Raw genomic sequence first — 281,532 nt, forward strand, 5'->3', positions numbered from 1 at the left:
TTGGCAGTATCTAACTAGTGTAATTGACTGGTAAATTTTGGTGCTGTTTTGGCAGTATCAAACTAATGTAATTGACTGGTCAATTTTGGTGCTGTTTTGGCAGTATCAAACTAATGTAATTGACTGGTCAATATTGGTGCTGTTTTGGCAGTTTCTAACTAGTGTAATTGACTGGTCAATTTTTGGTGCTGTTTTGGCAGTATCTAACTAGTGTAATTGACTGGTCAATTTTTGGTGCTGTTTTGGCAGTATCTAACTAGTGTAATTGACTATCAATGTTGGTGCTGTTTTGGCAGTATCTAACTAGTGTAATTGACTGGTAAATTTTGGTGCTGTTTTGGCAGTATCAAACTAATGTAATTGACTGGTCAATTTTGGTGCTGTTTTGGCAGTATCAAACTAATGTAATTGACTGGTCAATGTTGGTGCTGTTTTGGCATTATCTAACTAGTGTAATTGACTGGTCAATTTTTGGTGCTGTTTTGGCAGTATCTAACTAGTGTAATTGACTATCAATGTTGGTGCTGTTTTGGCAGTATCTAACTAGTGTAATTGACTGGTCAATGTTGGTGCTGTTTTGGCAGTATCTAACTAGTGTAATTGACTAGTCAATTTTTGGTGCTGTTTTGGCAGTATCTTACTAGTATAATTGACTGGTCAGCATTGTTGCTGTTTTGGCAGTATCTTACTAGTGTAATTGACTGGTCAGTATTGTTGATGTTTTGGCAGTATCTTACTAGTGTAATTGACTGGTCAATATTGGTGCTGTTTTGGCATTATCTAACTAGTGTAATTGACTGGCCAGTATTGTTGCTGTTTTGGCATTATCAAACTAGTGTAATTGACAAACAATTTTGGTGCTGTTTTGGCATTATCTAACTAGTGTAATTGACTAGTCAATATTGGTGCTGTTTTGGCAGTATCTAACTAGTGTAATTGACTGGTCAATTTTGGTGCTGTTTTGGCAGTATCAAACTAATGTAATTGACTGGTCAATATTGGTGCTGTTTTGGCATTATCTAACTAGTGTAATTGACAGGTCAGTATTGTTGCTGTTTTGGCATTATCAAACTAGTGTAATTGACTATCAATGTTGGTGCTGTTTTGGCAGTATCAAACTAGTGTAATTGACTATTCAATGTTGGTGCTGTTTTGGTAGTATCTAACTAGTGTTATTGACTAGTCAATTTTGGTGCTGTTTTGACAGTATCTGACTAGTGTAATTGACTGGTCTATTTTGGTGCTGTTTTGGCAGTATCTAACTAGTGTAATTGACTGGTCAGTATTGGTGCTGTTTTGGCAGTATCTTACTAGTGTAATTGACTGGTCAGTATTGGTGCTGTTTTGGCAGTATCTTACTAGTGTAATTGACTGGTCAATTTTGGTGCTGTTTTGGCAGTATCTAACTAGTGTAATTGACTTTTCAATTTTGGTGCTGTTTTGGCATTATCTAACTAGTGTTATTGACTGGTCAATATTGGTGCTGTTTTGGCAGTATCTAACTAGTGTAATTGACTGGTCAATTTTGGTGCTGTTTTGACAGTATCAAACTAATGTAATTGACTGGTCAATTTTGGTGCTGTTTTGGCAGTATCAAACTAATGTAATTGATTGGTCAATATTGGTGCTGTTTTGGCAGTTTCTAACTAGTGTAATTGACTAGTCAATGTTGGTGCTGTTTTGGCAGTAGCTAACTAGTGTAATTGACTGGTCAATATTGGTGCTGTTTTGGCATTTTCTAACTAATGTAATTGACTGGTCAATATTGGTACTGTTTTGACAGTATCTAACTAGTGTAATTGACTGGTCAATATTGGTGCTGTTTTGACAGTATCTAACTAATGTAATTGACTGGTCAATATTGGTGCTGTTTTGACAGTATCTAACTAGTGTAATTGACTGGTCAATTTTTGGTGCTGTTTTGGCAGTATCTAACTAGTGTAATTGACTATCAATGTTGGTGCTGTTTTGGCAGTATCTAACTAGTGTAATTGACTGGTCAATTTTGGTGCTGTTTTGGCAGTATCAAACTAATGTAATTGACTGGTCAATTTTGGTGCTGTTTTGGCAGTATCAAACTAATGTAATTGACTGGTCAATATTGGTGCTGTTTTGGCAGTTTCTAACTAGTGTAATTGACTAGTCAATCTTGGTGTTGTTTTGGCATTATCTAGCTAGTATAATTGACTGGTCAGTATTGGTGCTGTTTTGACAGTATCTAACTAGTGTAATTGACTGGTCAATTTTTGGTGCTGTTTTGGCAGTATCTAACTAGTGTAATTGACTATCAATGTTGGTGCTGTTTTGGCAGTATCTAACTAGTGTAATTGACTGGTCAATGTTGGTGCTGTTTTGGCAGTATCTAACTAGTGTAATTGACTAGTCAATTTTTGGTGCTGTTTTGGCAGGATCTTACTAGTATAATTGACTGGTCAGTATTGTTGCTGTTTTGGCAGTATCTTACTAGTGTAATTGACTGGTCAGTATTGTTGCTGTTTTGGCAGTATCTTACTAGTGTAATTGACTGGTCAATATTGGTGCTGTTTTGGCATTATCTAACTAGTGTAATTGACTGGTCAGTATTGTTGCTGTTTTGGCATTATCAAACTAGTGTAATTGACTATCAATGTTGGTGCTGTTTTGGCAGTATCAAATTAGTGTAATTGACTATTCAATGTTGGTGCTGTTTTGGTAGTATCTAACTAGTGTTATTGACTAGTCAATTTTGGTGCTGTTTTGACAGTATCTAACTAGTGTAATTGACTGGTCAATTTTGGTGCTGTTTTGGCAGTATCTAACTAGTGTAATTGACTGGTCAGTATTGGTGCTGTTTTGGCAGTATCTAACTAGTGTTATTGACTAGTCAATTTTGGTGCTGTTTTGACAGTATCTAACTAGTGTAATTGACTGGTCAATTTTGGTGCTGTTTTGGCAGTATCTAACTAGTGTAATTGACTGGTCAGTATTGGTGCTGTTTTGGCAGTATTTTACTAGTGTAATTGACTGGTCAGTATTGGTGCTGTTTTGGCAGTATCTTACTAGTGTAATTGACTGGTCAATTTTGGTGCTGTGTTGGCAGTATCTAACTAGTGTAATTGACTTTTCAATTTTGGTGCTGTTTTGGCATTATCTAACTAGTGTAATTGACTGGTCAATATTGGTGCTGTTTTGGCAGTATCTAACTAGTGTAATTGACTGGTCAATTTTGGTGCTGTTTTGGCAGTATCAAACTAATGTAATTGTTTGGTCAATTTTGGTGCTGTTTTGGCAGTATCAAACTAATGTAATTGACGGGTCAATGTTGGTGCAGTTTTGGCAGTATCAAACTAATGTAATTGACTGGTCAATATTGGTGCTGTTTTGGCAGTATCTAACTAGTGTAATTGACTGATCAATATTGGTGCTGTTTTGGCAGTTTCTAACTAATGTAATTGACTGGTCAGTATTGGTGCTGTTTTGACAGTATCTAACTAGTGTAATTGACTGGTCAATATTGGTGCTGTTTTGACAGTATCTAACTAATGTAATTGACTAGTCAATGTTGGTGCTGTTTTGGCAGTATCTAACTAGTGTAATTGACTGGTCAATATTGGTGCTGTTTTGGCAGTTTCTAACTAATGTAATTGACTGGTCAATATTGGTGCTGTTTTGGCAGTATCTGACTAGTGTAATTGACTGGTCAATATTGGTGCTGTTTTGACAGTATCTAACTAATGTAATTGACTGGTCAATATTGGTGCTGTTTTGACAGTATCTAACTAGTGTAATTGACTGGTCAATTTTTGGTGCTGTTTTGGCAGTATCTAACTAGTGTAATTGACTATCATTGTTGGTGCTGTTTTGGCAGTATCTAACTAGTGTAATTGACTAGTCAATTTTTGGTGCTGTTTTGGCATTATCTAGCTAGTATAATTGACTGGTCAGTATTGTTGCTGTTTTGGCAGTATCTTACTAGTGTAATTGACTGGTCAGTATTGTTGCTGTTTTGGCAGTATCTTACTAGTGTAATTGACTGGTCAATATTGGTGCTGTTTTGGCATTATCTAACTAGTGTAATTGACTGGTCAGTATTGTTGCTGTTTTGGCATCATCAAACTAGTGTAATTGACTATCAATGTTGGTGCTGTTTTGGCAGTATCAAACTAGTGTAATTGACTATTCAATGTTGGTGCTGTTTTGGCAGTATCTAACTAGTGTTATTGACTAGTCAATTTTGGTGCTGTTTTGGCAGTATCTAACTAGTGTAATTGACTATCAATGTTGGTGCTGTTTTGGCAGTATCTAACTAGTGTTATTGATTGGTCAATATTGGTGCTGTTTTGGCAGTTTCTAACTAGTGTAATTGACTGGTCAATTTTTGGTGCTGTTTTGGCAGTATCGAACTAGTGTTATTGACTATCAATGTTGGTGCTGTTTTGGCAGTATCTAACTAGTGTTATTGACTAGTCAATTTTTGGTGCTGTTTTGGCAGTATCTAACTAGTGTATTTGACTGGTCAATTTTGGTGCTGTTTTGGCAGTATCTAACAAGTGTATTTGACTGGTCAATTTTGGTGCTGTTTTGGCAGTACCTAACTAGTGTAATTGACTTGTAAACTTGGGTTTTGATTGGTTGTTTCTAATGAACGTCATTGATTCTTAAAATTATGTTTCTTTTGGCAGTACATAGTGTCATTGACAGGTGAGGTTAGGCCATGATTTGCAATGTTGAATATATATATTGGACAGGTCAACTAAGGTTATGATTGGCTGTATCTAAATAGTGCCATTGACTGGTAAACTAAGGTTCTATTTGGCTGTATCTAAATAGTGCCATTGACTGGTCAACTAAGGTTCTATTTGGCTGTATCTAAATAGTGCCATTGACTGGTAAGTGCCGTTGACTGGTCAACTAAGGTTCTATTTGGCTGTATCTAAATAGTGCCATTGACTGGTCAACTAAGGTTCTATTTGGCTGTATCTTAATAGTGCCATTGACTGGTCAACTAAGGTTCTATTTGGCTGTATCTAAATAGTGCCATTGACTGGTCAACTAAGGTTCTATTTGGCTGTATCTAAATAGTGCCATTGACTGGTCAATTAAGGTTCTATTTGGCTGTATCTAAATAGTGCCATTGACTGGTCAACTAAGGTTCTATTTGGCTGTATCTAAATAGTGCCATTGACTGGTCAACTAAGGTTCTATTTGGCTGTATCTAAATAGTGCCATTGACTGGTCAACTAAGGTTCTATTTGGCTGTATCTAAATAGTGCCATTGACTGGTCAACTAAGGTTCTATTTGGCTGTATCTAAATAGTGCCATTGACTGGTAAGTGCCGTTGACTGGTCAACTAAGGTTCTATTTGGCTGTATCTAAATAGTGCCATTGACTGGTCAACTAAGGTTCTATTTGGCTGTATCTTAATAGTGCCATTGACTGGTCAACTAAGGTTCTATTTGGCTGTATCTAAATAGTGCCATTGACTGGTCAACTAAGGTTCTATTTGGCTGTATCTAAATAGTGCCATTGACTGGTCAATTAAGGTTCTATTTGGCTGTATCTAAATAGTGCCATTGACTGGTCAACTAAGGTTCTATTTGGCTGTATCTAAATAGTGCCATTGACTGGTCAACTAAGGTTCTATTTGGCTGTATCTAAATAGTGCCATTGACTGGTCAACTAAGGTTCTATTTGGCTGTATCTAAATAGTGCCATTGACTGGTCAACTAAGGTTCTATTTGGCTGTATCTAAATAGTGCCATTGACTTGTCAACTAAGGTTCTATTTGGCTGTATCTAAATAGTGCCATTGACTGGTCAACTAAGGTTCTATTTGGCTGTATCTAAATAGTGCCATTGACTGGTCAACTAAGGTTCTATTTGGCTGTATCTAAATAGTGCCATTGACTGGTCAACTAAGGTTCTATTTGGCTGTATCTAAATAGTGCCATTGACTGGTTAACTAAGGTTCTATTTGGCTGTATCTAAATAGTGCCATTGACTGGTCAACTAAGGTTCTATTTGGCTGTATCTAAATAGTGCCATTGACTGGTCAACTAAGGTTCTATTTGGCTGTATCTAAATAGTGCCATTGACTGGTCAACTAAGGTTCTATTTGGCTGTATCTAAATAGTGCCATTGACTGGTCAACTAAGGTTCTATTTGACTGTATCTAAATAGTGCCATTGACTGGTCAACTCAGGTTCTATTTGGCTGTATCTAAATAGTGCCATTGACTGGTCAACTAAGGTTCTATTTGACTGTATCTAAATAGTGCCATTGACTGGTAAACTAAGGTTCTATTTGGCTGTATCTTAATAGTGCCAGACTTCCAACAAATGAAGAAAATAAGAGTTTTTGAACATGACACATTTATTAAATATATCTACATGAACACTAAATTTTAAAATCATGCAAGCATATGAACTCTAAAAATATATACAACTCAACATTTAAAGATATGAATAAGAATAGGAACAAATATTTTACAAAAATATTCAACACATTCTATGATATTGTACAATGGAGTTTTATGTACTTAGTTGCTGCAAACATCTTACATTTACAAACTTACAAAATAAATATCTTGTGTCAATCTAATTAAAATACATATTATGTGTCTCAGCTTTGCTTACAATGACCTGAAAATGCTCTAATCTACTTCCTGTTTTACAGATCTTTTGGGATCTTTTGGTTTTATCGGATTGATACATACCTTCAGAAATTTGAAGGCTGAAACTTCATTGGCTGATGTTATAATTACCAGAATAGAAAGTAAAATTGAGTGTCATCATAACCTTGTAACCCATGCTCAGACACAGGATCTGAATACCTCATATGAGTGTGATACAAATAAAACAAAAAGTCAATAATTACCTCATTTGAAATTAAGACTTTCGATTCTAATAATATTGTTTGCATTAATTTCAATTTAATGTTTGGATGTAAAACTTTCAAAGAGTAAAAATGCACACACAAAATGTACCTTTGGTTAAAATATTGTAATTTTACAAATGAATGAAACATTGCGTTACTCCAATTGCTGACAAATATATAAATAAAATCTACTACATAAAACTATATTTCCTGCTTAACTATTTTAATTTCAAATTCAAATCAATTTCAAAAATTCATTGTAAAACCTAACAACAACAAATGGTTTATAAACCAAACAATAATATGAGTCCAAAGAACATCAGCCCCTACTCATACATGTACTTTCAAATTTGTTCTCTGAACCATGAAATCAGGTCAACATTGTAATTTGTTTATTAATTTTCATTCAAAATAAACAAAACCCAAAAACTTTAACCTTAATTTCCAACTATCACATTTTTATGACCAGTGATCTGTGTAATTGGTGTTATGTAATTCACTGTTTCAGAATCTTATGAATTCTGGGTAATATTTTCAGTAGAGTACAACAAAATGTTTTGATTGGCTAAAAACATCCTAAACAATGGAAATTTGACAAATGACATGACACAATTTTAATACCAACAATAAATATACCCATAATTCATTAGATCCAGATACAAATTCATAAATTTTACATTGTGAACTAAGAATGAAGTTGTTATGACTGCAATATCATGGAAAACTACCATGCTTAAAATCTAACTGGGTATACGAAGGATAAACAGAATTTTTGGAAGGACACACAGATCAGAAAATTTATAACCCATTTCCAAAATAGGTGGGGAGTAAAACTTAGGTATTGTTTTCTACTGTTTAAATCCTGGCATGCACTAAATATTGAACTTAACAACACAAATATAATAACAAATAAATGTATGTCAGGTAAGAGCAACATAGATTGAGAACCTTTGAAACTAAAAGTAAGGAAAGTTTAAAGGTAAAAATGTCTCAATCCTGCAATAGCAGCTTCACATTTTTCTCACTCAAAATTAGTAATGTAACACTATCTTCTCTTCATCATTGCAAAAAAGATTTGACCAAGACAGCCTTATGATATTTCTTGACAACTTTTGGTTTATATTGGTTAAGTTGTTTCAGAAAAGATTTTTTTTCATTGTACTATTTTATGATTACTGATATATGATTAGATGTGACAAATGCATGAAAAAAATATATTACAATGAATTATTTGGATAATTACTCAACAAAAATCAAATATTTTTTACTTCAAACAAGAAATAAAATGTTTGCAAAACTTTTTTTCAAGGCCACATAAAATCAGTTTCAATGAAAATGAGCCCAATATATTTTAATGACAAAGTGATATGATAGATTGTCTGTTGGGCTATGTCATAATGACATGAATAGATAAATGTGTTAAATGAAACAATTTATGAGCAAATGTATTTCTTCCTTATCGTTTTACAACTTTCACATAGTTCTTCTTTTCAGATTGTCAATGAAATGGGTTCAAAACAGCCTCACTTGTTACAGTAAAATCCTTTCATAACTTCCATAATAAGCAGATAAATATTGTTGAGTCTTTGTTTTTTATCATATATATTTTGTAAAATGTATGCCCTATTTAATGAACTATAATTCTGTTTCTTGACAACAAACAATTCTTTCATGCAGTCTTGTAAGATGATGATGTAAATAACTCTGTTCTTCTTTCTGTTAAATAACTACAAAAAATACATAATAATTAATTTCTAATTTTTAATTCTGGAATATTAATTGATATCTGCATTAATATTAATTGCAATATATGAAATTAAACTTATTGCAATTTTATGAATAAATGTAAATTCAGAAAATCATAAACCTTAACTGATAGTGAAACATTATGAACTTTTGTAAAAACAACTGGATGAGCAAATATAAAATACTGCAAAAGTTATTGTTATGAAAGAAGTTTGACTAGATAGAAATAGCTATTAGAAAATTGAATTCAATGAATGAATGCATATGACAACATCGATAGCAACATGAGCAAAAGATACTAACAGCTTTAAATAATCAAAATTGCATACTTATTGAATTTTATATCTTGATATGTACCCATTATCAGGTTATCTGCATGTTGATATCGTAAAATATCAGCTGCAAGACATAATATGAAGCTTTTTGTTGAGTGAGCGTAGCGAACGAGATAAAAAAGCCTTTATATAATGTCAAGCAGCTGATATTTTACAATATCAATATGCAGATAATCTGATAATCGATTTATCGGGCTATATTTGCGTGTTTCAGAAGTGTTTTCTTTGTTTCACCAGCACACAAAAGATGACTTGATAAGATGGGTCAAAGTTATAAACGTTGGTTCAAACATTATGACGTCGCTGATATGTCTGTGTCAAAGTTATTAAGGCGGGTTAACGTATTTGATGTCACAAAGACATGATATGGAATAATATTAAGAGCTGAACAGAGTGATATAGACAGTGGGACGACCGATAACTGTAACTTCATGGCAAGGAGGCTTCAAATGCTAAATTCTGTCAGTAAATTAATTCCTTTTTTTCTGTTTTAAATCAAATCACCATTACTTTATACTTACTCAAGAAAGTGTTCTAGCAAGCTGACTAAAGCCTGTACTTTAGATTCACTCATATCCATGGACATGATCAAGTCAGGCATTTTTACTGAAATAGCATACAATAAAAATCTTAAGTTCATAGTTATGAGATAAAAGCAAAGTGCTCATGTTTTCATTCGATATTGATTTTAGAACTTTGTAGTCAAATTTCAGTACTCTGCAAAACTAATAATTAATAAGTTCTTAAAAATTAGTGAGATGTATTATCAGTAATGAAAAAACATGTAATTCTAAGGTCCTCAACCAATAATCTTGCAGACACAGGTGTTGTATGCTCCTTTTATTCTTAAACTAGTTATGTTTTTTTGTTTGAGACTGACATATATTTTGGTAAATTGAATTGTTTTGCCATAAATTAGGGGGTTAGTTTTCCTGTTTCACTCGTTTCACATTTTCATGTTGGGGTCTTTTTATAGCTTGTTGGTATTAATGAAGGCTGTATAGTTGTTCATAATTGCTTACAGCCACTTCATTTGAACTCTGGTCGACAGCTGTCTCAATAGAAATCATACTACATCTCCTTATTATAATTAACATACTGTTTTTTTGAAAAGTGCAAAAAGAGATTTGAATTCCTTTTCTGCCAGGGCTAGCTCTTATATATGTTCTGGACCATATGAGTATTTGGACCATACACTTTTGGTCAGGACCATATGGGTATATACTCATATGGTCCAACCGTACATGTATGGTCTGACCGTACGCGTATGGTCGGGGTAATTAACTCTCTGATACACTTTCCTTTTGATAATTCTAAACTCCTGATATGGAATGACCGTTCTTTAAAAAGACGCTATCATATAGGTCATTTTATCATTTTATCATAATAAAAAGATAAGCTAAATAAAAATAAGAACTTCACATAGTTAATTTTACCTACTTGTAAAAACTATAAAAAACATATTTTATAACACTGGTCATTACCGATTTGTTATTACCCGTGAATGGCAATATCTTGACTTAAATTGTTTTTAATAAACTGGAAAGTAACCGTTATTGTTTTTTAAGTTGTCTTGTGAATATGGTATATTGCAGTTATGTTACGATATTTGAGATCTGTCAAATACTCATATGGTCCGGCCCGTTAATAACCATATGAGTATACGCATGATCCGGAACATATACACAAGAGTGCAGTCTGCCCAGGTAGCCACTAGTCCCAGGCCCCAGACTAGTAAAATTTCTTTCAGACTAGTAAGTTTTGACAAAACTTTGTTTGGACTTATAAGAAAAATGTCAGAATATTGGTCTTTGGACTTGTAGAAAAAGTTTTTAGTGCAGACTGAGAGAGAGTCTGCTAAAATGTCTGAAAATAAAGTGAATGTGAAAATCTTGCAGACTATAGTCTTTACTATAGCTATCTTGAAAACATTGATCAACACACCTTATAATAACTTTTGGAATATGTTCAATGTCATGTGAACCCAAGATAAGAAATGTATGCCTTGTGCACATAGATTTTTGGACCATACATGCACATAGAGTTTTGGACCATACATGCACCATGAATGTTTGGACCCTACATGCACATAGGTTTATGGTAGTGACAGAAAATCATAACAATAACATTGTTGATCTGTGAAATATGGAAATGTTTTACATGAGACATTATTATAAAACATAGTCTTACCAAAAATTCTAAGTAGATGCTGTGCGCCATACACTAAAGATGGAGCATATGTTTGATAAGCTTCTGGTGGGAGTAGTTGCCATGACAACACACTGTTTATAACATCTTCTCTATTTGCTGCTGTATTACTGTCACTACTTTCGTTACTTCCTGTTGACTCCTGGGTTTTATCCTGACCCGAAACAGCACTGGGTAATAACAATGGAGGAGGCCTGTCTCCACGACGTTTAGATGGTCCAGGCTTCTCAGGAGGTATTTCCTCCTCTTTAAGTTCTGACAGATCTTTGTTTCCACTTGATTTACGTCTTTTTCTACCTCTTTTATGACTGGATGCGACACTGTCTGATTTTTTGTCTATGTCCCTTTCATTGTCGTCTGCAGATGATGATTCAGTACCAGAAACTTTATCTGTGTCTTTTTTCACAACTTCATGTATTGATTGTCTGGTCAATCTTCTAGGAGTTATCTCCTCTTCTTGTGTAAAATCTATTTTTTCTTTTTTAAATATTTTTGGTGAAAGCTTTGGTAACTTTGGTGATGGTTCTCCATTACAGGAGGAGGCTGGTGTATGATGTTTTGCAGGTCTCCCTCTTCCTGGTGGTCTGCCTGGGGACTGCATGCTGTAAATATAGATGTGAGTTATGAAAGAAAAGATGTAAGTTAAGATTTAGGTAATATAATATTTCCTGTTATACAAATTATTAAATAATAATAATAACTGCCTTTACCTATGATTATACAAAAGATACCTTAAGAATAAAAGTATTGTATCACAATTGAGACAAACGACATTTATCTATACAGTCTTCAGTGCTAGGCATCAAGGGTATTTGTGTTGCATTCTTTATGGCTGTAATTTTTCTCTGGCACTTATCCATTCTAATTTATGAAAATAGTCTGAGATTTTCTGTCATACTAGGTATTAAAGGCATTCTGGCATATTTCTGTATCTGAAATCTTCTGGCAAACTTCAATACTGAAGATATTATGGTATACCAAATTACAGTAGCTGAGATTTAATATAATATGGTCCGAGACCACAATTGTCGTCCCTTGATTTTCGTTGTTCACGAATATAGTCCCTAGTGTTAACAGTGGGTTACTTGCCAATAATTTTTATACCCCTTCCAAATTTATTTCTCCATGTTTGATGCCTCAAATTGTAAGTAGGGGGATGAAATTACACTGTAAAAAAATTTGGGTCCAGAATTTTACAGGAAAGTAGTGGTTCGGTCCAGCTGAAAAAGGTTAAAAATTAGCACTTCGGAAGCTGTCAAAAGATTTCAAGACACCCTAAACACAAAATTGTCCATATTTTGAGTTTGAGGCGATGAAGTTTTCTATAATTTTGATATAATTTGTCCCAAAAGTAGTACAACACACTGTAAAAATTTCATTGAGAAAGCGCAGGTGGGATTTTTTAAATTTTCATTTATGTTCTAAAAGAAATGCACTACGAATTAATTGTGTTCTCGGACCTAAGAGGTGAAGTCTGTAAAAATAGAATCTGTAATTTGGCAACTTCCCTAAATGATTTGGTGGTGTCAATTTGTCAAATAGCATGAAACTAAAGGATTTAAACTTTTATTTTATAGAATATCTGCAAAAATGACCAATTTTGGCATTTTATGGTCAAAATAGGCATTTTAAGGCTTTTTCAATATTGATGCATACATGGCATCCTGACTTTCTGTCTGACAGGTTTTCATGTGTCAATACTTGTGTTTCTATGCCTTTATCAAGTTCTTTTACTTGTTTATGAACTCAGAATCTACAGAAAAGAAGATTTAACTCAGACAATATGTACAAAATGTGTTGTATAAATGACCCTTGTCTAACGCCCTGTTTGGATGAAGTCAAAAGTGGGGTTCTTGGTACATAAAATTTGAAGTCCACAATTAAGACCTCACTAAATTTGTATCCAAAGCACTTTACAATGTCTATTGTACCTGTTCCATCTCACATAATATCTTTTTTTTCTTCTGTAGGATAGCAAGTGGTTTAAATATAAGCCTGTTGAGACTAAAATTGCATTCAAGTATTTCATTTAAAAGGCAAAAATCTTTGTATCAGACCATACTCTCTGTAAGAAAAGTTAATTGCAAGAGCCTTTTTGTGCTCAGATTTGTTGTATCATGTCACATGAGTATAGAAATGATAAAAAAGACACAATTTTATATTTCTTATAGCCTCAATATGCATTTTCAAATGTAAATATGTGGCACGGCCTAAATTGACCCTTATTTTTTTCCAGTCTTACTTGGCTTAAGACCCTTTTAAACTAATATGATATGTTATTTGTGACTTTTCTTTCCATTTAAAGTACATTCAATACATATGTAAGGATTATTTATAACCAAAAAGCTTCACAAATTTAAAATTGCTGGAAAATATTACATCTTCATGTAAGGCCCCTTTCATTGAAAAACCTCAATTTTTAGGCCCAGGCTGATATAAATTTCACTTTTGAATAATTATGCTAAGTCTGATAAATCAAATGAGTACTCTATTGCTTTAAGTACATAATAAATGATATATTAGGGCATTTAAAATGTATTTTTTTGCAATATTTTAATTTTCAAAGCCCATAATGTTGATAGTTGAAATTATTCAATTTTAACGTCAAAATTTAACACGCAAAGATGAGTATTGAATTTAATATATTGTCTATAATATATATCCTATTGTTATGAAACTTTGCAAGCAGTGTTATAATTAATTAAGCTTTGGTCATACCAAGTTTTTTTAAGATTTGTCAACTCTTTCTATCCTATTAGGTCCGAGACCACAATTGTCGTCCCTTGATTTTCGTTGTTCACGAATATAGTCCCTAGTGTTAACAGTGGGTTACTTGCCAATAATTTTTATACCCCTTCCAAATTTATTTCTCCATGTTTAATGCCTCAAATTGTAAGTAGGGGGATGAAATTACACTGTAAAAAAATTTGGGTCCAGAATTTTACAGGAAAGTAGTGGTTCGGTCCAGCTGAAAAAGGTTAAAAATTAGCACTTTGGAAGCTGTCAAAAGATTTCAAGACACCCTAAACACAAAATTGTCCATATTTTGAGTTTGAGGCGATGAAGTTTTCTATAATTTTGATATAATTTGTCCCAAAAGTAGTACAACACACTGTAAAAATTTCATTGAGAAAGCGCAGGTGGGATTTTTTAAATTTTCATTTATGTTCTAAAAGAAATGCACTACGAATTAATTGTGTTCTCGGACCTAATATACTACAGATTAGGAGGTATCCTATAGCAGGTTTATTTCATGATTTTCATTGAATAAGGTATACAAAATATTTTGGCTATAATTACTTTGGCGTATTCATAACTTTTCCCAATACCTTTGCATGTGCACTTTTAAGTTGGTGAAATATATTTGGGTAATTTTGTTCTTTCCGCAAAAATAAGCAAAAAATAAACAGCTATACAGTATTTTGAAATACTGCAGTAATATTCTGGTTACCTTCAGTTGGAGATATTCTAGCAAATTACAGTACCTGAAATATTCTGACATTCTGCGATACTGGAGATTTTTAGGCAAATTACAATATGCCATTTTTTGGCAAACCACAGAACTGTGTGTTTTCTGGCATACTACAGTTCTGACAATTTCCTGGCATTGTGCACTACTGAATATATTATGGCATACAACTATGCCAGAGATATTCTGACATACTACAGTACCAGAGACATTCTGGCAAACTGCAATACCCCAGATATTCTGGCATATCACGATTCCAGTAATGTTATGGCATACAACTGTTCCATGAATATTCTTGCATAGTACAGTACCAGAAATATTCTTGCATAATACAGTGCCATACACATTCTTGCATACTACAGTACCACATATTTTCTGGCAGACGACAGTTCCAGAAATGTTCTGTCATAACAATTTTCCATAGATATCCTGGCATAGTACAGTACCTGATATATTATTGCATAATACAGTATCTGAGATTCTTTTGCATACTACTGTTCCAGAGATATTCTGGCAGACAACATTCCGGAGATGTTCTGGCATACTACTGTTCCATTTACATCCTGGCATAGAACAGTACTTAAGATGTTCTTGCATATTATATTATCTGAGCTTCTCTTGCATAATGCAGTACTGTAGATATTCTGGCATAATTCAGTTCTGCTGTTATTCTGGCATTCTACAGTTCCATCGTTGTGTCCATAGATAATCCGGCATACAACATTACTGCTGGTATTCTGGCATGCTATAGTTCCATAGATATTCCGCCATACAACATTACTGCTGGTATTCTGGCATGCTATAGTTCCATAGATAATCTGGCATACAACATTACTGCTGGTATTCTGGCATGCTATAGTTCCATAGATATTCCGCCATACAACATTACTGCTGGTATTCTGGCATGCTATAGTTCCATAGATAGTCTGGCATACAACATTACTGCTGGTATTCTGGCATGCTATAGTTCCATAGATATTCCGCCATACAACATTACTGCTGGTATTCTGGCATGCTATAGTTCCATAGATATTCCGGCATACAACATTACTGCTGGTATTCTGGCATGCTATAGTTCCATAGATAATCTGGCATACAACATTACTGCTGGTATTCTGGCATGCTACAATACCTGATATAAATTGACATGCTACATCCCTGAGAAAAATGGGCATACTACAGTACCAGATATTTTCTGGGATACTGATGTTACCAGGAAATATTTGTATACCACAGTACCCAGATGGTCTGGCATACCAGACATAGTACATAATATTCTGTAATACTACAGTACCAGAGATTTTCTGACATACTGCAGTACCCAATATTTTCGGGTATGTAGCAGTCCAAAGATATTTTGGCATTTTGTAGCGCCAATAATTTTCTGGCATACTACAGAACGATAAATATTGTTCCATTCTGCAGTACCCATGATTTTCAGGCAAACAACAGTACCTGAGATAAAAACTTCAAATAAAAGCTTTAAAGTCTACATGTATGTATTGTTTATATGGATTACTAAAGGCATTTGTCTATAACCTGTCCAATAATCTTCGTTATGGTAATCAATAATCTGAGAGAAATTTGTAGAAGTGTATTGCATTGTTGTACATATTTATACATTTGTTTCTATAATAAAATATTGTTTGCACTAAGAAAATTAGGATCATAAATGTATCACTTAAGCAAAAGATAGGTAGCATTTTGTTCTTAAAAAAAAAATCTCAATACCTTTACTGCCATTTTTTATTTTATTTTATAAGTGTCATTCGTGTATAAAAGATGAATTTTTCAATCATCTTTGATTAAAATGTCTCACAATTGGTTCTTATCCTGTTTTTTCTATAAAAAAATTATATGGATATCGATGCAATTGAAGACCACAAGTCCCATAAAGAAACCTTACCTAGTTTTAGTTTCCCCTTTGTTCTTGTAAGTAGTTTGTAACTTGCCATACTGTTGTCTCTCATTGTCGTACAACAAAACTAATGGTAAGGTATAGTCAAAACAAATCCTAAGTCCATCTACTAATTCTTTACATAAATGTATGCTGAAACAGAGAAAAACAGTATAGTCAAAACAAATCCTCAGTCCATCTACTAGTTCTGTACATAAATGTATGCTGAAATAGAGAAAAACAGTATAGTTAGTCAAAACAAATCCTAAGTCCATCTACTAATTCTTTACATAAATGTATGCTGAAATGAATAAAAATATGATTCTCCAGTCAACCTACTAACTCTTCTACTAAAACAGCATTAAAACACATCAGACAAAAAAAAATCTTGTTCTATATGTATCTACTTATTATCTACAAAAGGTATACTCAAACAAAGTAAAAACATATTTCAGTCAAATACTCAGTGAATATAGTAACTCTTTTATATACAGTGGTATTGTAAATTCTTGGGAGTGACAGCTTTGTTATCTCTTTCCTTTACTTTTTTGATTTATGTTCATTTCTAAATTTCTCTCAATGAATGATAAGAATTAATATTGGTTTTTTTTTTATGAGACACTTAAAGAAAATTGCATTTTTCCAGTAGGAAAGTCATGAGCCAGTCTTTTTACCACTTCATAGCTGCTTCAATGTCTTTAAGAAGCTTAATACAATTATTTTGGCAGGTAATAGGCCAGACGAGAAAGATTATTGGTTCTAGAAGTGTGCTCAGAGGAACACCTGATGTTACTGAAATTTCTTCAGATGTGTTATAGGTGACTGTTTGGATTCTACTGGAGAGAAATGATCTGACCATTTAGTTGTCTGATCATAAATGTCATAGTGTTTTAAATTGTAAAGAGCACAATTGTGTTGCACTTTTTTTAATCAAATATTTTGTCAAACTCTTTGATGACAAGACCAGTTTGTGTCAGTGTTTGAGCTGGTTGGTGTATAAAAGATATAACATGTGATTCCATTGATCATTTTGTTTAAGTCTGTGATGTCTGTCATTTGATCCTTTAAAACACTTTAAAGCTGCTTACAAAATACAGTCATTCTGTTCTGTAGTTCCTCATAAAACTGTGAAGAAAACTTTCATTGGACTAACAAACAGATGAAAGTGATGTGATGAAGCACCCACTTTTGAGGTTGTTATTTACTTTCTGTTGTTTTAATCTTTAGTTTCATTTGTTTGTCATGAATATCTAACAATACATAATATATACCTAGATCCTCTGGAGTATGTGTGTAATATCCAACTGAACATTTATCAGATTACAACATATAAATCATCTACATCTATACCTGTAATTACAATGACTTACTTCTTTTCAAATGGTATATTGTTCCCCTCTTTATCTAAATATCTAGGTTTTCCTGGTGTACCACACATCAGGTTTACACAAAAAGTCTTCACAAAACTCTCTAAAATGTTGATCACATTGTGTTCTGCAGGCAGAGAAACAAGCTGAAAATATTCAGGGAGACATTGTAAATTCTATACATTTGCTAAATATGACAAAGAAACAAGCTGAAAATAATAAGATGGACATTGTAAAAGTAGTCTACCCTTCTATGTTATTGATTTCCATGTCATTTACTTTATTTGTAAAGTTATAATAGAGTCATAGTCACATGATAGATGAGGTTTTAAAGATTGATGTCCTAATGAATAGGATCAAAATAAAGTTCATATTTCTATTTGATTTATACCAAATTTTATAGAATGAATATAAGTATATAGTAAACAAGAATGTGTCCCAAGTACACAGATGCCCCATCCCCACTATCATTTTCTAGGTTCAGTGAACCGTGAAAATGGGGTAGAAACTCTAATTTGGCATTAAAATTAGAAAGATCATATCATAGGGAAAATGTGTACTAAGTTTTAAGTTGATTGGACTTCAACTTCATCAAAAACTACCTCAACCAAAAACTGTAACCTGAAACGAAACAGACGGACTGATAAAAACAAATGAACACGCAGACCAGAAAACATAATGCCCATAAATGGGGCATAAAAATACCAGAAAGTTTGTTATTGGCAAATTTTAAATAAATTGCAAGTTAAAATTTTAAGAGATTAAGATCATAGTCAGTTCATATTTACTTTTCTTGTTTAGGACTTCAAGAAAGTAACACATTATGGGTGTTCTTTGGAAATATACCATGAAATATTTATCGATTAAAATGTTACCATATCATCTCTATTTATGGACAAGTAATCTTTCTCTAACTCTTCCTTCAATACTTCAGGGATTTCAAATTCTAACAGCAACTTTTTCTGAAAATAAAAATATTAGCTTGTATTAAAATAATAAAATTTCAACAGGCTGAAATGTAAAAATTTTAAAAGTTTCCTAAACATCACAATTTAATGAAAAAGACAATACAATATTATTGAGACAAATTGTGTAAATGTAGAAAAAAAAATCCCCAGAAAAAAATTAATGCCCATTTAGCATTATTTAAGCACTCCAGTACCAATCAATATATCTAAGTATGTAATATCATACTTCTTCATTGTTTGTGAAATATAAAACTGTTGAGACACAAACAACTGTTATTAGAATAGCAAAATATTGCACCAACACATTATTTTCTAATAAACCAATCAATTGATTGTTGCCTGCTCAATAAACTTAACATCTGAATGGCATCTAATATAAATAACTAACGAAAATTATGATAACTGCTACTGTTACCTAAGAATACAATTTTTACCTTTCTATCTTCACTTTTATTACTTTTCCCACTAATTTCACTTCCCTCCAGACTCTGTAAAGATACAACTATTTTTTTAAAAGCTTCTATTTTCAGTTATCTAACAATTATTCAAAATTGAAAACCAATAAGATAATTTAAATAGGAGAGATCCCATACATTCATAAATGAAGCTCATTCTTGCTGGTTTTAATCGTAAATGAGGATTATTTTTTCATTTAGGCCTGTTGAACATCCACTTGCAAATTTTAAATACATATTCAGGATGATTTCATGTCTATGAGATATCTATGATTCATTTTTTTTTCGTTGATACTTTTTTTTATTGAATTGATGAAAAACAAGAATGTGTCCCCAGTACCGGATGCCCTACTCGCCAATCATTTTCTTTGTTCAGTGGACAGTGAAATTGGGGTAAAAACTCTAATTTGGCATTAAAATTAGAAAGATCATATCATAGATATATATACAGGGAACATGTCTACTAAGTTTGAAGTCGATTGGACTTAAACTTCATCAAAAGACTGAAGCTGGACAGACAGATGGACACACAGACCAGAAAACATACTGCCCCTCTACTATCATAGGTAGGGCATAAGAATATTTCCTGAACATTTGTCAAAAGTCTTCTAACAAACCTATACAAGATTTATACAGATTTATATTCGGTCATCCATATTCTTACACTCAATCTCAGTCATATTTTGTTTTGTGTAACAGACTCCTGAATCTGATATTTTTAAACATGCCATAAACAAGAAGACCTATCACCCTACTTCTTGTTACACCTATATGTTTAAATTGTAAGTTGCAAACCTGACTGTCTTCATCCTCGTCATGATCACCATTCTGTACGCCATTTTCTATCTCATCATCATCGTCTATTCTACCATTTGCTTCCGATTCATCTCCACTTTCCTCTTCCAAGTCATCATCTTCTTCATCTGACACATTCTGCTGATCATCGTCACTTTCTGCCAAGGGTGATCTCCCCTTAAATGTTCTTCTCAAAATGGCATCTATATGTTTATTTCTGCTCTTATTTGAACTACTGGAAAATTTAAGAAAAAAAACAGTCATCTTTTTTTCTTTGATATCCTAAATAAAGTTTTTTATTCTACTTTTGAAGAAGGTAAAGATCTTGCTGGCATTTCTTAATGTTGCCAATTGCATTATGTTGATGTTAAAAAAAATCACAGAACAGCATTTAAACCATTTGTAACATGAATCATAAGCTTACTCATGTGCAAAGGAGACATCAAAGCAACCTAAAAATAAACTGTTCACACAAATTATGTGTCTGGCCTGCAGGATACAATTCAGAAAATGGTCAACAAATTGAGATGTACTGATCTAGTAACGCAAATTTATACAAAATATCATTGATCTATCACAAGCTGTTCTGATCAAACATTTGTCAAACAGACTTATGAAGAAAACTTCAACAATAAATATTCCTGGACCATGACCAAGGGAGCAGGGCCCTACAATAATCGTACAACTGATATTAATGAAACTTCAAACTAACTTTAGCAGATACCTTAACATTGTAAAAATGCTAACTAAAACAAAGTTGTTGACCATGTCCTACGGGACAGGGCCTTAAAATAGCTGTCAAACAGAAATGAATTGATAGTAATGGGACTTCATTAAACATATATATTAATCCCCTGTTTTAGAGGCCATGATATAAGTACTTTGTAATACTTACAACCTTCTAGTAGCATCTGACAACTGCTTCATAAGTATTCTGTTTTCTTCTGTGTTTTCCAAAATAGAATTTTCTGCAACTACTCTGTCCCAGCTGTAATACACCAGTCAAAACATAATTTAGGTTGTGAATATTCATAAATAACTAAGGATTAAATAAAGGAAAGAATTATTTTTTGTTTGAAATGTGAGCAAGCTAACACAATCCCTGGTATATTAAATAGTAATTTGTACCAAGGTACATGTATATATATCCTACTTTATAACATAATTTATATTTCCAAAAGGCTCTCAGTAATGCTTGATTTATGTATTATACTCATTATTTCTTTACAAATTAACTCAAACTCCACACACTTCAAAACTGACACTTGTATTAGAAATTTTAAACACTTCAGAGTGAAAGTGCAGGACATAACAAGCTCTTTTTAAATTTTGGATCCTGTGAAGCAACATTGATCTAAAAGATGTATTATAATTTCAGTATATAAGTTCTATGGTTCTTCCTGCTTTGGTATATGTATCAGTTAATATAAATTTTAGTACTTTACATTCAATAATACTTTTAACCAATATAAACTTGTATTAAGTATTATGGGATGTTATTCTAACCTGGTATTCCAACCCTGGAAATGGATGTGATATGCAGGAATTCTCTGGCCATGTTTATTGTGTGTAACATCTGTATCTAATATCTGAAAATTAAAATAATATACAATTAATGCTAGCCTTATCTTACCAAGTCTGCTAGAAATAATTTGATAGTTAATATCACAGTACAAAACTAGAGGCTCTAAAGAGCCTGTGTTGCTCACCTTGGTCTATGTGAATATCAAACAAAGGAAGCAGATGGATTCATGACAAAATTGTGTTTTGGTGATGGTGATATGTTTGTACATCTTACTTTACTGAACAGTGAACATTCTTGCTGCTTACAATTATCACTATCTATAATGAACTTGGCCCAGTAGTTTCTGTGGAAAATGTAACCGGGAGTAAAAATTTACAAATTTTATGAACATTGACCATATTAAAGGACAATAACTCCTTAGGGGGGTCAGTTAACCATTTTGGTCATGTTGACTTATTTGTAAATCTTACTTTGCTGAACATTTTTGCTGTTGACAGTTTAACTCTATCTATAATAATATTCAAGATATTAACCCAAAACAGCAAAATTTCCTTAAAATTACCAATTCAGGGACAGCAACCCAACAACGGGTTCTCTGATTCATCTGAAAATTTCAGGGCAGATAGAACTTTACCTGATGAACAATTTAACCCGTGTCAGATTTGCTCTAAATGCTTTGGTTTTTGAGTTATAAGCCCAAAACTGCCTTTTACCCCTATATTCTATTTTTAACCATGGTGGCCATCTTGGTTGGTTTGGCAGGTCACGCCACACATTTTTTAAACTAGATACCCCAAGATGATTGTGGCCAAGTTTGGATTAATTTGGCCCAGCAGTTTCAGAGGAGAAGATTTTTGTAAAAGATATATAGAATTTACGAAAAATGGTTAAAAATTGACTTAAAAGGGCAATAACTTCTAAAGGGGTCAACTGACCATTTTGGTCCTGTTGACTTATTTGTAAATCTTACTTTGCTGAACATTATTGCTGTTTACAGTTTATCTCTATCTATAATAATATTCAAGATAATAACCAAACACAGCAAAATTTCCCTAAAATTACCAATTCAGGGGCAGCAACCCATCAACCAGTTGTCAGATTTGCTCTAAATGCTTTGGTTTTTGAGTTATAAGCCAAAAACTGCATTTTACCCCCATGTTCTATTTTTAGCCATGGTGGCCATTTTGGTTGGTTGGGCGGGTCACGCCACACATTTTATAAACTAGATACCCTAATGATGTTTGTTGCCAAGTTTGGTTTCATTTGGTCCAGCAGTTTCAGAGGAGAAGATTTTTCTAAAAGTTAACAACGACGGACAACGCCGGACGACGGACGCCAAGTGATGAGAAAAGCTCACTTTGCCCTTTGGGCCAGGTGAGCTAAAAATGGTTAAAACATGATTATAAAGGGCAATAACTCCTAAAGGGGTCAACTGACAATTTTGGTCATGTTGACCAATTCGTATATCTTACTTTGCCAACATGTATTGTTTTTTACAGTTTATCTCTATCTATAATAATATTCAAGATACATTGTAATGACCAAAAACAGCAAAATTTCCTTAAAATTAACAGTTCAGGGGCAGCTACAAACAACAGGTTGTTCAATTCATCTGAAAATATGAGGGCAGATAGATTTTGACCTGTAAAATAATTATACTTCATGTCATATTTGCTTTAAATGCTTTGGTTTTTGAGTTATAAGCCAAAAACTGAATTTTACCCCTATGTTCTAATTTTAACCGTGGCAGCCATCTTGGTTGGTTGACCAGGTCACGCCACATATTTTTTAAACTAGATACCCAAATGATGATTGTGGCCAAGTTTGGTTTGATTTGGCCCCGTAGTATCAGAGAAGAAGATTTTTGTAAAAGATTACTAAGATTTACGAAAAACTGTTAAAAATTTACTATAAAGGGCAATAACTCCTAAAGGGGTCAACTGACCATTTCGGTTATGTTGACTTATTTGTAAATCTTACTTTGCTGAACATTATTGCTGTTTACAGTTTATCTCTATCTATAATAATATTCAAGATAATAACTAAAAACAGCAAAATTTCCTTAAGATTACCAATTCTGGAGCAGCAACCCAACAACGGATTGTCCGATTCATCTGTAAATTTCAGGGCAGATAGATTTTGACCTGATGAAAAATTTTACCCATGTCAGATTTGCTCTAAATGCTTTGGTCTTTGAGTTATAAGCCAAAAACTGCATTTTACCCATATGTTCTATTTTTAGCTGTGGCGGCCATCTTGGTTGGTTGGATGGGTCACCGGACACATTTTTAAAATCAGATACCCGAATGATGATTGTGGCCAAGTTTGGATTAATTTGGCCCAGTAGTTTCAGAGGAGAAGATTTTTGTAAAACATTACTAAGATTTATGAACTAGAGGCTCTAAAGAGCCTGTGTCGCTCACCTTGGTTTTTGTGAATATTAAACAAAGGACATAGATGGATTCATGACAAAATTGTGTTTTGGTGATGGTGATGTGTTTGTTCATCTTACTTTACTGAACATTCTAGCTGCTTACAATTATCTCTATCTATAATTAACTTGGCCCAGTAGTTTCAGAGAAGATTTTTGTAAAAGATTACTAAGATTTACGAAAAAATGGTTAAAACTTTACTATAAAGGGCAATAACTCTTAAAGGGGTCAACTGACAATTTTTGTCATGTTGACTTATTTATAGATCTTACTTTGACAACATTTATTGTATTCAAAAGTTTATCTCTATCTATAATAATATTCAAAGATAATAACCAAAAACAGCAAAATTTCCTTAAAATTACCAGTTCAGGGGCAGCAACCCAAGAAAGGGTTGTCCGATTCACCTGAAAAATTCAAGGCAGATAGATCTTGCCCTGATGAATAATTTTATCCCTTCAGATTTGCTCTAAATGCTTTGGTTTTTGAGTTATAAGCCAAAAACTGCATTTTACCCCTATGTTCTATTTTTAGTTGGGCGGCCATCTTGGGTGGTTGGCCAGGTCACGCCACACATTTTTAAAACTAAATACCTCAATGATAGTTGTGGCCAAGTTTGGTTTAATTTGGCCAAGTTGTTTCAGAGAAGAAGATGTTTGTAAAAGATTACCAAGATCTACAAAAAATGGTTAAAAAATGACTATTAAGGGCAATAACTCCTAAAGGGGTCAACTGACCATTTCGGTCATGCTGACTTATTTGTAAATCTTACTTTGCTGAACATTATTGCTGTTTACAGTTTATATCTATCTATAATAATATTCAAGATAATAACCAAAAACAGCAAAATTTCCTTCAAATTACCAATTTAGGGGCAGCAACCCAACAACGGGTTGTCCTATTCATCTGAAAATTTCAGGGCAGATAGATCTTGACCTGATAAATAATTTTACCCATTGTCAGATTTGCTCTAAATACTTAAATTTTTGAGTTATAAGCCTAAAACTGCATTTTACCCCTATGTTCTATTTTTAGCCAATGTCCATGGTGGCCATCTTGGTTGGTTGGCCGGGTCACGCCACACATTTTTTAAACAAGATACCCCAACCATGATTGTGGCCAAGTTTAGTTTAATTTGGCACAGTAATTTCAGAGGAGAAGATTTATGTAAAAGTTAACGTCGGACGACACCAGACGCCAAATGATGAGAGAAGCTCACTTGGCCCTTTGGGCCAGGTGAGGGAAAAATTACCTTCTGCTCTTAGATGAAGTAGGTATCCCACTATGTTGGTAAGTTGTTCACCTATGGACATTTTTTTCTTATTTTTTCTGTAGCAGATGCAGTATGGGTTTTGCTCATTGTTGAAGGCCGTACAGTAAACTTTAGTTGTTAATTTCTGTGTCCTTTTGGTCGCTTGGGGAGAGTTGTCTCATTGGCAATCATACCACATCTTCTTTTTTAAATTAGCTTTGATTTTTCATTGCCATGTAATGTCAAGCTTGGTAACTCATAATTGTTTCTCAGTCACTCAATGTACAATGTTGTTCCATACTACAGCTGCTGACCATGTTTGTTTAAATTCAAATACTACCCAATAAAATTGCTCTTTTGTGAATAAGGTGATATTTCAGTCTAAGGCACTTATATTATTTGTTTGTGTGATATTGCTTTAAAATAATTTCGCAAAAATTTGGGGGTTCATTCAACAGGAAACCTCATTTTTAGCCATGACATTCAATTCACCATCAAAGGAATTTTGCATAAATATTTACATAAAGTCATGATGGTCAGAAAATTGATCTTTTATGCATAATAATTTTTTTTTAACCTACCCCATCTTGCTGAACAAAATTATGACATGAACATTGTTTTTTCAAGTAGTTTTCCTTTCATTTAGGAAGGGGGTTTTCAATTGAAATTCATAAAAATATTATTTGCTTGAACTGTTTTGTCTGCCACAAGATTGATGACGCTGAATGGAATGTGCACAAAACAATGGAGGCTGGAAGTAGGATTTTTTGAAGTTCTGAAATGTTTTTAGGCATTCGAAAGTCAGGTTTGAAACAGTCATTAGTAAATTGGCTTTTTTAATACACCTTATCGCTATTTAGTCCAATCCAGGAAAAACAGTCATTAATACAACTTCCTGTTTGGGTCAGGTGGCGAAAATAGAGGTCATCAATAGTGAGCCAAGGGAAAAAAAACGTAAGAAAGCGATCACCAAGAAATTTTGGATATTAAAATTGAAGTAAAAAAATATCTTGTTTGAAGTATTTACAGTAGTTTAAACAGGTCTCATCAAAAAGTATCATGCATGGTGAATTGTTGAACAGGGTCCCAGATAGCTTCAACTGAATGAGAATTTGTGTAATTTTAGAACTTATCCAGAATGGAATAAATAGCAATGTATTCAATAGACGAGGAAAAATATATGCTGAAATAATTTATTTTTGTACGCTGGTAGTAGCATAGTGACGTCAATGTGTAGTTTCCAAGTGTGATAAGTTCTAACACAAATACTGAACGAACCAAAATTATAAGATGACCGATAATTTTTAGTCTACATTAGGATATACTACATGTGCCTATCTGTATCTGTATCTGTGTAAGGAATTCCCTCCTTCAAAGGAGCACTTCTTTTCAGAATCGGTTTAAAAGTTCACAATATATATTTACTGGACTATATTTACAGGGGTCTTAGATTCTTAAAAGCAAAAATCTACGCCCGTGGGGTGATATCTTGTCTTTAATCATAAAGCTATTTCTGATAAATTCAGCACCTCACTACAAGGCCAGTTGATAATTCTCCATACTAATATACTAAAACCAGATATGAGACTCTTAACTTCATGAACTTGTAGCTCTATAACATACAAACCCAAAACAAAGATGCCCTAAATTATTATTGAATCGATGATAATGAGCAACATACTGAACAAAAACTACCATGTACATGTTCATTTATACAAACCATGTTTACGTTTATTTCAACGTTTTTGTTTGCAAGAAGATCTGGACTTAAGGGAAATGAAAGTAAAAGGTGTAAAGGTTTAAAAATAGGTTTTGATAAGGTAAGCACCTTTGCATCATAAAGTACTCGGGCCTTTGTCGGATCTGGTTCAAAACAGAGGACGGGTTCTCCTACAGAATAGATGAACTTTATGCCTCTTATGGACATAGTACGATATCCATTTGAAGATAAGAAATACACTCAATTGCTAAATAACTATTCAGGGATTCATTCCCGCGTCACTTCTCATAATAACAGGAAGTGGAATTGCGCAGTTAAAATTGTTCTATTTTCAGGAATAGTCACGAAAAATATCCGTATTGGAATCGGTCGTTTTGTTCAAGCTCAAAGCTTTATTTATAGTCGGCATATTTTATATAAAATAAATAAACATAAGCTTTATCACATTTAATTACCGACTAATACATACATTTACAAAATAATCATACACAATACGATTATTAAAACTTAAAAGACATAGAACATACATTTCATGCACCGTGATTTAGGCTGAACTAGTTATTATATGTGTACCCTACAATTTCAAAGCATCAATATTAACTCAATTACAACATCTTACTTTATTATACAAAACATTCATTTTTTATTTTTTTCGTATTTTTTAAAATTTGCACATTTTTCAATCTATGTCTTGTTGTAAGTTTCCTCCTGTGACATAATCTTCAATTTGTTGAAGGCGGTTACTAGTATATGGTAGACTAGAATGAAATAGAATGGAATACATATTGTATACTATACACATGCATGAGCACTAAGCTAAAAGCAATATAGCAATTAAAGCACAGAAATCACAAATTATAAAAATGCTAAGCAAACAATCCCCAAAAAAGCAGCACTCCGGCCTATGTTTTAAAGCTGAAAATAAAATTAAAAAAACTAAGCAAATGCAATGGCATGAGTTGCCACTCCATTAGTTTACTAGACTCTTGTATTGGGTAAAAGATGTTTCAGTCCTCAAGTGGTTTGGAGACGCATTACGTAGTTTGGCAGTAGAATATCTGGAAAATTTTTAAGCCATACCTTGTTGTTCTTACGGCAGGTATATCAGCAATTTGTTTGTTACTGAAAGAATATTTTGTTTCTTTAATATTTATAAGATCATGGAGGTAAACTGGATCAGTTTCATGATTGACAGTTCTAAAGACCTCTATTGCCATGGTACTTAGGCGTCTTACTTTAAGTTATGTCATTTTTTATTTTAAAATATTTTTTAAAAGTAAGTCTTCATAATTATGTGCTATTGTACGATGATCCTGGTAAACGCAGAGTGAAGCGGAGTGCCTTTTCTTTTTTTCTTACAATTTTCGAAGTGCCTCGCTACAGAAATGCAAGGACAATGAGCAGAAATTAAAGTTTGACATAATGAAGGAGTGATATACTGTTTTATTTTTTTTACCTGCTAGATCAAATGTATTTATTTTGCCCATTGTTTTTTTTTGGCCAATTGCCAAAGCTTGAATTTTTTCAGGGTTTGCCTTTATTTGATTGGAAGAAAACCAGTCCATCCGAGCCAAACTGTTTTTTTCAAGTGTGGAAATAATTGTGTCTATATCTCTATTTGCATAAGATAGTGTTTCAGAGGCGGATTTAGGGGGGGCGCCAGGCGGCCCGCCCCCCCCCTTTTTGGGAAAAAAATTGGTTGCTTATATAGGGAATCACTGAAGCGTGACCGGAGCGGCCCCCTCTTAGGTCAGTCAGTGGGCCCCCACTTATGAAAATTTCTGGATCCGCCACTGTGTTTTCGTCATCGTATTTGTAAAGTGAGCTGTGTGTGGTGAAGTGAAATATATCATTTATAAAGATTTTGAAAAGTATAGGACCAAGAATATAACCTTGTGGTACTCATTTGTATATGTTATGCCAATTGCTTAGACTAGAGTCAACTCGAGCAAACTGTTTCCTGTTAGATAAGTAATTTTTAATCAGTTTTAATGAGGAAGTTGAAAGACCATATGCTTCATGCTTAAGCAGCAGGAGATCTCGAGGAAGACAGTCCAAAGCCTTAGATAGATCCATTAGTATTGATCCAATAAACGTATTTTGATCAAGTGCCATATTCAAGTCCTCGATGATTCGGAGTAGAGTTGTTTGACATCCATATTTAGGTCGAAAAGAAGATACGTATGGATGAAAGTGTGTGTTAAAGTATAGTTGTAAATTGCTCGTTCGAAAAATAATCTACAGTTATAAAATAGTTTAACATAAAGCACGTTAACCATATACCTTCATTTTTCTTAAAATCAATGTTTTTTATAAACTATTTCCAATGAGGAGAAATACTTATTCCAGTGTGGCATGTACATTTGGGACAAGGTATGCTTAACAGATATATAATTAATTAAATATATTGAGAATGGAAAACCTATCCCGGCTGAGTGGAGCAGCTAATATATTCCCGGTTGTAATAGTGTTTGTTTTGTACAGCATTTTATTAAATATATATAGATTTGTGGACTCGGTTTTCTATTCGTCATTTTTTTATTTGATTTGTCAAGTTATTTTCAGATTTTCTTTGACTAATATTCATTTGGTGCCTTCTGCCTGCTGTGAAGATATATTGATTATGTTTCAAGTCCAGTGGCGTATATTTCATAAATATTCAGTTCAGGACCAATTACAAACAAATATTTTTTTATAAAGATGGTTTGACCAGGACGAAGGTTGGTCGGAAAAAAATTGCAGGAAATTGAAAATATTGACAAGTTGGATGCAGAGACATTTTTCATACATCGCGGGACGACTACGAACCCCGAGCTGAAAAGAATGTTAAACTTGATTTTTTATTAAACAACATAAACCCCCTATTTCTCCCAAAAGACATCATATTTATACAGGCTATATAATTTACAGAGAGTGGCTGTGCCATTTCATTTATATAGCCCGCTCAACAAAAGAGAATCTGAACGACTCGTAAGGACATACCCTCACACAGACAATCTGTGGCCTTTTCCAATACACGGTTACTCTCGAAGTGGATGGAAATATTTAAAGCCTATTAACTGCAGGTCAATATTGTCTGTAACCTCTACCTTGTTCAACAATTTTTTGGCAAATGTTCATTCTTAATATGTTAACAATTTCGATGCATAAGAGTAAAAGTATTTTTACCACTGAAATTAAAACAATAATAAAAGTTATCACATATACAGTGCTACCTCACAAACCTTATAAACAGAAAGTATATTATATATATAATTTGGTAGAATCAAGTACACTACAACCTCACAATTCCGTAAAGACGTTGGATACGGTTGCACTGTTAACTAGTTATGCCGAATACAATGCACTTTTAAAATCTGTCTCATTTCCATGACCGTTAGATACCTTCTGCTGACTGAAATGAACTTGAAGTAATATTTATGCTCGAGATTTTTTTAATTTTTTTTTAAATTCAACAAAACAAGTTGTCTGATGCATTGTTTAATGTTCTTCTTTATAAGGTTTACATTGTTTACCATTGATTGGGTTCCAAATGGGAACATAAATGACTCCCTCCTTCTCAGATTCATGTTTTTCTATGATTATTGGATATCAACCATATTTTGTCTACATGAAATAGTGTCACTGCTCTTTGCTATTGTCACCCGCCGTATAATTTATAATGTGGTTTTAATGAAAAGGGAAATGTGGATCATTATATATGTCAATGTAAGACATGAACCCAACAAAAAAAAACACAACATAAAACACCCATGGAGCGAACAACATATGTCTTCAACAATAGTCCGACGTAAACAATATACCAACATCTCAGTTGCTTCGAGCACAAAAAAAGTTTGATAATGATTTGCAGAGATTTTATGTACGAAATGTAAAAAATGAAAAAAATCTAGCAAAGTATTTTCTTTAGCTAGGTAAAAGTCGTTGTGGGGAAAATAAAAAAAATGTCGATAAAAAAATTATTTAGTTTTTTTTTATTATTGAGCTACAATATTAAAATACGTATTATAATTCACCGCATTAAATCCATCAACCAGGAAATATCTTAATAATTCCTACTGAATATTTAAGGATGTAATTTTAATCTGTATGAATCGTATCCTATTTGTTTGTCTTGTTCTCTAATCCCTTGTTTTCATACACACTTTTCATTATTTACATGGTATAGTTTTATTTGAAATGGAAGCCGAAGAAGAAATTGATATTCTTCATTGTGGAATATGCAATAATTGGCTTGAAAATCCGCGATATTTAACTTGTCTTCATTCATTTTGCGAAAATTGTCTTGAAGACTGGATTGCAAAAACTGTAAAACCAAATGATAATGGAATTGAATGTAAAATATGTAAACTGTTTACATCTGTTAGTGTGGAGGACAAGTTTGATCCTAAGACATGGAAAGATCATATGCCTAGAAACAATTTTATATCCAGTTTAGTTGAGCGTGAAAAAGTAACAGTAACTAACGAAACAGAAAATTTCTGCAGGCCATGTTTTGATTCTGAGTCTGTTAAAGTCTCGGCCACACACTGGTGTCAGCAATGTAGCGGACTGCTTTGTGCCACTTGTGCTAACTTTCATAAAAAGGTAATTATCTACTTTATGATATTAGAAAGCCTCAACGGTTCTTTCATATTTTTTTCGGCCAGAGGTCCTCAAAGGGAAGGTCAAACGTGAAGCAGTAAGCGGCCTCACAGAGGAGATCAAAAGCGAAGCATTGTCCCAAAGGGAGGTTAAACGTCCGGCATTGTCTCACTGGGAATACAAAACATTATTTAGAGAGATGTGTTGAGAGCTCAATTTACACAAAACCTATGTTTGAAATCCATGAAAAGGCGGGCGTTCTAAATCAAATTGTTGTTTAATATCCCGGATTTAAATTCATTTTTCATGTTATACTGTTATATAGAAAGTGTTATAATCATTGATGAGAATATTGACTATTCTCCACGCAGGAACCAAATGAGGTAATCTATATATGTAAGCAACTATGGGTTCTGCCTATGACATGAGTAAAATACATATACCGTATGGCTATTAAAAACACCGAACTAACAAAATATGAATAGATATGAGAAGATGTGTTATGAGTGCCAATGAGACAACAATCCATCAAAGTCACAATTTGTAAAAGTAAACCATTATAGGCCAAAGCAAGTTCTTCAATACAGAGCCTAAACTCTCACTAAACAACAAGCTGTAAAGGGCCCAAAAAAATGACTAGTGTAAAACCATTAAAACGGGAAAATCAGCTGTCTAATCTATATATATATATATATATATAAAAAAAAAAGAGAAACGAAGAACCACATCAACAAACGACAACCGCTGAACATCAGTTCCTGATTCTGGACAGGTCAAACAAATCGGCAGCGAGTTTAAACATTTTGATAGGTACCAACCTTCACCCTTACCTACATCAATTTAATAGCGTAACATCACAACATAGAAAGACACAATATTGTCTTATCAATTGATATCAACATTCCTTCATCAATGGCAGTTCCTTTATATGAACATCAAGACACAAATGGCAGTCGTATTTAGAAAAAAAACATCGGAATACACATATACATATGGAACATCCGTTGGCTGTTGCTTGACCGGATGAGTCTCCCGTTGTTAAGTTTGAAATTGACATTTGTTAATACTCCACATATACACCTTTCAGTTAATAATAATGAATGGTCGGCATGGAGGCTGGAGATAAAATAAGGTGTCTAGGTATCAATGCACCTCTTTAACATATAATTGAATGTCTTTAATCTATAAAATTGTTGCTTCGTGTTATTTATCATTTCACTCAGTCTATTCGTCCGTCCAGCCATTCAAGATATATCAAATGTCAACAATACTCTTAAAAATTACAAGTTGTGTCTAACAAAAGTATCATGTTTTAGGGAGCAACCATTTAACTTCAAAAAAGGGGAGGTTACGGTTTTGTTGAGTTAGATTGTTATGTTTTTGTGTAAACATTTTTATTGAAGTTTTTCGACGCTACAAAACAAATATGTTTTTCTTCAAATTTACCTCTTAGACTATTAGATAAGGGAAACCCTAGATTCAGATAATTTTGTCATCTGCGCTACCACAATATTTTTTGTGGGGATCATCATTTTTTTTTAGGAACAAACTATAACTCCATTTTTGATATTAAATGGTCGTTCCGTTAATGGAAGTATGCAACACAAAGCAATGATACATGCCTTTATTTTGAAATGCAATTGTTCTACGCTGAATATATAATATTTTTATTTTATAGGTAAAGAATCTTGCAAGTCATAAGCTGCACAGTGTGGAGGAAATTAAAGAACATCCAGAGATAATATCAAGGGCGTTCGAACTGTGTGAAACTCATCCAGAAGAAAAGATCGAAACTTACTGTTATTCGCATGACGAGCCATGCTGTGTACGATGTGAGGTACATAAACACCGACACTGCGACGACGTTATTCCAATCGACAAATGGGTCAGAGAGACACAAAATGCACAAGAACCATCTGAACTTCTCCAAGAACTCGATAGAAGAACAGAGCAGGAAAATTCGAAACAACTCGATGTTGTAAAATGCTTAGCTTTGAACGACGAGATTACTAAAATACGAGCCAAAATTGATAAGCATCTGAATAAGATAGAAAAACAATTGCGAGACGAAATTACAATGTTTATGGAAACAACTGAGAACGACAAAAACAAAGAAAACTCCCCTATTCGATTTTGTAAGACGTATTTACAAAAACTGATTAAAAGCGGTACATCAGTACAATTATTGACCAGTATGAAGCGAATTCGTATATTGTTAGCCAAAACAGAAAAAGGAAATGATAAAGAACCAGAGATCATTTACATTAAATTTGATGAACATTTGAAAGGTATTACAAAAGAAATCCGGTCGTTTGGTCATCTCGTCTCTGATAAAAAGAAACTAAGAAATGGCAGTGAAATCTCTTTGAATATACCGGTTACAAATAATGATGAAAAAAGACCCCCAATGAAAACTGCTGCAAAAAGTGAAATGAATGTACCAGAACGTATTTCTCCTGCAGTGTCACCAAAGCCTGCAAGACGAAAGGAGCAGAACGATAAACCGAAAGCAAAGCACCGAAAGAGTAAAACTGGCGAGGATTCTCCAAGGTCTGATAGAAAAAGCGTCAAGCGCGAAAAAAAGAAAGGGCCTCCTCCTCCCAAAAGAGGACAATCTGTAAAAGCTATCGATAATATTGCAGAAATTGAGAGAAAACTGAAACTCTTTGTCGATAAACATATTTCTAGTGTGGACTTTGAAAAGAAAAAACGTGAACACATCTATAGCTATGCAGATGATGACGAGGTATTTGGGGTAGAAGATCAGTATGCCAAGGTGGACAAACACGGCGAACAAAACAGAGCTGAAGATACAAACAAAAACAACAAATCACATCAACAACAATCAAACGATTCAAATGATGTTGTAAAAACGAGGCATAAAAGAACGGAAACAGTAAAGAAAAAAACTGATCCTTTGGACCCAGAAAAGGAAAAACTAAATGCGCTGATATCGAGCTATCTGCGCAAGAAGGAGCCTGCTAGTAACTCCCTATCCAACACCAAAAGTTTCTACTTTTCAACACCAGATATTCCTACAATAATTAAAGAAGATGACAATTCAAGTACAAACCAACTGAACCGTTCTGACGGACGTGGGTCTCGAACACGAAGGAAAAGTCTTCAGGCTGCAATGAACGATGAAGTAATGGAGGACCCCGACTATGATCAGATAGACTATGACAGTCCCTTTCTTGATCCCACATATATACCAATGAATTCTCCTGGAAAAAAGAACAAAGAAAAAGCAAAAAAGGAATTGGCCTTTGTAGAAACAACCAAAGCTGCAGATAGCACTGTAAAAGACAGTGATGTATCGAGTTTAAATGTTCCAATCGCTGAATTTGAGGTTTATAGACCCGAATCACAACTGAAAGCAACGGAAACTAACGCCAGCAAAAAGAAAGAGGCGGAGAAAAATAAAAACGCAAATAAAAAGAACTTTTTTGATAAGGCAAAAGAAAAGTTAAGGTTTCATAAAAAGAACGGAAAGTTTGACGTCGAACAGTCAACGAAAGACAAAATATTTGAAAACGACCCTATGAATGACCCAATATATGCAGGAACGGTAAGAAAAGCGGCACATGAGATAACGCCCAAAAGGAGAAAATCTAGTCCATACGAGCAAAATTTCGAAATTATATATCAGGGATACAAAGATACATTAAAAGATAGAGACGAAAATCCATATGAAACAAGTTTTCAATTGATGAGTAAAGATAAACAAAAGGAACAAAATGAGATTAAAGAAAAGTCTGGGATCGAGAAGAAAAGGAACGATGAAAACAATGCTAATAGCGAGACTGAAGAGATCCAAGTGAAATATTTTGAAATACTGGACGAACAGACAATACCGTTGACGCCACCAGACGAAAACATAAATAGTGGAGAAAAACAAGCACACAAGGCTGCAAGTGAGGGAAAACGGCAAGTCCAAATGATAGGCATAAAACTACCACAAGTGCCAAGTAGAGAAGGAAAGCGACTACCGGCGACTCCTCCTGCAGAAAATCAAACTTTAGTGATTCCGTCTGGAGAAATGCAAAAACCAGAGCCTCCGCCTGTAGGAGAAAAACGCCCACCAATGCCTAAAGGTATGATACCTGGTATGTCGGTCGCATTTCTAGGTGAACTACAGAATCGTCTGAAAACAAACCAACCTGACAAGGACAACCTTGGTTTGAAACACACAGAGGATACCGATAACCATGGACATACACTAAACATAGATGGAATACAGACAAAGGGGAGTCCATCGGCTAGTCCAAAACCGCGAAAACGACCAGTCGGTGTACCGAAAGTTGAAAGTACAGGAAATACACAAAAGGAAATAGAACAGTCTCAGAGCGAACAGAAAATGGTTCCGTATGAGGCAAGATCGAGAAACGACTTTAATGTCCAAAGTGGAGATACTTTTATATCTGGCGGGGTGTTCAATAGCAAAGGTAAAATTCTCTTGATAGACAGAAATGAAAAGAAACTTTATATTTTTACGTGTGCTGCAGAATGTGAAGATGTGCTCGACTTCAAAGAAAAACCTTTCGATATTACTGTTATAAATGAGAACGTTGTTGCCGTCACTTTTCCAGATGCCAAATCCGTTAGTCTAGTGGACATGATAGAAATGAAGACAATTAAATCCCTCCCGGTCAACGAATGTTGCTTTGGAATCACATACCAAATCAAAGATTTAATCATCCGCTGCAGCGAAAGCATCATAATAATGAACTTGAATGGAATAGTCATGCGCACTATACGTGTTCAGACTGATTTCGCAGGGTACCTGACCTGTCATGAGGACAGAATTTACTACACACACAAGTCTTCCCTAATTTGCATTGATAAAACAGGGAACCAGATTTTCACTTTTGAAGACCCGGCACTAGAACGAGCAGAGGGATTAGCCACTGATTTTGAAGGAAATGTATATGTAGCTGGCATTGATTCAAACAATGTCTGGCAGATTTCTGGAACGGATGGGAAACAAAACCGGAAAATTATAAATGTGCTCATCTCACCGAAAGCTATAGCATTTAATGAAACTCTGAACCGATTCTTGGTGGCCTACGACAAGACAAACGTTATAATTTATGACTTACACTCATCATTTGGGTCTTTGATTTAATCTGAGACTACTATAACATGTTATACATGTACGCAATTTAATATTTATTGGTCACTTTTATATCTAGTAATTATAAAGTTGAAGACAATGATATTTGTATTTTTTCATAATTTTCATTATATACAAACCTGATTATGAAGTCGCACAAAGCATTACTGTCCAACTTCTTGTTTCACTTGCACTTAATTTTAAAACTCCGTATCACTAAAATTGAGAATGGAAATGGGGAATGTGTCAAAGAGACAACAACCCGACCAAAGAGCAGACAACAGCCGAAAGCCACCAATGGGTCTTCAACACAGAAATGAACTCCCTTCAGACTATTTATTTCAATCGAACAACGGCAAGCAAGCGAACATGCTCGTACATCGATTTACCGAATTCTGCTGTTTAATAATTCCAGTGGTAAACATGTTTTCATTCGCCAATATGCAATAGGCCTTTTATTCGGTTTACTTTTTTTGAGATCACGTTGTTAGAATTTTGCATCTTTTAAATAAGTCTTTTAAAAGTTTAAGATGTCAACAATGAGCGAAAAGCTACATCGTCTTTTCCGTTTTAAAGGGTCTCTATCAACCTGCTAAATTAAACCAAGATAAAAGAGAAAACTATTACAGCCTGGAATATGCAAAAATCAGATTGTTTGTGTTTCTGTTTTTTAAACGCAAACAGATTTCTCATTTTCAAAGCCAAGTGGAACAAAATTAACGATGCAATCAAACAAAAGCTGCTATCACAAAGAGCTTAAGTCCATATACGTGTATTCTATGAAGGTTTTACAATAAAATTCCAAAAAAATCACATTCTAAATTATCCGTGTAAATGTCAGATGGACCCTGCTAGACAGACAATTTCGGGACCTTTTATAGCTGACTATACGGTATGGGCTTTGCCCATTGTTGAAGGACGAGGCCCGTACGGTGACCTATAATTGTATATTTCTGTGTCGTTTTGGTCTCTTTTGAAGAGTTGTCTCATTTGCAATCATATACACCTTACAATCATACCATACAGCAAATATTGTCAACCTAGCTATTCCTTCTGGTATCAGAGACTGTGAAAAATTGAACATTGACTAATCGGAACCATGAAATTGAGGTCAAGCTCAGATGAACTATGACAGACAACAGGATCACCATGCAATCTTTCAAAAATAGTTGACACATTTCTTATAGAATCCTAAAAGCAAACATAAAACCTTACCATATAATTATATTAGATGTATGTTTCATTATAATACGTTATTCTGATTGGCTAACTGCACATCACGTGTTATTCCTAAAGCAATTGCATTACACAGTAAAACTTATCATTCATGATAACATGAGGGCCGACAATAAAGTGCACAGGTGAATTAAATAAAAAAATGATAAAATTCGTGTTTTCATGATCCTAGATTAAAAAATGTAATTTTAAGTATTGAATGCTTCTTTTTGTAACTTCATATGGTTGCAAAAGCGTTGACCGTGCGCACATTTTTAGGGTGAAGCGCGGAATACAAAATATACTTCGGTCAACGCTTTAACACCCTAACGAAGTTTCAAAAAGAAGAATTCAATTCTTAAATAACCTTATAACTGATTATTGAACCATGAAAATAATGTCATGGTCAAATGATCACTATCTGACAGACAGACATTATTCTATACATCAAATATAGTTCACCTATTGCTAAAAATAGCGGGAAAATAGACCAACAACATAGAATAATCATTGAACAATGAAAACGTTACGAGATCAATTTCAGATGAAACCTGCAGCCAGACATGTACATGTTACATTCATTCCATCAGGGACTTTATATTAACTTTATAGAAAGTCACTGATTCCATACACCAAAAGTAAAATATTGCTTCATACAGTATCTGATATACAGAATTGGCCACGCTAAAGTAGCCTTGATCATCAAATCTATGAAATGAGGTCGAAGTAGAGTGAAACCTGTCCGACGGACTTGTAGATCGTGGCCTGGCAAGGGAACTTCCAAATTTGGTGACGTTGTTGAAATTATCTACCACATCGAAACTTGAGACAAAGGATATAACAGATGCAGTTAGGTCTGCCTCATATCTTGATTTACATTAACAATGAGGGTCAGTTGAAAACAAAAGAGATGATTTCATCTTTCCAAATGTGAACTTTCTATTTCCTTGTAGCGATATTCCAGCAGCTACTACATACGGAGTGTATATCTCCCATTTGATACGATATTCCTTAGTATTTCCTGTCATTATTTCCTTGATAGGGTTGCTGCTTACAACGAAGCTATTAAACCAAGAGTTCAAAATGGTTAAGTTGCAATCCTTTTCCCCAATGAGACCTACCAAATTAAAGTTGTTACCGGCTTTGTTCTAACACGAGCAACGGGAAGGGAGCAACATGTGGAGCAAAATCTGCTTACTAAAACTAAAGACTAAGCAACATGAAACCCAATGAAAATCGAGGGTCATCTCAGGTCTGCTCCGGAAAGGTAAGCAGATGCTGCTCCACATGTGTCAACTTCGTGTTGCTCATGTTTATAGTACAAACCCAGTTTTGCTGCTTTTATTCATTTTAATCAATTCTAATTGGGTTATTTTTATTGTTTTTATCAAAATTAAAAAAAGTTTTTGTTTTTTGTTTTTATCATCATTTGTTTTTATCCAAATTTTAATTGGGGATGCTTTTAACCAAATTTTAATTGGGGATGCTTTTATCCAAATTTTGAAAGGGAATTTTTTATTGTTTTTACTCAATTTTAATTAGTTATGTTTTACTGTTTTATCAAATTATAAATGGGGACGTTTTAGTGTTTTTATCCTAATCAGGATTTACTGTTTTTATCAAAATTTGAATTAGGGAAGTTTTATTCAAATTTTTAAAGTGGGGGATGTTTTAATACTTTTTTTCAAATCTTAAAAGAGGATATTTTACTGTTTATCAAATTTAAAATTTAAATGATTTACTTTTTTTTTTAACTTTGCTGTACTATGTCATGTCAAAGTCAAACCAGATACTTTAAATCTGGTACTCTCAAAGGAAGAGGCAGATGTCTTACTGTGACCATTGGTATTGGTGAATTAGCACCTCTAAGTTTAGATAGCAGACAGGCTCAGTCAAGTATTTTTTTTTACTGAAATAGTTATCTCCTATTATTTGGTTTAGTTGAAAAATTGTTTCTAAAAGCTAAAATATTTGGTATTTGTTTTAACATTTTGGCTTATGCAATAAATCCCCACGTTTTCTTATATTAATAAAGAGTTTAATCAGTAACTTGCAAGTTTGCCTACAAGCTCCCAGCACAAAACATAGGTTGGCTCAGCCGTTATTTATTTAATCAATGCAGGTAAAATAGATTTATTCTTTAATGGAAGATGTTTTAGATTCCCTAAAACACACATGGCCCGAGAACACAGTTATTTTGTAGTGCATTTCTTTTAGACAATAAATTCAAATTAAAAAAATCGCACCTGCTCTTTCTCAAAAAGATTTTTACACTGTAGTGTTCTACCAGTGAGACAAATAATATCAAAATTATAGAAACTTCTACCAGCTCTAACTCAAAATATTGACAATTCTGTGTTAAGGGGTTGTAAAATTCAGTTTGACAGCTTCAGACGTGATAAAATTTGACCTTTTGGAACTGGACCAAATCACTACTTTACATAAAGATTCAGCACCCAATTTTTTAAACATGTAATTACATCCCCCTACTTAATATTTCGTGCATTTAATATCAAGAAATAACTTGGGGAAAGTGTATCAAATAAAACATGCAAGTTATACACTGTTTACACTAGGGACTATACTCGTAGACAACGAAAACCAAAGGACGATAACTGTGTCCTTGGACCTAATAGGACAGAAAGACTTGACCAATCTTTATAAAACTTTGCATAACCTAAGTTATGGCATTTGTGAGATAGCTTGCCAAGTTTCATGGCCATATGGCATATATTAGAGAAACTAGGGTCATTTTAATATAGACATTTGGATGTTTATTTTTGACGTGTAAATTAAATATCTTCAACTGTCAAGATTTTGGCCTAAAAATTTGAAATTTTGCAAAAATTTGCTTTTTAAATGCTCTTGAATATCAAATATTAAGTATTAAAAGCATCTGAACACTCATTTTATTTACCAGATGTGTTGTAATTATTCCAAAGTTAAATTTATATGAGCCTATGCCTGAAAATAGAGATTTTCCAATTTAGGGAGGCCTTAAATATGCATTTTTCTCAGCCAATTTGAAGTTTTTAAAGCCTAAATTATTCTTTCATATATATTAAATGTACTTTAAATGTATAGAAAAGTTACAAAAAGCATACCACATGAGTATAAAATGGTATTTGGCCATGTAGTACTGAGAATTATTTAGAGTCGATTTAGGCGGTTGCCCATATTGACATATAAAAATGCACACAGAAGCTATAAGAAATAAAAATGTGTTACTTTTTGCTCATTTCTATGCTAAGGTATTATGCTACAAGAAGTGTAATTGCAAAAGGACTCTTGCATTTAAATTTTTTGAAAGACAATATGGTCTGATGGTCAGTTTTTTCACTTTTCAATGGAAAACTTGCATTTAGTTTTAGTCTCAATAGGCATAAATTAGGACCACTTACTATCATACAGAGAAAAAAATGGTAGCCTATGAAAGGAGTAAGGTGTACTGAATATAGTAAAGTGCTTTTTTTACAGATTTAGTGAAATATTTGTGATGGACTACAGATTTGATGTACAAAGCTCTTCACATTTTACATTCATCTGTTAGGCTGTTCGACCATGGCCATGAATACAAAATATCTGCACTTTTTTTCTGTGATAATCTACTTTTCTCTATATCCAGAGTTCACAAATGGTTAATTTAATTTGAATTAATCATAGAAACACAAATATCAGGAACAGAAAAGCTGTCAAATAGAAAGTCAGCATGCCTCTTAGGCATAAAATGTAAACTGCTTTAAAATGCTTATTATAGCCGTATAATGCCAAAATGGCACATTTTAACAGAATTTCTGTAAATCCTTTACTTTGATTGAGTTTGACAAATTGAAACCAGCAAATCATTCAGGAAAGTTGCCAAAGTACAGAATCTAGATTTCAGGAATCCATCTCTTAGGCCCGAGAACACAGTTATTTCGTAGTGCATTTCTTTTAGACAATAAATTCAAATTAAAAAAATCGCACCTGCTCTTTCTCAAAAAGATTTTTACAGTGTAGTGTACTACCAGTGAGACAAATAATATCAAAATAATAGAAACTTCTACCAGTTCTAACTCAAAATATTGACAATTCTGTGTTAAGGGGGTGTAAAATTCAGTTTGACAGCTTCAGACGTGATAAAATTTGACCTTTTGGAACTGGACCAAATCACTACTTTACATAAAGATTCAGGACCCAAATTTTTTTTTTGTAATTAAATCCCCCTACTTAATATTTCATGCATTTAATATCAAGAAATAACTTGGGGAAAGTGTATCAAATAAAACATGCAAGTTATACACTGTTTACACTAGGGACTATACTCGTAGACAACGAAAACCAAAGGATGATAAGTGTGTCCTTGGACCACATATATAGAATGTGGAATGCTTACCAATGAGATAACTCACCACCAGACACAAAATGATGTACATGTTGTTTGCTCTTTGGTCGGGTTGTTGTCGCTTTGACACATTCCACATTTCCTTTCTCAATTTTATTTATAGGTACAACCTTCAACAATAAGCAAATTCCATACTGCCTTGCAAGCTATGAAAGGCCCAAAAGGCAATTGTAAAACATTCCAAACAAGAAAACAAAATGGCCTGACTTATGTACAAAACAATAAATGAAAAAAAGCACCAAATATATTATACAGTAACAAACAACTACCAGTGTGTGTTACAGACTCCAGACACAGAATAGGCACACAGGCAAATACATGATTACGCTTTTAAAAAAAAAATTAATTTCAAAGTTAGATAATAGCAACTACTAGAAAGAAAAGAAGATCATGCATGATTCAAAATTTTATTGCTATATAGAAAAATATATTTTTAACAATTTAATATAACAGCATAAATTATACATATATCTCAGTAAATATCTGATTAGAAATATACATTTAAATCACACACTACAAAGTCTCCTCAACCTATCACAACTGGACAAAAATCTCATTCTTAGAAATTTTTTCCATGCATATATGTATAGGAAAGTTTTCCATGCATATAGTCTAGTCAATCTAGAATAAATTTTACCCTAACCTTTTAAGTTATTGCAACAGAAGATTTTTAAGTTTTGACATTCACCATTATACCACAAATATACACAGAAAAAGTCCCATACATTTTACTTGAGGAAAACTAAAAAAATCAAGATTTAAAATTTCTATGGAGAGTTGCATTGTCAAAGGGAGATAGCTCTGCAAAAACGGCAGAAATATCATAAAAAATTGATACAAAATCATAACTTTACCGCTTCTATTTGACAGAATGTATTGATTTTTGATATTTCAGCTGTCTTTAGAGTATAAAACAAAAGCTTTTCAGGTGTTTTCATACCTTTTTTCAAGCTACAATCTAGATTTGGTAACTCATTAGTTGACCATTTATTGAATTTTTCAACATGTCAAGGTAAAGAATCTAAAATTTAATAAAAATAATTAAGCATATATTATTTTTTTTGTGGTTTAAAGTTTCTTTTAACAAAGAAGATGTTGAACAAATATATCATATACAGATATAAACAATACCAAATTATCTCATTATTTTTTGAAAATGATCACAAAGCCACAAATGCGCAATTTCAAATGCAAAAAAAATACCCTTAACACTATGGTTTTGTATATTTTATTGGCAAAAGATCATATAATATCGTCAAATACGAACTTATAACCCCATCAAGGTTACATACTTTACATAAATTTTAAGAAAATCAACAAAAAAACTTACCCAAAAAGACTCAATTTTGCAGAGTTATCTCCCCTTCCAATTTTAATTTCCATAGGAAAATGCAAGTTAGATTTTATGGGACTTTTATATTTAGCAAATTAATGCTATAGATTAGAACTAAAAAATTTTCTGTTGCAATTAGTTTGAGGTTAAAACTTAGTTTGACTGGACTAATATATGTATCAGACTATTACCAAAATAAAACAATGTAATGTATGGAACGCCACGACTGCCTTATGTTCACAGCATTATATGAAGTGATCACAGCATTATATGTAGTGCTCACAACATTATATGAAGTGATCACAGCATTATATGCAGTGCTCACAGCATTATATTAAGCTTTATGTCTAATGTTTTATGTCTATTAAGGTAGATACATGGTATACCCGCATATGCCGCCATCTTGGATTGTATAATCACAGTAAAAAATCGGTCTAGTTATTTGACTAAATCTGCAAATTTGGAGACAGATTTGCAATTTAAAGGTTAGACTGTTTGATAATATAAAGAAAAGTTGGTAATTTATTTTATAATTCAAAACATTAAAACAAATATATTTGTTTTTGCTTTTAGAATCATTTCTTTCAAATGAGTCATGTAAGGGAAGATAACTCTTTTAGTAAAATATTTATACTAGACTAATAGGGAAATTTTTTCATTTTACTTGTAGCAAGAAAACAATTTCGGTGACACCATTTTTTCTTTTTATTTTTGTAAACTATAGTACAAAACCTATCTTTTCACAATTTATTTAAAAATTCTATCTCATAGATTTTTTTTTATTCACACAAATGTGTTTTTCCATTAACAATCTAACCAAATTTAGGCAATTTTCAACGACACATAGCTTGAAAAATAGCACGGTGACCCATACTTTTTATTACATTTCTGAAAAAATCATACTCAAATCTTCATTTTGGCTAAGTATAAGAAAATTCTGTCTCAAAAAAGATTTACTTATGATCTACCTTATACGTTTGTTGTTGTATGATGAGATTGATGTATGATGAGATTTATGAATGATGAGATTATTCGGTAAACTTCGTTTTTTAGCGGAGATTACCGAATCCATAATTGGTAAATAACGGTAATGCCCAGCAAACAAATTTAAAAAGTTATTAAAATCATGTTATCATAAGGTAGCATACAATATTTAAAACTGATTGAAATAAGTAAGGAAAAGATGAAACTGAGAGGTGAATGATTGAAGAAGTTCTGTTCGTTGTAAGAAATACGAATGGCAAAATGTAAGTTAAATAATAAAAAGTTTATTTAATGAAATATCGAAGGAAAATTTGTATGATATATTCTCGAGTTCATTTCCTACTGAAGAAATTTAGCAAGGTGCCACTTTATAGTCCGTACACAGTTTTAAAAAGCTTAATTACCTTTTAAATAAAACAGTCAGCTTTCTATAACACATAGGTGCCATATAACGCTAGCTTATATATGTCATGATAGAGTCATTTTTGGCATCGATTTTCAGAATTTGGCATTTTTACATGAATAAGTATCTAACAGATATGGAAAATGCAGTTTAAAGCATTTCACTGTAGGTGTTAATCATGACTTTACATCAATTATTCCATTTTTTACAAGTTTTTTAGCACGGCAAGTACTAAGATTGTCTTCTAAATATGATCAGCAGTCTTATATAGAAATTTAAACTTTCATAGAAAAATTTACCCTTTCAAGACCCTGTTTAACATTTTCATTTAAAGTTATCATCTCTTATGAAAATTGAGTTTGTGGGGATGAATAAAACGTTTACTATGTTTGTTCGTCAATTTGCACGGTACATATATATATAAAAGTGGTATGCTTGCCTATGAAACAACTTTCCACAAGAGACAAAATGACATCACAGAAATTTTAAACAGCTAAACGGCCACAGTACGACCTTCAACAATGAGGAAAGCCCATACCAGATAGTCAGCTATAGAAGGCCCCGAAATGATAAACGAAAAATATTCCTAATTTATGTACAAACAAACGATCGAAAAACTAACATGTATATAACACATTAATTAACAAACGACAACCACTGAAATAAAGACTCCTCCTGACTTGGGACGGCCACATATATGCAAAATGTGGCGGGTTTTAACATGTTAGCGGGATGTTGGTATCCTCCCTCTAACCTGGGACAGTGGCGTAACAGAACAACATAAAAATGAACTATGAAAATCAGTTGTAAAAGGCTTGTTAGTTTTCTTGTTTGAATTGTTTTACATGGTCGTATCGGGGCCTTTTATAGCTGACTATGCGGTATGGGCTTTGCTCATTGTTGAAGGCCGTACGGTGACCTATAGTTGTTAATGTTTGTGTCATTTTGGTATTTTGTGGATAGTTGTCTCATTGGCAATCATACCACATCTTCTTTTTTATATTAACTCATTAGATGGGTACAAATATAAATACATATGATCTAACAAGAAAATAGAGTGAACGTGCATGTGGGCGGGTACTTGTATATCCCAACAATAAAAAGACACTATAAGTACTGATCTGAGAGTATATATAACTAATATAGTACATGTACCATGCTGTTGATTACAAATAACATCACTCCAGACCCTTTTGTTTTCCACATAATTAATATTGCCAATAATCAAGAAGTTCCGGGTCGAATCGATACCAATAATATATTCACCTGTTAACTTTTACATTATCTGTATGTTCCGCATCTGACAGGAGTACCACGAATTATGTATTTAAGATTTTGCTATATACACGGGTCGTAATCACAGGGTTGAAACTACTTAATTCAATCATTGTCACATTGTTCCCGATTGTAGTACTTTAATCAGTATGACTTTCTAAGATGACAATACGAATAATATTTATATAAAAATCTGGACTTAAAATAAGGCTCATCATTCATAAATCTCATCATACATCAATCTCATCATACATCAATCTCATCATACAACAAAAAACGTATAATGTTGTGAACACTTAATATAATGTTGTGAGCACTTAATATAATGTTGTGAGCACTTAATATAATGTTGTGAGTACTTCATATAATGTTGTGAACACTGCATATAATGCTGTGAGCACTGCATATAATGCTGTGATCACTTCATATAATGTTGTGAGCACTTCATATAATGCTGTGATCACTTCATATAATGCTGTGAACACTGCGTATAATGCTGATTATTAGCATAAGGCAGTCGTGGCGTTCCATAGTAATGCTCCAATTACAGCTGATGTAATATGGGATATATAGTTACAAATCTGAACTGCAGAGGTGATAACATAAAAATGATTTGGAATGATTAGAAAATAAATATTGAATAAACAGTATAACTGGTAAAAATAGTAGCTGGTTTTCTCTGAGCAAAAATTGTCAACTTCATATATATTAATAACATACAGATTAAATATCAACTATAAAAAGGGGAGATAATATGACATTAGCTTTCGTTCCTAATTGGACATTTTTAATCAAATGAGTAAGTTAGTATGGTTATATTCCAAAAATGATGGTTGACTGTGTGTAGTGTTTAATGATTACAAAGAATCAAATAAAGGTCAAGATGACAATAGCATAAATAGATGCTAAGGAGCTCTAACAAAAAAGACAAAAAAAATAAATAGATGTAGCACCAATGTTTCCTTTTACTTCACACATTCTCATTGAATAGTTACTGTAGTTACCTCTTCAGCAATACCTACAATAATTTTATCAGATTAATACATCTTTAACAAACAAAAAAAAAAGTTTTTAATCCTCCAAATATTGAGCTGTTTGTAAGAAAATAAAAAATAAAAACTGGCTAAAGATTAATGTATCCTGTTATATTAAATACACGTTGTAAATCCAGAAATAATTACTTGACATGAAGACTTCCCTTTTGTAAATTATTTATTGTGAAATATCCTTAACTTAATGCCAATACGTCTAAAACACTCCAGTACCAGTATATTTATAATGAAAATATAAAATTTTGAAATACATAAATATAAAAAAAAAACTTACCACACAAATTTTCACCAATCTTAATGTACAGATAGCCTTTATTACCATAGTCTGTTCCCCAGGAATTTCTAACAATATAATATGGTACATCACCTAAAATCAAAATATGCAAAAAAAAATATATTAACAATAATGACACTAATTGTACTGAATTTGACATGCTACAGGCACAAAATGTGGTTGTGTTAAACCAGTTTTATGTACCCTCCTCTCTTGCCTAGATGTTAGTCCTATAATATATGACTCTGAAGGTTCATATCATTTACATTCAACGTTTTTTTTCGGATATTTTTTTTTTTACTATCAATGTTGAATCTCAGTAAACATTGATAGTAAAAAAAAAAATATCCGATTAAAAGCATTGAATGTCAATGATATGAACATTCAGAGTCATATATTATAGGACTAGCCTAGATGTTAACCAGGTTTAATCAAAATAAAACACATACTTCAGCATCTACACAGACCAGCTACCAACAGCTATTGACTTGAACAAGAAACAGATGGAACTTTAAGCACTATTGGCTATGTCATGGTGCTTTGAAATACCCAATATATATGTTTAAGACCCAGTAACTTTCAACTGCAATGAAATGTAGGATAAAGTACCTAAAACTATAAAATTCAAAGGAATATTTTTGTCCTACCCTTTTTCGTATAAAACTGGATGTGATGTACATTTTTATACTATGATTTGGTGGTATACCTTAGTATCAGTATTACCATTAAATAAAATCAGACTTATTATGTTCAAGTGTATTTGCAGTCTCTTTTCTCGTTTTTAGCTCACCTGGCCCAAAGGGCCAAGTGAGCTTTTCTCATCACTTGGCGTCCGTCGTCCGTCGTCGTCCGTCGTCGTCCGTCATCGTCGTCGTCTGTCGTCGTTAACTTTTACAAAAATCTTCTCCTCTGAAACTACTGGGCCAAATCAAACCAAACTTGGCCACAATCATCATTGGGGTATCTAGTTTAAAAAAACCCGGTCAACCAACCAAGATGGCCGCCACTGCTAAAAATAGAACATAGGGGTAAAATGCAGTTTTTGGCTTATAACTCAAAAACCAAAGCATTTAGAGCAAATCTGACGTGGGGTAAAAATGTTTATCAGGTCAAGATCTATCTGCCCTGAAATTTTCAGATGAATCAGTCAATCGGTTGTTGGGTTGCTGCCTCTGAATTGGTAATTTTGAAGAAATTTTGCTGTTTTTGGTTATTATCTTGAATATTATTATAGTTAGAGATAAACTGTAAACAGCAATAATGTTCAGCAAAGTAAGATCTACAAATAAGTCAACATGACCAAAATGGTCAGTTGACCCGTTTAGGAGTTATTGCCCTTTATAGTCAATTTTTAACCATTTTTCATTAATTAAAGTAATCTTTTACAAAAATCTTCTCCTCTGAAACTACTTGGCCAAATTAATCCAAACTTGGCCACAATCATCTTTGGGGTATCTAGTTTAAAAAATGTGTGGCGTGACCTGGTCAACCAACCAAGATGGCCGCCACGGCTTAAAATAGAACAAAGGGGTAAAATGCAGTTTTTGGCTTATAACTCAAAAACCAAAGCATTTTGAGGAAATCTGACAGGGATAAAAATGTTTATCAGGTCAAGATCTATCTGCCCTAAAATTTTCAGATGAATCGGTCAATCGGTTGTTGGGTTGCTGCCCCTGAATTGGTAATTTTGAGGAAATTTTGCTGTTTTTGGTTATTATCTTGAATATTATTATAGATAGAGATAAACTGTAAACAGCAATAATGTTCAGCAAAGTAAGATCTACAAATAAGTCAACATGACCAAAATGGTCAGTTGACCTGTTTAGGAGTTATTGCCCTTTATAGTCAATTTTTAACCATTTTTCGTAAATTAAAGTAATCTTTTACAAAAATCTTCTCCTCTGAAACTACTTGGCCAAATTAATCCAAACTTGGCCACAATCATCTTTGGGGTATCTAGTTTAAAAAATGTGTGGCGTGACCTGGTCAACCAACCAAGATGGCCGCCACCGCTAAAAATAGAACATAGGGGTAAAATGCAGTTTTTGGCTTATAACTAAAAAACCAAAGCATTTTGAGGAAATCTGACATGGGATAAAAATGTTTATCAGGTCAAGAACTATCTGCCCTGAAATTTTCAGATGAATCGGTCATCGGTTGTTGGGTTGCTGCCCCTGAATTGGTAATTTTGAGGAAATTTTGCTGTTTTTGGTTATTATCTTGAATATTATTATAGATACTGATAGAGATAAATTGTTAACAGCAATAATGTTCAGCAAAGTAAGATCTACAAATAAGTCAACATGACCAAAATGGTCAGTTGACCCGTTTAGGAGTTATTGCCCTTTATAGTCAATCTTTAACCATTTTTCATAAATCTAAGTAATCTTTTACAAAATCTCCACTGAAACTACTAGGCCACAATCATCTTTGGGGTATCTAGTTTGAAAAATGTGTCCGATGACCTGGCCATTCAACCAAGATGGCCGCCACGGCTAAAAATAGAACATAGGGGTAAAATGCAGTTTTTTGCTTATAACTATGAAACCAAAGCATCTAGAGCAAATCTGACAAGAAGTTAAATTGTTAATCAAGTCAATATCTATCTGCCCTGAATTTTTCAGATGAATTGGACAACTGGTTGTTGGGTTGCTGCCCTCCAATTGGTAATTCTTAAAGAAATTTTGCCGTTTTTGGTTATCTTGAATACTATTATAGATAGCGATAAACTGTAAACAGCAATAATGTTCAGCAAAGTAAGATCTACAAATAAGTCTACAATTGACCCCTTAAGGAGTTATTGCCCTTTATAGTCAATTTTTAACAATTTTCATTAATTTGGTAAATTTATGTAAATTTTTACCAAATATAGTTCTCTGTTACTAATGGGCAAAGTTCATGATAGATATAATTGTAAGAAGCAAAATCGTTCAGTAAAGTAAGAACTTCAAACACATCACCATCACCAAAATACAATTTTGTCATGAATCAATTTGTGTCCTTTGTTTAATATGCACATAGACCAAGGTGAGCGACACAGGCTCTTTAGAGCCTCTAGTTTTATATAGATTAGACCGTTGGTTTTCTCGTTTGAATGGTTTTACACCCCAATTTTGGGGCCCTTTATTGCTTGTTGTTGGTGTGAGCAAAGGCTCCGTGTTGAAGGCCGTACATTGACCTATAACAGTTAAATGAGTTTACCTTTTTTAAATTGTTATTTGGATGGAGAGTTGTCTCATTGGCACTCACACCACATCTTCCTATCTATAAGTTGGTTTCGGCTTTTACCTCTTGGGCTGATATTGAACCCAGGGCTGATAATACATCTGCTATGTCAAATGCCATGTAATAAACTAATATTATCACTCACCTGAGATATCATATCCTACTATTTGTACTGCATGGTTGATATGTGCTTCACAATGATACTGTATTATGCCACCTAAGTAGTTGTTCCATGTAGTGGCATCTACAGCCACACTAACTGGGGAAGTATTCAATAACTGTAAAATTTTATCTTCCCTCCCAACTAGTCTGAAAGAAACCATGGTCTCAATGAATAATACACCTTATCCTTTCACCAGAATAAGTAGTGAATGTAACTTAATCAAATGATTATATTTTAATGGCATAAACAGTTAAAATTCTAAATGTTATAACAGTTTTGTATAATTTACTTAATTCAAATAAAGCAGTTATGTTTTATAAAATTATTGCAAAATTGAGCAACTTTGAAAAAATGTATTCCAATATTTTATGTATTAACCATTTTCCAAGAAATGTATAGGAGGAAAGATATAAAGGTAAAACATATGTATCGCTGGTATGGGTAACTTTTTAAGAATGTCTAATAAATCATTAGGGAGTAATTTCACAGATCTAATATATATAAATGGGTAAACATTTACATGGTAATGGGTCCTAAAAGATTATTTTCCTTTGTCTGATAAAACTTGGCTCTGATCTTTTTACATAATAATAAGAATGATGGTTAAAATCTAAATAAGATATGACATATATTGCATGTTTGATAGGAAATAAATGAATGGTTACAATTTTCCTATGAAATAAACATGGGTAGGGATTCTAACAAAAATAGAACTTTAGATGTATATTTTTACTGTAATTGACACACACCCTTATTTGAGATTTTTAAGTGTTTTCTTTGGGTTCCATGTATGTTTTTATGGAAAATCTTTAACTTATCTGCCTACCTTTGAAAGTTACCTGACTTGACTATAACTCCATCACTGTTATTGACTATAATACGACAGGAATCAGATGTGTCTGTCAGTGGGTATTTTTTCTCTGTTGTAAGTGGAGACTGTGTCTGAAATCAAAGTTCAATATTGTAGAAATAAAATATCATTATTTACATGTATATGCATTTTTAGAATACATTAAACTGAATCTTGAATATCAAACAAGATGAGAGCTATCATACTGATAATATAAAGGAAGAAATTTTTGCTCAGATGTCTTTTTTGCAAACACTATTTTTATGGATCCATAGGAAAATCAAAAAGTTGCACAAAGGCACAAACTATCATTTGAGGAGTGTTAAAAAAGTAAACTATCAATGTTTATATAAAAGCAACTCAATGGCCTACTAAACGTGAAGCCTATTAATTCTTCCTGTTTTGTTAGCTTAATGATTTTGATTTAAAGTAAGGAGTTGAAGGCATTTATATGTAGAATAGAATAAAGAAGATAATTGGTATGATTGCCAATGAGACAACTAGACTTAACAAGAGACCAAATGACACAGAAATTAACAACCATAAGTCACTGTAGACGTTCATTATTCAAATGGAGAACGGAAATGGGGAATGTGTAAAAGAGACAACAACCTGAACAAAGAGCAGAAACAGTGTCCAAACTAGTATCTCAATTGTTTGTAAAACAATTGAAAGGTCTTTCCTGTAAAAGTGATGTTTTCGTATTGTAATTTGTACGACCTTTCGTTTGATATAAGACAGCATACCTTCTGAAACTTTTCGCTTTTTACACTTAATGACCTCATCCGCCTACATTTTTGAGATCGGAATTATGATACATGGAACAGAGTAGATGAGCTTTCTTTTGATATGCGACAACACCATGTTCTAAAAAGTTTGATTTTTGCACTTAATAACCCTATCCAACTAATTTTTGGAGGTCGGGAATTTGATATATCAAATGTACACATCATGACCTTTCATTTGATATACAACAACCCTACCTTAAAAGAAAATTTATTTTTTGCACTCAATGACCCCATCCAACCAATTTTTTGGAGACGTCAATTTGAAATTTGAAATGTACGCTTTATGTTCTTTCATTTGATATGCAACAACCTTACCATCTGAGAAATTTGAATGTTTGCACTAAATGACCCCACCCGTCCCCCTGGGATGAAAAGGAGGTTTAAAATTTTCATTTTTAAGTAGAGTTTATTGAGACCTTCAATTTGATATATCAGATGACCCCATTTGACAAAGTGCAAATAATGATGCAATATCAACTATATAAATAGAAGTTATGAAACTTACAAAGTCAATGCAAAACTTGAAAATTTCAAATTGATTTTTTTGTGTTTTTTTCCATGGAATGTTTTTGGTATTTGGTCAAACATATAACTATGTCAACCTCTTCAATTTCTAAGACATTTTAAGTGGTAAACTCTTGATGATTCAGAAATACATGCCTCCGCTCGTAAAACTTCAAACTGCATTATCTCTAAAAGGACTATAGATATTTCAAATATGTTAAATGATAAACGATATACAGTTGAACAACAACATTATAGAAAAAGAATTGGGACAATTTCAAAGTTCATAAAGGTCACAATTTATCATCAAATATATGATGCAATACTAAACTTAAGAACCGGAAGTCGTAGAAACATGGGACTAGCACCATTCAACTCAGGACCACTTAACCTTTCAACTATCACAAGGTCAAGGTCATAGTATACTGTGAAGGTCAAGGTGAAATTTCATCATGACCTGACATTGACCTCAAATTGAAGGTCTCGAACTACTGATCATCTTTGCAGTTTATAGTAGGTTGATATCTGTTACCTTTAAAAAGATATTCACACAATACTATACTTTTAAGAATCATCCCGTTGTAACTTTTGAACAGACGGTCGGACATTTTTGGGCTTATTGTATAAAATGTAGAGCTTGTCGAGAAGAACATTTCATACGCTGTATGTATGCAGCAAAGTCTTATCGTTTTCCTAATATGTAAGCTTGAAATTGCAGCGTAATTTTTGTTTGCACTCGGTGACCTTTGACCTTGGGTGCATATTAAAGGTCATATGAATTTAAGATTATTGGTGAAGGTTACAAGTCTCTATGACTTCCGGTTCTCGAATATAAATTTTTGAAAATATATTTTTAATTTCTAAAGGGAAATAACTCCTTATAAGGGTTAATAACAAATAAATTGTTTATGTTTATAAACATTGCCATCTGTTCTAATACATGCTGTCATTTTCAATTAAATTCTATCTCTAATACTTTTTGAAAAAAATGCAAATAAAAGAAATTGATTCAAGGGGATATAACTCTCAAAGTAGATGATGAAATCCTATGCAGCCTCATATGGTAATACATTATGATGAGATCTACCTTTTGTCCAAATAAAGTCGTGATATCTTTTAACACATTTTGGGGGGACCATGTTGAAAAAAATCAACAAAAGGGAGATAACTTCTTAAGGGGAAGGTGAAATCCTACAAAAGTTCATCTGGTAAAAGTTCATGTTGAGGTCTATTGATGGTTTAATTTTGGTATTGATAACTCCAATAGAAGCGGTAGGAGGGCGAGCCAAACAAATGCTGGAAGAAAAAAAAGAAAAAACTAGTATCTCAATTGTTTGTAAAACAATTGAAAGGTCTTTCCTGTAAAAGTGATGTTTTCGTAATGTTCTTTGTACGACCTTTCGTTTGATATACGACAAGCATACCTTCTGAAACTTTTCCCTTTTTACACTTAATGACCTCATCCACCTACATTTTTGAGATCGGAAGTATGACATATGTAACACAGGGTAGATGAGCTTTCATTTGACATGCGACAATGCCATGTTCTAAAAAGGTTGACCTTTGCACTTTATAACCCCATCCAACCAATTTTTGGAGGATGGGAATTTGATATTTCAATAGTACACATCATGACCTTTCATGTGATATACAACAACCCTATCGTAAAAGAAAATGTATTTTTTGCACTCAATGACCCTATCCAACCAATTTTTGGGGGTCGTCAATTTGAAATTTGAAATGTACGCTTTATGTTCTTTCATTTGATATGCGACAACCTGACCATCTGAGAAATTTGAATTTTTGCACTAAATGACCCCACCCTTCCACCTGGGATGAAAAAGAGGTTTAAAATGTTCATTTTCAAGTAGAGTGTATTGAGACTTTCAATTTGGTATATCAGATGACCCCATTTGATAAAGTGCAAAAAATGATGCAATATCAACTAATATATAAATAGAAGTTATGAAACTTACAAATTCAATGCAAAACTTGAAAATTTCAAATTGATTTTTTTGTGTTTTTTTCCATGGAATGTTTTTGGTATTTTGTCAAACATATAACTATGTTAACCTCTTCAATTTCTAAAACATTTTAAGTAGTAGGCTCTTGTTGAATCAGAAATACATGCCTCCGCTCGCAAAACTTCAAACTGAATTATCTCTAAAACGACAATAGATATCTCCAATCTGTTAAATGATAAATGATCTACAGTTGAAGGACAACATTATAGAAAAAGAATTGGGACAATTTCAAAGTTCACCAAGGTCACAATTAATCATCAAACATATGATGCAATACCAAACTTGAGAACCGGAAGTCGTAGAGACATGGGACTAGCGCCATTCAACTCAGGACCACTTAACCTTTTAAATATGTCAAGGTCATTGTATACTGTGAAGGTCAAGGTGAAATTTCGTCATGACCTGACATTGACCTCAAATTGAAGGTCTTGAATTACTGATTATCTTTGCAGTTTATAGTAGGTTGATATCTGTTACCTTTAAAAAGATATACACAAAATACTATACTTTTAAGAATCATCCCGATGTAACTTTTGAACAGACGGTCAGACATTTTTGGTCTTACTCTATAAAATGTAGAGCTCGTCGAGAGGAACATTTTATACGCTGTATGTATGCAGCAAAGTCTTATCGTTTTCCTAATATGTGAGCTTGAAATTGCAGCGTAATTTTTTTTTGCACTCTGTGACCTTTGACCTTGGGTGCATATTAAAGGTCACATGAATTAAAGATTATTGGTGAAGGTTCCAGGTCTCTATGACTTCCGATTCTCGAAATAGAATTTTTCAAAAAATATTTTCATTTTTTCAAGGGAAATAACTCCTTATAAGGGTTAATAACAAAATGATTGTACATGTCCATTAACATTGTTATCTGTTCCTGTACATGTTGCCGTTTTCAAATCGATTCTATCTCTTTTACTTTTTGAAAAAAATACAAAGGAAAGAAATTGTTTCAAGGGGATATAACTCTCATAGGGGACGATGAAATCCTATGCAGCCTCATATGGTAACACATAATGATGAGATGTACATTTTGTCCAAATAAGGTCATGATATCTTTAAAAACCACGAGGGGGGGCCATGTTGAAAAAAATCAATAAAAGGGAGATAACTTCTTAAGGGGATGATGAAATCCTACAAAAGTTCATCAGGTAACAGTTCATAATGAGGTCTATCGATGGTTCAATTTTGATATTGATAACTCCAATAGAAGCAGTAGGAGGGTGTGCCAAACAAATGCTGGAAGTAAAAAAAAAAGAAAAAAAAACATTAGAAAAACAATAAGGTCTTTCCTCACGTAGGGGAAAGACCTTAAAAACATTAGAAAAACAATAAGGTCTTTCCTCACGGAGAGGAAAGACCTTAAAAATGAGTCTCTAATGCAGAGAGAAACTTCTGCACCCGGAGGTGTGCTTCAGCTGGCCCCTAAACAAATATATATACTAGTTCAGTGATAATGGACTTCATAGTAAACTAAAAAATATACAGAAGAAGCTTTTGAATTGTTTGCCACTCTTTTGTAGAAAGATATCTTATCTACATTTTCAGTAGATGCATTGATCTGATGAAACATGCCATCTGTATAGAATAAAATATATCACTTCATGACTTTGAATGACTTACATCTTTAAGCCACTTTACTGCTCGATAAGGATCACCACCGCTACATCCATCATTATATGTGGCACAATCAATAACTTCCTGTACGCTCAGTCTAGGGGGAGGTAATCCTGTCTGTATAGCTTTCATACTTTCTATAGTTTCTGTTGCACTGAATGCCCTGGCAATATAAATATAAATGAAACTTTTTCATACCCTGGATAATTAAAAAATGTACAAGCTACCCACAAAATTACTATGAACATCATTAATTACTAAAAATTCAGAATAACACAGTAAAAAGGACATAACAATGATCAGCTTTTAAACAGTCTGATTCCAGTGCATATTGCAATTCCATCAAGTAATCAGGTTGAGACATTATATTGAAGCTGTAATAGTTTGTTGTAATCTACACAGGTAGATTAACATTGGCTACATTTAATTGTTTGGATAGGAGCCCCTACCAATTGCTTATTTCATAAAAGTACATGCATATATTTGAATAAATTAAATCCTTTTTTAAGTGATTATTGTGCATAAAATAAATCATTTAAAATGTAGAAATAATTTCTAATCAATATCATTGATACAAGTAAGTTCAGATGTTGTTAGTGTTGAGTTTCATTTTATTTGAATTTTCAGATAATAAAATGTTCTTATTTGAGAAAATGTAAAATATAACTAGAATTGCCATTGCAAGCAATAGCGGATGTCACCCTTCCCCCAATTGCCACTATGCAGCAGCCATTTCAAAATTGTTAAACAGTGAATGCACATATATATTCATGGCAAAATTACCTTTTTCTAAAAAATTTCAGTACATTCAGAGCGTTTTGAAAAATTTCACATTTCTGATGTTTCCATGGCAACGGCAGCCATTTTGGAAAGTCAAAAGTCTCACTCAGACTTACCAGTCTACAATCATATTAAGTTTCATCAATTTTGGAGCATTTTGAAATTTTTGAAATATTTGATCCTGTATCCATGGTAACAGAGTAGTTCCAATGATTGTCAAATCATTCAAAACCTGTATATAGTGGACAACTATATTGCATGGAAATTTGATGATTTTTAGTTCAAGCATACCAAAGTAATTCACCAAACCTGGATGTTTTGGGAGCATTTTGACGTTTTTGCATTGTTTCCATGGAAACGGCAGACATTTAGGAAATTCCAACGCCAAATTCCACATCTACCAAAGTTGCTCATCGTTATGTTAAAGTTTTCAAAAAATTGGAGCATTTTCATATTTTTGAAAATTTTTGTGTAGTTTCCATGGCAACATAGTAGTTCCAATGATTGCCAAAATTATCCAAAACCAGTATATGGCCGGCACCTTCATTGTATTAAAATATAATGATTCTGAGTTTAAGCATCTCCAAATTATTCACCAAAAACAAAAACTTGATTTTTTCACAATTTTTCTGTTTCCATGGTAACGGCAGCCATTTTTTATTGTCTTGGACCCTACAGCAACCCGAAATTTTGTGTTCCACCTTACAGTGAACTATCATTAAGATTGGTTCTATTTAATTCCAAAAAACCTGCCGGACAAAATAGGTGGAAGTATAATAATAATACAGAAAAAGAAACAGAGGAAAAGCAATATGTCACCCGACATTGTCGATCGGGTGACATAACTAACTACAAGTAAGAAAAGGTGTTGAACCTGTTTAATAAGTACTGGTACTGACATTTGGATTGTTATCTATTTTATTATTGTACTAACCAACATCCTCCACATTTCTTCTGATTCTTTACCGGAGTCACAAAGTTTATATTGCTAAAATTCCTCCTGTTATATAAAAAATATAATTTGGTGATGATTTAAATGAGAAAATATGGTATGAGTGCCAATTAGACAACTATCAATAAATTGTAGTTCAGTCAATCTAGCATAAATTTGACCCTAAAATTGAAGTAATTGCACAGAAGATTTTCAAGTTTTAATCTTTAGCATTATACCCCAAATATACACAGAAAAGTTTCCCATAAAATCTTATGTGAGGAAGACTAAAAAATCACCATTTAAAATTCCTATGGAGTTTTGCATTGAGATGGGAAATAACTTTGCAAAAAAGGCAGAATTATCATAAAAAATTAATACAAAATTATAACTTTACCGCTTCTGTTCATTAGAATGTACTGACTCTTGAATTTTAAGCCGTCTTTAGATTATAATATACAACTCTAAAGGTGTTTTCATACCTTTTATCAAGCTATAATCTAGATTTGGTAATTAATTAGTTGACCAGTTATAGAATTTTTCAACATGTCAAGGTAAAGAATCTCAAATTTGATAAAAATAATGAAGTATGTATTTTTCTTTTTGTGGTTAAAAGTTTCTTTAAACATTTAAGATGCTGAAAAAATATAATATACAATTATTAACAATACCAAATTTTCATTTGATTTTTTCAAAATGGTCAGAACAGCAAGCTATAAAGGACCCAGAATGACTAGTGAAAACCATTCAAACAGGAAACAAACAGTCTAGTCTAATTTCTATACAAATAAAAAGGAACAGATGACCACCTTTACACCAGACCTGCAGCATAACTCCTGAAAATTAAATGTGCACTTGTCATAAAAGAACTTATAGACTATGGTCACTGATAATGTTTTTGAAGTAAGATATTTTGTCAAAAGGAACATTAACTATCATAAAGAAACAAAATAAACATGTCTGTTTGAAAGAAAATTGATGGGTACATTCTGATCAAGATGTCAAATCTGTAAAAATCAGAATTCATTTCTAATCAAGGTTCCTAGGTTCTTGGGTTCTAAAAAAACTGTCAAGTGGAAGTTAAGTTCTAACGAGGAAATAAAATATTCCAAAATTTGAAAACAATTATGGGGCATAACTCTTGAATTCTAAATGCCAAAATCTTTAAAACTGATATGGTCCGAGACTTCAATTGTCGTCCCTTGATTTTCGTTGTTCACGAATATAGTCCTTAGTGTTAACAGTGGATTACTTGTCAATAATATTTATATCCCTTCCAAATTTATTTCTCCATGTTTAATGCCTCAAATTGTAAGTAGGGGTTGAAATTACACTGTAAAAAAATTTGAGTCCAGAAATTTACAGGAGAGTAGTGATCTGGTCCAGCTGAAAAAGGTTAAAAATTAGCACTTCGGAAGCTGTCAAAAGATTTCAAGACACCCTAAACACAAAATTGTCTATATTTTGAGTTATAGATGATGAAGTTTTCTATAATTTTGATATAATTTGTCCCAAAAATAGTACAACACACTGTAAAAATTTCATTGAGAAAGCGCAGGTGTGATTTTTTTAATTTTCATTTATGTTCTTAAAAGCAATGCACTACAAATTAATTGTGGTCTCGGACCATATGTATATTATGAATCATGACATTGTGTTAAAATTGAAAAAAGTTTCTATCTGACATCTGAAATTTATTTTTTAATTGGAAACCAAAACTAATATCAATTTTTAGATAAACCAAGTAGCATAATTCATGAATATAGTGGAAATCTTATCTTCAAAATTTAACTTGAAATCTATTTTATAAATAAAGACATTGTGTTATAATTTTTAAAGGATTTTGAAATATTCAATTTTTGAAGTAATGGCATTTCAATGCATGTATTGAGGAAACACATAGCTTTTTTTTTTAAAGTTATTCAAATGGGTTGCTGTAAAATCTGTTGTATAATTTTGATGGTAGTTTGCTATACCTCAGTAGCAAGAAGAATTTTGAATGTTAAACTATTATCACATAGCCTGGAAATTACCAATCAACTCTTTTTGGAATATCCAATTCTCTGAAGAATTTACTTGGAGTATGATGCTGGTTTTCATCATTGGCCTTTCTTGACACTTTCAAATCTGATAAATACTGATCTACAAACAAATAAATATAGTGTCACTTTATTGATATTTTATCTTGCATTGAAAATTCTGTATTTTACTAAGGTGTATAAAACTATATAATATATAAAAGTCTATAAAAAGGACCAACCAGCAAATTTACTATGTACCGGATTGTCTAGAATAGGCGATACTATGCAGATAAGGAAAAAATTATATCAGTCTAAAGATTTGCACAACGGTACTGATATAAGGTGTTATTAAACGAAAATGTTGTTATAAAATCGTGTTGACAAATATTTCGGCTCAACAAATGGCCTTCTTCTTCTTCTTCTTCTTTTAAATTATGATATTCAGGATTAAAATCAATCGACCAAAACTTACCTGTATTATTACTGATCTATTTTCACACCTTGTACATTATGTATCAGTATTGTTAAAACTTGTGACACAAGAAGAAGGCCATTTGTTGAGCCGAAATATTTGTCAACACGATTTTATAACAACATTTTCGTTTAATAACACCTTATATCAGTACCGTTGTGCAAATCTTTAGACTGATATATATATATATATATTACGGATTACAAATGTGTCGAGGTTTGTGATTGGATAACAACACAGAGATGTCAGTATATATTCGGGAAACTGCCAGGGTATATACGACGTTTTTATCCCCAATTGGAACCTCAAAAACGTCATCATAACACTGGTTACTATGTGACGTAGTCAAAAGCTATGGTACTGTCAGAGGCTCACAGAGGGAAAATAATGACGTGCGTCAGTCAATAATACATTTTTGATACAAAATCACGCAACTTACACTTTTCTAATACTTAAATTTAATGCTAAAAGTGTTATTATAAATTATTACATACACGATAAAATTATGTTCACAGCAAATTAGAACATCCTTCACGTATGCCGAACATATCAGGTTGGATTGTTCAACATATATGTGTTGTCAACAAATACTTGCACTGGAAAATAACATTAAGTCAGGGGTAATCCGTAATATATGTGTAATTCAGGTCTCAGTCGGGTATATACTGTGACATTCACGGCTTAGGTCTTATATCCCCTTCGCCTCGGCTCAGGGAATATAAACTCTAAGCCGGGAATGTCACGGTATATACCCTGTCTGAGACCTGAATAACATATAATATGTTTGAACGTATTTTTCAATTTAGACACGTATATATATATATATATGTTAATCCACTATTACAAAAATGTTCTGCAATGTTGAATGACAAAATAAGCCAGAATACATACATGCAGACAAAAGTGTAAGTAAAATAAAAAAAAACAAATTAGAGACAATTGTGCAAGGTCTAAAAATAAAATAAAAATGCATTAGTAATCTAATTGTTCTGCTTAAAAATAATGGTTGACTTAGATATTATAGATTTGTCTCCCCTTCCCATTCATTAAATATGTGTCTCCAGTCACTATTAAATAAAAACAGAAATTCATAAAATTTGTTTCAATTTTTAATTTCACCAATATTAAAACACTTAAAAGAGAGCTAAAATTTAAAGGTATAAAATACAATACATGTACAATTAACATGACAATGGTATAGTATTGGTAATTGATGCGGCAGTTATAATAGAGTAAGACAGTTAAGAATATGAAGCCTACCTTTAAATTCTTCAGGTGAAAGATCAGAAAATTGTGTAGGTCCATAGTAAGCACTTAAAAGTTTGTGAGTTCCATTTAGGAATCTTTGGAATTCTAAGTTGGTCTGAAAATATAAAGAAACTTAGATTCTCAATTTTAGTAGAGTAGTGAATCAATATAAACGATAAACAACAAAAAGACAAAACAGCATAATATCTTTCTTTCTAAACTTCAATCACAAAAGCAAATGAAAGAGTAGCATATATGTTTTTTTATCATTTCCTTTGGATTAAGAAACTTTTCAATTATTTTTATTTTCAAACAAGAAGTTGACTTATTTAGTACACATAAAAATAGCTTAAATCAGGGTTTGACACTAATATTAGAGGTGATGTAGTCCACAGGACTACCAAGAAAATTTTTTTGGGTAGTCCTGGTAGTCCTCGTCTATCACTGGTGAGGGCCGCAACGCGGCCCGAACTAGCTAGGGGGGTTTGGGGGCATGCCCCCCCAAGAATTTTTTTGGAAATAAGATGCAATTTCCTGCCATCTGAGCACCCCAGAAGCACACAAATGTTCATTTGAGTTTTGAAAATATTTGGTTTTTTTTTTCAGATAAATTTAAGTTGACATTCAGTGAATAAATTTTATTACTCCTGAACTTTTCCTGTCAGAAAACAGTCTGCACCAAAAACTTTTTCAACTACTAGTCCGAAGACAAATATTCTGACATTTTTCTTATTGGTCCAAACAAAATTTTGCAAAAACTCACTAGTCCGAATGAAATTTTACTAGTCTGGGGCATCGGACTAGTGGCTAACCGTGCAGACTGAGAAAATATTGAAAAATTAAATGCAAAATCTGCAATCTGAGACAATTTCAAAGGCCTTGTTAGGTAGTGTTATTTCACCTTTTATTCCGGGATTATTTAGAAAAAATAGGATAAAAATAAGGCCATAATAAATAATAGGTTTGTTTGCCCAAACGCTACCTACCCAGATAAAAGCTGCCTTCTCTGTCTCAAATTCTTTTATTGTCCTGATTTGAAGAAGTTTTTTTTAATCAAATAGGCATGAAGACTAATAAACATCTAATACTTCAATTTCTTTTTAAAAAAAATGCCCACCTACCTACCCACTGTCTCAACCTTAGGGTAGGGTTTGGGCAAACCAACTTAAATATTTTTATGTGTGGCCTAAGTCAATGTTTGAAGTTTTCATTAATGCTTCAAACAGTTTATAATTATTTTTTTTGTAGTGATACAATGTCTTTGTTTGTGTACTAGAGGTCAACTTCATTATCACTGTTGAAAGCAATTCAGTGGATATGTTGCTGAAACAAAATGTCTTTAATATTATTTTGAATGACATGTATGTAGGTTTTTTTAATAAGAAAGCCACCAAAAAAATATTGTTGCCTTTTTTTCCAAACTACCTCTTCCTGTTTATTTTTTTCAGGAGGATAATAATTTTTCATCCAAATTTGGGAAGTTATTTTTTTAACTCATCTACGTTTTTATTGCTGACCTTTGCTGTCTATTCAGCAATTTCTTCACATTTTGGATAAATCAGACATTTTTATTTACATTGAAATCCTTAGTGTTACAAACACTGTGATGATTCTGATCAGAAATCTGGATCTCAAAAGTGCTTTCATAATAACAATATTAAAATTACGTTCTTCCAAATGCCATCACTGTTTTTGAAGAATTTAAACATTATTGGGAGGACTTTTATGCCAATCTTTAGCATTGAAATAGCCAGACCATATACAAAATTCCAGGTGGTCCACAGGACTACTGATTAACCATGTTTTGGTAGTCCTCCTAGATTTTAGGGGGGCACCGGACTACCGGACTACCGTTAGTGTCGAACCCTGCCTTTATTGTTGTTCTTTGGATTAAAATTAATTATCGCCAATTTACAAATTTTTCCTTTGATCTTGCTGACTGATAATTTTTTTACTCACAGGAGACGTGTGATGTTAAAAAATATCACTAGAAACTAAGGGCACACATGCCATTATAAATTTAATTAACAATCTCGTCATAGGTAAAATGCAGATTATAATTGGTCATTTCAACTGAATTGCTTTTCTCACTTTTGCTGTACCAGCTAAAGTGGAAAAATTAATCTCGTTGAGATAAGGAATTAAAATCTATAAATCTTTTTTCAAATCACAGTTTTTGTTTTAGGTATTATTTATTCCTGTGTAGTTCATCTTTCCCTTAAAATAAGTATTAAAATTTAAGATGCCCCTTATTACCTTAAATCCCCAGAAAAATTGCATTCAACAAACGAATTGACATCTGCATGTAAACATGCAAATAATTCAAAATGTGTTTCATACCTGCCAACTTTTTAAAATGCACATTGGGGTTTTACATGCAAGATGGCTCTTAAAGTCCTACAAAACCTTCAAATACATTTTTATGTTGTTGTTTGGCTTCTTCATACTTTTACAAGCTTATAGCCATTATAAAGTTAATTGTTTTGTTTAAATTTGTGGAAAAAATTGCTCTTTCAAAATTTCTATGTAGGAGCTTCCCATTGGGGAGGGGGGGCTCCGGGATTGACCCTTTCGGGATCCGGGAATTCTTTTTTCAAATTTCGGGACCTCAGGATTTCGTGTTTTTTTGAGCCCGGGATTTCAGGATTTAGTGTTTTTAAGCTCTGGATTTCGGGATCAGGACCCCTCCTGCCTTCCCTCATGGGGCAAATTCCTCACAAATATAGACAGTTGGCAGGTATGGTGTTTTATGTAGAGCATCGGGCATCAGCGTTACCTCCTATGTACTAAGGTGGATGTAGCTAACAGCAACTTGAACAAGATAACGTCATATAAATATAATTTTTTTACATGTAATGATGTTTCAGGTTCTGAGCTTGAATGCCCTGCTTGTCATTCCTAGTAGTATTAATTAATATACACCATGGTAAAATAGAATATCGTCTGATAGCAATCAAAATGGATTAAAGAAAAGTAACATTACAGAACTTGTTAAAAGTAACAAAGTGTATTGAACAACACTACTAGAAAAATAATATGGAGACAAACTATAAGCTGAAAACAGTGGTCAGGATATGGTTAGTTTTTTACCTTATAGTTTTGATATTTTTTGTGGAACACTGGTGTTTCTGAAATGCTCTTTTTGTTAAATTTTTTAAGATAAACTTTGAATTCTTTAACCTGGCTGCTGTTCACTAATAAAAGAAGAGAATATAATACCAAAAACAAAGTGAAAGTGAAACTTGACATAATGAAAAACTAACTATAAACCGGAACTCCGTGTAGAACACTTTTCCGGAACTGACCATACCATTAGTTGTTATCAGATATAGGTACAGTTTTAAAATGAACCTTTTTAATCAAAGATAAATTATTTGTTCTAAATTATTTATCAAAGTGAAAATTAACTTTCCTTAAATAAGTGTATAACTATTGCAAATATCATGCGGAAATAAATCCGAGATCGGTCTCCCACAATACATTTCGTTTCACTGTGAACTTCCTCTTTAAAATTGCCGTCAACATGGCTAACCCAATAAGCAAAAAACGGAAGGTTAGATTCCATTTTCACTTAGTCTTATGAATTTTATAAAATATTAAATGAACCTAACATGAACATAAGCCATTATAGTCTCCATTTTGATAATGTTCTGTTACCGATGGTGAAGTTGTTACCAGATATTGAACGGATGGAGATGTATGTTTCCACATTTCCATTCTCAATTTTAATTTTATCTTTCGTTTTAAAGTTAAGCATAGTTAAATTGAGTGTTATTCTGATTCATAATCATAGGTCTGATTGAATCTTATAGCATGTCACGTTTGCAATTTTATAAATCTCACCAGACTATACTTTCATACTTTTTCAAACTTCAAGCTTTTCCTGGAAATCTCGGCCGATGATTTTTCGTCTTCAGATTTCATCTAACTGAGGCCTAGAAATAGACTTGTATTATTGTTGTTAAAACTAAGTGAAGCTATGATTTATCCACCCTCAATTCGTGGTGAAGGGAATATTTGACAATCCAAACTTTGGCACTAATGAAATTCGATGGTTTTGTGTGATTGCATGCATGTTTTTGCTGACTTGTCTTGAGAGTTGGAGGTTTTGGGTTCAAACCAAAATACAGTGTTTAACAGTTGGCATTTGCTGCCTCGCTGCTAAGCACTGAGTATCCAACTGTGTTTTAAGAGCAAAGCCTGGTCAACTGGAATTCTGAATAATGTGTTTGTGAGTAATGTAGCCATTGTACTGTAGAGTGACATTTCTTCCTGAGGGGGGGGGATAGGAGGGGTCCTGATCCCGAAATCCTGAACTTAACATCCCGAGATCCAGAAACTGAAATAAAGAATTCCCGAATTCCGAAAGAGTCAACCCCAAAATCCTGAGCTTAAAAACACCCAATCCTTGAGTCCCGATAAAGGTCATACACCTCTTTCCTGTATACTATTGAAATTAGCAATAATACAAAATATGGCTCAGAATTCAGCCTAATTAATGCAGAATTCATATTAAATATGTACTATCTAATATGCACTTAATTTTCAGCTGGACATTAACAGCCATCTGTATTATCATTAAAATTAAATTGATTTGAACATTCTATTAATCCTTAATTCATCTATGATGTCAATACATTATACATATGAAGGTAAATTAAGTTTTTCTGTTTTGTAGTTTGTTGCTGATGGAGTTTTCAAAGCAGAATTGAACAACTTCCTGACAAGGGAACTGGCTGAAGATGGTTACAGTGGTGTTGAAGTCAGAGTAACCCCAACACGAACAGAAATTATTATCCTGGCAACAAGAACACAAAACGTTCTTGGTGAGAAGGGTAGACGTATCAGAGAATTGACCTCTGTTGTACAGAAAAGATTCAATTTCCCTGAAGGCACAGTGGAGGTATTTCAATTGTTAATTATTATATTAATGTCAGATCATGTATTACATTATTAGTGGCCTTTTTAAAGATGTTTTTCTTATGTCGGAAATTTTTTGACTCTAAATTACACAATTCATGTAATGATGTTGACCATTTTTGGCAGTAAGGTAGCAGTTGAACAAGAAGAACATTGCCGTGGAGAAGAATACTGATAAAAATATTATTTGTCCAATTTTCAGTGATGAAACATGTTAAGGTCAGTCCGGTACTGTAAGCTTCTTAATTATTGAGCTTCCTACTTGAATTGCATGAACTCAATATTCCAATCGAAATGACCTTACTATACTGGAGAGAACACTACCACGTCAAACTGACAGACATTTTAGTTCTATATGTACAAAATAAATCTGATTTACTCAGTAATTGACTGAACCTAGACCTCAAGATTGAATAACAGACCACAATCAGGCAGATGATACTGTACAAGGATTAAACATTCACTCGTATTCACTATTGTAGATAATTAATGTTATACTAATGAACTATGCATGCTTTGTTTACATTATAAATATATCTGTTTCAGTTGTATGCTGAGAAGGTTGCACAGAGAGGATTGTGTGCTATCGCCCAGTGTGAATCACTTAGATACAAACTGATTGGTGGTCTTGCTGTAAGAAGGTAAATTTTGACACGAGTGAAAAATTCTGAAGGAAAAGAATGTGTGTGTCAATGAATTAGCAAATACATGTACACATTCTACACTTAACCTTTTGAGCTAAAGTTTATTAAAAAAGCTATTTATCAAAGTTTATTTTGATTATGTCTAGTAATCCATTTACATAAAGAAAACCCTAATTGATTTTCAGTTCAAGGTCACAAAAGCTTTTGATAGATTGAAATTTGGTTTGTGTATGGTATTTGCATCTGGATATTTGTTCATTAGATCAAAGGTCATCATCCCAACCATGAACAATTTTATCAAATTTAAGTTTGCTTATATCTTTTAAATCAAACCTTTAAGCAATGCCAAGTTTAATGATATCCCTTAGTTTGAAAACAAAAATTGTGTTGGCAATAAACCATCATTTGACAAATATTTGATGCAAACTTTTCAAGATTTTTTTACATCGAAATCCCCCAAAACAGAAATTGTCATTGAACTTTTGAAACAATATCTCCAATCATTAACAAAACTTATTTTGATCATGTCCTTTGGAAACAGCATCATGATTTTAAAGTCAAGGCAAACTTCACCTTTTAAGTAAATACTTAAATTCACAATCTATCTGACACTAATTATACAGGAAATTCATTATAATAGAAACAAAACTGCAATTTAAAGGATATTAAAATTATTGACTTCTGTGTTTACACACAGTAAATGAACAAGTTAATGATTAATAATATCATGCAAATAATACAACTTTCTTTTATTGATAGAGCGTGCTATGGTGTTTTACGATTCATCATGGAGAGTGGAGCTAAGGGCTGTGAAGTTGTCGTCTCCGGTAAACTGAGAGGACAGAGAGCCAAATCCATGAAGTTTGTTGATGGCCTCATGATTCACAGTGGTGACCCAATCAATGAATATGTTGACACAGCTGTTAGACACGTCCTTCTCAGACAAGGTATAGTTGTTACTGGTGGCAGGGATGTAGAATTGTTTGTTGTGAACCCTTCTCTCTGGGCATGTCAATTTAAATTTTATTTGTCCTGTGAAACATTGACCATACATGTAACTAGGTGAAAAGGCTAAAATAAAAAAAAAAGATCCCCTGTAGCGAAAGTTGCATTAAGTTTTTCCTTTGTCTGACTGTATGTCTATATGTTCTTAAATATGAAAAAGAAGTTGTGGTATGATTGCTAATAATAATAATAATAATAATAAATTCTTTATTTAAAGAGGGTAAACACAGTTAGTTACAATCACTAATCTTCCCTGAGGCCCTCATATACATGTATGTAATACAAGTAAAAACAAAATGATAATAATAAGAGAAAAAAGCAAACATACAACATATAAAGACATAATAGTTCAATGTACATGTACCATGATTAAAAGATATGAAACAGTTACATATCGCATGTGGTAAATAGACCTAGTATATATATACAAATCATTAAAATCATACATTCTAAGAGTAATAGTTGCAATCATTTCAGACTGAATATTGGGACTGTCTCAAGTATTGTTTTATAATTTGTTTAAAAGAATAAGTGTTTTGCACTTAATGTCAGAGACAACTCTCAAAAAGAAACCAAATGACTCAGAAATTAACAACTATAGTTGGTTTCTGTTCTCTAACTTAAGTTTGCCTCAACCAAATTTTATGAAACTTGAACACAATGCTTATAACCAAAAAACACAGATCAAGTTTAAATCATCATATCTAGGTTGCACTTTGTAAATACAGCTGTTTTTAAAGCCGATCCTCTATGGGGAGATATATATATATATAATTTTCATAGATATGTTAATTTGGTATGGTGCTGGTTTCCAGATGATTTCTGTGTTTCATCTCATAGAGATGTTTATTTGGGAATGTAATTTTATACCAGTAAAGAAAATCAGGGTAGTCCCTAAAATTTAATTCTTAAGAGGTCCTAAAGTTGGATTAGGGGTACAATGTAGTATAGAATTTTAGTATAAATTTAAATTCTTAGAAGTTCCAGGCATATTAATGTTGAAAATATGTTGCAAAGCCCTATATTGCAGTCCTTCTAATCAGATTTTCACACTTTTTTCATGTATGAAGATATTGATTTAATAATTGATACAAATAGTTAAATCATTTTATCCAGAGGTATGCTCCTAATAAATCTAAATTTTCTTATTTTATTTACATTAAACTAGGTGTACTTGGAATTAAAGTAAAGATTATGTTGCCATGGGATCCAAGTGGTAAGATCGGCCCCAAGAAACCATTGCCAGATCATGTTAGCATTGTAGAACCTAAGGATGAGGTTGTTCCTTCAAGACCATTCTCTGAGCAAAAGGGATCTAAACCTACAGATCCAGCCCAGCCACCTGTTGCATTATAAAAGTAGGTATACACTTGTACTCAGAATAGAAACTTTAAAATAAAACTTTGACAAGAAATATACTGTGGATTTATTATTATTCCTTGGATACCAATTTTTGTGGATTTTGTGGGTACAGAAGAACCACAAATTTAAATGTTCAGCAAATAACAAATTTAAAATAAGGTATGCAGACTTTCACAAAACCACGAAATCAGATATTTACAAAAAGGCATATTTTTGTCAATCCATGAAAATTGGTACCCACAAAATTAAATGAATTCGCAGTATCATTATTTACAATCTTGGGTTTATACTAGCTTTCACTGTCTTTTTTTTTTTTGGTTGATCCACAAATTTAGTGTTCAAGTACACATTTTCTATACATACTCAGAGTCCGAGGGGAAAACCATGAAATCAATTATCCATATCTAGACATTTCCTTAATCAATAAAGATTGATACCCACACAAATGAATATATCCACACAATCGCTTACTTTTAAAGTATCTCCCAAGTAGAAGATCACTTTACCTTCCAACCTGTACATCTATTATAGAATTATTAAATGCATTCCTAATTGTTTTCCATGCATTTTGTAATAATGTAGTGGATTAAAGGGAAATTGCAATACCAAAAAATCAAGTTTTACTAATCCAGTTGTTATGATTTACAATAACTACTGGTTCGCTGACTTGTGACATTAAAAATGTAGATTTCCCATAATATTAATAATGTGAGTTCAAGAAATTTGAAAAATAGAAATTCTATTAAATAGACAAATGTCTTTTTAATTATAAGAAGAAGGTTAATTGGTACATTAAAAATATTTTTGATTTTCAAATTTAAGGAACTTTAAACTGGCTTTATCCTACATGTCATACCTTCTATCAACATTTGCTTTAAACAACAAATAGAACATACAGATATGAAGAAAAAAGTAGTGTGAAAAAAGAAACAATGTTTTCCAGTGCCAAAAATAGAACATTTGAAATTTAGATGCTCCAACATTGTGCTTTATGCAATAAGATACTTGTAGAGACAGCAACCTTTCAACACAATCGTGTCATATACGGAAAAAAAAAACAATTTAAACAAAGTAATGTAAAAGAAGAAAATTATATTTATAGACTTAAATTATGTAATACAGAAAAAGAATGGTAAAATATTTTTTATTTCTTTTTCAGATTGTGCAGATCAAGTCATAAAGACAATAAATAAAAAAAAAAGACTGAACCTCATCTTTTTTGTATTTTAAACCCTATTAAATCAGGGTCAAACACCAACAGTAGTCCTTCTGGACCTGATGCTACCTAATTTATGATAGGTCAATATGTTTTGCTGGGTAATTTGAAGGAGTTCTACTAATAGTTTGCTTAAAATTAAAAAGGGGGGGGGGGGGGTGAATCACAAAACAATTTGAGGTATTCTTTCATTAGAGATCTGAAAATAGGAAGAAATACTGAAAACTTGGTATATGCTTATATCATAGCAAACAAAGTAATGGTGGCTTGTTTTAATAAGGACTTTCTGAAGGTTTTTTTTTTTAGTGTTTGCATGAAGCAAATATTGAGCATGAATCAGTTCGTGAGAGTAATGGGGCTGTGTTTGTGATTATTGTTAGATTTTGTATGCATTTAGAAATTGTTTTACATAATCTGAACATTGAAAAAAAATAATATCTATGATATGAACTTACAGATAAATGAATTAAAAAAAATATGAAAAAAAGGTAGAAATGTATTGAATACATGAAAAAAGCATCATAAAAAAATATTTATTCATTTTAGTTTCCTTCCAATATTTTTTTCTTACTGTCTTTTTCATTTGTGTTTGTGAAATATTGTAACCTGACATTGTGTCTGTTACAACTTTGCACTTACCATCTCTGGAAGTACAAATCAAAATGCATATAAAATTTCATCAAAATCTTACAGGATTAATTTCTAAAAAACTCTAAAGAGCAACAACTATGTATGGTAAATTCTGTGCAAGGGAAAAGTCCAAAAACACCAGAGGTGAAACAGAAGTAGACATCTATTATAAGATGCATTCCTAATTATTTTCCATGCATTTGTAATAATGTAGTGGATTAAATGGAAATTGCAATACCAAAAAATCAAGTTTTACTAATCCAGTTGTTATGATTTACAATAACTACTGGTTCGCTGACTTGTGACATGTAAATTTCAATAGTATTATTAATTCAACATTTAAGGCTTATCAGTTAAATCGTCAGTATTACTTCCAAAGGGATAAACAGAAAACTGACCCAGTCATGAAAACGAATGCAAATGACCGTGTATAACAGCATGCCTTAAATTAGTAAATTAGGCATCTCCTGCAGTGATGGTCACAATATGTTTAAACTTGGTATGTACATCCATATGTTCCAAAGTTTGTTTATGTTCTCTAACTTAAAGCCTTCACCAAATGTTATAAAACTTGTACATAATGCTTATTACTACAAAACACAGATCAAGTAATTTCAGAGGCATTGCTTTAACTGTTCTGAAGTTGTGATCCAGGTATACAAGTTTATAACCACATAATACAGATGAAGTTGTAAATTGGGTGGCACCACTTGTATCATTCTTAAGTTGTACCCCTTTATAAACAAGCAGGAGCATCATCTGTGTCACTGGTGTCCCATGGACACATTCCCCATTTATTTTTTCATCCACAAGTTTTATTGCTATTGTCATCAAAATATGTATGAAACTACTATCAATTTTAACAAAATTTGTCCAGAAGGATAATTACCTTTATATGTAGGATAGATATAAAAATTAAAGACATTGTTGATGAGACTACCAATCACCAGAGACCAAATGACTTGGATGTAAACAATTACTAGTAGTCAACCTAAGATGAGGAAAACACATACCATAAAGTAAGCTTACAAAAGGCCCTGACACGACTACATGTACAAAACAAACTATAAGTATGAATTAAATCTATGAACAGTAGAACTGCCAACTGAAGTTAACATTATTAAAAAAAGATATAGGAAAGGATTATTAATGTTGCCTGTCAACTTATGATATATACCGGTATGCTTACTAATTTTATGTTTGTCTCGAAAACTAAGGAGAAAGGAATATATTGTTAAATAATCTATGCACTTCTTGATCTTTTCCATGCAGTTGTAATGTAGTGGATTAAAAAGATGATGCAAAAGTAAAAACAAGTTTTACTAATCCAGTTGTTATGGTTGACAAATCTGGTTCGCTGACTTGTGACATGAACAATAGAAATAAAATTGAAATTGATAATTGAAAAGGAGAAGATAAAAACCCGACAAGAGTAGACAACAATTAGTACAATTATAATAAAGTAGATACTGAACCCGCAGTGGTGGATTCCCGCTTTTTGGAAAGTTTGCTATAGCTTGCTATTGCCTACTTTCCATAGCCATCGGCCTCAAACTTATGGTGACAGATTATCGCCATTTATTCTGTTCCGAGATAATTTAGTACTAGTGTTTGAATTCTGATTCTTGGAAGGTTCTTTTAAAATTTTGAGTAACTTCTCATTTGACTGAAAAGATTACAGCTTTAATAAAAAAAAAATGAATGTTCACCGATGATTCAGATGAAATTAACTCCATTTTGAAAATGAGTATCTCAAACACTACTTCGCGTATCTGTCATACGCTGAAGAGAAAATCACAAGAAATCTACGCCAGATTGCGTCAGATTCATTCATGAAAATTTCATGAATGAACATTTTCCGCACTACTTTTACCTGTTTACTATGTACGTACGTAAACGTGGTAAAAGCACGAGAGTATCGAAAAAATCGGAAATGAGGTGCAAGCCGTCGGATAATTGACAAGTGATAATGATTTTTTATAACAAAACACAGGTGATAGAATATAAAATACTCGATAATTATATGTCTAATGTCTCAGTAATGGACGGGTACAGGTAAATACGGTACCGGCTTTCGATAAAAAAGAATAAAATTTTTAAAATGCATTGTTTTTGTCTAAACATCCACCGAAACTTCAAAGGTTTTGATGCCAAAAATCAGTTGAACACTTTTTTTTTAAATACATTCCAATGTGGATAAAAGGGCCTTCACTCGTGCAGCATGCCCAAGTGGATCAAACTGACAGCAGAAAAAAACATTGACCAACGTCAATTCTTCTTCAGTCTTCTTCCAATAATTTACATCATACCACCTCTGGTGTCACCAGAGACATATAATACAATTGTATTATATGTCTCTGGTGTCACATTATCGCAAATTCGCATTAATATAGCATCCATATTAAAAGCAACCAGGTCAGCATCTACTTCTTGAATACCATATCTCAGGGTATTAATACAAGTGCTGTAGAAACGATTAAGGTTCTTGAAATTGTGATGATGTGTACCCTTTGGCTTAAATGGCTGCATTTCACCTCAAAATTTATCTAGATTACAGACAAACATGTGCATAGCTTGCCCTTTTTTAATAGAAATTCAATTGCTTTGTCATCCAAACACAGAGGCAATGATTACCATAATATATCAAACGAATGGCTTACAACAACAAAATTATGAATCTAGCGTATATATAAACCTTTTATTCATGCGGTCATACTGCTGTTGTTATGCTCCCACCGTATTGAGTTTTATCCTTGTTCTTCTGTAAGTATGTACATTCTTCCCTTACTTATAAGTACCTCCGTATATATCCCAAAACTTGTTTCTGTTTTCTTACTTTAGTTTGCCTGAGCCAAATTGTATGAAACTGATACGCAATGCTTATAACCACAATTCACAAGTCAAGTTTGAATTTTTGTTGCGTAACATTAAACTTGTAGCATTCTCGCGTTTAATGCGACTTTACAAAAAGAAAAGTTGCTGGAAACTTAAGCTTCTGTTCTCTTATTAGTATAGTTTGTCTTAACCAAATGTTATGAAACTTATACACAATTCTCATTTCCACAAACACTGATCAAGTTTGAATTTGTGGATTTAGTTTTACTGCTCTAGGGTTGTGCTTTGTTACAAATGAAACCAGATGCTCTGCATGGCACAGCTTTATACGACCGCAGAAGTCGAACCCTGAACAGTTAGGACAAGTATGGACACAAAATTCAAGCTTGATACAGCTCTGAATTTGGATTGCGATCAAATTGTTGACATAACATTTTGGTTTCTGACACAAAACAAATGTCAAGATCTTACAATTCTATTGCACAATACTGTATAATTAGAATGAATACACAGTGTTTATTAACCCATAATTCAGATCAAGTAAAAATTTTGGTAGTGTCACAATTACAGTTCATGAGTTTATAACGTTAATGCTAGCGAGGGCATCATTTGAGTCCAATGGACATGTTCCCTATTTTTGATAAAAGCCTTTAATATAAATTCACTTTCCTTACAGTTGTATTGATTTAAGTTACTGTAACTGTCTTATTTATATTTATCAGTATTTTTTGCAAAGAACCAATGCTATCCAAAAGAGTTCAAAGAATGAAAATGTATTAATAACTATAGGCCATTCTAAAGGTCGTCAATAATGAGAAATGTTAACGTTTGTACCATATACATGTAGAAAGCTTTAACAGGCCCTGATATGAAACATATGGAACAATTCAAACAAACAAAAACTTACGTGTTCATTTAATAAAAACAAATATGAAGGACTAAAACCAATAGAAAAATACTAATTCACAGGCCCTTGAAGTTGACATGGTATGAGTACTTAAAGAAATTAACAGAGCTTTCTGCATGTATATTTCATTATTTTAGATATACAGTCATGACAGTTTAAGGTTGCAATCATGAGAAAAGATCAAAACTTTTTATGATAAATATGAAAAAGAGATTTTTGATAATTACTGACGATACAATGGTTTGGTTTAATACATCAAAGCTGTGTTGAAATACATATTTGAAATAATACACGTCTATAACCTTTTTGGAATAATACACAGCTAAAGTTGCAAACTTTCCAGAGGTGCTATCCAGCACTTTGATTTTTTATGTTTTCTACTGGTAGACCTGCTTCTTTAGTGGTAGTATACTTCATCTGACTTGGTCCTACCATTCGAGTTTTTCTCATCACTTGCTAGTAGCATCAGTTATCCTTTTTTGTCGCAGAAAGCTCGACATAGGGATAGTGATCCGGCGGCGGTGTTAGCTCACTTCTTAAAAGCTTTATATTTTAGAAGGTGGGAGACCTGGATGCTTCATGTTACGAAGTTTCCGTCAGTCGCATGTCCAATGTCCTTGACCTCATTTTCACGGTTCAGTGACTACTTGAAAATAAAGATTTTTTTGTAATGTTAAATTCTCTCTTATAAGTAATAGGATAACTATATTTGGTATGTGCGTACCTTGCAAGGTCCTCTTGCCTGTCACACAGTTTTCACTTTACCTGGACCTCATTTCATGGATCGGTGAACAAGGTTGTTTTGGTGGTCGAGTCCATATCTGAAATACTATAAGCAATAGGTCTAGTATATTCGGTGTATGTAAGGTGTACATGTCCAACTGGCAGGCGTCATCTGACCTTGACCTCATTTTCATGGTTCAGTGGTTATAGTTAAGTTTTTGTGTTTTGTTCTGTTTTTCTCATACTGTATGCAATAGGTCTTCTATATTTTGTGTATGGATTGGTTGTAAGGTGTGCAGGTCTACCTGGCAGGTGCTATATGACCTTGACCTCATTTTCATGGTTCAGTGGTAAAAGTTCAAGTTTTTGAGTTTTGGCCTTTTTTTCATACTATATGCAATAGGTCAACTATATTTCATGATCTACATGTCAGTCACGCAGGTTTTATTTGACCTTGACCTAATTTTCATGGTTCAAAGGTCAATGTTTAGTTTTCTTGGTTAATGTTAAGTTTATGTGACAGTTGTAATAAAGCTTTATTATTAGGACTCAACAATATCAATAATCAGTAAAGAAGGCGAGACATTTCAGTGTGTGCACTCTTGTGTTAACCTTTTCAAAACTTTCTTTAGTGTGAATGAATAAAAATTCGTTTATGTTAACGTGTGTCAAATGTGAAGCTGGATCTGTTTACACTTCAGGAGCAACTGAGATCAGCCAGAGGAGGATTTAGGGGAGAAAAACATTGGTTGCTTACATAGGGAATCACTGGAGCGGGCACCCTCTTATGCTAGTAAGTTGGCCCCCAAAATTTCTAGATCCGCCACTGTCAGCTTTATATGTTGTGTTTTGCGTACTACTGTATGTCTGATGTCCGTCTTTTGATCTTGTTATCTTTATAAGTAAAGGCATTGTCTGGTTATTTTTGACGTGTGAGTTTTAGTGTCCTTCGGTATCTTTCGCCTATCGTTTAATGTTTTCGCCTATAGCAAAACAGAACACGAAATGAATGATACTATTTTCAATTGTAATATGAAATTAAATCCAATCCTAGTAGCCGAGGGATTGAATTTTCAGAGAAGCTTGAGGCACATGTGGAGAAGGATCTTCTTGCCCTTCCGGAGCACCTGAGATCTCCCCTAGTTTTTGGTGGGGTTCGTGTTGTTTATTACTTAAGTTTTCTATGTTGTGTCGTGTGTACTGTACTATTGTTTGTCTGTTCATTTTTATACGACCGCAAAATTTGAAAAAAAAATCGTTGTATATTGCTATCACGTCGTCGGCGTCCGAATACTTTTAGTAAGAGTGAATAGAAATCTATGAAATTTTAACACGAGGTTTATGACCACAAAAGGAAGGTTCGGGTTGATTTTGGGAGTTTTGATCCCAACATTTTTGGAAATGGGCCCAAATAAGCATTTTCTTGTTTTTCGCACAGTAACCTCAGTTTAAAAGTAAATAGAAATCTATGAAATTTTGACACAAGGTTCATGACCACAAAAGGAAGGTTGGTGTTGATTATGGGATTTTTGGTCCTAACCGTTTAGGAATTGGGGGCCAAATAAGCATTTTTCTTGGTTTTCGCAATAAACTTTAGTATAAGTAAATAGAAATCTATGAAATTTAAACACAAGGTTTATGACCATAAAAGAAAGGTTGGTATTGATTTTGGGAGTTTTGGTCCTAACAGTTTAGGAATAAGGGGCCCAAAGGGCCCAAAATTAAACTTTTGATTTCATAAAAAATTGAATGATTGGGGTTCTTTGATTTGCCGAATCTAACTGTGTATGTAGATTCTTAATGTTTGGTCCCGTTTTCAAATTGGGCTACATTAAGGTCCAAAGTTTCAAAATAAAACTTAGTATGATTTTGACAAAAAATGAATCCTTGGGGTTCTTTGATATGCTGAATCTATAAATGTACTTAGATTTTTGATTATTGGCCCAGTTTTCAAGTTGGTCCAAAATCAAACAAACAAAACTTTGTTTGATTTCATCAAAAATTGAATAAATGGGGTTCTTTGATATGCCAAATCTTACTGTGTATTTAGATTCTTAATTTTTGGTCCTGTTTTCAAAATGGTCTACATTAAAGTCCAAAGGGTCCAAAATTATACTTAGTTTGATTTTAACAAAAAATGAATTATTTGGGTTCTTTGATATACTGAATCCGTCATGTACTTAGATTTTTGATTATTGGCCCAGTTTTCAAGTTGGTCCAAATCAGGATCTAAAATTATTACATTAAGTATTGTGCAATAGCAAAAAATTATCAATTACACACGTACAGTACTCAGCAATAAGAAGAAATCTTCAATTGCACAGTATTGCGCAATAGCAAGAAATATCTAATTGCACAATATTGTGCAATAGCAAGAAATTTCAATTGGAGTTATCTTTCTTTGTCCAGAATAGGTAGTCAAATCAACTTAAATCAGTTTTATACAATAAACAATGTATATTCACTTACTACCGACTGATAAATTAAAACAATCTTTACCATTCAGTTATAACAAGCACTTTTTTACATTTTAATATTTTATGATGTATTTAAATGAGTAAATATTGTTGCAAACTCCATTAGAAATTGGAATTGAGATCAGTTTTGGAATAAAGAATAGGGGGGGGGGGGGGGGTGAGAAAAAAAAATTGGGTTCAATTTTTCTCATTTGAAATTTCATAAATGAAAAGAAAATTTCTTCAAACATTTTTTTGAGAGGATTAATATTCAACAGCATAGTGAATTGCTCAAAGGCAAAACAAAAATTTTTAAGCTCATTAGACCACACTCATTCTGTGTCAGAAACCTATGCTGTGTCAACTATTTAATCACAATCCAAATTTAGAGCTGAATCCAGCTTGAATGTTGTGTCCATACTTGCCCCAACCGCTCATGGTTCAACCTCTGCTGTCGTATAAAGCTGCGCCCTGCGGAGCATTGGTTAGCCATGGCGTTGTCAGTTTATTTTAGATTTATGAGTTTGACTGCCCCTTTGGTATCTTTCGTCCCGCAGTGTGGACAAATTGATTTCGAAAACCCTTCACTAGGCTGTCATGACTACGACTAACTCGGTTAAGGCACTGTGCGAATCGTTTATCCCTGTACAGTGTACTTCAGAATAGTTATCGAGTTAGATTGGTTTGGTATAGTGAGTGATTTGTCAATTTTTCACAGAAATAAAGTGGATTCACGTTTCTATTCTAGTCTTTTTTCCGTATATAAGAACATAGCCATCCATTAAAAATCTTATAAAATTAGAAGACATTTTAGGTAAAAAAGTGAATTTGTCGACAAAGTTTACGTTTTCTTATGTAGAATAAAAAAAATGGTGGCCCCTATTTGTTCAATTCCGTTGTAACCCGATTGAAAGTACCAGCGTGTTATTTCTTTTTTGAGAAATTGAGATATTCCATTCAGTATCGTGTCAGTACCTTAATACCAAACAGCGTACCCCTGTATTGTATCGTGATTTTGTCAATTTTTATTTAAAAATAAAGTATATTTAAGTTACTATTCTAATTTCCGCGGATTTCCTTGTCGGTTTGTTGTCCATGTACATATTGTCCCATTAGTTTCTTTTTACGTTTTCTTTCCATTATACAAGAAAATATACAACGAGAATGACCAATATACAGAACACGCAACAAGATGAACCACATCACTAATCTTGATTCAAGGCACGTAAAAAAGAATCTGAAGAAAAGCATTTCCTCAAAAGTTTATTACCTCACAGCCTGTGTATCTATAGAAATGAGACCAATGCCCAGCCTATACTGAACTACGTATGCATGAGCATGACCTTATCAAATATATCAAATCATAGTCTCATAATGTACTGCTAATTGTTTCAATTCTTTAGGGGGAAGGATGGGATCCCGCTGACATGTTTGTCCCCGCCACATTCTGTATGTGTTTGCCTATTCCAAATAAGAGCCTTTTAATTCCGTGGTTGTCGTTTATTGATGCGTTACACATTTGTTTTTGAATTCGTAAATTTTTTGGTACATAAATTAGGCCGTTGGATTTCTCGTTTGAATTGTGTTAACAATTACAATTGTTATTTCGGGTTCTTTTATAGCTGACTATGCAATATTGGCTTTGCTCATTGTTAAAGGCCGTACGATGACCTTTGGTTGTAAATTTCTGTGTCATTTGGTATCCGTTGTGGAGAGTTGTCTCATTCGCAATCATACCACATCTTCTGTTTTTATATTTATGCTTTTACATCTTTTATTTTAAATTTATTCCTCTGTTTTTCTTCCATGTAACATGTGTTATACATTATAAAACATGTCTGCAGATAGAATAACCAAAAAGAAAAGATGTTAATTCTTTTTGTTTCCGTTCCGTGTTCCGTTCCGTTCCAACGTTATCCGTTTCCGCCGTTTAGCAACACCCCCCAAAAAAACATGCTGATTGCAGTGTGAATTTATTATTAATTTATGTCGATTATTTAGTGAATTAAATATTTGATATTCAGTTACATATCAATCTGCCCTTATTTCAATAGCGACTATATTCCTGGTCCGCGTAATTTACATGAGAAAAAAATAACTCATAAAATTTCAACATTTGCCGCGCTATCGAAAAATAATAGAGCAACGATGAGGAATTTTAGCTTTGTTGAGATTAGATATTTTGTTCAAATTGTATATTAAGAAAACGGAACCGATTTTCATATAATGATAAATTATAACGAGGATATGATACATGCAAAACACACGGATAAAAGTTAGTGTTCAATATTTACTCTTTCACAACTAACATCCGCATAAAGTGAAAGATGCACAAAATAATTTTATTTCTTGTTATTTACTTCATTTTTGTCAGTAGTTCATATTCTCAAACATTGAACGATACAAAGACTTTGAGGAGTAATCTTTTCACAGTGCGAAACTATGATGCAACAATTAGACCGAGACTTGACCAAAGCAAACCTGTCGATGTCAACATGTCCTTGTCTCTAATTGCTTTTGTACAGCTGAACGAAGCCGAGGGTAAACTTGTTACTACGGGAAACATCGATATTCACTGGACAGATGAACTACTGACATGGTCACCTGAAGATTATGGAGGAATTCGACAAATTTTTGTTCCGATGAATTTGATATGGAGACCTCGTTTGTTTCTCGAAAATGCGATTGAAGATTTAACACCGCTCGGTTCAGAAGACATTTTAGCCCAAATATTCTATAACGGAACTGTTCATTGGTTACAATACCAGTTGTTTGAAACTACCTGTATCCTAGATTTAGCCTCCTATCCGTATGATACTCAGAATTGCCAATTCAAATTTATAGTTTGGAGTATACATACAGATGATTTACGGCTCTATCGTGATTTCGGTCCAACTCTTCTTGGAGACGGATTTGACAGGCATGGTATTTGGGATATAACTGCGACTGCATATGAAAACATTAAAAAGAAATCCGAACCGCACGAAGTTGTAGTTGGTTTAATCTTTCAGAGAAAGTCTGCGTTTTATGTCTTAAATATGATTGTTCCTATAGTATTATTAGCACTCTTGAATAAATTTACATTCGTTGTACCTGTCGGCGGCGATAGAGTCGGCTTCACCGTGACCGCATGGCTTTCATATGTAGTATATCTCACCCTTATTGGAACTGAATTTTCAGTAAGAACGGATTCAATACCAGTTCTCAGTATATACCTTACAACACAAATTGTATCTGGCACTATAATTGTTTTACTGAGTGTATATCAGTATAAACTGGCAGAGAAATCGAAAGAGTTAATCATTATCAAGCGTTTTTGGAAGTTTTTCATCTTCGTAGCTGGGATAAATGTGAAAAATGATGATAAACCATACAAGATGAAATCCGAAGAAATTTTATCCGTCATGGATTTCTATTTCTTTTGGGGATTCTTAGGCGGATATTTATTTGAAACTATCATTACTTTTGTTCACTTATATTCTCAGCAGTAAAAATCAAGCGTGTCTAAATGATTTCAAAAAAGTGAACTGCTGCGAGATTGAATAAATAATCATATGATTTTTTTTCTTTTCTTTTTCAGTCCAAAAAAATCAAAAATGTTGAAGCTTGAAACCTTTTTGGACAGTGCAATAATACCGTAGTACAAATAAACAACACCACAATGCATAGTCCGAGATTACTCTGACTCCCACGGTCCCAGCTTGTCTGCCAAACCGGCGTGCCGTTGAACGTCAGAGCAATCTCGGACTACACAATGCATAAAGCAATGCACTAGTATTTAACTTTGAGTGCGAATAAAGATACCACTAGTTCAGTTTCACTGTCTTATGCGAGTATGTCTATTGTAGAATAAAGGATGAACGAGGGAGGGGCTGTGTTTGTTTACATTTTGAAAACACAAAATAAATGATTGAAAGTATTTTGAAAACACAATTTCATAAGAATGTAACTTTTTTATGTGTAACCGGATTAAAGTTAAAAAAAAGTGTTTTTTTAATTAAAGCAGAAGAATCCACAGTATTGATTTCTGAATCATGGCGATCTTTTTTTTAACTAGATGTGTGATGAATTATTACTGTAAGTGCGTTCATTTCTGATAAGGAATTTCAATACGCCAGTTTACGGGACGTTTTTATGGTATACTTTAGTCCATCGTCAACATGTAGGACATTAACCCCAAAAACGCTTTAACCAATTTGCATAAAACTTTGGTTAATTGTTTTTATTTATTGACCTGAGCTCCCTGTCCTTTTTTAAAAGTTTTAAATGATACGTTTTCGAGTTGCAGGGTTTTATTCATAGATAAAATGGGATTTTCCAGTTTTCAGGCAATAACTCAAAAATGCTTTCAGCAGTTCTCTCGACTGAAAAAAATGGTTTTAGTCGTTGAAAAGGGCCCAGGAGATTTTCCAGTGTAAAGGACATTAACACATGCTTACATAATATACTGTAACGTTTTTCGTTTATTACATGCATCACTTGGTTTTATGATCATGATATAATTGGATTAATTACTTAGCCGCATTAACTGTTATAAAGTAATCCCTTACAATCTATGTTTATCGCCTTCAATCAGATTGTACTTGTTATATGTCAAATCAATCATGTTAATCAGCTGGTGCCCTTTTTGCTAAGTTTATACAGGTGTCTAGGTTGACCTTAGGTTCAGTTGACCTTAGCTCCGGGCTCCGGGCTCCGGGCTCCGGGCTCCGGGCTCCTGTAATATAGCTCCTGTAGAATATTTCTTTGTTCAGAGTCATTTAACCATATTATAATTGAGATAATAGAGTAGTATAAAAGAGAGAAATAGTTGTAGATACGATATACGATATACGAGAGGAGACGATTTTGTGTACGAGAGGTGTATACTTACGATTTATGATTTACCACCGTATTGTTGAGCCTGCAGTTTAGATGTTGTAAATTTATATTACTGTTACATGTAGTTTGGATTTTGAATAATACAGTATTGAACTTTTAATCGACTTTGTGTTTATGTTAACTTGCAAGACTTCGTTCAGACTATACCAGGATCCATTTATTTATTTATGTGACCAGGATTCCCTTAATCACGCTACCAGTAGATTAAAAGGGTAACCCTGTTTAAAGAGTATACTTGGCATTTGTCGTTCCGTGTACGAGTGAAACTTAGACACCCAACAACACAACACAACACAAGAATACACACTTTAGTTTAAGTCCTCATACTTATACTACAGTTGCATCACGGCAAACTAACCAACGAAACTACTTATTCGTCACATTGGTGGCAGCGGTGGGATTTACTGTGTGTGACTTCAACGAACTTGCTAGAGATTACACAATGGAAACACCAAGAAGAACAACAAGGACATCAACTCAGGCTCCAACGCTCTCTCAGGTAAGGCAGAATTGCTTTAGAAATCAAGTTTCCCCAGCAGATTCTGGGTTAGGTAGTTCGCCTGCCACTGGACGCACTCTTAATGATATTCATTCGGAGACTATGCCAGAGGTCCGGTATCGCCGGAACATCGGGCACTGTTACCCAAGAAAAAATCATTATAGAGTTATCCAGGAGAGGAGCAATACGGAAAAAGACGGAGGAAATGGTTGGAAGAAATTTTGGCAAATATGGGTTATTTTGCTTTCACTTAGTAGCGGCCTCGTCGCATCAGCATGGATTTATTTTCCTAACAACCGGGTTGTACAGAAATCTCAGGAATACGTTATGATTGGGCTTTTGGTCATAATAGGACTATTAATTTGTACAATTGTTTTAAAACTAATATGGAATTCCGTTCTAAATGGTCAGAAAATAGACAACACTCCACCAACATGGTCCGAGAGGAGACGGAGGTCTGATGACAGTTGTAAAAAGTATATTTATAGGACTCCAGCTCGCACCATAATGGATGAAAGCGATACGCCCTATGACTCAGATGAAGTGCCCTCTTACTCCTGTCCTAGTCCTAATAGCCCTGTTTTTAACGGGCAAAGGAACACGGAAATGGAGTTATCCGGGCATGAATCGGAAAACATAGGCGCATCGACAAAACAAATTCAATCGCCAGATTTTCATAATCGGGCAAATGAATTAACTACGGATATGCCGAAAACCAGGTGTTTTCGTGTAAGAAATACTCGACCAGCAAACGAATACCCTGTCCGTAGAACGTTTTCCGGAGTTAGCGATGACGTTTGGAATGAATTTATCCAATACTTTGAGAATATATCCGAGCTAAATGTTTGGAATAACGAAAAGGCACGTAGGGTACTACTTAGTACTTTAAGAGGACAAGCTGAGACCTTTGCATACGGGATGCCATTAATTATTCAAAGAGATTATGAACGCCTGAAACAAAAGATGGAAGAAAGATTTGGACATACAGCGATGAAAGAGAGGTATGTCACGGAGGCAAAACTGAGAAAGAAACAACCAGAGGAATCCTTGAGAGATTTTGGTCAAGCTATTGAGGACTTGTACCGTAGAGCATATCCGGACACTCCAGAGATAGTAGAGGAAAACTCTATAAAAGCGTTCCTTGACAAGTGTGGTCAATCTGAAGATTTTCGCCTTGCCGTTAAGCGAACTAGACCTAAAACCCTGCAAGAGGCTGTAAATAATTCGATGCGAGAAGAATGTTTAAGAGCTGGGGAAAAGGACCTTGCAAAGGAATACAAACCAGTTCAGCGGCCAATATTTGAAGTTGGAGAGGGGAAAAGTAGTGCAACTGAAGAAAATGATGGAGTACAGATAGAACATGTTGACAGGAACATGGGACTCCATAATTACCCACGGAATAATGGAATTGGACCCCAAGTGAGGTCCTATAATCGTAATGGATGGCGTGGAAGAGGTAGACCCCAGAGTTTTATAAATCGTTCACAGAATTTCCGAACCCAAGGAGGTTATCGTAGAGACACTGGAGAAAAAGATTTAAACTAGATGTGATCGACACTGAAGGCCAGGTGTCGGTCAACCTTGGGCGGCCTATTAAAGAGGAAAATTTAATGATAAGTCAGAAATTGATTAGGAAACGTAAAAGAAAAAGACTTAAGGAAGGTAAAAATATATTAGATAGCTCTAGTAGCGATGGGTGTAATGCTTCCAGAAACCGAGGCCCTTGTTTTGGTGCCCCGGATAGACTGGAACGTGTTACTGCCCTAGCTCGAGTTAAGAGTACGGGTTGTATGATGGTACAAGGCAGAGTAGGAGGAGTTTTAGCCAATTGGAAGATAGATACAGGAGCTAAAAGTACATTTTTAACCAAAGAAACGTATGAATTGGTAGTAGATAAGCCAGTACTCCAACCCGTAGATATTAATTATGTTACGGCCAATGGACAGAGACTTGAATGTTTAGGAAAAGCTTCAATGACTTTGATATTTGGCAACAAAAGTTTTGAACATGAAATAATTGTAGGAGGTGTTAACAGTAACCTTATAGGTGAAGATTTCATTACAATGTACCGTTGTGTATGGGACCATGATGAGTCCTGCTTAGTAATCCAAGGTAGTCGAATACCGTTGGAAGCTTCAGACCGAAAAATGAGTTCTAGGCGGGTTATTGCCCTAGAGACTATCCTGGTGCCAGTTGGACATGAGGCCGTAATAAAGTCAGGTTTGACTAACCGGACAGGTATTACGGGTAAAGACAGCTTTGTAGGTATCCTAACTCCAGAAAAGTCTTTTCTAGAGAAACACTGCTTGGCAATAGCAAAAACATTAGTGGATGCGACTAACCAAATAGTATATACCCGATTGTACAATCCTGGACCAGTAGAAGTTAGAGTTTATAAGCATACCCATATGGCTTTATTTACTCCAGTTAGTAGAATCGGTCCTACTATTAATCTATGTCAGCCGAATCCAGCCCAGCATGTTAATCAAGTGACAATAGATACAGATACTAGTATAGTACCAGAACACTTACAATTAGTGTTTGAAAGAGGTTGTAAACACTTAAAAGGTGAACAAGTTGAAAAATTTAAGAAATTTATTTTAAAGAACCAAAATTGTTTTGCGAGACCAGGCGAAGTTGGGCGAACACACCTAGGGATTCACAAAATTAAGTTGAAAGACGAAAAACCAGTTAGAGAACCACCTAGACGGGTTCCGATGTTCAAAAGACAAGCAGTAGAAGATGAAGTAAAAAAATTAGAAGAACGGGGTCTTATAGAAAAGTCGATTAGCCCTTGGTCTTCACAAGTGGTAATGGTCCAGAAGAAAGATGGCAGTTGGCGCATGTGCGTTGATTACAGGAAGTTAAATGAAAAGACGGTCAAAGATGCGTACCCTCTGACGAGAATAGATGAAAATCTTGATGCCTTGGATGGAGCAGATTGGTATACTTCACTTGATCTTGACATGGCATATCACCAGGTCCCAATGGTAGAAGAAGACAAGGAGAAAACAGCGTTTGCTACCCCAAGAGGGGGTCTCTATCAGTTCACAACTATGCCGTTTGGTTTATGCAATGCGGCTAGTACATTCGAAAGAATAATTGAAAAGGCCCTTAGTGGATTGCAGTGGAAAATAGCGGTTTTGTACTTAAATGACATCGTTGTTTTTGGAAAAACATTAGAAAAACATTTTGAAAACATTGAACAGGTTCTAAGTAGACTCAGTGATGCTGGACTGAAGTTGAAACCAAAGAAATGCAATTTCCTACAGAAAGAGATACAATTTTTGGGGCATGTTGTTTCAAAATCAGGCGTAAAAACAGATCCAACAAAAGTCCAAGCTATAGAAAATATGAGAAAACCGACAACGGTGACTCAAGTAAGAAGCTTTCTTGGGCTATCATCCTATTACAGGAAGTTTATCAAAGACTACTCAAAAGTTGCTAAACCACTATTTGATTTAACTAAAAAGGACACACGTTTTATTTGGGACGAGGAGTGCGAAATTTCATTCCAAGAGCTGAAAACAAGATTAATTACAGCACCTATATTGGCTTATCCTCAGGCAAATGGGTCCGAGTTTATACTGGACACTGATGCCAGCGCTTATGCTATTGGGGCTGTACTTTCTCAAGTACAAGATGGAAAAGAGCGTGTAATTGCCTATGGAAGCCGATGTCTTGACAAACCAGAGAGGAACTATTGCGTTACCAGACGAGAAATGTTAGCAGTAGTCTACTTTACCAAATATTTTAAACATTATCTATTAGGCCGTGGTTTCAAATTAAGAACCGACCACGGTTCGTTAACATGGCTGCAAAATTTTAAAGATCCCGATGGACAAATACATAGATGGATCCAGCAATTAAGTCAATTTCATATGAAAATTGAACATCGACCTGGCAACCGACATGGTAATGCGGATGCGATGTCAAGATTAAAAACAGAAACAGGTATTTTCTGTAAACAGTGCGAAATGCCCTGGGATTACATCTATGATGGTCCGTGTCATATAGAAATCAAAGAGATGAAAGAAGGAGAGAAACGAAATTGTCCAGTGGACGCTATTACAAATTTAGGAGAATTTGAAAATAGCGATGATGAAGTAAATGATCATTGTCGCTCTAGCCCACAACAAATTTCCACTTCTTTTAGCGGGTTTTTGATCGGGCAAGACGACAGTGTTTCGGGAGAAACCTCAAAAATAAAGAGGGGGAGAAAACCAAACAGACCAAAACAAGCGAAACAAATACCGCAACCGGATACTGACTTAACCTTAGAGGTCATACGAGACAAACAAGAATCTGATTCAATTTTAAAACAAATCTTGAAATACAAAATTGAAGGAAGAAAGCCTGATTGGGGAGAGATAAGCTACGAGAGCGTACACTTAAAATATTGGCTTGCAAGATGGGAATCAATCGAAATAAAGAACGGAATTTTATGTATGTATTGGGAAGATGACACAAAGAAAGGGAGATGGAAAATATGCGCTCCAAATTCAATTGAAAAAACGATCCTCTGGTACCTACATGACACTAAAACAGCAGGACATTTAGGTATAAAGAAGACGTATGAAAAAGCCAAACTTTCACCATTTTATTGGCGAAATATGCAAGAGTCAATTAAAAGTTATGTAAACCAATGCGAAATATGTGGGGAACGAAAAAATCCTCCTAACAAGAAGAGACATTGTATGAAATCATATGTTGTAGGAGTTCCGTTTGAAAGGATTGCCACAGACATTGCAGGACCATTTCCTATAACTGATGATAAAAATCGTTATATATTGGTTGTCGGCGATTATTTTTCCAAACTTACAGAGGCTTATGCTATGCCAGATATTCAGGCTAAGACGGTTGCAAATATAATTTTTCGGGCCTGGATTAAAAGATACGGTTGTCCACTAGAAGTCCATTCAGATCAAGGAAAACAATATGAGAGCGCCCTGTTCAAAGAAATGTGTACCCTGCTAGAAATAAATAAGACAAGAACCACACCTTTTCACCCTCGATCGGATGGTATGATTGAACGTATGAACCGAAGTATAAATGATATGCTTTCAAAATATATAAAATCACAACAAAAAGATTGGGATCAATGCTTAGATTTTATAATGATGGCCTACAATTCAACGCCACACGAAAGTACAGGAATAAGCCCGTATAAATTAGTATTTGGTAGAGAAATGAGTTTCCCTATTAACATCATAACGGAACCAATAGAGGATATGTCCCAAGAACCAAAATATACATCAGAGTATGTTACTGAGTTAGAAGAAAGGCTACGGGAAGCTCATGATCTGGCAAGAAAACATTTGAAGAAATCAGCGGAAAGGCAGAAAATTTTATATAACACCAATGTAAAACGGCACAATTATGAGAAAGGGGATCTAGTATGGAGGAATCAAAAGAAAAATACACCAGGACTTAAATTAAAGATTGCCCGACAATGGACAGGACCATGGGTAATAATAGATAAGAAAAGTGACATTATTTTCAAAATTCAACATTCGAAAAACTCGACAGCTGTAATAATCCATGGAGATAATTTAAAACCTTACAAAGGAAATAAGAAAGCCACATGGTTCAAAGAAAATAATGAAGAAAGAACATCGGTAGAAATACCAAATCTCACCGAATTTTTAGTTATGACATCCCCCGGTCAACAAAATGATAAAAAGTCAGAAACACAACACCAATTAATAGCGGTTGACAGAGCTGATGATGTTAAATCAACTGAAGAAGAAGAAATAGGGAATAAAATGAAAGATGTCATAACTGATAGAGACGAATCTCATGATATGCCTGCCATGATTGCTGATGATGACCTGGATAACAGCCCGATTACTGAATCTCCCAAAATTACACGGAAACCACCCCGGTTGTTACGCAAACCAAAACTGGGGGAGAAAATTGTTCGTAAACAAGTGCAGACTCGTAGTACCAGATCGAGGAGAAACATTAAGTTACCATTGAGATATCAAGATTTTGTAGAGCCTATAATGGAAGAGGATAATTTTAAATACACGTGTAAAGATTGTGGGCAGGGATATGCCAATAAGAGAAATTTGAGAAGACATCGCAATCAAATTCATGAGAATAAAATAAAATATTTCCGTTGTTCTGTCGGGGAATGTGAGAAAACTTATTTCAGACGTGAGTACCTTATATTACATTTACAGTCTGCACATCATATAAAACGAAATGAGGCTAAGGAGCAAGCACAGAGAGCATTACATGAAACCGGAAATAGGAGTGAGGTGAATTCCCCTAGAAAGGAGGCTAAAGAGCAGAGTAATGTTCATGGGCCTGTTGCAAGTACAAGTAAGACCCCTACTACAAAACAGTCAGATAATTCGGCCTCCTCATCAGAACAAGACAACTATGTAGATTTTATCGACTTACATGCAGACAGCAGTGAATTCAATCCTGAAGTAGAAAGAACCCGTAGCGAAGAAAATATTCCGGAAACAAATACGAAGATAGCCGAGGATACATTTTATGAACATGATAAACTTTTAGACAGTTTAGAGGAAATTTCCAATGACCTAGATGAACAAGTAATGGATACCGAGTCGCTTCCAGGTTCTTCAGGACTCTGCTCTCCACAAGAAAAACAAGAAAATGAGGATGTAACTGAAACAGTGGAAACCATTAGTGTATCCCTTGTTACAACAAGGATGTATTTGGGAGAAGATCTGTTATCGGAACGGAGGGAACATGTCTTTTCCTCGTCATTACATAACGATCCCCGGGAGATGGACTGGGAATTATTCTTTGAGGGTGTACAAGAAGAAATACAGGCACATGCCCGCGATGAACACCGACGACAGGCTGATGCAGATATTCTTAGAAATTAACAATGAACAATAGTCATGATTTATAAATGTTTTCATTTTTTTTTATTAGTAGTAGTAAATACATGTATATATACAGTGAAAATTGGTATAGTAGGAATTTAAACTTTATTTGGTACACGAGACCCTAAACATGTTGTTATGGTGTCACGGAGTCCTTTAAAAGTACAAATTGGTGCACGAGACCCTAAACATATTGTTATGGTGTCATGGAGCCCTTTAAACAACGATTACTAAAAAGTTTTAAATCTAAATTATAGACTTAAAATATATCATTGTCAGCATTAGTTAGTAAATATATTTTGTTATTTTTTTTTGTTTTGATAGGTGCCTATAGATTTATTTTTTTTTGTATCGCAAATATTATTTGTTTTTTTAGTCGTTTTTAAAGTCGTTATGAAAATTTGGAACCTGTGACCCTACTTTTTGCTTGGTGTCAATCGGAACAATTTTCATTTTTAAGTTAATTTTGGATCCCAAGGTTTTTTTTTTTCATGTTCCAGTGATAGTGAGGATATCACTAAGATGAGTTATTTTTAATGTTTTATTATTTGTTTTAAGGTGCAAAAACTGAACAGTGGAAGTTCAGGGCTAAGAGGGGGGCTGTGTAACGTTTTTCGTTTATTACATGCATCACTTGGTTTTATGATCATGATATAATTGGATTAATTACTTAGCCGCATTAACTGTTATAAAGTAATCCCTTACAATCTATGTTTATCGCCTTCAATCAGATTGTACTTGTTATATGTCAAATCAATCATGTTAATCAGCTGGTGCCCTTTTTGCTAAGTTTATACAGGTGTCTAGGTTGACCTTAGGTTCAGTTGACCTTAGCTCCGGGCTCCGGGCTCCGGGCTCCGGGCTCCTGTAATATAGCTCCTGTAGAATATTTCTTTGTTCAGAGTCATTTAACCATATTATAATTGAGATAATAGAGTAGTATAAAAGAGAGAAATAGTTGTAGATACGATATACGATATACGAGAGGAGACGATTTTGTGTACGAGAGGTGTATACTTACGATTTATGATTTACCACCGTATTGTTGAGCCTGCAGTTTAGATGTTGTAAATTTATATTACTGTTACATGTAGTTTGGATTTTGAATAATACAGTATTGAACTTTTAATCGACTTTGTGTTTATGTTAACTTGCAAGACTTCGTTCAGACTATACCAGGATCCATTTATTTATTTATGTGACCAGGATTCCCTTAATCACGCTACCAGTAGATTAAAAGGGTAACCCTGTTTAAAGAGTATACTTGGCATTTGTCGTTCCGTGTACGAGTGAAACTTAGACACCCAACAACACAACACAACACAAGAATACACACTTTAGTTTAAGTCCTCATACTTATACTACAGTTGCATCACGGCAAACTAACCAACGAAACTACTTATTCGTCACAATACTATATCTATTTTCTTGTAAAATTATACACTTTTTGATACACAAGTCAGTCTTGATTTATGCATAATTAATATATTGAACTTCAAGTATTCTATTATTCCTGTGCATATTTATTAAAATGATTTGGCCTTGTATGTATGTTTCTTTTTAGCTCACCGGGCCCGAAGGGCCAAGTGAGCTTTTCTCATCACTTGGCGTCCGTCGTCCGGCGTTAAATTTTACAAAAATCTTCTCCTCTTAAACTACTGGGCCAAATTAAACCAAACTTGTCCACAATCATCATTGATGTATCTAGTTTAAAATTTGTGTTTTTTGACCCGGCCAACCAACCAAGATGGCCGCCATGGCTAAAAATAGAACATAGGGGTAAAATGCAGTTTTTAGCTTATAACTCAAAAACCAAAGCATTTAGAGCAAATCTGACGGGGTAAAATTGTTAATCAGGTCAAGATCTATCTGCCCTGAAATTTTCAGATGAATCAGACAATCCATTGTTGGGTTGCTGCCCCTAAATTGGTAATTTTAAGGAAATTTTACTGTTTTTTGTTATTATCTTGAATATTATTATAGATGGAGATAAACTGTAAACAGCAATAATGTTCAGCAAAGTAAGATTTACAAATAAGTCAACATGACCAAAATGGTCAGTTGACCCCTTTAGGAGTTATTGCCCTTTATAGTCAATTTTTAACCATTTTTAGTAAATCTTAGTTAACTTTTACAAAAATCTTCTCCTCTGAAACTACTGGGCCATATTTTACCAAACATAGCTAGAATTATTATAAGCCTATCTAGTTTAAAAATTGTGTTTTGTGACCTGGCAAACCAACCAAGATGGCCGCTACGGCTTTAAATAGAACATAGGGGTAAAATGCAGTTTTTGGCTTAAAACTCAAAAACCAAAGCATTTAGAGCAAATCTGACAAGGGGCTAAAATTTTTCATCTGGTCATTATCTATCTGCCCTGAAATTTTTAGATGAATCGGACAACCCTTTGTTGGGTTGCTGTCCCTAAATTGGTAATTTCAAGGAAATTTTGCTGTTTTTGGGTTATTATCTTGAATATTATTATAGATAGAGATAAACTGTAAACAGTAATAATGTACAGCAATTTAAGACTAAAAAATAAGTCAAATTGACCAAAATGGTCAATTGACCCCTAAGAAGTTAATGTCCTATATAATCAATATTTTACAATTTTCATAAAATTTGTAAATTTTTCCTAACATTTTCCACTGAAACTACACGGACAAGTTCATTATAGATAGAGATCATTGTAAGCAGCAAGAATGTTCAGTAAAGTAAGATGTACAAACACATCACAATCACCTAAACACAATTTTGTCATGAACTGTCTGCTTCCTTTGTTTAATTCACATATACCAAGGTGAGCGACATAGGCTCTTTAGAGCCTCTAGTTTAATCTACTAGTAGATCACAACCGAAATGAATGACAGACGGACACATATACAAAACTTGATGAATAATTGAAATCAAGATATTTGCGTTAAACGCAAACAAATGAAGAAATATTTCAAAAAAAAAGTTGTGAGGCGCCAGAGACGTATTATGTGTCTCTGGTGGCGCTAATACGCTTCCGTACAAAACACCCCACTTATTTCTGTAATATTTTTCAACCCTGAAACTTTTGTGTTGGTTAGTTGTCTCATTAGTGAATACAAATTTAACATTTTATTTGTGACAAACTGTTTTCAGTTCAATGATATTTGAAATATCCTTTGAAATCTAATTGGAAACCTTTTATATTGCCTCACACTCTCAACTGACCTATTGCCTGTTCTGTTCGTGATTTCTTGTTCTGAGACTCCTGCCTGGTATAATGTCGTGGCAAATGTCCTTTTATCAGAGTGGTTTGTAAAATACACTTCTATACCGGCTTCTGCCCACATTGTTTTATGCCGATATTAAATAATTTGTTCACCAAACTGTATACTTCTTTTTATTTAGGTGTTTGACTCTGGGAACATGAAATATCAGTAATCACAAGTGTGATTTTCATCTCCTTAACACTTCTTTGGTACCCATGCAGACAGTGTTATAGCAGTCTAAGAGTAGAACAACAAGAAATTAGTACATTGAGAGGCAGGATTGCCAGCAAGACAACAGTGATCAGGACACATATGCTGTACATAGTAATGGCAACCAGGAACAGATCATCCGACAATCTGTCGTAGTGATAGCCGTCCGGTGATACAGTTTGCTAGTTTGACCTGTCTTGAGCTTATATAATACTATAGACAGAAACGTATATATGTCTCTGATTAAGATGTGTAGGAAAATTTTGAGTCAAAAGTTCGAGAATGAACCTCAAATCTCAGCTGGTCTATTCTGTCGAATTTCAATAGACGCTTGAGACTTTTTAATCCATACTATTAAATCAACTTTTTGTAATGATAGTTTTCTGTTTGATTTATTCCAAATTTTATACATTGTATAAACACATGTGAATTGTTGACAACTGTTTCTCACTAGATGTCATTTGCTAACTTGTGTAGGTTGAGTTGCCGTCTCATTGATCTAAGGGAGCTACCATTTGATTTTTATGCGGGGGATAGGATGAAAAATTTTGTCTTGCATTTTGTTTAGCTGTAATCTCTGTCCTGCCTTTTTATTTTTCACTCTGTTCGGTCCTGCATTTTTTTTTGTTTATCCTGACTTTTTTTTACCTAAATTGTCGTCCTGACTTTTTTTTTTTGCAAGTGTCTCATCCTGCCTTTTTTTTTTACTCAAAACTCCTGTCCTGCCTATTTTTTTTCAAATTTCATCATTGTTTTTGTTAAGCCTAGACAACTTGAATAATACCTTGTTGTGATAACAGAAAGTATCATGTGTATGTCTGATCATTCTGCTAATATAATTTTAAATAAATAACAAGAATGAGTCCATAGGATAACGATGCCCCACTCGCAATATCATTTTCTATGTTCAGTGGACCGTGAGATTAGGTTAAAAAATCGTATTTGAAATTTAAATTAGAAAGATCATATCAAAGGGAACATATGTACTAAGTTTCAAGTTTCAAAACCTACCTAGACTTGAACCAGAAGCGTGACAGACCCGACAACATAATGCTCCTCTATTATCTAGGGGCAAAAAAATTTAATGATGTGGTATGATTGCCAATAAAACAACTCTCCATAAGAGACCAAATGACACAGAAATTAACAACTATAGGTCATTGTACAGCCTTCAACATTGGTATAAGCCCATATTACTTAGTTAGCAAATTCCTATTTACATTAAGAGTTATATCAATAATTGTCATTGATGGTTGATGATAGTATTTCTAAGATATCATATGTTCAGAAATGTACAGAATTTTAAATCTCTCCTCAAAACACACATTTACACATTAATTTTGGATTTATGTGGTTAATAACTTCATGCTTAATTTCTTTAAAAAGAGGGACGGAAGATACCAAAGGGACAGTCAAACTCATAAATCGAAAATAAACTGACAACGCCATGGCTTAAAGTGACATCTTGTTTTTTTTTTCTCAGGCAAGGGTCACCACACTTTAGAATTATAGGGAGAAGGACTTCTCTCTGGCAGCCAAACACTGCAAACAGGGAGAATTGGCACCCTAACAGGAAGATTTCATGGACATTTGAAGGATAAGGCTAAGAATCTATAACCTTGTTGTTATTTTTCAAAGCATTTTTGCATGACAACTGCTAAGGTGGTATTTTACTTGTTTTATCTATGTTTAGAGCAACTATGTTATGTTGAGAACCATAATTTAGCATATACCATTTATTAATTTTAGTTCACATCATAATATAAATAAACCTGTTTACTAAGTTTGAAGTAGATGTGACCACAACTTCCTGGATAATAATCTTGACCAAAAATTGTTACCTGATACTGAATGAATGGCCAGGATAACAAAGGAACACAACAGAATAGAAAACATAAGGCCTCTTACTATCAAAAGTGCTTTCTACCCCTTGAAAGTCTATATACATATGGTAGAAGATAACTATATGATTGGATCTGACAATGCTTAGTCTATTTTTGTTCTGGTAATTATAACATCAGCCAATGAAATATGTGCTTTCAAATTTTTGAAGGTGTGCATTATAATGACAAAACCAAAGAATCAAGAAAGGTCTCTAAACGGAAAGTAGAACATTAGTGTGGAAACATAGTCCCTTTTTTTTTGAATCAGAAAGAGAACAAAATACTAAAAAAATAAATTCCTATCAGAAATTGTAAAAATTAAGTTGCAGACCTCATGTTTTATAAATTTTAATTTCGTCATTTTTTTATTTACATCAACACAATACTAAGGTTCATAACCTGAAGCTCACAATCACAAAACTTAAAAATATCATTCACACATTATCTATAAAAATAATGTAAATCACATTTAAAACATACATTCAACAAAAAAAACCTTTCATCATAAAATACACTCTCCACTGTGTACAAATCTTATGAATGTAAAAATGTCATGAAATCATCATAATGAAAATATGATTTATAAATTTGTATGTACAAATTCCATATAAATTTGTTATAAATCAGAATAAATTTCTAAAATACACTTTACATTCACTGGCCTTTTACTGCAAGCAACCACATGTATCATTATTCAGAAGTAAAGTTTATATCAGGCAATGAACAGATGAATATGAAATATTAAAAAAACAAACTAAAGTACAATTTGATAAGCACTGATCAAGATTTATGGATGTTTTTTTTTTTACTAAGTCCTTCATAGTTACTTTCTATAAGGCCAACAAAATAATATGTGTTGGACCTGTTAAAACTTTGAAAAACAAAGGAAGATAGGTACAGATTTTTTTATTTTACTATTTTTTCTTTTACATTGAGTCTACGGGAGGGACATTCTGACTTTAACAGTGCTTAAAAAAAAATTCCGGTAGGCTATCTTTACGCTTAAAAAATATTGACGGTATGGGATTAGGAAATACACATCTTATTTTATTAGGCCTAAAAGTTCTTCTGGAGAAAATCTATCAGTGAATGAAACAATGTACATTTTAAAATCATTACGATTCCCAATGTTTGAATGAAGAATGAGACATTAAACTCCCATTGGCTTGAACACAGGTCGTATATAACCCTGCTGTCTTATATATGATATGGAGGCATATAATTAAATCAATTTGTGTCATGTTATAATTTATCCTGTCAATATAAATTTGTTTTTACGCTTAATTACTCTCAATATGGAAATTCCTGCTATAAAATTGTTCTAGAAAAAATATGTAGAAATTTGTTAAGTTTTTATCACAGTTATTAAGCACTTAAACAATACAACCTCTCAACCATTGCACTTAACGTGTTTCTACTATACATCTAGAATCTAGAATTAAACTTTCCTCCATTTTATTTCTGCCCTAAAATATATGCATGTTGTTAAGTTTCCATTTTATTTTTTGTATAAAAATGTGGTTTAAAAAAATGTTTTTTCTGCTGGTTCACTAAAAGCACAACCTTTTTGTATAATTTTTTTAAAGTGTTCAGAAATTCAAAATAAAATGTCCAATTTGTTACAAAAATTACAAAAATGATCTCAGTTCCTGAAACCAACAACATATGAAATGTCATGTAACAACTGCATTTGATTAAATATACAAATTTATGCAAATGAGGTAATAAATTTGCATGAGCAGAGGAAAACAACAGTATAATACATCTGATAAAATGTAAACAACCAAACTGATCACTAACAACAGTACATGACGATATGTCACATGACAACACGTCACCTGACAATAAGTCACATGACAATAGGTCACCTGACAATTAGTCAAACAACCATCTATATCTAGTTGAATAACACAACAAAGGTATAAACAAATTTTGGCAAAATATATATTTGTATTGTCACAGATAACATACAGTAAATCCTTATTTTAAGGACTAAATGTGGCGTTTTTATTTCTTTATTCATATTTTTTCTCTCTTTTGTTTATTTTTCACTCCATTATCCTATTCTTATTTTTTTTAATTTTAGCATTTCCAAAGCCTCATTTTTTATAAGCAAACATGTATTAATATTTTTTTTTTACCTTAATTTCATTATTTAAAACAAATGAGGTTTAACTGTACATGTATTCTAATCTTTTAAATCTTACAGGTTAATCTGAACATCCTGCATCAACAGAAATGATGACAAAGCAATTAGTTACAAATAAAAAAATCGAGGTCATACAAAATGGATAAAAAATGTGTGAAAGACTGATGCTACAACCATGATCACAAAGTCAATTACTTCTGTCACCATACAAAACCAATTAATAGAACAACCTGGCAGTTAGCTTCATTAACATCATCTTAAAGCAATGTCAAAAAGCTGTAAGATTTATTTTGATGAGGTAAATTGGTCATCATAATAATTACTTTTTATGAAACAATATGAAAAAATATGAACTGAATGATAAAAACAATGAAAACCATAAAAAAAGTCATTTTTATATTAAAACAAATGCAAGACTGACATTCGTGGTTAAAAACAGATCTTTTTGCCCCTAAAAGTAAGGCTATATTGTGTCTGATGAGAAAGGTGTATTTATAGCACCAAATTTATAACTATTTGTCTAAGCAGACATTTTACAACCAGTGGTTATAAATAAATGAAAAAAATGGAGGACTTCTGATTGGTCCATCACAACCTAATGTGGTCATGGTAACCATTATATTGAACACAATATCAAGGTCATATAACTTGTCCTTGGATTACACTTGTGTATGAAGACGATCAATGTTCAATGGTGTTCTTTCATTGTTTTCATCCCCACTTTCATCACTAAAGTTCACTTCGCTATCTTCAATTTCACAAAGTCCTGAAATGTCTGACATTGAAGCATTTGTTGACGTATAACCTCCCATAGAATCAATCATGGATGATCGCACATTGTATTCACTGTCTGTAATGTTTCCTTGGAGACCAAGTAATGGTTGTTGTGATGGAAACCCATAATGCACCACTTCATCATTGTCATCCAAGTCATCCTCACTTAACTGACAAACACGATTTTCTCCTCCTCGAAATTCTTCCGGAGGATCGGGGAAATTATCATTGTCACTGTACTCATCACGAGATTCATCATTTAAATTGTACATTGGTAAATAATTATTTGGATGCTGACCGAAATTGTGTTCTGGAAGCTCGTAACTCATGTCTTGATTTGGTGAATCATCATTGTTTACATATTGAGAAAATATTTCTTGATAATTTGGTGGATTTAAGTAATGGTCGGTGTCACCCTCATTGTCTGCATATTCTGAGTCACCAACATATTCAGATTCGATCATTTCTCCATCGGTGTAAACGTCATTATTGTAATGGTGTTGCAGACAATCAGCATGTTCATTAGACTCGTTACTATGGGGACTAGAACTTGGTGAGTCAGGACATTCTCTGTTTGGTACTTCACTGATATTTGGTAAAGATGGACGAGGGGCCCAGTCTGAAGCATCCCAGTGATAATCTGAAAAATAATCACAAGAAAAGATGTTGAAACAGTTATGGCATGGCATAAATAAAATTGTGAATATTTCTTTACTAACGAGCAGTTTCGATATTATATTATATAACATATCATTTCACAAAGCAGAAATATGTTAAGCGGATTAAAGTCTTGTAAAATTTACTGATACTTAAAATCAAATAGGTAAACTGTGTATAGTTGAACTGAAACCAAACTATCTACTTGAAAATAGAATTAGATTTTTTATTAATTGAAGGATCTGTCAATACAGAATACATTAACACTGATTCAAGAAATTTATAGTATGTATTGTGGCAAATAAATATTTTAGTTAGCATTTTCTTATGCAGGAATTTATAAAGCTACTGATTTGACTCTAAATTACAACACTTTTTCAAAATAGCCTCTAGGCAGGACTTAATACATAGCTACTGATAGGAATCTTGCCTTCTTTAAATTAAGGTTGGACTACAGGCGATGCAATTAGTTTTAGGCAACAGCTAATAAAAATTTAATAAACAATATAAATTGTAATGTACTATAATGTTAGACAACAAACTTATGCAGAGTATGGATTAAATTGGTCTAAATATTGCTGTCTAGCAAACAGTGGCTTATACAATGTAATTGATTTTTATGAGTTTCGCCCAAAACAATATCTAAATGAAAAGAAAGGAAACTCAACACTTTCAGTTTACAAGATTCATTTTTTGAGGAAACAAGCATATAACTTAAAACTTAACTTAACTTAATTATAATGGGGGTTTAAGATTTAAAGTACGAAATGCAGTTTGTAAGGTATATTATTATTTCTTCTAATGACTGCAGCTACCTTATACTATTGTATACAAGTTACAATTGGATTTTACAATAAAAGAAAATTGAATAAAGAAATTAATATCTTGTGCTTGAGGAGTTAATTTTACAAACATTCAAAAATAAAAGTCTAAACTACTTTCAATAAACATTAACATCATACAGGTAACTATAGTAACTATATAGTCCTTTCATTGCATCATATGTTTCTATATAACATGTTGTTTTTTTTAAATTAATCGTACAAGAAATATCAAGAGGTTGTAAAATATTACTACTTTTGCTCTAGAAATATGACAGTATTTTCTCCATACATTATAAAAATTCAAAATTTCTTATCATGCTATCAATATTTTTTTCATTTAAAAAACCTGATAAAGACATTTTTTTGGATAAAACTAGCAGTTTGTTCTAGCAGAAATGATAACACATACCTCGTCAATAAAAACATAAAAATACATTTACCAAAATGTTCAGGATTACCATAGGTAAATGGTTCTAGCAGAAATCACCAAGAGATATATAGAAAACCCCAATTTATATAGAAATGTAATATTTCCAAATATGTGTGAAAATATAATATCATGCAATATACACAGAAAACGTAATAATAAAGGCAGAACTTAAATAGATACTGCAAGATAGTTACTAGAATTGTAATAAATAATAAAACATGCGAAATGGAAATTCTGCTTAGAAATACAATATAGCTTTTGTTAGACATATGCCAAATCTGTTGCTTAAGTTATACCCCTAAACTGATATATCTAATGTCAAGATTTTTATCTATTCAAATGGCCAAATTTTTGGTATATTTTCTTATTTATTCTTTTTGAGGTTTTCCAAAAGCAACAGATATTGACTTATATCATGGATGAAGCCAAGCGTAAAGAGCATGCCTAGCTCTGATTGGCTACCTTTTCGCTTCTTTCGTCTACCTGATTTTGATGCAGCTGCATGGAAAAAGAAGTGTTGTGTTATCACATTGGCAATATATCATGCAGAATGACTTTTTACTATTTTAAAATATAAAAAAAAACATGGACTTTTAAAAATATTGGAAAATTAAAAAAAAAAAAAAAAAAAATTGTTAACACCCAATGCCTCAACTTGGTAAAAATACAGTAAAATTTTCTACTGTAATGTTTTTTAATATTACATTCTGTGTAAAACAATGTATTCCCTTTTTATTTATTAACAAAAAAATCATTCTACATATAACAAGATTCAGTATTTGTCTCTATAAGAACCATATCCCGGGGGAGTACTAGCAAACACGGTTTTAGGTTGTCATAGAGAATATATCAATTATTATAAAGTGAAAGAAATCAAAGTATGATGAGTGCTATGATGATCTGATCAAATTTAAAACATGTGATGAAATTTATTATCTGCTCCAGGAAAATTTAGGCTTTGTCCTTTTTTTTTTTAGTATGTATCATACAAATGTCTTTATGTACAGACAAAATATTTTCTAGCTTAACACAACTACGGTATTCGTCTACTTGAATAATATCTAAAATAGGGGGAGAATTTTGTGATTTAATATAACAATCTGTTTGTTTTTGCTGTCAGTTTGCCCTAGAGATAATATACATATGTGTATACATTTGAGGGAGAAATTATAATTAGGGAGAATTTTGAACACATTTTCCTGCAGTCCACCAAAAATTCTGAAACCAACAAAGCTGCGAATGAATTCATGCAAAAGCTGAAACCTCCCTCAAAACAGTTAATTAAATAAATAAAACAAAAGGAATTTTAAATTTTGGAAATTTAGTTGTACACAATTTTGTTTCTTACCAAGTGTTCAAACGAGAAGTGGTGTATCTATTGTATACATGAGAAATAAAAAAATATCTTTAAATGACAAGCTCGTAATATTTAAGGCGATAAATAACATCCAGCAATGCATTTCAATTATATTTCAATTTAAACAGCAACAAAAACTTACATTTTACACAGAGTAATACAATATATGAAACATGATATGTGTGCAGTGATTACAATGATACGATGAGCTAGCCCCGATGATTCAAAAGTTCCTTTAAAGCTAAATTCATTAAGCTAAAGCGTGTGTAGACCTATTGATAAACAGGGTGCTATATTATAGTTCAGATTTATCTACTAGTGATGAAAACATTTGTTCTAGTGAATTTTTATCAAAGAAAAGTATAAAAAAGTTTTGATTGCAAATTTGTATACCAGTTGTGTAGTGATTTTGATTCAATATTTTCTAAATTTTTTCAACATTCAATAACCAGTGAATTTTGAATTGCATCATAAAACTATTTCAAAATACCCCATATTGGTATACTATTTGTGTTGCAATTTGAAAGAAAAAAATTTATTATTAAAGACATTAAAAAAGATAGATCCGATTCCTAAAAGAAAAGCTTTAGATATTCTTTATTAAATTTCTATCAAATTTTAGAAAATATATATATAAAATATTATCAATAATTATTTCAATGATACCATTGTAAGCCTAGCATACAATGAATAAGCTGTGGCATCAAGTCAAACCATCCCATGTGATCGTAATCATGATTAATACACATGATAACATTGATAATTATGATTATAGGTAATCTCACCTGGTTCATCCTCGGATTCTGATACAGGTAAACTGCTAAATGAGACATTATCTGGTGGTCCTACTTGTGGACCAGGGATATTCTTAATGTACAGTTTCTCAGGATGATTTTTATCTGTAAATCATAAATAGGTCATTTTAAAATAACAATAGCTAATTAATATAGCAGTTATATCACTTATAATACAAAACATTAGATAATTGTTAACACAAAGATAATGTTTTGTGTAAATTTGCTTGTCTTAATGATGTTTTCCGTTATTCATTTATCTATGTCAGTTTGAATAAGTCTTTTTGAATTGTCTGCCTTTGTACATTCTTCTCAATGACAAAAAAAAAAAATCAAATATGAATACTCCTTATTCAACAAAATACCATGACTGAGAATGAATTGTTATGACAAGTAATGTTCTTATAAATACATCACCTGTAAAATGACAAGTTATATTCTTATAATTCTAAATAAACAAGGTATACCTGTATGTTCCAGCATATTATCCATCTCCCATGGTGTCTTCTGTATAGAGTCTGTATCAGACGCAGGATTGGATGAAGGAAGAGGTGCTAGAGATGGCGCCTGACTAGCAACCATTCGAGGTAGTGGGGCAAATGTTTGTAAATACTCAGCATAATATGGAATGTTTTGAATGTTTTCTAACTCGTCAGCCGCACTTCCGTAATTTCTAACATTGTCAAAGTTATTTAAAGTGTTAAGGGAATCATGGTTGCTGGGAGTGTATGACGCTGGTCTGTCTGGCACTGGTGGTGGTCGTGGACTCGGAGGTGGATGAGTGATATCAACATTACTTTTCTTTATGCCATTTTTACAATTATCTTCCTTTAACGAACGTAACATTACGTCTGTTTCGTCAGTTGGGATCCCCAATGTGATGTTACCATAGCGACTGTTTTGACGACGTCTGATACATTGGATGGCAACAAATAGGAAAGCAAGAACAATTATTCCACCAGCAACTCCTGAAAGATAATGAAAAAGATTTTAAATGATTTTATCAAAATGATTTTTTTATAAAAATATATATTTGTCATTAAGAAGTTATTTCTTAACATACCTATGTATAACTCATCATCCATGTTACTTGCAGTAGCTACAACTAATAGAGAAATGCAGAAAAATATACAATATTTTTTTTTTAAATTGCATTAATTAAATGTTCAACCAATCACAAGAAGATAATAAGTTTTTCACATGTTTAAAATAAACAGGCCATATGTTATACTTTACCTTGTTTTGACAACACTTAATTTAACACTGTAATTAGTACTTTTTTTTTTCAACATATCCATTTCAAATAAAAAAATATAATTATTTAGAATTTAAAAAAATATTTTATATTCAATTTTTTAGAAATATAATGGATTGTGCATATTTTTTTTAAATGCATTTACTGCAAATTATGATGTAAAAATAATCAGCTTAGTGGCGAAACTCTTCAATCTTACATTTTAAAAGGATCTATTTAAAATTTAAAACTTCCTAATTTTTATAAATTTATAAAATTCCATTAAAAGAATACATAAATCTACAATAATATTTCAATTATTAGAAAAAGATTAAAAACTAAGAACTAAATTAATATATTGTTTGTTTCCCCAATCCCAACCCTGCCAAGACAGGTGTTGGAAGGTAGGTAGGGAAATAATTTTATTTTTCCAAAAAGCTTGAACAATATCGTACAATCCATCAAGCCAGGAAATTGGAAATGAATAAAATAATAATGCACTTAGTTTTGACATTAAAATTTTATGAGTAGCACTGTTTTTGCAGGGTCTGTTGGGATTGGGGAAACAAACAATATTTTATTTTAGGCCTAAATGTGTTCATATGTAGGTCACAGATCAAGTATCTTTTTTATCATTATCTTATAATATCCTGTTTGGAAACACAAATGTTTGAAATAAAGATTATCCTATTTTTCAAAAACTGAACTAACCAATGATAATAAAGAGTTCCTCCTGTGTAATACCAGCTGAGTTAGAGATCATGTGCGGTGTAATAAGCTCCTCACAGTTCCGCCCAGCTGATTTCTCTGTACAGTTACAGATATAGGTATTGTCTGCATTGTGACAAGTGGCTCCATTCAGACATGGGTTAGATCTACATGCACTCACTATCTTCTGACAATTTTCACCTGTAAAAAATAGCAACAAATTATTAGATCTACATGCATTTACCTTTACAAGAAAAGTATTCCATTTGTAAATAATATTATTAAATGATATGAGCAAATCAGCCCTATTACAGCAATACTGATAACGTTTCACTTTCACTATAAATCAAGAGTTAATATTGCTTTTCAAACAAGGGACAATGCGTAAAAATCAGTGCAGTACGGAAAAAAAGCTGTATTGGCCCATGGGCTAATACAGGAGGTTCACTTCTGGTTTCAATTTTCTTCACCATTACTTATTTTTTTAATTGCAACTTCTTGCGCTTCTTGTTTGTTTGAATTTTTCTCTCTTTAAAATTGAGAATGGAAACAGGAAATGTGTTGTTAGTTTTAGTGTATATGCAAATATCTAATCTCATAATTATCTTCTTTTCTTTACCAATAGTAACAATACTAATTAGTCTATACACAAATAACACAAAATAATAGAAGAAGCATAAACCAAGTTTTCTCCCTTTCTATAATTCATAGAAACAATCTCATCACTTTATCAAACTATGGAATTTCGTTAATTTCAGTTTAATCTTACCTTCAAATCCCCCTAAACAGTTACAGACCATAGCCTTCGGTCCTTCCACACAGCTGCCATTGTTTTGGCAGGTATCTTCAGAACAGTATTTGCCATATTCACAGAATTTACCACGGAAAGGTGAAGGACATCTACATTCAAAATCATTAGGGATATCTTTCTTGTTTATACACTGGCCTGAAACACATACAAAATGAAAATATAGCATTTGTTTTTAACTTATTCTTTCTTACATTTAGAGTCCAGGAATGAAGTTTCAACGTGAATACACGGGTTGAACAAATTTTTACATCCATAAATATTTGATATGGCATTACTGGTACATGTATTACTTTCCTACTTGGGACCTGCACATTGTTAATTATTTCTTAGTTGCAACAAAATTATTGGTGGGGGTGTGTGGCATATATAAATATAAATACACACACATGTAAAAAAAAAATATGTTTGACTGCTCAAATAAATCATCATGTCCCGTTGGATAATTAATTATAACTAAAATGGCTGAGTTTATTGAAAATGGAAAGTTCATAATGTTGTTCAACTGAATCAAACCACCACTTTCACTGAATATTATGGTTGGCTTTATGTCCAGTGACAAATATCTTATGCCTTTTTTAGGACAAACTTCCTCCTCTACAATATCAGAACTGTTACAGTCAATCTCTAATTGTTCCAATAAGGTTTGGAAAGATTTTCTCAAGAAGCAAATATATATATTTCAAATATATTATGGACATTTCTGGGTTTTTTTTCAGGAATACAAATTGAAGTAATTTTTTCCATATTCTATGGTAGAGACTAGAATGACACATACCTTTATTTTTGCAAGGACTATTGGCACATGGATCTCTGTCTATCTCACATCGTGACCCATAGAATCTATCAGAACAGGTACAGATATAACTACTGCCTGACACTTCACAGTTTCCATTGTTATCACAGGGAAAGGTGCTACAGATATCTAGAATGAAAATTTTCAGAATAAGCCATGGGGGTGCATCAATTTTTAAACTGTTTCAAACTACTGGTTTGTTACAAGGTCAAAACATTATATTACAGAAAATAAGGTGAAGTTGTTTTGCTCTTGTTTTAATATTGAAGATAGAATGTCTATGTTTGTCAACACTACACCTTATAGAAAGCTATTATTTTTACCTATCTAACGAGAATTTGAATGTTATAAGATGCTTCAAGATGTCATTATATTAGTCATAATTATCGGCGTTTAACGTTTCCGCAAATTGGCATTACTTTTCCGCGATAAAAAGATGACGTTTCCGGAAAAAAAAGTTTACGTTTCCGCAAAAAAATATCTTTCTTTTCCGGAAAAAAAGTAACTATTCCGGAAAAAATAAATTATTACTTTTCCGCAAAATAATTAAGGAATACCTATTGATCGAAAGCAAAGCTATAATAAAAAATCAAATATGTATTAAGTTAAAGGTCATCATAACATGTAAGTAAAATGCATCATTAAAATGTATGAAAACGTATGTTCAAAAAGATCTTGATATGAGGTCATAAGTCAGTTCTGGCAGAATATTTGTAGCCAACACGTCGTAAAAAGTCCATATAAGCACATTCACCGTTTTCAAATTTTGTATTTTGTTCAGGAAGGAAGGCCATCTTCACCTTTTCATATTTCCGAACGGGTGCTTTTACAGTTAGAGTTCTCATCTTTATGTAAGATGTTGTCTTCAGTTTCAATAACACATCGACAAAGACAAATATGGTAGGATGGTTCGCGTAAAACTGCTCCTTCAGGTAGAGGTGATGCCCAAATGGTTGGTGGAAATCTCAATTGCCATTTATATAAAATTCCAATATATAATTGGCAGACCTCATGCATTTATCGTCAGATTGAGCATCGGCAATTAATTCAACAAAGCATTCTTCAATCATGTCAGTTGGCAAGTAAGCCAAACCAAAGATTTCTCAATGAAGTTTAACTCATCCTTACCCGAGTCAGTAGTTATATCTAGTTAATTGTAGCTATACTGAGATCAGAACATTTTCTTTATTAGAAAGAAAAAATAAATAATTTATCATACATGTACATTCAAATGTTTTTAATTTACCAGGTAAATTTGCGGAAAAGTAATAAATACAAATTGCGGAAACGTATATATCAAATTTGCGGAAACGTATGGGACTTTGAAAAAATAGCGGAAAAGCAATACGCCCACCCATAATTATGAAGCCCATAAGCATATTTCATCTGACAGCACCAACCAATAATTATATTTTAATTATAAAATACTACTTTATTCAGATGCATGAAGATTTAAACAGATAAAATTTCTATAAAAAAAATCAAGGTAAAAATACTTGAAATCTACATACTTGTTCCAGTAGGGCTCTGGTAAGTGTCTTTACAGTGAAACTGTAGATACTTGAACTCTTGATCTAAAGCAACAGCATTACTTCCATCAAATGGCAGTCGTACATTGTACAATCGTATGTTCTCCATACAACCTTCAAACCCTCGTCTGATATCAGAGTAACCATTGTAAATCTCAACCTCAGCACCAAAGAATACATTGTTAGATTTAAGGTCAAGGATATCATTAGTCCCTGGTGACATGGTCATACTTGAGTATGTGTGGTCTAAAATGAGCTCGGCCGTTTTACCAAATCGTTCCACCATGACAGTGTGCCATTCTCCGTCACTGATCAACAATGGGATGATAACAATCCCTTCACCACTGCCACAGTTAAATCTATATTGTAACATGCCATTGTATATCTAAAGTAGAAATTAGAAAAAAAAGATATTATACTCAGGGAAATTTTTGATGACTTGAGTTAATTAGGTGCATATACCCGAATTGTTCAAATATGCACACACAACTAATCATTACTGCTACCCCACATATTTTTTAACAATAAGATGGTTTTGTTCCACAAGTAAATACAATATTTATACTTTAATTGTTCTTAAAATCAAATGCAGATATGCAGTATGGATGCAGGATGCGACAAAAAAGGTACCTTTAATAAACTCAAACTAAATACAAACTTAATTCAAAATTAGTTTACAACAAATTAGGATTCATTCATTCATATCTATCTACTAATATAACTAGATATATGAATTCAACAATCTTGATTGTTTTATTTTTTTATTGAAAAGACTCCTGCTCAGAAATGGGAAAAAGCTTAGTCTTAAAATTAATTTTAAAATCAATGTTGTTTGTTTTAAACACCAATGCATGTATAACATGTATTTATTTTACCTCTAGAATACTATAGTCCACTTTGCCTTTAGCATACATGATAGTAGCCACCTGTTTCCTGGTCTTTATTCTCAGGGACAATGTCAGTTTCTGCTCTATTGTAAAGGCATCCTGTAAGGTCCATTTGGCATAACTCTTACCAGAGAATGTCATTGGCTTATCTCCTGAAATTACACAAACATTAACTTAGTTACAGCGGCATCATATGAATTATTTTGAACAAACATGTTTTACAAATGTAGTCCAAAATTAATCTTAGTTATGTCCTTACTTTTTATGTTTCTTTTTTTTACATTGACCATACTTTATTCCTTTATTTTGAAGTCTAGACTAGTCTGTTACTTTTATCAATTTAATCAGAGTGAAAGCTGAACTTGAACAACTTAGTTAACTTTTAATGCCCCTTTTCAGTTACAGCACTCTAAGCATGTTTAGTAGTTTTGGCTGTCTCTAGATTCTTAGCACAAAACATATTTTCTCTCTTCTTCAAAGTGGGAGCAGACAAACATGTGTTACAATTTTTGTGAGACTCCTACCTATTCTACAGCTGGAGTCTGCACAGAAGTTCTCCTGCTCATCACAGTGTTGTCCTGCCATCCCCGGGGGACACACACATAGGTAACCCCTCTGGTCAGAATTCATCTTACACATCTTAGTATCTGGACAGGCATCAGAAGGACACACTGCTGGTATCTTATCACAACTGTCATCTAAAACATTAAGTCATCATATTATACAAAGTATTATAGTATCACTGTACTAGTATACATATTTTTTTAGGGGACAGATGAAGGACACCTACGGGGGCGGGAATTCTCGCTACATTGAAGACCCATTGGTGACCTTCAGCTGTAGTCTGCTCTATGGTCAGGTTGTTGTCGCTTTGACACATTCCCCATTTCCTTTCTCAATTTTAAAGAGTTTGTTTTTATGCCAATTATTAACAGAAAATATCCACTTGCATACAATTGGTCTTTAATGAATAAGAATCATATTGAAGATAAATGGGAAAATTATAATCTCATTAAAAGAAGGTTTAAGCCTCAGACATCACCTAATTGTAACTGTGTGATAAACTATAACATACCACAGTATCTAGTTGTGTATCAAAAGTGAAAAGGAAGACATACTTTTTTTATACTTTTTTTATACAAGTGTGATGCTTGCTTATCATAAAATTTTTAAACCATGGAACTGTGAACACAATCGTAACACATTAAGATTTACAATTTGATTTATTAATTAATTTTCTGTAAATAAGAGTTTATATGTTATAACCTTACCTGTTGACCCATCAGGACACACACATTTGTATAAGTATCGATGACGAGCTGTGACGGTACTCTTACTCCCCATACGTACTGGTGTCAGATTGTCAGAGTCAAACTCAATGTATCCTTCACATGTGCCTTCCTTACAGGAACTGTGTGTACATATGTCACCAAACACCTTGATGACTTTTACTTGGAGTGCTTGTTCAATGGCTGGAACAGCTGCTCCCACTTTTTTGCTAAGAGGTTTTCCACGAATGAATGTATTCTGGTTTCTTTTGATGGCAAAGAGAACATCAAGGTCAGGGCTAACGTCTCGTTTCCTTCTTTTACCAAATGAAGATGATGCAAATTTAGATGTTTGTACGTTAATGATTTCAACATCCCTTGACCTAACATTCAGTTCTCTTTTCAAAACACGTTTAAAATCTTTAAGATGTTTATTAAAGAAGTCTTCCACACTAAGGCTATGAAACTGTATTGTTACAGAATTTTTGATCATATCATCTGAAATTCCAACCACTTCAACACTGACGATTCCATAACTTTGAAATCTTCCATCTGTCACACTAATGTTAACGTTATACCTTCCTGGGTCAATGTTTTTAAATGCCATTATCCTACCATCGTATTTATCTATATCAAAAAGATTCTTATTTGTTGAAATAATTTCAAAAGTGAGCTCGTCAAATATGTCCTCATCCACAGCATTTAATGTTCCAATTATACCACCAGGGAAAGAATCTTTGAATGACATCACTGAAATGTCAATATCGGAAACTTTTGGCGGGTTATTGCCTTGCTCAATAATTTCAATCACGACTGGAACTTCCGAATGAAGTAGAGGACTTCCGAAATCATAAGCTCTGACCACAAGATTATACATGTCCTGAACATGACGATTGAACTTCCTGGCAGTGGTCAATACACCATTAGAGTTGACCATGAATTCCCCTCCTTTGTTACCACTGACGATGTCGTAGGAGAAAGGTTCACCATTGGGTGGTAAATCATCGTCCGTCACCGAGAATGACAGAATTTCATATCCAACATGTCTGTCCTCCTGTTTAAATACACAATAACTTGTTAGTAAACAAAATCAGGACAGATAGTTGTTAATATTAACGCATAAATATATCATATAATATTTGTTTCTGTCCATTTTCTGTCTTTTTAGGGTAGCGTGTCATTATTTTTTATATTACATATATCAAAATCAAACAGATTTTTGTTTTTTAACTTTATTTTGGAAATATAAGATTAAAGTTTCTGTGTGTGTTTTGTTTTAGCACTTTTTTTATTTCCAAGTCTACTGTGTTTTGTAATTTCAAAGTTCTAAAAATTTAAGTCTATGTTTTTTTTACCAATATTGGGACTACATCTAACAATCATTTCTTTTCAATGCATGCACAGACCAATGCATATATAAATCTGAAACATGACTTTATACTGATTTTTTTTTTGGTAAAGGAATCTATATTCATGCAAGTACAAACTATGTGGTGATTGAAAACCAGGTTCATGGAACACTCAATCAGACTCATGCTCATATTGGGCAAACTATATTAAAATTAAGTCAAATATTTTGTGCTGTTTTTGTCCCGTGACAACACTTTATGGTACTATACAATATACATTTAAAATTTTTAACAGTAAACATAGAAAGCAATACAAAACAGATATAAAGTAAACCTTGTTATATAATTTCCTTTGAACTTAAGTTAACTTCAATATTTTTTACTTTAAAAAAAAAAGAAAAAGAAAAAGGGGGAAGACACATGTCTTTTATTGTCGATTTTTCATTCAAAATTTAAATAATATTTTTCTAGTAATTTTTAATAATTTTTAACTTTAAAAAAATAAAATTCTAATTCTGTCATTGTTTTTTTTATCTTGATTATATATGGTACATTTTAAAGAAAAAAAATCTAATTCAGGATATTGAACAATTCAAGGTTTACTACAACAAGTATGCACATTATTTAACAATACAAAAAAATATGGGCAACATAACAAGATCTTTTTTATTCAAAACAAACTGTGATGATTTGTCTTAAATTGTATAATAAAGCAAATAGGAAATTTTGTTTGGTCATGCCGTGGCATGCACATTCTGTGCGTGGCATTCTACTTACATTCCCCTCGCGTGGTCTCTGTGAATGCAGTGAATGGCATAATATTATGCAAATAAGCAATGATGAATGGTGAAACTACATGATAATGTGAAGTCTTAAGTACATGATAACACTTGACAAAGACTTTACCATAAACACATGCATATAAACATTTTAACTAGATATTTTAATATAGTTTGAAGAAAATACCACTGGTAAAAATAATAGGTAGGTTCTTTCATACATAAATGAATTGGCATAAAATTTATCCATAAATGAAATTTTAAATACCAATAAGAAAATTCATTGTTTTATAACCTTTATTCAGTCAAATAAAACTCACAAAAAGATTGAATGTATTTAAGAAAATTATATTTTACACTAGAAAGGCAACTGTTTAACTTATTTTCTGGTAACAGAACTGCAAATCTTAAATAATGCCTCTATAAAAAAAAACTTAAAGACCCTTATCACTAATTATTTGCCAAAACTGAATATTACAGGCATTCTGAAAAATTTCCGGCCATACAATGCAAAAGTAAATGCTGTATAAAAGGGTTAAGAAAATTGTGGACATGTGTTACAGATACCCAACTAGCTGTATAGGTCAGATGACCAAATCTAAATAGATTTTTTTTTTTATTAGAAGGTTTGCTAGAAAGTGACCATTGGTCAATTTACTTGCCAAGACTTACCTGTATCACAGCTGAGTAGTTGGCTTCAGAGAATTTGGGTGGACAGTCATTAACATCTAATACATCAACATTGACCACTGTTTCACTGCTCAATAATCCATCTGATGCCCTTATGGTCAACTCAAATTTGTTTACCTGAAAATCATTATCAATAACATGATACTCTGAATCTGAACACTTCAGTGAACTGATATCGTTATGTCATATTTCTAAACTTATAAAATACAAACAACACAGAATATTATTCATTAATACTATCAAAGGTAATTTAATTTTCAACTTTGCTTTTCAAATGACATATTTTGGAAAATGTAAAAAATTAAAAAATTTTAAGAATTTTACAATAAACTTTCATTATAAAAATTATTCTAAAGTAATTTCATTACTTCTAAAATTTAAATCAGTTAATTGTGGCCATACCATTTCTCTGTCTAGTGCATTCTTTATCAGAAGTTTTCCATCTTTAGGATTGACATCAAACTTATCCATTGTATTTCCCTTGATGATAGAATACAGGATGATGGAGTTGGTGTCTGCATCCAAGGCTGTCAACTACAAATTAAATTTCAAAAATCATTTGAAAGTTATACATTTTTTTGTCTATTGGATTTACCTGCCCTTGACTTTGTTAAAGATTTGATAATCTCTGTAATTTTAATTGCCCTGATATAGCCTTTTTGTGCTAATGCGGCGTAAAGCAACCAACAATCAATCAATCAATCTGTAATTTTAAAATATGTTTTATTAAAGTTATCACCTTATCGTCTTAAATATGAGATGTGCAAATTGGTTCCCTAAACAATTTTGCTGTTTATAACATTTTCATTTAAACAAAACCAAATTAATAAGTTAAATTTCATTTTCATTATCACTGGTAAACTTCAATGAAAAGCTGTTTTCTATTTGTACCACGGAACCAAGCGATTGCAATCAGAATAATTTTTATGGAAAAAACCTGTGATACAGTAACCAAACTAGAGCATTTCTAATGAAAACATTTTTCTTTCTTCCCCCTAGTTTTATGCAACCATTATATATCTGTGAACTACCAGGTGTACAAAGTAATTTTAATAGAAAAACCCTATCCTCAATTAAATTAAAACAATGCTTCAGAAAATTCTTAACTTACATGTAAAATGACTTCATTAATAGGGACATCCTCCTTGAGAGTAACTTTGTATGGATTCTGTACAAATTCTGGTTGGTTATCGTTGACATCCGTTACATTTATAGTAACAAACGTGGAACTACTCAGTGGGGCTGAAGATCTGTCATGGGCAATGATGGTCAAGATATATTCTGATGTTGTCTCATGGTCTAAGGTCTTGGCCACTTGTAGCATACCTGAAAATTAAATTATGAAATTAAGATATCTTGATTTACACCTGATTACATGATCATATGCAAGACAAACGTTTTGACTTTGGGAAATATCCTAAATCTATCATCTAGTAAATTTCTTCTGAAGATTTTTAAGTCTTTTTTCCCCATTTTTTTCCTTTTTTGACAGGAAGATTTGACTTTTTATGCAAGTCTTCTTTCTTTTATAACATTAGCAATATTTCCAGTTATGTGTCAAAAATTCCCAATCTTGATTAGTTAAAATTCCTCAAATGGTTCTTTTTATGAATCACTGGTGTGAGATGAACAATATTTATGATCATAAAAAGCTTGCACAACAACAAAAATATCTATGACTTACCAGTATCAGTGTCAATATTAAAATGTCCGTCCACATTTCCCGCTGAGATCATATATAACATCTTAGCATTGACTCCTATGTCTTTACTGGTCGCTGTGACTGCTATCACGTCAGAATTAACAGCAGCATCCTCACTGATTGATACAATGTAACTACTACGTACAAATTCTGGTGGATTGTCATTCTCATCCTGAACAGCTATTTGTAGAAGGACTTCTCCTGTCTTGCTTGGATTTCCCTAAAATATACATTTCAATTGTAAAATTTTATGGTAACTGGCATTTATCCCTATTTATTTGTTTTTAAACTAATCAGTGTTACTTTTATAACAGCAAAATAGATTAATTCTAAAGATTTATATTAATTTCTTTCCAACACCTGAGCAATGGTAATATGTAAAATTCTTAAATATGTGGATGATTTATTTAGATAAATAATTATATCTTTAATGGTACTGTCATAATGTACTGAGATTAAATTAAAAAGGCAGATTTAACACATCAATTATACTCACCATGTCATAGGCTTCCAACATTAGTTTGTACAGATCTTTCTTTTCTCTATCAAGGGAACTCACAAGAGTTATAACCCCTGTTTCTGGGTCCAGTGTGAAGCTACCATCAGCATCATCTTTCAGATTGTACTTTACTTGTCTATTTATACCTGAAAATGCAAATCAGAATTACCTAAATGTGCATAAAATATGCCACTAGATAATAAAAATTAATATTCTTTAAAAACTGTAAACAAAGTATTTTCATTGTCCTGGGCTTGAAGTCAATTCATTATATACCCAAATTTAAACAAATCAGAGTTTTGCAGCAATAGAAATTAAATATAAGTTTCATATTATTTGGTTGAGGCAAACTTAGTTAGTGAACAGAAATGAAAAATTCAGCTTCAGCTTTTACAGGGTTAAATTACTGTTATATTTTCTCTCATGTCTTTATCATATTTACCTAAATCATCATCAACTGCTCTAACTCTCATTAACAATGTATCTGCTGGTGTGGATTCTATCACCTGGAAAGTCTCAGGTATGTCAATAAACCGTGGACTGTTATCATTGATGTCACTCAGATCTATAAATACATCAATGTCACATGACCTGCCTCCTCCATCCACAGCATTGATTGACAGGTGGTAATTGTCAATTTCTTCTCTGTCAAGTTCAGATTTTACAGTCAATATACCTGAAAACAAGAGATATCGGTTTGTCAATTTAATTTAGTAATTTGAGTGCTTATGTAATTGTCTTCTATTTAAAAGATTATGTTTATCTTTCATAGTTTTTTTTAAACTAATACAGATATATTGTGTATGAATCGCTTAAAAATATTCAAATAACAAAACCAACTTTGTAATTTCGGGGCCTTTTATAGCTGACAATGGGGTCCTGGCTTTGCTCATTGTTGAATACCATACAATAACCTATAGTTGTTAATTTCTGGGTCACTTGGGGTCTTGTGAAGAGTTGTCTCATTGACAATCATAACACAAGTAATGCTCTTTTTATAATTCTAAATAAATCTGAATCTCTTTATTAGCTCACCTGTACTTTTATCGAGGTTAAATTTCTGTTTCTCATTGCCTGCCCTAATTACATAGCTAATTTCTGCATGGACAGTTGCTGCATCATCTGCATCGGTTGCCTTGACACGAACTATTATACTTCCCACTGATTTTTCTTCTGACAGGATTAATGGATGAATGGGCTGCAATAGAAAATATTTATAAGAATTTCTGTTAGATTTCCTGTCATTACATAGTTTTAAATGCACTTACAGTAGAGCATTTTTATCTGATGATTAAACAATTATAGGTAATACCATTTAATTTCCATTTAGACAAATTAATCTATATACATCTAGATATTTTTTTAAATACATGTACATATTTTTCTTTGAAAAACATCAAGTGTTAATTTGAGAAAAACAGATCTATACTAACAATATCAACAGTTCTACAATGTTGAACTACAACCTCCCGACAAAAAAGTGTGGAAGAATAAACACAATTCAAACATAATGATGCAAAAACAGTTAACAGCCAAATCTTCCGTATTCAAATAAAACCCAATATTTATCTTAATAATGTATGATCATGTATTATACAAACCTCATCACAGACAGGATCGTTGTCATTATCATCAAGTATCTCGATGGTAATCTTTGTCATAGTAGACATCCCTCCATCAGTAGCAGCTACAACCAGTGTGTATAGGGAATCTGTTTCACGGTCCAGTGGTTTATTCACAATTACTTCCCCTGTTCCTCGCACATGAAACTTTCCAAGTTTATCCCCATCAACGATTATATACTCTACATTGGTATTAGCTCCTATATCTTCATCTGTGGTAGACAGTTCTGTTACTACGGTGCCCAAGTCAGCTCCTTCATTTACAGCGGCAATGTAAGATGGACGAGAGAAGATAGGTGGATTATCATTCTGGTCTGTCACATCCACAAGGACTCTTGTGAAACTCTTCTGTTCTGTTTTAGCTTTAATATCAGTGGCAACAATGGTGAAATTATATTGGTCAGTGATTTCCCTATCTAATGGATTAATCAAAGAAATCCAGCCAGATATTGAGTCAAGGTCAAATATTTTAGACATTCCACTACTATCCTCCCCAAAACTGTATCTGATTTCAAAGTCTGAATCTTCATCGGTGGCACGTACCTGGATCACATGGTCCCCTGGTTTACTATTCTCTATGACCATTGTGTGATACTCGTCTGATTCAAACACAGGATCTTTATTATTAGAATCTGTGACTATAATTATAACGTCCACATAATCATACAACGATGGAGAACTGGTAGTCTTGGCTTGTACAGATAATTGATATTTCTGAACATTGTTATAGTCCAATTTCCTAAGCAGTTTCAGTTTACCACTGTGACTGATTTCAAATGATGGAGGATAGTTTGTATCGGGAGTATTACCATGGATTATGTAGTACTTTACTGGATTATGGCTCTCTGCAACAATAAGACGACTAAATACTGTTTCATCTTCAGATATTGTAAAAATCATTTTCTTAGAAGCTTGGAATCTTGGTGCAATATCATTCTTGCCCATGACATAAACTTGAACAGCAACTGATGAGTCTAGTATAGGATCACCTTCATCTATAGCATGAACAAAGAACTGGTACACTTGATTTGCTGTAAAAGATGAAGGTATATTTTTTATTTATTTTTTTTTAAATCAAATGCACTTGTATAATTAATTGATGATTATTCTCTTTGTTTTGGCTCTTTAATTTCAAATATGAATTTCTTATAAGATCATATTTCCATTTTTCTTTTTTTCTGCTATTATACAAAACTGAGTTGAATCTATTTCATTGGTTTGTGCCTAATGTCAAATTGCAAGTATTTCACATATATTGAGCATTGGAAAAATTTAGATGTAACTTTTATTAAATGTAGTGTTAAAGCATTTATAATTACCAAATTCCTTCAAATCCATTTTGACAATGAGATCACCAGTATAAGGATTAATGTTAAACAGTTTCTCAGGTTTAGCTAATTCATATCTCACTCGTCCTCCTGGTCCTTTGTCCATATCCACAGCTTCAATCTGTTTAATTAGAAAGAAAAAATCTATGTAATATGCATTTTAAAATATTGCTATAGTCTAACCAATAAATAGTTCAAAAAGGAAAAGGAAAAGAATAAATTCTGACCAAAATATAGTAAGTTCTTGTCAGATCATAAGTTTTTTAAAATTTATTCATTAAAAAAAGTTACATAAATTAGGCCGTTAGTTTTCCTGTTTGAGTTATTCTACACTTGTCGCTTCTGGGCCTTTTTTACCTGACAATGTGGTATAGGCTTTGGTCATTGTTGAAGGCCGTATAGTGACCTGTAGTTGTTAATTTCTGTGTCATTTGGTCTCTTGTGAAGAGTTATAATTAGAATGTTGGAATTTTCAAAAATATTTTATAACATAATTAAAATTCATTACAAAATTACCTTTGCAAAAGAAGAGTTAATAGCAGCATCAGGGGAGACAACCAGTTTATATTCGTTTCTAAGGAAGCGTGGAGGATTATCATTGAGATCCCTTATGGTAACTTCTACCATTGAGAATCCTATTCTCCCAGCATTGTCTGTTACTGCTATGGGTATCTGATAGAAATCACGCTTCTCTCGATCAAAATCAAACTCAGAAAATATTTCACCTGTAATAGATAGTATGTTCTTATTCAATGTTATTCACCATCATTGGAAAGAAACTAAATTAATGCAAAATGTTTCGAGTATGAAAATATCAAATTTAACATGTAGCTCAAATAAACACTATTGTTTATAGACTCCACATTAGAAAAAATTTCAGTGCAAAAGTTATAACAATTTATAATTCTTTTTATCTTTCATATTTCAGTAATTTCTGACAGTTACAAAATGTAGTTATTTCAATAAATTATATTTTGTTACAAAGGGTCCAAAACGATTTTTAATTTTTGTTTCAAAGAGTTCTAGGAATACAAAGATTTCTATTTTTTTGTTTTTTATAAATCGTACCTGTATCAGCATCAATACTGAAGTACTGTTTCATCTCATCACTAGGTATGGTATACGTCAACATCCCATTGGTTCCTGGGTCCTCATCAAATGCTGTTACCATGGTCACAATCATTCCCTTCCCTAGATTCTCCAGAATGGTTGATCTATATAACTGTCTTGTGAACATTGGTGTATGGTTATTGGAACTCTTGACAGACAGGCTAACTTGAGTGAAAGCCGTAAATACACCGTCACTGACAGATATATTTAGAATATATGCATGTTGGAGTTGGCCAGTACGTCTGCTGGATAGACTAATCAATCCGGTCTGCTGATTCACATGGAAAACTTGGTCAATATTTCCACCAACAATGCTATACTGTAAATTACCTTCACTACAAGGGTCAGGGTCAGATGCCATTACCTTGACAACATATGAACTGCTTGGTTGATCAAATATCGTACAATCATATGATTTCTGTACAAAGTATGGAGGGTTATCATTCAAGTCTTGTAAAATTATGTGTAATGGTGCTGTTGTAAAATGCTTGTTTGACCCTCCATCAGTTGCTATAGCAATGACATTGAACTCATGCTGCTCCTCGTAATCTAACATCTTGGTGGTTACTATGTGACCGGATTCAGAATCAATTTCAAAATGGCTGACATCCTCACTGTCGATATGTGCTGATACTAAGCTGTAGTACACAAGCCCATTGGATCCAACATCTGCATCAGTAGCAGTCACCATAGCAACAGAAGAACCAATGGGAACAGATTCTGACATCAAACTAGTGTATTTAAACTTTGAAAATACTGGTTTATTGTCGTTCACATCCTGAAATGGAACAATACAGGTAATCTATGAAACAATTTACTTAGCCTGGTGGCATATATGGAAATTAAAACCAAACGGGGTGGGGCCCTTTAAATTTTAAAAAACATGCTGTTTTTTCAATCTACTTGAAGATGACAATTGTTGGAGAATTAAAAAAAATGATAGAGCTATTTACATTTATTTTAACAGTATTACAGTGAAAAAGCAAAGTTGATCCTTTTACAGTACATGATGACTTTCAAACACTACAATGAGAGGCCTGATTGGGAGGTCTCATCACGATCCAAGAGTTGATTTATTCGAATTCATGATTCACATAAAATAAATTTCCATTATTCACTGACCACAAAAATATATATAAAAAAAAATATGTAGAAATAAACAAATCACGATAGCAAAAATGCACTGATTATGAAGAACGAAAATAACCCATTAGGCCCCTTTCCAATATATCCTAGTTAATAAAGGAACACTTACCACAACACTTATTCTCAGTTTGGTTTCTGCTATGGACCCAGTCTTGACATCTTTAGCTGTTAATGTAAGATCATATCCCTTTGTTGACTCATAATCTAGAGGGCTCACAACCGAAACAACACCTGAAATTCAAATGTCATAAATATAAAAATGGGGAAAAAAAATCAGTAATCAAATTGATTGTCACATATCATCATTCCTTTATCATCTAACATACATATAAATCCCTTGTATATGAAATGAAAATCAGACTACAAGGAACATGTCCTAGTATATACTAAATCAAAATACTTTTCTATTTACTCTACACAAAAACATTTAATGGTAAAATTATCAAAAAATTTGTTTAACATTTAACATTGAGACAATTTTTACAAGGATAATTTCAACAACAAAGAGCTAAACTTTTCTACTGTAAACAATCTTTACAAGGGCAATTCTAACAACAAGGAGCTTAACTTTTCTACTGTAAACAATCTTTACTAGGGCAATTCCAACAACAAAGAGCTAAACTTTTCTACTGTAAAAAATCTTTACTAGGGCAATTCCAACAACAAAGAGCTAAACTTTTCTACTGTAAACAATCTTTACTAGGGCAATTCCAACAACAAAGAGCTAAACTTTTCTACTGTAAAAAATCTTTACTAGGGCAATTCCAACAACAAAGAGCTTAACCTTTCTACTGTAAACAATCTTTACAAGGGCAATTCCAACAACAAAGATCTAATTTTTTCTACTGTAAACAATCTTTACAAGGGCAATTCCAACAACAAAGAGCTAAACTTTTCTACTGTAAACAATCTTTACTAGGGCAATTCCAACAACAAAGAGCTAAACTTTTCTACTGTAAACAATCTTTACTAGGGCAATTCCAACAACAAAGAGCTAAACTTTTCTACTGTTAAATTTCATCTAATAAGTAGCTTCGTCTTTGTCTGGTTTTTATTATTGGATACTATCATTCAATTCAATTTATCTATTAATACTTTTCCCATGCACTGACTAATATCATTTATGGTGAACTCTTGTTTATCTAGGTTTTGAACTTTTACATAAGTTTAATGTGGAGCTATATTAAACATGTAAACTGGTCAGTAAGGTAAAACTATGTATATTATGGTTACCAAACTGCCAATAATTAAAACCTTCAGAAAGAACCAAATATACATAGCAAAATATAACTGTGTTTCCAAATGTAATGTAAAAAAATATTAGTTGCTTCCTGATTAACAAGATAAACATGATTAATACAATATCTTGTTATTATTGAATATTGAGTTATATAAAATCTGCATAAGAAAAATTTAGAAAAAAAGAAAGAAAAAAGCAATGCTTAACTAGCCTGAAGCCATTGTGTGCTGTAATACAGAAAAGTGATTTTAGAAAACATTCTGAACTGAGTTGGGAGTCCAAATAAGTTATAAATCTTTATGTTTAAATATTAATTAATGATGAACTTTCTTCTAAATCAATGGCAAACATCCAGTATATAGCTTTTCTTGGTCAGGGTAGCACATGTATATCAGATATGTATTTCCCTTATGCCTTTCGTTGCCATGTACCATAATTTTGTTGACTTCAAAAACTTTACAGCAAAGAATGGTCCATGATCCAAACCTTATATTTGTTTATTCTTCAACATGAATTTAGGACAAACATTGTTTTTAAACGAATCTTGAACTAATTTCATTTTAAGTTTATATAGGAATAACATGCAGAAAGGTGTGTGTTTTTCTACAGAATTGTCTTTAGGATTAGGTAGAAATACTACAATAACAATATAAACAACACCAAAAAGGGTATGAAGATCAAGAATACAACTGACCAACATTTCATCCAAAGGGTTGCCTAAAAGCACCAGTAAATAATAGCATACGCTAGTCAATTGTATAACTTGTTTTACTGACACTTAGTGCAATCAATAGGGAGGAAATTGTTGGACAACAATTTCTTGAATATCATAATCCATATAGTGATGACCTATTAATTAAAGTGTATATCTACAACACTCAACAAGAAGCTAAAAAATATCCGCTCTTTTCAATTTGTTTTCAGGGACAAAATCAAAAAGAATGTCACTGAATTTAAACGTATTAATCAAGCGTTACTTAATTATTACAGCTAATTTCCTAATGCATGTAGAACAAAACTTTGGTTAGCTTGCTCGCTTTGTTTGTATATTGTACAATCATTAGGATAACACCCAATTAAATTCAAATATGATATATACAGGTTAAACTATGCCTATATATATTGTTTAAAGATGTGAATCTTATTTACAAAGCTTGTATAAACAATTATACAAACAAAGCAAGCAAGTCAACCAAAGTTTTGCTTTACGTGCATTAGGAAATTAGCTGTTAAGTTAATGATTCTGTACCCTTGTAACTATTTAGTAGAGTTTGTGATTATTATTATTTTCAAACTCCCTAGTCGTTTTCCTTGACCTTGACCTATCTCTAACATAAAGTAGATTAATGTTTTATTAACAATATCTGATGAGATTTCTAAGAATCAAAGACAATAGTTTAACATTGACAATTCAAACCTCTGCCAGGCTTTTAAATGTATCTTTAAATTATAATACATGAGAATAGATTTGTGAATTCAAAAGCTAGTATGTGGTAAAATCAAGGATTTTATCTTGTAAAACAAAATTGTGTGAAATTCCTTTCTATTTTTTTGTTGAATTGCAATAAAATAGATGATGAGATCAACTCAGTGAAGCTTTCAGGCATCAGAGCCCAAGATGCATTAAAGATTAAAAATGCAAATTGAATAAAGTTATATGACAATGGCATTTTTAAAGTAGCATTAATGATATTACGAACATATTCAACATTCACGATACTCATAAATGTAGCTAAAAGCTTATAACTAGTAGTAGCAAATGCTTTTCTTTGTCTAAAACAAGCATATAAAAAACAAAACTTTTAATTTTCATCGCCATAATTTGAATTTGGACATCTTTTCTAATATCATAATTTACTAACAATTGTTTGTAGCAATGGAAGAGACAGAAATTTAAGAGAAATGTAAACTAAAGCCTTTGATCATGAGACTGTAAAATTCAGTGATATGTTAAAACACAACAACTATTTCTGTCAAATTATAAGCAATGGCGCACACAACAACCACCAAAAACATGCAGCAAACAGGAAACTAAAAAGGGGAGATAACTCAAGCAAGTCTGATGTGGGATACTCACATGGACCCAGCACATCTTTGCCTTATTTAGGAGTAAATAAAATCATAAATAATAACAAAAAAGCATGATAAAAACAATGATAAAAAACATGTATTACAAGCATATTTTGTTCTTCAAAATCAATTATTCCACAAAAGGACACAAGGGTAGTTAGATTTGATGATACATGTATTATACAATGTCAAATGTTCATCATATTATTGTATGTTGAATGAGATTGTAATAATTTCTAAAATTGAAGAATATATAGTTTTTATCCCCAGTATTATTAGAACAGCATCTATAGATTGTTTATGGAATAAAAACATCATACTTTATCCAGGGGTAAAAATAAGAGGTCTTCATGTGGCAAGCAGAACTTACACAGTTGGCTTTACCAATGATCAATTTGCCTGATTGGCCAGTTATTTTCATTTTATTAATGCTATTTTTCAACTTCTGAAGCAAGGTTGTCGGCTGTCTCCAAGCTTTCCTGAGGTAAGAACGAGTATATTTTATTTTTTAGATTTATATCAATTTAAGGATCTTTTTTATGTTATTGGACGCCTAATTATCTTTTAGACATACTTTCTTATTTCTACCCTAGTGTTAAATTTTGATCTTAACTGTCCTAATTTCTAGACATAATTTTGTCCTCTATTCTGCCCAAGAGAAAAAATATTATGATCTACAATTTAATGAATTATGAACAATATAAAAAATCAATATCTTCAGTTTAGTATCATATATCAACATTCCCAAGTCAAGAAATATGAATTTTTATTGCAATATAAATTTCTTATCAAACAATGAGATTTTAACAATTTATTAAGTCTAAATATTTAATGCACATTTATGTCAATATGTATATCAATTGTCATGGTGCAATTGAAGTTTTATGAATTCAAATTTAGGCTATATCAATTTCTATATGTTTTTTATGCTTATCATGCTTATTCATCAGATGAAATACAAAATTATTCAAGTCATTCAAAAGGTTCAAAAGCATATATATAAATAGTAACAACAGTTGATTCGATATGGGATTTACAATACCTAGAAAAACTTAAATTGAAGACATATTGTTCCTTTTTTAAAGAGTGGGCATTACTGTTGTATTAAATTTAATATTATATTAACTTAGCCTTGACATTATTACAGAACTGACATTGTTTCTGTACCAAGTCTGCCATTTTATATGTTCTAGACTTAACAAAAAATCATATTATCATACTAGCCTATCTAACATCTTATTGTTTTAATTTATTATAAGTTTTTTTATTATTCTGACAAAGGTTTTGTAGATGTTCTGATAGATTTTTTTTATATCTGTCTACTTCTTCTAATTAAACTGACATAGTATGGCAGGCGTGGATCCAGAGGGAGGGGGGGGGGGGTCCGGGGGTTGGAACCCCCTTTTTTTTTTTTTGACGATCGATGCATTTGAATGGGGACATGTAATTGGAACCCCCCTTTTTTGGGGACTATCGATGCATTTGAATGGGGACATGTAATTGGAACCCCCCCTTTTTCCTGGGTTAGGAACCTCCCTTTTAAAAATGACTGGATCCACTCCTGTATGGGCATTTAGTTTGCTTCTCTATATTGGTTGAAATTATTTTGAATTGAATTTGACATTATTTTTCGTTTATATATGTAATACATGGTGACAGAAGAACTAATGTTTCCTCTTACAAAAGGACTAAAACATTTTGGTCATATTATGTATGGCCTCCCCCTTATAATTTTTCAGCAATTCTCTCATCAAATTTCAGAAAAAATGTATTCACATTGATCTTAATTTACATATACACTTATTTTTTGTTATTAAAAGGTCTATCAGACTTTAAATACAAAATAATGAAAGGCTCAAATACATAATGAAATGTTTTTCACAAATATAAGGGTCCAGGTCATCCCAAACTTTCTTATATCTCCAACCTCAGTGACATAAAACATTAAAGCAAGCAGACACATAAAACCCTTCAAGTTTGGTGTAGTGTACAACCTGTGCGAAATGTATATAGGTAAAACCAACAAACCCCACATCATGCCTTGAACTGTCTTCTATAGTCATGTATTTTTATCCTTAGAAGCTTATTTCTCTGTTATAACTTACTGGCGTCATTCAAAAACTTATTCCTGATGTAAAATATTATGATTGAAAATATTGCATAAAAACAAGAAGAATGGAATACCAAAAAGGATCATTGTAAATCTTGAGATTCTAAATCAGTTTAAAATAATTAGTCAGAAACTGACAGTATGAATGTTAATGAAAATAGTGAAGACTTATTTAGTAAAGTTTTAGTCAAAGTTTATTTTCAGATTTGGGAAAACCGTGCATTGTGATAGGACACGCCAGCACAAAAAAGAATGTGTTTCCATAGAAACATATAAAATAACCTACCGATATTGTAGTCAACAGCGAATTCTTTGTACGGATCACCTCCAGTAATGCTGTAGATGAGTTTGTGGCCATTTGGGCTTGAGGCTTTCACGCTGATGACTGGAGTAAATAATGCTACATCTTCTTTGATGGACGTGGTATAGAACCGTTTCTCAAATACTGGATGTTCACTGCCAACTATTGTCACAGTAACATTCACAAAAGAACTTTTCATAGGAGAACCTAAATAAATTTAATACAAGAACAGTTTATTTTTAGTATCATTCAATGTGTACATTGTTATCAGCTTTTATTGTTCAATGGTTTAAGAAGAAATACAATTTTTGTTAAATTGCATGCAACACTGATGATTTTGTCCAGCTCTAAATACCTTGACAGAATTGCTGTTGGGTTACTGACTGTACTAGAGCCTCATGACTAGTCAAGGTCTTTCAAATACCCCTTAGTAGTACTGCAGGTTTGTTTGTGAGTTGTTAATGTTTATAGAATTGAGATAGGAAATGGGGAATGTGTCAAAGGGACAACAACTCGACCATAGAGCAGACAACAGCAGAAGGTCACCAACAGGTCTTCAATGTAGGGAGAAATTCCCACACCCAGAGGCATCCTTCAGCTGGCCCCTTAACAAATATATACTAGTTCAGTGATAATAGGCATATATGTGAAAAGTAAAGAAACATATACTTGTACATTAGATTAATGATCTATTCTGATCATGCTGTACGTAGCCGATCATGCTGTACGTAGCCCGGATCCTATCTTCTTCCCTCAATTGTGACTCCAATGAATGCCACTTATTTATTCCTTTTAATTTGCCATTAATTAGCAACATGACAGGAGCCATTAGTAATACAGGAACAATTTACCCTCCCTAAACACCTACATTGAACCCTATTTTTTTTGGGAGTTTAGTTTGATCCATTTTTAGTTTTCTATGTGGTGTAATCTGGGTATTTGAAATGTTGTCTCTTTTTTGTTTTTATTGTCTGGGTTTTTTTTTTGGTTGACCCCTTTTTTTATTATACATTTATAAAAGATCCAACAAAAGATTCCACTGGTCAATATGACTTAACTGAACTCCAATACATGTCTAGTTGAAAACTTTTAGCATGTTTGATTCCTCGTGTTTTACCTAAATCACTGGCCATTACAAACAGTAATATCTGTCCTTCGTCAGACTTCTCTAGTGGATTCATCAATATAACCTGTCCGTCCACTTGATCCACGGAGAATTTATCTTTGTATCCCTTGACCATTGTAAACTCCACCTTCCCATTATCTCCAGTATCTCTATCCTGAACAGTTAGCTACAAAACAGGATATAAATATGTCTAAAGACCTGTGACAAAATAGTATTAAAATCAACTTTCAATAGTCTATATGCCAATTCAATAGTTGACCAATAATTTGGGACTTCTTGAGTTACTTCCCTTAGGACAGACATACATTTTCATTGACAATTGAGGGCAAACAGAAATACTAAATTTATACGTATGTGTGTTATTTTTTAAGTCTGTCAAATCTTTGCATTGCATTTCATAAATTTTCTGATACATGTAAATCAATTGTTATTTTTTTTTATTAAAAATTGTTTAAAACCTTAACTCTCTATATATAGAACCAGTCCACAATTAGTAAAGGGAAATAACTGATGTTAAAAGTGCCTAATAACCATAATAATAAAATCAAGTATGTAATTGGCAAATAGACTATTGTTATGTAATAAAACTATTTGTGTTGATCAATATATCCAGGAATATCTGACAGTTTTAAATAGGTATAGGAAGTATAAATTTAAACAGACTTTTTTCCTGCAGAATATTGCACATGTTGTCATATAGCTAAGCATACTGCCATCTATAAATCAAAGTATTCCTAAACAGGAAGTATATGTCTGATATATCCAAAAAGCTCTCAAACATTACAAATAGAACTCATCACTGCCAAGTGGCTGACTTAATCTGAAGTCATTCTATTACATAACATTTTTAAAATCTATTTAGGGTTATAGAATATTTGAATTATCATCAGTGATCATATTCAATATATAGTAAAACCAGTTGTTGTTGCTGGTTGCTGTCTGCCATATTTATTTTTTTAAATGTTGTGTTTAGCATAAAGCATGACGTCATTTTATTTTGAAATGTTTCACAAATTTTTATCATGCCAGTGCCTATAACAGCTTACAATATGCTATGGCTTTGCCCATTGTTGAAGGCCTTGTAGTAGCATATGGTTATTTACAACCCAATCCGTTTTGTCACAAATGTCACATTGGGAATCAAAACACATCTTTATTTGTTTATAATCATGATAATATTATTCAATACATAGTATATAGTTATCAAAGGTACCAGGATAATAATTTAGTACGCCAGACGCGCGTTTCGTCTACATAAAACTCATCAGTGACGCTCATATCAAAACATTTATAAAGCCAAACAAGTACGAAGTTGAAGAGCATTGAGCATGTTGAGGATCCAAAATTCCAAAAAGTTGTGCCAAATACGGCTAAGATATATTATGCTTGTGTCTCACTGATAAGTGATCTTTTTTGCACATTCATTTTTATAACATCATGCATATAGTACCAAATATTGCTTGCAGATTACTGTGCAAAGTTATAATAATAAATTTTCAGTGATAATTTTACATGTTATTCTTTGAATGAGTTCCAATAAGTCTTTTTAAAATAAGAAAATAAACTAACAGTGAACTTATTAACAAACTTCTGGTAAATGATATGTCAATACAGCATAACGGCAGCTGTTGATGAAAAGGAGTTTGAAAGAATTTAGTGTAAATGATTATGTTTTAAAATCACTTAAAAGTCAAACTATTAGGTACTTATCATAAATAAATGGGATATTGTACTTACATCAAGCAATAACCCTTAATATTCTAATTAGTTCTTTATTATAATGGGTTTGTGTACTAACAATAAGCATTAACCCTAGAATATTCTAAAAGAAAACATACACATGCTCACAGAAACTGTGCATCTAAGTAACTGCTTATGACAACCATTTTGAGTTTTTTTACTTGTTATACTTGAAATTTGTGGGTTTTGTTTTACTAGTTAGCGCTTAAAATTTGCAATGACATTAAAGATGTTTGATAGAAATGCACCAAACTTTCGATACAAATCTATATTTTTATGTTCACTGTTGACTTGAGAAGACAGTAGAGATAATAAATGTATGCCTTACCTGTCTAACAGGTGTTCCAACTTTGGCAGTAATGGCAACAACTGTATCATATGGCTGATTGAGAAACACAGGGCTGTTATCATTATCATCCTCAATATTAACCTTTACTACAACATGAGCTTTACGAGGGGGGTCACTTAAATCCTCAACACTAACAACTAAAACATAATTAGAAATATTTTCTCGGTCAAACATTTTCTGTTTGGTTTGGAGAACACCAGAGGTTTGTCCCATGGTGAACATATCATTTCCATTTAGAAGATTGAATACCAAAGGATCGTTTGCAAAGTTCACTACTTGGACAACCATCAGATTGTCACTTATTTCCTTGTTTTCTGGAATGGTCACATGATATTCTTGTGAACTAAACACTAATCCACTACTGTGTGATGTTTTCACTGTAATATTTACGAAAGAAGTTGTTTGAAACTTTCCGTCTGAAGCTTCCACTGTTAAACTATAGCTTGTTTTAAGTTCATTATTATTTGTCACAGTAATTAATCCAGTGGACTGATCTATGTTGAAATGACTGCCACCATTGTTGTCATGTAAAATTCTATACTTGACATTCTGCGATGATTTTGTATCTGGGTCAGTGGCTGTGACCTGTGTCACTTGTACATCCTTGGCAGTAGGTAACAGAAGGATTGCGGTCATTCCCTTTGGCATAAATACAGGAGCATGATCATTTACATCTTCTATATGTATTATAACTTTGGCCGGTTGGTGTGATTTTAAAGCTGGACTTCCCTGGTCAGATACATCAACACTAAATTCAATCTTATCCATTGTTTCATGATCAAGGAGAACAGCAGTTCTAATTGCTCCGGTATTTGTATCAATTATAAAATATTTTTTAGCCTCCTCATCAATAATTGTAAATTTTAATCGTCCGTTATCATTTTCGTCCAGATCAGTAGCGTGAATGACAAGCGGTTTATTGTCTGTTGTTACCACAACACTTCCAATCTGAGCTGCTTCAGAAATAGTTCCCTCGTAGACTTGCTGACTGAATTCTGGGGTATTATCATTGATATCAATAATGTGTATCTTAACAGTAGTTACAGCAGAATAACCAACAATGTTAGAAGCTGATACCATCAAATTGTACGATTTCACTTGTTCGTAATCTATTTTATTTTTCACGTAAATCACACCAGAATTTGGATTAATGGCAAACTTGTCCCCTTCATTTCCTTGAATTATTTCGTAATAAACTGATGACTGACTCTTTGCTTCTAGAACAGCAACATTAGATCCAATTTTGATATCCTCATTTATTTCTGCTATGTAGTTAGTGCCAGTAAATTTTGGAGGTGCATTATTGGAAATAGTGACGTAAATATTGACTGTGGCAGTACTGCTTTGTGGTGGTCTCCCTTGATCAGATGCCTTTATAATTAGACTATATTCTGCTTTCTGGTTTTTGTCAAGCTGTCTTTTGACACTGATCAATCCAAGAGTTTCATCGATTTCAAACATGTCTCCAATGTTACCTAAAAAGAATAAGATTTAGAGTTAAGAATACCAATAATTATAAAGTTAAATATGGATAGTTTAATCAGTTAAATCCAGAATCCAGAGACTCGCAACAAAAAATGGTTTCGAAAACCAATGAGGTTCAAAATGTAAAACTCATAATTCATATATAACCTTATGGCCTTTGTTCTTTTTAAACATCTCTGTTTTATACTAGCCAAATGAAGAAAATTGTTTAAGGAAATAGAGTTACCCCCCCTTTGACTGTACTTTATCATCAGTTCTGACTTGCTCTTCAAAATAAACTATAATATTCATTTGATTTTCATCATTTATATTTTTGACAGTTGTGTATTGAAGCTTATCTATCTTCATCAACAGCCAGGCATAAAAATTTAACCTTGAAGAGCTTTCATTTTTTACATGAATACAATTTTCATATTGCATCAAAACATTTACAAACTTATTAACTTTGAATTAAAAACATTTTATGGGACACATAAGCAAGAAAATGCAATTTAACATTTCTGTAAATGTATTTTAATGGTTAATTTATTTCTATTTCACATGAACAATTTACAATTCTTAAATAGTAACTTTTCATTTATGAATAGGTACCAATTTGTAATATATTTGAAGTTTATTTTAAAATTTCTTTAATGGATTTTTCAGTTCCTATTAAACTATAAGATCTATAAAATAGTACATTAATTCATATCTAAAATCTTTTGAAATATAAATATTTGCCCCTAGTTTACAACAAGACATAAATAAATGCTAAATGATTTGAAAAAAAATCACTATTCATAACATGCACTAGAATTTCTTTGCAGTGGCAACTAATTTGTTTTACTTCAATGGATTTTTTCTTTTATTTAAACAAGCTTTAAGTTGTATGAACTAGATGCAAACTGAACAAACAATTTTAAAATAAAATTTAAAACTATTTTAACTGAACAGGTTCATTCCAACATGAAAAAATATCCAAGATTTAACATAAAGATTGGATTGTTGCATTGTAAAATATTTATAAGTAAAAGGCACTGTAACCTGATGATAAAGTTCTGTTAGATGATTTTAGTGGCTAGCACAATAATTTTGAATTAAATTCCTTGCATATATGTTTACTTCGAACATCAAATTATGTACTTCATTTCAAGTTCCTATCAATACAGAGAATTGAGAAGTTAGCAGGTTTTTTTGGGCCTTTTATAGCTGACTATGTGGTATGCTCATTGTTGATTGCCGTACAGTGACCTATAGTTGTTAAATTCTGTGTCATTTTGGTCTCTTTGTGGAGAGTTGTCTCATTGGCAATCATACCACATCTTGTTTTTTATAAGCTAAAATCTATTCTTTAAAAAAACAAAACATATGTAAAACATGGGAAAAGTATGTGAAAAACTGTATCACTAAAATATGTCCCTTTATAAATAGTTTTACTTTTAAATTCATTTGTCTGTGATCATATAATTTGAGATTTGTCAAAACACAGAGATGAACAATGCCTTTTTTGGAGGTCAAATGTAACCTTTTGGAGGTCATATGTAACCTGTAGTAGATATATCAAAGGTATGTCTTACATCTTGTCAAAGTATGCAAAAATTATATAATTGCTTCATGTCAAAAGACATCTTTCAATATGATATAACCATCTCAGCAAAAAATTAATTAATAGGCAGCATTTTCATCGCCAATTATTTCTCACAATATGCACTACAAAAACACCCATGCACAGAATTATTTCTATTTATTTTTACGCTGGATTGATCAAGAATATCTGTGTCTAATGTTTATATCTTACAAAATATGCTTTAATCTTTAACTTTTTTTTTATCAGGTTAACAATTCATTTAGCAGAAACCTCCTTCAGAGGTTAAAATAGGATAATTTCAAACATCAAGTCCTGTGCTTTGTAATTTTTCACAAGCAGCTGTTTGAAAATTATCTAAATAAAAAGCTCTTTCAAAATAATGCAGCATGTCTTTAAAGGTACATAAATGTAACTATAATTATCAATTTCTTGTGTCATTTCCCCCTACTGAACAAACATAGTTCCTCTTGAACCCTAAGAGGGACATTAATATTCTGTTTACATCTACTGCACCACACACATTTGATATCCCATCTCCATATAAAATAGGAATTAATGTCCAAGGTTACAATGTTGAAAGGAGTTTAGGTAACGTTAACCTTGAAAAAGTACTTCAAAATACAAAAGAAAGACTATTAAATATCCTTTAATAACTACATAATATAATTTCATCTTCCTTTTAAGTATATATTTGGTTCTGATTTCCCAACATTGTCATTAAAATCCATGTTTCATCTGACCTTTATTTGACCTTTCAAAAGAGTGAACAAAAATCTGAGGTCAGATGTGCAGCAGCTGACATAATTAAACATGGCATTAATGCCTTATATAGAACTATAAAGTGTCCAAAGGTCGACTTACAGTAGCTTTAATGATTGGATTGTGTGATTCTGTGCAATTCAGATGTACAGTACAAGAACTTAATGTCAGAGGTAAAATTGAAACACAGAAAAAAAAATAGTTTGTGAAAGTTATACTTTCTTGATGCAGATTTTTGCGTTAATTTTTTCATTAATATATACACAATATCACTTTCTCTTGTGAAAAATTATTTTTGACATGCAGAATGTTGATATCAATATGCTAAAGTATATTTTAGTAAAAAGCAATCTTGTTTTGGTCAATTTAACTTTTTTGAGTATATGTGTAGTCCACATTGTGTAAACAGCCACTTTGCAAAAATTGGGTATGGATTAACGACCATGTTTAGTATGATATAAAACCCTTGAATTATTAAACAAGACTTTAAAGTACTTTTCACTGTCCATCTGTGTAAAATTTTCAATAAATATGGCTTTGAATAGGATAATTAGCATAAAATTAAATTTATAAATTAAGTGCTAGGTGAAAGCCACTTTTAAAGTCAAATCATCAAATTCTCATAACTTTAAAATCAACTGTGAAGAATAAACATAATTTCCATTTAACTTCTTAATAAAATATACAAACACAATTAGAATGTGTGAAATAAAAGAGCCTATGTTAGCGTCCATTCTACCATCACCATAAAAGGTAAAGCCGGGGCTTGTGTTTATGAATAAATAATGATTTAATGATAGTTGTTCAAATTTTCTGCTCCTATGACTTTGTCACTTTGTAGACCATTTTGTTCATACTACTTCTGAGGCTCAATTGGGTATTTCCATTTGCATTATAATTCAATGAACATAAAGTTTGTACTTAAAAAATACATATATTCATTATTTAATATCTTTCTAACATAGCTGCCAATTTTGTGATGAAATGACAAATTTAAAACCAATTCCTATGCAAAACACGTCCAATATAGCAAAACCTGTGGGAACCTCTTTCAGAGGGTTATAAAAATTCACTTAGTACCTATCATTCAATACAAGGTAATAAAACAGTACTCATTCACCTTGTAATCAAAGGAAATTTGATGGTTTTAACCACAAGTACTTTGTACAAGTACTTGATGGTCTTAGATTAGCATGTTGATAACCTCCCAATTAAATATCAATTAAATGTTTGTCATATATTTATAGGGGTACACTAACACATTAACACCCTTCAATGGAGTAAATGTTTGTCATATATTTATAGGGGTACACTAACACATTAACACCCTTCAATGGAGTAAATGTTTGTCATATATTTATAGGGGTACACTAACACATTAACACCCTTCAATGGAGTAAATGTTTGTCATATATTTATAGGGGTACACTAACACATTAACACCCTTCAATGGAGTAAATGTTTGTCATATATTTATAGGGGTACACTAACACATTAACACCCTTCAATGGAGTAAATGTTTGTCATATATTTATAGGGGTACACTAACACATTAACACCCTTCAATGGAGTAAATGTTTGTCATATATTTATAGGGGTACACTAACACATTAACACCCTTCAATGGAGTAAATGTTTGTCATATATTTATAGGGGTACACTAACACATTAACACCCTTCAATGGAGTAAATGTTTGTCATATATTTATAGGGGTACACTAACACATTAACACCCTTCAATGGAGTAAATGTTTGTCATATATTTATAGGGGTACACTAACACATTAACACCCTTCAATGGAGTAAATGTTTGTCATATATTTATAGGGGTACACCATCACATTAACACCCTTCAATGGAGTAAATGTTTGTCATATATTTATAGGGGTACACCATCACATTAACACCCTTCAATGGAGTAATTTGGAAAACATTGAAGTGATGTATTCATTCATTAAAATTTTGCAGAGAAATTGAAGAATTTTGTTTATCTTTAAATACCTTCTCTCACTACACTTTTTCAAACTTAAAAGAAAATAAAGGTTCATATATTTTATTGTAGAAGTGTGATATGTATGCAGTAGAGCATATTTATTTAAAAAAAGAGGAAGCCAGAATGTCCAGAGAAAACAACGACCTTCGAAAGGAAAACTGACAACCCTAGTCAATTAAGATTGGAGTCGAGTGCACCCGTACAAGCATGGTTCGAACTCCGAACGTACAACCTCAATGTTGACTTGCTAGTGATTACCGTAGTAACTACTTAGACAACTTGGCCTTTGATACCCCTTGCATCACTTTGTAGTTGCTTGCAGGATGAAGGCAGAAAAAAGTTTAAAACAACTGCAGAGCTAGGTATGTGTATAATGAGGGACACCATACAGTCACACTTTTACACCTACCAGATTGAATACTGTAGGCTATTTCAGCATTTTCTCCTTTATCATCATCAAGGGCAATAGCCTCCACTACAGATGTACCAACAGCGGCAGATTCAAATACTCTCCCTTCTATGGTACTGGATAAAAACTTTGGAGCATGGTCATTATGGTCTTCTACAATGACTCTGACCCGTGTAAAGTTACGATTGGATGGGATACCCTGGTCTCTAACCATGATAGTCAGTTCATGTGTCGAAATCACTTCTCTGTCGAGTTCCTCTTTTACAGTTATCACACCTTAAAAAGAAGACAGAAATCTTAATGACAACAAAAACTTATAATGTTTTTAATTTTATAGGAACACTAAAGGGTACGAGCACGTTCATTAATTTTTTGTTGGTACCAATTTTCATGGTTTAAGGGAAAATGTATTTTTATGCGTTCCTGATTTCGTTACAATCCTATAGGAAATTTTTATTTCATTGAATATTTAAATTTGTGGTCCATATGAATACATGAACAAGGACTGGAGAGGAGCAACAATATGGTCACAGAAAATGTGTCAGCAGTGTATTTCGTAATGCTTTTTTTTTTTTCGGGATAATGAAATTAACTTAAGATGACACAACAGACAGTTATATGCACAGGTATAAGTTTATGTGACTTTTATTTTGTATTACTCACCATTGATAATATTTGTGTTGGTAAGATAACACATCCGTAAATCACTCGGATCAACATGACCTTGAAATCTACTTTGACATTATGTAATAGATGTCATAATTTCTAGAGACTTTTTATACATGTGACTCTTTTATGATCTTTTTCATTCATAAATTATTAAGTATACAAGCTATATTAAATTTTGTCTTGTTAATGTCTTGAGGTTATCTATAAACTAACATGGAAATAAATCATAATACTGTTACCATTGTTATTCCAAATGACCTTGACCTACCTGTTCTAGAGTCAATGTCAAATTTATTGATGCTGATTTCATTCTCTGCTGCTGTTATAGTGTAGAAAAGGCGATTGTTTTCATCCTTGTCTATGGCCGAGACTTTCATTATACTCATGCCGACATCCATGTTTTCAGGGATAGTGGTCTCGTAAGATGGACTGAGAAACAATGGACTGTTATCATTGATGTCTATAACATTGATGTACACCTGAAAAAACAAAACATATAACAATCAAAACAATTACAAAAGCTAAAATCTTTAACAAATGGTTTCTTGAGATCAAGAAAATCTGTTTCACTATGTATTTGGGACATTGTATAAACCATCACATTTAGATGAAAAGCAGGTCATGGTTTTTTACAGTATACATCTATTATATATGCAGCATAGGACTGTATGTGCCATGCTTAAAAATGTCTTGCAAAACCATAGTTCTAGTAACTTTAACAACTTACATATACAATACCACTATATTTGATATTTCAATGAATGAAGTTTGATAAAAGGTAGGACCAATAAATTTGAAATTTAAGATAATATAAATAAAAGAATTTGTGTGGTATATGTCAAGGAGACAACAAAGGTATGTGAATTCACTTTTTTAGCAAGATGACAACTAATTTAACGGAAAACCTATTGGTAGTGCAGTATATGCCCACTTAACGTAGCTATGGGTAAAATGGTAAATCATTATAGGATTGGCTGATATGCTATCTATTCAAGTAGAAATAAACTTTCATACAGGATATTTTACTGCACTATTACATACATATCAACATCCTTTAATCTTTTTTAAATGACCGAAAACTATATGATTTTAATGAAAAACCTTTTACAAATGCATACATCATTTTGCAGACTTTTGGAGACTAGGGAAAGAAGCATGTAATGTTATAAAGACATTAAAATGGTGAAGTTACGTGATAAGAGGTTTTTAACTTTGAAATATTTTGGCTCTACAGGTACACTGCAGGTTACATAATTGTATACCCTTGCAACTATAAAGAATATAAATTTGTTTACACTAAACATCATAAGCAGAGCGTTAATTTGTAAGAGCATCGTTATCACCGAGATCTAAAGATCCAATGATGAACTTCGGCCTTACATCATAATAATTTAAATTTCCACATTAACATATTTATTTCCTATCAGACATTTTGTCTTTTGATCCAGAGGAAAAAAGAACCCCATACCCAGTTTATCAATGAGTTCGTGACAAAAAACCCGATTGACCTTTTTCACCTCATCCTGTGAAAACTTATGATGTTTCAGATCTGGCAACACAGAAAGGCATGTTACAAAATATATGTGTATTTAATCAAAACACAGGTCCTGACCCTCAGTCATCAAAGAGGAAAATAAATCCTTCTTTTTGTTTTATAACATTGAGACACAAACTTGATTCCTATATTGACAAACTGTTATCACACAGCCTGGCACAAAAGGTTTCAAAATAAAATCATTCTTTTAATCCGATTTAACCTTAAGAGTACACCCATTTAAAGTACAAATATATACATATTCAAGAAGTGCCTGTTTGCTCAATGAACTTAAATAATAGCAACAAATATGTTGAAACTAGAAGAAATTTGTATTGGTTCTGCAGGAATGCAAATTTTAATTTAGATTTTTTTTGTTCAGGCATTTTTCTAGTATATGACATGTCCAAACAAAACTAGAATTATTAGTGGTCATTATTTCTAGTGTCAAGAACCTACAAACAGCTGCTGGAGTAATTATAGGGCTACCTGAAGCAAAAAATACATAACAGTAAATACAGGTTAAACCATTTTTCAATGAAATCTACCGGAAAGGCCAGTGACAATGATTGATCAGTGATTATAACTTCAACCATTTATAAATAAAACATTGACCTCCTTAAATTCAAATGGAAGATGTGTGGCATTCTCTAGCTAATATGCAGCTCAGACGATGCTTGCTTTTGGAATCAATTAAGTCAATATTTAACTAGATTTCATTGAGATATAGGAGCCATCTCTTTGGGCCCCGCTGTCAATAATGTGGGGTAAATAAGTTGTATGGATAATCTGATATGAAGCATTATTTGGAAGTTATTACATAGTCTCACATGTGATTTTAATCTAAGATTTTAAGTTAAAACTGATAAATATTCTCAACTTACTTTCATAGTATAATAGTGATATGACTGCATGATGTGAACTCATTGTTGACTACTCTAAGGTGACTTCTGGATATATGGATTGATGTTTGAACAATGTTTAAAGATGCTGCCCAATTGATATTTGTCACATATTTTTAGAATTATGCCTTCAATATATTATGACCCACCAAGTATAAAGTATGAAATATTAACGGTTCTCGAGAGGTAAAGCGGACACAATTTGTTAAGAACAACGAACGGATGGACAGACCAACGGACTGACCTTTGACCTAGGATGCATACATTATGATACATTTACTATATATGTTAAGTTGAAAATGTTTGTCAGGTATAAAGTATGAAATAATAACAGCTGTCCTCTCAAAATATAGTGTGGATCAAATTTGTTAGCGATGGACAGACCAACAGACAGACAGACCTTTGACCTAGGAAGTGGTACATACATCATGACACACCCTCTGGTGTTGGTTAAAATGGATGTCAAGTATAATATTTGAAATCATAATGGTTCTCAAGATATAGAGCGGACACAATCTTCACAACAGAACACAGGGTTGTCAACTGAAACCAAAGTTTTTTTGACGTTGACCTTTGACCTAGGAAGTTGTACATACATCATGACACGCCCTCTGGTGGTGGTTAAAATGGATGACAAGTATAAACTTTGAAATCATAACGGTTATCTAGATATGGAGCGGACACGATCTTCACCACAGGACACGGGGTTGTCAACTGAAACCAAAGGTTTTGACCTTGACCTTTGACCTAGGAAGTTGTACATACATCATGACACACCCTTGGGTGTTGGTTAATAATCATGTTAAGTATTAAGTATAAAATCATAACGGTTATCTAGATATGGAGCGGACACGATCTTCACCACAGGACACGGGGTTGTCAACTGAAACCAAAGTTTTTGACCTTGACCTTTGACCTAGGAAGTTGTACATACATCATGACACACCCTTGGGTGTTGGTTAATAATCATGTTAAGTATTAAGTATAAAATCATAACGGTTATCTAGATATGGAGCGGACACGATCTTCACCAAAGAACACAGGGTTGTCAACTGAAACCAAAGTTTTTGACCTTGACCTTTGACCTAGGAAGTTGTACATACATCATGACACACCCTCTGGTGGTGGTTAATATACATGTAAAGTATAAAGTATGAAATCATTATGGTTCTCTAGATATGGAGCGGACACGAAAGTGTTACGGACGGACGGACAGACGGACAGACAGACGGACAGACGGACGGACGGACAGACTGATCACTATAGGGAAACCCGCCTTTTCGGCGGGGCCCTAATTAAACATGCCTTATCGATACATTAATTACTGCTGAAGTGCAGTCTGTTAAAGACTGTAATCAATATTTATAGAAATCTTGTCCTTTGTGTTTTATGCAAATATTTGCTAGTTTTTGCACATTATTTTCTAGAAGGGGGATATGTTAAGCTTGCCATATGCAGACACTTATATACATGTCTTTAGTTGAAGATCATATGTTCATGATGTCTTTTCTGGTTTATTGTGATGGTTGATTCAAATCTCATTATTATACATCTTTTAACTCATATTGTTATTAGAACAGTGACCTATAGTTGTTAATGTCAATGTCATCTGGTCTCTGGTGGAGAGTTGGTCTCATCATGGCAATTATACCACATCTTCTTATTTTTACATTTTCTGAGCTATTGTAACACTGTATCTTTCTAAATTTTCAGATTTGACAATGCCAGCCGTTAATTGACCAATTGATTTGTTCCTTTCTATCCGTTATCCAGTAACTAAGACATATACAAGTACCAAAGAACATCACACCCTCCATTTATATACACACATGTATAAACAATTTGTCTCGAGTTATAGCTAAACAATGCCCCTTTCAAGTACTATGTAGGTTTTTATTACATACAAACCCTTCAGAACACAGAGGATCATACAATGAAATTTACCCCATGGTGAAATGTGGAGATTTTTTTTCATGCCACCCTGAAGTACACGTTTAGTTTCAAACTTTTATGATTTCTTCTGGATAGAAACCATGCAAGTTGTTTATTTGAATGAGCTTGCCATGACATATTGACAGCAGAAATTTAACTCATACAACTGGAATCATACATGTGTTTATCAATTTTTTTGCAATAAAACAATTTCTTTTTTTGTTTAATTTGAAACTCAAGCAAATCAAAAGTAAAGTCCCCCTCGACATGCTGTTTCATTACAAAATACAGTTGAAACTAAAATAGGTAGATCATGTACATGTATACCAGTAGATCTAATAATGTATTGGAAATGATACTTATGATCAACCTCCATTTCAAAACAGGGAAAACTTTATTATGAATGTTGACTGGATTTCCTAAAGTAATGAATGCATCATGTTTTTAAAAGCCTTTATTCTCTAAAATTTCAGTAATTAAGTTTTCTGTAAATTAAATTAGTTTGATCTACATTATTTTATAGAAGCTTCGTCTAATTTCATTATAAATGCCACAATTTCCAAATACCACAACATTTTATATTTTTTACAGCGAATTATCATTCTGGTAGGTTTATAGTTGTTTTTCTACTCACTAATAAGTGTTATTTCAAGATTCTATCTTATTTTATTCTCAAGATGAAGCATTATAAGTTCAAATGAGTTAAACTTTATCTGTTTTAATGCTACATCAGTGGCATATTTCTCTCATTTAAAACACATCGCTGTAAACCTCAAGTGAAAATCTTACTACTAATAGATCTAATTTTACCTCCATAAATCTTTACAAAAAAAACAGGATACAGTTATGTTTAAAGGTGTTTTTTTGCAAAGTCGTAATTTTCAACTGATTATTTTTTAAATAAACAAATTTTAGATATCTTGAAAGACATGCTTCATCATTTGTACATGCTGAATTCTAGGCACTTCATTTTTCTATAATTTTAAAATTGTATCATAGCTTTAAAATTTGCATCTATACAATGTTAAAAAAAAATCCAATTTAGCTTACAATTCAAAGATAAGTCGGATATATATTTTAACTGGTATTGTATAAGTGTTTTTAGCCCTCATTTTAGTATAAATGTTTGTCAGATTGTCAGGATAAACTAAATTTTTACACATATAATTTTTACTAAAACATTTAGTAGCAACCATTTACTAGATATGATTAGAATACACAAAAGAGGTTAATTATTAAGATATTTTACTAAAAGGGTAATTTTTCTTCTGACCCCACCCCCAAGCTGTCTTGAAGTACATGTAACCTGGTAACATGTCTTGCCTGTCTAATTTTGACATATTGTATTGCAACCACTACAATGACAACTATTATGGACAATATCACTCAGATATTTATAATGTACCATAGTGCAGGATTGCACTGCGCCATGAAACTTCAGGTTTATATTTTTTCGGGTTATTAATATTCAAAATCCTGGCAAGATATTATCAAATTAATTACCACAATAACTTCCTGACAAGATAAAAGCCTTAGGATTGTTCTTTTGTCACCACCGATAAAACTTGTCTCCTGGATAACACGCCCACACTTTATTGTACCTTTGTTTTAATGCTTTATAAAATATAAATTTTATTAAAGTGTCATGCCAATCAAAAATCACTTCAACCTTAGGTGACCTTGGCTGTTTTTCAAATAAATTCTTAATTTAGGAATTCTTAAATTAGGTACACTGAAATTCTTGCATTTTACATTCTTCAAACATTGAGTGTCTTTTGCCATATTTTATCTGTAATAATTGCAATATTTAAATTAAAAGGACTAATGATAATACTTTACACATCACATTTTTAATAGGTCCTCTTGGAGTTAAAAATTGAAAGTTAAAGCTGAGTAACACGCTATAAATTTAACGAGTTCAAAGCAATTTTCTGAATTCACTTCATCCGAAAAAGATGTGTGCCCAAAAAAACCCCACAGAATTGTTTTACACTGTATTAAAAATTCCATCTTACAATCTTTAAACCATTGATGAAGACCATGAAGAAACCTGGATTAATTAACCAAACACATGGTTTCTTTGTAGTGGTACAAGTAGGAAAATAAAATAGAAGTGTGAATCACTAGAAGTTATCTATATGAAGTGGTTCCATACTTAGCTGATTAGTATTTCTGCTTTATTTTATTGTTATGTCCACCTATATGATAACATTTATATTAATCTGGCATTTCAAATCCATCTCTGGGTTATTGTATTGTATACAAGTGTAATCAGATGTTGGCAATATCTGAATTTAATTATTGTATTTATAAAAATCACAGTTTTGTTTACATTTCTATAACCTTTTGTAACATAGTAATTCAGGTGTATCAAAGGGTCATCTCTTGTTTGTAGATCCTTGAAAAAAAAATTTGCAAAATTCTGAGTCACCCCCTTTAGTAACAGAAAAGCTTTTTGACATCACTTTCAAAGTACTTAAAATAGGAATATATGACAAAATAAAAATTGAGAATGGAAATGGAAATGGGGAATGTGTCAAAGCGACAACAACCTGATCATAGAGCAGACAACAGCAGAAGGCCACCAATGGGTCTTCAATGTAGCGAGAAACTGACTCCCCCACCCAAAAGCCAATATAAGACAGTAGCCAAAAAACAAGACAAATGTACATTTAAACCTGAAAGAATGGGACACAACAAGAGCTGGTCCTGACCTCCATTCCCTGGAAATGTCATAGGAATATAAATATATAAGAGCATCTTTTAAGATATATTGATTTAGGCCTTCAAGTTGCATGTTATTCTTTATACTTCCAGTATAGGATGAGTTTTTAAAAGATTTTGTTGGTTGGATACTGAAGCGAGTAAATATTTGGGAGCTGAAAGTTATTGTTAACATTTGTTATAAAAAACTGAGTGTAGCCTTTCTGCATTTAAATAAGAAAACTAAACACAAAGCGGAAGAGATGGAAGTTGGCCCATTTCAAGTCAAAAGTAAAATCACAAAAATACTGAACTTAGAGGAAAATCAATTCGGAAAGTCCATAATCACATGGCAAAATCAAATAACGAAACGCATCAAAAACAAAATATACCGGTATGTAAAATATGGCTTTAAAATAGACTTTTTTACTTTTTTAAATTGTTATTTGGATGGAGATTTGTCTCATTGACACTCACACCACATCTTCCTATATCTATTTACTGGTAGAAAAGTAAATAACTAGAACTTGAAGGCATATATCAAAATACTTTAAAGTAGCTGAATATAGCAACAGCTCGGCTTTGGTTTACTCATCATGACTATAGAAGAATTTTCTTTGTGACAAGACTTACTGTAGTGAGAGTAACATGTATCCCGTCTGTAACACTGATTGTAAGGTTATAATGATTCTTCATCTCCCAGTCAAGTTTTTTAGCTACTAGGAGAGTACCAGACTCAGTCTTTACATCAAATTGATTGTCCTCATCTCCATCTACAATCAAGAGAAGATTATTATTTACCTTTATATTTCAATATCATTAACATAATCAGAAAAGGTTCATCATGGACCCTTATCTTAAACCTTTTTCAATGGTAAGATGTTAATTCTTCTGAGGTTGCCAGTAATTGATAGCTTACTATTGTATAGAACATTAAATTAAGAATCAAATGCCTTTTCCTAGACTTGCTACATGTCCCTTCCTAATGTTTTTTCTTCTTTTTTTCAATTTTGCCCCTTTAATAGTTTTACTGCTATAACTAGGAGATTACAATTATACTGACATCTGCAGGAAGACAAAGGGCAATCAGTAGGCTAGCACTTATCAGTAAACATATAAATTAGTAAGAGAAAAATAATAGAAAGGGAATTGTAGCAAGTCTAGCCTTTTCCCTAAACTTTTAATTTCAAAAGCTATTGTTATCTAAACAACTTTTGTTACAATCTGAAAAAAACTTTGACTATTGCTAAAACGTAAGTGATCTTCACTACAACATGTTCTTTATTGATACTTTTAATATGGCTTGATGAATTGCTTTGTGTCATTTCCAAATATAGATTATTTTAAGGGTATGCATTTATCATCATAATTCAGTTGATGTTAAGAAGATAGTGCTTTTGATAGAAAACAAACTCCCAGTTTGAAAACCATTCACATTTAGACCCTTAGATGATGAATGGCTGCTTAACCTGTAGAGAACCTACCAATAACATGATACCATAGTTTATCAAAATCACCATCTGTAGCTTCTATCATTCCAACAAAGCCCCCTATCTCAGCATTCTCCTCTATTTGAAACTTGTAAGTCAACTCTTCAAATACTGGCTGGCTAGCTGATGCTTTTGGTCCCTCAATCACCTCTACCATGACCTTACAAGAGTCTTTCTGTCTGACGTCTCCACGATCATATACTCTAACCTATAATATTCAAAGAACATTATGAATAACTAATACCGGTACATGGTTTAATTTGTCAAGACTGAAGTCATGCAGACATATATATATAAAAAAAACAACATCAAAATTAAAAAAAAACCAGTCACATGTAGTTTATATTAGTGTGTTTTTACTGTTCTGAATGAATTGCAAAATACATTTTAATCTGATGATTAATAAAACTAATAAAAATATATTCTAAATTAAAGATTGAGTTTTTGATTTTAACATTTGATTAGGGACTTTCTGATTTGAATTTTCATCTGAGTTCAATATTTTTGCTATTTTCCTTTTTTGTAACATATATTGATATTGCACATGTAAGAAGTCCCCCATCGTATTTACAAGATGTACACAACAAGTTAAAACAATAAGATAATAGATATAAGAAGATGTGGTGTGAGTGCCATTGAGACAACTCTCCATCCAAATAACAATTTAAAAAAAAAAGGTAAACCATCTTAGGTCAAAGTACGGCCTTCAACACGGAGCCTAGACTCACACCGAACAACAAGCTATAAAGGGCCCCAACATTACTAGTGTAAAACCATTCAAACGGGAAAACCAACGGTCTAATATAAGCCTTGTTTTTTATATACTTGGCCCCTGAAAGTATAATGTTATTGAAACTTATAAAACATAACAGATTAAAATGAAAATGTAAATGTATGCTGATTAATTATAAGTTTTACTAATTTACATATTGTATCCATTTATTTCATGGATTGAGGTAAGATTTTATTTACATGAATACTTGATATTGTGGACATACAAGCCTATAGGCCATTTCCATTTTGTTGATCACTAATAATGATATATAAATTTGTTGGCTCCAAAGCCCTTTTCTGGCTTAATTACCTTCTTCAGGAATTCTCAAAAACACAAATTCTAAGACAGAGATGTGTAAATAGTTGAGAAGCTTATAATAATATGGTTAAAAGAGACTAAGAATAGTTCTGAAGAATAGCCAAGGTCAACTTTGCCTCAGAGAGTTGCAATATTACTTCCTCAATAATTTTTGCTTTTAACCATAAAATCCACAAAAAATAGGTATCAAAAGATAGGTACTATATCTAAAATGCATAGTTTCCCTTCATTTCAATTTAAATTCAAACATCATTGTTACAACATGTCCTGTACACACCCTAAAACTATATGATCCAGGCTCAATGTCATCAACATAGATTTGACCACTGGTTTTCTCCACATAGAATTGACTGGCTCGCTTTCCTTGCATCCTGTATGACAACTCAGCATTAAGACCCTCGTCTTTGTCCACGGCATATACTCTGTAGACTGGATTCTGCTTACTTCCTGTCTTTGGTCGGAGGATTCTAACCTGATGGGAATGGATTTGAAACTCTGGTGCGTTGTCATTTTGGTCCAGGACTTCGACAAGAACTCTTGCTGTAGAGGACAGATTTGGAACTCCATTATCATTAACAGTAACCTGAAAAGATAAAAAGAAACGTCATTGAATTTAGTCTTTTCTACATTCATTCAATAGCACAGTTTTGTTTGAGTCATTTCTAAAATCAGTAACATTATACAGTGATATTGTTGGCTTTATTCAAAACTACCTCTACCCTTTTTTATTGGGAAAATATGCATCGTTTTTATCAAATTGGGAAATTTATAATGAACCATGAATTTGACTGGAACTTCAATTTGCTGACCCCCCTTTCGAGAGGTAAACCCTCATTTGAAATAAGATCCCTTATTGTCAGTGATGATACATAAATAGAACCTCAAATCTGCATATATAGTCAATTTTGGCATGACAAATATTTAAATGAGTGTTTTTCAGTTTGTATTCATGCACAATAACTACTTAGACTGGACTGTTTGGGAAATAAAGTTGTCTCTTGGGGAATAATTTTTAGCCATTTTTTTTTCAAATTGGGATTCTTCTCCAGGGGAAAAAGCCTTTATTCTCCCGTAATTTAAGGCAAACAATATCCGTAACATATACACTATAAAGAAGCGTTAGAAGTTTATTTCTATATCATTTCAGTAGATCAATCATGTTGTTCCTTTTTTACTAGATTTCAGTAGTAGCATAATAATTATTTATATTTAATTTGAGAAGAATCGTGATGGTTTTTTTCTATCATTTATCTCGGGATTGATGTGGTTACACACCTCATGTTGTGTATTGGTTACTGATGTTTAAGCATTAGGATAGCAACATAAAAAACAAAGTTAAACATGATATATTTTGTTTCTAGTTGTGACAATCCCGCGGTCTCTTCCTTAGATTTACCTTCATTCATCATCTAATTAAGCAAACATGACTTTTTAATAGATCTTAACATATTGCAACTTAAAAGTTCACCTAATTTACACTAGGAATTAATAAGTGCTGCTTAATCTTTAATAGCTCTTTAGGCCATAGTTATTATATTTTTAGTTTTACAAAATTTTTTGACAAAACCAATGGGTAGGAGGACGAAAAAAAAAAGAAAAAAAAACTGCTGCTGCTGATTTTTTTTTTTAATACCAACCGTCAAAACATTTTAAATTTTATTTTTTTTCCTATTTGGCAAAAATTAGGGTAGGAGGGTTCGTAAAACTAAAAATAAAAAAACTACGGCCTTATGTTCATGATGTTATATTTTGTAGATTTTGGGTCTTTTTTTTTTACATGTCAGCTGTGTTTTCACAGCCAGTTGTCACACATGAGGAAGCCCAGTCTTGTAAAACTTCTATCAGGCCAAAAAGAATTTTCTACAGCCAGCTTCCAATGGGCAAGGTACTAACGGCTTGTATTAGACTTATAAGAATCTCTACTAAGGGCAATAGAATATAAACAAAATTTTCCATAAAATTATCTTTGTCCAGTAGCTGCAAATGTCTATCATGAAGACTGCATTGGTTAAAAATTTTGCTTATCATTTTGTGTCTTTTTATTTTTCTCGTCATGTATTTGTGTGTACTTTTCAGACCATAATACAAAACAAAAACATTCCTAAGTGCAATGCTATAAATGTTTTTCCCTCATCTATAAAATCCTAATCATTCTTGTTAGTTATAAAATTTGACATGAAAATAAATCTGTACTTGGTTCTATATTAAGCTCTATACATATGATTATAATACATTACTGTTCCATGTTTCAATATAATATAGATTAGCATATGACCTGGGTGGCCTCATAATAATGAATAATGTCAGACTTAAAAACAAAATTAAATTAATGATTCTAAAGACAGGACTAATCATTGGAAGTTAAACTAAATAGTGTACTATAAGTAATAGTCTATTACCAAAGGTTAATTGTAACCTAGCTAAATCAGGCATACCATTGTTGGTTCATTCAAAATAAATTAAGTAGTGACCAACTAGAGTTTAAAGTTGGAAATTTTTTAAGCAAAAGCTTTAAAATAGATTATCAAAATTGGAACAAAACACTGTATTCAGCTAGCCTCTCAAAATAAAATTTATCACAATCAGTACAACAAAGGGTTGAAGTTTCTACATTCAAATAAAAAGGAGTTTTCAAGACATAATTAACCATCATTTAAACTCTACTAATTTCTGAACCTAAGGTCCATTTAATACAGCAAATGTTATTATATTGTTTTAATCAACCATCATCGAAAATTCAAAATATATACATGATTTAATAGTGGCTGTTATGTTATAAAAAATCCTTCAGCTGACTTATCATTTTCTGACGCAGGCATTTATTTATAAAATCTGCACATAGATGTACATTTTTGTAATCTTATAAAAGTTGTGGTTAAAGGACATGTTATTCTATCAAAATAATATAATATATAACAATTGATAATACTTAACAGTTCATAGATTTTAATGTCTTCACACTTAAAATGTGGTTTTGCCACACAAAAACAGGTAAACAGTTTCACGTTAAGTCAATTGATAAAGTTTCTTCCCATTTCCCCCAGCGTCATCAGAATTTTAAACAGCCCATAGCTGTTTTGAACTTTTATCACAAAAAACAAAATAAGAAAAGAAAAGTGAATCATCCAAATTTAATAAAGACTCTATCATGAGACATTTATTTTATAGCCATTTAAATACAGTTTCTATATTTCACCCCAAAAATCTTTTTGAAAAGCTTTTATTTATTAATAACTGGGTAATCGGCTGGAAATTCAATGCTTTTTATAGCTCTATTAGCACAAACAAGTCTGTTTACAATAACACAGCATACCTAATACTATTATGATTGTGAGATTTGGATGTAACTTGGTCAGTGGGATCAATAGGGGTGGTGTATCACGTTACACAACTGGGATCAAGGTATTTGTATGACATCTGTCACATAGGCGCCAGGGTCAAGCACCAAAGAATACAATGTAACCCCTCCACTTATAAGAAAACCTGATCCAAAGACAACAATTCGTAGTTCAACAAACTTTACTTTTACCGTGAAATGACAATCTCTCATTATGAGATTCCAATTATCAATGATTATTTCAACAATGGCCAGTTTTTTTATTTTCTGTGATGTCAAAGGTTTCATTTATAACAATGACAATTATACAATTGATTTTTCATTATAAAAGTCAGTATATTAAACCACCAGCTGAGATATATTTGAGATCTTTTTAAATCTATTTTGAATGTTGATTTTTTTTCTGTTATTATCAAAGTGTCACATAGAATCCAATTTCAGTTTGAAGCTTTCTTCTCAAACCAATCAATAGTTTTTTCTCGGTTAACATGCTTAAACACAAGTTTCTTAAATGTATACTAATCTTAACATCAAATATTTTATACAATATTTGAATAAAGCATTCTAAAAACAGTTTAGTAGATATTTAGCAATTCTTCAAATTACAGCACACAAAATGATCCATACATAGATGGACGAGCAAAAAGTAAAACTTGATGATTCCTTATATGAAACCCCCTACACTTAATGTTTTTGGATTTTAGAAACTACATGCTTTTCCATCTTTTTTGGGTTCTTTTAAGTTATCTTACATTCCAAACTTTGGATCTTAGTAACATAGGACCACTGGTCAGTAATCAGTGACAATTATTGACGGAAATAGGATTCCTTATAGTACAAGATAAAATCGTGTCTTTTTCAATGGATGAAAGATATCAGAATCTTATTACAAAGGATCTGACACTTAATACGTCCACTTAAAACACCCTGGTCTACATGAAATTTCACTGAAAAACAAGTCAACAAATTAATAAATGATATTAAAATCCCGCCAGGCGTCAACATTTAAATCAATCAATATTGTCCAGGACCAAGATATTAAAGCTAATTAGAAAAATTTGTCAATGTCCATTTTCGCCCATTACAATTTTGAGTTATTAGTTATCACAGAAGAGCTGATAGTATCTAACCAACGAGCGGTCAGACTACTCTAACACACACACGATAGATCTCTATATTACAGAGACATAGTTATTCTGGTTTTATAACACTAAGGGACGGAGGTATGTCTCACTGTCAACAGGCTATTGATAGACCAAAAGGAAATTTACCATGTAAAATCATCCAATTATTGAATTTCTTCGTCTCTTGTATGAATTAAATTAGCAAAATTACCAATACTTGAGTTAAATCTAGGTAAATAGAAAAAATATTCAAATATTTGCAGAGAAAAATACTCCATTATAAAATCCACTGTATTGTTTAAGTTAACAACTAAAAGTTAATAAACTCTTAAAGGGGTTATTTAGAAATATAGAAATTCAAGGAGGAACCTTAAGTTGGTATCAGTTTCACCTTCTTTAGACAAGTTAAAGTTTAAGAAACAAGAAAACAGGATTCAAGCAAAAAAACAACAACAAATAAACTCAGAAAAATGACCCTAAAATAAGTCAACATCTTTCTTTATTATGACCCTTGAACTTTTAAAACATTGATGGCTTTTCTGTTGGAATTCGTGCTTCATTCATCTACTTCCCTTAATTTGCATTCCACCTCTGGTGTATTATCACAAACAAGGCATTCATAAAGTAGTGTGGAATTTTGATTGAACTCTTATTATTATGATAATGGTTGATAAATTGAATAAAATCCAAATATTTGGACAACTTGGTCCAGCATAACAATATCTCAATGATATCGAGACTTGATTTACTTTAACTAAAACCTAAGCTTCCCTTATAAAGTATATAACTCTTTTATGTTATTTTTGGCAAAGTGTCTTGCTTTGGTTGTTTGTGTATACAGATTAACATACCAAAATTGATTAAATATGTTTGTAAATGAAATTTCTTACATACACCATACACACATAGAGTGCTTGAATTTCAGCTTTACTATTCAAAGAGAATATTTTACTTGACTTTAATACAATACATAAACATGGGAGGATATCACAGAATTTTTTAACAAGGTCATCTGCGTTTTCATCTTATAGATAATCCCTTGGACTCGTGTCTCCAGTCCATGCACTTGATTTAAAAATTTTAAATCTTTTATAACTTGTTACATTTAAGGAATACAAAAACTTTAGCTTCATATTAAATTGAGATCTGATTCAGTCTACAAGCTTGAACTGAGTTAAATAGATGCTTTACAGTCAAATCTGATTCACTGAATGTTTTTAAATTACCCTTCTTTGTGCTGGTACAACCTGACACCCAGTTTTTGTTGCTAAATTTCATCTTTTTTCTTAACTGCTTTACAGAAAATTCACCCAAATGTAAAATTAACTTTAAAGATTCAAGGAGATGAATGAACACTTTAATTTGGTATCAGTTTTCTTTCTCTGACAAATTACACGGAAACAAGAAAACAGGTCTTCAAGCAACAAATACATATATTAGACCAATAAACAAAGTCAACCCCAATCTTTTCCAGATGACCCCTACTGGGACAAAGTTTCAATGATATTTCAGCCCACCTGTCATACCCCTGTGGACACCTATTTAAGGGACAATAAGAAATTTACATTAAGATCTGTATCGCTCAGAATGTTACAAGAACCACACAGTATAACTGTTATGATTTAACACAACCTGAAGTACATGTTTAGCTAAAGGCAATTCATAACAGTCACTGAAAAAGATATAAATTAACCATTTATAGCTTAGATAAAAATCTGTCAATATTTACAGAATTAATTATAAAGGTATCACTCGGTGCAATTAAATGTTTATTTGTGTGTGTTTTAAACAGTTTACTAGAGGCATATAACTGCCAAAAAAATATTGTAGTCAAGTTTAATATTCATTTTACATTTATGCGATGCGGCTTATTATATATTTTTTTTATAAATCAATTTGCAAGAAACACAATGAATTAAATGATGAGCATGAAAAAAGTATGAATTAAAATTTGCAAATTGTTGCATGAAAAAACTCTTTACAAACAGCGTTCATTATCACTGAACTAGTATATATTTGTTTAGGGGCCAGCTGAAGGACGCCTCCGGGTGCGGGAATTTCTCGCTACATTGAAGACCTGTTGGTGACCTTCTGCTGTTGTGTTTTTTTTTATTTTGGTCGGGTTGTTGTCTCTTTGACACATTCCCCATTTCCATTCTCAATTTTAGCTTTATCAGTTATGCTTTCTTTATTAAAACTTATATCTGCTAATCGACCTAAGTCTTTTTGAAATTTTTTTTTTGCGTTTTTATCGTTAATCATCATGATTTTACATAAAATTTCGATCATGAATATCACATTCATTATCCACGTTAACTATGAGATGACCAGATGTGCGTAAATATAATGGACAATGGTATAATGTAAATAAATTATAGCTTTTCAGTGGCTGCTGTTACCATAAACTCCCCCCAACAAGTTTGTAACCTCATTTGTATTCAAAATCAACATTGCTTTGAAGCTTTCAGATCACTTCTGCAACTGAGAAATCAGTAAAGTGTGACTTCTCTTGGTAGGATAATTGTGGGATGAAATTAAGTTTATACAACCTAAATTGCAAAATAGTATGGATTCAGGCAGTTATTTTATATCAAATACATAGAAAATGTTCAATTTCCTATATAACATGGTTACATCTAATGGTCACTCCTGATTCACGTTGCTAGGTAATTTGATTTTCTAAAAGCCTATTACTTTAACACGGTGAAGCTTTTCCATATTAAGCCTGCTAATTTGACTATATGATGGTTTTCCATCTTCTATCTTCATGTTTCATTTAGCATTGCTCAGCTCTTGTTGATTGTCTAGATTAATGAGAAGCTTTGCATGACACCTAGAATGACCTTTGGAATAATCATCTTCATGACACGGAATGGGCTTTTCTGCAGATGACAAATGTTGATAATGAATTTTGACACCAGAGGATTTTATCTATGGTTTGATTTTCATTTAGAACAATTGATTTAACTCCTAAGGATTTATACAGTGGTCACTTTAATCAAACAATTGACTAATTTGTCCAGTAAACAACCATGTCTGACTGACCAATACATCAAAGCAGGTCCATATTTATTTGACCAGATATGACTTTGCTAATGGCTTTTATGGTCATTCGGTCATAAAGCCTGATAATGACCAGGAGTGACCACTACCATATAAACTGGTCAACATGGTCATTATAGCTGTGTAAAATTGTCATAGATGAATAGACATTGAATCAAATTCACAGGATTGAGTCTTGTATAGTATCAATTTGCTGAAAGGGTATCCATAGTTCAAGTCTAATATGACAAGATTTCTATCATTATCACTTTTCATGTTAGGAGATTTAAATGAGAATTATAAATGTATTGGGTGGTCAGCCAAGGTTAAGATAATTAAGATGAATAGCAAGATACAATATGATGCTGTGTTATTAACTTGAAAATTAATCCATATACCATAGATATCTGTAAACCACTTATCAATTTAAAAATTTATATAGCATATAGATATATGTAAACCACTATAAGTACATAAAGGGCAAAACAACCATTATTTGTAGGTGATATCTTATGAGTATTTTCTTTACTTACACTTAAAATTAAGCAATGTTATTGTACTGCAAATTCTAACATGGAAGATATTTCTATTCTCTAAATGACAACAGTTCAAAGGAGTAGGGGCATTAAGGCCCAATTTTGGCCCAAGAAAATAAAATGTTTGATAACTATTTCAAATTGGCACATAAGGTTTAGAAATGCATAGGGTCAAGAAATATAAATGAAAAACATTAAGATTTTTATCTGATGACGTCACAATTACGTCATCATGTATACTATTTTCACAAAAACGATGAAAATACAGAGTTTATGCAGTTTTCTATCTTTATTTCCGTTGAGGAAACATAGTGCGCAGCCGAGAAACAAAAAAATAATTTAACAGAAGCTTTATTATAACTATTGGCATAATCTCACCAAATATAAAGTTGTTTCTTGAGTGCGCACATACTTTTTCAATCTAAAATATACTTCAAATTTGATGAAAAAACAAGGAAAATCATGAAATTTAACAAAATATGCTAATTAAGTCATGATTTGTTGCCATGGTAACTTGTTCGATGTCAAATTTGTTTTGTTTTTCTTAGTACCTTATTACTTAGTCAAGTTTTCAGTAGTTTAAGAATATGTATGATAACTTTTAAATTTTGCAGTAATTTTTGGGCCAAATAAGGGCCTTATTGCCCCTACTCCTTTGTTTTGTTTTAGCTACCCAGGACTAAATTAAACATGACAAATAGCTTTCTTGATTGAGGGTTACCAAGGGTGTATCCATATTGTGAATGTAATCATTCAGTAAAAATCTAAGTAGAACCATGCATTTGATGTAAAATATTAATAAATGTTATTAGCAAAAAAACATCAGTGTAAAAACATTACTGATATATTTTTCCTAATATAACTGCACTAAGTTGATGAGCAAAAAGGTCAGGAGCTTAACTTTGAAAGTAGTTGACCTGCATGCTTGTTCTGTGAAATATTTACATCATTTAATGGTCATTGTAGGGTTTATGATCATAATCCGACAAGCGTGGGACAGTCTTGGTCATAAAACATACATTATATGTCATTTCTTTATACCATAACTAAGTATTAACGTCACATGATCTTAACTTTCCTGAATATTACAAGACAAAGTTGTATCTTTCTTTTTTATTTGAAGACACTTAAGTCCAATCTTAGTTACAATGGAGAGGGAAATGACTCGAGCTTATTCCTGATTTATTGATGCACAATGCTAATCTTCTGTTTTCTACTAAAACTGGTCACCAGTGATAATTTGCACAGCAATGGACAGCAATGGATAACAATAAACAGAGTTAGTTATGATCTTTTAAAAATAAAACAATTAGTATGGTACTGAAAGGGACTTTAAGCAACAATCAATTAATTTAAATTCTTTTAAGCGTAGATGCTGTCAATTCGATTTTTCAATCCTTTCTCATTATTTCAGACATTGAGGATTTACTGATCTTAATGCCTATTTCGTGTCTGAAGAAAGTTTAGCCAAGAACGATTAAGAAGTATAATGTTGTCACATAGGTCCAAATGACAATTAGATTAGTAAAGACAGAACTAATTTTCTCTCAATCTAATGATGTCTGGCAAGATATCTCAGAAAAATATTTGATTTGGATTCTGACACAGAAAAAAATCAATGTTGATGATGCATCCCTGACCATAGTCTAAGGTTTTAATAAACTGCACTGGGAATAAACTCATCTGTTAGAATCAGATCAACAGTTGGTTGAGGAAATACAAGATTTTTTTTCCAATAAAGGGAGTAATAAAAGAAAGATTAAATGTCTGGACAAAGATTTGTACTGGAAAATGGATGATGATGGATGGATAAGGTCAAACTAACACCACAATAAAAAGAAAGTTTGTTCTGGTTTGTTTTACAGTAAAAGTCTGATTAAGATCTTTCAATAAGACTAAGTAAAATTATATATTTGTTTTTTTCCCTGAAAGGCTTAGTTAACAAAAAAGTATCCAAGGTTAATCATGAAATCAGTTTCAGTTTAATTAGCCTTTTTGTTGAAAACACAATAACACAGTATTTAATAAAGGATGCCAAATAAAACCAAGAAAAAGTACATCGACTCCCAAGAACTAGTCGGATGTCTTACAGATCTATGTTTTACTGGAAAACAAGCAGACAGCCAAAGACTACACTGAAGTCTAACAGATCTATATTTTACTGGAATACAAGCAGACAGCCAAAGCCAGGAAGCACTAACAACCACAGACTATAAAACTTCATTAATTGTGGAGAAAATTAATTATCTATTTTACTTGCAGATTTCCCAGTCATCTATGAAATCAAAGACAAGGATATATGATTTACAGGAACTATGGTTTTCTACTTCCCATATTTTATCACTTCCTCTGCTGTGCATGGTAATTTTATGGGTAATTTTATACTGACAGATCTCTGTTTAACAAGCCTTTGTACAAAACTATTTCTGTTTATTAATGTTGAAAGATTTACTTTATCCCACTGACCACAGACAATTGACCAGTAATTAAATGTTTAGAATCATGTTCACATCTGCTACCTGCATGGTGCTTAAAATGACACACATACGCTGCTGTCATTTCACATAGGTCAAAGAGGAACATAGCATAATGCTGTTTAGTTAAGTCTTCAACCTTTATCGGTCTTGGGTCTGGGATTCATTGGACTAGTTAGACACAAACTTTTCTCCATGAGAACCCCAAGAAATACCTTACGATTATGGTCCAAAGTTCAAAATTCATATTTCATAACAGAAACAAATTCCCTTTATGCTCAATTATGTAAACCCTCAAAAAGTGCATGACAATCCAAAAGATTAAAGGGAAACCATAATTGCTGTATTAATTTACACTAAAAACCACAAAACTCTTTTAACTTCACCATCAAAGAAAACTTATAATTCAGGTGTTAATTAATATAACACTGCAAAAACATATAAAGCAGGTATTAAACTTCAATAAATCATTGAACAGTTATTGGTGTAGCTGTGGAGTCACAGAGACAGGTTTTCCTTTGATGTAACTTGATGCAGATAACAAACAACCCAATAAATATCCCCCAAAACATGAACCATCTTACTACAATTAGTAGAAACTTCATCAAAATTTATAATATGTTCCAACATCAAACAAGTTTTAATTGACTTTTGTTTTACACTGGCTGTCTGTAATTCTCATTAATTATACTAAACAGAAGTAAAACAGTTTTGCCAAATCTCTCAGCCAAGGCTCTGAAATGTCATCTTTCATATTCAAAGTAATGTTATTCACTTGAAGATGTATTGAATGGAAGGTAGCGAAACCTCTGTTGGCCTGATGCATGATCTCTTTGTGGGTGTCAAATAAAACTGTATACTGTAAACCAACTTATTTTCGTGGATACTTTATTTCGCGTTTTACCCTTTGTAAACTATTTCGCGGCTATTTAATTTCGCAATTTTCTAATTTCTGGATATAGTTTAATAAGGAAAGATCTAAGTTTTACATATTTGTGATTTATATTCGCGTTAATTTTCTTCTCGCCTAAAGGAATACTTAGAGTAATGGTACTGTTTGGCATATAAAATTGCTTTAAACCAACAGAGTTGGAGAGACGCTCACAGTATTTGGCAAAGTTGACACTTGTGCCAGCTGTCCTGAGTCAGTTCAGTCACTGCGATGGTATAGCAATAAATTCAAGAAAGAAAATTATGCTTTAACTACAATATCTACATATTCTCATTTTTACTCAAAAAGGTAAATAAATTTTATACAAGTCACTGACTGTTTAATGAATTTAAAACCCTGACAATAAATGTTTGTGGCACCTAAATTGCAGTATTTTTTGTTGTAACTTAAACACAGAAAAGTGCTTTAAACTGAATATAATTATTTTCATAGCACAATGATTAAATTATTTGCATCATACAGCTGTAACTATTACTGAATTCTCATTTATTGCAATAAAATGTATTTATTAATTGGAAACTTGATCCAGAATTAGTTTTCTTAAGAAGATTAGAAGTCCAAACCTATATGATTTAGCTTGTGAATCACAATTATTGATCAACGTACAAAATATACTTAACATCAAAGTTTATCTTATTTGTAGTAATTGGATAGGCCAGAAAAACATCTCTTTTCATCCATAATATACATTTATATAAACTTGGTGTATGGGGTTATTCATTCAGACTGTACTTTTAAAATGTTTATGATTATTGATGTGTATAAAGTTATTGACTCCACAACCTAGTTTAAATGGTACAGATTTAGCTAAGCTTAGGTAGTATCATAGCAGATTTTAAGAAGAAACTTTAATATTTCTATAAACATTGATAAACAAGAATGTGTCCCCAGTACATGGATGCCCCACTCACACTATCATTTTCTATGTTCAGTGGACGGTGAAATTGGAGTCAGAACTCTAATTTGACATTAAAATTAGAAAGATCATATCATAAGGAACATATTTTCTAAGTTTCAGGTTGATTGGACTTCAACTTCATTAAAAACTACCTCGACTAAAAACTTTAACCTGAAACTGGACAGACAAACAGACCAACAGACGCACAGACCAGAAAACATAAAGCCCCTCTTCTATCGTAGGTGGGGCATAAAAAATAAAAAAGTCATAATTATCACACACAACAAAGCAAACTTTTCAAAACAATTTTATAATTTAGCTCCAAAAACGAATAGTGAAATGCTTCACAGTAGATCTAGCATTCCCGAACAATTTGGAAAGTAATAAATGCCTACTAATTTGTGAATTTCAGTTGTAAAAAACCCTGACAAGAACATACTTTCACAAGTTCTAATCTACAGACCTACAGACAATTTACACAACTATAACTATAAAATCTAAATAAAATATGTGGAGATTTCATGGCTGTATGAATTAATTAGGCTACTATCTATCTGTATTTACATGTTTGTAGATCCAATACCTAAGATAATTCAGTCCCAAGGTGCCTAAACTCTGTCTGCTTATGACATTTATAACTGGATAACTGAAACTTTTTATACATTTCAAATTTTTATTTCATGTCAGATATTTGTTTTTTAAAGTCATAATATTTTGTTTCCCCTATATCTTATGAATACCAACTCATGCATTTAACTGATTAAAATCAAAATGAGAAATATTTATTATATCAGATTTTACTTGGCTTACAAAATCATACAACTATAACTCATTGAAAACAAGTGTGATTCCGAAGAATAATCTATTAATAAAAGTGGTTATTTTTCAGAGTTTGACTTTAAATAGCACATGTGTTTCGGTCATGAAAAACTTAATTTTTCCAGAAGCGACTTTAAGAAGCAGCTATTTAAGCTTACTGTAAGATACTTTGCATAGACAAAGTTTTAAATGCATTTTGTTTTTTTGTGTTTTTTTTGTAAATAATGGATGACATCAATAAAGGCCAAATGACATAAATATACTGATTTTTATTATTTCCGTTCTCTTAAGAAACATCTTTCATTTCTTATACATCTATATGCTTTATCCTTTGAAAGTCTAAAAAAATCTTTTTTTTTTTTTATTAATTATTTTTCAACCTCATATCATTTTCATTCTGTTGGGCGAAATTAATTATTTTTAAATCAATTTGTTCTGCTGGCAAAATAGTATTTAACAGACTAGATATACCACTAAATAAGCTTATTTATCATAGCCTAGAAACACTGGGAACAGACCTATCAAATTTCACAGAAATCAGTCAAACAGTGCTATTACATCTTTATCCAACCTCTCTTTGACAGTTCAAAAGTTCTTAATTCTCAACACTGTCAGACGTAAAAAGTTGTGTCTGTAATCTAAGATGATTATTGCTTATGTAAAATCTGATTATAATTAAGATCAAATTTATTTCTTGTACTAAAATATCAAATATTAAATCTGTTTTTTTATAATCTTTGCTGATAAAATAAACCTTATTTTACTTGTTCAATGATGAAACACATTTTTTGCCATATGTCAAAATGACATGGTAGTGCAATTTTGATAGATATGTGTAACACTGGTATTGCATCAAATATCCATGGGGGAATTTTAAGGGACAAATTAAAGTGATAAAATAAGGCATTTTCGCCCTCCATGATTGAAAAAAATGCCGATTTCCATAGAAGCCTAGGCATTTAGGAAAAGGTTCACTTATAATCAAATATAATATCTTGTAGGTCTTCACAGCACAGTGGCATTACCACACAAATGGTATAACCGTACAATGATATATATTTCACACTAATTTAGTCAAACAATTCATGTAATTTACAGAGAACCGTGAAATAAAAATAGTAATTCCAATAAGAATAAAAGACTAACAAGAGAGATGGGATCTTACTAACAACCTAAGATCTAACATCAAAACCACAAACCACAATCGCCTAATTATTTTTATTCAATTATTTGACAAATTGCCATTATAAATTAAGATATTTTGGTCCCCTCTAAATGTATTGAGAGAAAGTGTAAACAAATTATCTTTATATTCTATTCTCATTTTGGATGACATTTATTAGAAAAATCAATTAAGTTTTATCTTTATCAAAAACATTCCGAATTAAAATGTCTGACACAAGTCATTTATATCACAATATTTGTGTTTATTGATATTTCAAGATACTTTTCAATGTCAGGATATATACTTTAATGGAATTTCAAATTTAATGTATTTAGTTAGAGATAGTCACTTATACAATAAACGTCAAATGTCTTATTCATAAGTGAAAGTGTTCTTATTATAAATGATTTCTGAGGAGCAGAAAGGTTCTTAAAGATTGACTTATATTTCATGCCCTGAGTTTATGTAAAATTGATTGCTTTTGAATTGCAACAGGAAGATAAAAACTGATCTAAAACCATTTGTTAACCTCATTTTAAACTTAAGTTTTCCATAAAAAATAATCCTAGGAAAAAACCCTGAAAATTGTAGCAATACCTATGTTTCCTTATACCAACAGCAAAATAACCTGACTTATACAAAACATTAGGTACATTGAAGACTCAGTGGATGTTCTAAAGATAAAACCGGATATGATCAGGCAAAATTGCATATCACGTTTCTTTCTTTTTGAACTTTTAAGGTCTTTCAAATTTTCTTTACGTTCATCTACCCAACCCAAGCTGTGTATATTTCATTCACCATTGATCTGTTTTATCTATTTTACAGCTGAGGTTTTTTGTGTTGTTATTGCTGAATAATGATTTATTTGGGTGACAAATTGAAAATCTGATAAAACTCCTTCCTTTATTCAACTATGTATGTAAACAAAGACTGCCACACTAATGTCCTATTATTTGTCAAGAGAGTTTCTGGTTTTATACCTTTACTGAAAGACTTATAAGACTAACACTGATGTGGGGTTAAGAATGGGTATTATAATATTTCTGCTTAGTTTAATCAAGAAATTGTGGCAAACTTTTATTCTCAAATAGTAAAACTTTTTAATCAATTTCATATCAGCTGATTCAAAATTTACAATTTCATAATTCGTCCACAGCACTAATTAGCCGAAAAAATAATTGCACTTTAAGACCCTCTATCCATTTAACGCCTGTTTGGTTTTTAAAACCATCTTTTTTTTAAATGTCAATGCAAAGAGTCAATATTATATTAAGTTCCGTGTTTTAAAATGACACGTATTGTTCATATGTTAGGTCCCTCTGATAAATATCTCTGACCTATTACTAAAGTTAGGGTGCATGTATTTTGGGACTTAGCAGGCTTCTTTGTACAATAAGATTGAATCAGTTTAGTTAAAACTCCATTTAAGTCATACCAGAAAAGTCATTTTTCAAGTTGATTTTGCAATATCATTGTGTATCGTTAAAGGCAGTGCAGATATCCCATAATTCACTTTTGAAACATGTGCTGATAACTTCATTTACATAACCTCCCGCAGAAAAGTTAAAGCTTAGAAACTAAACAATAAATAGAGATCACTTAAGAGGGCGCTCAGGCTGCCAATTAATGAAATGGATTTCGTTTCCTATTATAATGGCCAAAAAATTAAAAAAAGATTTTTACTTTAATGAGATGACTCAACTATTAACATGTCAAAATATTTTGGAGAGAACCTGACATCTGTAATGCACTTTACAGTCTATATTTAACCCTCAGGGTTTGACACAAGAACAGTTATAAAGGCAACCATCATTAATTGAAACAATTCCATTCTGAAAATCAAATTGAACATAGAATAGATTCCCCATGGTCATGTAAATTTAGTTTTAGCTCTAGATGACAATTATCTGGGCTTAATATGGACCACTAATCAGTTTCCAGTTCCCAAATCAATAGGAGCTAGATGGCAAGACTATTTATTTTCATTAATTTTGTTTGATCTGCTGTCATCTACATTAAATAAGAAATATTCTACAAATCATTTCTAGCAGAATATGATTCTTGTTTCATCAATATATCATATCTGTCTACACTCATATTTATTTAAATTAATCAAGCTGCTATTTAATTTTCAACGCTGTGTGCAGCTGGTCTTTGGAACTGATGGCTCTGTAGCTAAAACCTTCGACATTTCACTGTTCATCATCATGAGCTTTAATTTTGCAAATTTTAATTGCTGTTTTGCTTGCAATAGGCGGCATAAAGCAAAGCATTATATTTATAAAAACCATTTTGTATCAAAACTTAAACATTAGAATACCTGATTTGAACATTGATTGTAAAAAACAGAGATGTATTTTTGTGAAAAGTGAGATAAAATGTTATCTCAAACATCAAATGACAACATAGATGTGAACTTTTCATACCTTTAAAGCAGGAGATCTGTTTAAAGACAGTTTTGATATCTGCTGTAGAATTTATTTTACAGATTTTTCATTAAATCACATTTGATTTAAAATGTTAAATGTTTAATATTGTTTTTTATTCTTTTTTGTCTGACTTGAAAAAAAGATCTACTATAAGTTCAATAAATAAGCTATAAATACATGGATTGTCACGTAGCTTGGGTCCTTAATAACATATAAAAGAACAATGTTTTGACATTAAATTGTCAAGTTTTACATGAGAGTTTTCAAAACATAACGAAAAAAATGGTGAAAGAGGGAGAAATTGGGACATTGAAAATATTATTTTTTTAATTATTGGAAGCCTTACACCCTATGTATCTGAACAATTGACGACCTTTGCTGAATGAATTATTATTGTATTAAGTAAAATATTTCATGAATTGTTATTGATTGTTGGAATGAACAACACAGGCTAATTCTGTCATCAAACCTAACAAGGAATAAAAACAAACATATTGAGTTTCTTCAAAAGTGTCACTAAATATCAATAGACCATTGTCTTTTTTCAAACCTACAAAATAAATATTTGTGAGAAATACTAAATGATGAATTGAATCTTGCATAATTAAGGTAAATTACATTTTATGAAACTGTTATCGAATACTGGTTAATTTGATTGAAACCATTCAAATTCTTTTATCAAAATCTAATTCAAATTTTTCACATTTTTCTACAACAGTTTTGCATTGTATGATCTTGTATGCAATCACGAAGACTACTTGGCAAAGAATGGAAAATTATACTTTTTTAAATTTGAAATTAAACCTTCAATCAATTTCATAATTAATCACAATAAAATGCACAAATTCAACTCTAAGTGGGGGTATATACATGTACAAAAATCAATTATTTTCAGTTTTGGGTCTAATTTAAATATCTGATTAACATCTAAAAGCTCACAAACATGCGCCTTGTTCCAGGTACAAAGAAAACTAATGACCTTAAAATGACTTAAGTTTATCTTGTTTCACATAATATTGTGAAATTTCTCATTCTCTAAATTATGACTTTTTAATGCAGTTAAATGGCTCTCTGATTACACAGTAATTGTTCCATCATTCAGCAAAGAATTCAGTATTGAAAATGAGTTTTGATATATAAAAAAAAGAAGATGTAGTATATAATTGCAAATGAGACAACCTTCCGCAAGTGACCAAAATGACAAAATTAACAACTATAGGTCAGGGTATGCCGGTACGGAGTCCGGATATATGTCCTATACCCCCCCCCCCCCCTTATATATAGAGTTATTGGGAAATATTCACCTCTGTCTATTTTTCCTCGTTTTTACAATCAATCATTTTACCTTGAGATTTACCAAGCAAAAACACATTATTGTTCATTTAAATGCATTGCACAAGACTCAGAACTAATAATATTATGGATACAGCAAGATTTGACTGTCCTATCTATTAGAACCAAACAATGAACAAAACCTGATGTGAATTTTCATAGCCTGGCATATTAAGGTATGCATACATTATTTTGTAAACTGTTCCAATGCTGAGGGGGGATTAAGGAACTTTATTTTGGTACTCAGGTATTAGGTATTTTTAAGCTCGGGATTTTGGGATTGACCCTTCCGGAATCCAGGAATTCTTTTTTTCGAATTTTGGGACCTAAGGATTTCCAGTTTTTAAGCTGGGGATTTCAGGGTTCAGGACCCCTCCTACTTTCCCTCAATGCTGGTACCCAATATAACCTAGATTTTCCATCATCTATCATGGAAAACTTCATGCTGGTCTTAATGTTTGAAATCTCTGAATATCATGAGATTAAAAAATTACCATGAACCCGACAGACAGAAACGAATTAAATGGTTTTTCCTGTTGTTAATTACATTTACATCATGTAATTCTCATTTCAAGATTTTTTAGATAGATTTCTACCAATAAATGAAAAAGTTTAGCTCATACATTGTAAAATCTATCCAGGCATACTGAAATATGAATAATGAAAAGTATTTAGGGTAAAAAGTTAATCTTTTGACAGATCTAGATTTGAGATACAATTAAAATATGTTTAAATTTAAAAATCGATTAAATTGATGACCTACTTCAAATTTAAATTAGACATTCGTGTTGAATTAACGTAACAACCTTGATTAGCCCTAAAACTAATTTTAGCAGAGAACTTAAACTGAGATTGACTAATGTTGACCATGAATGTCCAAAATTCTAATCATAAGGTCCTAAATTTTAAAATACAAATCTATAATACTAAAATTACGAGGTCCAATTTGTCAGCCGTCATCACGTAAATACGACGCATCAAAGAATTCAACTTTATATATAACTAATATAGTACAAAGGTGTAGATTAAAAATTACATCACTGTAGGCCCTTTTGTTTTCCACGTAATTAAAATTGCCAATAATTAAGAAGTTCCGGGTCGATTCCGATATCGATACCAATAGTATATTCACCTGTTACCTATTACCTTATCTGTACATTTCGCATCTGACAGGCGCACCACCAAACGGTGTATTCATTATTAATATGCTATATACACGGGTCATAATCATTTGGTTGACACTACTAAATTGTCAAATTGTTACCTATTGTAGTATTTTAATCAGTAAGACTTTCTAAGATAACAATACGAATACTACAAATCTGGACTAAAAATAAGGCGTATAGGTACAGTTTTCAATTTGTTAGCGGGCATGACGTAAAACAGCGAATCAAAGAATTCAACTTTATTTATAACTACATGTACTATAGGACAATGCTGTTGATTGAAAAATACTCCATTCCAGGACCTTTTGTTTTCCAAATAATTAATATTACCAATAATTGATAAGTTCCAGTTTGACGGGTTCAAACAGAAAGATTTGAAAGGAGAGAAAACTGTGTATCTTATAATCGGCATAACTTTATCAGATGACAATACTAATACTTAAATAAGGCTTGCACATAGTTATGTACTTTAGTTCAGTCACGGCCCCGCGATATCACGGGTGTGTTCTAGTTAATACTAAAATATTGGTTATTGCTTGTGAGTAGATTTTTCATTCAAAACAAATATACCTAAAACATTTCCCTGGATTTACATACTAATATTCAGGCATATATTGCTGTAACATGTAGAAAGTTTTCCCTTAAGTGGCAAAAACTCTGCTACGCTCTTACACGATTCAGTCCCTACTAAAAGAGAAAGCATACCCTCAGGCCTGTATAACACCCTTCCCCCTTTAATGTCAATTTAGGATTTTGCTGAGTTTGAGTGTGAATCTATTATAGTCTGTGTATTACATCTATTGATTTTTACTTAGACTCCTAGCATTTTAGATCTTCAAAGACTGCTCATATAAGACTGTGTAAGTTGTTTTTTAGATGTTCTTAAGTGTTTCTGGGTTACTGTCCCATTGAAATATGTACCCTACATGATATATCTCCATGAAATCATATTGGATATTTATAGGACATATTAATGCACTTGCATATAGTACAGCTTGCCTATACCTTTGTCACAAGACTTGACAGATTTCCTGATTATAACACAATTAACACTGCACTGGTTAATCCTATATACAGATAGTCCATTTATCTGTCAAAGATATATCTTATTTTGGGGTGTTTCATGCTAATTTTTTCTACAGTATATCATCTTATTAAAGTCCTGACATTTAGGGTTAAAACCGTGGGTAGATATATACAATACACACAAACTAAGGACCGAAAATCGGTCATGCAACAGGGTTAAAAAAACAAGATTATCGGTTATTTGTTTGTGCTGTAAATCAGTCGGCACAGTGACATCTTTGTTGGGTCTATCCTAAAATCTGACAGCAAAAAACAATTGACATCAACAGTATGTTACAGTATCCCTTATTTACAACACCTCACTTCATATTCTGTACAGGTGTTACCTTATGCAAGCAGGTAAAAAATTTAAAAAAAAGTTTTCTAAAGGATGGAGTGTATGTCTTTATTGTAGATTGGAAAGGAGTATTTATCTAACCTGATCTGAAGTATATTACTTAGGGTATAAACAAAAGGATGGTAATTAAGACTGGATTGTCAGTTTAAGAAAATTTAACAATCTTAGAGTAACAGAATGTGTACTGCAATACAAAATACCATACCATGTCAAAAACACAAAAATAAAACAAGTCAGGAAAAAACAGTACAAAAGAATCTGACAGGAATTTAAGGTAAACATGCATCAAACATTTGGGCCTAATTTTGCATCACAGAGAATGTTTTCTCAGAAGGAAAGCTACAAATAAAAAAGAAGGTCAAGGTAATGTAACCATCCAAGTGTTTTTGGGTCTAGCAACCATCATCTTTATATCTTATAAACAAGATTTTGATCGAGTAGCAAGGAAATATTCTATAAACAGTTGCTAAAACATTTAGCCCTTAGTTATAACTGAACCAGAGATTTACAGCATCTTAATAAATACAAAGTTACAGAATAATGGATAACTCTGACACAGACTGTTGCAGAGATGATACATTGGCTCCTGTCTGTCCATCACTATACTCTTGATCTATTGGGTGTTAGGTTAACCACAGGTGCAAAGGTAATAAACAGGTGGAGACAGGTAGAACAGGAAGAACAGGGGTCTGAATGGAGGGGAAAGAAAGGACATTGAACCATGGTTAATAATAAAAGACCAAATTCATTTAATTGTCAAATCTTCAATTTTCACAGCTACGAATCAAAGTAAATCTGCCCACATTCATTTTCAAATAAATGGAACATACTGCATGAATAACAGAAGTACAAGAACTGTGCAGGAATAGTTTGTCCAGGTGACTGATTTTCTATATAATTTTTTTTCTATTTGCAGGATCCAGGACTATCTATAACTTTCTGTTGTCTGTTTAATAACTATAAGGCATGAAACAGATTCAAACATTATTGGAATACCTATGATCAAGGAGATGTGGGCTATTTTTCAATGAGGCTAGATTTAATACAGGGAAAAGTTGTCTTTTCTCTTCCAAAAAATTGGGAGGAAATGCAATTATTTGACAATTAGAGCTCTCTAGATGCAAGATGGCCAAGCCAAATAAAGGAAATACAAACTTTAAAGTATTCTAGTACATGTAATACAATGAAATATAGGGCATTTAACTCACTGGAATAATTTGTTCCTTTTTTGTTTTAAATCATGTATATCTTATTAAAATGTGAATTGTTTTTTTTTTAGATAAACAAATTCATCATAATCTCATCAAAATTGGATGACCTTACAAAGATCACCATTAGATCATGTCTCCCACCAGAAGTCTGACAAATTTATGTAACAATGAGATTTCAATTTATGTATATTAAGCTCATAAATCAAGTTTTTTATAGTCACAGTAGTAGACCTACATGTACATTGAAAATAGGCTTAAAAAGTTGATGATTAAAAATAGGAATAAAACCACCAAGACAAAATATCATACTTAACAGCGATTAGCATACTTATGTTTTCTTTATTTCCTAAAACCCATTGAGAAAACTCTAAATACAGACGTTTATACTTAATCTGGTAATTTCTGAGCCATAGTATTTTAGTCTATATATATTTGGAAGTAATATATACAGGCGGCTCATGATCTAAGGGAGGGGATTAGTTGAAGAGTTTATTAATGATCTTTTAATGTTTGTGAACAGTAACTTTCTTTTTTGTCGCCACAACTATTTAATTCATAACTTTATGTTCTCTTTCATTATTTATGTGTACCTAACCTTAATATACACCTGCTTCAGCTTGGTCTTTAAATTTAATTCTGTCATCTGATTGGCTCATTATTTCTTTTCTTTATATAATAAATTCATTGTTTATATTTACACGTAATGCCAAAAATTTACTGGAAAAAATTCTTTCAAACAGCAAAGAGTATAAATTGTTTTGTTTTCCAAATCATGCCAAATAGATTACAATTAAAGATTTCATAAAACATCTTAATCATTTCCAAAGTAGAGAACGACTCTCATGTCTCTCGTGTTATCATTTATTGGTCTGGAATATATGGAAAACAACCAAACTATTGTCAAAACATTGGACAGCATACTAAAAATACAACAAGAAATTTCAATGTTATCAGCAATTTATTGGCCCCCCTTTTTTTTAATATCCCAAACCTAAAGAGATCAATAGAGTGCCTTTCATTTTCTATTTTCTACAACAAAAATATATGTTCAATCACCTCCTATTTCAATTACTTTTTTCTGGTCAATGTTTCTGAAAACCACAAGACAATTTATCATTGTGGGAGTCAAAATTATACAAGGACTTCATATATAAGTAATCATTTCATCAGAAGTCATCATACCGCATCAAGAGCTCTCAAATCAATCAGTGGTCTAACTAATTACCACAACAGATAGATGACAACTAGTATAGAAAGGCTCATTTATAATACATTCTTTGATGTGTTTTGGTTTAGTGTTATTTTTTGCACGGACAGAGAGAATCTGACGAATTGTTATCAGCTGCATTAATCGTGTGTTGATGTATTTTGTATTGCAGAAATATTGTGCAAATCAACATTCCGTATCTTACTGTTGTCATCTCTCTATTATTTTGTAACAGTTGCCACCCTATATGATGTAATAAAGAGAACATCTGCAACAAAACACTGACATTTCAGATTAAAAATACTAACAAGCTGACAGATGAGTTAGAAACTAACCACAACCAAAACAAGTTGGCACTGATCAAATCAGGAGTGATAATGGACTGAAATCTGATAGTCTTTCTGTAATGTTTCATGTATTGTATCTGCATAATGAAAGAAAGGCAAGTGGCAAGATGGTGCAGTAAATTCAACAGCATCTATCTTATGAAAGAAAGGCAAGTGGCAAGATGGTGCATTCAATTCAACAGTATCTAGCTGTCTTATGAAAGAAAGGCAACTCACCGTAGCAAGATGGTGCATTAAATTTTAACAGCATCTGCATTAGGATAAGGGCAAGAGGCAAGAATACATATTTTCCTTCTGCAATATCTGCCTTGTGAATGATAGGCAAATGGCTTAGATTTCTTTATCTGCATGGATACCACTTTACAGATATGTAAACATAGTATTGTCAGTAGTTTCCAATATACTGTCTTTTTAGAGTGATACAGATTTGGTTTTTTTTTGGGCCACAATTAAAATATTTTGGTTTGCCCAAACCCTACCCAAAGGTTGAGACAGTGTAAGTAGGCATTTTTTTTTTTCAAAAAAAGAAATTGAAGTATCAGATGTTTATTAGTCTTCATGCCTATTTGATTAAAAAAAAACTTCTTCAAATCAGGACAATAAAAGAATTTGAGTAGGCAGCTTTTTTCTGGGTAGGTAGCATTTGGACAAACAAACCTATTATTTATTATGGCCTTGCCTATCTTTAGAGATCATTCAAAATATGACAGTAAGAGACGCATTTTCATTTAATTGATGAAAGTATGACAGGAGATACTCAAAGAGGGAATCAAAACTATAAACTCAAACAGAGACTGGCTATAATCTCATGGCAAAAAGTTCAAAGATTTGCAATATTTACTATGAACAGACCACACTATCTTAAACTGCACTAAACTCAGTATTATGAAAGAAAACAATAAATATTAGGTTTTTTCATGAGGTTGACATCTGTATAAACTTTAGATCACTTTCATGTTTAACAGTTTTACAGTTTCTAAGCATGCAATGCATTTTGGTAATTACTTAACTGCATGGCTGTGTGTGGTTACATCTAAGCCAAATGATATTTGTCAAATTTATAACCTGGAAGTTTTAACAATATTATGATTAAAATTTACATGCTTAATTTGCATCAAGGAAATCTGAGTTAAATGATTCATATCATGTTATGTATCTGTTTACGAACTTTTAGGCTACTAAAATAGAACAAAAGCCATTTCCTCATTTTGTTTGCCAAATTTTATTTTATCGTCAAAACTTTGAACCATCTTCAATTTAGGATTTTTATGATTTTAATGAAGATAATTTGACTATCAGTCTTATTTCTAAAGACAACTGGACCTAAAGCAATCAACAAATTAATTATTTTAATTAGGACTGGTATATCTAATCAATTCATACAAAAACATTTTTCGGAAAAAATAACTGTATGGTAAATATTTTTATCTTCCACTACATTCTGTTCCCAATACCTTACAATGTTAAGCTGATTGCAGGTGTTGTGTTATTACGCAACATAGATATTACACTAAGAAATCACACGAAACATGCAACAGACACCCTTAACATAACACAATGTTTATTTTAGAAAAAACATTGACTTGTAAAATGAAAATTCCTGAAGATAATATACACATTTCCCTTTCTATAAGCTTGCTTTGATACTGATATTAGTGTCAAAAGATTTTCGTAAACAGACAAATGATACCTTTCAATTTTTTCATTTTAAGAATTTTGATAGTTTTACTGTAAAATCTATTGGCCAATTAGTTTACTGTTTATACTAAGGAATGATGTAATTTTATATAAAATTGTAAAATATACTGATTTTGTAAATATAACATGAAGGGTTACCAAAACACAGAAGCAATTGCTTGTCAATATAAATATATATAAAATCATGAAGCCACAAATACTCCCAATCTTCATCTTGTAATGTGATACATCAAGACTTTACAAGCTTCAGAAGCCTCTGTTCCGAGTTTTAAATAAAATTACAGAAAATCTTGATTTTTTATAGATTCTGTCGTCTTTTTAAATATAAACAGTCAACAGTCGTTGAAGTTAAATGTGAGCAAATATATGAACTTGAAAAGGGCAAAGCAAAGTTAAAAGGACAATATTTATCAAACTAAAGGGATTCACTGAAGCTTAGCTCTTGTATTTACAAGGAGAATATATTATATTCAAAAGCAAATATATCCACTCCTGGCCTTAAGCCTTTTTTGGACACATAGATCAAAACGATAATCTTGTCAACACTCATCAATAAAAAGACAACAAATTTCCAAACATTAATCTCTCCCATCTATACTTTGTGTCAATATTTTTAAGTCTAATCTAACAAAGCGAGAAAACATTCATTTCATCACGCCAAATCTAGTTAAAACTGTTTATTCAAAATTGTGGTTATGCTGTATGTATTCAGGTTCGTCGAGGTGGTGTTTAATTCATTTACAAAAGATAAATATGTATTCAGGGTGTTTTTATCAAATTTCAGGATAAAGTTATATAAGGGTAGATTACGAAAGTCAATTTACCGGATCTAATGAAAAGAAAACCGATATGAATAACCTCAAAATGGGTTCAGGTTACTAGGTCAAGGATAATTTGCATATTTCAGCAGTTACTTAATAACGATAATTGTTCATTAGAAAACTGCATGTTTTAAATCATAAATATCAGAAAATTATTCATTTATAATGTTTCTGATAATCCATACAGGGTTGAATATATGACCTTGTTTTCATTTTCCCCACCTTATTTATGAACATCCCCTAGCCGTACCTGGTAATTAAAGAGTAAACAAGTTCTATTTCATATGGGATTCAACTTCCATAATCTAAGTCAGTACTTATTTCTTCAAATTCATAAATTAAGGGATTAATTAGTTCATTTCTGAAATTAGAAATTCTCAAAATATTTGAAAATTCAAAGGCAGTGCAATTTGCATCGCCATCATATGGGTAAATGAAAAGTCACTTAGGTGTGAACCAAGCAACACCAACTGTTTTCACCACTTATACACATGCCCCTGTACTCTTCAATTAGATCTTGCACCAACTTAATTATCCTCTTTTGATTGGCCATCAGGGAATGTTGTCATTCCTTTCAATAATTCAACCATCTTGTAATGCAATTTGTCTTTCTTTCTCCAAGCCATGTTTTCACAATTGTAGTAATTTGTATTCCAACAGTCATGCTAATTTCTGCTACACAAGGATATTAAAGCATTATTCCTAGCTGACAATATTAGTAGGTCCCAATGATTAGTAAGTATTATTGACAATTATACATTTGCTTACCTCCAGAAGATGCTGTGAATCTCCCTCATCTCTGTCCAGGGTAGTCTTTGTTGTTCTTATAACACCTACAAATAAACAAACAAAAACATTATAAACAAACAAAAACATTATATACAAGGCAAAAACATTATAAACAAACAAAAACTTATATAAACAAGGCAAAAAGAAGAGACATACACATTCTTCACCATGAACTGTTAAATCTACAGGCCTGATGCTCAGTTTAAAAAAAAATTAAGTTAAATTTTGCTGGCCTGTAGATATGATTTTTACAGGCCTGAGAGCAATTTTACAAGCCTGGGGTGCCTGAGCTGCCATTCAGTGTGAAGACTGCATACACAGAGAGGATCAGCAACAAACCTTTTCAAGCAATATGTCTATATCAATTAGGAACTGTATGTACCAAACAGCATTTAAGTCACCAATGAAAGTATTATATTATATCCATCAAAGTAGATAATAATATTGGTTGATTGTCACTTGTTTATGTTCAGACGGAAGTATTTCATGCACATTTAGGTTCTAACAAATCGAAATATGTCAGAGGTATTACAATTGTGGTAACTTTTTATTATAAGATGTGTGCTAACAAAATATTGTAACATTGATTCAAGATAACAACTTCCAAGTTTGAATGAATAAGACGAGCTCATTAAGACAGCAACCAAACAAAAACACAACAAATTCAAAAACATGGTGAAAATGACAAAACAATGCATGAAAATTAAAATTTGAATAAAAATTTTCAACTTGCTAAAAAAGACAACCTATTTTGGATCATTACCAACAAAGTTTTAGTGTGTAAATGACAGGAGTAATCATTTGGAAAATCACATTTCTTAAATATACATGTATATAACAACAACATTCTAGGTTAAGCAATATACAACAACAACTTATATACTTAAGTTTCAATCTATTTCAAGAATTTCATTCAAAGCAAACATATTTAACATCTTATAGTAAACATTGCAAAAAACTTATTAAGTTGATCGATGATCTTGCTTGCAGATGAGTTATTGCTTTAGCGTTGGGAAGGAATATCAAGTATTCACCAGAAATTACTACATGAAGAAATTGTATGAATCAGGATTATTTTCACTGGAAATCTGATCAAATCAACTCAATTACACCCAGATCTAAAAATAAAGAGATAAAGAAAATTGTGCCCATGTTCAAGCAAAAAACTTCATATTAATGTATATCATAGACTTGAAGGTGTTCCTAATCTATGATTTTAAACTTCGTTAATATGTCAATACCAATAGAAGAATTATGAAATTGAACATGACATATGCAGAAATATAAAACAGAAATCTATTGAAAAGTAAAGTAGTATAATACCTTTCAATAAAAATCTATCTATTTGACAGGTGCTTGGTTTTTACCTATACCAGTGGGGGGTATACTAAGGTAAAACCTTCCGACCCCCACTACAGCTTCTAACTGTCACTTCAGTCTTTGTCTAGCATTGACAAATGAGTGCAATGACAAACCAAGGCTTTATTCAAATTAGACATAAAGACATAGTTTATGAGATTAGTCGTCACATAAATTTTAAACCAAAATTATTAATAAAATCTCTGAGTAAAATCTATGGAAAATCAAATTTTGTGTGCATTGTCTTGACCACTATCAACGAATGACCTTCAAGAAACAGCAACCTCATCTATATATATGTAAGAAGATTCTTTAATGGTAAAACATAGATGAGAACTTATAATTTGCACCTGAGTGAAAAACATTTTGTAACATTGTATACTTGACTCATATACAATGTATCACTAATATAAGTTTCTCCAATTTCTGTTTAACAAAGCACAGGATACAGTATTACCATATATAAAACATTATGTTACACCACCCACTGTGTAAAAGGAGGTGTGAAGGATCTTAGTGAAATCTTAATCCCATCACAAGCACTTTTCATACACAATTTCATATAAATCAACTGTTTACAAAATCACAAAATAGGTCAATGCTGAGCAAGCAATTTATAGAATTAAAATGACCAGTGCATTGAAGCCTTATACTATAAAGTTGGATATAATAACAGAGAAATCTAGAACATGATAAGCCTACAGTGGAAATTTTTGCAGGCCCACTCAAAATTTTACACTTTTAGTAACAAGCCTTGACTCCCATTTGGGCCCCTGGCAAAGTTATAATGAATGCTTAAAGAAGCTGGATATATCTTGAAGGTCAGCCTGAGTGTCCCAAAACCAATGTTTTAAAAGGTCTTAAAGCATTTTTATCTAAAACGTTTTTAATTTTTCGTAATTCAAATCCACATTAATAAACAAAAGATGAGTTTGAAGTCAATACAAGGTAACTAACTTGCTCTAACTTGGTGTCCACCAATGTCACTTTTAAAGTACAGGGGTTCTAATAGGATGAAAGTACTTTATCTTTAATCCTTTGCTTATATTTTTTTCTCTAAGCACCCCAAGTTGTTTATTATCATGTAATAATATATAATATGATATCTTAAAAGTAAGTTAAAGTATTCTCACTCCTACAGTGTTTACTGAATTAATATCTTTTATGCTTATTCATTCAAGGGAGATAATATGAAATTATTACATAACTGTCACTTCTTAGTTTTTCACGAAAACTGACTCCATGTGACAACTAGCATTTGTGTCTTTTTGTTCATTACCTTATAAAATCTGTAATTAATAGCCTATTGCTTTATGCAAGTCTATAGGGTAATTAGAAAGAGATAAATACACCAGACAACAACTCGTCACAATTAATAGACAATAAAAAAAATCTCTCAAAATTGTAAACAATGGCTACAAAGATATGTCAGGCAGTATAATTCATAATAAAAATTACTTAAAGAATGCTTGTAATGTAATTCTTCATACAAATTCTTAATTTACTTGTAAAATTTACATATTTTAGTCACAAATTATGCTGAGGGACACTTTATACTTCACAATACTAATTCATCATTCTGTAATGTTTATTTTCATTGTGCTGCATTTAAAATAGCATAAATATGAAAAGTGCATATATTCATGACCTAATTATTAGAAAAACATTGCAGAAAATAAACATTGAGTAGACTAATTTTTTGTTGATTGATTGGTTGTTGGTTTCCAAGGCCATTTCAGCACTCTCGGATGCTCATTAGCCGATATGTAGACATAATACATAAACCTCTTCTATTTGATATTTGATGGCGAAAATAACTTTGTTCTAATTTCTTTTTTATCAAATAAATTAAAATTGAGGATCAATATATGTTTATACATATATTATCAGACCAATGACCAGCAGATATAATTCACTGAACATGCAGGCTTCAGAGTTTATCCCACTTTTATCAGAAATATTAACAGTTATTCATAATGGTCGTCAATTAAAAATAGAATACTGTCATAATCTTTTCTAAAATCCTATTCCATTGTTTTCCCAAAGTAGCTTGACTTATGTAATGTAATACAAACACCATTGTTATAGCTAATGCCAAATACAGTTAGTGACAATAACCCTCACCTTTGTGTTAGAGTGACAATAGCCTAACCTTTATTTATTACATAATAAATTTAATAGCTAATAATCAATGAAACATTAAATTTGCATAATTCTAATCAGTTCTAATAGGATTGCTCATAATTCTGTGTAATAATAATATGATTAGATAAACTAAATCTGTTTCAATATATTGAGCAAATATAACCTGCCTAATTAATTGATCCAATACACCTACTATGAGTTATGAATTGAGGTTAATTTTTTTTTATCAAGTTACGAGCTTAACCTGATAATAAAAGATAAAAGGATAGAGCCACTTGAAACTAAAATCCGATGAAATTATAACTAGAAATAACTCAATATCTCACATGAAACAGTACTTTCAAGACTACTTGAAATTTTGACATTTTTCTGGACTCCTTCAAATATGAAACCTATTACAGAACATTCATGACAAGAACATACTGTACAACCCATAGCAATAAAAAAAAGCGGTATACTACCGGTATATCAAATTCACCAAAATCTGCTACATGTGTCTAAGGGAGAAACATATGAAGGACTGGTCAATAAATTGCATTTAATTATAAAAGATTCCAGAGTTCTATAATCCGTTGCCGTAACCAAGGTTGTGGGAAAGTTTGAGCACTCACCAACAAGATCAACCCCACCATTCTTTATTTGTCTGACTCTAGTCTGTTTTTGTTGCTCACAGTTTACCATAGTTGCCATAGTTGGTTTTCATCTATTTTTATAGTGTTTTCTTGTTTGAATCGGTTTATTAGTTTTGGGTTTCTTTGACTTGCTATAGAATGCTAAATATACACTTGATTTTGCTCATTGTTTTAAAGGCTACATGTAAGGTCACTTATAATTGTAGTGCATCCATGTACCCTATTAGTCTCTGTCTTTGGCAATATCCACTTTCTTTTGTGTTTTTCAAAATGTCAAGTGGTGGACTTTTATTTGTTTCTTCACAAATATTGCAAGCAATGTTGACGCCATTACAGTATACTTAAGCAGCAACATATGTCACAGGAATGAAAAAATACTGAAATCTTTCGTACATGATGACTTTAAAATGTGTTCTTGATGGAAGGCCTTGGAAAGATTTATTCAACGGTATCACATCATGAGAGCAATTACCAGTGTTTATATACACTTTCAGATTTATTTACTGAGTTTATTTGAGGTTTGTAATATATTGCTCTCTGGGTTTTTAAGTTCAACATATCTGATATTTTTCAATACTTTTTTAGAGAAAAATTGGTGCTGACAGTTCCATGGCTTTTACAGCTATAACTAATAAAGAAGAAATATAGAAATTGTGTTGATCTTAAGATAGTCTTAAGAGTTTTACAACAAGCTATCTATCTCTTTTTGTAATTTGTCTGATGTTTCTACAATAATTAGGAAAATCCATTTGGAAAATTCCTGCAGCTGTATTCTTGTTACAAAATATTGTCTGGTTTTTCCCAGAAAAACAAACCAAGGATATGAGTTCTAATGTACTAATCACACTCAGACTTCTAAATAGGGAATTAACTTATCCTCTAGATGGCTACATTTAGTACAAGAGTGAAATCACCATATAGGAAAAGGAAGTAACACACCATTTTTATAAGACATAAATGATAAATTATATTTCTGCTAATGGCATATTTCCCTATCAGTTATAGATGATTTCATTTACTTGATGGTCAAACCACAATTATGTAATTTTCGGTGTCTGAGGTATACCAAAAAAATGCTTAAACTGACAGGAGATTACGGAAATAGATTTTGAAAATGCACTTTTAAAGAAGGGGACATGACTCAGATTTCATTTCTACTTGACCGCAATTATGTAATTTCAGAGGTATGCTAAAAACTAGGAGAGTACAAAATTAGATTTTAAAAGATGTTATATATCTGCACTTTAAAAAGATGTCAGTATCTAAATCTAATTTATAATTTTCAACACACAAATTGATGTCATTAAAATGCACCTGTTAAATTGAAATGTTATCACCTTCAGTTTACATAACTATTTATTTAGCTAAATGAAATATTGATACTATGTACATTCAAGACAAGCAGGTGTATGGGGGCACCTGTTTTCATTCATGTAAATGAAAATAAAAACAGCACCAGGCTTTAAATGAGGAGGAGAACACATTATTTAATCATAAAAGTATCCATACTAACAAATTTCATTGCATCGAACTCGAGATTAAGTCACGAAAATAGTAAATATGCATAATATTATCATGACTAAGGGATAACTAATCTTGTCTTACTATTCTTAGTTAATCTATTTACATTTAGTCCACGTGTTATAAACATATGGGCTGAAGCCGAATCAATAGGCTCATTTTAACACAACTTACAATTGTTTTTTATGGAACTATTTTCTTACTCATGCAGTAGAAATGAAGGCTGTTAAAGTTGATGTATAATTAAGCAAAGTGCCTTAAATGCATCAAATGTTTTAACTGTTGCTTTTGAGCTAATGACTGTAATGTAAGTAGGATTAATAGTATGATGTAAACCATGCAATTAAAGAGTTATTAAATAATCGTGGAGGTCTGCTGCATGATTCTACAGAATGAATCTCAATAGAATGAAATCAATTGTACTGTTAATATTTGATAGTATCAAGTGGTATGGTAAAGGGGGTAATGTAACAGAATCTAAAAAGAACTGCAAAATAATGAGACCATTAAAACAGATCATAAAACTACAGGTACATACAGCACCTGTGAGGGTCTCTGATAATAACTGAGAAAATCATAGTTTTATTATCTAATTCCTGTCAGGGGTCGTTAAAACTCTACATTATGAAGTGAAAATCATAAACTCAAATTATTTATACACTTTGATCTATGAGAGCTGCTTCTGTTTAAAATTTTAATCAAAATTACATTATAATTATATTTTTCAAAGTGAGGCTACAAAAAAATGGCAGCTTTCAAATTTTTATGCTGATACAAATAAATATTTGTACTAATATGAACTCTTAATTCTTATTCAATAAATCAGAATGTTTTATTTTTTCTGCCTGCTATTTCGATAACTAAATTCCACTTTTTTTAGTGAACCATAATTTAAACGCTAATTAGGTTTAGATTAATTACACAACATTGGCCTCTTTTAATTTGATATTGGGAGCAATTTGTCAAGATTGACAGAACAAAAAAACATGATTACCCCAAAGCACAACACAGAGAAAACGGCTATCGTAACTATACAGATGTTCTTCTTAATCTTAAGGCTAACACAGCGTTTCTAAAGAGAAAACCATACACAGTCTGGCTCTTAAGTTTTTAGTGCTGAACTCATAAGTCTTTCTTCAAAAAATATTTCTTTGTTTACTTTGTTAATATTTTTTTGTTTGCAATCCAGAGAGTGACAGGAAACAATTTTCCAATATTTTCAAATAATTAAATGTAGAAAATTAGTATCTTTCAGAAAATTTTAATATAGCTTTTCTTACAGCATTACAAAAACATGCATTCAATCCCACTTCCCCTGTCAAACATAAAATGTTCAAAAACGAGTAAACCTGCAAAATTTGAATGTGTACATGTTTTTTTTTTACATGTATCAAATTGTGCATAATGTTTACAAGTGTATATTTAATTATCATTATTACAGGACCATTATTACCTATTGTAAATTAATTATGTTGAAGTAGAAATTATTATTAACAAATTGGACAACTATTTGTTATTCAAGTTATCATTTCAGAAATTTCAGAACCAACTACAGAGGAAATTAGAAGCACTAAAAGAATTGCTAAAGATACTTGTAACTTGAAGACTATACAATGATTGATTATTACAATCTCTAGTGCTTCCATCTTGTGTAGCAATCTTACAAACACATGTTCAGAACAGAGAGATCAATTATTCTAACACCTTTATTTAAAATGACAATGTTCTACTTAAGTCAAGGATAACTGTTAGATATTTGGTAGTACATGTACTAGCTTTGATGAATTATTCAACCATCAAGGACGGAAAGGCTACTGAGTGATGTTGAATTAATATAACCAATGCTTCTTGCATTCCTCTCCCCTTACTATAAGACAACCCACACATACCATGCTAACTATGATCGTAGAAAATATGTTGAATTATGTTTGATATTAAAGACGGGTGTAAAGGGGGGGGGGGGGGGGTTTAATAAGAACGCGAATTAAAATTTCCATTTCACGATGAACAAACAATTAAAAATTCCTTGAACGTTGATATTTTGCTGATTTCATGAAACACGCTGAATAACAAACCTTTTTCACGGCTGCATGTGACATAAAATAAGCAAAACTCTTACATTAAAATAACCCTTTACCACCCTCATTAAATAGCCAATAAAAAATCAAGAAGCAAGAAGTTGATATATAGTACAATTTTTATCACCACACAACATTCAGTGACAAACAAAGTAACTCATGGACCTCACAAACCAGGATGTTAAACCCTAAACATTACAACTTGCTGTAATCCTTATGATGGGACACCTATATGTTTTACTTTATATGTTGACAACATGTCTTGTGGTTTTTGTGTCTTTCAACTTCAGTTGTTGTTATGCTATCTTACAAACCCACACCTAACAATTCTCTATTTCATCCATCCTTTTTTAAATAAATTGCAATATATCAGGAGCCCCCATCCTAGTAGATTGATTGATTGCTGGTTTCCTAATGTCCAGTGGCAAATACTGTATGCATGTTCAGGACAATGTAGAACCACCCATATTGTAAATGAAACAAAAGTTGTAATCTGAATATTTGTATTGTAGTAGCAGCATTGAGGTATAAAGTAACAACATCATAAAGAGAACAGTGTTACATTTGAAGTTCCTTATAACCACGTCTACCCATAGTCACATCAAAGTTCGCATGTTTCTCAACAACCATGTACTGTAGAACCGTTGTCAATCTACACAAATGTACTATAATATTAGTACAATCACATTAGTTACATAAAACTCTGGTCATATACTGCAGTATACCGTAGCTTCAAACCATACATCATTCAGTACATGTAAATTAATCATAAAATCAACTCTAGGTGCAATGTTAGTTATTATTTAAACAAGAAAAGGTCAAACTTAGAGCTACTTTATTCCTTTTGATCAATTGATACAACAAACTGCATCTGCATGTGAGATACTCATACATCATACACTAGTACAGTACAGAACAATATGGACTTGAAAGATTAGTAAACTTGAACCATAGGCAATAAATCTTGAAAACTACGGTAAGTTGAATCTGACCTACTGATGTGTTTTTGCCTGTAACCATTTCACCAAAGTGTAACTGGAATACAGTACTACAAAAGAAATTAATTTCCAACAAAGAAACATCAATCTGACCTACACAGGCAAAATTGCAACGCATGTAAACGCATGTTTACCAGGAATTTACTGTACGTTTCTAAACATGGCAGAAACGCATGTTTGGAGCACCGTACGTTAAACGCATGCGTTTATGGAAAACATGCGTTTGAAAACACATGGTAAACGGATGTTTATGTGAAACATGCGTTTGAAAACACATGATAAAGGCATGTTCATGGTAACCATATGTTTGAGAACATATGGCTAACAGATGATCATTAACCGTATGGTAAACATATGTTTGGATGATGGTTGCTTTACTTCCAGTTGCAGGTCAGATGCATGTTCAGGCTATGAGATCATGATAATCAGAAATGAGCTCCAACCCTAATTTGTATAAGACTGACACCCTAACTCACAAAGTAACAGTTTGCAGGAAGATATGTCTCCCTACCTGGACACAAAATTCTGACTATGTGTTGATTCAGTCTGCTCTTACTTCTTAATGCTTTTTGCCTAGCAAAGCAGCTTATACCAGTTGTCAAGTGTTTGCATTGACTCGGTCCCTGTTTGAACCTTTAATAACCTCCTGCACTCAAGGCAAGCACTTTCAGACTAACTGAGGTGTTCTAATAACATGTAGGATATATGAACAAAACATGTCATGACGTGAATTATTCTTTTGAAATAAAACTTTCATGGTATCAATTCTATTGCATCATATGCGCATTTCGTCTGAATGCAGATGTTTTAATCAATAAAGAATCTACAGCTTTACAGTTTGCACTTTGACATGAGTTTTTTAAGGATTTGTAAGAGCGCGTTCAAATTATATCATTAAGATGAGAACCCCTTAACCATCCCATCAGCTTAAAATTAAACCCATTTCTATACATCAGTGTTGAAGGCCGTACTTTAACCTATAATGGTTTACTTTTTAAATTGTTATTTGGATGGAGAGTTGTCTTATTGGCACTCACACCACATCTTCCTATACCTATGTTTTCTTAAAATGGCATGATTGATAATAAATTCTCATCTTTGGTAACAGAATATATTTTAAAAATTTGTTAATAGTATAATCAAATGTACATATATGTAACAAAAGTTAAAGTCTATTTCTTCATCTTTTTTTTCTTCTTTTAACAGTTTCTTTCCATGGCTGATTCTGAAATAAATGCAAGATGCAAATTTTATAATAACAGCACCTAACTATCAATATATCTTGATTTTAAAACAAGCAAAATAATCAAATTAAGGTTAATATTATTATTACTTACAGTGATACATGAACATCTGTATATTTACAAGCATTCTGTCAGTATTGCATTACAATTTATCGGACCACAGCTGAATTATCACGTTGTGATTGGTTAAACACCGTCACGTGGTGATCCCTATGAAACAGTTTGGGGTTAGTAAGTTTCATAAGAGGTTCATGACATGTTAATGGTGACGTCATCTATTAATGTTGTTGTATTTCATTGTTAATTTTTTCACCAGAACGCAGAACAAAAGTCTGGTGTCCGATAAATTTGTTATACGTTTAACTACTGACCCCCTACAGATCCATAGAGGGTGAATAAAATTAATATGGGATTTGGCCTCTGGCCTCACCCCCTATGGATTTCACTAACCCTCTATGGATCTGTAGGGGTCAGTAGCTAACCATATAACTTATAATATAGTCCCCTACCAGTTAAATTTCATTGTATTGGAACAAATTTCTAACTTTATCTACTGTGGATTCATTATTATTCGTTGGATACCAATTTTCGTGGATTTCGTGTGAACAGTTGAACCACGAAATTAAAAGTTCAACGAATGACAATTTTTCCTATGGCTTGTATGCAGACTTCAGCAGAACCACGAAATTAAATATCCACAAACCTGTAAGTTTTCCTCAATCCACGAAAATTGGTACCCACAAAAATAAATGAATCCACAGTATAACTTGTCATGGTGTAACATGTGTAAACTATATAACAAATATCAAATCAAAGTGTTGAAAACTAATTATTTAAGTGAATTTTGTAAGACCAAGGACCATTATTATGCTCAAAATCATTACACCAGAAAAAAATAGAGGCTCTCAAGAGCCTGTATCGCTCACCTGATTCTACCTGGGTTTTTGAAATCATATAAAAAAAAGATAAAATTTTGCTACAAAGTAACAACACTTGGCCAGCACCTCATTAAGAAAGGAACATTTATGCTATGTTTGGTTTCATTCCATTCAGTGGTTCTCTAAAAGATGTCATTTGTATGCATTTCCCATAGGGTCCTATGTTAAACTAAGTCCCCCACTGGCGGCCATCTTGAATGATGGATCGGCTACAAAGTAACAACACTTGGTCAGCACCTCATAAGAAACATTCATGTCATGTTTGGTTTCATTCCATTCAGTGGTTCTCTAGAAGAAGTTCAAAATGTAAAATGTTAACGACGACGACGGACAACAACGGACGCCAAGTGATGAGAAAAGCTCACTTAGCCCTTCAGGCCAGGTAAGCTAAAAATTAAACTGGATCTGTTACTTGTCATGATAAAACAATATCATATCAATATCTTCAAGCATGAAGAAACAATTCCTGCAAGAATGTGCCCATAGACTAGTTCATGAATGCCCCACTTGCACTATCATTTTCTTTGTTCAGTGACCATGAAATTGGGAACAAAACTCTTATTTGGCATTAAATTTAGACAGATCATATCATTGGACTTCAACTTCATCAAAAACTACTTTGACCAAAAATTTTAACCTGAAGAAAGACAGACAGAGAAACCAATGCACAAAACGAGAAACAAAATGCCCATACATATAAAAGGGGCATAAAAAAGTGAGGAAAACTGGATGGACAGACCACAGAAAGGGAACTTAAAAGTTAAAACCATTGAAAATCACATATATCAGAATACCTATTTAAACAGTGATTTTTTGTTCTACTCAAATAACTACAATTTCTGTTTGCATCCTCAACTGTCACCTTTCTCTAGTTATAATTGTTTGATATACTTTACATGTCATTTTTAAAGCATAAATGTACATGTTTAATGTGTTTTGTCTAACTAATATAAACTTCCTAATAATCCAAATTGCAAAATAATTATGTTTTAAATTTTACTACTTTTTTGTTGTTGAGGGCAAAGAAATTCAAAAGTAACATTGTAATCCCACATGTAGCATTAATTCTGCACCACGAATATTGGCTGATGTGCAATGGATTAACACAGTAGCGCAAATTTTGATTAAGCCGAAGTGCGATGATGGCATTGTGACACTTTTTTATCGATAGCTTTGCTGAATTGCTAAGGTGGTAATTTGAATTTGTTTATCATATTTTCTATGTTATTTTTTAATGTTTACATGTGAATTTGGTCAAGGAAAATCCTGTTTACCACCCACTTCATTTAGTGGTGATATAATTTGATTGGTTGAGGTCACAAGTTGATAAAACATTCATATATATATATATATTCTATATAACATAATACCTTGTCTTAACTTGCTCATGCTGGTGTCCATGTACTGTGTCTGTAATATTTTCCCATTTTCTTTACTTTTCTTCACTTATATATGTTCCATTTTTTATGTTCCCAAAAGTCCAAAAAAACTCAACTTTATCAGGCCCATTGACATATATTAGCTTGTTTTTGTGGAAAAATGACCTCTGAAATTAAAACAATTAAAATATTGATTTTATTACAATTTACTGATTTAAGGATTATCTTATGTACCTATGTTTAGTAAACAAGATGCTCTGCAGGGCACAGCTTTATAAGATTGCAGATGTCAAACCCTGAACATGTGGAGCAAGTATGACACAACATTTAAGCTTGATACAGCTCTGAATTTGGATTGTGATTAAATAGATGACATAACATAGGTTTCTGACACAGAATAAATATGTGGTCTAAGAACTTAAACTTAAAAATTTTAAATTGGAAAAATGGTTAAAAATTGACTATAAAGGGCAATAACTACTTCAGGGGTCAACTGACCATTTTGGTCCTGTTGACTTATTTGTAAATCTTACTTTGCTGAACATTTTTGCTGTTTACAGTTTATCTCTATCCATAATAATATTAAAGATAATTTCCAAAAACAGCAAAATTTCTTTAAAATTACCAATCCAGGGGCAGCAACCCAACAACGGGTTGTCCCATTCATCTTAAAATTTCAGGGCAGATAGATCTTGACCAGATAAACAATTTTACCCCCGTGTCAGATTTGCTCTAAATGTGTTGGTTTTTGAGTTATAACCAAAAACTGCATTTAACCTCCATGTTCTATTTTTAGCCATGGCGGCCATGTTTTTTGATGAAATGGGAATCTTGGTTTGATGCTGGGTCACCGGACACATTTTTCAAACTAGATACCCTAAAGATGATTGTGTCTAAGTTTGGATTAATTTGGCCCGGTAGTTTCAGGAGAAGATTTTTGTAAAAGATCATGGAAATTAACGAAAAATGATTAAAAATTGACTATAAAGGGCAATAACTCCTAAAGGGGTCAACTGACCATTTTGGTCATGTTGACTTATTTGTAAATCTTACTTTGCTGAACATTATTGCTGTTTACAGTTTATCTCCATCTATAATTATAATATTCAAGATAATACCCAAAAACAGTAAAATTTCCTTAAAACTACCAATTTAGGGGCAGCAACCCATCAAGGGGTTGTCCGATTCATCTGAAAATTTCAGGGCAGATAGATCTTGACCTGATAAACAATTTTACCCCATGTCAGATTTGCTCTAAATGCTTTGGTTTTTGAGTTAAAAGCCAAAAACTGCATTTTACCCCTATGTTCTATTTTTAGCCATGGCGGCCATGTTTTTTTATGAAATGGGAATTAAAACACAAACTTTATTCTAGATACCCTAGGAATCAATCAGATGAAGTTTGGTTTGAATTGGTTCTGTAGTTTCAGAGGAGAAGACTTTTGTACGGGACGACATCAAAAGATTGATGTAGGATAAAAAAATTAAATCAAATAGTTTGGGGGTGGGGGGTTTAAAATTCTGCAAGTTTTGTATATCTAAAATCGATATTTACATATATGTCCCTATTGGTAAATCATTTTTTCCCAAATTAAGTTAAGAGGGGTGTGTGGGAGTCAGTGAAAAAACTATGTGAAGTAAGTTTTTTATCCTACATTGTACATTGAACTTTTGATGTCGTCCCTAAGTCTGAAAACAAAAAAATATTTTAACAACTTAAACAAAATAATCAACCAATTATAATTATATAATGTTCTTTCATGACATACCTCTAATCATACATTTGCAATGTTTCATTGGCCATGTAGGCTGCTGCTCCTTATTTGCACATGAATCAATACAGCACTTTTCAAATCCACTACTAGTCTAGATACATGTATAAATATAGAAATCAACGCCTCTAATGACTTCTGTTTTGTTGATTATTTTCCACTACTTCTTTAAGTGCTTGTACTTTCTTTAAAAATGCTAAAAGAAAAATGTTTAAATGCATAAACATGATAAAAGGAAGTTATGATACATGTAACTGGCAAAATTGCCTCACTTTGACATTTCAAAATAAGACTAACAGATTTGCCCTAAAAAATATGACTTTATAAAAAGCATTTCATCAATAATTTTAATGTTCTTCTGCATCATTTCAAATCAATATGATCAATACGACATTTTAATGAATGAACTGGTTATATTGCATCTCTGATTTTGTCAATTAATGTCAATCTTTGCGCAATAAACATAATACATTTACATATATTAACATGATTAAGGAATTTGAAATTTTAAGTTACATGTGTACATGTATATGAAGATGTGGTATGAGTGCCAATGAGACAACTCTCCATCAAAATAACAATTCATAAATGTAAATTATAGGTCAAGGTACGGCCTTTAACATAGAGCCTTGGCTCACACCGAACAGCAAGTATATACATGTATGTATCACAATTTTGTGCTGTATTCGTGTCAGTTCTGACTTTAATACACCTATGTAGATAATACAATTGAGAATGGAAATGGGAGATATCTACACATTAAATGTCTATCAAACCATCTAATGCCCAATTTTTTTAATTTCTATAGAATTACAACCACATGATTAATTATCTGCCTTTTCACAATGAAAATGACATGAAAAAAAATAGTATAATAACAGCATCCCCCTTTTATAAAGTGACTTGTATTTATTTTGTGTCTGGCTTCATGCATTTAGTGATATTTCTTTTGGTACTGGATATTGATTGGTATGTCTTATATAAAATCATGAGTGAGTTTTAATTCATGTTTCAAACAAGCAGATACATGTAGTATATGGGTATTAAAATTAGAAAACATTTCAGAAAAGAATACCCACTTTAGAGTGGTCCGTAACAGTGTAAGACACATCTTTTTTTTTAATTTAAATTACCTTTAAAGGAATTATTGAAGCATCATCACGCATGACTGGAGAGGCCCCAGTTTGACAGTCAGTGCAACCCCCCACTTTTATTAAAATTTCTGGATCTGCCACTGTTGACCAATTCAACCAGCTGTGAAAATGAGATAAAGGTTATGTGAAACTTGGCATTCACTGCACACAAAACTGTTGACCTATTACTTATTTACTTGGAATGATCAAGTTTTTACATACTAAAATCATATAAAATCAAAAAGTGACTGTGTATCCCAAACTCTGTGCATGTATGATTGACAAAAGGTGGTCAATGGTTTTCAGGGTGTTTGGTGGTGTTTTGGGTGACGAAAAGACCCACCCCTCTGGATTTCATGTTTTTATGCCCCAGATTTTGCAATCAGGACCCCTCCAACCCCCCTAAAACACAAATACTTTGTTTACAAAATACCCTGTTCTCACAAGAAGGTCATAAATAAGGGACCGGTAATCTTTTCTAACCAGTAGGGCATGAAACAGCAACCTAATTTTTGGCATATTTGTAATATAAAAGTAATATAGGAAGAACCCCCCCCCCCTTTTTTTTCCAAGATACAAACATACCATTCATATGTCGGATAGTGTTGTATTATTATGTTTTATGATATAAACTCATCATGCTCAATGGAACTGAAAGTTGAAGTACATGAAGTATGGAAGATGTCTTAAATTGGAAGCAAGTTAACTCGTACCAACAGAAACTCGTACCATGTTAGCTCGTACCAAAAAAGTTAACTCGTACCACTGGAATGTCGTACCACTGCAAACTCGTACCATCAAAAATACATTAAAAATTACGAATATTTTATGTTATTTTTTTTGTAAACTTAATAAAATTAATGTTGAATTACTTGAATTTTATACTGGATTTTATAGACAAAAATACGAATGTTTTTCTAAAAAGCTTTATTTTTTAAGCTGATATTTCAAAGTAGTTATAATCCAGAAGAAAGAAAAAACATTGCTTTAACTGTACCTTAAGATGCTGTAATCCATGATCACAAATTGAATGCTTGTTGAAAGCCATGTGCTTTTTGGCGGGAAAATTCGGGAACAGGAAACGGTTACATTTCATTGTAACTTGTTATTTATAAAAAGTAAAAATTTCAATTTCTTAATCATTTTGATTAAGTGCTAGAATTTACATGTATTCATGAAAAATTAATTTGGAATGATTAAAAGATCATTAAAAATTAAATTCAATAATAATCAGTAAAAGTTTTAAAAAGTCAAAGGAGACAACAAAGCAAATCTGCCACAGTATTTTCTATCCAATAGACAGGGAACATTAGCTGCAAATTGGTCATTGTACTTTCAAATTATATACATTTTACCAGTCTCTGATTTTACAGACTTGAGAGGTATTGAGTTAAAGTAAATTACATACATCATTAAACACCATTTAAATAAGTTGGTACGAGTTAGCAGTGGTACGAGTTTGCATTGGTACGAGTTTTTGTAAAGTGGTACGAGTTGACGTTGGTACGAGTTTACAATGGTACGGGATAACTATAATTCCTTAAATTATTTAGAGTATGGACTATGGACGATGTGCACGGTGTGGCGGTACATGGTCGACACAGAGAGAATTTAATGCTTACATCTTTCTGCTTTAAAAATCCATTTTAAAAAATGTGAATGATAAATTTATTTTTACCTTTCTTTGTGCTTTCCAAGTGGCAAGTCACCAATCAAAACAAAAACACTTTCCGTTGCTTTGACTTTCATTTCAATCGTTCCCTGTTTTTTTCCAGTGAATCTACAAGTTATCTATTTACATTTATTTGTTAATCGGTTTGGCCATCAGTTTGAACAACCAGAGTTGTTTATACCATATATCTTTGACTCTGTCCATTCTTGCAGTTAGTTTAAAAAAATTGAAACCTCCATCCGCAGCTCGTGAGCGTCCATAGTATTGCGTCATAGTATACAAAATGGTAACGGTGAGAATTCCGGGTTTGCGTACTCGCGTACATTTGCTAAAGTGAGGGTCTGGAAACCGTTTCGGGAGGAAAGAATAAAGAATGATGGACAAATTAAAGTGCAGAATAATGAGAAAAAATAAAGAAAGGAAAGAGGAGAGTAAAAATGCAAAAAATAGAACAAAGAACATTTGAGAATCATGGGGTTCTACTTCTAAATTATAATTACACTGAATATTGAAAATTATTGAAAGTAAAGGACACATTATAAATGAAGAAACAGAGATAATGTTAATGGTCTGAAAATTAAAGATATGAAGGACCCTCATCCATAACCTTGTATTTATTTTTATTCAATTAGTTTGTTACATTCAGGGGCGGATCCAGGATTTTCAGTAAGGGGGGGGGCAAAGTTTTATAAAAAAAAATTGGAGATTTTTTTAGGTAAAATTATTAAAATATTCTTCCAAAGGGGTGAAATGTAGATATTTCGAACTATTGTGCAGTAAGATGAGCAAGAAATTAAAGTTTCAAAATGAAACGGCCATAATCCACACCTGACAACAATCTACAGATAGACGGACGCAAAGTGAGACGAGACAGTTCACAATTGCTCACCTGACCAATATATTTTGCAAACGAAAATTTCTACTTTTACCAGCGATTTTTTATTTTTTAATTGTCCTTCCATAATATCTGTTTTTTTTTTACTCTTTTGATTTTCGCAGGTTGTGCCAGACTTTACTGTGTTCGCAAAAAACAACTAAAATCAGAATGAGATGCATTTACGCAGATATCTTTATTTTCTTGGGATGCCAAGCATGTAATACGGTACAGAATTCGACTAAATTTTTAGGTTTGCAAGTGAGAAACAAATATAGACACAGACATACAAATTAATATGGGGACGAAGTCCCCAATTACGGTAGAAAAATCAATGAAAAAAAAAAAAAAAAAAAATCTGGGAAAATTTCCCGAATTTTTCATTGTACTAATGAACTCAAAATCGTTAACGTTTTTTTTCAGATCTAGTTCCTGTTCCGGTTTTCCCGCATTTGCGCAGAAATCTGTCTTGTTTGCATGAGACTTTGATTTTTTTTTATATTTATCAGTCTAGTAAAACATCAGATTGGATCTCAATACAAATTCAATTTTAATAATTGTTTGATATGAAAAAAAAACCGTTACGTTACCTGATGAAAGCGTTTCTTTTGTTTACATCGAATATGACGTCATAACTTAAAGAACGTCACAGCTAATTCCCTAACAACAGAACCAAAATCGGGAACGTTACGTACGGTATTTCGGTTTCTTTTATCAACATGATTGAATTAAGAAAATAATACACACAGACTTCGTCCCCATTCACAGGTTATGCCTGCCTCATATTATGGGGACGAAGTCCCCAATTACGGTAGAAAAATCAATAAAAAAAAAAAAAAAAAAAATTGGGAAAATTTCCCGAATTTTTCATTGTACTAATGAACTCAAAATCGTTAACTTTTTTTTTCAGATCTAGTTCCTGTTCCGGTTTTCCCGCATTTGCGCAGAATTCTGTCTTGTTTGCATGAGACTGAAAAAAAATTTATCTTGATCAGTCTAGTAAAATATAAGATTGGAACTCAATAAAATTTTAATATGATAATTGTTTGATTTGAAAAAAAACCGTTACCTGATGGAAGGGTTTCTTTTGTTTACATTGAATATGACGTCATAACTTAAAGAACGTCACAGGTAAATCCCTAACAACAGAACCAAAATCGGGAACGTCCGTATCCTTTATTAACATGTTTGAAGTAAAAAAAAATATACATACAAACTTCGTCCCCATTCACAGGTTATGCCTGCCTCATATTAAACTAAGCTTCCGCTTGAAACACTATCTTTCATTACGGATATTATGAAAGAATCTCACCTGCCGACTGTTTTCTTGATCGCATCTATACTATTAAACGAGAAGACCTCATTTTGGGTGTCGCTTCTCTTCTTTCCACAATAAATTAATCAACACGGTTCTGTGTCCTATAGGTACAGTGCATATTGCCATTTGTCATCCATTCATATGATTATTCAGATAGAGTTATTTTTGGAGAAAAACAAGAACAAAGGCATCCGGATATTGTCCCGTCTTTGGGCGAAATTTTAAGTCAGATTAGACTTCCGGTTTGCGTTTTTCTGTATACTCTAAACATACATATACAAAGAATAAAGTGTATTTTCAGAATTCTATCTTATATCATTTTCAAGATTACTATCCACGGCAGTCACAGAGTTTATTAAATAGAGAGGGTCTGTATACTATATCAATGACCACTATGGATCGATTAGTAAACTTAGAATTGAAAGTAAATACACTATATTTATATAATAATGAATGTTCATATATACAGATAAGCGCTAAAAATATTCATGTGAACTACCTTTTCTGAAATTCTCCAGTCATTAAATCTTTACAAAATTCATTGATTACAAAAAAAAAGACAACTCTCCACAAGAGACCAATATGACACAGATATTAACAACTATAGGTTGCCGTACGACCTTCAACAACGAACAAAGCCCAAACTGCATACTCGGCTTTAAAAGGCCCCGAACTGACAATGTAAAACAATTCAAACCTAGCGGCCTTATTTATGTACAAAAAAATGAACGAAAAACAAATATGTAACACATAAACAATCAACAACCACTGAATTACAGGCTTCTTACTTGAATGTTCATAACAAACTAAATGTATGTTTATATTGAAATTGATAAAAAAACAAAAAATGGGAATATTGGAAATAAAGGAAGAAGGATATAAAAAAAGCATTTTCCTGTCCCCAATAAGAGGAGGGATATGACCTTTATCGGGACTCAGGGATCGTGTGTTTTTAAACTCGGGATTTCGGGATTGACCCTTTCGGGATCCAGGAATTCCTTTTTTTGATTTCGGGACCTCGGGATTTTGTTTTTTTAAGCCCAGGATTTTGGAAGTCATGTTTTAAAACCCGGGATTTCGTGATATCCCCCTCCAATAACCTATGACTTTTTTCCAGTCCTTTAATATTTTACAAAATTCTTCCAACAACACTTTACATACATACTTTAAACTACGCTCTAAATGCCCGCGATTTCGCGGGTGTGTTCTAGTCATGATCAAATTTTGAAAGTGAGTAAGGGATGTTTTGGAACTACGATTTATCAAAGAAATTGATTATAAAAACCGGAAATACAATATAACATTTGTATTTACTTTAACTTTAACTGCTAAAACCTATTATATTTGTCATCAAATGCAGCTACGCGTGTGACACCTTCCCGTTTGAAATAATAACTTTAATAAAGCGTAGGTCAGTTGATTAGTAATCATGTTGATTCTGTTAAACTGACTGTTTTATATACTTTGAATGTTAAAAAACATGGAATGGTCTCTTCTGATACTTAAATATGTTGAAGTCAACCCATGCGTTGCAAATTTTAGGGAGGGGGAGCACGCGCGCCACGCCCCCGCCTAAATCTGCGCCTGACATTTCTTTTTTCTTTTATGTGGTAGTAGTTTGATAAAATTAGTTGTCATATTTTTTTTTATAGTGACAGTGTTTGAGTTGGCCGAGTTGTATAGAAAAGAGAAATTGAGAAGGACGTTTATTCTCAAGAGTTACAACTGTTCTAGTAGCATGCTTTGGCAGATTAGAGGAACATAATTTAGTGACTATTGTTTGTCATGATTTTAACATGATAAAATGCTTCTTTCCACTAATTCTAAAGAGCCTCATTGAACAAGACAGAAATTACCTCAGACAATCTGACACTTACATTTACTAAGGGGAGACCATTTAACTTAAAAAAGGGGGGGGGGTGTTTAAAAAAAAAATCTGACCCCCAATTTGATGAAAAAAAATATATTCTGGTCAGTCAAGCAGATGACAAAAATATTATTCTGAATGTGGATTTCCCACATACCTAATAGTGTTTAATTTTGACAAACTAATTTGATTGATAGCGTCGAAAAACTAATTAAATTTGTACACACTGTGTGCAAAAAAAACCCTTCTGAGTCAGAAAAAAATAATCATACCCTCTCTTTTGAAGTTTAATGCTTTCCCCCTTAATTTAAGTAATCATATAAAATCTGAAAACATATGTTTTTAAACATCAATATGTTTATAGGGTATTACTCAAAACATACGTTAACAACCTGTTTTTAAACATATGTTTACCAGGTGTTACTCAAAACATGCGTTTACCAGGTGTTTTTACAAACATATGTAAACCACATGTTTTCAAACCCATGTTTACCAGGTGTTTCTTAAAACATATGGTAAACATATGGTCAAACGTATGTTTCTCATGTGTTTTGTAAACATGTGTTTTACATGCGTTCATAAACGCATGTTTACCACATGTTTTTCAAACATATGGGAAACGCATGGTTTCAAACACATGTTTACCACCTGTTACTCAAAACACATGGTAAACATATGGTGAAACGCATGTTTACAATACGTTTTCAAGAACACCTGGTAAACATGCGTTGCAATTTTGCCTGTGTATCATGGAAGTATTATATTGACCACTCTGAGGACTTTTTCACTTCCATGGACCAACTCAGACTGAACAGAAAACTCAACATACCAATTTCCTTGATCATACATTAGAGTACATTAGTGTGATATAAATTGTGGTCCAAAAAGAGCATGTAAAGGTGGTCAAATAGACCTATGATTTTATCTTAACCTTTAGCACAATACAATGAAAATTTCTAAGAGGAACTCACAGATACACACATGAATATGGACACAGAGTGTATTCCAATTATAAGATGTAGGACCTTTAGCTTAGTTTAATGCCTAATTGTTACAAATATATCTTATATGTATAACTCTTCTAAATATGTGGTGTTTCCTATGAATGAAATTAAATTTTCATATGTAAAAGTACAAAATAAACATTAAGCAGCATGTACGTCTATGACCATTCTAGTTTCCTACAGCATGAGTTCACCTTTTGTTTCACTCAACTGGTTCACTGTTACTTTTTTAGCATAGCTCAGACAATTTAACATAAAAGATTCCAATAGTTATAAAATATCAATAACCTGTAAAATCATTGTAGCCAGATAAAGGTGTTAGATCTATCATCTGATGTGTATTGGCAGCTAATCAATTCTACAGGTGAAAACAGGTAAACTGAACTGGTCAAGGAGACAAAAGTCATCAGGTCATTTTTCTCCAATTACTGACTAATGTCTGGTCAACCTTCTGGTCACCCTGTCACAATAGCAGTGTATTGATCTAGATTGTAGGTTGTGTGAAGACTTGTCACAAGAGGCTTGGGATCATCTCATGATGTCTAGACTGATCTGTTATACTCAGGGTTTTATTTATCCATAAAACAAGATGTGGGTCAATATACTCAAAGAGACAGCAAACATCCTATACTGTGGATTCATTTATTTTCGTGGGTATTAATGTTCGTGGATTGCTGATAACTTGCATATTCGTGGATATTTGATTTTGTGGTTTTCCCAATCTGTGTATACAAAGCCTATTGAAAATATAATATTCTTTGAACTTTTAAATTCGTGGTACACTTACACCCACGAAAATTGGTATCCAACGAATTATAATGAATCCACAGTATACCAGAAAAGAGTTATTCTTTATATACATACTAGTACCTTGTTGTTTTATATTTTGGTGTTTATACATCGTGAAGAAGAAATGGTTTAAATATACAGACGACATGATATATCATAGTATATATGATTGTTGAGGAAAACAAATTAAACAATACATAAGATTAGTCGAAAACATGAAAAGGGAGTTAACTTGGACTCCCATTGATAGACAAAGACAGTGAGTGATGCAACATGCATCTTACTTTTCGACCCCTGAGATAATTGTTGCAATTGTTCAAAAATATGCCAAGTCAGCATTACACAATATCCTGATTTAACAGCCCCTTTCCAATAAGACCAAAAGGTTCACAAATACAACAATTAATACTCATTTCAAATGCCTATAATGATCATAAGCACCTGCTGATTTCAGCAAGTACAAAGATTAACCAATAAGAATGCAGAAATTAAACTTAAGAGTGTTAATGCTGGCTCTCAATACACAGATAAGCTTGAATACCTTCCAATGCTATGCTGACCACAGATCAAAACAGTATGACCACAGAAGCGTGCCATGCTCACAGAAAGTGTGACTTAAACTTCTAACAGCTAATGGTATGATCACAGACACATACAAAGTACTGTACTAGCTAGCACTGGCAACCCTCTGATAACTTTTTTTCTGATCAGCAGAGGTATTTATGTTGGCAATGACACCTCTCAAATCTCTCTATGTTTAATGTTTATTGTTATCAATAACGTTCAGCTTACTAACAAGTTCTGATAGTAGACTCATTATGTCATTTGCCAACCATACAAATAATCATTATTTTTATATTGATAACGAATATTTTTGGTTAGATAAAACCATACAACTTTCTACTTAAATTTCATCTTTTATTTAAAGTTCAAGTTCTTACACAATCTTATAGCCAATTATTGACTTTGATGACTTTGTGGTCACAGTTGATTATCGATAATTACTGGACTTTAATGAATATAGATGTGGATTGTAAGAATGAAAATTTTGATAAAAAAAAATCTTTTTACATAAAAATATCAATCATTGAACGGCTCAATAAGTATTTTTCTTGTAGTGTTTCTTTGTGGAATGACGTGACTCGGTTGGTGTTCACTGAATTTAACAACATTTTGAAAGTACTTCAAAAATGCAGTAAATTTAAAAAAAAAAAATTCAAACATTAAAATTTCATATTGCTGCGAGTGAGAGTAAATTTACTTTTAAGAAAAGTTGTTAAAAACTTTCCCATCAAAACTTCAAACAAATTCTCACATAAAACAGTAATAATTGATCTTTAAAAAGTGGCAACTTACCAAAACTTTAACTTGATAAATTTTAACTTTGGAAAATTTACAAAAAAATAAGAACCTTGAATTTTGATTATATTTCAATAGCTGAAATCAGTAACCACGTTTTCAATGTATTTTGGGAATCAATAAAAAATGTCTTACTTTTTCTTTCTATCACATAATGTGTCAATAATAAATCTCCCAGAGAAAATGATAGCAATAAAGTGGTAAAAAATTTGAAATTTATTTAAAACAATCTTGTAATCATTAAATAACAAGTGATGTTTATTTTCAAAGTTTGAAATTTTTGCTTTTTTTCTTTGAACGATTCATAAAAACAAACCAATGTGCCAAGACTTGTCTTTAAACAAGGTGTAAATCAGCTGATCTGTGTGGCTTTTTTATAACCAGGTGTTTGGATTATGGATGATATAAAAAGCTTCTCTTAATTAACAACATAAGCCAGGCAACTATAACCAAAGGTACCGAAAAGGCTCTCAGAAAACCTATTCCAAGAGATCAGTGGCGTGTGATTCATACTGTTTCCGCAGTTATTATAAAGATTTTATTTGATCGGTGAACATTATTTGATACCAGATCTAATTCTTACATCATGTAGATATAATAAGTTGGTGATAACATCATCAATTGCTGCTAAAATGTATTCATCAAGCCTTTGAAGATGTGCAAAATAGACTAGAGTTCAGGGGTAAAAAAATATGTTACTATTTAGAAAATACATGCACAGATAGGTTGATTAGCTTTCAAAGATGTTTTTACATATCATCTGTATATTGTACTTAATAGTTTTTGTCACATTAAAAACCTATTTGGCAAAAACAGTCATACAATCTGACTTTTATTGTGCAAAGAAATCACTGGTTTATCAAAATTATTTGAATATATCTCATCATTACACACATGATTTGATATCTGAGTTTATTATCAAACCTATAACCTTCATAAAGATTTTTCATCAGAACTTATAAATTTCACAAAAGGATTGTCAGCTAGACATTCACTCAGATATTACAAATGAGAGAAGGAATGAGAGATTTACAATCAGAAAAAGAATATGTCAATATAAGGAAAGATAATGGAAAATACAATGGAAAATAACAATAAACAAACAAAAAAATAGACATCAGACTCGGACTTCTCTTGAACTGAATTTTAATGTGCGTATTGTTGTGCGTTTACTTTTCTACATTGGCTAGAGGTATAGGGGAGGGTTGAGATCTCACAAACATGTTTAACCCTGCTGCATTTTTGCGCCTGTCCCAATTTAGTCAGGAGCCTCTAGCCTTTGTTAGTCTTGTATTATTTTAATTTTAGTTTCTTGTGTACAATTTGGAAATTAGTATGGCGTTCATTATCACTGAACTTAGTATATATTTGTTTAGGGGGCAGCTGAAGGACGCCTCCAGGTGCAGGAATTTCTCGCTACATTGAAGACCTGTTGGTGACCTTCTGCTGTTGTTTTTTTATTTGGTAGGGTTGTTGTCTCTTTGACGCATACCCCATTTCCATTCTCAATTTTATTTTTAGTGTATATCATTTTTATCTATACAATTTGAAAGAGGATCTAGCATTACTATATTTTATTCTTTGTTTTTTTTATAAGTTTTTTCCCATTGTGTTCATTTCTTTGTTTTTAATTTATGACAAGAACCTTTTCAAAATGATTTGCTATTTTGGATAGGATGCCAGCCATCTTTTATTTTCACAACCCTCAATGTTATTATCAAACTTTGACAACATGATTATCAAATTGTGAGGTTGTGAGACACAATAAGGAAACCACTGTCTATCTTTAAAGACATTCTTTATTTGACAAAAAAAACTTCTTACTAAACATTACTTAAATGAACTCCTTTGATCTCTTTACAAATTAAGGTAATTAACAATGAAAGAGTACTTTATGGTACCATAATTTCCTTAATTACAAAATTACCATATAAATATTTATATATTTCACATATAAGTTTTAAAAAAATCGTAAATGTCTGGAAGTTAAATTGTAAATGAAATTATTGTTTTAATGCATACATTGAGTTGATAATTTAAAATGTGTAACTTATGCACATGGCTGACAATATTTGTGGTGACGTTACAATGAATATTTCAAATAATATAGGAAATCATGTTAACATTTCAATTCTTATTGATATATTAGTTTTGAGCAATAAATTTCATAGAACATAACCCATTTCTAAGCAGGAAACAAACCATGTGTCCTGCAAAATATGCCAAAATCTCTAAATACACATAATGCTTCAATCTTACAATTGCAATGGTAAATTTGTAAAACTAAGTTATTCAAGATATCTTTTAGTCGATCTGTGGATGTGAGCTAAAATAGCAACAACAAACCAACTCTTTCAAAGATACAATTAATTTTATTATCAAAAATAGAAATTAAAACCATTTTTCTTAAGAACATGAGATGATGTCCTTTAAGATATAACAAATCTTAAAAGGACATTTGGCTTTTGGCTTTCGGCTAAAAAAAGAGAAAATCATCATCTTAAATTACAATCGTTAACAAAATATGAAATTTTTTATTATAACTTGAGATAAAATTATATTAAAAGAAAATCTTTTTTAATAAAAAAATATCCAAACTTGAGAAGTAATTCATCATTTCAACTAATTTTATTTGAAACAATATATCTGTGATTTTATTTCAATACTTTTGCTCAAGGTACTACCTCAATATATTTTTTGTGAAATCATGAATTTGCGAAATAAAATTAATAATACTCAGAACAAATGACCAGTGATAGCTAAGGTTGGTACAGGACTAACATACAATGGTCAATATGATGTACTGTCTAATATTCTGGTGTTAAGTTGCTGTCATTTTCTAGAAGTTCTAATTTGTCATGATTTTTTTCTTTTTATTATTTACACAATTAATGATAGTGTATACATAATAACTTTCTTGTATTTGTATGTTAAACAATAACTATGATGTATTTGTGGTCTTTAGTTTTGCGTACATTGGTGTTATATCATTATTTTTATACATCATTTTACATCATCAGCTGGAGACAATGAGGAAGAACAAGACATAATTTAAAGAAGGCCCTTTGCTGTACCAATTAACATTCCTAAACATGATAAAACAGCACAGGTAAAGCATAGGACTGTCCCAATTAAAGGATGTCTTAAAACCAGCACTATGTAAAACCCCAATACACCAGAACATTATCCACACCAACATGTTTTTCATGGACATTATGCATGGAGTTTTTATTTGCATATGATGTAAAAATAAATGCATTGACAGTGTAGATTCTTGACAAGGTCATACGTTGAAAAGGGCATAATTCTGAATGATTCCCTTTGAACTTCCTGTTGATCATAATAAGCACAGTTAAACAACTAGTTCCAAAAAGTTAAAGTAAAACAACAAAAGATTTATAAACAATGAAGACTTTTGACCAATCAGCAGACATCTGAAATTTGCATTTTATCCCAAAATACTTTGGACCAAGAGTTGGAAAAAGAGAAACAGAAGAAAATGGCACACCAAGAAATGATACTTCACCATTAATCATAAAGCAATAATCTGTAACTACCTTATGACTGTGAGATAATGAATGATAGTTACTATTCCAGAAGTCAAAACAAATTATCACTACATAGATGTGAAGTTGGAATTAGCGTTAGATGTGTGTTAGATGTGTTTTATGGGAGTCTTTACCAATTATTATACTATCTACCTGTCCTAAGAACATAAATAACTCATGTACATTAGGACGAAAACTGGCTGTAATTTATTACTTTCCATGTTTGCAAATTAAATTTTGGCGCAAGGTGTTATGCAAACGGACGCCTGAAATAACGATTATTTTCTTAGCTCTAATAGCTAAAGAGCAAGCGTTATATCAAACAAAATGAAAGTTTGATTCTAATGGTACTATGCATTCAGGTGCCAGGCCTTATTCAATGTAAGAAAAGACGACTTTTGATTGAAAAGGACTGTTCTCTGAGAGGGCTTGAATAAAAATTGAAAACAAATATAACTCTGGCATCATGTTACTAAGTATTTATGATTATCCCCAGATTTTCTAAAGTGTAATATCATGTTTATGTCTCCAAATTAATTATTTCGTCAATCTGTGCTATTATTGTCCTCATTGTACCTGAAATGGTCAACTGATATAGAAATTGACCCAGGCATTGATCTCTCTAAGCAACCTTGGTGTTAAAATCCGACTTAATCCATTGAATAAACAAATAAGATTAGCTTTATTGTGCAGTCACTGTACATTGTCCCCAACTTGTGAAATTTTCTGTTTCCATCCTTTTGTCCTATTGATCCAGGCTCAGTCTGCTTAATTTGTTTTCAAAGCCTGCAGGTTATTCTAACACCAGGCTATGCAAACTTTACATTTCAATTTACTTAAAGAATATCTTTATACTTATCAAAAAACAAATATGTAATATGCTTTGAAAAAGCCGGTTAATCAAGGGTGGTGTACTCAATGGTTATTGAGTAGGATTTTTTCGGCAAGGACAGATCAAGGACTTAGGAAAACGGCTTTGACCATAGTTTTGTTATATGGACAGTCACAACATTGAATTTCATATAAGCCGACCGTGCAAGGGCTGTATAGCCAGTCAAGGTCGTTAAAAACTTCCATTTGTTGAATTTCATATGGCAGATTAAAAGAAAATAATTCAATTGAGGTAAAATTATTGTCAAAATGAGAGCTGTTAAAGACCTTTATGTACATTATTTCAATAAACATAAGTTATAACCAAGAATACACACAGCTAATGCACTCAATGTTGTGGTACTTCTTGGTATTTATAATTACACTTCAAAGCATTTAGGGATTTGATGAACTATCTAACAACTATTTTTTGGCGAAGTATTGCCACAAATCATAAGACAAGCTGAAGGGGCATTCATAATTAAATTTCGGCAATTTAACATGTAAATCAAACCTCAACAAGTATGTGTCCCCAGTACATGGATGCCCCATCCGCACTATCATTTTCTATGTTAAGTGGACCATGAAAATAGGGGGAAATCTCTAATTTGGCATTAAAATTAGAAAGATTATATCATAGGGAACATGTGTACTAAGTTTCAAGTTGATTGGACTTCCACTTCATTAAAAACTAACCTCAATCAAAAACTTTAACCTGAAGCGGAACACACAGATGAACGCACAGACCAGAAAACATAATGCCCATAAATGGGGCATATATAAATGAAGTATAAAAATAAAAAGAAAGGCCTAAAAATAAATGTTCTTGATTTTATTGAATGACTAGAATCCACTTGTCAAATACAATGATTGATATGATAAATTCTAACAGGGATCTTAAATAATGACTAACTATTCCCTTAAACTTTGCTTACCAAATGAAATCATCTTAATGAATCATGTCTTTTATAAAACACTTCTGATGTTAAATGTAAATTTGTTTTCCCTCAAATGAACTTGACAATCCATTGTGTGTAACAAGATTACAGCTCTGTCAGCAAGCTCTCGTAAATTTTACTGGATAACATTCAAAATCAACATATAATCTTCAGACTTTTTTTCCATATCGAGTGTCTTTAACACTTTTCCTAACATCTTGCAACATTTAATTAAATAAATTAGTCATCTCAATCTGTCTAAGTTCTCAATGACAAGTTTTACACATCAATGAATGAACAAGAACCACAGTCTAAGGGTGTGGGCAAGGGCCAATTAAAACTTGCAACAATGAACAATGAAATTACTATGAAATCAAGATGATGTCTAAGCTCCCTATGTTAGGTATGGATAAAGGAAAGAGTCATGGGGAAGAGTTTTATTGCATTATGTGGAAACTTGCGAAGAAGGAAGTAGCACTGGTTTAGTTACATTTTTGAAATAGGAATTATTCTGAGGGGTTAAGTTCAACCTATTTTTGGGTTAAGTTTATCATACAGTAACATTCTTGGGCCTTTTTGGGAGAGTAAATAAGAGGAACTTATATTGGGAAGTTAATTTGTAATACTGTTATGAGTGAGGTGACAGCTAATTTGGGCAGTGTGTTAAGAAACTATCTTAACTATTTTGGGAAAAGAGCTACATAGGAACTAATCTGGGAAATGTGAGTGAGAAACAGTATCCTTGAATAAATTGTGATCTATTACAACCTCTTTTGTTGCCTTTCCTATTTTTAGATGTTCCAACTCCAGAGATCAAATTTACAGCCTGAGTTGGGATAGTGTTAAGTGTTAAAGCCATAAGAACAAATCTATTTTGTATAGCATACCCCTCAGCCAGTCATTATTCATATATTTTGACATTTACTTAACAAAATTATTAACTCATAATAACAATGACTTTTTGATAAAATAACCTTCCCAGGCTAAACATATTCCTGCAGAGGTTGGACCCCCAAGAAGGCTTAACCTTTTTTAAAATAGAGATCACTTGTCCTTATAAAAAAGTAGTCTTATCTGAGCTATTCTATATCAGATATGTCAATTAAGTCATTTTAGAAATTTAAAGTAATTTATGTACTGTGCTGTACAAAAGAGGACAATTATTGCCTTTCTTAAAAATCTAAGTTTATGACAAGATTGTAGTTTGATATTTGAAATATAAAGCTAAAAATATCCCCAAACAGCTTGACAGTTTCATATAACAGTTAATTATATGGTACATAAACCAAATTAGTGATATCTTGATGAAATCATAGGCAATTTTCTTTTGAAATTAAATCTGGAGCTTCAAACTAGACAACCAGAGGTGCATGTAATTGACCGAACTTCACAGAACACACATTTCCATGGGTTAATGTCTCAATGCAAGAACTAACTATGCAACAGACTTATGTATGAAAGTAGAAAATATAGTTACTGTATGGTAAAAGTTTTAGCAATGATACATCAACACTGAGGAATTATGTCTATTAAAATTTCAATACATTTTTAATTGGTCTTCCTAATGTTTTAGCTTCACTTATTCCACAATATTCTGTTCTGTTTTGTCCCAATGTTCTTTTCTGTTTTGAGCCTATCACAACTTGAAATTTCTATTGTGTTTTTAATATTATCAAAATGCATCTATGAAAAGTGCAATATGCATTTTTGTTTGTTATTCTGTACAAGTCTGACAGATTTCAGAAGTGTCAGAATACCATTCATTAAGTTATTTGACTAGCAAAGGGCCACACACAGTAACAATCATTCAGGACACTTTTTAGGGGGTTTTGACTCATTATTTTCTTCATAAGTTTCAATGAGATGAGTTACTTTCAAAAGAAAACTGTGAAATGGTCATGTATCATTAATGAGGACTGTATATTTTGTGAGAACTTAAAGCATAATATTTAATAAGGACAAATTTTAAGCTGTAATAAATGCAAGCAAAACTAAACATGAAGAAGTTATCCAGATGGGGAAATTTTTGTAAAAAGGAAGATGATTCAAAGTCAATACCGCAATTCTAAATATTAAAATGTCTTGTTTACTTTTAGCAATGTATTTTTCCTTAGCATTCAGCTTATTCCTTTAATTGTAGTATTATTAGTTACAAAGTGGTTGGTTTAATGCAACAAAGGATTGAAGATCACATATATAAACTCTAGTTCCTATCCTGTTTTGTACATGTCATAGTAAAATAAGACCACCCTTAAGTTTCAACTATAAACATTTAAAGAAAAAAACTTTACTTATATACTTTAATAATGCAGTTTGCAGGTGTTTTGATAGGAGTTGTTTGCTTGAGCAATGATCATACTTAATTCTGTAAGATGCCATGCTAATGTTAATTGATAAAGGTCAGAAATGTATTTGTTTGTACAAATATGGATCAGTAGTAACTGCCTCTGAACAAATCCATTTAAACTTCTGCAGGTGTGCATGTTCTACAACAACCATTATGACAGTCCTATATCTTATTTATTGCCAAAATTTATAGAGATAAATCTTTAACAATGCTGGACTATCAAAGTTGATATGTAAATTTGATTTATTTCGTAATGTTAAGTAACTCTTGAATAATATAAGGACTCCTAAGTCACTACCGTTGAATGGTGTATTGACAAGTTAATGTCGTGTTAATTCAATGGAATCACACATGGACTGTCGGATTAACTGACAATTCCGCAGATAAATATAAAGCGTACTTTGGTGTTCTTCCATGTTTGGGTCAATTTACTGTCCTAAACAGAATAGTTGACACGGAAATTGGTTTGATATCCAGTATTGAATGTTATAATTGGTACTTAAGTCAGGAATACTCAATGAAATTATTGTATTGCTTAAATTATTTTGAACTTTGTATCTAATAATTATATCAATAATACCATGTTGTCATGAAACAAAATTTAAAAATCAATGGCTTACAAAGTTGTAGGGTGGACATTTATCTAATATGCTGACATCAGCATAGTTCACTAACCCTATATGTATCATTACCCAATGACATCTGATTAAAAAGATACTTGATGAAAAGCAGATACAAATTTTTATTCTGGCATGTGTATAAGAATACACCTTTTTTCATTATGGTAACTTCAGTAATTTTAAAAAGATAAAACAAATTGAGAAAGGTATACAGTTTGATACCTGAAATTTCAAAATCAAGAATTTAAAAGTGCAACAAGTGATAGCCAATCAATAGGCTTTAATGATTTAAATAACTAGACTAAAATTCAACACAGAATGTCAAGCGCAGCTCATGGAAAAACCATATCATTATCAGTGGCGGATCCAGGATTTTTCATAAGTGGGGGCCCACTGACTGACCTAAGAGGGGGCCCACTCCAGTCACGCTTCAGTGATTCTCTATATAAGCAACCAAATTTTTTTCCAAAAAGGGGGGGCCCGGGCCCCCCCCCTAAATCCGCCTCTGATTATAACTTCCAGAGCGAAGCAAGAGCTTTAAGCATTAATTCAAACCATCAATTTTAAGGTTTTTTTTGGTTGTTTTTTTAGTAATACACTTGACATTATTATGAATGGAAAGGTTCCTAAAGTTTGAAAATCTCATTGTAATCATCCAGGCAAAAAAATGTAAACAGTCACATAGTCTAAGCTGCCTATGTAAAAACATAATGTTCTGTCAAAACACACCTACGCATCAAAAATATATTTGGGACCATTATTTTATATAATGTTTTTCTTTCATCCTAATGTTCTGATTTTAAAATCAAGATATCTACCAATCTATTAAACTTTACAGATAGAATTCGTACTCAATCATAAAATTCTACTTTTCAGCGATTCTATTGAAGATCGCTGATGTGGATTCAATCCAACATCTACTCTCATGAATAATTCAGTTAACGAAAATCAGCAACGGAGAATCTACGTAGTTAGATGTAAATACTTTTTTCATTCACACTTGTATCAAATAATCTGTCTGCCGCATCAGACAGAAATTACAATATATAACAAAACAGGGAAAAGTCCTGTGAAGCATAAAGATAAATGATATAATACCTTATATACACAAGTTTAATTTTTACTAATTGTATGTGGTCTAAATAAAAAAGAAAAAAAAATCCTATCATTTAAATGACATGTGTCAGAAAGATGGAGACAATTTTTTTTTTACCACAGGTTTTTAGACTACATTTCATTTTGTCAGATTAATATGTTACATTAAAATTTTAAAAATAAGATAATCCTTCACAATTTTTTTTTTTATTTCCATTGGTTTAAAAGGATTGAAACGATGTTTTGTCTGCAGATTTAAAAATAAAATTGTGCTTTGAAATAAATTGTAAAATACAAAAATGTCATGTTTCTAATTTTCTTTCTAACCCTTTTAATTCACCCCAAGTCAATTTGATTTTATCATCAATACAAAAAATAAAACATTCTTGTCCATTCCAGACTTCTCCAAATCAGATGTGTGTTTGCTGAAATAACTTCAGGGTTTAAATATTTGAACTTTTAGTGCGGATTTAATGATAAAACATTATGTTTTTCTGTTATCTCTGCATTTTTCTTGATTAACAGGATAAAAAATAAATATAATTAAAAACGAAAGAAATATTTTTTTTGTAACACAAATACTGATAGTCTTACATTGTTTTAGAAACTAACCACTAAACAACACAAACTCTTGATTAGTTTTTTTTTGTTGTAATGTTCACCCTATATATTTAAACTTAACAAATAATTAAGAGATCAGCAATGTTAAGCTTCCTATGTTCACCTTTTATTTAGACAGACTTTCTGACTAATCCACAACTTAAAATATTTCATATCCTTCAAAATTGTACCAACAGCAAAGTCACCTTTAGCTCCTCAACATTCACTAAACATCCAACTTTCTATTTGAGTTATTCATAAACTAAGAGAAAATTCAATAAAATGTCGCCAAAACCTAATTGTGTCACAGACAGGAAGTAAGAAGGGGGGTAGTGTAAACATTAGCATAGAATTAGTCAAATATTCTAAAATTGTATGTATATTTGCTTTTTATTTTAAAATATTGATACCCAGTGTTACAAGATTTAATGGAATTGAAGTTGAGCATTTGTTTTAATAATATAAGTATAAGATTTTAAGAAAGGTGCATGTATCGATATCTCACCAAAAATTCAAAATCAGAATTTCACACCTATTTCTTAGCACAAGACTTCAAACTAAACACTTTTGCTAATGACAGTACTTTGTAACTGCCTATTGAATATTCATTATCATAAATATGCTAGAAGTAGTAAAGAGTTTCATTTCAAAAACTGACAAAACTCAAGTATACAATTCAAAATAATGTATTCTTATTGAGATTTGCTGCAACAAAAGAATGTGTGCATCAACACTTCAACGAAATGAAAAATCAGATCCAATATCAAAGTAACCAAAGGTATGCTTTAATAAAGATAATTGTGTCATATTAATCTTACAAATTGCTTTTTATTTGCCAAACAATTAGAATTCCTAACAAAGAAAACTTTCATCTGTATTATATATGATACATAATTGTACAGCTGAATGATTGTTGTTTTCTAAGCTTTCAGTGGGAAATATTTCATGCATGTTTAGGACAATGTACATCTGGACTGAGTAATGAACATGGCTCCAATTGTGAACAAACTACATATGATAACACCCACAGCATGCAACTCACAAGAGGCACAATAACCATCTTGGTGATATTACATTATTTTAAGGATATGAGATTAAAAGGATACATTTGAAACAAAAGAAAACGAGAGGTGGACACATTAGAGAGTGTAGAGGTTATAAATAAACTTCTGCAAATGTTCTGATAACCCATAAAAGAGTTTTGATCTGATAAATACAGAATCATGTGCAAATAAACAACATCCTGAAAGTCTTTAATTGCTGATGGTGTACACACAAACCTTTTTAAAGAGTGTTGTGATATTTTCATTTTTTCAATAGTTTTTTCAAAGGAAGCTATTTACACCTGTATTGTACATGTATCCTTTTTGTATCCACACTGAAGTTTCATCTAAAACATATTGTGCTTGCAATATATCATCTTTCCTATGTGTGTTTTACCAAAGTATGAACTTTGAATGCCTGTAGTTGTAATTGTAAGGAACCCTAGAAATGTGTTAGATAATAAATAACACATCTATATTTAATAAACATGCATCAACCTCAAAGAAGAAAACTACCTACAAGTGTCAGATGCCCCTGTAGTTATAAATATGTCAAAATAACAGCTGGAAAAATTATATTTATAAAACAGAACTTTCTTTTATTCACTGACTGAAAAATACATCATTACTAAGGCAGCTTGTCTTTAACTGTTTCTGAAGAAAGCTTTGAACGAGGAAAACAAATCTAACTGTATGAAGTTTAGAATGGAAACAGGGACCATGTCCAACAACAATCCTAGGAAAGAGCCAGAAAACACCTAAAGGACAACAAGGGGTCTTCATTCACCCAGAAAATTATCCCTTTAAAATGTTTTCCTTGTTCTGCAAAAAATGGACATCACACAACTCTGAAACTTGAACCAAAACTTAAAACAACATACAAGTCTAACAAAGGCCAGAGGTTTCTGACTTGGGACAGGTGCAAAAGTGCCACGGGTTAAACATGTTCTGTGAGATCACAATCTCAAATGAGATTTGTATGCTCATGAACCTGAAATGTTTCTAAACCTACCTGTATGTTCATCAATCTGGAAGTGTTTCTGTGCGTTTCCTTTGGTGATGGAGAATGTCAGCTGCTCTGATGGGTTCTCATCTTTATCTGTAGCTTGGACCAGACCAACAACAACATCCTGTTTAGAATTCTCCTTGACCTCCATATAGTACACTGGTTGTGACATCTGGGGGATGTTGTCATTGACGTCCAGAACTTTGATGTATACATCCAAGCGAGCATGTTGTGGTACCAGTCCACGGTCTTGTGCATAAACAGACAACCAGTAGTGAGTGGCTGATTCCCTGTCTAAAACCTGTGCTGTGGTTATAGTTCCTGGAAAACAGTTGCGAAAAAGTCAATATTTCATTCATAAATTCAACCTAAGCTTAAAGATTATATTTATAATGACTATTTAATAAAAATATATTGCTGTCTGCTTTAATTACTATAATAAGCATGCACAGTGAGGATCAGAAAACTGTACACCCCAGATCATGTAACAGTTTATATAGCATAGATCTACATGTTGTATAAATAAATCTAAAACTGTGAACATCCTGAAACCAAAATTAAGTGCCAGGTGCATTTCACTAAAATTGGTGCAAAAAAATAGAAAATTAGAAAATTAGTTGTAAATTGGTATACATCATATAACAGGAAACTGCTACTAAAGCTTGCATAATTAATTAATTTCAATCCACATGAAACAGACCTTGACATTTTTCAACAAGCCAGAAAATAGCTTAACCATGTGCTTTTTATGAACTAGCTTTTTTATGCTTCATATTTATTGCAGGAAAATCTGTTTTCTGTTTCCCTATTTACTGGCATCAAAATAACGAAAAGAACTGAGATTACAGGCACAGACATGACAGTCCATGTAAAAACTTACATAGGTTTACATTCACTGAATAAAACTTAACACAAAATTGCTCTTGTAGATTTGAAGAGGTCTGTCTGATTCATAGTTACGTTCAGATGACCATTTAACCTGTATAAGCCATACCGTGACCTACAGTTGTTAATTTCTGTGTCATTTTGGTCTCTTGTGAACAGTTTTCTTATTGGCAATCATACCACATCTTCTTTTTTATATAATATACTGGTAAATACTTATTGTTATTGTGAAAGAAATTAAACCTTTTTTGCTTATTTTGCAATAATAATATAACAATTGTAACCTTTGCATGAGGTTGATATGAGAATATATCGACCTCTGACTTTGCCCTCAGTCGATATACTTATCCTCTTATTAATCTCACACACAAAGGCTATAATTGTATTATATTTTATATTGATTTTTGATACAAACAATACAATGGTACCAGTTAGAAATAAATTATACATGTTAATAAATATATGTGCAATTACAATAAATAATTTAAAAAGTGAAATCCAATAAGTCATTGATGATTTTCCAATAAGTTTGCATTGGTCTGTCTTCATTGATCCAATTTAATGTAGGTCATAAGGTGACAAGGACTTCAGATCATTTAATGGTGAAATATCTTCAAACAGGAGCAACAGTAGATTTCATTTTAATCAGATTGGCAAAGATAACCTTAAATTGAAACGTTTTACCTGTCAATATCATAGCTCTATACTCTCTTTAGAGCCAACATATCCTATCAGATAGTATTTTGACATTACAATTATGTAAAGAAATAAATCAAATTTCTTATCATTGATAAAAACAAGACAAATTTGTTCAGCTTGTATTTATCACAGCTACAATAAGCACCAGATGTTAGTATAATCCGTGTCTTTTATCACACTTAATGCAAAACAGTGCGGGAATGACATGATCCTTTATGTGCATTCCATTTATAATCAAATACTACTTTTTTCAATTAAATTCTGTGAAGAATCTAAAATTAAAGACTGAAACGCCTGTTCATTCATAAGTGGAGCTGATAAAGTACATGTGTAATTTCGGTATCTACATATTTCTGGTTGTGACATCTAGATGTAGAATATAGATTGGAATTATACAATGTTTTATATTTCTAATTTTCAGTCTACAAATATAAACAAATCCAACACCATTTTTAAATAGAGGCCCCAGGCAGTGAATAAAATCCTGAATCGTGTCTTCAGTTTTCTTAAAACATATAGCATAGAAAATGGTTGGTAAAACAGGGATGGGATAAAATAATGAATAGGGTTTTAAGCTGGGTTTGCCTGAAATATACCCGTATCTAGATTATTATATATTGTCCACCATTCTGAAAGCAAATAATATTGCTAAAACAAAACAGACATGTATAAATAATTGACAAAATAATAGCACCACAAAAATTATAAAACCCTTCAGTCTGCTAAATATATACAGGATTCCAAAGCTAAACTCACATTACCTGCAAAATCATTGCTGTTTGTGCCTGGAAAATTTGTCATTTATATATACAACATTTGAATCCTAAATATTAAATATCATTGCTGTTAAAAAATTTCCTTATTCTTTTTTCTTGATCATTGTTTATATAGAATATTTAAATCCTAAACAACAAAATAATTCAGGCCTTCTGTATACATGGTATAAGATTTAACAACTAATTTACTTCAGCACTGGGCTCAAGCTATAGCATGCTACTGGGGTGACAATGTTGTGTTTTCGTCTGTCACTTCGCTTTGCCCCACCGTCAAAAGTTCATAATGAAATTTACTTGCATATTTTTAACTAAATTGGTCTGCATGAGTGATAATAGAATACCAAATATTTTATTACAATGTTATATAAGATATAGAATATGAAAGGAAATGTGACAAATTGAAATTAATGAGAAAATCCTGCTGAATCATTTAAAAGTTAAACCCCAAAAAACTAACTTTTAAGATTATTAAAACTTTTTCCATTTAGGAGCAATCTTTTATCTTTTTAAATGATTGAAAGTCATCTATGACTCAACAGATTAGATTCCCCCTGTTGGTCTGTAAAAAATAAGTTAATGATTACCAAAGAAAATTATCAATTTAACCATGATAAAACAGTTTTACTACCATGTAGAAAAAATCGTATAAATTACAACTGATTTGAATAAATACAGACGCTCGCTTCCTCCAAGACACCTATCTGAACTAATAACAGAATATAATACCTCTAAGGGGATCATTTTCTTTTTAAATAAATACAAGAATGTTTGATTCAGTGAATACAATTAGCTTCTGTTTTTTGGGTTTAAACTTTACAAGGCTGAAAGGTTAAGAGGACGGTACATACATGTGTATAAACATCAGTCATTTGATTTCAGATCTCTTGACTGTTAACAATGACTTGATTTATAACTTTTTGGTACCAATATGATTTTTTGAATGTAGAAAACATTACCTCATATACTTTAAAGTTTTATGTTCTGTAACTGCCATGTATTTAAATTAGGCATAGAAATTGTCTAAAATGCAAATTATGCACGTATCACAAACTTTGTAAAAACTATGAACGCCTAAGCGCTGCTCTTGTAATTGTGTTAAACACCAGATATTCTGACTTGAATCCACATAGGGATCTGAATCCATAGGAGTACTTAATGGAAAGTTTGTCAAGCTCAGGGTAGGTAGAATTTGGATCCAATTTCAACAGAGCAAAAACCACTCCTTTTCATTAATTTCTCCTTAAGATTTCAATCTATCCGAGGTTTTGGATCGTCAGATACCCAGTGTAAATGGGCTTTACGTCAATAGTGTTTTAAAACATCGACAGTGAGCAACTTTTTTTTAACACTTCCTAGTTATTTTCTTTTGAAGAATAAAAAATTAAATTTGCATTTTTTATCTAACCTTAAATCTCCTTTCAATTATTACTTTTATGAAATATAAGTTCACTAGAAAATTATAAACATGTTTACATAATATGGTTCACCATTAAGATTTAATCCTGCTAATCTGAATTACAAAATACTTTTTTATACTCATAATATATTTTTTCTTTAAATGAAATCATACATAAAATTTGTCCACTGAGGAAGATCAAAGCTGTTTATGTATTAGAACATGATGACAAAAACTTATCTGTCTATTTAATTGAGTAAATACAACTGATTTATGACAAGATAGTTTTCAAGTGGAAATGAGATTTTTATTTCATTCAAAAATCTATGAAGATGAAGAAACTGATTTGAAGTACATATTTAAGCTCAACTACTTTCTTTTTAATTTAGAACCATATTCATATAACACTTTAGTACTTGCACATCCTGGAATGGCAATAAAACATGGCAAACATTTGAGGCAAGGCTGAGTTTGAAATTTGAACATGTTTTTGTTTTGTTTTGAAAAATTTCTATAGCTTTAATTAATAGAACCTACTGGACAAGCCAGCAGGATTTTGAATAGACAAAATTTTGTCAACATCAGAAAAAAACTTTCTTTTTGGTATCAGGTTTTAGGAATTAAAGGAAACAGGCAGCTTAAATACAGTCTTGCACTTTACCAGTTCCATGCACTGATACCAAACAAATTGAAATGTTAAAGATTTACTAAATGGTGTACAATTTGTGTTGGTGTTCCAAGGCTGGGAAGTGAAATAAACTGATTAGTTAACAACTAATTATTCATGCCTCTGGTCGGACAATGTTTTCGTGGAATTGGGTCATTTTGTTATATCCTTATTAAAAATTTCCATCTTTCATGTCTTTTAGTCATGGGAAATTTACATTAAAAAAATATTTATCATTCAAACCACTGGTTTGAATATCACAATTTGTGTACCTTAAGGAAGTTATTCAAAAATTACACAAAAACATCTTCCATAACTTTTCCTTAGGGTACAAAATCCCCAATTTAAATTTAAATTGTTTCTCTGAAGTAGAACATTTTGTCATGATGGTCAGAATTGTTGTTAATTGTAAGTCAGTCACCCTTTGGTCCAATGTTCAGGTTTCACATAACATCCCTTCTACAAACAAACAGGTCTTCCCTTATATTTACATAGATTACTAGAGCTGAAAATTAACAAGTTTAACAAAGGATATAGATTATGATATTTGACACTAACTTTTATTACCTAAATACGGTCATCTTGATTTTATGATATTACAACCTAAATTCGGTCATCTTTACAATTAACAATCTTGTACTTATAAAATATGCCTTCATTTCTTTGCATGTTGGTTACTTTTAATTTTTAGGAGGTGCTTATCAAATAACTTTAAGAAATAAAGATTGTCTTATCAATGAATGTTAATATAAAAAAGAAGATGTGGTATGATTGCCAATGAGACAACTATCCACAAAAGACCAAAATGACACAAACATTAACAACTATAGGGCACCGTACGGCCTTCAACAATGAGCAAAGCCCATACCGCATAGTCAGCTATAAAAGGCCCCGATAAGACAATGTAAAACAATTCAAATGAGTAAGTATTAAGAGGTCTGAACAAATGTTTCAAATCTCAGCAGCATACAGTTCATAAAAGTACCTTTAAGGTTTGTTCACTTATCAATATTAAAACATGATCATGATGATAAAGATTTGAATGCTCAAAATGTTTATTCCCACATAAACATGTTCCTGTCCTTGTTGATTAAGTAAGGTACTTGGTCGGTGGTTGTCTTACGTTATATCTAAATGTTTTCTGTCCTTAGGGAGACTTTGGTGTTGATGGCAGATGTTTGATAGTCTACGTTCAATTTATTCACAACTTTTCTATACTTCGGGCCATTTAAGATCTTGACATATCATGTCTACAGACACTAATGCGTGCATTTTGGGGAATTTTTTTTAGTGTAATTTACATTATTATATATCTTAATCTTATTGGCAATATATACCTGACATCACCTTTTATTTATATTTACAAAAACCTTTCCTAGAAAACAGTAAGAGGAATTTATAATCATGATAAGAAGAGTCTTTGATACCTCAAGGCATACTATGGATTCATTATTTTTCGTTGGATACCAATTTTCGTGGATTTCAAGGGTACAGGTGAACCACGAAATTAAATGTTCAACGAAAAACATACTTTCTATAGGTTTGTATGCAGACTTTGCCAAAACCACGAAATTTAATATCAACGAACATATGATTTTTCCTCTATCCACGACAATTGGTACCCACGAAAATAAATGAATCCACAGCAAACACACTGTAAATTTTTAAGCTCTAGAAAAAGAGACACTGTTAAAGACCAGTGGTTCTAATGTAAATTCTTTGGTTAGTTTGCAAACATACTGAAAGTTTTTAAAAAATAACCCCAAAATCATGAAGCCAATGAAGGTATACTGAGATGTTTGTGACCTTACAAATTCATTAACTCTAGACACATCCGCAATGACAAGTCAATTTTATCTTTTTTATAATGATTTCCAAATTAGACGACAATCCTTTAGATTTTAAAAAGGAGGGGTACATGAAATATAAAGTTTTAATACTTGGTGTGTTCAAATAAAAGTAAACCTAATATAAACACCTATTTATACCTAATTAACATATGAATGGTATTATCTGCTTAAAAAATGAGTTGGTAAAAAATCGTGAATGAATTTGAATGTGTCTTTACCTTAGAAAACATTAATTTGGTGCAAAGGTGTTTACTTTCAAAAGGTTACCTTTAAAAGATTAAAATATTGGTGCCTTGTTTACTTTCATTTTCACTTCTACCTTGTATTACGTTTTTACCCAGCTCTAATGAACAGGGTATCGGCAGTACAGTCATAGGAACACCTACATAAAATAAATCGGTTAATCTTGGTTGTTATACACAGCTGTGGACTGTGGTTTTACGAAGTTTCATAACAATATGTTACATCAATCTTAATATTAACTTCACTGATATATAATAGTTGTGGTATATAAATTGGTATTGTGATTAGATTATACCTAACATAAGCTTTTCAATGGCCATATTTGTATTTAACACGATTGCACTGCAGATTGCAGTGAAATGAATTGTAAATATTAGTTATTAAAAATATATGATAAAGAAAAACTTTCACTATTTCTGCAGTGTTTTTAATCCGGACAATACATGTATATTATCAAATTATTGATATTCTGAGAGGATGTCAGAAAAAAATCTTGATACTTTATAGAGCTGCAATTTTACTGGATAAATGAAATTCCAATGAGGAGCAGCCCTCCCAACTAATAAGTTCAGAGGTGGATTTAGGGGGGGGGGCCTTTTTGGGAAAAATTTTGGTTGCTTATATAGGGAATCACTAAGCCCCCGTCTTAGGCTGCCTCTGTGGGCCCCCACTTATGAAAATTTCTAGAATTACCAGTGAAGTTGCATGTGGCTTCAAAAATGGTCTGTAGATTAACATGTATCTATACACTATGTAGTCAGGTAGTGGGTATTTTGTATTGAAATTCTGTGAGCAGGGACTTTTTTTATATTATGTAAGGGGAACTTCTGTAGTCGGATTGCCCTATCAACATGATCAAATACCTTTTTTTCACTCTGACAGACACAATTATCTAACTGAATTTTAACAAATGTTTAAGAGTGACAAAAGAGTAAAAGATGTTAAAATTACAAAATTGCTCTTCATTCACAAGAGAATGTCAGATACAACATTGTACAACAATGCAACAAAAAAATGCTGAGTTAGCTAATCTCATAAGGACAAAAAACAAAAAGGATTGTATATACATGTAACTGTCACTTTACTTAATTATCATTTATACACTGAAAGTTATAGTGACGTAAGTTTATACAGAGATAACCAATAAAACAGTAGTATACAATGATTTAACTACTAATGGCTCTGTCCTTTTACTATAGAAAATCAAAGGTTGCTTTCCCACAGAGGATCTGAACTCAGATTTAACCCTGTCATAATAACTCATTATACATGATTGAGTACTATTATACGTTGTATTTATATGGAAAATAGTTTCTATGGTTTTAAAGCCGGATTTCTTAACAATGAAGTCTGATAAAAAAAAGTAAATTCTAGGGTATGGACGAGTGATCTGACAATACATGTGATGGTCTCATCACTCACTTTCTGGAGATAGACAAGATCGGCAAAATTGAGTAATGATTCACAAAATATCGAAATTGGTCAAGTTCTTAAGTGTCTAAATACTTAGAAGGTTAAAAAAAGTTACGAGTCTTCTATTAGAGATTTTTTTTCACATTCGACAATGTTTAATTAACTAATCCCCAGGACTTATTGGAAAAACATACTGGCTAGTTCTAGATCGAGGTTTAGCAAGTCATTAAAACTTGTCACATCCACTAATTTTTTTTAACCAAGTTTAAAAAAAAATTCATTAATTTTTTTTAGCAAGTTTTAAAAAAAATCCATTAATTTCTTTTAGCAAGTTTTAAAAAAAATGCATGCACGGTATCAAATAAGTTGTCCATTAAACATGGGGAATCAAGAATAAGGTCATTTCTTTTTTATCATATCCCTTTCTCATATTTATGCAAAATCCCCACAGGGTAGACAATGACTATTTCCCATGTCTTATCAAACATGTATGAGCAAGAGTGTTGACATTTTACCTTATGTCACTTTTCAAATTTTATAAACATTTAAATAATTTACAAACATGATAAATGTACAAGATTAAAACCATTAAAATGGAGCTTTAAAGGAAAATTGAGAATTAAATAAATTTTGCTTAAAAATTCTGATTTATTCAAAAAAAATCTTGTGCAAAATCTAATGAATTATATGACAACAGTTCTAATTAAAAAAAAAAGATTGTAAGACAAAAATTATTGATTTTTTTATTTAGTCCTTACATTAAAAAAAAATATACATGTAATATATCGATCATTCTTATACCAGTATTGGCACAAAATTCATTTTTATTGATGTTTTAATTTATATTTGTTCAGGTCTTTTATTGAAAACAATAATTAGTTGAATTGAGACCTTCTATTCTTCAAAATACATGTACACACACCACAGAAAACTGAACCCCACTGGGAGCGACAAAAATGTCTTGTCAGTAGTTCTATCTTACCTCCAAATAACTATAATTAAGACAAACAGTTTAAATCTATGCTTATAAAATATAAAACCCATTCAAGGTATGAATATTTAAAGTACTTATGTAACTAATATGGTGCAATACTGCACACTTTTATGAATGGTTTGTAAATGAGACATGCTCTGTCCATGCTTGTCAGGCGTCATAGTAAAGGGTAAATTTATGAATGGGGAGTGTTCTGTTTCATTTTCTGAGACACAAGGTCTGAAAAAAAGTTTACGATGTATGTGTACCTGTAACATGATAGGATTTTAGGTAAAAATGTCTAATTATGAGTCCTTTAATTAGTAAACATGTCTTTGTACTCACTAGGTCCTACCTCATAACATGCACCGTGACCTGTGTCTCTGCATGTCATATCTACATGTCTACATAATGTTTACATGGAATTACTTTTTCTTTTCTTTCTTATCAACATAAAAACATTCTTCACTATTTTATACTTATATAGGTATACATACAATTAAATGTTTACCATTTTAGGACACAGCCACATTTGTCAATCTAAGCTTGTACTTTTGTATCCTCATGTAAAAACTTAATGTTTACAATGAAATACACAACCACCATTGTCAAGAAACTTGTACAAAATGTTCAACATAGGGGTACAGTGAAAATGTGATATGTAACTTTTACTATATATCCTTATTGTATATCAGAAGTAATTAATCTTTTGTTGTTTATCTTTTTCCTGTACCCTTACTATGTTAAGCAGTCTTCACAATTGTAATATTGTAACATTGCTTTCAGGCAGTGTAAAATACAGGCTAATATTTAACAGACATGACAGAATCCAACTAAAATTGACAAAAAATTTAGCTCCCGGCCTGAAGATTAAAAAAAAAGTTTCTTGTAAAAACTGATCTGCAAGAACAGTTTGCACAAAATTCTTGACTATATATTGCTCTCAATTGTCCAGAACATTGTGGCGACTTATCTCATCTCTCCAGTTATACACGTAAACATGATATACATGATATATATATTTTTACAAGATTTCGAAAGCCTTAATTTGAAATTACATGATTTCTTTGTTAACCATTTGATAAACATTTTTTTTAACATCTGTCAACTGTAAAAATTTACCTTCAATAGAAAAAACTTGAGAACAAGCATATAACTTAAATTTACGACAGTACTATATCAATCTTAAACTGACTCATCAAAAGGTCGTCTAAATAATAGAAAACTGTTAAACCAAATCTTATGGGCTATAACTTAAAACAAAACCATATAAAGTTACATTCTGTCTACCTAAAATAGGAAAATTTAAGAGGTCAGAGAAAAGCGCAGTTAACTTCGGCATGTATAAATAGAACTTTGATATTGTGGTTATACATGTTATACATTGGTTTTACATGCTGAGAGTGATTTATGGTTTTTAGCTTCACCTCAGTAAATCTTTGCATCTGTCTTTTTTAATCAACCAAAGCAAGACCTCACAAAACAATCAGTCTTCTTTTACAATGTTTACAGTGTTTTGTGAAGATTACTTACAAAATATTGAAAATGTTTCTGGTCTTTTTAAACCTGACCAATTTTATTTGCCAAGTTTTATTCAATCATATCTTAACAGTTTTAACTTATTCTTGTACATGTATCTTTATCTTAAATCCATTATTGCCGACCGTAACAGCTTGCAGACTATTTGTGAGGGCTGCATCTACCATATATATTATGTACAAAAATGTATGTAAAAATATCAATAATATGAAAGTGTGTCAAATGTACTTCAACACAAGACTAAAATATATATTTGTGGATTTCAAAACCTTAACAAATTTCAGGAGAATATTTGGCTATTTGAGGTAATATGTCTCAAATACAAGTTAAGTTTCAAAGAGATGTACTTGTATGATAAAAATATGATTTCTTTATAAGTACATTGTATGGTAACCAAAGTCAGTTTAGTTTTGATGACTTCATAAAGTTACCTTTATACCATAAACCAACAAATTACATAATCTTAACCTACATGTAAGATGAACTGCTTCAAATTTATGGTCCTGATAGTCATACAGTCTTATACATGTACATGTATCAGTAAAAATGACTCAGTTTAAGAAGTTGACAAATGTGCTCATGTGATGATTACAATTTAAACTACTGATTTGAATACTAAGGAATAATGTTTTATATCATGTTATATCTTACCATTAAAATCAATTTTAAATCTGCCAAGACCACTACCATCTCTTATGGAATACACAACTGGATTCCTTTCATCTGGTTGTGCATCAGGATCTATCGCTTTGACTTGCAACACAACAGAACTTATCGGCATATTTTCATTTATATATCCTATTTCAAAGAAATTTTTGAATTTTGGCGGTTGTAGATTTTCGTTTACATCCATCACTTCAATATTGATAAAACATGCTGATTTTAGAGGTGGATTTCCACCATCAGATACAAATGCACTGATGTTATACACTTGTTTGGTTGTAAAATCCAATTGTTTAGCAATCCGTACAGTACCAGTTGTTTCCTCTATTTCAAACATTTCGTCAGTTCCGTGAACCAGTTTATAGGCAAGCTTTCCATTCTCTCCAGCATCATCATCAATAGCCTTGATTGTTGTAATGACCGATCCGACAGGTAAATCCTCACGCACCTTCAAATCATAATTTTCGGGAACAAATTTGGGTATGTTATCATTTTCATCCAAGATATTTAAGGTCACAGTTGTAGTAGCCGAGTGGGATGGTGATCCATGATCACGGGCTAACACTGGGATATAATATACATCATGAAGCTCCCTATCAAGAGACTTTTTCACAGTGATTATTCCGTTTCCTGGATTGATGAAGAACTCGGGCATGTCTGCCATGATCCAATACTGAATTCTACTGTTTTCTCCTTCATCTTTATCTTCAGCGAAAACTTGTAAGATAGTTGCATTAAATCCAATACTTTCAGAAACCTCAGTTTCATATTTCTCCTTTTCAAAGACCGGTGGGTTATCATTTGCATCAATAATTTCAACAGTAATGTTTATACTGGCAGATTTTCTTAATTCCAAAGGGGCAGAATCAGTAATTCGTATCTCTAAATCGTATTTTGCAATACTTTCCCGATCCAGGGCAGAACTGATGAACAAACTTCCATTATGTAAATCTAATGTAAACTGATCATAAGGGTCCCCAGCAACGATTACATAAATAACTAAGCCGTTATATCCTTTATCGTCATCATGAGCCACAATCTGTGTCAAAAGTGTGTCGACTGCAGTAGATTCATCTACTTTCAAATGATGCTTATTTGACGAGTTAAAGACTGGAGCGTGAAAGTTTTGGAGATTAAGATTTGGGCTTTCTATAATTTGTTCACTAATTCCTTCGTTATTAAGGCGGGAGATTTGCATCAGTTTTGCAAGTTCCATAGTGGCATTGGTGGAAGCACAGACAATATTAGCATCCGAATTTGCTAACTGAGAGTTCCTTTTGTTATTTACCAAAGTGATATCAATTTTGACAGAATCGGATGTGAATTTTCCATCTGATGCTGTTATCTTAAGACTACGTTTATCTGTTGAGTCATCTGAAAGGGAGCAATTCAAAGACAGTAAACCAGTGCTTGGAATCAACTCAAAACATCCATCATCATTGCCTTCTTCTATGTTGTATGTTATTATACTGTTGTCAAAGTCTACAGCAGTTATAACTGTGACAGAGGTATCAAGTGGTGCATCTCTGGACAGGTAACCAGAACAGGAAGACTTTTCGAAAAGTGGTTTGTTATCATTTATGTTTCGTAGATGAAAATTTAAGGTGATGTAAGATTCTAGTTTGAATGGCTTGCCCCAGTCTGATGCTGCAATGTAAACTGGATAATTTCTTTTCATTGTTTCATAATCTAAAACTTTAGTTGTTTTTATTTCTCCGGTAAAATGATCAATTTCAAATGGAACATTTTGGAGATTTCGAATAGAGTAACTGACAACGCCATTGTCACCTTTGTCGGGATCAATAGCATGAACTTTGTAAACTATTGAACCGATAGTAAGGTTTTCCTCGAATGAAATATCAGTTTCTTTTATATCAAACTTAGGTGGGTTATCATTGCAGTCTAAAATTGTGACAGTAAGATTGGTCGTTGAAGTTTGTTGACTAATTTTATCTTTGGCTAAAATCATTAAAATGACCTCTGAACTGACCTCCGCATCTACATCTCCATTTGTTTCTATTAAGCCTGTTACTTTATTGACGGAAAACCAATTTTCATCATTTCCTGCAACAATTTTGTAAATAATTTCAGAATTTCTGTTAAATTTGTCTTTTGTTGCACTTAAATGGATTACTGAAGTGTCAATGGGTACTGATTCTTCAATTGATGCTCGGTAAGAATCAGAGATAAATTTAGGAGCTCCATTAAGACCTAAATCAATGTTTATTTTGATTGGTTTGGATGATTTTTTTGAAGGACTACCAGTATCAGTTGCTTCAACTGTCAAGGTCAAGTCCAAATCTGACACTGAATTATCACTAATAATCACAGACTGATTTAAGATAAGTAAATACTCATCCGATATGGCACTTTTAACGATTTTAAAATGATTGTCTTTGTCACCCGATACAATTTTGACACTTTGTATCAGCCCATTTGTTCCTATGTCTGAATCGGTCACTGTCAATATGGCGAAAGAAGTACCAACGATATTTTTCATATGATGAAATGGCAATTTTTTAACTTTTATATCGGGTGCAAAGAAATTTGCAGGAGTGATAGTTATACGAACTAAAGCTTTTCTTAAATCTCCATTTCTTAATGTTTTTGGTCCCCGATCTTGAGCTTCTACTTCAAGGTCATATTTAGCTTGAACTAAATAATTCAACTGTTTAGTAACAGTTATCACTCCACTTGTTGGATGAATGGCAAAATAATCTGTCCTCTTTATAAAACTATAATAAATTTCTGCATTAATCCCGATATCTCCATCCGAGGCTGATACCTGTACTATACTGGAATGTACTGGTGAGTTTTCACCGACAGATACATCATAGGTCTCTTTGTCAAACAATGGATGTAAATCGTTCTCATCCAAGACATTTATAATGAGATCACATGTTGCTGTTTTTGTTATTCCTGGCTCTACTTTACCCACAGCTTTAATTTTTAAATGATATCGACTTTCCAACTCTCTATTAAGTATCCCATGACTACTTGTTAGTGTCCTTACTCGGAGAAAATAGAAATCACCAACACGATATTCCTCTGCTTTGAACACATTTAAATTGTCACCATCAAATATTTTATAATTTACGGATAGCCATGGGTTTGAAACAGTAATTCCCATTTTATGAGAAGACGTAACATACGTCTTTCCTGGTGCTTTTTCGTAGATAGTTGCATTGTATGTGTCCCGTGTAAAATTAAAGTTGTCACTCAAAACCAAGGTGGAGCTCGAGGAAGCCAACTGGAGCAAGAATAGACTCCACACATACAGCCAGGTGCCATGGTAAGACTTCCACCATCCCCCCTTGTACCTCTCGCCCATTGTCACATATCTGGAATGAAATCAATTTATACCAATTAGAAAGTTAGTTAGAAAATCAAAATACTTATATACAAACTCATCAAAAAAGGGGGAGACATGGTTATAATAGTGGAAGAACTATGTGAGAGTTAATCAATTTTAAAACTTGATTTGTATTTTAGAATGCAGGATTCCAAACAAACAATTACAGATTTCTTCTTTTTTTCAGTAGGCACTTATATAGAACAACAAATACAGAAATCATACCATTAAATGATCCCTACAAGTTGGTCAAGCAATCTATTTTCTATGTTTATACATGATCTTGGAATGAAATCTAAGAATGCCTGTTTAAGCTTTAAGGACATATAAAGATTTCATTTGAAGTTGGAACTAAATTGAGGTTTTTGCATTAAACAGACATTACTTTAACATACTTTACCTGTCAATGTCTCCGTTAGACTAATCTATCTACTACTAATGGCTATTTCAATTAAGGTAATGTGTTACAAGTATTCTAAATGTAAAAATAGCTTAAGGGAGACCCACACATGTTATAAAGTTATGTAACGCTTATAACTGTCATAATCAACTCAAGAGTTGGCTCTTCAGAAATTTAAAACTAAACAGAACAATATTAGCTTATATAAGTGAGAAAGTCATTGAAATTATAAGAGAGCAATTTCCTATACTTCAAAATCAAACCCCAAACTGCCATCTTATATTGTTATGCGATAGACACTAATCAAATATTTGATCAGTAAATTATGGTCATGTTTGATTTTCAGACCAGAAAATGATGAACTAAATAACTCCAAATTATATGTTTAAAGTCTGAGGCATGTTTGCTGTATGTATTTATTAATATAATCTATTCTGAGTCCAATCCTATTATGTATTTATCCTTTTATGCAGGTGTGACGAAACAGACATAAGTTTAATCCGATTTACCTATTAATTCTAATTTTTGTCCTAAAATCTGAAGACAAAACCACTAATTCAATATTAAAAGCATGTGATTTCATTTTCTGCATGTCTACCCTAAATAAGTAACACATTTTTCAGGTTGAGCACACCTGTAGGTGCAGATTATTGATCATTCTTGAGACTTGTAAAGATTATGCAAAATAACCCAGCCTTAAATGTAAACACAATTCAAAAGATGTTCGCTTTTTAACAGTATATATATAGGAAAATTCCAAGCTAGTCAAACTAGTTGACATCTTGTCTGTCTGAAAAATTATTAGTTATTACAGGAACATATACTGTTCCCAGGTTATTACAATGAATTGTTAAAGTTCATGTATTGATAATGCATCAACCATTAATCAAAGGGGATGAGAGGTATATGTCAGTGAGGTAGCAACCCAACGATGCAAAAAAATGAGGATTTGGGTGTCAAAGTATCATCTTAAAAGCAGACAGTGCAAATCTGTTTTTTTTTTTTTTTTTATTAAACCACATTTAATTAAAAAATTCTCTGATCCAAGACTATTTTGACATTGTGACAATAAAATTTTCATGAATGCAATTGTTAAATTCAATATATTTTACTGAAAGTGCAGATATGAAGAAAACATGTTTTGATCTTTTATTTTGTCAATCCTGCACACCTGTTAGCCTTTCGGAATGTAAACGCTACACAATCAGACATTTTGATACATGTCAACCACTCGGCATGACAATAATACAACTAACATTTAATGACTCATGTATGCACTGCACCTATTACATAATTACAGAAAATCGATTAAAAACGGCATTGAAAAATTTAATCACAACTGTATTAGTGCATGACATGAAAATCTGCCTTTCCAATTAATTTTTAGTCCTATCAGCAGTATCAGTCAGATAGATTATGCATTTCCTAGTATTATTATCTGTATGCAACTTTTACACTCGGCTTTGTAAATCGGCTTTGTAAATCGATTAGCCAAAGGCATTTTCATTCAAATTTCAGATAACAAATATGTTTTATTCAAATCTGATGTTGCTGTTTTAATCATGATTTTGTATAGCCTTAAGAATCTTAGTCTTGTAGTATGTGTGCTTGTGTTAGTCAGGAATCTTGCCTTGTTGCTGTAACCTCATTACTTGCTCATTTCTGTCCTCTATGAAGTTAATTCGGGTCTTGTATATACTTATTTTTGTTTCGATAAGAGGATGTCTTCGTTGTATGTAACTTTCCTATTTTAAAAATTGTGTATAAATTTTTTTGTATTGAAATCATTTTTCTTTCCCTCATGTTTTAAGAATCAGTTTTTTTACACTTCTACAAGCTAAACTTAATAAATATTTCATAAATACAACATAACAACATATCTTATGTTTATCAGATCAATTATACTTGGTCAGTGTATGAAGTCCCCATTTTTCAAAAAAAAAAATCAAAACTGGCAAAATCAGTTTAATCGGTCAAAAAGAACTTTTCCTAAAATACTTTCCGCGTGCCTTGCTATATATTACATAGACATACAAGGTATGTTTGTTACATTATGTCACAAATAACATTATGAAACATGTCTTTAGTCAGCATAATTTATGGTAACGTTAAAATTTAACCCTAGACAGTCCCCGTGCTTCCTGTTATGTTTAACTTTCATGGCCTTAAAACATGTTCTGTAAATTTACATCATTTTTCCTAAAGTTTTGTCACAAGATATTTACACCTATATATCAGTGCAGAAGAGGTAGAATAAATGAATGAAGAAATAAAAAAGGGACATTTCATATTTCCATGTGTACTCCATTTAACCAAATTACAATTAATATCAAAATAAGAAGATATGATACGATCATGTATGATTTGCCAAATTAAATTTGAAAACTCTCCGCCAGAGACCAAAATGACGTAGTTAGCCTTTCCCATAAATTATAAAGCATTTTTTATCTGGTTGAAAAAGACGATTTATCTATTTCACAATGTATAATAACATATCTGTGTATCTATGAAATTAGTAAATTCAAACGATTAAAGTTAGCTTTGTTCAAGGTCTAGATATATCCATATTTATATACATTTATAACTATCAACGGAGGTTTCTTTTAATCCTTAGATTGTCACCGATAATGACCTTCGTTACACCTGTGTGTAATCTATGACATATGTATAAAGTTGGGTCTTTTTGCTTTAAAATCACAAATAGAAAAGGTTCAATTGCATGACAGTTTTAAGTTTTGACAAAGGATATATTTTGGCATTTGGACAAGGTCAGCTAAAACCATTATTAACAAGTGACCCCTTTGTCAGGATCATGACACGGAGATAATAATTTCCTGTACTATTTGTACTTTTGTTCAATGTTAGCTTACAGAAATAGTATACTTGAATGACCACATGTCCAATCTGCTTAAGCTTGATCTCAACACTGTACTTCTGATCTATCATGTAGGTATTCTTGATATCAAGAGCGGATATATGGTAAGTTAAAAAATTTAAGGACCCCATCCCTGATTTTTGATATTGTAAATGAACGTTTTGAGAGTCCCACTATAGCTAGAAACCAGTAATTAACTATAGGACTTATTCACACATAATCTTTTAAAATGAGATAATTTATTAATTCAATTGTGAGTACTAGCAAATTTTGAAGCAAATTTTATTTCAGTAACTATTATATTATTCCATTTGTACCTCCTTAGGTAAAATATCTATGTTATAATATATATTTAAATCACAATGACCCATTTTCTTAATAATGATTCCCCTTTTAAGTCACTGGGTGGATAATTGTTTTTGTCTACTTGCGAATTAATTAAAATGTCAGTAGGTTTTCTGTCAAAAAGGTAAAAGAAATCAATAGATCTTTGACACAACAAAACTCAATGTCAAAACTGTCTAGGTCAAATCTTACAAAGGCAATTTAAGTTTTTGTCCCCTTCAAAGTTTTATGAACATATCTTTCCTGAATATATGTATACATGTAGCTAGCTATATATATATATAAAGGTACATCTAAATGTGTTTAGTCCAGTAATCAAATTTGTATAATTGAATAAGAGCTTGAAGAAATGTCTTATCATTTTACTGTGTAATAAAATAAAATATGAATCCACTTTCTAAACATGCTAAATATAGTCATGAAGAGACAACCTTTCCTTTTCATTTTATCTACAATTTTCATTCATTTTATTGTTTTACTTGATTCCTTTCCTTTTCAATATCTTTATTTCAAGGCTCCTGTATTTCTTTTTTTGCCACTATTTGTTCACTGAGTTAAGGGCGGTAGCATTAAAACTATTTGTATGAAGTAAAACAATCTTTTAGTTTGCGTGCTGATTCTCAATATCGGAATAAGATCTAGGAACTAACATTATGTCATATATTTTGAAATTGACTCTGGTTCAAACTTTTCCGGCATTTGCAGCAGGGTTGAATAGTAGCAACAATTTTTTAGGCAAGATTTCTTTCAAAACTTAAAACTTCTTATTTTTTATAATTTGTAAGAAATTTTACTTTAGACATGTTATATATAGAGGTAGTGTTTTTAAAAGATTAAAAAAAATATCGAAATATGGGTTGACAATTTATTTTAACTTTGGTGTCTTTCACCAAATTAACCTCACTTTATTACACTTAGGTGTAACCGTGTTTAATTACTATCATGACTATATAGTGCATGAACTATTCTCATGACTTTAGTGTCAGGACTTTATTAAATATATTTCACAGAAAGATTGCAAACAATTGTGAAAAGTATCATCTTTTTTTTATATTTTTAAATACATGTACAAAATGTACATGTATAAACAAAAGCATCAAAATTTCTATGTGATCTTAAATTTACTTAACAAATATAAATTTGGTGGATTAATTACAAATACATATTTGTATAAATTACAAGTACAAGTGTATTGCAATAAAGGGTCACATACATAAATACCTATTTCTTAAAAAATAATTTTCAAATTTGTTGGTCTACAAATGGTCTAGATTCCATTACAGTATCTTTTAAAAGTAGCAATATTTCCAATCAGTTTTTTTTTGGACATACAATAGGATGTTTTCACTTTTGTCTGTTATTAACACGGTCTTGACTGTATTGACATAGAATTTTAACTTCAACTGGATTATTTTAAAACATACTTTTGGCACCTACAACTTTCTATTTGTAAGTTTCAAAAAACATTGCAAAAAAATGTCAAAAAACAAATTTTCCAGTTTCTTTGTAAAAAAGATTAATAGATTTTGTTTGGACTTACCAAAATATAAAACCCTTGTATAATCCAATTACATATATATATATATATATATATATATGTCAAACCAACTCAAAATGCTTGTATGTATACAATATCTGAGATACACAGCATAGCATTACAGGTACATGTATATAGGTGTTACACAAGACAGATAACAATCTACTTTAAGATAAGGTTTTGAAAGGTTTATTTTCATCACAGGTAAACATCAAAAGGCTAGTGTACAGGTAAAAATCAGCTGGACAGACTGATTATTATCTTAACTAAGTGATAATGGGTCTGGTTTTCACCAGGCCAGTTTCTCCTAAACAAAATCCCACTGAGTTAGACTCTTCATAAGCTAATCAACACAATAAAGGGTTTATATCTGGTTATTGAACGTGTATTGACAATCAATGAAAAGGTTTATGTATGTTTGTTTCTTAAAGATGTGTGACTTTTCAAAAATAAAACTATTAATAATAAATCGATAAAATGGAAATAATTATGTAAATGTTACCAAGTATTATTAGTATAATTTTTGTTTTAACCTGCGATATGTTTTTTTAGTATTAGTCCAGGTCTCAGTTGTAACATTATTTGTTTCCCATACAGTAATATTAAATATTTTTTTAAATCTAAAATACAAAACTTGTAGTAAATGACTGCATAGAAAACCAGACAAAACAATATTTCTTCTGAAATCGAGAACAGTATAAAACACCCTTCAACCTTCTTTGTCCTTCTTAAAGAAATGTTTTATTTATTTTAACCTATTTATATAAACTTAGGTGAAATCGATATTAACTATAAAATGCGTTTTGAAAAACGACTCTTTTGTAAAATAAAATAGAAAACATTATTCGAAATTTTAAAATAAAAAGGACTCTTGATATTTATTAGAAATTCTTATACATATAACAATGAATCATATTCAACGAGGACAAAATTTGCAAGGTAGCTTGTGTTTAGATTTTTTTTGTCACCGTCAAGCGTGTTTTGACAGTTTTAACGATTCCGGTAGCTGCTCTTTTGCTTTTAATATTCAAGATATAAAATAAATAAATAACATTACCCTTCAAAGTTATAATAAAATCCATTTTTTGATGTAAACAAACAATAGCTAAATTTGTAATGTGTATTCCGACTTTCAAACACCTGTGCATAACATTGAATGTTCCTGACAATGTTTCCGGAAGACGTAAATCGACAACATATACCCAGGTAAGTTACGTTTTGGTGCTTTTATTGATCGATACCAGTGTTCAATTCTTTAGAAAAACAAATAAAACTCGCATACTATCAGATATTGTGAAATTTTTAACTGCCACAACAAAATTCAATTCCATCAAAAAAAATATCAAGTCTTTGTGCTACTTTCGTTTTTAACTCGCATGAATATATCTGACTCCTCCCACAATGGTAAGCACTATTTTCATGAATGAAATTCCGGCATTTTTCTCTCTGTGACTTTTCGACGGTATAATGCAAAATTTAAAGACGTTATTAACTTACAAAATTGTTAAAAAAATCTAAGATAGTTGCTTTCATATAAAGGGGTGTATGATAAAAGGGATAAGACGTTTCAGATCTTGTGCAGACGAAATTTACTTTACTTGTAAAAAAAAAAGATCAAAGAAAGGTAACTCATTTCCGTAGAAAACAAAATGTCTATCTGAGTTGCGTGTGTATTTAGTATAATCACAGGGATTACAATTTTGTTTATCAATGTTTTTGTAAGTGATTTTTTTTAGTATTCCTGCCTATTTGTATTACTATATTTACGTATTTGACGACGACATCAATATTTTTCTTTGTTTTCTAGCAATGAACAGTTTACTATCCATATCTGTTTACTGAAAAAAATAGGTTCTATATTCAGTACGTATGTGCCTATCCCAAGTTCGGAGCCTGTAATTCAGTGGTTGCCGTTTGTTGATGTGTTACATGTTTGTTTTTCGTTGTTTTTTTTTGTACATATAAGGTCGTTAATTTTCTCGTTGAAATTGTTTTACATTTGTCATTTCGGGGCCTTTTATAGCTGACTATGTAGTATAGGCTTTGCTCATCGTTGAATGCCCGGTTACATATACTGAGTTGTTCATTTCTGTGTCATGTGGTCTCTTTTGGAGAGTTGTATCATTGGCAATCATACCACATCTTCTTTCTTATAACCAAATAGAGACAAAATGAATTATCATGGCGAGATCATTTGAGTTAATTAAAGGTGAAGCAAGGGTGTATTCTCCAAAAGGCAGATTTTTTTTTTAGGATGAACGACTTTTTAAAAAACGTCCAAAAACTGCTAATCATTATGAAAAGTGTTAATTTATATGAATGATACGTTTTTCCAAAGCCACAGCATCGGTCCAAAAGACATACACGATATTATAAAACAAACATGCAAAGTTTTCTATTAGAAGAGTCTATACTGTATATAAAGGACTAAATCATCGTCACAGAGTATATGCAATTTAGAAAATAAATTCTCGTTTGGATGCTGTCTCATTGACATTTACTAGTACCTCAATCTCCCTAACTCTTATTCATCGGTTGGCATACGTTTATCGAATGATATATTTGACGAAATAAAAATTCCACCATACATCTGTTCAAAATAACTTACATAATACAGTTCTATATGGACATCTCACCATATAAAATGTTATCCATTGCCTGCATTAGAAAGTGTCCTACACACTAGATCACACTAGATGAAATATAATACAATATACTAGTAGTTCATATCGGTATTTTGGCTTTTGTGACTATACATTTCTTCAGAACATATAATTTGTTTGAACTTGAGCAACACATATATGGATTTCTATCAGAGCTCAAGATTTCTATATCATGCATATTGAGAGTAAAAATTACATAGTAATATAAAAATTGTAAACAACATCTAAGATTCAATAAAATAATAATACATGATACAATAGAATTGAGAATGGAAATGGGGAATGTGTCAAAGAGACAACAACCCGACCGGAGGCGTCCTTCAGCTGGCCCCTAAACAAATATATACTAGTCCAGTGATAATGAACGCCATACTAATTTCCAAATTGTACACAAGAAACTAAAATTAAAATAATACAAGACTAACGAAGAGCAGAGGCTCCTGACTTGGGACAGACGCAAAAATGCGGCGGGGTTAAACATGTTTGTGAGATCTCAACCCTCCCCCTATACCTCTAACCAATGTAGAAAAGTAAACGCATAACAATACGCACATTGAAATTCAGTTCAAGAGAAGTCCGAGTCTAATGTCAGAAGATGTAACCAAAGAAAATAAACAAAATGACAATAATACATAAATAACAACAGACTACTAGCAGTTAACTGACATGCCAGCTCCAGACTTCAATTAAACTGACTGATAGATTATGATTTCATCATATGAACATCAGGCACAATCCTTCCCGTTAGGGGTTTAGTATCATACCATCATAACATATATGAGAAGAACATAACCCGTGTCATGCCAACAACTATTTTTAGAATAAATGTGTTTAGTTCCGATGCAAAGACATTATCAGTGACTCAATATTAACGCCAAAATATGCAATCTTTAATGACTTGACAACAGTATCGTAATTATATCCCTTCTAAATAAGTCTATTCAAAGGTTTTGTAAGTTTCTGAGGTGAATACTGACACCTTTGTGCTTTATAAAGAATATTTCCATAAAAAATTGGATGTGAAATACCTGAACGTATTAGAAGTCTGCATTTTGAGCTATATTTACGAATGATGTCTTTATACCGATGATAACATTTAGTAATTGTTTTGACTAGTTTGTGATATCGAAAACCCTGATGTAATAATTTTTCAGTAATACATAAATTTCTCTCGTTAAAATCTAAAACATTGTTACATACACGAGCGAATCGTACACGTTGAGATATATAAACACCGTAACATGGTGACAAGGGAACGTCACCATCTAAAAACGGATAATTAACGATAGGAAATGAAAAATCATCCCTTTTATCATCAATTTTAGTATTCAGCTTTCCGTTAGTGATATAGATATCAAGATCGAGAAATAGCTTTATTTAAAATAAGTTCAACAGGATAAATTTCATTAATATACATACTGAAGTCGTCATTATTGAGAGCCAAAATATCATCCAAATATCTAAAAGTATTATTAAATTTGTTTATCAGATGTTGTTTCGATGGGTCTTTGCTTATTTTTGTCATAAATTGTAACTCATAACAATACAAAAACAGGTCCACAATAAGTGGTGCACAGTTAGTCCCCATTGGAATTCCGATAATCTGACGATATACGGAATCCCCAAAGCGAACAAAAATGTTATCTAGTAAAAATTCAAGGGCATATATAGTATCAAAGCATGTCCAATTAACATATTTTTTTTTGTTTATTGCTACTTAAAAATGACCTAAAAGAGTTTGAACATATATATTCACATTCTGTTTTTTTGAATGCCCATTTAATTAGGTGTGTGAATTTTTCTTAATGAGAATGTGAGGCAAAGTGGTATACAGGGTAGAAAAACAAAACTTTGAACAGATTCAAAATCACCAATATAAGCATGCAATTTATCAAGTACTTCCAACGAGTTCTTGACATTCCAAAAGTAGTTTATTCCACTATTTTCGAAGGCCTTATTTGAACAATTAATTATCAGGTTTTTAATTGTACCAAGTGTGCTGGTAAGAAGAATAGACAATTTAGTAGTTGAACAATGGCTTGAAGACGAAATAAATCTATATTTGTAAGGGGTTTTGTGTAGCTTCGGAAGCCAATACATAGTTGGGACTTTCATTGTATTTGGCTCTGCTTGTAAAGCGGTGGCTAAAATGACTTTTTTGCTTTAGTTTTACTGCGCATTGACAAGTTTTGTGATGTAAAAGACGATCAATCGAATGTCAAAATTGTAACTAAAAGTATCATTTTTATATATGAGAAATCGAAGTTCTTGGAATCTTTATTATGTATAATCATTCATGTATAACAGATGCACTCAGTTAATTGTTAAATTTAAACAATTCCATGATATACACAATATAAAAAAGGAAGATATGGTATGATTGCAAATGAGACATCTCTCAACATGAGACCAAAATGACACAAAAAAGTTAACAACTATAGGTCACCGAACGGCCTTCAACAATGAACAAAGCCCATACGATGTATTTTTTATAATGACCTTTGATCATCCTTACATTGCATTATTGTCATCAAAGGAACACATTACTGTATGGCTTTATGTTCCAGGAAATTATTAAATGAAGAAGGAATGAATATAATTTAATTTTAGTTGTCAAGAACGTAGTTTGCTACCATTTATTTCCTTGCAATGCCAAAAGCACATGACGATAGACAAATCCTTAACGAATCAACAACACTGAAGATTTCATAGATAAGGACTGGCACATTAAGATGTTGATGGCCAAAAACGTTTTCACGAGTACTGACTCTTCCAGACAAATCTATTAGAAAAATCAGTTTGTGTCTAGAGTTATCTTTCGTTGAATATTTAGATAATGTTTGTAGTCCGCCACTTCTAGATACAGAGAATATATTCGATAGATGCACAGTAAATGTTTTATGAACATGCTATGAGATTAAATTGAGGATGTGTCAATAAGACAACAACCCTACTAAACAGAAGAAAACAGCCGTTGTCCACCAATGGGTCTCCAGCACAGCAAGACAATCTCTCACCTAGAGGCGTGCTAGCTGACACTGTTTGTAATGGTATAATTTTACCTAATAACAGCTTTCGATTTTTTGTTTAAAGTTTTGTCCATTTTCCTGTTATTCTAGAGATATATTTAGCATTTGTTTGTATAAGTTTACTTTCCTTTTTTATTTATAAATTACCACCGCTTTGACAGGTCACGAAAGAAAGTGTTTTGCTTTGTATGAAGCCTTTATAGAGAAAATAACAATTAGTCCGAGCTTAAATGAACAATTTTTATGAGAAGTTTCAGATATTTTCATATAGAAATAAGTAAGGCTGACCTTCTTTTGGATATAATCACGGGTTAAGGTGGCTCGTGGGTACAAAAATTTTAGCAAAAAATTAAACCTTTATTTTTTCATTACAAATTTTATTTATTACACTATTAGATGTTACTTTATGATATGGTACAAAAAACAACCCCAAAAAATGATTTGGTTTGGCCCCAGATGACTTTAAAAATTGAAAAAACACCAAATTATCTCCCTTTGGTGCAAAAAATGCCATTTTTGGCCTTAAATTTGAAATATCTTTTTTAACTCATCGGTGACCTATATTTTTTATTATTGTTTTCAAATAAGCTGTACATAAACTAAATAATTGTAAAATTTAAGCGATTTCTTATATTAGGTTATTTTTTTAATTTCGATATTTCCTCTTTTTCTCCTATTAGTTCAACAGAAAAAAAGGACATACACAAAAATGTATGCTTCTTCCAGAGGCAGATTTTAGCTTAAATGAACGGTGACCCCATTTTTTTATTTCATTTTTCTTTTACGTATATGATAAAGTTCATTTATGAAAAAATATAGCGAAATCCTATATTAGAAAAAAAAATCATTTATACCTAGGAGCCCCCTTAAGCTGAATTTTGGGAATGGAAATGTTCTAATGTGTGAAAGATGCAACAACCGGCCGATTAAAGAACAGAAGCAGCAAAAACGGGAAATGTGTGAAAGAGGCAACAACCCGACCAAAGAGCAGAAACAGCGAAAATGGGAAATGTGTGAAAGAGACAACAACGCGACCAAAGAGCAGAAACAGCAAAAACGGGAAATGTATGAAAGAGACAACAACCCGACCAAAGAGCAGAAACAGCAAAAACGGGAAATGCGTGAAAGAGGCAACAACCCGACCAAAGAGCAGAAACAACTAAAAACGGGAAATGTGCGAAAAAGGCAACAACCCGACCAAAGAGCAGAAACAGCAAAAACGTGAAATGTGCACAAGAGGCAACAACCCGACCAAAGAGCAGAAACAGCAAAGACGGGAAATATGTGAAAGAGACAACAACTCGACCAAAGAGCAGAAAGAGCAAAATACAAATTCATGCGAACTTTTTAATTTCTTAACATGTTGCATATATAGAATAAATACATCCGTGTACGAAATAGGCATTTGTATCGAAATGATACGATTTTTCTGTCCTTATATATATATAAAAAAAAAAATATGGTATGATTGACAAAGAGACAATTCTTCACAAGAAACCAAATGACACTAGCTTAGTTATACTCCAGTGTACCACGCTCTTCTATATATCTGACAGTACCACTAATACATTTTACCAAGATAGACCATTTGAGTGGTCGAGCTTCTTGTATCCTCTATTTTAGAGAAGTTAAGATAAATCTTAATCCATGAGTTCTAAGTCAATATGTATGTCAGCATAAAGGTCAAGTCACACCAATGTCGCTGTTATTTTTTCTGTTATATTTGTTTTATGTATTCATATTACCAGTTACATCATATACACGAACCCCTTTCTTTGAAGTATCTGGATACGGATAGTGTTAAATGGATCATCATCCTACTTTATGCAGCTAGCCTACTATGCATATAGTCACATTACATAATCGTGGATTTCATAGTGGCCACAAATTATAAAATTACGTTAAATAAATGACAATGCTTACAGATACGAGTACTAACACCCGAAGGACTAAATGCATGAAAAGATGTTCATATATAATAATTATGCATTGATAAAGAGGTAAACAAACACTTACACTTTACCCTGTAAACATAAATAAGGCGGTGGCGTACATAGATTGAGTCAGACAAACGATCTTGTCAAACATATCTAGAGGGAGTATCTTAAGTCATGTTCAGTAACATCATCTACGTTCTGGTTATAATGTGCTTTTAGTATTTCTTATATTATGGAGGCTAAATCTTTAGTTTTGGGATGTTTTCTTTCATTCGTTACCATTTTAGTTCTGTTTCGTAAGTATCTTTCTTCCTGCATATAGTAATCTTTTTTTCTTTCTTTTACAGGAATTATTCATTTGAATTTCAAAATAAAGGATTGTTTTGCAATGAGCACTTCTTCCTGACGATTTATAAAGGATTCCTGGTTAAAAAAATCAAAATTTGTCGTCTTTTTAATAGTTACGATTCAAATCTTTTTACAGTGTAAAAAAGGCTTTAAAGTAAACATGAGCGTTGTCTTACTCTTACACATGTCTACTCTTTACACAGCGTTGTCTTACTCTTACACATGTTTACTCTTTACTCAGGAAACACTTATCCTTTGTTCCCAGTAAGACGGCAATTATCTTTGGAATAACATATACCATTTCAAGAAAACTTTAGAACAGGATTTTAAGAATTATCAAACCTTTTAAGTGCATTTTAAGTCCTTCCTGAGATCACCCCTAGTTTTTGGTGGGGTTCGTGTTGTTTATTCTTTAGTTTTCTATGTTGTGTCATGTGTACTATTGTTTTCTGTTTATCTTTTTCATTTTTAGCCATGGCGTTGTCAGTTTGTTTTAGATTTATGAGTTTGACTGTCCCTTTGGTATCTTTCGTCCCCCCCTTTTTTTTTTATACAATTGCCCTTATGTGCTGGATACCATTAAGATGCATATAGGCCTATAAAGGAAACCATGAAATTTACATGGATTATTTTTAGGTATTCTTAAAAGAAGTTCCTCATCTGCATGTTTACTCACTTTCAAATTTGATATCTAAATTGTCAGTTTTGATTGCATGAGTTTGATTTTGTTACAAATGCACACATCCATACATAAGTCATATGCACACAATTTGTTTTCCACTGAAGACCTTGTGACAATTCCTGCATGTTTTATTTAGAAAAAATGATGAATCAGTTCGTTTGGTCGATTTCTAAATTCAAGAGATGTGATTATTTTAGTCACTATACTTTGGATTATCAAAGAACCTAGAACTAAATGTACAAGTCTGTTAAAATGGCTGTCATCGACTTATGTTACATAATATGTAACTCCGTTTATATATATAGTAGCTACTTATGTAGTTTTAGATTTGGCGTACAGCATTATTTGCTGTTTGCATTCGTGTATAACAGAATCTGCAGTTGCTGTACATGATCTTCCGCCATCATTATCTTTGGAGCTGTCTTGTCATCATTTCCTATTCCCTATACACCATTTAGTGTTCTTTTATTCCCACATAGTATTTAACTACTTTCCTTATTTGCTGTACACCACAATTTTGTGTATTTTTTTTGCTATACAACATTATGCACTGCTCATATCAATCACATCAGCATGAGCTGTTGTCCTGCATCAATACATTGTGGGTCTCTTTGGTGTACGGCATTATCGTCTGTTTTTGCCTTCTTGATGCACAACATCATCGTCTATCTATTTTCGAGGTATATTACTATGTGCTTTTCTTTTAGTATACAGCGTTTTTATGTTGTTGTGCAACAGTTATTGTTTCCTTTTTTTGATGTATATAATCACCAACTGGGTGTTTTTGCAGAATAGCAGCATTTGCTGTTCTTTTTATTTTTGGTGTACAGTATTTTTTTATTTTTTTTTAGTGGGGTACAACCACAGTAACCACTTTTTTAATGTAAGTATCATTGGTTTTGTTGTGGCACATCATGAACTCCTGTTCTGTTGTTGTATCCTTTATGGTTCTCAGGCTTTACAACATGTGCTTGTTTTTCCTTGAAAGAGGATTGCTGCTCACACGGAAGCTATTTAACTAAGACTTCCAAACGGTGAAGTTGAAATCATCCCTTCGTAAATTTAACGGACGCCATCACGAGTTGGTTGACCGTTTCACAGATGATATCGGATATGTTCCTTATGTCGTTACTACAATCCGCTTCCCTTTTCAACACGAATGTTTCCTACCGAATTAGACTATTTACCGGATTTTTAATAACATGAGCAACACGAAGGGTGCAACATGTGAAGAAGGAGGATCTGCTTACCCTTCAGTAACACCTGATATGATCACCCCAGTTTTTAGTGGAATTCGTGTTGTTTAGTCTTTAGTTATCTATGTTTTGTCTTTTGTACCATTATTTGTCTGTTTGTCTGTTTATCTTATAGCCATGGCATTGTCAGTTTATTTTCTATCTACGAGTTTGACTGTTCTACTGGTATCTTTCGCCCCTCTTTTAAGTTTTGAAAGCATTTCTAATGAACCCTCTGCATTACCTGCAAAACCATACCATCGGTCGATACAATTTATTTAAATCAGCATTATAAAAGTATTTATTAAACATTGTTATCCATTGTTGTAGTAAGAGCTTGTGGCTTTGTCTGTCTCTATACAATATTGGCCTCAGTTTTGAGGTATTGAAAGTTGAATCGTTGTAATAAGGTTTAACCTCATACAATCAAAATTGGTATACTTTGGTATTATGATAAATGATAAATGAAATACTTCAATTGAAGCTTATTTGTATTTAAATGAGCGTCCGTATTTGGCTTTGCAAAGTATAAAAGTTGTACACCTTTTCATTTTGATTTGTAGTTGCAGTTTAATATCTTCATCCCATTATTGTCTTCACATATTAATTGTAACATTTCTTTCCCTGTTTAGCAACACCAACTGAAGCTGGTGAATGTTGCCAATACCGAAGTTTTTTGTATGGCCGCCGGACACGTGACTCGCAATGGTGTCCAGTTTACTGTTGTTACTTCCGTTTATCTGGGACTTATGGCTGTTGTGGTGACATAACAATACGAGCACCTTACCATGATAGATCAGCTTTCTGTAAAGATTGGTTTACATTCAGATCCAACATGTAAGTATTTATAACTATTGATTATTTCACTAAAAATTTAAATTAAAATCTGTATAAAAAAGAGGCGATGGATACCAAATGGTCATTCAAACTCATACGTCAAAAATAGATGAAGCCATGTATAAAAAAGAAAAAGAAAAATCACACACTACACAACATAGAACTAAAGACTAAGCAACATGAACCCCAATCAAAAGATGGGGATGATCAGGTGATTAGGAAGGGTGAGTAGATCCTGCTCTACAAATGTCATCCTTCCGTGATGTTCATGATAGTAAAAACCTGGTGATAAAATATTTTTCAAGTAATTGTCGTCAACATGCAAGAGTAATTCTATAATTAAGTTGATTAAACAAATCTAAATATATATATTCATCAATGCTAACAATTCTATTAACACAATCAGTTATTTTCCTAAAACATTTGCACAATTTCCTTTAAATAAAGTTTATAGCTAGACTTGTTATGGTTTGAGGTTACAAATGATCAACCCCTAAAAAAATCCCCACAAAGCACTACAGAAAAATACAAAAACATGACGAAAGTCTTGTTGGCAGATTTGGAATTTACATATAAGAATAAGCTATGAAAGCCGATTAAACGGATCAGTCTAGTCTCTAGTCCCATTTAAACTTATAGCGAGTTGAGAGTTTTAGTGGTTTTTTTTTAAAGGTGAACGAAACGAAACGATCATGCAATGCCGTATATGTCGCATACTTTTCGGAAGTCCGTATACATTTTGTACCCACTAAAAACTTCTCATTTTTTTATCCCATGTTCATGGCCTCACTAAAAAAACCCCAGTCAAATCGCATAATTAATCTTTTTTTTAATGGGAATGACGTGATTTGTATTATGAATCCATACACGACATTTATAATTAATATATAATGTGAAAAGGAACGAAAAAGAATGTTCTGTGCTCAAATTCCTCACCCCTTCCTATTCTTACTATATGCAAAATTCACATTACACATTTTAAACACAAATTCACAGAGGTGATTCTATATGCTTTGAACATTATACATTAATCTGCTATATATTTCTAACTATAATGTCCGTCTGTTAGGTAAATTGTAGATCCAAGACAGCAGATTAATTTGATATAGCTTAACTTTATGTTTGTTGTGAATCATTTATTTACACTTTATATATGACACCTATGTACATGTACTGTTCAAAAGAATGTATAGCTTGGAGATTATTAATATAATTGTTTCTTTTGTAGGTGGGCGCCGATCTTAATAGCCATAATTGCACTACTTATTGTACTGTGTTGCGTATTTGCCTGTTGTCATTTATGTTGTTTTTGTTTCTAACGATGTATAATCTAATAAAATCCTATATTTTGTATAAAAAAAAAAATGAAAAAAATGAAATTTTGATATGATATTTCTTTCATATAGCTCATTTCATAAACACATAAAAATACTTTCATATACATTTTGTTATTGTTATTGTCTAAATTTATGTTTGACATTGTACTGTACTCTTTTAAAAAGATAATGTCTTATGCTGTGCTATGCTCTTTTAAAAAGAAAAATAACAAAAATACCGAACTGTAAAGGAAATAAAGGCAGCAGTAGTATACCGCTGTTCAAAAGTCACAAATCGATCGAATCACATAAGCAAAACCGAAAGAAAAAAATATTATAATGACCATAGAACATCAACACAATGACGTGATGTATAAATATTAAATGCTGTGTCACATCAAAAGGATATAAGCAAAAATGGAATAAATTACAAATTTACCAAAATTGCAAAGACAAAAATTAATACTTTAAATACATGATTAAGATGAGAGATAATGTCAGTACCTATAATCTATACTTCAAGACCATCATATGATATTTTTTAAATTGATATGGAAAATTTATCAACAAGGTCTTGGTATTGTTCAATTAACTTTTTAATGCATTGAAAATGAATATCCAATATGCAGGTAAAGCTGGCATATTGCAGGCTCAGGTGTTTGTTTTTTAATTTCAAAATTAAAAACGTCTCGTTTGTCATAGATTCTGACTTTGATATGACCTCATTTACGGCTAAAACTGAATTTTAAAATGAAGTTTTGTTAATAAAAGATATCCAAGGTTGGAAAGTTTTTATGCTCTATTTTATTCAAAGGTCAAAACAGAGCTGTGCAGCATATTATCAACAAATATATGCCCGGGCTGCTCAGAGTTTAAACGTATACCGAAATTCTATACCTTCCCTCCGTTCACTATGGGTTTGCCTTAAAATTCAAGTTCGCCTCTATTCCTGTGCATTTATACTGGTAACATAACCATGTAATGTCTCTGTTATATGAAATTTAGAGATCATATTTTGAAACCAGTACTCAAACAACTAAACAATACCTATAAATAACATACATCTCCCCAAAGAAGGCGTGACTCGTGAAACAGTTGTATTTTCAAAGTGCAACCCCAAAGGCTTAGGGCTTTCAAAAGATGAAACGATTTTAAGGAATTTTAATTCATTGCATTTGTTGAACATGCAATAGACTGGACTTAAATGAAAGCAAAGTCATAGTACACGTGCAGGCTTAACCGACATAGAAGAATGTTTATTCAATCTATTTAAAAGTATAAAAATAGAATACTATAGAAAACAAAATTAAGTTATGCATTTTACATGAATGCATGATAGAGAATTTTTTGTTTGTACCTACATCAAATCTGTTAACCTTTATTTATTCAGGCATGTTCATATCATAAGCAAAAGCCTTTCCTTTACAATAGGAAAGAGGGCAAATGACCAATCTGCTCTTTTAACATAAAAAAGATAACACATTTAGACAATTAGCTTTATATGTGACATCTGAAGATATTGCAAGAAATTTCATCTGTGTTGTGTCTTATAAGGGTTACAAATTATGGAACACTAAAAGCAAAGTCATTTTATCATTCATTTGGTTAAGGAGACAATTTACCTCTGCACCTTTCACTAGTGTATCTTCAGACTATTTTCGTGGAATGTCCTTCACTGGGTATGTTCGTCAATAAGCGAGCTTTTGTGACGTTATTTACAAGAAAGAAGGATCTGTCTGTATCCCTGCATTATATAAGATTACCAAAACGTCTAGCATCATAATTGTGTCAACCGTTCGCTAATCATGAAAAGGAAATGATTATTCCTCATGACGAACGAATGATGTTTACTAAGTTTTCGACGGAAAAACAAATGAATCGAAAGTGGTATAGTGTAATAAAGGAGTATCAATTATTAAGACACATATAACTGTACATATCTTTTTTTTCGATTTTCAAATGTAGTTCAACGTGTTTTAGATGCATACAACATTTCATCAAAATCTGATGGCCTCAAACATCACTGAAAGGACTTTAATTGTCGAAATGTACAACTGATGCAGTAAATTTACATCATTTATGTTGTGAAACAAATCCTGGTTTTATCTTGGTTATATGCATGATAAAGCATCTCAAGCTCCGTACTATAGCAGTCTATAAAGTACATTTACCTCTGGTATTATAATGTATTTTATATAATTTTTTTTTTACATAAATTGTTCTATTCAGATTTGTTAGTGCAGACGGGTTCCGTCTAGTATATAGTTCAGTTCCTTATATAAAACAGTGACTGTGGAATGATTCAACCTATATTTCTATTGGTTAATTACTTTGATAGTTTTACATAAAAAAAAAAGAAGGAAGTAACCAACCCATCTCGTACCGAATCTATAGTCGCAATCTTGCATGAAATTATTTCAATGCGTAGAACTGTGACCTTATTGACACTATACAACTGCTGCAGAATTGTAAGTAGTGTAGTGACAGTTTTTATTTTCTGAGCAAAACCACTCGAGTGCATGAAACGATACACATTCAAATATAGTTGATGATTAAAATGTAATAATGATAGAATCATATAAAACTTAAAACATAAACTAACAAGTTCATACTGATATATTTCTGAAATAAAGTTGATGATTGTTTAAAATGCTGTTTACAGATGGTCACCAAATGAGGAGACAACATAAAACTTTAGGCATTACCTACATGTGGGCAGCATAACAAAAAGAATCTGAAATCGAAAACTCTTAGTTTTTATATTTATGATATTATATATTCTGAAAATTGCATCATCATTGCCTGATGTAATTTAACGTTTCGTGACTCTTTTCTATGTAATATGTGGTCTTTCATTCACCAAATGTCCTCACACAAAGTTGACAATAAATTACGTTGATTGTGCTGGACATCGTATTTTGATTCACTGCCTTTAAAAGTTATAATAGTTATCAAAGGTATAACTTCTCCCCCCCCCCCTAGTGGACGGTGCTAGCTTGATAACAAGTATTTCCATATGGTTTTGAAACATTGTGATTGTTAATATGTTTAAACAATACAAATTATACTGAAATGAGGTCGAACGTTTATGTTAAACGACATTAACTGTGATTGACACTTTAACAAGTTATCTTTGGGGGATTTAGCTTTTTTTCTGTTTAACCGTTTTTGTTCATTAGCTGTCGAACATTATTAGGTCATCACTGGCGTTTTGCCTGTATACCGCTAGCGTCACTGACGGCGGCAGCGCAACATACCGTGATTGGTTCCCTTAACGCCGTTAACAACATAACTGGTGCTTGATAATTCCAAGTAAACTGCTGAACAGATGTATTGAAATCTCCGTTGAGGGTTGTTGTTAAACAGTCATAATGGAAAAGCTTGTATACACTAAGCAATGGTGCAGAAGTAAATTTTCGCCGTATCCATTTTAATTATAAATAGAATTTCCTCCTATTTTCCCTTATTCTAACCTTTGTCTTATTTTTCTTACATGCATCAGAGCTTTCATGTTCCAATATTAAAGAAGAAATAAGAATCATTTGCAACGTCGGATGTTTTGAAATGTGAAATGTAATTTGAAGTTGATTTCTTTTTTCGTTCATCTTACTGTTTGTTTTTATTACTATTATTATCTGCATAAGGAAAAATCAAGAGTATTATTATGATAATAAACAAGCGTAAGGTTGACTGTTTCCACCGGGACCCGAACTCGGTTCCTCTGTGTTAAAAGCTAGCACAGTAATCGACTGAGCTGAAAAAAGAATTTACTTAAAGCTAAGCTAGGTTCACACAGCCGATTAGATCAATTTGATCAAGCCCAATTAAGACAGGTTAAGTGATCGTGAGACTGGTCTGACTCAATCGACAAGAATGTTCGGGGTTGTCTACCATGAAGATCTGACTATTAACCCGAGAAAATGTCCATTTCATCCCTCACTGGCAATACATATGAAAAAAAAGCCTTTCGACTGTATTCCAAGTTTTGAGCTCTTACATCTTCATGTCTGGTCGTCCGATAAACAATAGCTGATCTCATGGCCTCATTTCGACAGTGTTCAGTTCTATACGATGACCACAAATGTTAACAAATGTCTCACCTTGTTTACTTATCACTGATATTATGTGAATGGTTTTAAATTTTAAGCTTTACTATAACTATAACAACAATTTAACATGATACAAGAAAAAGAAGACAAGGACACATAAACCAAACTGAAAATATAATATATACACCATTCGATACTAGTACACCACATACGCTTCAAATATTTAATGGACCTATTGCACATCGAAGAAACTAACTTAACCTCCTTGAAAATTTAACCTTGATCGATGAAACCTAAAAATGAGACCAAGGTCATGGAACCATTCAAGACTTACAAGTACGCCTCACAATCATAACGTGCTTTCAATAAAGTTTAAAAATTTTATTAAGTATCTAAGGCCGTGTTCACACCAAACGCTGCGTACAGATAAGGACATGAATTGACATGAATTGTCGAAATGCGCATCTGGTGCAAGAAAATTGGTAACGTTAATTTAATTACTACCACTGGGTCGACGCCTCTGCTGGTGGACTATTAGTCCCATAGGGTATCACCAGACCAGTAGCCAGTACTTCGGTTCTGGCATGAAAATACGGATTTTTGTTTTATTAAAATTTGCTGTTACAAAATGATAGAAATTATTATAAATTAAGGAATGTATCTCCCTCATGCAAAGCTCTTATTCCTTTCACGGATTTGGCTATACTTTTTGGACCTTTTGGATTATAGCTCTTCATCTTTTATATACGCTTTGGATTTCAAATATTTTGGCCACGAGCATCACTGAAGAGACATGAATTGTCGAAATGCGCATCTGGTGCAAGAAAATTGGTACCGTTAATTTTATTACTACCACTGGGTCGACGCCTCTGCTGGTGGACTATTAGTCCCATAGGGTATCACCAGTCCAGTAGCCAGTACTTCGGCTCTGGCATGAAAATACGGATTTTTGTGTTATTAAAATTTGCTGTTACAAAATGATAGAAATTATTATAAATTAAGGAATGTATCTCCCTCATGCAAAGCTCTGATTCCTTTCACGGATTTGGCTATACTTTTTGGACCTTTTGGATTATAGCTCTTCATCTTTTATATACGATTTGGATTTCAAATATTTTGGCCAAGAGCATCACTGAAGATACATGAATTGTCGAAATGCGCAGCTGGTGCAAGAAAATTGGTACCGTTAATTTTATTAACATGTTTACATTTGGTTTAATGTAATGTACACTAGTTTCACATTAAATTTGTTCACATCTATACACCTTGTTTAGCTACCTGTACATAAGTTTTGTTCACACTTGTAAACTATATGTCATTTAAATGTTCATTACGTTGAACAGAATTAAAATTTTCGAACTACTTTTCTAGCAGTTAGGGAACGACCATTTGACTTTAAAAAAGGAGGGGGGGTGGTGGTTTTACCACAATTTGATTAAAAAAAACGGGTCATACAGATGATTAAAATGAACAAAAATAAATATAAACTTTCGCTCGAGAAAAAATACCCCCCCCTTTCTTTTTTTTTTTTTTTTTTTTTTTAAAGTAAAGTGGTAAAGATGTCTCCATTACGCATTAAAAACGTAGGCTGCATGAGCGTGCTTACAGACCAGACGAAGAAAAAGAATTGCGATGTTAAGGGTCACTACATTTCTATCTTTTCTGTTGGTTTCAAAAGGTATTTTTTCTCCAAGGAGTATTTGGCAAATGGAGGGGGTAATGTTTTTTTTTTAAATTTCTAACTGTATTTTAACGGATCTGAGATACTACACAAACAAACGATTAACCTTACCCTTTTCGTTAAATGCATTTATGAGTGAATCGTTGTTTGAGTAAAGACCAGTGGCAAATATTTCTGTCAGTGAGTACGTCCAGTCGAATTCGGAAGACCTTTTCAAATGAAATATGTGTTCGGCAATGATGATGGATGAGTCTTGTCTATCTTGATAAGGGGTTAATAAGGCTACGTAAAGTGTTTTTATAACAAATAAATATATCAAGTTTAGACAAATATTTCTGTACAGAACTTTATTAATGAGTGTTATAAGTATGAATTTTATATACAAATCGCTTCTTTTTTAAATATACATGGGAAATTAAAGTTTTGAATGCCTAGTTTTGTGTACACTTAACCTATACAAGGCCTACATCGACTATCGACTGCATGTAGAAAAAACATGATTTACACTACAGTACATGTAAACATTGAGTTTTATCAATGAGAACGTTTATGTGTGAGTTACACTAACACAACACCGAGTTTAGGTCAATGTGAATACGGCCTTAGAAAAACACTAAACGCAAAAACTTAAAGATTGACCAATGAACCATGGAAATGAGGTCATGGCCAGAAGATAATTTCAAGTCAGACATATACACTTTACAGTCGTTCCATAATGATAATGTAAGAAAAACAAAATCCAAAATCAATATTGAGCAATGAACAGTCGGAATGAGGTCATGGTCAAATGGAACATGTCTGACTGACATGTATATATCAAATATAATAGTAGTTGATATATTGCTTGATCTATTACGTACACTATTAGAACAGACAACCACTTTTAACTTTAACCACTAAACCATGAAAATAAAGAGAAGGTTAGCCGACACCTGCAGATGGACATGTACAACTCGCAAGTCAATCAATCCATACACCAAATAAAGTAAATCTATTGCTTCTAGTATATGAGATATGAACTTAACCACGAAAACTCTCGACGGGTATGAGGACTTTGAAAGGATTGCACACACTAAATATAACTTTATCACCTAAACCATTAAAATGAAGTGATGGTCAAAGACAGACAGAAACTTCATAACATAAGACATCTATAAAAAAAGTATGCTGAATCCAGGTCTTCTATCTTCTGAAAAAATACCCCCTAAAGAGGTAAGCTAAACCTGCCGCTGACGTCGGATCGTTATCCCTATGTAAAGCGTTTTGCGACGGAAGTCGCAGGTTCGACAAAAATGAAGTTTTGCTAAAAATGTATACAAAACATATAGAGTATATTTTTATACTTTCCGTTTCTCTATCTGATGTATGACCAGACACTCAACTATTATTTATGTATCCGACATGCTGCTCAAATGAGATGCTACATCTATTTGAAAATCTTAACGTATGTGCAAGAGTTTGATATTTAACACTACAAAAAAGGGATTTCTTGAGTATGGAAATGAACAGAAAAACGATTTTTATGAGACCTATATTAGATGTATTTAGTTTGAAGAAGGCACGCAATATGCTCATAGGCCAAATATCTGCCTCCTCTTGGTGAACAATGAAGTCGTAGAGATATCTTTTTGATCAGCTTTCAAATTGTGAATTTGCAAATGCAATTTGAATATAATATGTGAAATATTAATGACAAATCGTTAATAAAAGTTGGATGGACTCTAATATCATATAAGTGACAAGTGACAACATACGTCGTCCAATCATTATTAGTAAATCTAAAAACAACCGTTCGAATGCTTTGCATATTTTTTATATACCCTTGGGCTTTTGACGGTGGTTTCTCGTTTTCACAATAAGAACACTTTCTTTAAAAACACAATTGTTATCCAAGTAGGAATTGGTAGCCAAATCTTTAGCCGATTTTGACAATAATCAATACCTAAAATGAAAAAAAAAACAGCTCTCCATTTCAATTTTTTCGTTAATCTTTCTCGAGATATGAGCTCTAATTGGTTCAAGTATACAAGGAATGCTATTCGGAACTTGACTAAACCAGGGAAATGCTCCAAAAACTATATTTTGCAACTCGGGTCTCTTATTTTGATTTAAAAAAGGGGAAATGGGAGGGGTGTATTAACGATCCCCCGTAAGGCTATACATGTACATACCATTATTTTTGCTGAATCAGTGGATCAATCTCTTCTTGAGAAAATGTCCTTTTACGGTTATCAACTACTCTGCTGTGAATCCCTGTAGATAACTATGGGAATTTTATAGGTACAGTGCATCATAAGCCTATGAAGGCTGGCTGACATAAAATATTGTTTCATAATTGTATTATAATGTTATATCAGGCTGCACTTTAATAAAACAATATATATATATGTAGTGACATCTTGGACCATCTTGGAATGTTGTGCATTGATAATTTATTCTCGACATTAGATCTCACGACATGGCATCGGTTCTGAATAGACTTCTGTGACTGGGTGAAACTCCGCATGATTTCTGATTTTTGAATGGAAACAATAAACTCAGTTCTGCTTGCATTCCAGCTACACTGGGTAGAAGAAGTATAGCTGTCGTGTACAAGTTGCGATTTTGTACAGGTTATAACATGTACAAAAATATTGTACATGTTATAACTTGTATGATGCAAAAATACAAGTTATAACATGTACAAAAGTACCCCATACATGTTATAACCTGTACAAAATATTGCTTAAAAATGGTTTTAACTTGTACAAAATTTAAAATAAATCTTAAAGAAGTAAAATATACATTTAAATTCACCAATGCATAAAGAACAACAATAAATAGGCTAATATATCTTTATATCAATATCTTTGGATCTATTCTTCAACATTGTTGGCCTTCAGCATGACTTATGTAAATTTATAACTCACTTTTTGTTTTTAAACTATAATATCATTGCATCAGGCGAATGTCATTTTGATGTTTTAAATATATATCATTTACTTTGAAAGCATGTATTTGTAGCTTTGGATGTTGTCTGCTCCATTTGCGGGTTGTTGTCGTTAGACACATATACCCAATTTCAATTTTCAATTTAATTTGTAGACACATCTATCCTGGATATCCTCTTATGTCTTTTAGTGTCAACTAGAATGAAAGTAGTTTACTATTGCCTTCAAAGTGGACACTCACAATTATAATTCATCAAATAAAGATGTCCATAAATAGGCATAAGAGGATCTTAAGACATGTCCTAAGATATATTGGTCGTTTTCAAAAAATGTCGAATTTTCAGTACACCCATGCTAACTTTTTTTTATTTCTAATGGAAATTTCAGTTGTAATGGTTTAAATGAAAGCTTGTCGATTTGTGATTCAGAACATTAATAATAAACACACCTTACATCTATTTTGATAAGATTAAACTGCATTTAAGACCCATTTTGGGGGTATTTGTCTGCGTACAGTGTCAGAAAACACAATTCAAATGATTTTTTTGCAATTTTCTGATCAGCTTGATATCTGCAAAAGGTACTTTTTAAGAACGTTAAATATTACTTTAACGAAAAATCGTAGCTTCTATATCATTGTATGTAACATATTATCTACAAACTAAATCGAATCTGCGTACAGGAGGTTCATGTCTTTCCTGTTACCGCTACTTAAATCAGCCGTTAAATTATTCTCCCTATGAATATTGAACCAGTCAGTGTTTATCTCAAAAGTACAAAGTAATCTTTAAAAATGAGACAGAATTACTGTCTGTTGATGAGGTAAATATGCGGTTTTATTGACCTTTAAAATGACTACAAATAAATGCTTTCAAAGTAAATGATATATATTTTAAACATCAAAATGACATTCGCCTCATGCAATGATAGTATAGTTTATAAACAAAAAGTGAGTTATAAATTTACATAAGTCATGCTGAAGGCCAACAATGTTGAAGAATAGATCCAAATATATTGATAATGAAGCCCGGTCCAATGACAACTATTTCAGCTCTCTCTTGCTTTTACAGAGTAAGCATATACACCATTGTTTTAGTCTTTGCATGTTATAAACATGAGAGGGGGGAGTATTTCCCAAAATTATAAAGAATCATTCTTAAATTTGTTGGAAGAATTTAGAAACTAGTATCTAATGTAATTGTCATTGAGGAATGCAAGCTTTTAATAAATAGTTTCACACTTATTTCAACCATGATGGACTGCATAAAACATACAATTACATGAAAACACATTTTGCCAACATTATTAATGAAACATATATTTCTGAAACTTTGTGATCATTGTCCTTAACAGAAAAAGACACGTTCTGGCCTATTTATTGTTGTTCTTTATGCATTGGTGAATTTAAATGTATTTTACTCCTTTAAGATTTATTTTAAATTTTGTAAAAGTTAAAACCATTTTTAAGCAATATTTTGTACAGGTTATAACATGTATGGGGTACTTTTGTACATGTTATAACCTGTACAAAATCGCAACTTGTACACGACATAGCCATCACATCAATGTTCTATATTCGCCCGAGGTGCCACGCGTCATTGTGTTCATTACTATTTAACATTTAGTCTTTCTCGCTTCGAAATTGCCTTTTTTCTAAGCAAAACCGTAACTTGATATTCATTTGTCTATTTCTCTTTTGAGGCTTCATCACTGTTGACAATGCAACTGAATAGTAATCATTCTTAATCAAACGTTAGAAAATTCTAAACGTGACGTACGTATGATAGTGACGTCACACAATAAAAAGGTCACAACCACGCACAATGTTAAGAATACGAAAAGAGAGGGGATGGAGAACAAATACGGTTTTAAACTTATATTTAACCTGTATTATCAGTAAACTGATTAACATTATACTTTCTTTTTGATATTAATATGTAGTTCAACGAGTTTTAGATGCATACTCAATTCCATCAAAACTTAAAATATCGTCCATTTACGTTTACTTGGTATGAACAGCTTTTGATCAGCTCTTTCAACTTTTCTCAGGTTTTGGATTTTAAATATTTAAGTCGCGAATGTCACTAAAAAAACATTAATTGTCGAAACTCCCAACTGAAGTTGTATCATTGGTAAGGTTTAAGTTGTGAAACAATTCCGGGTCTTATCTTTGGCAAATGCATGGCAAAGCATATCAAGCTTAGCTGTGCCCTTTAAAAGTTTATAATGTGCATTTACTATTGGTAAATATTAGGCATTTTATGTAAAATATGAAACGTTTTCATAATTTGTTCAAACTTTAAGTAGCCTACATAACCTTTATCATTATACCTTTTAGATTTGTCAGTGCAGACGTTTAGAAAATTCTGTCTAGTGTATAATTCATTTCCTCATATGGATCATCGACTGCGGGATATTGCAAACCATTGTTTTGTTTGCTAATTACTTTGAAATTTTCTACATGCAATCTGAAATAACCAATCCTACTCCTTGATAATCTGTGTAGGCAATCTTGCATGAAATTATTTTAATGTGAGAACTGTGACCTTATTGACATTATACAACTGCAGCAGAAATTTAAACATTTGCTGCAATTTTCCTCTCATCCAAACCAATCGAGTGGACGAAACGATACTAATTAATATAGACGATGCTTAAAGTGTAAAGTCAGACTAATAGTATTATATAAAATGAAATATCCAAACCAATCGAGTGGACGAAACGATACTAATTAATATAGACGATGCTTAAAGTGTAAAGTCAGACTAATAGCATTATATAAAATGAAATCATAGGCTAAAAAGTTCGCATCGAATGATTTCTGTTATAAAATTTATAAGTTTGAAACGTGGGGTTTTACAGCTGGTCCCCACATGAAAAAAATTCAACGAGAACAGTTTTGAGCTTTACCTACAAGTGTAGAAGTAGTGAGAAAAAACATAAATTGCAATCGTCCTTAAACTTTAAGGTTTTAACTGTTTATGATATTATATATTATGAAAGATTGTAAAATCATAAAATTTGAAGTATTTTTACGTTTTTTTACTTTTTTTCTATATGCCATGTTGTTTTGTATTTACAAAATCTCCTCGTAATTTTACGTTTTTTTCCTTTTTTTCTATGTGCCATGTTGTTTTGTATTTACAAAATGTCCTCATACAGAGTTGACATTGAACAACTTTTATTGTTCTGTACAGCGTCTTTTTGATTCCCTGCCTTAAACATTTAGACGCCACTGTCTTCCTTTTTTGTAATTTTTCTTATAGTGTAACTCAAGTATATACTTCCAAAAACAAGTATGGTTATCTTTAATTTTGCTGGTGTAGTTTGTACCTATGACTTTTTGTGTTTCTTTGGTACCTATGACGTGACTTTTAAAGCTCCCGCCATTTTGTTATTATTCTATTGTATGTCGTTATGTTACTGCTATAATAAATTTCAAATTACTTTGAACGTCAAAATTATTTTGCTCGCGTAGTGGTATAAGCCGTATGTGGATTCTAAAAAACTCAGAAGAACTTCTGAATAATTTTTTTAAAATCTTGGTCTTTTTCTGAAATTAGTTCTTACAAAACGTTTGATTTTAACCCTGTATACTACCATTCACCATGTGAAATTATAATTGTTTTGTAAATAATTTGAACGACAAAATATTATACATTTCTTTCTGTGTGATGTTTACATTTTATGACGTCAAACACGAAAAGCAATGCATGTGGTTTTTAAATTTGATAGATGCTTTTCGTGCTTTTTTGTTAAATATTTGTTTGTTTTGAGATTGTGACACAATGATGACTGCTGTACCCATATTTTAACTATTTTACCTATTATGTATGTTGCGTCGTTGTAAATATAAATAAATATAAAAATATTATGTGTCTGTCATACAAATGAAAGGTTAAGTGCTATAAAACTAGCTCCAATTCACTATTTTTTCATTTGAAAATGTCCGTACCTTGTCAGGAATATGACAGTTGGTGGCCATTCGTTTGATGTGTTTTATTATTTGATTTTGCCATTTGATAAGGAAATTTCCGTTTTGAATTTTCCTTGGAGTTCAGTTGTTTTAAGAGTTTACCTCTCACTGAAATCCATGTACATGTAATACGATTACTCTGGTCAATTGGGTTAATGTCGCTATATGACTGCGAGGTCAGAGGATGGGGTTTGCTTGATTACAAATATTTCGATCTAGGTTTGATTAAGATTGAAACAATTTAAATGTTCATATATTTGAATAATACAAATTATAATGAAATGAGGTTGCAAAGTTTATGTTATACGACTAAAACTGTGATTAAAAAGGTCATTAGCTGTCAAACATTAAGAAGTCATCGCAAGCATTTTGCCTCTACACCACCCGCTAGCGTCTATGAAGAAGGCTGTGCCACATATCGTTTCTGGTTTACTTAAATTTACATAACGAACAACTGGTGCTTAACAATTCCGACGGTAATGTTGATCGTATGTATTGAACTCTCCGTTAAAAGTTGGTGTTTAACGGTCATAACTGAGAAGCTTAATATACACTAGGAAGTGGTGCATTATTAAGTATAAAATGAATTTGCATATTTTTTCCTAATTATAACCATTTTCATACTTCTCGTTCATGCATCAGAGCTTTCATGTTGCAATATTAAGAAAGAAATACGAAAATCTGAATCATTTGCAACGTCGAATGTTTTGAAATGTGAAATGTAATTTGAAGGAACTATTTTTTTATCAATAGTATTTTTATATGACAAGGAAGAAGCAAGTGTATTATTATGATAATGCACAAGATTAAGGTCATAATTACTTTTGACGTTAAGCTTACAATTGGAAAATAGAAATAGATTCGTAATTACATAACATGGTGTATAAATCAATTATAACTCCATGAAGTATAACATACATTTCCTCTTAATTGGTCATTGTTATGAAGTCTTTTCGTTTGAAGATTTTAATCAGGTACGCGGTTTTACAATATTCCATCTTTGATGAGTTATTTTTAATATTGACTTTAGATTCTCTTGATCAAAATAAAAACAAGGTTAATTATTGAACCCTAAATCTGTACTGGTCTGACAAGGTGTTTATATACAGACTGTAACAGAGTAATAAGGGATATTCGCCTACTTGCGGACACTGTATCAAATCAGGAAGTTTGGATACCGTCGAGGCCAATTGCGGACAAACTGGTAGTTGCATTTGACAGAAGACGAATGATAGAAGGTGTAGCACCACTAATTCGGGCTCGGCCTGTAGGGACATACCAGAAAGTAGTTCACATTTAACACAAATAAAGGCAACAGTAGTATACCGCTGTTCAAAACTCGTAAATCCATGGGAAAAAAAATCGGGGTAACAAACTGAAACTGAGGGAAACGCAAAATGTTTATTGATCCCTACATTTTAACAAACACACAACACTAAAAGAACACCTAGGTATAGTCATAAACCAATCGAATGTAAAATCGTCAGGTGTTATTGCTATTTTTACTTATACATTAGAAAGTTGATTTGGGATCAAATATAAAAAGTGGAATATTAAAAAGAACTTCTCATATGTTTTACTATGGGCCTAGAACTTTGTACAATAAAGCTGAGTTTTAAAACGCACAACTCAGCATGCTTTTGTCGGCTCAATAATATTCTGACTTATGAAACACTTCTGTCACACAAAACAAAACGGTTTCAAGATAGTGAGAATAAGACTAAAAGCACGTTGTGATAATGAAAATAGTACAATACAATATGTCTCACCTTTTACACAAATGAGCTATCTTTATTCGTTTCAACTTATTTTGTTTGCTTTTCATGATAGGTCAGGCTGGTGCGGGCGCGATTTCGAGCGATAACTAAATGTTTATTAGTTGAATCTGTCAGCAATTGCTGTTACAGTTATCAAGGGCATACGATACAGTTACAGGGGAGGTAATGACGTTGCTAACGTAAAATGTTATTTTCGCGAAGTCAAACTTTGATATATCGGGATAAAATGTATTTTTCGACTGATTTTTATCATTCATCCTGATTTAATTTGAAAACGAGTTCACGGACCCCTATTTTCCAAAGTAGCAATTTGTTTCATTTTGCAGGGAGATTATGTGACCCAAATTTTATAAAACTGTAAATAGAGGATTTTTTAAAATTTTGATAAACATGCAGCAAAAAATGACGTATTTTCCTCAGTTCATGAACATTTGATAAATATGAGTTATTTTTGAATTAAAAATGCATAATTTTTTAGAATACTTATAGAATACAGAAATTACCGATTATTTAAAAAAAAAACAATTTGTGTTTATCTTTTGTAACGCAAAAGTTATGTCTTTCTTCCGAAAAAGAAATTACGGCCACAAATCTAAATTTTGAGCAAATATACAAAATTTCGACCTCATTTTACTCAAAGAGGAGCACATGAAGGTATATTTTTTATTACAAATTTAATTTAGTCAGGTAAAAAATAGCCTATAATCAAATTTTCACGAATATGTAAATACAGGATCAAAACTGTATCATATGCCCTTAAGTCCATGTTTCTTCAAGGAATGTTATAGAAAGAGGTGTAATATTCCTTTGAAAGAAATGGAATAAAACCTGAATTAGGCAAATAAATTTCAACGAATCAGATTGATCTTTGGACTTTTAAATCTTGATCAAGTTATCTTTTTAATCGTCAAAAAATAATGTTCACGTTCCATCTAGAATTTGTTCGCCTGTATGTTGATCTCTACATTTTGACTCATGCACAAAACAAAAGAGAACACCATATAGAATGTAAAATCGAAAAGTGTTAATCCACTATGTTAACTTATTAATTAGAAAGTCGCGATTAATAATAGTTTGCCACGAACATAATGCATTAACGGTTAACAGAAAAGCACCAAGTCAGCATTTCAATAATATTCAGATATATGAAAGACCTCTATTACTCAAATCAAAACAGAAACAAGATACAGAGAATAAGATTTAATGTATGTTGGGTCAATGTCAATTTGAAATAGTACATTACAATATGTTTCACCTTTTAGACACACATACCATATTTATAAAAGTCAACGTTAAATTTATTCTTTTTAGACTTGGTCCAGCTGCACCGGACACTTTTTTTAGCATGTCACATTGAATATTTTGTCTTTCATTGATGATCTTTCTTTGATATCAGAATGTCTTTTTGTTTACTGTGTGATTGCATTGCTGTCTCTATAGTTAAACATATTCCCTGCTTATCCAAAGAATGTTTTAGAAAGAGGCAAATCAAAGTCCAGAAATGGAATAAAACCTGAATTAGGCAAACAAAATCATCGAGTCAGATTGTTCAATGAACTTTTAAATCCGGGTCATATATCTGTTTAATCATTTTGAAAACTTTAGAGGAAATCTTTGTTATACTTATATTGTAGATAAAGTTTAGAAAGACAAAAGTATTTTATCTGGGTAGTGTTGACTGACTACATTGTATATATGGTCATGCAATATTTTTGGTACTTTTTACAATATAATGGAAATGTATGCAACTCTCATACAAGTGAGGGATTTAGCCTTCTATTAAACAAGGTTTAATCCACAAATTTCTACATAAGATTACGGACTTTCCGTTTTGATTTTTTTGTTATTTCACTTTTTACTACACTAACCCGCCAAAGCAAAATACAGAGATATTTACATAAAGATTTATAAGACCTTGAGAGACTTAATGTTAAGTACCAAACACCCTTTTTATGTCGACACATTGAGTTTTTAACAAGCATTCAATCATGAAAACGCCTGTCCTTTTTTTGAGACAATGCATATTGGGCTCTTTATAGCTTGTTGTTCGGAATGAGCCAAGGCTCCGTGTTGAAGGCCGTACTTTAACATATAATGGTTTACTTTTTAAATTGTTACTTGGATGGAGAGTTGTCTCATTGGCACTCACACCACATCTTCCTATATCTATATGTTGCCCTTTACATGCTTTTATTCATTGATTACATTTACAATGAAATGTACCTACGCCACTATTCATTTATAACTCTGTATAATTTAATCGGTGGGGATGTGTATGCAGTTCTTTTGCAGTTTTTATGCATGAAATATTAAAAGACTAAGGTTCTCATAAACTGTTTACCTGCACTTTCCGATATAACATAAATTCGTAACAAATTGAAATAAGATGCAAATTAATCAAATCAAGGATATAATGTATTTCCTCATTTAGGACAGCGACAGTCAGAACAATAGGAACCAACCCGTTGTTGACTGATTAATTTGATATTTTCCACATGAAAATAATTCTTAACCGACACCTGTTGTTTTTCATTAAGTTATTTCAATATGTACTACAGTGACACTTTACGAATTGCACGATTGCAATATAATAACAGAAGTTTTTAGGCGGATCCTCAGTTGCTGCAATTATAGTCTTACGTAAACTAATGTCGGGACAAGGAAATACTAATCAATTGAGATGATACTAAATTGTAAAGAATTAAGATTTTAATAGAGTTTGATTAGACTATTATTGTATGCATATAAGAAATTATTCAAAATTGAGATTCGAACTACCCACACCATACAAACAGAAAAAAATAAAACGTTATCAATCAACGGCACATGTGAAAAACAACTTCCTTTTTTGCTGATTAGGTACAGGTATTTTTCCTAGGACAATTGTGGGTACAACCGGTTTTTATAGCTATCCCAACCTCCCACTTGTATGCAAGTTATTAATAGTTCAGTTATATAGACATAAGGTTGAGAAACCAATACATATTTAATATATAATTATGGTAAAATTGGCATTTAGCAGTAAACACTATGTAAATATAAATCACATGCCCTGAAATGATTTTGGGTATATACTGTTAGTCACTTTTGGACATACAGCTCTTAACGATTTTATGTATTTACACATCCCTGATTTTAAAACGCTAAGGTTTGAGCGTTCACGGGAAAGACAAATCCAGCAGAGCGCTTCGTATAGATGGCATTTGTAGAGTGCTATTCTAATTTTAGGTGTTCATATTGCATAGTTTTTGGCTAATGTACGTAATGGATCAGTGACTTGGTTGTATAAATTTACTATTTACAAGTTGTCACTACAGGCAGCTGAAAAAAAATGATAAGGTGCATACCCAATCGGTCAATGTTGACAAAAAAAGACTTCATATGTTCCATGTTTAAAGCTACTTTTGTATTTTCTAGCTAGTCAATATTCATCTACACTTAAATTTTGTCTTTTATCAAGTCAGGAAAATGGCAGTTATTATCTTATATTCCGTTTTTGAATGCTCTTCAATTTTGTACTTGATAGGCTTTATACATATTTTGATCTGAGCGTCACTGATGAGTCTAATATAGACGAAACGTGCGTCTGGCGTACTAAATTATAATCCTGGTACCTTTGATAACTATTTGAGTGGCCGCCTTATCGTTTGTTTTTTGTTACACTTCAGTGTTTCTTTTTTTTATGTCTTCCTTTTATAGTTGTTGTGATTTCCTCGGATTTAATTTGTAACGCAGATTTTTTTCTCTCAATCGATTTATGACATTTGTACAGCGGTATACTACTATTGCTTTTATTAAGAAAGATAAATATAATGTTCCCTAGACGTTTGATATGCAAGGTCATCAAAGAGTTGCATATGGTTATATGTTGTACAGATATTTAGTGATGCTGTTAAAAGAGAATTTTACTTCTTTTTCTACACGTTGACATTATTAATGCTGGAAACAAAGGAGGAACCAACTGTCTCTACCACACATCAAAAGGCCAAGGCCCATTAAACTAAAGAAAAACATAACAACAAATTCCTACCAATTTCCTGATATTAAACAGCTACATTTATTCCTGTCTTATTTCTGTTAGCTATATATATTATACTGACCACAGAGCCCCTGCAGCCTTCGTATTATATTGTAAAATCTGTGGATATCGACAATGTAACTATTTTACACAGTCGTCGTGGTATTAAACAATGATCGGTATGATAAAGTTCATCCATCTATCAGTGACAAATACCTATATTCCTCGTAGTGTCCCGTCGATTTTTTTTAGCTATATACTAACTAGTTGTATTATTGAGACACAGAGGATATACCATTTTTACTATATCCTATATAGATGTCAAGGACTAATTGTATATTTTTTATTCGACCTCGCTTTTCCTTACTAGAGTGGTAGTATTTTGAAGTGATGTGTAGATGACGACCAAATACCTCTATTACTATGTCATTGATATACTACCGTTATGATGGATACCAAAACAGATCTTTATCAACCGACTATCATATTTATTCACCGTACTTTGAAAAAGCAGAACCGCCGGTTTCTTCTTAATAATATGTATATGCAATTCGATAGTTATCTTTTTTTATGCGGTATGGATTTTGTTTATTTGTAAAGGCCATATGCCAATGGGTCTCCGAATAATGGTTGTCCTATGTAAGCCATCATACCACGTGTTTTATATTCATATTTGTTTCATACAGCTATATTGAATCTGACACTAGCCAATGCTACTTAGCAAAGGATTGAGGTTGTTTCGTTTCGATATCTCTATTATAAACTGTCGTCGGTCGCGGGTTCACAATTCCCGTTCCACAGATAAAATTGACGTATTGATATTGTATGCAAGTTTGTTTGCCATTACACAAGTTCAAATTAATTTTGACATCTTATTTTTTTTTTTAACTCACAATTAAAAAGTGATTGTTGCTTGACATAAGAAGGTTATTCGCAGCAGATCTAAGGTCATTCGGAGACAAAATTCTGCTTAATTCCGAAAGTGTAATTACGTTTTAAGGTCGCTTGACTTTTCATCCATACTATCAAATGTTTTAATAATCCTGGTACCTTTGATAACTATTAATACCACTGAGCCGATGTCACTGATGGTGGATGTTTCGTCCCCGCGGGTATCACCGTCCCAGTAGTCAGCACTTCGGTGACATGAATATCAATTATATGGCCATTTTTATAAATTTCCTGTTACAAAATTTTGATTTTCGAAAAACTGAGGATTTTATTATCCAAGGAATAGATTACCTTAGCCGTATTTGGAAAAACATTTTGGAATTTTGGGTCCTCAATGCTCTTCAACTTTGTACTTGTTTGATTTTATAACTTTATATGTAGACAAAACACGCGTCTGACGTATTAAATTATAATCCTGGTACCTTTGATAACTATTAATACATCTCTGATTCTAAAACAGACATGGTTTTACAGTCTTGATTTGTAACTTATTCTTATCTCTTGTACATGCATAAGACCTTTGATGATGACGTATTAAAATCCTGTGCAGCGTTTGATGTTTTGAAATCTAAAAAGCAATTCGAAGCAACTATTTTTTTCGTTCTCGTCTTACTGTTATTTAAGTGTTAGAATCATTATCTTCATAAGGAAGAGAATTGTTTATGTTACGATAAAAGATAAGCTTAAGGTTTTAAATTACTTTTTGCATTCAGATGACAATAGCTAAATCGAAATTTATTCGAACAGATAACATGGTTTATCAATCAATTATAATTCCATGAAATAATAACATGAATTTCACTTAATGGTCAAAAAAGAGCATCGTTCGAAGATTTTAATCAGGTACACGATCTTACAATATGTGATCTTTTGAAACTTGGTAAATTGCTTTCGACCCATGAAATTTTGTTGTGATTTCTTGTTTCTTCATTGTAAAAAATGAAGATAACAAATGTTCTTGGTTATGAATGTTTAGATACAGTTTGTATAATAGATTGTTTATAAATGAGTTAAAATAAAGTACAATTGTACAGGGAAATCCAAGGGTGACTGCCCCAAAAACTACAAGCTGATCTTGATGCAGCAGCAACAGCAGCGAAATGGGAAGTTTACTGGCTTTCACATATTTGAGTTTGACCGTTCCTTTCTTAAACAGATACAATGACTTCTCTGATGACGGTTTTTGTGGTTACTTTCTTCAAAAACAGTAGCAGTAAAACAATCAGTAAAATAAATGCATATTTAAATGACTGACTGTAAAAAGTAAAATCACAAAAATACTGAACTCAGAGGAAAATCAATTAGGAAAGTCCATAATACATGGCAAAATCAAATAACAAAACGCATCAAAAACGAATGGACAAGAACTGTCATATTCCTGACTTGGTACAGGCATTTTCAAATGTAGAAAATGGTGGATTAAACCTGGTTCTATAGCGCTATAAAACAACACTATCTGTTGTAGTATTTAAGGTACATTAGACAATGGCCCAAAAGTAAATTGTCTCTTTATCCCTTTCAATTCTACAAACAATCTGCTTGTACAATTTTAATCATAAAATAATATGTTTTTACCTAATTCTTGTTTCTAGTACAGATTTAGACAGCTTTTATATTACAATATTAAAGAAAAAAATAATCAAGCGTTTGATGTTTTAAAAATGTGAAAATAATTCCATACAAGTATTGTTTTCCGTTTGTTTAACTGTGTTAATTAATATCAGCATGACATTCAAAAGAGATAGCATGATTTAACGGTTCGATAATGAATAAGCAAGAGGTCAAAATAACTCTGACAATCGGAACATCAGAATGTGGATTCATATTGTATTATTTGATGCATCAATCAATTTTGGTTCTATGTAAAAACAGCGTAGATTACTTCTTTATTTGCACTTTAGGATAATTCATATTGTTTGATGATTTAAATCAAGAAATTTATCAATTGTGCGATCTTTTTTTCTTGATTATCAAGCATTAAGCTACACCATTTTCTTTGTAGTGGATCATTTGAATAATGGAAATGGGGAATGTGCCAAAGAGAAGACAACCCGACAAGAGAGCAGAAAACAGCCGACGACCACCAATGAGTCTTAAATGCAGCGAAAAATCTCCGAACCCTTAGGCGTCCTGCAGCTGGCCCCTAAACTTGTTCAGTCATTATGGAATTCATTCTAAGGTCCGATTTATACACAAGAAACTAAAATCAAAAATGATACAAGACTAAGAAAGGCAAAAGGCTCATGTCTTGTGAAGGTTAATAAATCCGGCGGGGTTAACCATGTTTTTGAGATCAGACGATTTTAATTTTTGAATTATCAATTTTCCCTCACCTTCAGATTTAGATGTAGTCACATCCTACATGATAGCTCAACTGACGCTGAATGGATAGAAAGATTTCACCTGCATATGGGATATAACGTTCCGATCTCTTTAGGTATTCAATAGTTTGCAGATGCTACAAAGACGATGTAAAACTTCACAAGTGTCTGAGCAGAAAGATGGTGAACAAGGGGAAGGTCAAAGAACGTCTCGTTTTTTCTCTCCAAAAAAAACCCCCCACTTCATCGAAAGATACCAAGACCTTGTTGATAAGAATTGTTTAATAACTTTAGAAACAATACACTAGGGTCTTGAAGTATATATTCTAGGTACTGAGGTTGTTTATCATCTAAATAACGTGTAATATCATTCTTTTATTTGTCTTTGTAAATTATTACTTTCCCTGTTTAGTCTTCTTTTGGCAAGATACATTTAAGGCCAACTGATGTGTCTACTTTATATACAAGGGAGGTAAATGCCACTTCATCTTTGTCTGTATGCAATTACCCATATCCATTTGACGTGGCTCTGTACTTATACATCCCGTCATTGTGTTATTTAGCTATAGTATACGTTTGTGTTCTTGCCATTTGTTCTAATGCGTTTTGTTTTTTATGACTTTTGGTTTTACCTTTGTCGACATATTTTCTTGTTTTTATAGTGATGCAGATTATAACACAATGTTGACTTCTGATCCCTATTTTTGACATTTTAACCTATTATGCCAGTTTGTTTAAATCACACATAGTTGTCAATGTAATTGAATTGTATGTTGTAAATTTTAGGCATCCGAAACACTTTTCTGGATTTACTTTTATCACGAACGATCGAAACCGAGTATTTGAAAGACAACAATGTGTAAGAATCGGAACATTTGGAGAGATATATAAACAAAAAGATCATAAAAATAGCCAAGTCCATCCTTTTGTTTATCATTGTACAAAGTAAAACAACAATAAAGATCAAATCCCGAGTAAAACTGACAACTGAAAGTCCCTAGGCAAACGACAAAACCAAATGCTCAAAACCATCAAACGAATGGATACCAACTGTCATATGCATGACATGGAACCGATAATTTCTAATAACTTTTCACCTGTATGATAGTCGCATACAATTCCATTATCATGACAAAGATGTTTAAACAAAAACAAGAACACAAAAAAAAAAAACCCAGACAAAATAATTGTGTCAAAAAAGTGGTACACATCCCATAAACAGTCATATTGACAAAAGTGAAAGTTAAAAGTACAATGTCTCGTCAAATGGATATAACCAGAGGTATATAGACAAAGCTGAAGTCGTCCTTAATCTATAATTGTGTAGTTACCTTATATTTTGCTCTTGAACTAATATTTTGTGTGCAATTATGTTGAAACGTTTACTTATATTCACTTATTGTATGTTCATTAAAGCTCATTTGTGATGACATACAAATGTTATCCAGTGTGTAACAGAATACAGTCGATCTCTTAGACAGTATTATAATTTATAAATAGTTTATACAAGCAATATGTCAAGTATAAATTCAGTGACACATCATGTATTGACACATCTAATAACACTGTCTAAGAGATCGACTATATTCTGCTACACACTGGATAACATTTGCATGACATAGCTTGAGAAATTGAACCGATTCATCTATGCTTGAAAAAATTGGCAGTGGTTTTCGACCCTGGTATGGTACATGACATTTAAAAAAAAACAAGGGTGGGTGCCTTGTTAAATGGCGTGCCAAACCTCCCGCTTCATGACAATGTAAAAAAGTAACGCTAAAACACTACGTGACAGAAATACTGCACAAACATCCGAAAGAACATAAAACATAGAAACACACACACACAAATACTACAATAGTCGATACAATATGCAAACTGCAGAACAACAACGAACATATTCAACCAACGAAAAACACCACAGGATATAATAAAAAGTGACTAGTCCTAAGCCAGGAGTTTGTAATTAAGTTGTTGTCATTTACTGTTTACTGTCACATATTTGTTCTTCGTTCATTTTTTATTTGTACATTCATGAGAATGTTTGATTTGTTTAATATTTATGATCTCATGGCATTTTATAGCTGACTATGCGAAATGGGCTTTGCTCATTGTTGAAGTTCGTACGGTGACATATAGCTGTTTCTCTGTCATTTGATGTCTTGTGTAAATTATATACCAAAGAAGAATTAAGCAATTGTAGATAACAGTACTTTGTTTTTCCTAAAATGTTTTAAAAAATTTACGATTTTAACAGTAAGATATTTAAAAGTAATTGTGAAAACAAATTAGACTAATATAATTTAAACCACATAATTTCATTCCGAAATTGCTAGTAGTAGTACCTATTGCTCGTCATATAACTGGCTACAATACCACAGAATCGTATCCGTGTGATTATTTAAGCATAGTTATTTAGGACATGGAAAAAGAATGTACTAAGAAACTTAGAGTGTTAGTTTAAGCAATTTGATTGGACGAGGAGATGTAAATATGTGCTAAATAGAAGACATAGCTTAATTGCATAACATGTCGCATTATATGGTAATAATCGTATATACATGGCAATGAACCGTTAATCGTTACTTTCAAAATTACCTTTTAATGTTGTTATTTGAATATAATGAAGATCTATAAGAGAGGTCGTACTTAATTAGAAGGAACTTAACAAGCCAGCGACTTTTTAACAATGATAATGAATATTTTACATATCAAAATGTAAATGTCTTTTGTAATTTATGCTGAAAAGGAAAGAATAATTAAGAAAATTATGTTAATAATTTATATGCTGAACTTACAATTTCATCACAGATTTTCAAATGGTTAGTCCTAAGTGATCGCAATCACAATACTATAAATAATAATGCACTTATGTCAATGTAAGTATACGTAGGTGTATTCCCTTATCCTAGGCTATTGAACTTACGAAGGAGCTCATACGTGTTAGTACTTCTTAGGTTTTTTTCTTGAACTTCCCAAAAAATATTGATTGATTGATTGATGTTTCCTTCCCTAGTGTCAGTGCTTAATGTTGCATGCGTAGTCGGTTGGTCTGAAATATTTTGTTAAGATTATGAAAGGCAATGAAAAACAAAACATCAATGTAAAAAGTAGAACCACAAAATTAATAAACTCCGAGGAAAATTCAAAACAGAAAGTCCCTGATAAAATGGCAAAATCAAATGATAAAACATACCAAACGAATAGACAACAACTGTTATATTTCTGACTTGGTACCGGCATTTTCAAGTGTAGAAAATGGTGGATAAAACCTGTTTTTATAGATAGCTAAACCTTTCACTTGTATGAACGTCGCATAAAATACCATTATATTTATAACAATGTGTGATCAAAACAAAATGACATAAAAAGGTAAAAATGCTAAAAAATAAGTGTATATGAGTCAACATTTTGTTAAAATCTTAATCAATATTACAAGAAACAACTATATAACAAAAATGCATTAAAGGGCATATAGAAAAAGCACATTAGCATAAAAGAAAAACAATGATACAAGAATTTACCATAAAAATATTTCCTTTCAATACCTGTCACCACATTCACCATTATTCTTTCTTTAGTTCATGAACGCTACAATGCACTTTAAACTGTTTAGCTCGACTGGAAGTGAATGAACCAATAATATATCCCTAATTAGTATGAGCATAACAATCACATTAATCACAACCTTGGTCTCGAACGTTTGAACTCTTAAATGTAGGTTGTTTTTCAATTGAAAGTCAAGGTCTTAAAAACATTTGGGAGGGAAGACCAAATAATTATTAATCATCTTGATGTGGTCTTATAACTAATTTTGATAGCTTTTTAAACTTCACAATGACTTTGATAAATCAAAATACAAAAAGAAGAATTTAATGAATACAACAAGCTAAACATTTAGCTGACATTTTACCAAAATCAAGATTACGGAATGCATGGTTGTTATAAAAGAAATTTCTTATATTCTAATAAAATTGATCAGAACTAAAAATGTTTTTGTCGAATACTTGACATATAGATGAGGTATTTGAAATTTTTTTTGTCGAATACTTTAAATGAGCATTCGATTAAAATAAAACTTACTTGAAAATTCTTTTCCTTGAACTGTAAATAATCAAAGTTATAATTCTGCACTGCAAAATGACAACACTCATTAAATAAAAACATATATTATCCCAACACCAATAAAACTATACAGGAATTGATGCACGATTTATTAAAATTCCTCGCACTGATCATGAAATCCAATCTGGATTTAAACCAAACAGTGGTATTTCAGTCTTAAACATCTTTTGTTACGCAGGAGAGAGGTTTTGCTAGCAGTGAAACCATGTTTAATCCACATATGTTTTTGTATATAAGAAAAATCGGGTACCAATTCAGGAATATGACAGTTGTAATCCATTGGTATGATGTGTTTGAGCTCTTTATATTGCAATTTGATAATGCAATTCATAACGGATTTTCCGCTTAGAATTTCAATCAGAATTTGGTATGTTCATTATTATTTATAATATGATATAAATGAATAGTTTCAATATCAAAATGTAAATGTATTTTGTGATAAATACTGAAAATGAAAGACCAATAAAGTAAATCAAGTTAAGGATTTACATGATGAACTTGCAATTCAATCACAGATTTTGACATGAATATTCTTTGATGATCGCTATTACAATACTATTCATTAGAATAAACTTTCGTTAATCTTAGTACGAATATACTTTTCTTAATCCAGGGCAATTGAATGCAGGAATATGTTCATACATGTGGATACAGATTTAAACTAGGGATATTTGCTGTTTTGTTTCTAGATTTGAAAAAAAGATTCGTCGATTGATTTCTACAATGGTAAATATTGGATGAACAAACAAAGTTTAAGATTTAAAGGCAATAGAAAGGAGGACATCGATGAAAAAGCGTAAAACAGTACGGTTTAGATTAAATTCAAAGTACTCATAAACCACCATCAACAAATTATAAAAAGTAAAATCACAAAAATACTGAACTCAGAGGAAAATCAATTTGGAAAGTCCATAATCACATGGCAAAATCAAAAAACAAAACGCATCAAAAATGAATGGACAAGAACTGTCATATTCCTGACTTGGTACAGGCATTTTCAAATGTAGAAAATGGTGGATTAAACCTGGTTCTATACACAGGTTTATAAATCATAGTGGTAAATTTCTGTTATTTTGCAGAGTGAAGATTTCATTCTCACACACATTCGAAATGCAGGACCGCCTAAGAAAATTTAGGATTATCTTACATTTTATGACACATCAAACATGTAGGAGTGTTTTTTCATTTCATAAAAGGATCGTCTTTCACGTGTTTACAAATTGTTTCCGTTCCACGTAGATCACCTACTTCTTTATCCTACACATTCAAAAACAATGCACAGTACACAAAGGACACTTCATAAATCCATCAAATTATAAATCTTTCAGAGTAATATAACTATTGATTATAATCCTAAAATAATCACTTTATATATTAATCTGTAAAATATCAATAATAAAACAATAACCCTTCTTCCTAAATGCGTTACGTTAGGCCTTCAGGTTAGTACGATTAAGGTAAACCGTAAAAAGTTACTCTCAAGCATTCAGGCTAGTGCGATAAAGGTAAACTGTAAAAAGTTACTCTCAGGCCTTCAGACTAGTGCGATAAAGGTAAACTGTAAAAAGTTACTCTCAGGCATTCAGGCTAGTGCGATAAAGGTAAACTGTAAAAAGTTACTCTCAGGCCTTCAGGCTAGTGCGATAAAGGTAAACTGTAAAAAAAGTTACTCTCAGGCCTTCAGGCTAGTGCGATAAAGGTAAACTGTAAAAAGTTACTCTCAGGCATTCAGGCTAGTGCGATAAAGGTAAACTGTAAAAAGTGACTCTCAGGCCTTCAGGCTAGTGCGATAAAGGTAAACTGTAAAAAGTTACTCTCAGGCCTTCAGGCTAGTGCGATAAAGGTAAACTGTAAAAAGTTACTCTCAGGCCTTCAGGCTAGTGCGATAAAGGTAAACTGTAAAAAGTTACTCTCAGGCCTTCAGGCTAGTGCGATAAAGGTAAACTGTAAAAAGTTACTCGCAGGCCTTCAGGCTAGTGCGATAAAGGTAAACTGTAAAAAGTTACTTAGTATATTTTTATAATAGACGTTCTCATTATCGTTTAGTTATATCAAAATATATACAAAAATACGCCACTTTAATCAGGATTAAACATGCCGTTTATGTTTCTCCGGTGTATGTGATTAAATACTTGTGGTATATAGGCATCCCGCCATTGTGATTTCATGTTATGGTCAATTTTTGTATTCTTAACTTTCATTTTGTTTGTATACTTTGTCTTTATGTCATTGTATGTTTTTTTTTTAATTTTTGTAATGATTAAGATTACATATTACACTATTAGCTGCTGTATCCCAATTTTTGACGTTTATACATAGAAATGTCTGCTTGTTTTGCTCATACATTGTTGTTAATACAATGAAATTTATTGCGAATGTCATTCAAGTATGATGATTTGCTAGCTTAAATACCAGGTTAATCCACCATTTTCTACATAAGCAATCGTCTATAACAAGTAAAAAATGTGACAGTTGTTTTCGATTAGTTTGATTTGTTTGATTTTGTTATTTTGCTAATCCGTTTAGAATTGCCATTGGAGTTCGTATTTTTTTTTTATTTTACTTTTTCATTTTTTGATGCTTGGTTTTCTTGTGTTTGTTTTTACGGTATTCCTGTCTCGTAGTATTGTCATTATAGCGGTATTTGTATGAAGGCGTTTGCTTTTGTTGTAGTTCGGTGTTTCTGTTGTTACTCGTTTTTTTCTCTTATAGTTGGTGTGTTGCAATCGATTTTATTTAGTAACCTGAATTTGGTTTTGCTTAATCGAATTTTAACTATTGAACAGCGTAGTACTACCGTTGCTAGAAAAAAGTAAGAAAATACAAATGTATAGTATTTATTTCATTTTGCATTGATTGCAATACAATAATTTTTCTCTACAATATAGTTATATTTTACTTTTTGACTTTAACAAAGCACATGTGTTATAACATACAAAATATATCTAAAAAGCAATTTGCAAATAACTAGACATATTGGTTGTTATGAGACCACAGTAGTCGAATGAGCAGTAAGTGTTACCAGTGATCCTCCTCTCTGTCCAATTTTCGTTTCTGCACTTTTACTTTAGTTCACCTCATGTAGATTTTATGAAAATCATAAACAAAGCTTATAACCACAACACTCATACCGTCTTCAAATTTGGGTAGTGAGTCAGGTTATTGAGATGTGGCATTCGTGTCCTAAGACAATGTAAATTTCATATATGAAACAAATAATTTAGCAAAGACTTCTTACCATTAAAAAAATATATATCTTCACGTATTGAAAAATCTGCAATATCTTTTTATCTTGAAAGTGTCTCGATAGGCTTTGGCGCTCTAACAAATATCACTACTACCACTTACAAAACTTTTCAGACTCCTTATGTATAGATTCCCGTCTATAATTTACTCCTGATTTTTAAAAGGAATATTATTTTGTTTTGTCATTAGATTGCATCCTTTTAAGATTAAACCCAAAATCTTCGATCTTTTTATTCCTACAAAATTGTTCAAAGTGGAATAGAAAAGGGTACACAAATGAAAACACATAGATGGAACAATGCACAAAGCAGACAAACCAAAATCATGGACACATTTTGTTACTGAAGGAATAATATAATAATTTGACAAAAACTTAGAGTATCATAACATATTAAAAAAGAAACTGCGACAAAGTTTTCGTCTATGACCAGAATATAGACATAGTTATTTCGCTATGTAATTCCAAAAATATTTACAGACAATCTAATTTAAAAGCAGATCCTTTTTCCATGCATTTTTTAAAAGAACTATTATAAACACATGGACACAGAATACGTACTCTTTTAATATGAATTGAAAGGATATTTGATTTTGTGTAATATAAACATATTTCAAAAGTAAGCTCGAGGCCAACTTTTGTATGAAAACAATATTAATCAAGTAAATCTTAAGCAAATTTAGGCATACAACTTGAAGTTAATATAACTTACAACGGGTTTTTTTCCTTATATACAATTAATTATAAAATATTTTATAGCATGCAAACTTATTGCCACAATGTCAGTTTAAGCCATTTTAACTTCAAGCACTTCCAAAGGACATACTAATTGTTCGAAGCACTTACATTCAGATTAAAAGTATTGTTTCGCCTAATGTTATATACTTGTCACACAAAAAATGATAACTGATAGAAAAGTCCATTAGCTGATATAGCATTCCCAGTACCAACTTTAAATAGATAACATCTTGTGCATTCTGGTGTTAATTTGTCATACTGAATGTAGAGACACTCCCCATGTTTTAAACACATGGACCCACATGCTACCACACCGCACGTGTTTACACTAAATATTTCTTCAAGGGCATTGATCGACCCCGAATAAAGGAGAAATTGTCCCTTTGATCCACCATAGTTCCCTCGTATGCTACTACTACATGACGGTGTGACTGAAAATTAAAACAAACTACATAATAAGCAGTCACGCCATTATAAATTTCATATGAAATACAGACATCTGTAAACAACAATTTTTAGTTTAATAGCTAAGTTTTTAGAATAGAAATCATGCCGTAAAATTTGCATAAATATGATAAGATGTATCAAAGAGAAATTTACCTTATATAAATATTGTACATATGTAACCTTAAAAAAATCAATATACGTAAATATTGAAACAACGAGAAATCACTTTACATAAATATTTTTTGTCTGTTGGTATATTACGATACTTGGTGATAAGCAACGTTTTTTTGTATGACACTTTTATGTAAAATAAGAAAAAATAGACAACACAGAAAAAATAGTTTTTTAAGGGCTTTGGGCATCGAAATGAAAAAATGATGGAATAATGGATTATTTCAAGTGATGTACTTGCTTTTACATTGTGACTGTGGAGTTCGTCAATTTTCCTTATACCTTCATCCATCATGTTTTTCTTTTGTTTAACCATAATCTTGTATTCCGTAAAAAAAGTCATGCATGATGCTAAAGGGAGTCCTTCAGTACCGAATTTTACAAAATTATTTAAAATTGCAGCATTTTATCATAGCCTGCCTTCAACGGCAATGTACAGTATTGGCTTGCATTTTGAATTCACTATCATGAATGTTTTGTAAAATCATTAAATATGTATTAAAAGACTATTTTAAATTCAAATTACAGTATTGTTTTTATGAACAAAAGTTAAAGTTAAAGCAGAGAATTCGCCCTACCTACACCATCCATCTTAGCAACCGACCAATATTTTATTCTTGTTGAATGCATGTAGCCAAAAAAAAGCGCTAAGCTCTCTGTACGTAAAAGACACACGTGAAAACATGAAGGGTCCACATAGGTTACCCTACATCGAAGACAAACTCTTGACAGAATTAACATATCTGATAAATATTTTTTATTCATTCTCGTCCTGGATATGCTTTGAATATTTGTGACTGAATTGTAAGCTAACAACAACCAATCAATCTATGTTTTAAAGGAATAATACTAAAAATCTATGGAAACACATTTTTTCATCTTTTAGAACCTTATACCTTCTACTGAAGGTGTATTTAATTACCTGCTAAGTAAGGACGATTGAATTGGTTCAAGTGGGATATTTTTATAACCACCAATCAAGGGTATCGTACGAAAATAATAAAACAATAAAATAGGCATTGAACTTTTTTTTCAAAGTTGAAATTTTTACATTTCAAATCTAAGATTTTCGACTGAAACTCCAATTTCAACCTTAAGACTTTCATTAATCCTGAAATTTGAGCTTTTTAAACTCGGAACTTGAAATTTCGTCGGTATCAAATGTCACCATTTCTACTTTAAACTTGATATTTCGACTACTGACAAATGCGAAATTTCGTCAATTTTAAATGAAAATATTTCACTCATAAAATTTAGAACTACATTAGAAATCTGCAAAATTTCGTCTTTTTCTAAGTATTTATACTTTAAGGTAAGTATTCCAACATAGTCATTACAATTTTAGGAGAAGAGATGAGTGCAAATTTTAAAGCGTCATCCACACATTTTGTAAATTTATATAAAGAAGTTGGTGTTGTATTATAAATTATGATGTGGATTAGCATTTAATATTGAAAAGTGTCATTCGGAAAGAACATGCATATTAGCCCTAAAACAAAGCGGTTGTTTTTCAATATTCTATGTTTTAGTTTCCACGAGACAATCATAGAATCGTCAGATCTGAGGGCATAAAAAATCTCATATTTTATGGTAGGGTTTCAAGGACTGTTTGGTTTCCCAAAAGGAGGTCACTGACTTTGCCTTATGACATGCATTGGTCAGGGCGACTCAACAGCTTTTTTTGAAATTTTGAAATGTTGTTATTTGTATTTGTTTTTGGAACATTAATTTATCACTACTATTTGGCATTCTCATGCTTGCTGTCTTCATTAATTAATTCAAATACTTTCAAGATTCAAACTAGGAATCTGAATGATTAATCTATCAAATGTACTCCGTTGTAAAAAAAAATCGGACAAGACGTTTCATTTTCTGATTTCAAACAAATATTGTTTTTTTTAAATCTACCCCTATGAAGAGGTAATCGAATTTTCCTTTTTGTAATAAATTGGTCGAACACTTTTCTTAAGGTTCATGTTAACCCTTTGCCTAAAATGGCCGTATTTTCACCTCAAAATTTACTCTGAGTGCAGACAAACCTGCGTATCTGTAAAAATTTTAAAGCATAGCATAGCTCAGGTTCACATTAACGGTAACAAAAAGTCGCATACAAATTTTAAAAAAGCTTCACGTAAGTCAATACCCCGTCAGCGCCAAATTCAGGTAGAACGAGCTATGGGATGTTGGCAGTAGGGATGACTTAACACAGGTTGCAAATTATTTAAATGTGTGTATCATGACTATTGGGAGGCTAAGAAATACTGGTCGGACAAATCCTCGGCAGGCCATGTGAAACGACGTTACATAAAGACAGGCACATCATCATTGTTCTTTAATCTCCTTACTCGACTTGTAAACTCGTCATAAACAGCACGGCACACCCATCAAAGAAATAACAATAGAATATCTGCCCATACAGTGTGTAACTGATTACGTTAAGTTGGTCTAAGAGCTCGTCGATCGTTGAAGGGACACATCCTTACACAGCGTCACATGATGTCAGTGGACTCGAATACGGATTCGATGGAATTGGCTTACATGGAGACTGGTTCTTTTTAAAAAACAGACATTTCAACATTTTAGACAGCCAAAATAATTATGTTTTCATTGGAAGCTTCAAGATTTTAAAAGTCAAAATTTCAGATTAAAGTTCAAATCTCGAGATTTTAAAAGTTACAATTGTAAACTAAGTCAAAATTTCAAATGTTAAAAAATAATTTTGTATTACTCTGTTCATAACCTGCTTCCGTAGTAAAGCTGAATCCGACCAATGAAAAATTCTCCTTTCTTCGTTCCAAACTAAAAGCTTATTTTATACCGGCTTCGTCGAAGGAGAGGGAATGTCAATAAACCTGATTTTATCTGTTTTATAAATGTATACAAAAAGGCAGGTTGACACGTAAAATCACATCCGATAAGATTTCCCGCGAATTAAAAATGATTAAAGAATGCCGGATGGCATTTATAAACCGATATATCCGACGAATAAATGGCGGATGGAGATATTTCTTTGAAAGATACTAAGTAAGAAGTTTTTGATCACTAAAAAACACAACAAAAAAAACAAAAAACAAAAACAAACAAAAAACAAAAACAAACAAAAAACCAAACGAAAAAGCTTTAACGAATATAAAGTATTGTAACGATTTATATAATTACTTACATGTACTCCGTGACGATGAAGTACATGGCGTTTTTGTTAAGGAACTACTTGGTTCCGAATCACTGTGAAAGCCAATACATGTAATGGAACCTTCATAATTTCCTGCAGAGTTATCAAACATTCCACCAACCCGAAGAGTGCCCGGTACAGGGAAAATCACATTGTCTTTATAAGATTCATCCTTATCATACACTTTACTGGTACCCATGTACATCCACATTTTCCCAGTTACTTTATCTATTCCATAAGAAATGTAGTACCACGTGTCTTGCGACGCACTTGACCCACAAATTTCTGTTTCGGTTTTACTTTGTAACACCCTTGCAAAGTGGATTTGTTTAGTATCAAGCCACAATTTAATATCCTTCAAATCAGTGTTTGGATCATCAGGTTTATAATGAAATAAGGCTCCATGCTGTTTTGCTGTATTTAACCAGAAAGATAAAGAAAAGTCATTCACAGCTACCCCTTCAATTCTTATATCGTAATGAGAGCTTCCGTCAAATGCCGTGCTTTGGACGGGAAATCCAGAAGGCTTTATGTTAGTAAATGTCATATCACACCCTGCAGAATCATCTTGAGTTGGGCTATTTATGTTCACCTCACGGGCATATGCTTTACTGTCAAATGGCCAGAGAAGTTCCAAATTTGCTTTCGTCAGTGTAAAGAGACCTTAAAAAATGCGATTGATTATAATACAAGCCTTGGAAACAATAAAATGATTGCATATTTCAGTGCAATTAGCTATTAATGGTTAAAGCGTTTTACTTAAAATAAAAAGACAGATGTCGATGTTTTTGTTTACATATCAAATAAAAATGTCAAACATTATTTTGTACAAGATTTACAAAAGCATCAATTTAAATTCATTTAAAACATCTTCATTGAATTAGATTCCACTAAAATTGATAAAAATTCATAAATATAAAAACTTCTAATGAGAAATAAATAAAAGAAAAATGTACAAGAACAGAAATGTATTGTTTGATATGAAAAAGGCAAGACATATAGAATCTTAAAAAAGTCCTTTCGGATGTTTTCAAAAAATATTTAAAAAAACCGCAAATGTATATGCCTATTCATCACTACACAATTTTAATAATTTCAAGCTTACAGAATGGATTTTACAAAATTACATTATGATCTTACCTTGTAAGACTAGAACTTTTGTCAGCAGCGTCATGACTGATGAATATTTCGTGTTATCAATGCTCATATCAACATAATCCTGATAATTGTCAAATCGATTCTGCCAGACTTCAGCATGTTAGTATTTCTTATTATTGAATTCCAGCAGCCACTAGCCTAGTCGTTTAATATAGTATTCGGAAGTATTGGATTTGATAAGGCATGTTCTCTACTCTAACCATAACACTAATGTGATTCTAATGGTGGATATATCGAAAGCTTTTTGATCCTCTGTACCATAAAACAATACAATATGTGATAACAGACAAAATTATCTTCTGCCTTGTTGAATGATATCAAATAACACTCTCTTTCTGGTAGATTAATATGTTATTACCATTGTCGTTAAGCGATAATATCTGTCCATTTGGGCTTTATTGATTATTAAGTTCATCAGGATGATAAACAAGAAAATTCCTTTACATTTTAAAATAATTTTGAATAATTTTCTAAATAACCAAACAAAACGTGGTGCACTATTTTAAACAACCTGTTACGCATGGCATTCAGTGTGCACCCCCTTTTTAATGTTCTTTTTCATAGACAGATTTTATTTACAACAAGCTAGCTTTCATTATTTATTGAAAATTAAAATGTTCTGTATATAGTATTGAATTGATTGTTGGTTGAATAATTTAACGTCAGCTTGCAAATAGTTTATGAATGTTCATGACGTTATTATATTTTAAGTAAATTGATACATGTAAATATATGTTCAGGAGGGCAAATACATAATATGTATATGAAGTTTATTCAGTCAATAGTATGGGAAATTATAGCCCTGTTGTTCACTTATAACAAACAAAAGATCAATTCTAAAGTTATTTGTTTTAAGTATAAACTTATGCGAGAAGTATGATTCAATCGTAAATACTCGGCCATTCTCGCTATGAAATAAAAGTTAATTTTTTGTGTAACCAGAAAGTCCGAGAAGTTCCGATAGAAGTATGACTTACATTTGACAAGCAGCGCATACCTTGTCACAGTAAGCACGTATATATGTGTTTAAACAAATGTGTCCAAGGTGTTACCATACATCATATATAAATCAACACCATATCATACTATTTGATTAAAAATAAGAGAGTAATTTTATTGATATTAATTATATGATATCTATGCAATGTTTTACAATTCGGGACTAATAAAAGAACAACAGTTAATTATGTAACAAAAGTATCTTAAAAATATTAAAAGCTGCTCTCACACATTTTTTAAACGGACACTTTCAAAAAATTAACTCCTAGAATTTAAAGTAAAGGAGACTTTTGATAATTTCAAACATTACGCAATTTTTATTAACATATTTTCTGTAAATATAATGTTGCTCATAAAATAATGGCAGACAATATTTGTTTTTATCCTATTTTTATGTTATAAATATATCTAAATATCATATGTCGTCCAACAGCAGACGATGTACTTACTAACCCAGTTAAAATGATTTTTTTCTTCCAATACAATTTTAAATAATTATTTGCCTCTCACACATACTGTCAATTTCAATTAATTCCAAGAAGAGACTGCACGAAACCTATAAGGCGTGTTGCATCTGCTTTATTGTGTCCTGAGCAACAGCGATGGCTTCATTACCGTTGCTTCCTATTGTAGCGAGTACGTTTTGACACTAATTTTCAAAGTGTGTGCCATCTTGTATTTTCTTGATTGATAAGCAGTCCTGTTATTATCTGACTAACACGCGACATTTAATATTCTTAAACATCGATTTCAATAATATTATTATTAAATCCTCTCTTTTCAGACAAAATGCATAGAAAATGTAAGCTTATGACTCAGACATATTGTTTTAATTTTTTTTCTATAATATCTTACATAAATTTTATGTAAATATTTCATAAAATAGGTTCTTTTGCACTGATCTTATTATTGAAATATATAAAATAATTTGAGGCTTACATGTAATAGCTTAATTCGAATTAAAAAGAAATGAATTAATGTTAAGAGTTTCCTATGATTTTTACGGCTTTTTACGGTTGCAAATGTAGTTATTCTATCGACCCGCACATCGTACTATTTTGTCTCTTATATGAAAAATTATTTCCACTCCGCCGTTTTTTTATATCAGTTGCTGAAAAAATGTAAAAAAACTTAAAAATCGCCACTTACAAAATATGAATCCCTTTGAAGATTTGTGACCGAGTTTTCCAGTACGCGATCTCATTTATTTGGTCAATAAGCTTTGTATTGTAGACAATGTAATCATTACAGAGGATTTTATTTCATCACATTAAAGGATATTTAAGTGAATTTTGTTTACTTTAAACATTTCGTAATGCACGTCTCACTAGTTAGGCGAACTATGGACCGGAAGCTAAAAAAACCTTCCTCAACTGTAACAGTTATTTAACAAAAAAAATTGAACAATAATGAGACATTTATTATATGATAGGAAATTCCTTTGAATTGATTCTATTGAATTCCCTTTTCTCACATGAGGATACATTCAATAGAATATGAATTATTAGTATTGAAAGTTTGTTTTTATATATTATAAATACAAAAGCTTTTATTATATTTGTACAGTTTTAAGTGATTGTTCGATAAAACAGTTATGTCTCTAATTAGTTGAAACAGTGAGCATGAGGAAGAATGCCAGGATTAAAGTGCTGACACGAACTATCATTGATATGGTCATATTTATAAATAAACTGTCTATAAATTTTTTGAATTTTTGAAATACTAAGGTTTTTCTACTTCAGGAATAGATTACCTTAGCTGTATTTGGCAAAACGTTTAGGAATTTTGGTCCTTTATGGTTTTCAATTTGGTATTTAATAAGGCCTTTTTAACTTTTTTGGATCCGATCATTACATTCGTCTCAACTCGGCCGATTCCGTACCCTCATCTAACGGATAGAAGGAGAGTAGCGGATTCTACCGAGGATTGCCGAATGCCGATCATTACACTAATGAGTATTTTGTAGACGAAACGCACGTCTGGTGTACATACATTAATCCTGGTATATATGACGAGTTGTCTAGTTAGTTAAGATAACCAGCATTTGGTATGTATGCTAGATTAAATATATGTCTATGACAGAAAATATGCCTTATTATTAATAACATATTAACCTTCATAACATTGATGTCTTAATCGTCATTCGTATTAACAGATCCTTCAAAAGAAACTTTATCCTGTGACGAAGGCCATTGTGATTGGTTGTTTGGTTTACAGAAGACACATGTATTCAGATATAACCGCTGAGGTATCATTTCAATTGGCTTGAAATCTGAGGTCACTTTAAATTTAAACTAGAGGCTCTAAAGAGCCTGTGTCGCTCACCTTGGTCTATGTGCATATTAAACAAAGGACACAAATGGATTCATGACAAAATTGTATTTTGGTGATGGTGATGTGTTTGAAGTTCTTACTTTACTGAACATTCTTGCTTCTTACAATTATATCTATAATGAACCTTGCCCATTAGTAACAGAGAAAAATATTTGGTAAAAATTTACATAAAATTACCGAATTCATGAAAATTGTTAAAAATTGACTATAAAGGGCAATAACTCCTTAAGGAGTCAATTGACCATTTAGGTCATGTTGACTTATTTGTAGATCTTACTTTGCTGAACATTATTGCTGTTTACAGTTTATCTCTATCTATAATAGTATTCAAGATAATAACCAAAAACGGCAAAATTTCTTTAAAAATTACCAATTGGAGGGCAGCAAGCCAACAACCGATTGTCCAATTCATCTGAAAATTTCAGGGCAGATAGATATTACCTAAAAAACATTTTTATCCCATGTCAAAGTTCCTCAAAATGCTTTGGTTTTTGAGTTATAAGCCAAAAACTGCATTTTACCCCTATGTTCTATTTTTAGCCGTGGCGGCCATCTTGGTTGGTTGACCGGGTCACGCCACACATTTTTTAAACTAAATACCCCAAAGATGATTGTGGCCAAGTTTGGATTAATTTGGCTCAGTAGTTTCAGAGGAGAAGATTTTTGTAAAAGATTACTTAGATTTATGAAAAATGGAAAAAAATCGACTATAAAGGGCAATAACTCCTAAAGGGGTCAACTGACCATTTCGGTCATGTTGACTTATTTGTAAATCTAACTTTGCTGAACATTATTACTGTTTACAGTTTATCTCTATCTATAATAATATTCAAGATAATAACCAAAAACAGCAAAATTTCCTCAAAATTACCAATTCAGGGGCAGCAACCCAACAACAGGTTAAACGATTCATCTGAAAATTTCAGGGCAGATAGATCTTGACCTGATAAACATTTATACCCCATGTCAGATTTCCTCTAAATGCTTTGGTTTTTGAGTTATAAGCCAAAAACTGCATTTAACCCCTATGTTCTATTTTTAGCCGTGGCGGCCATCTTGGTTGGATGACCGGGTCACGCCACACATTTTTTAAACTAGATACCCCAATGATGATTGTGGCCAAGTTTGGTTCGATTTGGCCCAGTAGTTTCAGAGGAGAAGATTTTTGTAAAAGCTAACGCCGGACGACGACGGACGACGGACGACGGACGACGGACGACGGACGACGGACGACGGACGCCGGACGCCAAGTGATGAGAAAAGCTCACTTGGCCCTTTGGGCCAGGTGAGCTAAAAATGTCTTTGGGAAAGAAGTTAACTTAATATTCCACAATATGCGTTAAGAAAATAAACGTTTTCGAGAAATCTGAAATAAAAAAAACATTGAACACAATAGTATGTAAACAATATTTTCATTAAAAAACTTTTTTCGACTAGAAAATGTTATGTCATAGAAATTAACATAACAAAAAACGGGTTGAAGTACTATAAAATTGAAAGTTCTTAATAAATACAGGTAACTATAATAACAGCTCTTGGAAGAAAAAAATACAGATTGAATGAATTGATCAAATGATTATATATGATGTGATGTATACATATATAAAAAGATGATAATTACATGTACATTTGTACAAAGATAGATGATATTTATAAAGATAGATGTTCATTAATGAGGGGATTTTTTTTCTCATTTGCTCTCCCCCACAAATTAGACTGTAAAAATCAACACCCCTTTAGTTGCTTCCATGGACAACGTAGGGTTGATGTAACAGGTGATTTTTAATAAAAAATACGTTTAAAATTAAAAAAAAGAATCTTTCTAAATGATTCAGCAAATTTGATTGATCTTACATGTAATTACTGACCGAAAATAATCGCAAATTCAAACTTTGTGAATTATCTAAACATTTTTTTCAAATCTATTTTAAGGACGTATATATAACACTTTGACCTCATTGACCAATGCCTCATTAAAGTCCACAACAGCAGTTAATTCTGCTTCACCAAACTTAATTGTGTTGTTGATAAGGACATCGCAGAATTTTTCTAGGATTAAGATGCAATGCATTGTCACAGTTTCAGCTTACATGGACACTAATAAGTTTTAATAGCATTCTCATGTAAGTCGATACGATTTCACTTTTACTTAATTGAAACCAGGACATAAATATAGTTTTTTTTTAAATGGACTTAAGTACTATATATATATATGCAGGCAGTTTTTTAATGGATCGTAGCGACAGTTACGTTTAAGATTTAAAAGATGATGCACTCATATCACACCGCTCAGAAAATGCAAAAATAACACAAAAATTGGAGAAGCATTGTTCACTCTTGTGATTAAAAATATACCTGGGATCATTTCAGAACATTTTATCTTGTTGGAAGATGTTATTTATTA

At 32.1% G+C, this 281,532-nt stretch overlaps 7 protein-coding genes and 1 long non-coding RNA gene across 9 annotated transcripts; 3 read left to right on the top strand and 5 right to left on the bottom strand.

Moving 5' to 3' along the window:
• Positions 1-6,330: 6,330 nt before the first annotated feature.
• On the bottom strand, positions 6,331-27,356 carry LOC134696607 (male-specific lethal 3 homolog). Of its 2 annotated transcripts, none has more exons than XM_063558472.1 (11): positions 27,133-27,356; positions 21,602-21,684; positions 20,994-21,083; positions 20,096-20,330; positions 19,280-19,333; positions 18,753-18,839; positions 17,881-18,023; positions 16,520-16,663; positions 11,127-11,746; positions 9,458-9,542; positions 6,331-8,582 (listed from the first exon to the last, which is right to left on the bottom strand). In XM_063558472.1, exons 1-11 carry the CDS (start codon positions 27,229-27,231, stop codon positions 8,525-8,527), a joined length of 1,698 nt encoding a protein of 565 aa, XP_063414542.1. In that variant the 5' UTR covers positions 27,232-27,356; the 3' UTR covers positions 6,331-8,524. The 2 variants fall into 2 exon arrangements, with proteins under 2 accessions (XP_063414542.1, XP_063414541.1); XM_063558471.1 differs by having other exon boundaries at positions 20,991-21,083.
• A 3,820-nt stretch (positions 27,357-31,176) lies between these two features.
• LOC134696315 (uncharacterized) lies at positions 31,177-36,807 on the top strand. Its single transcript, XM_063558039.1, has 2 exons — positions 31,177-31,611; positions 33,287-36,807. The coding sequence occupies exons 1-2, from the start codon at positions 31,204-31,206 to the stop codon at positions 36,731-36,733; spliced, it is 3,855 nt and encodes a 1,284-aa protein (XP_063414109.1). The 5' UTR covers positions 31,177-31,203; the 3' UTR covers positions 36,734-36,807.
• Positions 36,808-46,995: 10,188 nt separating this feature from the next.
• LOC134697185 (cathepsin O-like) lies at positions 46,996-65,543 on the bottom strand. The gene is made up of 9 exons (XM_063559278.1): positions 65,357-65,543; positions 62,279-62,381; positions 60,559-60,667; positions 58,529-58,594; positions 56,821-56,977; positions 51,856-51,971; positions 51,012-51,175; positions 47,642-47,734; positions 46,996-47,333 (listed from the first exon to the last, which is right to left on the bottom strand). Exons 1-9 carry the CDS (start codon positions 65,513-65,515, stop codon positions 47,296-47,298), a joined length of 1,005 nt encoding a protein of 334 aa, XP_063415348.1. The 5' UTR covers positions 65,516-65,543; the 3' UTR covers positions 46,996-47,295.
• Positions 65,544-65,702: 159 nt separating this feature from the next.
• On the top strand, positions 65,703-71,405 carry LOC134697186 (small ribosomal subunit protein uS3). Its single transcript, XM_063559279.1, has 6 exons — positions 65,703-65,819; positions 66,945-67,169; positions 67,733-67,827; positions 68,590-68,777; positions 70,004-70,193; positions 71,357-71,405. The coding sequence occupies exons 1-5, from the start codon at positions 65,790-65,792 to the stop codon at positions 70,189-70,191; spliced, it is 726 nt and encodes a 241-aa protein (XP_063415349.1). The 5' UTR covers positions 65,703-65,789; the 3' UTR covers positions 70,192-70,193; positions 71,357-71,405.
• Positions 71,406-96,874: 25,469 nt separating this feature from the next.
• Positions 96,875-230,196, bottom strand: LOC134697715 (protocadherin Fat 1-like). Its single transcript, XM_063560000.1, has 36 exons — positions 230,047-230,196; positions 220,469-223,821; positions 209,383-209,697; positions 173,207-173,271; positions 146,732-147,037; positions 145,356-145,569; positions 144,505-144,644; positions 137,069-137,279; positions 136,132-136,407; positions 129,898-131,393; positions 127,821-127,995; positions 126,689-126,910; positions 124,300-124,320; positions 121,092-121,213; positions 119,795-120,614; positions 119,243-119,451; positions 118,718-118,847; positions 117,378-118,429; positions 116,812-116,974; positions 116,219-116,452; positions 115,774-115,922; positions 115,260-115,497; positions 114,687-114,901; positions 113,978-114,109; positions 113,558-113,692; positions 110,761-111,811; positions 110,014-110,187; positions 109,478-109,641; positions 108,585-108,987; positions 107,056-107,202; positions 106,239-106,415; positions 105,473-105,670; positions 103,995-104,495; positions 103,519-103,632; positions 101,839-101,874; positions 96,875-100,105 (listed from the first exon to the last, which is right to left on the bottom strand). The coding sequence occupies exons 2-36, from the start codon at positions 223,809-223,811 to the stop codon at positions 99,351-99,353; spliced, it is 14,103 nt and encodes a 4,700-aa protein (XP_063416070.1). The 5' UTR covers positions 223,812-223,821; positions 230,047-230,196; the 3' UTR covers positions 96,875-99,350.
• Positions 183,077-190,491, bottom strand: LOC134696600 (uncharacterized). The gene is made up of 5 exons (XR_010102975.1): positions 190,105-190,491; positions 188,427-188,547; positions 187,291-187,489; positions 185,513-185,688; positions 183,077-183,185 (listed from the first exon to the last, which is right to left on the bottom strand). It is a non-coding gene; the product is annotated as an uncharacterized LOC134696600 (long non-coding RNA).
• A 6,523-nt stretch (positions 230,197-236,719) lies between the features above and the next one.
• LOC134696599 (uncharacterized) lies at positions 236,720-241,074 on the top strand. The gene is made up of 3 exons (XM_063558462.1): positions 236,720-236,914; positions 239,516-239,720; positions 240,949-241,074. The coding sequence occupies exons 1-3, from the start codon at positions 236,851-236,853 to the stop codon at positions 241,037-241,039; spliced, it is 360 nt and encodes a 119-aa protein (XP_063414532.1). The 5' UTR covers positions 236,720-236,850; the 3' UTR covers positions 241,040-241,074.
• Positions 241,075-269,899: 28,825 nt separating this feature from the next.
• Positions 269,900-276,321, bottom strand: LOC134696153 (uncharacterized). Its single transcript, XM_063557803.1, has 3 exons — positions 275,778-276,321; positions 274,629-275,300; positions 269,900-271,278 (listed from the first exon to the last, which is right to left on the bottom strand). The coding sequence occupies exons 1-3, from the start codon at positions 275,842-275,844 to the stop codon at positions 270,998-271,000; spliced, it is 1,020 nt and encodes a 339-aa protein (XP_063413873.1). The 5' UTR covers positions 275,845-276,321; the 3' UTR covers positions 269,900-270,997.
• Positions 276,322-281,532: the final 5,211 nt, after the last annotated feature.

Source organism: Mytilus trossulus, chromosome 14, assembly GCF_036588685.1.
Source record: "Mytilus trossulus isolate FHL-02 chromosome 14, PNRI_Mtr1.1.1.hap1, whole genome shotgun sequence".
Classification (NCBI taxonomy): domain Eukaryota; kingdom Metazoa; phylum Mollusca; class Bivalvia; order Mytilida; family Mytilidae; genus Mytilus; species Mytilus trossulus.

Excerpts from the sequence above, each read along its gene's own strand:
- LOC134696599 (XM_063558462.1), top strand. The coding sequence starts at position 236,851 with ATGGAGGCTAAATCTTTAGTTTTGGGATGTTTTCTTTCATTCGTTACC. Across the intron at positions 236,915-239,515 it reads TACCATTTTAGTTCTGTTTC|CAACACCAACTGAAGCTGGT; the intron begins GTAAGTATCTTT and ends TTCCCTGTTTAG. Across the intron at positions 239,721-240,948 it reads TTTACATTCAGATCCAACAT|GTGGGCGCCGATCTTAATAG; the intron begins GTAAGTATTTAT and ends TTTCTTTTGTAG.
- LOC134697715 (XM_063560000.1), bottom strand. The coding sequence starts at position 223,811 with ATGGGCGAGAGGTACAAGGGGGGATGGTGGAAGTCTTACCATGGCACC. Across the intron at positions 120,615-121,091 it reads AACTGAGAATAAGTGTTGTG|GATGTGAACGACAATAAACC; the intron begins GTAAGTGTTCCT and ends GTTCCATTTCAG. Across the intron at positions 114,110-114,686 it reads TTAATGAAGTCATTTTACAT|TTGACAGCCTTGGATGCAGA; the intron begins GTAAGTTAAGAA and ends TTTAATTTGTAG.
- LOC134697185 (XM_063559278.1), bottom strand. The coding sequence starts at position 65,515 with ATGTCAAGTTTCACTTTCACTTTGTTTTTGGTATTATATTCTCTTCTT. Across the intron at positions 56,978-58,528 it reads AAGAAATGTGGAGGATGTTG|GGCATTCAGTGCAACAGAAA; the intron begins GTTAGTACAATA and ends TTATATTGCCAG. Across the intron at positions 47,334-47,641 it reads GATTGGTGAAAATTTGTGTG|GTATTGCTGAAGAGGTAACT; the intron begins GTAAGTTTTTTT and ends AAATTATTGTAG.
- LOC134696607 (XM_063558471.1), bottom strand. The coding sequence starts at position 27,231 with ATGTCCATAAGAGGCATAAAGTTCATCTATTCTGTAGGAGAACCCGTC. Across the intron at positions 21,685-27,132 it reads GAGTACTTTATGATGCAAAG|ATATTAGATACAGATGTTAC; the intron begins GTGCTTACCTTA and ends TTTAATTTTCAG. Across the intron at positions 9,543-11,126 it reads GCATCTACTTAGAATTTTTG|TAAAAATGCCTGACTTGATC; the intron begins GTAAGACTATGT and ends ATGCTATTTCAG.
- LOC134696153 (XM_063557803.1), bottom strand. The coding sequence starts at position 275,844 with ATGAGCATTGATAACACGAAATATTCATCAGTCATGACGCTGCTGACA. Across the intron at positions 275,301-275,777 it reads AAAAGTTCTAGTCTTACAAG|GTCTCTTTACACTGACGAAA; the intron begins GTAAGATCATAA and ends GCATTTTTTAAG. Across the intron at positions 271,279-274,628 it reads TTCATCGTCACGGAGTACAT|TCACACCGTCATGTAGTAGT; the intron begins GTAAGTAATTAT and ends TTTAATTTTCAG.
- LOC134697186 (XM_063559279.1), top strand. The coding sequence starts at position 65,790 with ATGGCTAACCCAATAAGCAAAAAACGGAAG. Across the intron at positions 65,820-66,944 it reads CAATAAGCAAAAAACGGAAG|TTTGTTGCTGATGGAGTTTT; the intron begins GTTAGATTCCAT and ends TCTGTTTTGTAG. Across the intron at positions 67,170-67,732 it reads TCCCTGAAGGCACAGTGGAG|TTGTATGCTGAGAAGGTTGC; the intron begins GTATTTCAATTG and ends TATCTGTTTCAG.
- LOC134696315 (XM_063558039.1), top strand. The coding sequence starts at position 31,204 with ATGGAAGCCGAAGAAGAAATTGATATTCTTCATTGTGGAATATGCAAT. Across the intron at positions 31,612-33,286 it reads GTGCTAACTTTCATAAAAAG|GTAAAGAATCTTGCAAGTCA; the intron begins GTAATTATCTAC and ends TTTATTTTATAG.